General features: G+C 39.9%; 1 protein-coding gene across 3 annotated transcripts; it reads right to left on the bottom strand.

Moving 5' to 3' along the window:
* Positions 1 to 214: 214 nt before the first annotated feature.
* Positions 215 to 152,187, bottom strand: ecpas (Ecm29 proteasome adaptor and scaffold). Of its 3 annotated transcripts, XM_069922992.1 has the most exons (49): positions 152,026 to 152,187; positions 136,138 to 136,268; positions 134,631 to 134,747; positions 131,064 to 131,182; positions 117,646 to 117,795; positions 111,961 to 112,114; positions 103,954 to 104,093; positions 100,568 to 100,649; positions 91,179 to 91,298; positions 88,180 to 88,265; positions 83,794 to 83,872; positions 81,168 to 81,217; positions 79,172 to 79,238; positions 78,938 to 79,060; positions 78,346 to 78,449; positions 73,679 to 73,805; positions 71,268 to 71,348; positions 69,534 to 69,753; positions 65,659 to 65,750; positions 64,870 to 65,001; positions 62,405 to 62,567; positions 59,722 to 59,894; positions 56,570 to 56,671; positions 53,183 to 53,306; positions 48,185 to 48,330; positions 47,734 to 47,788; positions 47,000 to 47,114; positions 44,350 to 44,418; positions 34,250 to 34,367; positions 33,986 to 34,153; positions 33,441 to 33,520; positions 29,748 to 29,853; positions 27,915 to 27,962; positions 25,485 to 25,606; positions 23,766 to 23,916; positions 23,604 to 23,669; positions 22,474 to 22,563; positions 21,118 to 21,184; positions 20,916 to 21,007; positions 12,164 to 12,230; positions 10,868 to 11,059; positions 10,013 to 10,224; positions 8,492 to 8,535; positions 8,104 to 8,296; positions 5,087 to 5,219; positions 3,913 to 4,018; positions 3,738 to 3,823; positions 3,575 to 3,646; positions 215 to 2,947 (listed from the first exon to the last, which is right to left on the bottom strand). In XM_069922992.1, the coding sequence occupies exons 1-49, from the start codon at positions 152,084 to 152,086 to the stop codon at positions 2,808 to 2,810; spliced, it is 5,535 nt and encodes a 1,844-aa protein (XP_069779093.1). In that variant the 5' UTR covers positions 152,087 to 152,187; the 3' UTR covers positions 215 to 2,807. The 3 variants fall into 3 exon arrangements, with proteins under 3 accessions (XP_069779093.1, XP_069779095.1, XP_069779098.1); XM_069922994.1 differs by lacking the exons at positions 100,568 to 100,649; positions 103,954 to 104,093; XM_069922997.1 differs by lacking the exons at positions 100,568 to 100,649; positions 103,954 to 104,093; positions 111,961 to 112,114; ... (3 more) ...; positions 136,138 to 136,268; positions 152,026 to 152,187 and adding an exon at positions 97,838 to 97,920.
* Positions 152,188 to 243,793: the final 91,606 nt, after the last annotated feature.

Genomic DNA, 243,793 nt, shown 5'->3' with positions numbered 1-243,793 from the left:
CCGAGTACTAGAGAATGCAGTTTCATTGTGTTGTACTTGGGCAATCAGATGACAATAAATTTGACTTGACTAGTACACACTATTCACACAAGAAATTTCACCATTTTCATTTCAATTCCAGGTGGATAGACATGCATTCGAATGTCACTTTCATTTATTTACTCAATATTGCGCTTGACCTTATTTGTAAACTGAAGACACAAAAGGCATAAAATAAGCAGTATAACCGCACAAGAGTATTTATTGATGTTGGCAATGTTAAAGTGATTGTATAACACCTTCCCTCACCCATAAGCAGAGAAGACCAAGCATAATTTTATTATACACATCATGCAAGCACAATTCATATGGACATTCTTCACAAGGCCGCTAGTTCTCTCCAATTCGTCAGATCACCAGTTCTAAATGACAGGGTGACACAGTGAATCTGATCCATCTGACTTTCAACTGCTTTTGTGAATGACTATTAAGAATGTACATTGCTACTGTGCCCAATTAAGCAAGTACTACAGGTGCTCAATTGTAAGGCCAAATAAGATTGGTACAGATATTACAATTTTAACAGACTTTTAGTTTCAGAATAAAAACTTAACCTGGCACTGGAGGCTGGAGTCATTAACTCTGACCTGAGTAAATTAATTATCACTATTCCAACAATTGAAAGTTAATTTGAAACTATACAAACCTACAGCAGTAAAATTGACTTTTAATTAGCATATTTTTTTTCTTTCTTGGCCAAGTCTCTTTTTTTTAAACAGAGGAATTCTGTTGAGAACAGTTCTGACAGAATACGAGATTTAATTTTCAGTACAAAGGTTCACCAGTGAGTGGCTGGAGCAGCAGCAAGTATTTGCCCACATAGGACATGGTACAGTGTTCATGGTTAGCAAAATAGTGCAATCATTCTTCATAGAAAACTTGAGGAAAGGCCACTTTTCTACTTGGCATCAATCATTCCCCCATGTTAAGTTTAGCTCAAAACTATCAAATATTCATACAAGTGGAGCATCCTAAATGAGATTTTTAGTCAATAAACAAACTGCCACCGACCGACAGTACAGCACAGCTCTAAAGACAACCCAACAGCAATTACAAGTCTTTCCCCTCCTATAGCTACAGGAATAATATTTCAAAGATCCACCATTTATTTATTTTAACTCCTCATTGCAGATCATTCACCACATATTCTCCAGGGTTTAAGCAGTTGGCCAATTCTTCCCTTTTGTCATGAAAAAATTCTTTAATTCGGAACAAACAGGTTGATCTGGGTAATGGGGAGATGTAAAATCAAACCCTGCACTTCTGAGTCAAAGACTATTAAATATTTCAAACCTGTTACCATGTTTTTACAATGGCCCAAGTTATTCTTCAGCAATTCCCTTAATTCCTACAAAAGTGCAAGTGACCAACAGAAAGAAGCAGATGATACATGTTACAACCTAAAGAAAAAATATTTATAGGAAGGAGAATCATACACCACCCTTTGATGATCTAGCACATTTATGAAACACAAAGGGAGAGCCCTATCACTCAAGAGTGATGGATAGTTTGGAGAGCTGCTTGTGGAGCTACTTAGACTATCTGATGACAGTTTTCTAGATTGCTTTGCAAGATCAAATTAAAATGGAAATACAGAAAACTGGTTATAGTTTGATGGACTGAATTTAAGCATCAAGAATTTTATTTAAAATTTTAAAAAAAAAGAACACGAAGTGCAAACTGATTATCGTTTAGGTTGGGGAGAGATTGCTTACAGCTTCAGACTCCTGCATACAACCTACATAGTAAAATATACAAACTCCAATTCAGATCATCCTCAGAATTGATTAGCAAATTTGTGTCCTAAAAGGAGTAAAGTATACTGTAAGGAAAAATGTGAAATCTTGATAATCAGCTCATAGGTTCCTTGGAACTTTATTGCTTCTGATAAAATTGCAAAATACTTTGTTGTAGATGTTTAAACTCTGACTCAACTGTACTATATGGAGAATTCTCAGACCATTAAATAATTCCCTTGACACCACTTCCATTTCACAGTAGAAACTGTGCTAAGAGCCGACATTGGAACTAATAATAACAAAAGCATTTTCTTAATTTTTTTTCCCTTACCATTCAAATTATACAAAAACTTTGCAATAAAATCTTTGAAGTAACATGGAAAGGCAGACATGAAGTAAGAAGTGCTAAATGTTTGGTCAGTTAAAGGAACGCAGCTAACTGCTGAAATCAATTCTGGAGTGACCACAAGGAGTTGATGTCTGAATATCATTTTGGAGTGCACATTAGAGTGCAATTATTAGGTTACAATTCCTGTCACAATGACAGTATTTAATGACATAGTATGAAGGCACATTGCACCTTTGACAGCCATATGCTACATCTTTCAGATTCAATATAATCTATTTTGATGCAATTTCTTCACTAAACTTGGTACCCACAGGACTACTTTCAAATGATTGGATGTGCGCACCTCAAACTCCAAACCTACTGCTTAACAAACGCATTGATATTTCACGACTAGAACCCTTGGCGATTCCCTATTCTCGGAGGAAGACGAGACACAGAGATAAAATATTCATCTTGTGCAGATATGAGAATCTGCAAAAACTGACTGAGCACACACAAACCAACATCAGAAAATGGAATTCACCACACTCTCACCTTTAGAAGTATCAGGTACAGCGTTTGACTGTAACTCTTAAACAGGCCAACCAGACAACAAAAGAAGCAACACTTTAGAGCTAATATGTCCAACTGGATAGCAAGATTTTAGGATGTAATCTTCAGCTGAATCGGTCTATACAGGTTTATGGGGCACTTGCAAGCCATTTCTTCAGATCTGAAGCTTTATCTTTCAGTTCTGGCCTGCAGTCTGATTCCATGCTGATTAGAGACTTAAGAATTATGTCCCTCTTTTCAGGTGTCAAAGTTGCCCATTGATTAGTCTCTGGAAAAGAAACACAGTTTTAAACAAACCAACATCTTAATTCAATATATGACCAAGATGATTACAAGAGAGCAAGCTCCACAAGGCTTTGATGAAACTACATCTGAGATAATGTATGCAGTTTAGTTTCCATACCCAGGGAAGGACACATTTGCCTTGATTACTTTTGCATGGATTCATTTGGTTTGAAGGGGTTTATGTAATATAGTGGGATAAAGAAATATTGGCCTATGCACTGTTGAAAAATGAGAAACAATCTCACTTAACGTGAAGATTTTTGAAATATTCAACAGTTTAAGTACTGTTTTCTTGACAGTTTAGAAATCAGGCAGAGTCATCTCAGGCTAAGATTTGGAACAGTAGAGGAGAAATTTCTTCAGTCAAAAGCTGAGTAAACTTTTGGAAAGCTGTTATTTATAAAGTAACAGTTACTGAACAAGAAAGTATTTTAAATAAATTTTACACACTAAATATTTCTTAGTGGAGCACTGTCAGACTTCTATTGAATTGTATATTAACAAGTGTTTTTTGAGAGGGATGTACCATCATTAGGAGGCTTCATACAATAAATTGTTTCCAATAACAAGCTGCCCAACATCTTGCATTGTATAACTTTAAATGACTTACCCTCAAGTTTTTTAAATACAAGTTCTAATACTGATAAAGCTTCTGACCGCACGGAAGAGTAACTCTTGTTTTCTTTAAAAAAAAAGGAAAAGTTAAAATATGTGAGTTTATATGCAAACTATTCTCTAAATGAGGCAAATTCTTGATTTTTAAGTTGGCTCACCTAATGGAAAGGTGAGTGCGGAGCAAGTATCTTTCAGTATCTCAAATAAGGCACTTGCATCTCTCTCTTGGCTGAGAAGCAATAAGCTGCAGGGACAATTGAAGCAGTTTATTACCAGCCCACAAAAATTTGCTGACCTAATAGCAGGCACAAAATATTACACAACTTTTCTTACCCCTGGAAGTAGGTGTTCATTGCTTGAAGCACTCCAAGCTGTACTTTCCATGTACTTAGTTTCAGCCTTTCACACATTAAATGACACAATTCTACACGGTACTGAGCTGCAAACAAGACAAAAATCCATCCTCATCAACTGTCAGCTACATTAAATTAACCATGGATTCAATAATAAACCTCAGGGCAATAAATGTCTAGCCACCAAAAGTAAGGGAATCCACAGCTCTACATCATTGAATTGTGTGCAAATCAAAGTATATTTGGCAATATTTAAAGACAAGAATTGTTCCGTGACCCAGTCACCAATGGATTATTACAAAATTGAATGTGAAGGTATGATGTGGAGGTATTTCAAGGCCGGCATTCAGATTTTACTTTAAAGGTTTGCAATCTGGCATTTAAAAAGAAAACTATTTCATTAAGTAGAAATTCTGCCTGGCAGACAGGAAAAAGTATCTCAGGGTTGTATGTGATGTCATGCACTTTGAAATCAATTTGAACTTTGAACCAGAACATTTTGAGGGAATCTGAAATGCAGAGAAATTGCATTTGTTGGAACAGAATTTTTAAAAATAACATTTAATGCTATAAAACAGAAATTAATGATCCAAGAATACAACAAACTAAGTGTCACAGAGAGAAAGACTGTATGAGTGACAAATGTCAGACTAAAATGTTTAAGTTAGAATACCATGCCCCGCCCAGTTTGAGAACCATTGTTTTAAATCATACTTAATTGACTTGTTATGTGTACAGTTTCATAACTCCAAAGGAAATGGGCCAAAGACCATTTTTTCAAGGAAAATATTTCAGTTACAGTTGAGTGTAGAGCAGTGGTTCTCAACCTTCCCTTCCCACTCACATACCACCTTGAGCAATTCCTTGCTGGTCACAGAGCACTTATGGCATAGGGAATACTTGGGAGTGGTATGTGAGTGGGAAGAAAAAGGTTGAGACCGGTGTGGAGTCGAAAGGCTGACATGGCCTGTTTCCGCTCCGTAAATGGTTATCTAAAAAAAATCCATTTTAATGCTCTACAAAGCCAGTTTTGCATGCTTATCACTTAGTACAATAGACTACTTGAAAATTGTTGGAACTTTTCTTACTCCTAAAGAAGCAGATGAGCATTCAGTGAATGAGGGAACATTATGCAGTTCACAAACATAACCTACCCTGTGTTTCTGCAGTTCTGGGCCAGGTCTTCCCAAGAGTATCAAAAGCACACAGCAGATATTCCATTCGTAGCTCTTTATCTCTCTCCTCTTCCTCATCATCACCTTTCCTGGAGGATCCTGTTGCCGTGTTCTGAAAAGGAAAATTCAGTTACAATGATTTATTCCAAGGCCTTTTCTATTTAGCTTTAGAGGATTGAATTTTAGTTATAGAAATCCCATTTAATCTACCAAAATTTAAGTTTGTTTAAAGTTTATGTTGATTTGTCACAAAATAATTGGTTCTCTGCAAACAGACTAACAGGTTATCTCCAACATACATACAGCCAAATAAAGATCATAATTTACATAGTATCACAATAAAAGGAAGATTAATTACCATCAAGAATGGGCAACATAAGAGCAATGTTATAGGGTTTATTCATGATGGCTATGGGAAAGAAACCATCTTTAAGCCCGTTGGTGTGTGTTTCACAATCTTAAGTGTTCTCCCTGATGAGTGGAGGAAGACGATAGTGTGCTGGTTGCCATTCTCAGGGAGTGGGAGATGCACTTGGAGTCTATAGAGGGAGAGAAGTTTGCGTGATGTTCAGAGCTGCATCCACTACGTCTGTAGGTTCTTCTGATCTTGAGAATAGTAGTTTCCACATCAGCCGTAATTCATACAGCAAGTATGTTTTTGACGGTACTGCTGCAGAAGCTTTTGAGGGACAAGGCAGACATGCCAAACTTCTTTAGTCTTCTATGAATGTAGAGGCATTGGTGTATTTTCTTGATTTTCAATCTTTTTTTCTTTATTCCATCTGGCTAACACCAACTTGAGTCTACCTGTCAGCCTTTACCCACTTCAATTTGCTTACCATCCAATCAAATCTATGGCCTAGCTCTCCACTCTTGCCTGTATGCCAATGACATCCATGTCAGAATACTGGACACGTGGCAGATTACTGTTCATCGACTACAGTCTGCCTTCAGTACCACAGTCCCTAATGAACTCATTCGCAAACTTCAGGATCTAGGCCTCAGTACTTCCCCACACACTACAAATGGATTGTTGATTTACTGTCTAATCAGTGAAAATAAGTAGCAACATCTCCACAATCACACTCAACACTGGCACTCCAAGGATCTGTACTCCCTCTACATCTATGATTGTACAGTGAGATACTAGTCCAACTTCATCTTTAAGGTCAACAGTAGTAGGTCAAGTTTCAAATAATAATAAGACGGCATACAGGAAGGAGATTGAAACTCAAGAGGTATGGGTGCCAAAATAATGTCTCAATGTCAATACGGTTTGGTATGACAACATCATTTATAAATTTGCTGACAATACCACAGTATTAGGTTGTGTAAAAAGGGGCAATGATTCAGCGTACAGGAGGGAGACTGAAAACTTGGCTGATTGGTGTACTAACAACCTCAATGTTACCAAAACCAAAAGCTGATTGTAGAAGTTAGGAAAAGAAAATTACAGGTGTGTAGTCCGTGATCATTGGGGAAATTAGGGGTGGAGAAGGTGAGCAAATTGCAATTCTTGGGAGTCACCATCTTGCAGCACCTTTCCTGGACCCACATATTAATGTCATCTTGAAAAACACATCAGAGTCTCTACTTCCTCAGGAGTTTGCAGAGGTTCAGTATGTCCTAGATGAGTAGTGGAAAATGTGTTGAATGGCTGCATCACTGTCGGTATGGGGTACCAATACCTCTGAACAGAAAGCCATGCAAAAAGTATTAAACACAGCCCAATACATCACAGGCAAAACTCTCCCCACCATCGAGAACATTTACTTGGAATACTACTGTCAGAGAGCAGCAGCAATCATCAAGAATCTGCACCATCCAGGACACGCTCTGTTCTCACCGCCGCTATCAGGAGAGGTATAAATGCCACAAGACTCATACCATCAGGTTCAGAAACAGTTGTTACCCTTCAACCATTAGACTCCAAAACAACAACAGATCAATCAGAGACATGTTTAAGGACTCTTACTTTGCACATCATTTCTTTCTGAATATTCATTTTTTTCTGTATGCACAGTTAGTTTACATTTCTTTCTATGTTTACATTTCACTCTTTTATATACATATCTTTCTTCTTGAGTACTGTTTACAGTTACTGAAAAGTAGGAAATAGAATCTCTGGGATGTACGTAATGACATGACTGTACTCTGACAATAAGTTTGAACTTTGATCAGAAGCTGCTGCCAGAAGGTGGTGAATGGAGCTTAGAACGTCATGCAAACTTCCATCCCTTCTGAAGACTCCCATTTATATCTCCTGTCACCTGTGAAAGGCAGCCAACATGCTAAAGAACTCATCATACACCGGACACACTCTCTGCTCTCTCCTCCCATTGGGGAGATGGCTTAAGAGTGTGAAAGCATAAACCAACAGACTTAAAGAAGTTTTATTTCCACAGCCATCAGACTCCTAATGAACCCCATAACTGTGCTATCATACTACCCTTGTTTGGTTCTAATTAATTTTCCCCCACTGTAACACCATACTCTGTAAATTCTCTTCTACTTTATGAATGTTAATGCCAACTTGTTAACTGCTGACGGAAGAATCCTTTTCACTGTACTAGGTATAATGTGACAAATAAACTTAAAAGTATTTGTTTTATGAAGAACTTCCCTTTGAAAAAAGGAGGATAGATTCAGCTGTAATAAAAAGGACTGAGACAAGCACATGCAATGTAGGACAAATGAAGGTTCATAATAATGAATTAATCAAAGCAATATGCTGCCCTGTGAGACACGGCTAATCAAACTAAATTCAAAACTTTGGTACAGTGTTTCGCAATCTCATGTTACAAGTCAATGACATGGAAGGAAAATAAACAAATTTGGACAAAAACATCCATCAATGTTGTTAATACCCAAATGGTTTTAGAAACAAAATTCAAAAGTGCCAGAAAGAACCTAGCAACCAAAAAATCTTTTTGTCACAAACACTGGTCAGTGCTAGCATTGAATTTGCTTGATTCCACTTGCAATATTACATTCACCTTTTTAATAACAGGAAAGAGAATATCCACCATATCCTGGAAACGATCTTCTTTTGTTGCTTGTAGAATGTTGGCAATACTTTTTAAAGCAACCATCTTATACTGGAGTTTTTCTTTGTGGCATTCTTTTAACATAACCTCAATAATGGTGGCTATACTGGGTTGGTCAGGCATTGATTTCTCTAACTCTGCACTGGGTACAAAATTCAAAAGAAAAAAAACAATGTGATGGTGGAAATAGAAAAAATGGCCCATCATTAAATATAAATAGTCTTTATACACTGAAAGAGTCATTATCTTTGACTGCAATTTCTGTTTTTAGTGTTCTGCTAAATTACTTATGACAATTGTACAAAAATGACTGATTACGCACGTTCCTGATGTTTACCTGCATGCAGTTACCACACTATCAACAGCTTTCAACAGTTCCTCCTGAAAGAAAAGCAAATTGTTATTATGCAGTATTTTGGCCCTTTTTCTCCTTTCATCCCTCCACAAACAACTCTCTCAATGACTCCCATTGTTAAAATAAAATTGCAGGTGAGGAATGTAGGTCAGACCCTCTTGATTTATCCAATCTGAAGTATGCTCAAATGCTCCAACTTGGCATCCAATTACTCGAGATTCCAGGAATTTTGTCTCTCTTATTTTGCATATGGAATTCCCCAGCATTCATTAATATTTCTCAAAAGCAGCCCTAACCTACCTTAAACAAAAACTGAAATAGTGGAAGCACTTGACAAACCAGGCAGATTCTGTGGGAAGATATAGCACATTATCTTTAACCTGAAGTGTCAACTGTTTCCCCCCCCACCCCACCCCCCAACAGATGCCGTGTAACTTACTGAGTGTTTCCAGCATTTTTTGTTCTTTTTCCAAATTTTAAATATTTTTTTTATTTTTGTCTTCTAAAACTCCCTTTTTTAAAATAAAAAAAAATTCTTGCACTATGAGTCATATCAATAACAACATCCAAAAGTGGTCATCATCATTTATATATATAGTGACATTTCTTCTTTTCTCCCCCTTATCTCCCTCTCCCCTTCCCCATTCCTCTTCAAAAATCAATAAATAATAAAACACATAAAACAAAGAAATAACAAAAAAGAAAAAAGTTGTATCGTCTACTTTCACATATTTAAATCTTATTGTGTTCATAATTTTGTTGTTTTACGAGGTTGAGGTTTGTGGTCGACATTCTCCGACATATTTTATGTCTGGTTCCCAAATTTGTTCGAATAATGTACACTTGTCTTTCAGATTGTATGTAATTTTTAAAAATTTTCTCATTTTCACCACATTTTCTCCCTCAAGTTTAAACTGATTTTCTTTTGCTTTGTAGCTTAAGATCAAGATATTCCAGTTTAATATTTGTTAATGCTTTAACAGTCTTGCAACCAGTAACATTTCACCTGACTCCTTTTTGCTAGGTTAAAAAGACTACGTATTCCTTCCAATACAAGGTCAATCTTGAGGTGCTTCACCTTCACTGACACTACCTCTGGTCCTGTCTCAAAGACCAGAGAGGGATGCAGAGTGGGTCTAATTGTGTCCTGTACAGTTTGGCTCATTCCCTATGATTCCTGAGATTGTAAACCTGAAGTCTGAATCCTGGCTATACAAAATAATACAAAACTGCAGAGGTAAATGAATAAACATTTTAAAAGTACTGATAATTGAAACTGCAGACCTACAACGACTCTATTCAGTAAAACTAAAAACATTAGAAATTAAATATATAGTCATCAAAAATCTGGCATATTTATCTGTAGATGACATGGAAAGAGAACATGATGATACTGATAAGAAATTATTGCAACATCTGGTCTTTAAAACACTGGTTTCCTATTTTATAAGTTCCCTTGAGGTTAATTTTGAAACACAATGAATAGAAAATGTGGTATCTTACCTTTCCTGTCCAAGTTCGACCTGCTATTGCTTGCAAAAGTGCATTCAGTATCAATCCCAAGTGTGGTGGAACCAATGAACCTGTCTGCTTCTTGGCAATGGATGCCATCGCAGCGGCTCCTTGTGCTTTCATCTTCCATGACTGGGACTGAAGTGCCTTTTGTGCCATTGCAATCAATTCTTGCATGTACAGTCGTATTCCACCAAAGCTACCTATAGTAAAAGCTCAACTATTAACCCATCAGTGCCAGCCAAAAAAGGGTAATTTTGTTGCATGTAAGGGGCTAATATTTAAAATTGATTTAATCTACAACAAGACATTGGCATGTTTGTATAATCAGTGCAAATTATGATTTCAGGAAGATATCACACAAACATTTCTGGTTGTGCACGACTGCCACAATTTGAGCTGATGTTGCAACTAAATTAACACACATGTACAGCACAGAAAACTCATTCAGTCCAATGCATGTCCTGACATCTTGACAGTTTGCATCAGACATTCATTTGCCTCTTCTAGAATTCCTTTCTACTCTCTCTATCCTTGGCAAAGAGTGGGAGTAATTGTGTTCATGGTAATGACTGAGGGGGTAATGCATTATTCTCTTATTAAATGGGTACCCATTTTAATTTAATTTCAAACAACATTAAGAATTGAGATTTAGTGAAGACAAAATTTAAAAAATGAATATAATCAAGCATTTGAGAGTACAACAATGATTATGGTTAAGCTGAGAATCAAAATTTGTTTTGTGAGGGAAGATACCATTCAAGTAATTAATCAAGTTAATTTTAGCTCACATTAAACATTCTGTGCTGTGAAGTTTTAAGCATGTACAGATAATATTTTACCTACCAGGTACATTCTCCTGCCAAACTTCCATCCACATGTCTGAGTTGTTGGTTTCCCCTTTATCTTCATCTGGGATTTCATGCATTCCAAGAAATGCAAGAGGCAGGGCCAGGGCTGCTTGCTGCTTGATTATGTCGGGGCTGTACTGCCCAATGGCATTTACAGTTAGTACGCAAGCTGACTGATAGACTGGCTCTGATAAAAAAAAAACAAGGCAAATTTCTCAGATAATTTCAATGAACTGTTGAATTTATTTAGCATGTAGGATATATATACAGAAAGGAAAAAAATCCTTCTGTTTTATGCTCATCATAACCCTTGAGCACTAAATAAATTCCAGTTTCAAATTATCCTTCTTTTTGACGAAATAGATATGCTCAATTAGTTTATTTTAAATATCTGCAACATTTTTGCCAAAGGAATTTCCCATGTTATTTCTTAATCCTTAATGTGGACTGTTTGAGAAGAAAACAGCCACTTCTCATCTACCTCACGTGTCTCATTGAGGTCACCACCCATTTTTTTAAATTTCAATGAGCATAGACTTTTCATAAGGCAACTCCCTCATTCCAGGAATCAGAACTGTAAATCAATATTGCACTTCTGTGGAATTAAAGGTGTAATGCATTTGGATATCCAAACATTGGGTGGCACGGTTGGCAGAGAGGTTAGCGCAACGCCTTGACAGTGCCAGTGATCAGGACTGGGGTTCTATCAAAAGGAATTACAGTCATGTTCTTAAAAAAAAAAAATTGCAATTGTGCCTCTCATTGCCTAAAAATGTTCCAATATTTGAAGGGCAGATTATAGAACATAGGTTCTATATTCTTTAAAGCAATGTGATAATAATCAAAAACTTGTAGATGTTGTAATTCTGAAACAAAAACAAAAATGATGCAAGTATGGCATGGTAGCATTTGTTGAGAAAAAAGTTCCCAGGATTTGTTGTTTTTATTTCCAATCCCCTTTAATGAAGATAGTTGAATATGTTGAAGAATCCATTGGAGTTTGAGTGATATATCAGTCTGGGCATTGGGATAACACCTTTAAAATAGTGCCATGACAGGGTGTCAGTTTAACATCTCATCCAAAATATGACTTGTGAAATTTCACCAAGAGGATGTGGGCTTTGAACACAGTCTTCTACCCAGCTACAACTGCCACTAAAACATAAAACATGACGCTATTAATAATTCTAAATGGAATGGCTAATGTAAACAGGTGTGCACAAAATTCATATAGAAATCTCCATGAAGAACTTTTGACAAGTGACCGAACGCAATATGCAAATATAGTTACCATCTTTCTCAAGATACCACATGCTGAGTTTTTGAAATAACTTCTCTGTGCTGCTGGGTCGTGCTGCCTGTACGATAATATTCAAATTTATGAATGTTAGATATTTGCATAACAAATCAATACATATACAAGACATGAACATGTGTTCCATTAACATCCTTCAGAACGTTCAGGTTACTGCCGTCGCAGTCCATCCTCGTCACTGGTTCAGCACCAGTCTTGTCATTTCTAAGGATAGGCAAAATATTTTGTTAAATTCACAGTTCAGTTACCTTTACAATTCAGTAGGAGAAACAAATGTCTGTCCCCTTGTCTTTGGCAAATGTCCAGGCGCAACATAATTAATACTTATAAATGACATAGGATTTTGCACAAAGCCCACTTTCCAACAGTGTCACCTGTCTGCGGAGTCTTCTTTCGTTATACGAGGTGATATCCAATTCAACAGGTCAACTATTGGCTATCAGAAGCAGTGTTTAACATTCAATCCAATAATGGCCCTATGAGGCTTTTATGCAAGTCTTGAACTCTAATGTTCCCAAACAGTGTCAATGGGGAGCACAAAGAAATAAGGCAGTTTCTTTTCATGCTTTTACACGATTTAAAAAAATCCAAAGTATGTGAGCTTCATAGGATCAGCAAGAACCTAACTGGCCATACCCAATTGTAAAGGTTAAAACCTTGTGTTTTTGATTGTAGTTTAAAGCATCCCGAGTTACTGCATACTCAAATGAAGTTGAGAAAGAAGTCAAACAATCTGAATCCAAGACTAAAGACACAGTCAAAGAGAATGTTTCAGCTTTAGTTCAGACAAACAGTTTTACCGGGGTCGGTGACAAAGCTCTCTCATAGTTCCTGTACAGGTTAAAGCTAAAAAAGGAAGCTTCATATTGAAGACCTATGCATTTCTTGATCCAGGAACTACTGCATTATTTTGTACTGTTGAATTGAGAATAAACTTAATCTTCATAGTAAAAGATCATAAGTCTTGTTGAAGACAACGAATGATGAAAGGAACATTAAAACTCACATAGTTTCAGGTTTACAGATTGCCTAATTGTATAGCAATGAATTTTGTGATCTTCCAAGTGTATATACTCAGAAGATTATACCTGTGAATAAGGAGAATATTCTATATCAAGATGGTATCAAACAGTGGGATCATCTGAAAGACGTTTGCTTACCCAAGATTGATGCTAAAATCAAGATGTTAATCAGATTAGATGTACCAAAGGCTCTCGAATTCTAGAAGTAATAAGGAGACAAAATGATGGACCTTATGCTGTGAGAACGTTGCTCGGATGGACAATTAACGGACCATTAGGAAGAAAAATGAATAATGATCAGGAGTTATCGAATGTAAATGTCAACAGAATTTCAGTTGTCAAACTTAATGACCTATGGCAACAATAGTTTAAAATTGATTTCCCTGAATGTTGCAAAGATAATCAAGAACCTTCGAGGGAAGAAAAACAGTTTCTGGATTTAGTTTCAAATTCTGTGAAACATGTTGATGGTCATTACTGTATAGCATTACCATTGAAGAAAAGAGAAAATTATATGCCAGATAACTGCAGAATATCGTATGCTGACTTTGAAGAGAAAATTCAAAAGAAATTCTTCCTTTCATTTGGAATATACCAATGTCATGTTGGATAGGATAACCAAGGGTTATGTGGAAAAGGTATCAGAAGATATCTTGGAATGGAAAGATGGTAGAAAATGGTATTTACCACATCATGGAGTTATACATCCACAAAAAAGAGAAACTATGTGTAGTATTTGATTGTGGAGCATCATTTTAAGGAGTTTCATTGAATTCTCAGCTTTTACAATGTCCAGACTTAACCAGTACTTTAATAGGTGTTCTGATAAGATTTTGTAAAGAGCCTATTGCAATTGTTGCAGATACTGAAGCGATGTTTCAACAAGTGAAAGTACCATCAGAAGATTGTGATTTTTTTACAATTCTTATGGTGACCTAATGGCGATTACAGTAAAGATATGATTGAATACAGAATGACAGTTCATTTATTTGGAGCCACTTCGTCACCGAGTTGTGCAAATTTTGCTCTCAGGAAATGTGCTGAAGATAATGAGAGCAATTTAGTTCTCGAGCTATAAACATCATCAGAAATAATTTCTATGTTGATGATTGTCTCACTTCAGTGGTTTCGGTAAAAGAAGCAATAGATCTTTATCATGAGTTAAAAGAGATCTATAATAAAGGAGGTTTCTTCCTAACAAAAAGGATTAGCAACAGTTGAGATGTGTTGGCTGTTGTCCCTGAGGGAGAAAGAGCAAAGGAGATAAAACATCTCGACTTGGATTGTGATGTTCTACCTCTCGATATAATTCTAGGGGTGCAATGGTGCATTCAATCTGATGATTTCAAATTCAAAATTGTTTTGAAAGAATGGCCTTTGACAAGAAGAGGTATTCTTTCGATCATAAGCTCAATAAGAGATCCTTTGGGAATATTGGCACCAGTAGTATTATTAGCCAAGAAAATTCTCCAAGAATTGTGCAGAAGAAAATTTTGGATGGGATGAAACTATACCAGGTTCCATCGCACAAGATTGGATGAATTGGATTGAGAATCTTGAAATGTGAGAAAGTTTTGAAATCGACATATGTTTTAAACCTACAGACTTTGGAATTGCCATATTTGCTCAGTTACACCAACTTGCTGACACTAGTGAAGATGGTTATGGTACTGTCAGTTACTTAGTACTGCTAAATAACCAAGAGCGAGTACATTGTGGATTTGTAATGGGAAAAGCCAGAGTGGCTCCATTAAAGCCAGTCACCATATCTTGAATGAAATTGGCTGCTGCTATTATGGTGAGCAAAATGGACACTGTGTTAAAAAGAGAATTACAGATGGAGTTAGCAGATTCTATGTTTTGGCCTGATAGTACATCAGTGCTTAAATACATTAATAACAAAACCATGAGGTTTCGTACCTTTGTGACTAACAGAATTAATGAGCTCGAGAAGGTTTTGCATACTAATCAATGGAGATATGTTAAAACAGTGAATAATCCATCTGAAATGGCTTCACGAAGATCAAAAGTTCAATCATTTCTGAAAAAAGCTAACAGTTGGGTGTTCGGTCCTCAATTTCTTTCACAATCTCAAGAAGATTGGTCTCAAAATCCAGAAGAGTTAAAAGAAGTTTCAATGGAGGATCCAGAAATCCAAAACACTAATGTGAATACTATTCAAATATCTGAGAAAGATCCAATTATTTTATTAATTTGCTATCATTCTTCATGGTTCAGTTTGAAAAAGGCAATAGCACAAATTCTTAGATTAAAAACTATGTTTTTACATCATATCAAGAGAGAAAATCTGAAGTCTCCAAAAAGCTGTTACCTAACAGCTGATGAGTTGACGAATGCTGAATCAGAGATGATTCATTTTTGTCAGAGAAAGGTGTTTGATAATAAGATATCAAAATTGAAGAAGAATTTGAATGTTACAAAGGCAAATCGTGTTTACGAGCTAAATCCTATTCTTGTAAATGATGTATTGAGAGTAGGAGGAAGATTGAAAAAAACAATAATGCCAGAAGAAATGAAACATTCAATTATCTTAGCTAAGGAATTTCATATTTCTGAATTGATTATTCAACATATACATGATGGTCATGGTAGTTTTAATTACATGTTGTCAGAATTACACCAGAAATATTGGATACTTGGTGCTTCGACATTGATCAAAAGAATTATATCAAAATGTGTTAATCATCAACATGCAAATGCTAAACCTGGACAATAACAAATGGCAGATTTTCCACAAGACAGAGTTTCACCTGATGAACCCCACTTTACATACGTGGGAGTTGATTATTTTGGTCTGTTACGAGCCCCAAAGGACCCCAAAACCCAGCAGCAACAGAAATTCACAAAGACAAGTAGTTACTTAAACAAAAGTTGTTTTTAATTATATTTAAACATGAAAACAGAATCAAACTTTAACTTATCTCTGTTAACTTAACTAAACCCAACTTAACCCCCTTCTAATTCTAAGCGCACATGTATGTAATGTGTATATAAATGTAAGAAAAGTTCTTTGGTTCACAGTTCAATCTCACTTCTCAACCATTGTCTGGTTGCAGGCAATTCTTATACTGTGCACAGAATTTAACATGTATAAACTTCACCAGGCTTTGGTGGTCGAAAGGTAAATGTTTACCACTCGGGAAGCTTCTTTAGAGGTTTGCAGAGAGAGATTTGTTCCAGGATTTCCACAACTGAGGTACCACTATTAGTCTTAATGTCTTGCTGATGAAACATGCCCCATCAGGGTTCTCCAGATGATAACCTATTTCTTTCGGGTTACCATAGAGTTCCTTTCTGTTCCATTTATTCCAAGAGAAACATCAGACAGATAGCACTTCCAGCCATCCGCTGCTCTGGAGTTTTCTGTTTCAGTTCCAACAAGCTTCCTGGCTTGCACTGTTCAGCTGTCTCTCTTTCTCATCTGAGATACAAAACTGCTAGCCATATGTCCTTTCTTCTCTCACACTTGCAAAACCCCCTCCTTCAGCAAACAACAGGAGTTAGTCTTCTGCTCCCATCTGTTGTTTTAGGTAAACAAACTTCTCATTGACCTTTAAGTGAGCACTTTGTAGAGATGTCCAACCACCCAGCCTGACTCCAGTCCAAGACAATGATCTATCCATTTCATGACATTATTTCAATTAGCACTAAGAGAATTATCCAAAGTGCTGATTCAGAAAAAATGCAATAACCAGTGTTAACAATGGCTGTACAGAGATGAGACGCGAGAGAAGAAAGGAGGGGGGGGGTGTCTGCTAGAATACAAAGGAAGGACAGTTCCTGCAAGAGACTGCAGGCAAGGCCAAATTGATATATTAAAAAAACTGCGAAAGAACTGGAACATGTGACAAAGCATCATACCAAATAAGGATAAGAATAAATAAGAGTTCGGGTCGCAAAAATCATGGGAATGGGAGAAGTTAAAAAGGATGGGCTTTAAGACGAGGAGCAGAACAGTTTTTGATAGGTTAAGCTAACATATCAATTACTCAGTTAACTAACCAATTAAATTAACAAAGAAGTGTATAAAAAAAGGTTGTTGAATATCAGTGAGTGTGCCTTCTCTGAAGGACACCCGCTCTCGCTTCACCTATTGACTCTGAGAAATTATTGCAGTGTTTCTCACAGCACCTACTTATGAAATGTGCATAGCATTCTCCATAGTTTCAGTAAATTCACTAAATATGAATTCTTCAGTATTTCAAATAAGATCTGTTTTAAAGTGTGTGTATGTATGTAACCTACTCTAATTTTACCAATTTATCTCCCAAATATTCCATTACAGGTCCTTTACAAGTAAAACAAGGAAGATGTGTTGAAAAACGATATGGAGCTTTTTTACTTGTTTGACTATGAGAGCAGTTCATATTGAAGTTCATATTCATCTTAACAATGAATTAAAGCTAGTTTACAGCTACAAATATGAAGTTTGATTTATTGGATTAATAAGATGGTAATTCGGAATATCGTCACTTACGTTTCTGTGAAGATGACATGTTTTGAAATTGGGAAAATATGAGAGATTGGGAAGTTTCATCTATACTAATTTCCCTTTGAAAAAATAGTGGGAAGCTGCCTTCTTGAACTGACATAGTTCTTGAGGTGCACCACAATGCTGTCAGGGAGGGAGCTCTAGAATTTTGACCCAGTGACAGCGATTTTAGACATACAGCACAGTAACAGGCCCTTTTGGCCCACGAGCCCTTGCCACCCAATTAACCTTCACGCTCGGTACTTTTTGATGGTGGAAGGAAACAGGAGCCTGGAGGAAATCGATGCAGACACAGGGAGAATGTACAAACTCCTTACAGACAGTATGGGATTTGAACTGCAGCCTTGACTTTGGGATGAATTATACATTGCAGGATTCCTGATACTTGACTTGCTCTTATAGCCACATAGGAGTTCAGTTTCTGGTAAATGGATATTGACAGTGGAGGAATTAGATACAGTTTATGATGTAAAATGGTTCTTCAATCCATTTCCTCTGCAGGAAAAACTGCCAGTAGTTTCATTTTGATGTGTATTTTACCACTTGGTTCTCCAGTAATGTTCCCTTCAAATTTGATGAACACTTTGGGCATATGATCCTTTTGATTTCCTTTCTTAGTTTCTTATTTTTATCTATGATCACCAGTCAATGAAATGTGCATTCTCCACATCAGCTGGGTCCATATTCTACTCTTTATCTACCTCATCATATCTTTGCTTAAAAAAAACGTCAATTTTCAGCTGCTAATATAGAGAGATGTTGTTTGCTCATTTCTATTGGTGGTCAGTGTAGTGTGGATTGTGGAGAGTCATGCGGCCTCTCCTTCTGGAACTTGGTGGGAATGTGGAATTTAGTTGGAAGTCACATCACCTGCCAATGAAGGTGGGACTTTGCCCCTTTAAATCACTCACGGGCAAATATTGGCCTTTTTAAATCAATTTAGGATCACTTAGGTCAGACTCCCCAGGCTCTTTGGCTTGGCTTCGCGGACGAAGATTTATGGAGGGGGTAAAAAGTCCACGTCAGCTGCAGGATCGTTTGTGGCTGACAAGTCCAATGCGGGACAGGCAGACACGATTGCAGCGGTTGCAAGGGAAAATTGGTTGGTTGGGGTTGGGTGTTGGGTTTTTCCTCCTTTGCCTTTTGTCAGTGAGGTGGGCTCTGCGGTCTTCTTCAAAGGAGGTTGCTGCCCGCCAAACTGTGAGGCGCCAAGATGCACGGTTTGAGGCGTTATCAGCCCACTGGCGGTGGTCAATGTGGCAGGCACCAAGAGATTTCTTTAGGCAGTCCTTGTACCTTTTCTTTGGTGCACCTCTGTCACGGTGGCCAGTGGAGAGCTCGCCATATAACACAATCTTGGGAAGGCGATGGTCCTCCATTCTGGAGACGTGACCCACCCAACGCAGCCGGATCTTCAGCAGCGTGGACTCGATGCTGTCGACCTCTGCCATCTCGAGTACTTCGACGTTAGGGATGAAAGCGCTCCAATGGATGTTGAGGATGGAGCGGAGACAACGCTGGTGGAAGCGTTCTAGGAGCCGTAGGTGGTGCCGGTAGAGGACCCATGATTCGGAGCCGAACAGGAGTGTGGGTATGACAACGGCTCTGTATACGCTTATCTTTGTGAGGTTTTTCAGTTGGTTGTTTTTCCAGACTCTTTTGTGTAGTCTTCCAAAGGCGCTATTTGCCTTGGCGAGTCTGTTGTCTATCTCATTGTCGATCCTTGCATCTGATGAAATGGTGCAGCCGGGATAGGTAAACTGGTTGACCGTTTTGAGTTTTGTGTGCCCGATGGAGATGTGGGGGGGCTGGTAGTCATGGTGGGGAGCTGGCTGATGGAGGACCTCAGTTTTCTTCAGGCTGACTTCCAGGCCAAACATTTTGGCAGTTTCCGCAAAGCAGGACGTCAAGCGCTGAAGAGCTGGCTCTGAATGGGCAACTAAAGCGGCATCATCTGCAAAGAGTAGTTCATGGACAAGTTTCTCTTGTGTCTTGGTGTGAGCTTGCAGGCGCCTCAGATTGAAGAGACTCCCCAGCCTACTGCACTTTTAAAAGCACATATGCTTTGTACACTCTCTGCTCCTTGGTCCTGACTACGAATGCTGCTCTACACCTGGTCGTTTAACTGTGGACATTGCTGGAGGAGTTGTTGGTTGGGTATGCACTGCACTTAGTCTGTAGTATTGTTTGGAGGTGCTTAGCATTGAGCTGACCCCCCCATTGGTACAGGGATCTAGGAATATATGTTTAAGTCCCTGTCTTGTTAGTGTGTTAGTAACCATATATTACTTAACACTGAGCCGCACCCCAAGGTACAGGGATCGGGAGTGTCTGCTGAAGTCCCTGCTGAAGAGTGTATTAGTAAATAGTATTATTTTTTGGTCTTCCCCATTACAATTTCCCTGTGTGTATAATAAAGATTACTTCTTGTTTGTCAGCTTGTGTCTGGACTTGCTTCTCTGTGAATGCACAAAACTAGACTTAAATCACACACAAGTCAGCAATAATACTCCTATTTAAACCAAGACACTAGAATATCGAAACCAAGATCTCTGGTAAAAAGATTAAAGTGGAACTAATAACATGTAGCAATAATGCATCACCTAATGTGATTTTCAATAATGCAATGCATCATCAGCTTGTCTTCTACTGCAGTGAAGCGTTAGGCTAACCTTTTCTTTCACAATCGCACAGCATAGGCCCTTTGATTGTATGCCTGCACTGAATGCGATTACAACTTTAACTAAATTTCTGTTGTTTGCACATGATACATAATCCTCTGTTTCCCACATATTCATATATCTAGAAATCTTTAAATGCTACTATGGAATCTGCTTCCAATGTCTGTCTTTTTCCGAAACTGAATGGATCAAGTGCTGTATCACTGCAAGATGTTTTTATTTCTTGCCTTGGACTCTGCAATTTGACATATCCATCTTTCAGACCTATCTGAAGCATATGTCATGTTGGATGTGAGTGAATTAGCTCAAAGACCAATGCTTAGCTAAAATCATCTTTCTTATGTTAAGATATGAAGACAGCTGGATTTTGGAAAAAACACTGCTGTGCCAGTTTGGAGTAGGCAGGCAAGTTTAATTTGGGAAGCTGGAAGACTTCCTTCCTCTTTATCACCACAACTGTATGAGAATGCTGAACTCAAAGTCACATGGTATCATATTCTGCAGAAACTCACCCGAACCAAATGGCCAATTGCGACAGCGTAGGCTTTTCGTATGGTAACACTACGATCATTTAAACCAGACAACACAGCGCTCATCAATTTACCTGTCAATAGTAAGAACATTACAACAGAATTAGACATTGCAGATTGCCTGTGATTTCAGTTAAAAAATTTGCTTCATTGTGTAAAAATATCAAGTATTCTGTACACTAACCTGCAAAAGGACTCAAGTCTTGTGGACATTTGGTTGCCAAAAATACTACCACGTGAGCACAGCCTCCCTGTAAATCATAACACCACGTTAACCAGAATGCTTAACATTCTGATCTGCTTTAATAAATGCTATAGCATTATTGCATCAGAATGAACTTGATGTAGTTTGCCTCGCGCTTCCTATAGGACAACCATTTACCTTTTGCATCCTGGAAATGTTCCAGGGAACTCCCTGCTGTGGTTGTCCTGGGAGATGGAGTGATCCACAAATAGTGAGCCAACTTCAAATACTGCAAACCACGGCCCTATCCCACACACCAATGATTTTCTGCCAAAGCCTTTTCTACCATTTCTAAAGTATCCTAGTCATTCAAGACATTTAGAAACAGCCAAAATATTTTTACATGATTAAAAATCATTGAAAGAAATGTGCAATTTAATTTTAAAATTGTAAAAATTAAATAAAATCATCTGTTTACCCTCACTAACTTTTTACCTCGCACAAATAAATGGGGCCATCATTTTACAGCCATCTGTAAACAGCGAGGTTAGATATTGTGTGAGTGGCCTTCCTATTCAGTAGTCCAAGAGAAAAGACAAGTCAAATCCACCAGCAACTAACCTCCAGTATCATTGGGCACAACGAATCCAAGTGGTGAAATTACGGACATTAAAGTACAAACACAATTTTAAAATAAGCGCCTCAAGCAAGGGCCTATTGCAACCTCATCATTATCACACACATAAGCTCTAATACAGATAACTTAGTAATAGTTACTGAACTAAGAGGAAAGCTCAAGTCACTGCACTATTCCATCACAATCAACCCACTGAAATGAATTGATGCAATGGGAACCAATTTGTTTGAACAATTTTGATGCAGGATTGCAGATTTACATAGAAAGACAGCAGATTTTCCACCACAATAAAATACTGAATAAGAACATTTTACACCTAATGATGCTGATAGGTTCATTGCAAATCACAGATGCGGACACTAAGTCACTCAAATCTTGCAGTTTTTCCAAATTTAAAGGTTCCTTTATTGTCACATAATACTACATTTAGAATGTTATGTACCTTTTGTCTACTGTAAGGTAGACAGAGAGTTGCCACTTTGTCCAGTGCCCCTCACAGAAACGTACAGCATCTGGTGTTCCTAGGCAGTCTCCCCTCCAAGGACTGACCAGGCCTGAGCCTGCTTAGCTTCCAAGATCAGCCAATTTCAGGCTATTAGGTTTCTCATTTAGATATTTTAACTTATTAACAAGATTTAATCAATAATCTGCAAGTCCAAGTTTAATAAACATAACCAAAGTATTTGCAACAAAATCTTTTATAGAAATTTAAGACTCACTTTTGTTCCAAGACCTACTCCACTTTTCAACAGTTCACACAACTTTGGAACTAGTTCTCCCAGAACAGGTGTGTCTGTATGTTGGAGACACTATAACATAAAACAAAGATTTAAACAAGAACTTTAACTCATAAACTTGCAGATAATATAAATTGTATAATTTGTCAAGTAGTTTAGAGGGACAAAAAAAAGTCAAGAGTTTTAAAAGGGTCAAATATTTTGTAAGTACAGGTTGTACCTCTCTTATCCAGCACCCTGTGGTCCTGAAACTTCCATGGTCCAGCATGTTTAGGTATGCACTAGTTAATGTCTGTTCAGACAACGCTCAACCATATATATGTCCTTGGTCCTATAATTATTCTGTTACCACGAGCAAGTCCGCAGAAATTTAGAAGAAACGATCGCTAGCTAAAGGAAATTGTCTACTGTACTGTATAATCAAACTGATCCGACTGCCCTACTCTCTCACCACAGTCCCACACTGATCCCAATGCCCCGCTCTCTCCCCACAGCCCCGTGTCGATCCTCACACTGATCCCACTGCCATGTTCTCTCCCCACAGCTCCGTGTCGGTCTCCATGCTGCTCTAACAGCCCCGCTCTCTCCCCACAGCCCCGTGTTGGCCCCCACACTGATCCCTACTTACAATTAAAAAGTTTACAGGTACACTATAGTATCCCCTATAGTTTTGTTAAGTATATAAATACAGTGTTTGCACAATGACCACATCACAAAACGCCCAATTTCACAGAGCGTATAGTGGACGCTAAGCAGTGCATACCTGTACAAACTCCTTACGGACAGCGTGGGACTTGAACCCTGGTCCCTATTGCTGGCGCTGTAAAGGTGTTGGACTAACCATGACGCCAACTGTGCCACCCCACAATATTATTTCCTGTTTTAAGCTTTGATCTATCTTTGATATGTTTACATAGGGGATTCCCTTAGGAGTCATTTTCTGTTTTCCAACATTTTCTGTGATACAACAATGACCAGGTCCCAATGTCGCCGGACTAAAGAGTTACAACATGTACTTGGTCAGAAGCAGTTTTACATAACAAAAGAGTTTCAATTCTGGGCAAGACATTTTCTTTTGATATTCAGATTGAGACAGAAGTTATTGCACTTACCATATTAATGGTCTCCATCATTGGAGAAGATTTAGCTGCACTGAGTCTAGCACTGTCCATAACAGTCTAGTGTTTAAACAAAAAGCAAATTGTTCACTAAATCTGATATAAAAAAACTTAGAAAATATACTGTACCATACAAATGTTGGATTATATTTTTACCTTCTCTTGTTCTGTGGCACGCAGACTCAAATAATTGAGAACTTGTGGCTCAAGTACACTTAGTGACTCCAATAAATTGGGGATAAGTCTTGCTGAATGTGGCTTTAACAGTGTTCCTGCATTTTTGCTAATTTTTACAAGGGTGTTAATACTATGGAAAGAAAGCAAAGTTATTCCAAGTCAAAATCATGTTCCTTAATGCCGAAATATCTGTGAAAAATTAACCACTTAGATTGCTACATTTTCCACATCACAGGGAGTTTTCAGAAATGCACATAGGGAAATGAAACCTGAAAAGAAACTGTAATAGCAAATAAATATCAAGTCTGTGCAGTGATTAATCTAAACAAAGCTAAACTGTATAGCAATATAGTCTTGATAATTTAGCTATACCATCCCTGTATTTGAGAACTATATCCAGGTTTAGTAAAGTTTAATAATTCCCACATTTCCTGATGTGCATTTCAATAAGCCTTTTGCCAGACAGTTTCTCTGAAATCCCCAAAACATAACACTCAAGCTTTTAATACCTTTAGCAGCTCTATTATTTCAAAATTGTTTAAAGTTACATGTTTCAAGATTTTATAAACTAATTGGCCTAGTTACAGGTATAATCTTCATTCTATTCTAAAAGAGATGTTACATTAGCCATACTCCACTTGCCAGAGGTGATTTTATAAAGTAGACAAAGGCTATCCTATTTTCTCACTTTTTATATTAAAGTACACTACAATTTTAATCAGAACCAATGTATTTCCTCCTTCCAGGACCACCACATTGAAATTTCAATTACAATAACAAAATAAACAATAAAACTCAGATTATCTGGCAGTTTTTGGACTACGGTGATGCTAGACTGTCAGATTTTCCAAATTACTGGATATTACTCTGAGCATCTCAACTTTACTTTAAAAAAAAACACACACAATAAGATATTTTCCAGTAAGCTTAGAAAATTTAAAGGGGTGGGGGCAGGAAATTGGACTCTGGTGAGTTAAAAAAGTGCAGAAATCAGGGACAAAGTGGGTTTAAAGTGATCCTGGGAAACAGCAACTCGTGAGACAGTTACAAAACCTTAGGACTTCAACCTTTGGATAACAGATAAACAGTTTTTCTGCAGGGCCCATGTTTCTGTGCTGTATAACTTCTATGATTGGTGGACAGAAAAGGATTCATAAGATTGTTCAATTAGGATTAAGCATAGACTTGATGGGCTGAATTACATAGAGTTTGATGGAGTAAAATTTAAAAAATTTTTTAGTGGTGCAACAAGCAGACTTGAGATAAAAATTATTTTTAGACAAACCTGTTAATAGTGTAAAAATGAACGATAAAAATGCCAGTCAATTCAAATTAAAGTTTTGTTAAATGCAACCTCATTTCCTAATTCTGCTTCTTACTCCATTCATGCTCTTTAAATTTAATAATACTCATTCTTCTAGATCCAGAGCACAAAATCAATTCACTTCATTTTCCCCCAATTCCTAGTCTTATTCAAACATGAAAGCGCAAAATTTGATGCAAATGGACTTGCCCAGTAAAATCAGAAAGATCAAATAAAGTTTTGGATATGTGCCTTTTATTTAAAAAGTACATAAACAATGGTACTCCTTAAAAATTCCACACAAACATAAGATTTTTAATGTATAAACAATATCCTGAATATAGTCAATGTATTAAAAAAGTACATGATTTATTTTGCTCCTTTAAGGGCTATACCTTATAGAACGAACTTCTGCCACTGGACTAATAATGCCATTGTCCAATAAGCAAGGCAAGAGCACTGCAACGAGTCGCTGACCAGCAGCACCATTGGAAGGTTCACACATTTGAATGCAGACCTACACAAAAAAACTCAAGAAAATGGATTATCATGATTTCCTTTATAACTGCTATTTTTAAAATGTTACACTACAAAAATATATACATAAATAGGACTCCCACTGGCACTCCATTATGATGGACTCTCTTCGCAACAAAGGCCCATTCAGAATCACAGGTTTGTTTCAACTATAGTATTTTGTGATTCTTGAGACAGTGTTCTCACTATTTTCTAAGATCCACACGATTCTAGTTCCTCCATGCAGTAAGGACCCCATTCCATTTTCTCAGTTCTTCCCTCTGTTATATTTACTCTAACCATGAGACATTCTTCAGAATTGCCCCTGAAATGAATTCTTCCTTCCTGAACCATGACTTTCCATCTACCAGTGGTTAGAGCCACTCCCTTGGCTCCTGGACTGAATTTCCTTGGTCCTTACCTTCCATCTCACAAATCTCCTTGTTCAATGGATCATTCTTCACAATTTTTGTTGGCTCCCACAACATTCTACCATCTCCATTCCTCCTCCCCCACCTTTATCCCAATATTGTTCCTTTCATGACTCCCTGGTCTATTCTTCCATCCCCACTCAGTCAATCCTCATTTTCTGGTTCTTTGCCATGAAACTGCAGGAGATACAAGATCTGTCCTTTCTCCACTTCCCACCTCCAGGGATCCAAATCACCCTTTCAGATGAAGCAGCACTTCATTGGCACATCTTCCCATCTAGTGGCTTAAATTTTTTGTTCACAATGTGGTGACCTCTATACTTATGAAATGCAGATTGGGTTATTGGTGCATGTAGGACCTGTGTTCAGTCTGCAGGAGTGACCCTAAGCTTCCAAATACCCACCACTTTAATTAGTTATCTAGTGCCCATTTTGACCTTCTTGCTTGTGGCCTCATCAGGATTGCATTGAGTTTCATTCTACTGTTACTATGAGACTCAAAGCAAGGCTGAAGAACACTTCACCTTCAACCTGTGAGTGATGCAACGTTCTGGACTCAATATTAAATTCTCCAACTTTGCGATGCTTTCTCTTTCTTTCTGCTTGTCATTAGGATGGCTCCATTCTTTCTTATTCTACTTATATATCCCAGCACTTAAGGCATGTCACAAAGCCACAATTTATAAAACATTAAACAGGCTTTCTTTGCTGGTAACTGCTTTCACTTGGTCTCATACTAACAGAGATTTATTTTTGTTCAGCACATTTGTTCCGTACCTTCTCTCCTATTGAACATTAACGTATTTCTCTTTCCATAGGGTTCTGTGACCTAACTCCCCATCGTTGAAATATCAAGTCCTTGTCTACAACATCTCCCTATCTGCACTTTACTCCATTCACACAAACTTCTTTCATTGTTTGCTCTGTAACATTAAAGCTGGGCTTTTCCCCACATTCCGCACCTGTGTCATGCTTCTTAGAAGATTCTTCCTCATTATTCTTTGTCCAACCTCATCATCACATTCTATTCTTTCCTCCCTCATATTGTTATCCACTATTCCCTTAAATTCATCGACACTATTTGTTTCAATTGCAACCTGTGTAAGCAAAGTTGAAGCAAGAGCGACATCTGAACTCTTAAAAAAAAAAAATTGGGTCAACAGTAGGACAGAATCTTTCAAAATTATTTCTTTCTGGATTGAGATGGGGATCCCAAACTTCATTTAAAAAAATGGACATGGGATCAAAACACAGAAAGTATTCATACAAATTAAATTCTACACAGACCTTTATTTAGTAGCACAATTTGATCTTGCACCTGTGATCTGCCAAATCTCCCATTGTACCTTGCTGAGGTACATTAATAAAGAATGGAGTTGATGGGAGAATTACAAAATAAAGTGGAGGGAGATCAGAATTAAAAATAGCTATTTGTATCCTTATGATGAATAGGTTGAAAATAGCATAGGCTGCAAATGTAATAAAGACTACAATATAACAGACATGTTTCCTACCCTTCAAGATAACTACAACATTTTGCTTTTGGTCTGTTGCCAAAATAGAGATTTTTGCTCAAAATTTTCAAAATGTACTCAAAGGCAAAAATATAAATGTGGATTAAGTTGTAAAAGTAACTTCAAATTCAAGGTAAGATTTTGTTGCCATTGTTCAGGCAATTAAGTATCGCAATTATATTTTAACCTGAAAATTTGAAAATTTGCTAATTAATTAAGCCATACTTGTGCTGCATATAATTGGAAGCTTCAGCTGATAACAATGATGTGAATATTAACAATTAATTAACTTTCATTTAATAACTCCATTAGTATGCTGACAAAAATTGTTGATCCTATAATCAATCAAAATAGACATCTTTACCTTACTCAGGGTTTTAAGTGCCTGGTCTGCAGCCTTACGAACAGATTCCTGTCAATTAAGTAAAAGTTCACGTAAAGAATAAAGACATGCACATCCCTAAAATTTTAATATTTAGTTTTTAATTTTTATCAGAGAGAAATAAATATATTTTTCTCCCACATGCACAGAACCCCAGACAGGCCATTCTTCATTTATAACCTTGGCCTTTAATCTTCTCACTGTTAGTGTAACAGCCCCATAAAATTCCAGCTGACCACAGAAAATGGGATCTGCAATCATTAAACTTCGTTTAGAGCTGTGTTTTTTTTCTGTGCTAATGCCCAAATTGGAGGAACATCTAAGGTTTTAACAGAACAGAAAAAGGCCCATTGGCCCATTGAGTTCATACTGTCCATCAATCAGCCATTTACATTCATCCTACATTAAAATCATATTATTTTCAACAAACCCCAGATTCCCTTCCACTCACAAACACACAAGGGGCAATTTACAGTGGGCAAATTAGCTATCATCCCACACGTTTTTGGGATTTAGGAGGAAGTTAGAGCATCCGGAAAAAGCTCATGTGGTGATAGAGAATATGCAAACTCCATACAGGCAAGACCGCGATGTCAAGATTGAACCCAAGTCTCTAGCATTGAAACACTGCCAAAGAAGGGTCAGGAAATCATGTTCAGTAAAATTCTCATTATCCGGAATTCAAACAATTGGCAGCTTCAAGCAACCAGCAAAAAAATTGTGGAAAATAAATGGGTTTACAAAAAAAGCAAATGTTTAAAACTGCCGTCCCCTGGTGGTTAGTTTGCAAATCGTGCAACACGCAATCTCAAGCAACAGCAAATTATTTATCCTGTATCTACCAATCCCAATAGGTGCCAGATACTGGGGGTTTTAATTATTAATGTTATTTATACCCAATTAATCTACACCACTGGTATGTTTTGAATGATGGGAAGAAACTGGAGGGTCCCCAGGGAAAACCCACATAGATACAGGGAGAACATACAAACTCCTTAAAAACAGCGTGGGATTTGAACCCTGGTCCCGATCACTGGTGCTGAAAAGGCATTGAGCTAATCGCTAAGGCAACTGTGTGCAAAGATGATTGGATGCATGCATCTACTTAAGGTAAAATAATGACAGCACTGAGCTCTTATCTGCTTCATCAGTACCCATTAGTTTCTCACAAATGTTTATCTATACCCAGAGACCAAAACTACATCCTCATTCCCATAAAAATCTCAGTTCCACTTTCAGCTTTATCCAACCACTAACAAACTTTCCCTTTTTCTTTTCTATCCAGCATATTCTTCCTTCCAACTGATATGAGGCACTTCCATTTTGTAAGGAGAGCCGTCTAAATGCAAATAATCCTTTGTGAATGCACTGAAGTGTTTGTACATTCTGGAATGTAAGTGAAGAGGAAGATTTGTACGATCTACCAATTTTGTCTTCCAATTTATCAAAATTGTAACATTTATAACCAAAAATATTAATAAATCTACAAGGTCACTATTAAAATTGTTATTTAATTTGAACTTTTATACAAACCATATGGTTTTATTCTGCATTCCGATATTTTAATTAAAAAAAAAACTTTATATTAAAATTACAAAAAAATGCTTGTAAATGTCAAGGTAGAGAGTCATCATGTGCAATTTGGAGACAAGTAACAAATAAATGTGATGTTTTGCAAGCTAGGTGTAAATAGTGGGCACAGATATATAATGAAAGGAATAGAGCAGCAAGGATATACATGGGAAGTTCAAAGCTAACATACTTTTCACTTTCAAACATGGAAGGGTAATTAAAAAAAAGCAATGACCATTGTACCTTTATATCATCTCGTACTCTGAAGAGGGTTTCCCATATTTCTGCTAGCCGGTCAATGATTTCATCCACTTTTCTTCCTCGTAGGAGTTCATTCATTCCTAAACAGCTACAAGCAACAGCAGGCACTTTTACACAAAGCTGGGTGTGCTACTAGAATAGATTTAAACTAAGATAGATTCAGTGAAGCATTAATATTAAGATGGGACAAACAGCAACAGCTCAGATTTTTAAAAATTATGCATGTGCCACAGTATTTTGTGCTCTCAATAGAAATCAAGAAATATATGGAATACATTAAGTATTAAATGTGTAATAAGAAAATAATTATACTCCCACTTTAAGACTTCAGAAGAAAATTCTATTAAATTACTAAATTCCTCTGAGAACTGATACTCGATTCTTCACAATTTATGTGCTGGGTGACCATGTTTAGTGGGAGGGGTTAGATTACTGTGTTTTTTTTCCCTTATTTTCTTATTTCTTTTGTTCTTACTTTTTTTTAACAACTAGAAGAGATTGGTCTATTTAGATAATCATAATGTATATCTCAATGTTAGAATTAGGTAAAATTCTTAAGGATTTTTCACTTTTCTTTTGAGAAATATATAAGACAATGTATAATTTATAAATGACTCATATTCTGTATTGCATTATATAAAAGCTATACAATTAATATCTAAACAAAATACATGTAATATTTCTATCAAATTAATAAAAATATTTTAAAAATAAATTACTAAATTGTATCTCTACTTAGAATTCAAAATGCATCACTTAAAGGAACAGATCTTTTGCAAAATATATTAGAGGCAAAACTTCATAATAGTCTTTAGTCAGCTCGGATGAGAAGGCACTCTTGCCCAATGTCATAGAAGTCTTCAGGCACTTTGTAGTTTAATATAAAAGAAAGTGCTGGAGAAACTCAGCAGGTCACGCAGCGTCTTTTATGGTGAAGATAAGTAACCTACATTTTGGGCCTGAGCCCTTTTACCATAAAGAACACTGCGTGACCTGCTTAGTGTTTTTAATATATATGTAATTAGACTTACAGCATGGTAACAAGCCCTTCCGGCCCATGAAACTGTGCACTCAAATACCCCACTTAACCTACATTTTGAAGCATGGGAGGAAATCCGCGCAGGCACAGGGAGAACATACAAGTTCCTTACAGACCAGATTTGAACCCACTGCACCAGCACATTTGTGTATTAAACTTGCCCAATATGAAAAGGTGCACATTCAAATCCCATTACAGAGACTAAGCACAAGGCATAGGCCAATACTCCCAACTCCTTATTATCAGAGGTGATTCCTTTTGGATGAATGCCTAAGCCAAGACTTATTTTGCCTCTCAGGTAGATGGAAACCATGTTATAGGACAATGTGAAGAAAAAGGTACATCTTGATGTACATTATGATATTTACTTATCTCTCACTCAACAGCACTGAAGCACATCATGGATACAAATTAGTTATTTTCTACATTTCAAAAAAAACCTGACTGTGCCTTAAATGCTCTTTATTTGATTAAATATATATTTAGAACGTGCTCATGGATAAGAAGTCTTCTTTTTTATCTTTTATAACGTACGCATGATCATATTTCCTTTAGCTGCTATGCTTGAGGCTGATCGCTGAAAATGACATAACTTAATTGCTGAGGCTTGGTGCAAACTCATAGCAAATAACAAGGAGAGAAAATAAAATCACCAATTAAAACTTGAACACAAGCTGCTGGGAGAACACTCAGCAGGTCAAGCAGGATCACTGAAATCCTATTCATCCCCAAACACAATTATGATGTCAGTGTTCTTGTGCAATAAGATTTGATGATGAATTAAAAGTCAAACCCAACTCAAAACAAAATATTAAAAGACTTTTTTCCACTCGTTCCACACTTTTCCTAGGAATGTGATATACTGAAAGCTTAATGTCAACTGTTATTAGTGCAATATTCATCCCGTTTATAGCATTCTTTTTCTTAATGTTCCCTCTACCCTTCTTCTCAAATGTAATTTTCAACACTATTATGTTCTCAAATTAAATGTCATGATACAGGTAGGAAATGTTAATTATTCCAACAATGTCCATATTTGACAAATGAATAAAATTTTGAAAGAACAATGCTTCAGAGCAGATAATTCCCAAAAGACAAACTATCTGCTGCCAATAGACTTAACATTGTGAAAATCAGTTATATTTGTGACAGATTATGTGGTGTTTGTATTGTATAGAATATGTTTTTGGGAGATAAATTGGGGCAGGTTTTTTAGTGTAGGTCACATACAAACACTTCAAAACAGATCTTATTTAAAATACTGGAACTCTGCTCATGCTAGACAGGCCGGCTCTAAGAGCCTTTGCAATAACTTTGGAGAGTGCCCAAGAGACTTCACTAATGGATTGTTGTTTACAAAAAGGCAACAGATGAAAGAACTCGTCAGAGCCGTAGGCTGTCTGGAGGGGAGCTTGCTGTTCTAGGAGGGTCATGTGGTTTTGCAAGCAGAGAGAGAATTCAGTTCTGCAGTTATACAGTCAGCAACAGCAGCTGGGACTGGAACAGGACAAGCTGGAAAACTTGTGGAAAAACACCATTTGGAAGACGGGTTGTGAGTGCTTAGTTCACCCTGGTCAAAGCCCTTATGGTTCATACAAGAGGAGAGGACTGGCTGCCTAATGTTTCATTTGAAATAAGATAAACAAAAAGAAACTCTGTGGTGATCTGAAAGAAAGAGGTTATCATCTGGAAAACCCTGATGGGGCAAGTTTCTTTGGAAAGACACTGAAGTGGCTGATTAAAAGAGATCAGTTTGTGTCCAGGACAACAAATCTCTCTCTGAAAAACCGACAAAAACCTTCCTGAGCAGGAACCATTTACCTTTCAAGTACCAAAGCCTGGTGAATTTCATAAATGTTAAATTCTGTGCACAGTATAAGAATTGCCTGCAACCAGTAAACTTGAAGGAATGCGAAATAAGATTGGACTGTGAATCAAAGAACCTTTCTGAACTTACACACACACGCGCTTAGAATTAGAAGGGGGTTAAGTTAGGTTAGTTAATAGTGATAAGTTAGTGTTATCCTGTTTTCATGTTTAAAGATAATTAAAAGCAACTTTTTATTAAGTAACCATTTGTCTGTTGAATATCTATTGCTGCTGGGTTTTGGGGTCCCCAGGGATCGTAAGTTATTGCATACAATAAGACAACACAAAATACTAAGAATCACAATTTACTGCAACTTTAAAAAAAAAAGTTTTTAAGACTTTTTAAAAACACAGATAAGTAGTTAGATTTCAGGAGTATTGCAGCTGTGATTCAATTTGCCTTGACAATGGGTAATCATATGTTTATGAACCAATCTCTTCAGCATTTAACAATATAGCTAAATACCTGGATGAATTACCAAAGTTATTTTCCATTTTCTTTACAATCCTGTTTTTATTCCCTCTCTAGTGAAAGGACACATTTTATGTTACAATATACCCATGCAGTTGCCTTTAAACATTGCCCTTTTAGAATAACTGCTGGACCACTAGAAACCTGTGCATATGTTCTCCTTGCATAACCTTGGAATAGGCAGGACAATGCAATGCAGACAACTGCATAAAAACATAAATATCATCATGATTATGGAACTATACATCAGTCCTATAAATTATGCTGCTCTTCTGCAACACTCAATGATAAATACCTGGATTCACGAACACGCCAAAGACTGTTGGTTAAATTGGATATTAGATCTTCAAGGATCTCCTTTAAGTATTTATCTATCTGTTAGAAGAAACATATTATTAATTCTTTCTAACATTTTTAAAAGTTTAAAAAGGTTTTGCTTCAAAGCTACAAAGGCCTTCTGAACTAGCCTAGTGGTCTCTCTGTTCAGGATTTCACATAAATTCATTTTTGAAAGAACACTGCTTCAAAGCAAACAGTTTAATCCCGCAAAGACATTCATATGTAGCATGAATACCTGATGAATTGTCCTTTTAAGGAATATCACACCTCTGAATTTTACTCTTTGAAAACATTATTGATCACTACTTGTTAAAAGTCGAGGTGGAAGCCACTTGAAATGAGATATTTTTGCTTTGTATAATAAGTAACTGAGGCCAATGTCAACTGGTCCAAATAAAAAATTAACATGTTTGGAATGGAAAGGCTCCAAATAATGTTATCCAATCAATAACTGAGAAAGCAAATACAAACATTTTAGAACTGAATAAAACAAACACTTACAGCACTTTTATCTGTGACAAGAGCATTCCAAATACTAGTCATTGCTTGTCGGATCCCAGAATTTGGATCAAACTGGTATCGGTAAAGTCGTGGTACAAGTTGAGATAAATAGGGAGCTAATTGCTCTTCTGCTTTTGTTGCTATGACGTTGAAACCAAAAGCAGCACCCTACAGAGATAAGCAGCAGCCATTGAATAATCATATCACTATGCTCTAATTATCAACATAAAACGCTGGTAATCTTGATCATCAAACATAATTTACCTTTCGAGAGTTCCACATTGCATGATGATTGGCCAAGTTCATGAATTTGTAAACAAGATCAGGTTGATTGAGATCACTGGCAAGACTGCAAAGTTCTTTGTAGGTTGACAATCCCTGTCTAGTTAAGGCAAAAAGGCAAGTCAATAGTTGGTTAAGCACCAGCATTCACTACTAGCTTTACACTAGTGAAAACAAAAGAAAATGGTGAGGGAGGAAAGATAATTTAATATTTCCCAGAAATAGAAGATAAACATTTATGCTTTTATTCAAACATGAAAGAAAACACACCCAAGGGGATATGAAAGATACTGTTGAAATGCAAGAGCAGCAACTTATGGTGGAGTTTTCTGCCTTTTAAGAAAATACATTTAAATTTGTAATCAATACAATTCCCAAAATCTTTACATCCACTTCCAACTTTTATTCTCTCCTTCACTGATTACAACTATAGACATTAATTTTTCTCCCCATCCATTTTCAATTATAGTTTCTTAAGTGTTTCCTTATCATATATACTCATGTAATAGTTGATCCTGTATAAAAGTTGACCCCCCCTTTGTCGACCCAAAAAAATGCTTATTTTCCATATAATGCATGTAAAACTTTGGCACAAAAATATAAAAATATGTCAGGAAGGGTCACAACTTCTCTTTGCAGTTCAGCTTGCATATAGCACTCTTAGTTTCAAAACTTTGCCTCAGTTTGTTTCAAGATGCCCATCAGAAAAACAATATACAGCAGCATTTAAAATAAAAGTTGTTAAAATTGCTGAGAAGATAAATAACAGTGCAACAACAAGAGCAATGTGTGTATTGGCGAAATATGTGAGAGACTGGAGAAAAATATCAAACAAACCAGATAATGCCGAAAAGAAAGTGAGCTGAGAGTTCAAACCTAGCAAGTGACCACAATTGGAAAAAAAAGTTACTGAGTGGGTGTTTAAAAATCGCCAAGATAGAAAATGTGTTACTCGTGGTGCCATTCGAATCCATGTACAAAAGGATGCAAGGAAGAAAAGAATTTAGAATTTCATGGCAAGTGCTGGATGATGCTTGAGGTTCATGAGATGGTACGACCGCACTAGGCAGAAAATTAAGATTTCACAAAAGCTGCCACTGATCTGGATGATAAAATCACCAGTTTGTAATCAAGCATTGGAAGAAAGAAGGCAAAAAGTTATCATACCTTGGGAACAAGGATGAAACACCAATTGCATTTGACATGCCAGATAATTGAACAGTGAACCAAAAAGGAGAAAAAAAGTATTGATGAAAACCAGTTGTCACAGAGCACCTACGGCATAAGTGGTATGTGAGCAGAAAGAAAAAAGTTGAAAACTACTGCTTTAGTTCTTTCTTGTATGGCTGATGGTACTAAATTAAAGTCGATGGTTCTTTTTAAGAGAAACACTTGGCCAGAGGAGTAATTGCCAAAAGGAATTGTTGTCCATGCACATCCACAAGGCTGGACAGATGAAGGATGATATAGAAAATGGATGAAGGAAGTTTAAAAGTTGTGACCTGGTGGCCTAATCAAGAAAAAGAGTTTGCTCGTATGGGATCAGTTTAGGACACATCTAGTGAAGAATGTTCTTGATGACCTCTGATTACAAAACATTCATGTGGCTGTAATTCCCGGTGGACTTGCAAGTATTTGCCAACCAAATGACGTTAATATCAATAGTATATTTAAGAACAGGCTGACTTCCAGGTCCTCCATCAGCCAGCTCCCCACCATGACCACACAAAACGCAAAACGGTCAACCAGTTTACCTATCTCGGCTGCACCATTTAATCGGATGCAAGGATCGACAACGAGATAGACAACAGACTCGCCAAGGCAAATAGCGCCTTTGGAAGACTACACAAAAGAGTCTGGAAAAACAACCAACTGAAAAACCTCACAAAGATTAGCGTATACAAAGCCGTTGTCATACCCACACTCCTGTTCGGCTCCGAATCATGGGTTCTCTACCGGCATCACCTATGGCTCCTAGAACGCTTCCACCAGCGTTGTCTCCCCTCCATCTTCAACATTCATTGGAGCGACTTCATCCCTAACATCGAAGTACTCGAGATGGCAGAGGTCAACAGCATCGAATCCACGCTGCTGAAGATCAAACTGTGCTGGGTAGGTCACGTCTCCAGAATGGAGGACCATCGCCTTCCCAAGATCGTGTTATATGGCGAGCTCTCCACTGGCCACCGTGACAGAGGAGCACCAAAGAAGAGGTACAAGGACTGCCTAAAGAAATCTCTTGGTGCCTGCCCCATTGACCACCGCCAGTGGGCTGATATCGGCTCAAACCGTGCATCTTGGCGCCTCACAGTTCGGCGGGCAGCAACCTCCTTTGAAGAAGACCGCAGAGCCCACCTCACTGACAAAAGGCAAAGGAGGAAAAACCCAACACCCAACCCCAACCCACCAATTTTCCCTTGCAACCGCTGCAACCGTGTCTGCCTGTCCCGCATCGGACTTGTCAGCCACAAACGAGCCTGCAGCTGACGTGGACATTTACCCCTCCATAAATCTTCGTCCGCGAAGCCAAGCCAAAGAAAGAAGAAAAGAATTTAAGAACACAAGGAAGAGATAGAGTAACTGGATACGTGAAAGAGAAAAAAACATACATAAAATGAGGCAGTGTGTGGGCTTCATCACTGTATCAGATTTGTGAATGGATCATTGATTCATAGAAGGAAATGAAATCTGACATTGTCAAATCATTCAAGAAACGTGGCATTTCAAATGCATTTGATGCTGCAGAAGATCTATGGGATGAAGAAGAAGCAGATGCACTAGCTCAGGCTTCATCTTCATCACAGATGATGAAGCATATCCCTATGAGGATACCATTCATCCAGATGATTATGATGCTTTATTCAGTGCTGAAGATGTTAAATGAAGTTTTGTGTTTGAAAGCCTTATTATGGTAACTGTTTACTTCACTATTTTGCATGCATACTGTGAATAAAAACTTATTACCGGTAATTATTTTTGTTTCTATTGTCATTATTTATTTTGATAATTTATGGTTTAAAATGCATTATAAACAAAAATGCAGTAAAGAAAATGATACTGTGAACCAGAAGATGAAATTATGGCTAAGGTTTATATGAGTGGAGCTGAGGAATGGGAAAGGTGTGATCACACTGATAGGGTTGTATTATAGACTACCTAATAGTCAGAATTGGAGGAGCAAAGCTCTAGAGAGACAGCAGACCGATACAAGAAACAGAAAGTTGTGATAGCAGGAGATTTTTAACTTTCTACATAGTGACTGCAGAAAGGTGCTGGATGGCTTGGAGTTTGTCAAATGTGTTCAGGAAAGTTTTCTAAATCAATATATATAGAAGTACCAACAAGAGAGGATGCAATACTTGATCTCCTGAACCAGACAGGTCAGGTGGCAGAAGTATATGTATGCAAACATTTTGGGTCCAGTGACATAATGTCATCAGTTTCGTTAATTATGGTTAAGGTTAGATCTGGTCCTCAAGTTAAGATTCTAAAGTGGTGAAAGGCCAATTCTGTGGAAATGAGAAAGGATCTAGAAAGAGTGAATTGGGATAAGTTGTTTTCTGGCAAGGATTTGTTCAGTAAGTGGAAGGCCTTCAAAGTTGACATTTTGAGAGTACAGAGTTTGTATGTTCCTGTCAGGATTAAAGGCAAAGTTAACAGGCATAGAGAACTTTGGTTTTCAAGTGATAGTGGCAATCTGCATAGGAGGTATCGGTAACAAGGAGCAAATTGGGTACCAGAAGAGTATAGAAAATATTAAAAAATACTTAAGGAAATCAAGAGGCAAAAAGAAGACATGAAATTGCTTTGGCAGATAATGTCACAGTAAACCCGAAGGGTTTCTACAAGTATGCTAAGAATAAAAGGATAGTAAGGGGCAAAATTGGTCCCCTGAGGATCAGAGTGGTCATCTATGTGTGGAGCCTTACAAAATGGGGAGATTTTAAATACTTTTCTTTGCATCAGCATTTACTCAGGAAACTGGTATAGTGTATAAGGAATGAGGGGAAATAAACAGTAGTGTCATGTAATATATAGAGATTAAAGAGGAGGGGGGTGCTTGCTGCCTTACAACAAATAAAGGATGATAAATCCCTGCGGGCCTGACTTGATATTCCCTCAGATCTTGAGGGAAACTAGTGTAGAAATTGCAGGGGCCCTGGCAGAAATATTTACAGTGTCCTTAGCTATGGGTGAGGTCCTGGAGCATTGGATGGTAGCTCAAGTTGTTCCGTTGTTTAAAAAAGGCTCCAAAGGTAAACCAGGAAATTACAGGCTAGTGAGCCTGACATCAATAGTAGGTGAATTATTGGAGGGTATTCTGAGAGATCATATGCACAAGTATTTTGGTAGCCAAGTGCTGATTAAGGATAATCAACATGGCTTTGTTCATGATAGGCCATGCTTAATGAATCTTATAGAGTTTTTTGAGGGTGTTACCAAGAAAGTAGATGAAGGAAAGGCTATGAATGTTATCTACATGGACTTTAGTAAGGCCTTTGACAAGGTCCCACATGGGAGGTTAGTTCAGAAGGTTCAGACACTAGGAATCCATGGAGATATTGTAAACTTGATTCAAAATTGGCTGAATGGGAGAAGACAGAGAGTGGTAGTGGATGATTGCTTCTCAGACTGGAGGCCTGTGGTTAGTGGTGTGCTTCAGGGATCAGTGCTAGGGCCATTGTTGTTTGCTGTCTCTATCAATGATCTGGATGATAATGTGGTAAATTAGATCAGTAAGTTTGCTGATGACACTAAGATTGGAGGTGTTGCAGAAGGATTTGGACCAACTGGAAAAATGGGCCTGAAAATGGAAGATGGAATTTAATGCAGACAGGTGTGAGGTGTTGCAATTTGGAAGGACAAACCAAGGTAGGACATAAACAGTAAATGGTAGGGCACCGAGGAGTGCAGAGGAACAAATGGATCTGAGAATACAGATACATAATTCTCTGAAAGTGGCATCACAGGTAGACAAGATTGTAAAGGAAGCTTTTGGCATCTTGGCCTTCATATTTGGATAATGAAGAAGGTTTTCAAGGATTGCAGAGGGATTTGGGCTGCTTAGAAAAGTGGGCTGAAAAATGGCAGATGGAATTTAATGCTGATAAGGGTGAGGTGCTTCATTTTGGTAAGAATAATAATAATAATAATAACAATTACAGCACGGAAACAGGCCATTAGGCCCTTCTAGTCCGCACCGAACCAAACACCCCTTTCTAATCCCACCTCCCTGCACAATGCCCATAACCCTCCATCTTCCTCTCATCCATATACCTGTCCAACCTTTTCTTAAATAATACAATTGACTCCGCCGCCACTATTTCTCCCGGAAGATCATTCCACACAGCTACCACTCTCTGAGTAAAGAAGTTCCCCCTCATGTTACCTCTAAACCTCTGCCCCTTAACTCTTAACTCATGTCCTCTTGTTTTAATCTTTCCTCCTCTTAACGGAAATAGTCTATCCACATCCACTCTGTCTATCCCTTTCATAATCTTAAATACTTCTATCAAATCCCCTCTCAACCTTCTACGCTCCAAAGAATAAAGACCCAATCTGTCCAATCTCTCCCCATACTCCAGATGCTTAAACCCAGGCAACATTCTGGTAAACCTTCTCTGCACTCTCTCCACTCTGTTTATATCCTTCCTATAATTAGGCGACCAGAACTGCACACAGAACTCCAAATTAGGCCGCACCAACGTCTTATACAATCTCAACATCACCTCCCAACTCCTATATTCCATGCAATGATTGATAAAGGCCAGCATACTAAAAGCCTTCTTCACCACCCTATTCACGTGAGTTTCTACCTTCAGGGAACGATGTACCGTCACTCCTAAATCTTTCTGCTCTTCTGTATTCCTCAATGCTCTCCCATTTACCACATATGTCCTATTCTGATTCTTCTTACCAAAATGAAGCACCTCACACTTATCAGCATTAAATTCCATCTGCCATTTTTCAGCCCACTTTTCTAAGCAGCCCAAATCCCTCTGCAATCCTAGAAAACCTTCTTCATTATCCACTATTCCACCTATCTTAGTATCGTCTGCATATTTACTAATCCAATTCACCACCCCATCATCTAGATCATTAATGTATATAACGAACAACAATGGGCCCAATACAGATCCTTGAGGCACACCACTGGTCACCGGCCTCCAACCTGACAGACAATTATCCACTACCACTCTCTGCCCTCTCCCTTTCAGCCAATGTTCAATCCATTTGACTATCTCAAAATTTATACCTAAAGACTGCACCTTCCTAACTAACCTTCCATGTGGTACCTTATCGAAGGCCTTACTGAAGTCCATATAGACAACATCCACTGCGCTACCCTCATCCACATTCCTAGTCACCTCTTCAAAAAATTCAATCAGATTGGTCAAACATGACCTTCCTCCCACAAATCCATGTTGAGTACTCCTGATCAGACCCTGTCTATCCAGATGTTTATAAGTACTATCTCTAAGAATTTTCTCCATTAATTTACCTACCACAGACGTCAAACTTACAGGCCGATAGTTGCCAGGCTTCCTCCTTGAACCCTTTTTAAATAACGGAACCACATGCGCAATGCGCCAATCCTCCGGCACTATCCCCATATCTAATGACATTCGAAAAATTACCGCCAGAGCCTCTGCTATTTCCTCCTTCACTTCTCTCAATGTCCTGGGGAAGATCCCGTCTGGTCCTGGAGACTTATCCACCTTTATATTCTTCAAAAGCCTTAAAACTACACCTTTTGTAATCTCTATATTCCCCATATTTACCCAATTTGCTTTTTTTATCCCACATCTCCCAATATCCTTCTCCTTAGTGAATACCGAAGAAAAGAAACTGTTCAATATCTCCCCCATTTCTCTAGGTTCCACACACAGTTTTCCACTCTGATTTTCTAAGGGACCAATTTTGTCTCTAGCTTTCCTCTTACCATTAACATATTTGTAGAACTCTTTTGGATTTGTTTTCACCCTGCTTGCCATAGTTTTCTCGTACCTTCTTTTAGCTTTCCTAATTCCTCTCTTAAGATTCCTCTTACATTCAATGTATCTTTCAAACATCTCCTTAACTCCATGCTTCTTATATCTAATGTACGCCTCCCTTTTTCTTCGAACCAAGTTTCCAATATTCCTTGAAAACCACGGCTCTCTCAAACCTTTTGCCCCTCCTTTTAACCTAACAGGAACATAAAGCTTTTGCACTCTCAAAATCTGATCTTTAAAAGACTTCCATCTCTCTACTACATCCTGCCCATAAAACAAATTGTCCCAATGCACACCCTGCAAGTCCTTTCGCATCTCCTCAAATCTAGCTTTTCCCCAATCAAAAACCTCAATCCTTGGCCCTGATTTCTCTCTTTCCATAATGACATTGAAGCTGATGGCATTATGATCACTGGACCCGAAGTGCTCGCCAACACTAACCTCCGTCACTTGACCCATCCCATTTGCCAACAGTAGATCTAACACTGCTCCTTCTCTGGTCGGCACCTCTACATATTGTTGTAAAAAACTATCTTGCACACATTTCACAAACTCTAACCCATCCATTCCTTTCACAGAATGTGTTTCCCAATCTATATGTGGAAAATTAAAATCTCCCATAATTACAACCAGAATCAGAATAGGACATATGTGGTAAATGGGAGAGCATTGAGGAATGCAGAAGAGCAGAAAGATTTAGGAGTAACGGTACATCGTTCCCTGAAGGTAGAAACTCACGTGAATAGGGTGGTGAAGAAGGCTTTTAGTATGCTGGCCTTTATCAATCATTGCATGGAATATAGGAGTTGGGAGGTGATGTTGAGATTGTATAAGACGTTGGTGCGGCCTAATTTGGAGTTCTGTGTGCAGTTCTGGTCGCCTAATTATAGGAAGGATATAAACAGAGTGGAGAGAGTGCAGAGAAGGTTTACCAGAATGTTGCCTGGGTTTAAGCATCTGGAGTATGGGGAGAGATTGGACAGATTGGGTCTTTATTCTTTGGAGCGTAGAAGGTTGAGAGGGGATTTGATAGAAGTATTTAAGATTATGAAAGGGATAGACAGAATGGATGTGGATAGATTATTTCCGTTAAGAGGAGGAAAGATTAAAACAAGAGGACATGAGTTAAGAATTAAGGGGCAGAGGTTTAGAGGTAACATGAGGGGGAACTTCTTTACTCAGAGAGTGGTAGCCGTGTGGAATGATCTTCCAGGAGAAATAGTGGCGGCGGAGTCAATTGTATTATTTAAGAAAAGGTTGGACAGGTATATGGATGAGAAGAAGATGGAGGGTTATGGGCATTGTGCAGGGAGGTGGGACTAGAAAGGGGTGTTTGGTTCGGTGCGGACTAGAAGGGCCTAACGGCCTGTTTCCGTGCTGTAATTGTTATGTTATGTTATAAATCAAAGTATTGAGTATAGGAGATGGGATGTAATTATGAGGTTGCACAAGATATTGGTGAGTCCAAATTTGGAGTATTGTGTGCAGTTCGTCGCCCAACTACAGGAAAGATATCAGTAAGACGGAAAGAGTGAAGAGAAGATTTACTCGGATGTTGCTGGGTCTTCAGGAGAATGAGTTACCGGAAAATATTAAACAGGTTAAGACATTATTCCTTGGAGTAATGTCGTTACTCCAAGGGGAGATTCAATAGAAGTTTACAAAATTATGAGGGGTATATAAAAGTAAGTGCGAGTAGGCTCTTTCCACTGAGATTAGGAGAAATAAGTATGAGAGGACGTGGCTTTAGGGTGAAAGGTTTAGGGGAACTTCTTCACTCAGAGAGTGGTATGAGCGTGGAATGAACTGCCATCTGAAGTGGTAAATGCAGGCTCACTGTTTAGGTTTTAAGGATAGATACATGGATGGGAAAGGTCTGAAGGGTAAGGGTGCAGGTCAATGGGATTAGCGGAATAATATTTCGGCACAGATTAGAAGGGCTGAATGACCTGTTTTCTGTGCTTATGGGGTTCTCTGGTACTAATGCGAGCAGGTACGGTGTGAGCCGTGTAAAATTCGACTCCCCAAAATTTAACCTGAAAAATTGGTCCCAAAAACGTGACTATTAAATGAGTATATATATAGCGTTTCTCTCCTGGCAAAATGGAGCAGGTTAATATGCATTATCCAGCTTTCTTCAAGTATGTTATGAAAACTTATAAAACATAAAATACTCATATTGGTAATTCATATTTTTAAATCACAACCTGTGTTTTAATCAAGTCCCTTTAACGTGGCACATTTCTTTCCTTTTAATAGTTTCCAACAATGATCCTGGTTTTCAAACTTTGATGATCTTAATATGTATTATTAACATTGTTTGATTATATTTTAAGATTCAAATATTTCTAGGAGAAAATGCATGAAAATGGTTATTACCTTTTTTTTAAAAATTGATGTGTATTAATTTCCCTCTGTGGGAAAATTACTTTGAAAGCAATTCAGTTAAAACTCGGAAGGCAAAATATATGGAAATTGCAGTTTAAGTTATTCATCTTCCCAAACTGGAAAAGGCAGAACTGGATTTTTTGAAGCTAAGGAAATTTGGTCAGGCACATCAGAAACTTATGCAGGAAATTTTACGAGCACAGACTAAATCAATAGTGGTTGATGCATATACTGCAATGCAGTTATTTCACATTTTGGATAGTTGTGAGGAAATTAAAGATCTAAGGACAATGAATGAGAAGATTACCACTAAATTAAATAGAAAATTCAAAATAAACCTTTTTCTTTCTCAAAGAATGCCAAAACATTGAATTTGATACTAGTGGCAGTAGTTGAGTAAATAATGTGAACAATTGAGAGGAAGCTGGTTAAATCTGGGGAGAAAAGATTAGAAGGATATGATAAAAATTGGATGAAAAGTGGAGGTATGTAAACAATGCTACAGATCATTTCTGCGCTACAAATTCCAATAGACTATGAGAATGACTAATAGAAGTTATTCCAACACTGAATTCCAAATTCAACTTTGCTGTACACATATTTAGTTGCTCCAATTAAACATTCATAAAAATATAAATTTTCAGAAATGTTTCATAAATATGTAAATGTTAATAAATTATAACTCCTAGTCTATCTTACCCATCAGGGGTTTTCCCCATTGATCCACCTTGAAACAATTCAGTATTTTCTGAAATATTCTGTTTAATCCTGTGTGAAGAATCACAGACTTTCAATAAATCAACAATATTTATCCCTTAACTTAGCCATGAAGGTTTTTCTCATTGTTAAAATACTGATTTTTTAAAAAGTTAGTACTTTTAAGTGAATAAATACACTTCAGTGACATTTTATTGACTGCAAAGTCCTTTGAAATGTACGTCTTGAAGCTTTTACTTAATGATCTTTTAATATTCAAAATGATTTGTACATGACAAAATAATTATTTGCAAAAGATTAAGATCCAAAAATTAAGTACTGTATAGTAAAACAGTAGGAAATATTGGTTCCCAACTCATGAATTACTCTTTGAAATGCAATCAATATCTCTAACATTGCACTTTCAGCCAAGACTTATTCTCCTTAAATTTGTAATTCACTAATAAGCAAAAAAATTAACTCAGAATCAAGTTTTACTGTCATGAAAACATCACAAAATTTGTTGTTTTAAGGCAGCACTGTGCATTACTGATGCAAAATTGCTGTAATTACAGTTCTGTAAAAGAATATTTAAAAATAAATAATTCAAAATTTAGAAAAAGGTGAAGTAGTGTCTATAGGTTCATTGTCCATTCAGATATCTGATGGAGGAGGGGAAGAAGCTATTTTTGTAACATTGGGTGTGCATCATTTAAAAAAAAAAATTTTTTTACACTATGAACCATATTAATCAAAATACGCACAAACATTTCCCTCTTGAATATACACAGTGGCATTTTCTCCCCTTTTCTCCCCTCCCTTCCCTCCCTCCTTCCAACCCCCCTCCATACCCACTAAACGTTCAACATATACAATACAATAAACCCATTAAACAATGTCATCACACAATGAAAATAAACAAGAAAATTGTGTCATCTACTTTTACACACTGGGTCAGTTCACTTCGTATTCTCATTTTATCATTTTAGGGGGTGGAGGTCCGCGGCAGGCCCTCTCTGTGGTGTTCCATGTATGGTTCCCAAATTTGTTCGAATACTGTGACGTTATTTTTTAAATTATATGTTATTTTTTCCAAAGGAAAAAAATGGAATACATTTATTCATTTCTATGTACCGCTGTTGTACTCTCAAGCTCTCTTCTGATTTCCAGGTTGACATTATAAATTTTTTTGCTGCAGCTAAGGCTATCATAATAAATCTTTTTTGCACTTCATCCAGTTTGAGGCCTAATTCTTTATTCTTATATTACTGAGAAGAAAGATCTCTGCATTTTTTGGTATGTTGTTTTTTTGTGATTTTATTTAATACCTGATTTAGATCTTCCCAAAACTTTTCCACTTTCTCACATGCCCAAATTGCATGTACTGTTGTTCCCATTTCTTTCTTACAGCGAAAACATCTATCTGATACTTTTGGGTCCCATTTATTTAACTTTTGGGGCAGGATATATAGCCTGAGTAACCAATTATATTGTATCATGCGTAACCTCGTGTTTATTATATTTCTCATAGTTCCTGAGCATAGCTTTTCCCATATTTCATTTTTTATCTTTATGTTTAGATCTTGTTCCCATTTTTGTTTGGGTTTACAGCTTATTTCATCATTCTCTTTCTCTTGCAGCCTGATGTACATGTTTGTTATAAATCTTTTAATTATCATCGAGTCTGCAATCACATATTCAAAGCTGCTTCCTTCTGGTAACCTCAGCCTGCTTCCCAATTTGTCCTTTAAGTAGGTTTTCAGTTGGTGGTATGCAAACATTGTACCATGAGTTATTCCATATTTGTACTTCATTTGTTTAAAAGATAATAAATTATTTCCCAAAAAACAATTTTCTATTTTTTTAATCCATTTTCCCTCCCATTCTCTAAATGAAAGGTTATCTATTGTGAAAGGGATTAGTTGATTTTGCATCAATAATAATTTTGGTAGTTGGTAATTTGTTTTTATTCCTTTCTACGTGAATCTTCTTCCAAATGTTGAGCAGATGGTGCAGTACTGGTGAACTTTTATATTGCACCAGTTTTTCATCCCACTTATAAAGTATATGTTCTGGTATCTTCTCCCCTATTTTATCTCGCTCTAACTTGGTCCAATCTGGTTTTTCCCTTGTTTGATTAAAAATCTGCTAGATATCTTAATTGTACTGCTCTATAATAATTCTTAAAGTTTGGTAGCTGTAAGCCCCCTTGTTTGTACCATTCTGTTAATTTATCTAGCGCTATCCTCGGTTTCCCCCCTTTCCATAAGAATTTCCTTATTATTTTCTTCAGCTCATTGAAGAATTTCTCTGTTAAGGGAATTGGTAATGATTGAAATAGGTATTGCATCCTTGGGAAGATATTAATTTTAATGCAATTTACCCTTCCTATCAGTGTTAGTGGTAAATCTTTCCAATGTTCTAAGTCATCTTGTAATTTCTTCATTAATGGCTGATAATTTAATTTGTATAGATGGCCTAAATTATTATCTAGTCTAATACCTAGGAATTGGATTGCTTGTGTTTGCCATTTAAATGGTGATTCTTTCTTAAACTTTGTGAAATTCACAAGGAATTAACCTTGTTGAAATCGACAGCACTGATAATATTATAGAGCTTTCTAAAACCATTCAATTAAAGGATGCATTCCTACCGTTTTCCTGTCATGAGAGTTTCCACAAGCATTGAGACCAGCTCCTCTTGATCCTGTTCAGTGCCTAGCTCGTATACTAATCCAAGACCTTTAGAAGCCACATCCTGGCTAAGCTCTACAATATTAAGCAAAGGAATTAAAAAAAAACAAACAGGAAAAAGTAACTTGATTAATATATGCATGTGTGTGAGTAAGTGAGTGTATATGTGATATATATAGCAACAATATTTCTGATCAAATAACTGTTTTCAATTAAATAATTATTTAATGATACAAGAAGTGACTTGCTGAATACAAATCTCAGACTAAGAATTTCCTTCATTGTAACGTTTTGAATTTAAAACATTTTCTACAGTTTCCGGAATGCTATATAAAATTACAGATGCTGTCCCATAGTTAAAGGCACTTCGAAGGCTTTTTAAAAATGTCAACTCATTAAATCTTGAATTATTTACAAAATTCAATAAATTGAAAATAAGCATTTATTTATTGGCATTCCAGTCATCACTTTAAAAATTTTAGCTCAACTTTGATGGCAAATAAAAGGCCTTCTATTTTGTGTGTTATTAAATTTGGCACTTGTATATTTCTGACACATAGATGCATGCAGTGATTTAAATTAATCTGATTCAGTAAGAAAGTTAATGAGTAGCAGAGCCTTAAGAGATTACATTTAAACTGGATATTCTTTGCAAGCAGCAAACAAAATGGTAGAGGGTCAGAATAAAACTCACCATCATTCTCGGATAAAATAGAGATGAATGCACCTTGAATTTCTTTTAAATGACTCTGTAATAAAATTATATGAACAACTCAGAGTTTGGAGAAGGTCTTTTTTTTAAAAATAAGCCAAACTTTGACACGTGATCAATTTTTCAATTTTTTTTTAGCAAAGGAGGTAATGATAAACTGATTTCTCATGTGGAATATTCATTCCACACAAGTTCAAGAAGAAGTTTAGAAAAAGAGTTGAAAATCTTTTTAATGTGATACAGGTATGTTTTGATCCAATTACAGTCCTTGATATCACCTAATTCAAAAAGGTGCCTGTATCACAGAACTTTTTTTGTTAAAAAAAATTTCTTAGGCACTGCATCCAATATTAATCCATTATATTTTCCCTATACATTCAGTAATTATATACACTATAATTTTGTTGACATGAAAATGAATTAATATCCTCACCTTGATCTCCTTGTGTTGACTCAGTTTTTTCACCAGCGACAAAAGCCAAATACAGGAAGCCTGGCGGATGTGGGGATTAGGACAAACAATATATTTCTTTAGGATGTTATCCAGAACCCAGGGAACAACGTCGTTTACTTTAATAGCTTGAGGATTAAAAGAACATGATGTTGAGTTGATGAGACATACCTAATGTCTAAAACATTTTAATACATCCTTCTGTTGAGAAGGATTAAAATGACTGGCGGAATCTTATTGCTGGTGCAGCCATTCAAACTGAAATAAGCCCCTGATTTGAGTGCAAGGCTCATACATGCTAACATGTCAGGATTGCCTTCCTGTCAATTTCCTTCAGATGCCAACAATCTCTTGCCATTTATGGAAATGGCAAGAGATTAAAAAAGTCACCTCAGATCCTATGACAAATCAGATCTGACAAAGAAACTGATACTACAATTGATTTCTAGGCCTTCAGATTAGGAGGCACATAGTCAAGGTGTAAGGGTGGGTTTTTTTTTTGAACACTTTAGTTTAATTATTATTAAAGTTTTTTTGTGTTTTTAGTCTTTAAACTTTGTCAATCTTTTTGGAATATTCAAGAACTCTGAAATTAAATGTGAGCTTTAATAGAAAGCAAAGCTTCTCTACCCTTTGCCTGTGTCGAGGCTTGGCAGGAATGCTCTGAGGCAGGAAGACTGCACATCTGCCGCCTTGTGTTGGTTCAGACAATGCTTAAGACCCACAAGGTCGACCTGATAGGACTTCTACCTCTAATCTAGAAGGAATAATGTTCAAACCTTTAACGATGTTTAAAACTTAAAAGGTGGTCAAATCTTAAATGATCAAAATAGAAGAATTTTGTCATCTTTGCATTACTTAAGGAAAAATGTTAAACTGATGCAGTTGATTTCTGCTCAATTGATCCAGTTCTTATCAATATTAATAAAATATAGCCAACATTTTCTGTGGTTGCAATAATTAATAATTCCCACTTTCCAAAGCAATACCGAATGTAATATTTTCAAATACTAGATAAAAATCTCATTTTCTAAGTACTATGCAAAAGAAATTTCTGCACAACTACTTTCCACTGATTTACTTGCAGCAGTATTAATACTGCAAACATCTGATGCAGAAATATTCAGAAACACTTCTTGGTTTAGAATTGTACCTATTAGTTTACATTAAAATATTGTGAAAGTGTGATATTTTTCTGATAAGAGGACAGATCTGATAATCTTGGCAATACAAGTAGTGCTGGACCAACAGATTTTCTAGATTATTAGATGTTAGTACTACAAATACCCAAACACACTTGCACTTCACTTTTTGGCTTCCATTTTACACAGTAGTTTAACAAATCTTCCTGCGAACCAAGGGAGTTTAAAGGGTGTAGAAAAATACAAGCATTCTCAACTCTGGCTCTGGCTGTAAACCAATCTCCCTTCTTGACTATGAATCTGGTTCTAGTTGCACACTTGACCAATAGTTCAGGCACCCAATTCTATGCACACGGTGAAATCACATTCCAAACTTATTCAGAATAATTATTATCAGATGCCAGATCATCAGGAGTTTATATGAACACTGAGCAATATTTGCAATATATGACCATACAAAGTAATTGAATTGAGAGGGGAATAAGAAAAAAATAATAGGTTTTCAACCATCAAAATAATTTAATATCTTTAGCCTAGGACTTTACCTGCACCTTATGACCTTTACTTATTAGCAGGTTTAAGAGCTCCAGTTAGACTATTCCTTTGTTGGCAGAGCTGACTTCCTTCTTCCCTTCCACAGGAACATCCAAATCTCACTAATCTTCCAAACTTTCAGCAATTACTAACTTCCTACGTTTACAACCAAAATGGGCCAAAGGAAGATATTTCCTTTGTGCCCCAATTCACAAATAAGCTATACATTTAGAATTAAAAATCATTCCAAATTTGTTCACAGAAATGTGTGGATTTTCCCCATTACTTAATCAATTTCAGATCTATTCCAGCAAAGAAATTAATATTGCTCTCATGTCAGATCACAAAAGTAATTTGAGTTCCCTCTCAGCTTTCTCCACTTCAATGAACCTCAAGGGGTGATAATAAAGGGCTCACTCCAAGAAAATTCCTGAAAACAAGAATCTGAAACGAGCCACAAGACCAAATGACAAGAGCACATTTAGACCATTAAGCCCTTTGAGTCAGCTCTGCCATTCAAATCATGGCTGATGTATTTTTCCTTTCAACCTCGTTCTCCTGCCTTCTCCCCATAACCTTTGATACCCCTATTAATCAATAATTTATCAACCTCTACTTTAAATCTACCCAATGACTTGGCCTCCACAGCTGTATGTGGCATTGAATTCAACAGATTCACAACTCCCGACTGAAGAAATTTCTCTTCATTTCTGTTCTAAAGGTATGTCCTTTTATTCTGAGGCTATGACCTCTGCTCCTAGACTGCCCTACTAAGAATAACATCTTTTCCATATCCACTATATCTAGCCCCTTCAATTTTCATGGCAATGTGGTAGAAATGTTGGTTCTATTTGTCTAGGCATAATACATAACAGACTCGCTACTTTCACTTAGTTGGATTTTACAAGTCTGAAATATATTACAGTAAAACTCTGATTATCCAAAATGATCAGGACTGGGACTATTTCGGATAAATGATATTTTCAGATTACTGGTCATTTAAAAAAAATGCCCAGTACCAACAGCAAATCACTTGTAACAGTGTTTAAACAACAACAAACAAGAAGGGAAGGGTTTTTAAGCATTAAAATAACATTTAATTCTCAACAAAAAACAGCAGCTTTACTTTCTGTTGTATGGAGAGACATACTTTTCTTCTTTTTATTTTGTCACATCCACAGTATTCTCCGCAAACCTTTGCCATTGCAAAATCCTTGAGAGCTCCATTGAAATCAAAATGGCGTCTCAGAGATGCACATGAGCATTCTGGGTTTAAAATTTTTTCAACCCGTGTCATCAGTTCAGCTCCAAAAGAATTTTGGATAACTGAGGACTTCTGATTGTTTTGGATACTCTAGGTCTCTGTACTCCCCTCTGCAAGTGGATCCTTGATTTTCTCATCGGAAGACCACAGTCTGTACGAATTGGAAAAAACGTCTCCTCCTCAATGATTATCAACACAGGCTCACACCAAAGATGTGAGCTTAGCCCACTGCTCTACTCATTATACACCCATGACTGTGAGGCCAGGCACATTCCAATGCCATCCACAAGTTTGTCGATGACTCAACAGTTGTCGGCAGAATCACAAATGCAATGAGGAAGCGTACAGGAGGGAGACAGATCAACTCGTTGAATGGTGTAACGACAACAACATCGTGCTCAACCTCAGCAAAACCAAGGAGTTAATTATGGACTTCAGGAGGAAGTCAGGGGATCACCACCCAGTTCTCATCAAGGGCTCAGTAGTGGAGAGGATCAAGAATTTCAAATTCTTGGGTGCCAACATCTCTGAAGATCTGTCCTGGAGCCTCCATGTTGATCCAATTACAAAGAAGGCTCGCCAGTGGCTAATCTTCATGAGGTGCTTGAGGAGATTCGGTCTGGCACCAAAGACTCTAGAAAACTTCTGCAGGTGCACCATGGAGAGTATTCTGGCTGGTTGCATCACTGCCTTGGATGGAGGCACCAACTCTCAGGACAAGAATAAACTCCAGAGGGTTGTTAACTCGGCCTATGATATCACAGGCACCAGACTTCACTCCATCGAGGACTTCTGCATGAGGTGATGTCTTAAAAAAAGCAGAATCTATCGTCAAAGACCACCACCATCCAGGCCATGCCCTCTTCACTCTGCTACCATCAGGAAAAAGGTATAGAAGCCTAAAAATGAGCACTCAACGGCACAAGGACAGCTTCTGCACTGCTGCCATCAGATTCCTGAATAATCAATGAACCAAAGACACTGCCTTACTTTTCGTGCACCATTATTTCTATTTTTTTTAATAGTAATGTTGTAAGATGGTTATAATATGAATGTTTGCACTGTGATGCGGCCACAGAACACCAAATTTATTGACTTGTTCACGACAGTAGATTCTGATTTCCTCATTTATCCAATATTTTTCAGAGGTGAATTAACATAATTTTTGCTTCAAATTTTTTTGGATGAATGAGGGTTTCTGATTTTTCTGAAATCCCCAATTATCCAAAAAATTTTTTTGAACCGAACAGACATCACTTCCAGGTCCAAAAAACTTTCGGATAACTGAGGATCTTGGACTGTATGCTTGAAGTTGTAAGAAATAAAAAGTTTCAGCATTAATGTGTTTTGAATGTTACTAGAAAAAAGTAAGTAATAACAAGTAATGAACCTTTTGCCCATTTTACTATATTATAACTTTAAATAAAATTACATTTTGCATTTCCAAGTTATCCCATCACATAGCATCTATTAACCACAAAATACAAGTATTCATTACTTTTAAGTTGGATGTTATTAATGCTATATTATCTTTTTCATTCTTCTGAACATTTAAAGCAATCATGTAACTTATTTTGTAAGATATTATAAATAATAAGATTGATTATAATACAGTAAAACCACCTCTATCCAACACCTATGGTGATTGGTAAATGGCGGATAAATTAATTTGGCAGTTTCCTGATAGTACGTGTTGCATAGATTGGCGAACTGACTATTGGGCAGGGGAATTTTAAATTTTATTTTTCACCTGTTTATTTTCCTCTATTTTTTTGCCAGTTGGTTGAATTCCAGATAATGGGGATTTTACTGTAATATAATCTGATGCAGTGCTTGCACTACACCCAAGGTCTTCAAAATTTTTACAGACTTCAAAGTGGCTCATTTCAGATTCCTGTTTCATCTTGGAGTGAGCCCTGCAATATCATTGCTATTTCCTATTCACTGTTCAAAGTAAAATTGTAAGAATTTGTCATAAAGTGAACATACTTTGAGCACATGTGTAATCACATTAACACATACAAACCGTCTGCAACTTACTATCTGGAGGTATGTATTCCCCCTCAGCAACCATCCACAAATCACGAGCTGCCAGTGAGCTTGTCCCTATTGCTGCATTGGTGATAGCTTCTCCAACTGTGAACTGCAGCTCTATTTGCTTTGCCTGGGAAGAAATAAATGTAGTCTCATTATTTAATGTTTCATGTTCTAGGGAAAATAGAAAACAAATGGATTCAATGATCCCTGTATTAATTTTTGTTAAAATCAATTCTTTGCATTGGGCGAGAATTGATCAACAATTCTATAGTATCTTTAACACATTAGTGAGAGATTTCATCTAAGATTTGCCACAAATTTCAACTTAGCAAACACAAAAATAGTACTTGCATTTCCATAACACCTTTCTAGATCTCAGGAGAGCACTAAATATTAGAACCTTTTCAGGTGTCATTACCACGTAAGCTGAATATACAAAATCTGAGGAGAAGGACATTTGGCTCTTCAAGCTTACTCTGCCAATATCATGGCTGAATTGATTGCACACACACCTTCCCAACTGTCTGTTCAAACATGATCTTTAACTGATCCCCTTGCTCATCAAGAATCTAAACACCTTACCTTAAAAACACTTTGACATTGCTTTCAACACTCTTTGTGGAAGAGAGCTCCTCAATTAAAATTTACCTCATGTGTCTTCATGCATGGCTCCTTTATTTATAAACAATGATAATGCCCTGTCCATATGCATCTTGGCAAGATCCCTTAGCATCTTCCATGGTTCACTCAAATCCTTATCCCTAAATTTCAGCAGAAATAAATTTAGCCTGGCTAATCTTTCTTTTTTAAGTCAATTTGCATGTTTCTAGGTATTAATCCAATAAAACTTAATCGAATCACTTCCAATGCAATAACATTTTCCTGAAATGAAGAAACCAATACAGTACACTGCTCTCTTTCCAAATGCCTTTATAATGGAAGCTCAATTTCTCTACTTTTTATTCAAGTTTCCTTGAAATAAATAACATTCAGTTCCATTCTTAATTACTTGACGTACACCTGCATTCTACCCTAGGAGACCCAGATTCCTTGCCCCTGAGCTCTGCATCTCTCACCATTGAGCTAATTTGCTTTTTAAAAATATTTTCTTTAGAAAAAATTGACTAACTGTATATTTTACTATATTATGCTTACTTATTTACTTAACAAATCTACATATCTTTTATATCCTCCCAAGGATCTTCTCATAGCTTATGTTCCTGAGTATCTTTGTTAGCAAACTTTGCAACAATATTGTTGGTGCTTTCATTCAAATTATTTCTATCAATTCTAAAAAATTGAGGCCTTGAGACTGAACCTTGCAACACAACATTCAGTACATCTGCCAACCACAAGACAAAAATTAAGCATAGTTTCTGTTTTCTCTCAGCTAACCAATCTTCCATCCATGCCAAATGTAGGAAAATGTAGAAACCAATTACAAGCAAAAAGCTACCTCGAAGAGCAATAGAATATTATGCAAATATAGTGGCACTCCATTACTCCAGCAGGCTCTGAACTTTGGTGTGCTGGACTGGCAGATTTTCCACACTATCTGACCTTTTCTTATTAATATTACTGGACAACAATTTTTTTTCGAAAGGTTTGCTTCCTGAAAATCAATTGGAGATTATGATAATCAACTTTAAGCTGAAGACAAAGGTAATTTTAGATTTGCTGCATCATGTAGGAAGTTGGAGAAACATTAAATGAACTTGTATTGAATAAGTGAATACTTGCCACAAATGTGACAGAATTTATCACAGCTGTTGTGATATTGATGAAACATTTCTGCTGTATTGAATCTTTCTGATGAAAATAAATGCTATTGTTAAGCGCACTCATTGTGCTATTGCCTGAAGAACATGTGCATCAACATGCATTCAATCCATAATCAATGTAATGCACAGCATCTGTATATGTGAGCTGCCTGTCTGCATCTAACTTGACTAAGCATGCCCAGGCCTGCCAACATTTACATAACACCTGCCTTGAGTGCATGCCCAGGCATGCTTGGAGTGACCATAACAGCTTGCTTTGTAGACAATATACTAATAAACTTAAAATATGACAGGAAATCATAAGACAGATTACGTCTTAAAAAACAAAAGTAGGAAATTTTTTAAGGTGATTTTTGTGATCAGCAGTTCAAAATCCACAAAATAAACCAAAAAGTATTCATGAAACAAAATTTTTATTGTCCAGTGTACTCTGATTGGTAGCCCACAGCCCAATTGTATGAACACTGAAGTTTCCAATTTCTGGTAACTCACTCACTGTATTCCCTTTCCTCTCCCACTGGTTCAACCAGAATCTCTCCCCCCTATGCTTACCTTCCCATCCTTTGCCCCTCCCCATTACCTAGGTTCACCATCCTCCCCCATTTGAATCTATCAGCTCACCTTCTTAATGGGGTTCCACCTAAATTCACCTGATTCCATCCTCTTAATTCTCCCCCTCCCCCATCTGGTTCCATCTCTCACTTACCTGTTTCTGGTCCCAACATTCCCCTCCCACCCCCACTGGATTCATCTGCCCACCATCTACCCTAAACTGACTCTACCTATCACCTTCTGCCTCTGCCCTACCCCATCTATGTGCCCATCATCATGATCTTCCCACCCATCTCCCTAATCTGATTCCACCTAGCTCCGACTAGCCTCTTTTATCCCTTTCCCTTATTTCTATATACTAGCTTATTCTTCATATATTCTGGATTCTGCTGCAACTTTTTGACCTTCCCTGCATTGTCTCCACAGATGCCGTTTGACCTGCTAAGATTTTCCAACAATTTATTTTTAAAATTGAAGTCAAGGAAATTTTCAGGCATCATTATATAGACAATATTTAACTTCTAGAAGCTGGTCTGATGACACAGAGCCAGATATTGCATCTTAATCAATGCTGTTTGCAATTATAAGACACAATAATAACTTTCTAATATAACAACATTCAAAATGCTTTTATTTTTATATGGTACTTTCTACAAGAATTCATGAAAGCTTTGCAGTAACCATCATACTTGCAACTTTATCATTGTAAAGGACAAAAAAAATGGTCAGAAGTGTATAGCAACATCATCACGTCTTGTCTCTAATGCTTCATCTCAAAAATTGAAGCAGCCTGAGGAGGCAGTTCACTGATACATTCTCAGGGCTAACCAAGGTCAAAATACAAGTGGAATTGCTGGTGAGCAGCATCCTATTGTCTTTTGAATCTGAAAATCCTTGCTTACCAGCATCAACAACATAATTCTGCAGCATAAACCATAGTGGTCAAGAAACCCTCAAGTGAGCAAAGATGAGGAGTTGGCATTGATCATATCAAGAAAAAATACACACTTGTACAGTTTGATTACAGTTTTCTACAATTGATAAATAAATTGCTTACCTCAACAGAGTCCATCAATCCTTGTAAGAGTTTCTTTTGATAAGGAAAATCAGCATCACCTATAGGCAAATAACCCAGTGTCTGTACTGTCCGTTCCTTCATCTACAGAAACAGAACCAAATTATATTCCAGAACCAAACTTGCTTTTCTCTGCTAAATTTAATACTCTTGTACATAAATGGAATAGGAACTGAATAAATATTTGAGTAAAAACATTTGATTTAGGATGCAGCCAACTGCAAAAGTTTGATTGTCATTACAGGTGAACCCTGCATTGAGGAAGGATTGTGTTCTTATTAAACTGCTCACGTCACGATTTTCTGTAAAGTGAAGCTACGTCATCTGTGCAAAGAATTGGGAAGTGTTTTTTTTAAAATTTGTTTATACTTCTCACATAAATTGCTTGAGAGCAAATTTTTATTCCCTGTGCCAGATTGTTTGGTTGTGATCTTGTATCCCGTAAGGGTGCAATTCTGTTATCTGTGACACACAGGTCACAAGTATTTAGTAGCTTATAACTTTAAGTTTAAATGTAGGAACCCAGAATGTGCACTTTTTCATTTTTGATCTGAATTTGAAAATGGCGGTACTGCTGGAGCCACTGTAACAGCAGCACTGCTGCTAGTGAGGACCCACGGGCAGTAAGGAGCGGAGAAACAGCATTCCCGCAGGGACCAACTGCCGTCAGCTCTGCACAGGTTTTGAATGGCCCGTTAAAGGAACAGATGGTAGTTTTATTTAAAATCCTGTGATTGCAGGGTTTACACCCAAGAAGGCGGTGCCCATGATCGGCAGCAGCCACGAGGGGTTGCAGACTCCAGGGGAGCGTAGGACTGGCACAGGACACCAGAAAACAGGGAGATCATCCATCTGAGCAGAAGCAGAAGCAGAAGCAGAAGCTGAGCACAACCCACAGGTTGGTAACTATGGCAGTGGACCAGTGAGGGGGCTCTGCATCTGAAACACCTACGCATGCAGCGGGCTGCTGGCGACTCGAGGCAAGGAATCCTCGGAGGCTGGGGGCTGCTGTTGGGAGACCCGCTGGGCTGTGGACTGCTGGAATTCAACTTGAAACTGGCTGAAGCGGTACCAGGTATTGGAACCGGGATGTGAGGAGGTGCTGAAGGCGCAGAAGGGTTCTTGAGCATGTCAGAAGTTCGGATCTGAAACTTGGGTTGCCAATGGTTTGCACTGGACTCTGTGTGGCTGTGGAAGCGCTGAAGGCGAATCTACAGACACTCAGTAAATCTGGGGAGACTCTCCTTTGCTTTTCTTTCTCTGACTGTAAGAGGACTTCAGGCAATTTCTGCTGATGGCGAATCTGTTCTGCTTTACAGGAGGCAAGAGCAATTTCATGTAATATGATATTGTTTTATTACAATGATAATAAATTGAATCTTGAATTAAAATCTGGCTCTTCAAAGTGTTCTGTGGTATATTAACATACTAGATACATGAGTTATAAATATTACTTTTGTGTAAGAGGCACTGAAGAAAGTTTATAGGTTATGTTAGAATAGTTATAGGTAAAATATGTCTTTAAAAGAGATAGATTGTGGGGGTTTAGTTTAGGTTATTCTTCACAAACAGAGTAACACCACAAAATCTCATTTAAAGTGCAAGAGCTTTGCTGAAGTGAGACATTGTGTCACCAGTGACTTTGCAGAGTAAATGGAATTGCTTTGGAAAGAACTTCACAATGAGGTGCAAATGGAACAATGACCAGGCAGAGGCTGATAAGATCTTTCGAAAATTGGGTTTGCAGCCTTGGGAGAGGTTATTTGGATTCTTACAAGCAGCGAGAGGAAAAAAAAACAAGTGATTTCTCTTTTGAACAGAGAGAGATAAGTCAGTTTTACAGCAGCAGTTGAGGCTGCAAAATGGCAAGCTGGCAGGCTTATTAAAAAACCCATTTTGAAGAAGGATTGTGAGTTCTGAGTTCAGCCTGTTCAAAACCCTTGTCCTTACAAGAGGAAATGGCTGGCTAGAGTATTTCTCCTGAAATAAGGGAAACAAGTGGAGCTCTGTGGTGACCTAGAAGAAGAGATTATCATTTGGAAAACCCACATTGGGGCAAGTTTCTTTGGCAAGTCATTGAAGTGACTGATTAGAGGAAATCAGTTTGTGCGTGTCTAACGAGCAACAAATATCTCTGAAACCAACAAGAACATTCCTGAGCGGTAACCATTTAACTTTAAGCACCAAAGCCTGGTGGAAATGATAAATGTTGAATTCTGTGCACAGTATAAGAATAGCCTGTTACCAGTGAACTTGGAGAAGTGAAAAGTGAACGACTGGACAATGAGACAACTTTCCTGAACATATACACATTACATACTTGTGCATTTAAAAATAGAAGGGGGTTAAGTGAGGTTAAGTTAAGTTCATAGTAATAAGTTAAAGATTGATCCTTTTAATATGTTTAAAGAAAATTAAAAGCAACTTTTGTTTAAGTAACGATTGTCTTGGTGAATTTCTATTGCTGCTAGGTTTTGGAGTCCTCTGGGCTCGTAACAACATTTTACTAAAAATGGGTTCCAGAAGAAAAAGAGAAGACACATTGAAATGTACAAAGTTGTTATAGGCTGGATGCAGGGAGGATAATTTCCCGGGCTATCGAGTCTAGAACTGAACTCATAGCCTCAACAGAGGACTGAGGTGACGAGAAATTTCTTAATTCAGAGAATGTTGACCTGTAAAACTGTCTCGCATAGAATGCTACAGAAGCCAAACTTCTAAAGTATATATCAAATATACTTGCAGAGATAGGATTTGGACAGATATTTCAAAGGAAAAGAGTTGATGGATACAGACCTACTGCAAGCAAGTGGGATTGGTATAATAGGCAACATGATTGGTATTGATGAGGTGGGACAATGAAATTGCAAGAACGTGGTAATGAGATAGATGAGTCATGATCAAAGTGAATGGTGGAGCAGATTGGAAGTGGCAATGGTTTACTCCTAATATTTTTCTATATTTCTACATTTTCATGGGCCACATGATCATTAGGTTCTCCTGAAATACAGAGACCTATCACAGGAAATGCATCAATACCATTTATGAAAACAATTTATAAAATTAAGTATTCCTGGTTTAAATGAAAAGAAAACATATGATTAAAAACTATTTGTATAAGGATAAATTATTACCTTGTGGCTTTCTTTGCTTGAGGGGAGTTTAGCCAACAGGCACTCAACTAACTGTAATTTTGTGAAGCCTGGACCTTCATTTGCAATTGGTAAAGCACCATTCCTCCCAATTTCACCAACTGCCACACAAGCAGCCATGGCTAGAGAAGGGGATGCATCATCTAAAAATGAAGCTGAAATATTTTTGATTAAGATGCGTGCACACAATTATGAACTCACAATTATTTTTCCATTTTTTGAAGGGAAGGAAAGAGTGATGCATATAATATTGGGATAAATATCTGCCATGATTTACAAAATATCTAATAACAGAAAATTATGATTATTAGTAGGATTTCTTAAAAGGTGTTAAAATGTATCTTGATTTCTCTATAATGAAGCTAATACTTTAGATCCAATGTGGAAGGGGATGTTGATCCCATAAGGCATGGTTGGCGTACCAGTTAGTGCAATGCCTTTAGAGTGTCAGTGATTGGGACTGGACCGGAGTTCAAATCCCGCCTTGTCTGTAAGGAATTTGTACGTTCTCCCCGTGTCTGCATGGGTTTTCTCTGTGGGTTCCGGTTTTCTCCCACTGTTCAATTCATACTGGAGGTGTAAGTTAAAGGGGTATAAATTGGGCTGCACGGACTAGTAGGCTGAAATAGCCTGTTAATACCAAGAAACATACTTATTAATTAGGCAATTTGTGCATCATAAAATCATTTCTTAAATATTTCAGATACACCCCTGCTGCACTGGATCCTACTGGCATTGTAACTGGAAGGGGGGGGGGGCGGGAGGGGAGGTGGGGTGTAATGCCAAAGTGTTGGCTGTGTTGAGCAAAATGCTACTCAGGATTGGATAATGCTGCATCTAGATCTGCAAATTAAATCAGATCTCTCACAAAGGCTGGTTGGAAGTTTGGTCAGTGTGTTACAGTCTTAAATTCACCACAAATCCAAGAAAACTGGAGGACTATATTGGAGGATGTGGTTCATCAGATCTGGTGATTACTGTAAATATTCAAGAATAATGCAAAAATTAATTTGAGCTCAAAGTGGGAGGGTGGGGGGCGGTCGCATTATACATGGGAGTAAAGTTTTTAAAAAAAATTTTCTGCCAGGTTTAATGATAAGTAAGCCGCCTATATTTACTGATTTACCACATGATTTTGTTTACATTGGAGGTACATGGTCACATTAAACCAAGATTTTTTAAATAAGACACCGATTACTCGCTTATATAAACAGACGCTAAATGGGAAAATAACAGTTATTCTAGATACATGCATTTTGCTGTTGTTCTAATTTCTATCCATGATGTATTCTTGTGGAGCGAAGAGAGAACACAGTGTTTATGATGCATCATTTAAGCTGAAAGTGATCAAGTTTGCAAAAAACACTAACAACTGTGTAGCCTCCAGAGGGTAGATGTATGAAGAGGGTGTTAAACTGTGGTTGGAGAAGGTGGAATAGAAGTCCTGGATCTCTTTTAAAGAAACCGTCAATGTTAGTGTGGGACCAGTTTCAAGTCCATCTGACAGAACCAGTAAAGCGATTCAAGACACACCAAGCTGTTATTCCTGGTGGCTTGATAAGTGTACTGCAACCCCTTAATGTCGTGCTTAATAAGCCAATATGGACCATGTTAGAAAAGATTGGATTTCCTGGATGGCCTCAGACCAAATGGAGAAAACAGCAGGGGGAAATCTCAAGAAACCAGGCCTATCCACTGTTGTTTTCTGGGTGAAGCAGGCCTGGGATTCACTTCCAAGTAATATGGTCTCTCTGTTTTTTTAAAGACAGGAATCAGCAACAAAATGGATGGGACTGAAGATGATGTTTTATGGGCCGATGCAAGGAGCACCACTACTTCAGACTAGGAACATGAATCTGAAGATGAAATAACAGACACCACAGGCTGGGGCACAGATGAGAAGATCAACAGAGAAGAATGGGAAGTGCTTTTTGGAGCATCTGATGATGATGTGTCTGATTTTGATGGATTTTTAAAATAAAAAATGTTTTTCTTTTTATTTACGTGTATATTTTGAACAATAAATTGATTATGTTTACTATGATAATTTTGTAATTTCATTCAGGACAACATCACTTTTCTTCCACAACCTGTCAAAGTGGCACTTCCATGATGGTTTTGGACCAATAAAAAGGGGGATCATATTATACATGGGGGTAAAAATTTTCTCCCTTTTTCCCTTCAAAAAAAGGGGGGTGGGGGAGGTCACATTATACATGAAACGCATTATACACGAATATTTACGGTAGTACTGAACCAGGTCTCTGGTCAAGAAGGTTCATTTGGATTTTTTTTCCTGCCAGTTTTAAAAGACTGAAAAATCTGACCATAATTAGCAACTTCATTTCTGATGTTCAATTGCATTTCATTTTATCTGCCCAGTGATTTAAGTTTAAACTTTCTACTGTTAAGTGTTGTAGACTTATTCTATATGTTCTATAGCAGACCACTGTTTATATTGCTAAACAATTCCACTCAAGAATTTTTCCAGAGTTCTGGTGAAAACCCATTTATACAAAATATTTCAAAAATGTTTTAACATTGAAAATCAATAGCTGAACTGAAAACTTGACTTCAGGAAAACTACAAAATTCACAACCACAGGTGCTCTCACACAAAAAAAACCCATTAAACATAATGCAGAGTTATATTTCAAGTTAATTACTAATTGTTTCTGTGGTTGATTGGAGTAATTGGTCGACCAGAGGGCCTTGAATTTCCAATTCTTCTAGATCTTGGATATTTAATCCGGCTTTCTTCTTTTTGCCCAAGTAACGTCCTACCATGAATCCTAAAGCTAACAAAGCTCCATGCTGAGTTTCAGGGCTCTATGAGAATAGAATAAATTACAAAGAAAAGTCCATTACTTTGATTTCTCATGAAACTCCATCAAATAAAAATAAAGGAATGGCTTGCAATTTCAGCAAACCTATTCCAGTGCAGCTATAACATTTTTACCTGACAACACGGTAACATTTCCAGGTTTGTATTGACAAACAGCCAGACAACTCCAATCCAGCCAACTTTCACAGTGTCATCTCAGAGCAGAGAAGCAGCATATTGATGGCTGATGCTGAAACTTCTACCAGCTGCATTTTTCCCAACAATAACCTGCTTAGGTGCTGCTCAGTTAGGTTCCCTTTGGTTCATACCATCGGAGGTACCGAGGATTCACATTACATCAGAAATTCCTCAGATAATAAAGTCCATGTCATGAGGCAACAAAAATTGAGTAATATTTAAGGCTTGGTTGATAACAAATAAGAAATAATCTGGGTCCTGTGACATTCAATAACAATATTATTGCCCAATATGACAAAATCAAAATCAATGCTTCTGTGACAGATTATGTGTTATATTTTATATTGTTTTAAAGGAGATAAATTGTGATAGTTTTTTTTAAAGTTAGGTCACACACAGATACAAACACTTCAAAACAGAGCTTATTTAAAATGCAAGAGCTTGGCTCAAACCAGGCTCCGAGTGCCTTTGCACAAACTTTGAAGAATGCTCTATAGAGGCTTCACAAGTAGGTGTTAATTGGACATGCTGTGGAGTAATGGATTATTGTTTTAGAAAGCAACAGATGAACAAACTCAGAAGATTGGATCCGGTGCCGCAGTCTGAGTGCAGTTTGCTATTCTAAGAGTGTCATGTGGTTTTCTCTGAGAGGGAGGGGGGAGAGAGAGAGAGAGAGAAAATTCATTTCTACAGTTCAGCAGCAGCAGCTGGGACTGGAACAGGACAAGCTGGCAAACTTGTGGAAAACCTCATTTTGAAAATGGGTGCAAGAGGAGATGGCTGGTTGCATAATGTTTCACTTGAAATAAGGGAAACAAAAAGGAACTCTGTGGTGACCTAAAAGAAAGAGGTTATCATCTGGAAAACGCTGATGGGGCAAGTTTATTCGGCAAGACACTGAAATGGGTGATCAGAAGGAATCAGTTGTCCAATGAGCAACAAATCTCTCTCTGAAAACCAACAAGATCCTTCCTGAGCGGTAACCATTTACCTTTCAAGCACCAAAGCCTGATGAAGATACATAAATGTTAAATTCTGTGCACAATATTAGAATTGCCTGATACCAGTGAACTTGGAGGAGTGAGAAGTGAGATTGGATGGTAAATCAAAGAACTTTTCTGAATTTATACACACATTACATACACTTGCACTTAGAAATAGAAGGGGGTTAAATTAGGTCGTTAATAGTAACATGTTAAAGTTTGATCCTGTTTTCATGTTTAAAGAGAATTAAAAGTAACTTTTGTTTAAGTAACCATTTGTCTTGGTGAATATCTATTGCTGCTGGGTTTTGGGGTCCTCTGGGCTCATAACATGTCATCAAAGACCGAAATGGTCCAGTTACTCAATTGCAGCAGCAACAGGAGTTTGGAATTCACAGTAAATGATTCATCCTTAAAATCTTTCAGTGCTGCTCACCAGTACAAGTTAGAAGTCTGATGATCACTCATTACTCGCTGGATTGCCATTTCAATACTTCAATGCAGCTCTGTTATTCTGGTGTAAACCTATTCATGGCCAAGTTGGTATCCCATTCACAAATTTAAACATCTATCACACTTCCAACAGAATACTTAAGCTGCAATATGCAACATCTATAGAGCAAGGGAGAAACTTGGAACTACAATCTCTAATATATGAAAAGCTACATCACATGGATGGGTGTGCTACATATGCATGAAAACATTGCCACTTCCCGCATCTCCTCCAAGTCACACCACATTAACATGAACAGCTATCACCATTCCTACAATATCTATGCACTAAAATTCTGAAAATCTCCACAAAAAACGACTGTATGAAATATCTCCACCATATGGACACTCTCAAGAAATTGGTACTCAATAAACTAGGGATGGCCAAGACAAGCAATCCAGAGTTATCTTAAAAGATATATTATTCAATGAAATGAAATTACGATTTCCAAATTCACTGGCAATGAGGAAGTTACCCATTTCCATTTAGCTACCGTTGCTCTTATAAATGAGGTTTGGTGCATTTCCGACATTAGCTCAAATGGGGAAAAAAAACAGGAAACACAGTAAAACAAGGTAAATGGCAATACTTAGCAACAGTAACAAAGTTTATCTAATGAAAGCGAATACTTACGCTATCTTTAGTGCACTTAATAAGGTTCTCAACAGCCAAGTGGAAATCATTCCCAGACATGGTGGAGAGCACCACTGCATAAAACTGTGCTGCTAGCTCACGCATCTCATCTTTGGTTGTGCTCATAAGGCCCTTTGAAATTAAGGGAGGGGAATAAGAAATATTGATCAAAATATATTATTCAAGGCAATAAAAGATTCTAATCAAACTATAAACTTTTGTCCTACAATTTCCTGTTCTGCCTACATTATAGAAGAATGTGTGATCTATTTGCACGGGTGGTGCACTTTCATGCAATTGGGGTGCACATGCGTATGGTACATACACATAGGCCCATGGATGGTGTATATTTGTGAACATGGATATCCCTCAAGAGAGTTTGTAGTCAAAGAGAAGATTGCCAGTGATGACAGATGATTGTGGTGGAGTTTGGGTTCGACAGATCGCTAGGTGGAATAGCATGCCAGGTAGCATTGCTTGGTCACTTGGAAGAGGGAGATAAGGAAAAACATTTGATGCAATCATTAAGGTTGGCAGGCTAAATGTGGCATCAGATGGAGGGTAATGAACGCCTCAGATTCCGGCAGTGGCCTAGGTGAGGTAGACCTCTATAACTTTCTGTGAGGAAAGTCTCTACCCTCTTGGTAGAAACTGCTTCAGCGTTGTCCTTGGTTTCACACATCAAAACAATTCTGTACAAACAACATTTAAGATGCATTGTAGGCTTTCTGCCAGTATTATACACTTTTGTAGCCTCTGTAAGCATGTGCAGGAACTTTAAGATCATACCTTAATCCAATCAATTTTTTCTGTGAACTGTGCAGCCAATTTTTGTGGATAGACTGAGACTATTTCCAAAAGAGAGTACATCACAGGTAATCCTAATGTTTCCAGGAGGAAGACAAAAAGAAAAATGAAAGTTCCAAATTAATTAGAATTAAATTTTATAAAGCATGAAATTATATTCAATTTTCACAAAATCAAACATCATTTCAAAGCCCAATACAGAATGGGTTTTCATTCCTACTTTTGCTAGAAAACACTGTGCGATTAACCAGGCATCACCTTTATTCAGAGACAAAAAGTATTGCAATATATTTCCCCATATCCGAAATTTCATTAACTGAAAAGTTCTATTAATCAAACATTTTCTCGGCGCCAACATGATGTCACAAGTTGAAAAAAAATTATCTCCCGACTTGCCCACGTAGGGCTCTGACGCTCTGTTGGTGCCAGTTTGGTAACAACAGAGCTCAGAACCAGCCAGGAAGACGGACATTGAATGGCTGGATGTTGGCTCAGAGGAGCAGACTAGAATTTTGAGCCATTAGTGAGCGACTGGAGGAAGTCGGTAGGTCAGGCAGCGCCTGGGGAGAAGTTAGAACACTGATTGTCCTCGTTTCAGTAAACTCCCTCCCCTCTTTCTTTCCATATCTTATTTATCCTCCACTTGGTTCTCTTGTGTCCCGGTGTCCTCCATGAGAGTGGTTTCCTGGGCAGGAATAGGACCTCGGGCTCCCGGACAGGAGTGGGGACCTGCGACAGTGGTGGGGGGGTGTCACGAAATCGGCGGAAGCGGTGGGGAGGTGTCGGGGACCGACGGCAGCGGCAGGGAGGTGTCAGGGACCGACGGCGGCTAATGGTATTGTACTGTTTTGGGGATTTTTCAGTTTTGTTTCGTTAACCGAAAAAACCCAAAACCATCCAGTCCCAAACTTTTCAGATATGGGGAAATGTACTGTACTTGTCTCAATTCCATACAACATTAAATACTTCCTTGGCAAAACAAGAAGAATAGAAATGAGCTATTCTGTCTACTGGGTTTATGTTGATATTTATTTTCTTCATGTATTTCCTCCTGCAGAAATTAACTCTTATTCTATATCTTTATTCCTTAATTGTCTTTTCCCACACAAATGCAATAAAACCATCCCTTAATACGATTCTTAATGCAAGCCTTTTGGGATGGTCCCAAGGTCAGTAACCTCATTGATGGCTATAAATGGCAGTCAATTATCACACATCTTCCTCTACTCACAATGCACCCATGACTGTGAGGCCAGGCACAATTTTAATGCTATCTACAAATTTGCCAATGACACCACGGTTGTCGGCAGAATCACAAACGGCAAAGAGGAAGCGTACAGGAGGGAAGTAGATCAGCTCGAGTGGTGTCATGGCAACAACCTTGTGCTCATCTTTAGCAAAACCAAGGAAATGATTGTGGACTTCAGGAGAAAGTCAGGAGAACAAGATCCAGTCCTCAACGAGGGCTCAATAATGGAAAGTATCAAGAACTTCAAATTCCTAAGTGTCAACTGGTCTGAGGATCTGTCCTGGAGCCTCCATGTTGATGCAAATACGAAGAAGGGTCTCCAGCGGCTATACTTTGCGAGGTGTTTGAGGAGATTCGGTATGTCACTGAAGACTCTCTACAACTTCTACAGGTATACTGCGGAGAGTATTCTGGCTGCTTGCATCCTGTCTGGCACAGAGGTGCCAATGCTCAGGACAAGAAAAAACTCCAGAGGGTTGTTAACTTAGCCTGCAACATCATAGGCATAGAGGACATGGAAGGCATCTACAAGAGCTGGTGTCTTAAGAAAGAATCTTCTATCCTCAAGGACCCTCACCATCCAGGCCATGCCCTCTTCTCTCTGCTACCATTGGGAAACAGGTACAGGAGCCTAAAGATGAGCTCTCAGTGGCACAAGAACAGCTTCTTCCCTGCTGCCATCAGATTCTTGAATGATCAATGAACCAAAGACACTGTCTGACTTTGACTTTTCATGCACTATTTTTATTTATTTTTGTAAGGTGCTTTATATGAATGTTTGCACTGTGACTTGTTCATGAAAATAAATTCAGATTCCTCTTTAAAATAGTTTGCTGACCTCTTGATGTTGTGCCAACCTATGTAGGAACATAGGAACATAGGAAGTAGGAACAGGAGTAGGCCAAAAATGGCCCATCGAGCTTGCTCCGCCATTCAATATGATCATGGCTGATCTAATTTATGACCTAACTCCACCTACCTGCCTTCTCCCCATATCCCCTAATTCCTCTATCATGTAAAATTTGGCATATTCAGTCACCTTTGCATCAGGACTAAGCCATTTGTTCAAGGTGAGGAGTTGTGAGGTGCAGATGAAAACATTACATGCAAAGGTTTGATTTCAGTCCAAACCAAGTGGAGCTACTAATCACTGATCAAAAATATGGTTGATAATTTGCAGATATTATTTCCATATTTACCAAAATAACAGTGTTTTCAAATAAACAGAAATATTTTCATTCCCCATGACTTTTATTTTGCCTGTCTTTCACATTTGACTGATGATAGGATAGGTCACAGAGGAACTGCAAACCTCTCAACACATTATTCTTCATGTATGATCCTACAGAGAAAATGTTGGCAAAATGTATTTGTACATTTTATTAATGACTATTTCTCTTTTAATATTGTTTTAATCAATCTCCCATCTCCCCTGTTATAAGGCTTTGTTGCCTTCTTAACCACGGTGAATATACTACCAATGAACTTCCTAAATATATACCAGCAATTTTGCACCTTTATGAGTGGTTCTGCATGTTGTTTCCCTGACAAATTTCTACGAAAGTGTGGGTGAAAATGTGCCGACTGGCTGCATCATGGTCTGGTATGGGTACACCAATACCCCTGAGCGGAAAGCTCCGCTAAAGGGAGTGGACACTCTCTCCCCACTACCGAGAACGATGCCATCGGAGAGCAGCAGCAATCATCAAGAATCCACACCACTCAGCAGACGCTCTGTTCTTGCTGCTGCCATCAGGGAAGAGGTATAGGTTCCACAAGACTCACATCATCAGGCTCAGGAACAACTGCTACCCCTCCACCACCAGACTCCCCAACAACCAACTCAATCGGGGACTCATTCAAGAACTCTTATTTTGCACTTCATTGATTTTTTTTTTTCTCTCTGTATTCCTCAGTTTGTTTATATTCTTTATTAAACCTACTCCACAATCAAAATCTTCCCTACTGCACACTCACAACCCTCTACTTTTCATGAATCCATGTGCCTCTTTTAAATGTCTCTATTAAGTGTACCAGCTTCCACCATTACCTATGGCAATGTATTTGAGGTACCCACTACTCTGTTTAAAAAAACACTCCTGGCATCTCCCCCAAATTTTCCTCCCCTCACCTTATGCATATGCTCTCTGGTATTTCCTACTATTCATACTAATGTTCAAGATATTTGGTAGGATCAGATTAACAAGCCTATATATATATAATATATATATATATATAGATATAGATATGCTGTCATTATGAAAATCAGTGAGAGGAAGAATGTTCTGCATTTTTATGCACTATATTTTATATAAATATATATATATATATATATATATATTTATATATATATATATATATATATATATATTTATATATATATATATATATATTTCTCTTCCTCTCACTGATTTTCATAATGACAGCATATCTCAGTGACAAAGTTGCTTCTGGCAGTTGACGGGTGCACAAAAAAAAATTGGAATTGCATGGAAATATCATATGGAAGCCTGTGACTTCCCATATTCTGGCTTGCATTCCATAAGTTAGGAATACACAAGTTTAAAATCACTTGGCAAAGTCCACCCTCTATTTTCTTTGGTCTTACCTCCGATGGATGATAGCAGTTGTTCGAGAAGATCAATGTATCCTTGCACAGGATCGATTTCCCCATTCTTTGAAGATGATGGTGAAATGAAAGTTTTAGTAGCCAAATTTCTGACATAACAACCAATAGCTGGAGCTTGATCCTGCATGTCAACGAAACTTTGAGATGTGGGTACCACCCCTGCACTGTGTGCGAGACACATTCGCAGATACAGAATAATCTGCAGACACAAGCAAATTATTAGCATCTCGCTCATCAGTCTCTGCACTCCTCAATCACTCACTACAGCTAAGGTTCCTGTGCTCCCCATCTACACTCCAGGGTTGGAGTCCCTGCTCCCCATCCACTCACTGGGGCTACGCTTCCTGCACTCCCCATCCACTCACTGGGGCTACGCTTCCTGCACTCCCCATCCACTTACTGGGGCTATGGTTTCTGAGCTCCTTTTAAACTTACTTGGTTCTGCTGGTTACTCTCCCTTAAAACCTACCTAATTCTGTTTCACACATTCCCTGTAAAGTTACCAGGGCCTTGTTTCAAACCTACTGGGTTCGTTGCAAGTTTATTTTTCTACTGTCTTGACACCTTAAAAAGTAAATTAAAGATGCGTTGGAGTATTAATAAAACTAAGATTCAATTGTCTGAAAAATCTGTTAGTCCAGAACCACAAAAGTCTCAAGTGTGCCAGATTACTATAGAGTTTTACTGTAGTTGGAAAGGCAGGGAATGATACCTTTGGTCTGTAAGAACAGAGAAAAAGTCTCTGCAATAACTGAAGTCAATGGAGGCAGGTGCATCTGAAGTATTCAAATGAAAGCTTGATATTTATCTGTGAACAAAAGAATTTACAGAGCTAAGGGAGTGGACAGGCCAGTGGGACTAGATGTAATGCTTTTATGCAATGCAAGTATTGAAATGATGTTGAATGGCCTTCTCCTGAGCTGCAACCATTTTATGATGTTAAATTGATTCTCAGCACATGCAAAATATGGTGAAAAAAATCTGAATTTTTAAAATTTAATTTAAAAAAATTTAGACATACAGCATGGTAACAAGCCCTTTCGGCTCATGAGTAGAACTTGAACCAGTGTTGTACTAACTGCGTTGGTTTTTAGTTATTGTCCAGGATGAGAGAAACAGAGTTAATATAGGACAATTATCCTTCGCATGAAACAGGCATCAAAGAACTATTAGAACATAAAACAGTACAGCAAATTACGAGCCCTTTGGCCCACAGCATTGTGCTGACCTGTATGAAACCTACTTCACCGTCAATCTAATCCTCCAAACCTCACAGCCTATAATCCTCTATTGTCTATACATCTTGATTTACCACATTCACGAGGCCACGTGCAAACAAAAAGTAAAATAACTCATTACAAATATATTTTCTGCAAAATCACACAGAAAATTATATTAATATTTTCATTCCTGTTGTTAAGTTGTTTTCACAAATTAAAGGTTTAAACATCAGTAGTGGGAAATTGTATTTTAGCTGCACAAAACCTTGCTTAATCTTAACTTGCTGATCATGAATACAGGCACGTATACAGAGCAAAGGTTTTAAAGGATGGAAGCTTGAGTGTTAAGAAAAGGAAGTAAGAAAGCCATTTCCTCAATCCAATCTTTAGTTCAATTTTTTTTCTATATTTGATACTGACCCCAGGTCGTAATATTAAAGTAGTTTTAATACAGTATTAGGAAACCAATTCCCATCATCTCAACATTTCTTACCTCAGAATAGGTAGCTGGGTTAAATGGCAAAATGCGTGTTCCAGTGATGTACTTTGCTGAAGTTGTTATCCTTTGAGAAGCCTTATAAGTAAGAAAAAGTTAGAATGTATATTCTTAATGTTAATATGGAAGACAGATGGTAAAATTGAGTTTAAACATGACTGAAGTTTTTTGTTTTAAAATGAAGCTACAAAAAACATCCCCACTAATATCAGATCATGACTATATAAAATTTAAGAGACCACCCAAACGCTGGGACCAGGATCAGGGGTGAGTTAGACTAGGACCACGATGGGCCCATTAGGACTGTCTACATCCAAATCCAGATACTGTACAAGCCCATAATCAAACTTTAGAGCCACGTGTTCTGTCAAAATAAGAATAGGTTTATTATATTCCCCCCTCATCCACCACCCCACCAGAATTTCCTGCACTTACTACAGGATCCCACCACCAGACACATTTTTCCTTCTCTTCCCCTTTTAGCCTTTCACAGGGACTGCTCTATCCACGATTCCCTCGTGTACTCATCCCTCCTCACCCTGGCACCTTCCCCACTGCCCGCAAGAGGTACAACATGCGCTCACACCTCCTCCCTCACCACGGTCCAGGGCCACAAACAGGCCTTTCATGTGAAACAATACTTCACTTGTATATCCAGAGGACTTATTTACTGCAGATGGTGCACCCTTTGTGGTATTCTCTACATCGGAGAGACTGGTCGCAAACTGGGAGATTGCTTCGCTAGCACCTCCTCTCCATTCACAACCACCATGACCTCCCATTTAAATTCTGAGTCATACATACTCCCATGCTCACATGTCTGTCCATGGCCTTGTGTACTATCCCATCCAGACCATCCGCAGATTGGAGGAACAACATCTTATTTTCTGTCTGGGCATTCTCCAGCCAGGTGACATTAACAATGACTTTGCTGCTTTCCATTAAACTTGCTCATCTTTTCTTTCCCCTCCCCCTTTCAGTTCTCCCATTCACCCAGCCATCCCGCCGCCCCCTCATTGCTGCTGTCCCCTCCCTCCTTTCTCCACCTATCATTTCCTGCCTTTGTCTCCTTCTCTCCATCACCCCCTCAACTCTTTTGTTCGGACGCTTGCCAGCATTTTCTCATACTTTGATGAAGGACTCAAGCTTGAAACGTCGGTTCTGTATTTTTACCGTTGCTATATAAAGGATACTGTTTGACCTGCTGAGCTTCTCCAGCATTTTGTGTTTTGGTGGTTTATTATATTAAAACAGTAAAATACTGTCAGGTATAGGTTTATCACGTTATAACACTGAATTCCAAAAACGGTGAGCACAAGTCATTAGAAAATGATTTCTATTTTGATTGGCACTAGTTTGCTAATGTGCACCACCAGGGTGCAGGAATCACCCTAAAACAAACACAGGTCTGTCACTGCAGAACAATGGTAGGCACAAATCTGGAATGAAGCACAGAAGATGTGCCCACATCTTACAAGCAGGACACTGATTGCAATAGTGAGAGTGAACCACTAAAGCAGCAGTATAGTCCAGAAGAAATAGCAGAGTAGTAGAGGGTAGAGCAAGAATTATAACTTTGTTTTCAATCTTGACTAAGAGCACTTGATAAATTACTTAAATTATATAAACAGTGATGAATCAAATTTGCAAATATATGAGAGTTAAAAAAAGTTGGAATCTGCACGAAACAATGTATCTACAGAGTGTATTGACAATTTGACACAACTTAAAATAAAGTTGAAATACAAAACAATGTGAATTGCAAGATAAGGTGAATTAAGTGGTGCAACGGGGAGTAGAATGCACATACAGGAATGATACCCAAGATCCATTGTTAACTCCTGTTATTAACTTTACCAAAAGCAAACAGAGTCTTACAGAATGGAAACAAGGCCCTTCACCCCATTGAGTCCCAGTTAACCATTTATTGTACACATCAAAATTCTGATAATCTGCTGACAATTCAGTCACCGTGATGATTTGGCAGCTGGCTCATCAGGTTATGCTTGCCGTGCACCCTTCCTACTCACAGAGGCCCCTTTTTCTGTGCTTCCTACCTTTTTGTATCAACCACAGTTCCCACATCTCCTTCTGGTTCTTAGAGATCCACTTCCCATCCCTCCTTCCATCTCTTAGGGGCCCCTGTTCCCGCACCTACTTCCCACTCTTTGGGGATCCATTTCCACTGCTTCCTTCATGATCACTGGGGTTGCACTTCCCACACCTGCTTCCTAGTACACAGTTCCTGTGCTCCATTTACACTTACCCAAGTTCATCACAAAAAATAAATTGTTGAGACATAACATTTAAGTCTGCAACTTCTAATGGCATGAGCATCTTGAATTATCAGTTTCACTGTATATTGATTTCACATCAAGGCCTTAAAATAAAACTGGAAGATAACTTACCTTATCCTGAATATAATGCACCATTTCAGGAAATGATGGCAAGACTATAGGAGCACTTTCCTTCTCTGTCACTTGATTTGGTAGAACTCTCAGAACACGTTTTGCTTCTCCTTGTACTTCCTCTCTCCTAATTAAACATTGGATGTAAATGGCCAAATATTAAATTATTGTTCAGATTTCCCTTTGCAGTTTTGATAAGCCTTAATATTAATTTTACAAACACACAATTTCTCTGTCATTTGTTCCTGCTTTACTACATAGTGACTACAGCACATTTTAATTTCAAACACAACTGAATTGAATAGTATAGGATGTTGATCAATTATAGTATTTTGATAAACTTTTTTTTGTAATTTTTGTTTATTGTAGCATGAACCAGATCAATAACAATATATACAAGTGTTCATCATTAAAATATATACATTGACATTACCTCCCCTCCTTCTTAATCCTTCCCCCCTCCCCACCCCTCCTTCAAAAACATAGATAATAAAAACCACACAAAACAAAAGAAAACAGGAAAAGAAAAAGAAAGTCGTATCATCCAACATTTCTATATTTACGTGTTATGTTTGTATTCATATCACTTTTAGGAGATGGCGGTCTGAAGTCGGCAGTTTCTAACATATTTTATGTATGGTTCCCAAATTTGTTCAAATAAAGTATATTTGTCTTTTAGATTGTAAGTAATTTTTTCTAATGGAATACACTTGTTCATTTCTATATGCCATTGTTGTATTTTTCAGCTTGCTTCCATTTTCCAAGTTAACATTATACACTTTTTTGCTGCTGCAAGCTCTATCATAATAAATCTTTTTTGGGCTCTGTCTAATTTTAGGCCTAGTTTTTTGACTCTTTTTATTTAACAGAAAGATTTCTGGATCCTTTGGTATGTTATTTTTTGTAATTCTGTTTAATATTAAGTTTAAATCTTTCCAGAAAGTTTTCACTTTTGCACGTCTAAATTGCATGTAATGTTGTTCCAGTCTCTTGTTTACAGCGGAAGCATCTATCTGATATTGTTGGGTCCCACTCTTTTAATTTCTGAGGGGTGATATATAGTCTATGTAGCCAGTTATAATGTATCATACGTATCCTAGTATTTATTGTGTTCCTCATAGTTCCTGTACATAACTCCTCCCGTGTTTCGTTCTTTATTCTTATATTTAAATCTTTTTCCCAACTTTGTTTAGACTTATACCTTGATTCATCCTCTTCCTTGTATTACAATTTGGTATACATGTTTGTTATAATTTTTTTTACTATCATTGTGTCTGTGATTAAGTCTTCATAGCCACTACTCTCTGGTAGTAACATAACATAACAATTACAGCATGGAAACAGGCCGTTAGGCCCTTCTAGTCCGCACCGAACCAAACACCCCTTTCTAGTCCCACCTCCCTGCACAATGCCCATAACCCTCCATCTTCTTCTCATCCATATACCTGTCCAACCTTTTCTTAAATAATACAATTGACTCCGCCGCCACTATTTCTCCCGGAAGATCATTCCACACGGCTACCACTCTCTGAGTAAAGAAGTTCCCCCTCATGTTACCTCTAAACCTCTGCCCCTTAATTCTTAACTCATGTCCTCTTGTTTTAATCTTTCCTCCTCTTAACGGAAATAGTCTATCCACATCCACTCTGTCTATCCCTTTCATAATCTTAAATACTTCTATCAAATCCCCTCTCAACCTTCTACGCTCCAAAGAATAAAGACCTAATCTGTCCAATCTCTCCCTATACTCTAGATGCTTAAACCCAGGTAACATTCTGGTAAACCTTCTCTGCACTCTCTCCACTCTGTTTATATCCTTCCTATAATTAGGCGACCAGAACTGCACACAGAACTCCAAATTAGGCCGCACCAACGTCTTATACAATCTCAACATCACCTCCCAACTCCTATATTCCATGCAATGATTGATAAAGGCCAGCATACTAAAAGCCTTCTTCACCATCCTATTCACGCGAGTTTCTACCTTCAGGGAACGATGTACCGTTACTCCTAAATCTTTCTGCTCTTCTGTATTCCTCAATGCTTTCCCATTTACCACGTATGTTCTATTCTGATTCTTCTTACAGGCTATTTCCAAATTTATTTTTTAAGTAAATTTTAAACTGGTAGTGTGCAAATATTGTACCATGTGTTATTCCGTATTTGTCTTTTAATTGCTCAAATGTTAATAAATTATTTCCCAAAAAGCAGTCTTCTATTTTCTTAATTCCTTTTCTAGCCCATTCATTTAAAAATAAATTATCTATTGTAAAAGGGATTAATAGTGTTGGTGTCAAAAAATTTCTTGGTATTTCAGGTGTATTCTCTTCCATATTTTAAGTATATGATATAGTACTGGTGAATTGTTATATTGCATCACCTTCTCGGCCCATTTATAGAGTAAATGTTCCGGGACATTTTCTCCTAATTTATCTAATTCTATCCTAATCCAGTTTGATTTTTTTCCCATCTGATAAAAATCTGATAAATATCTTAACTGCACTGCCCTGTAATAATGGTTGAAATTTGGTAACTGCACCCCTCCTTGTTTGTACCTCCATGTTAATTTTTTCTAATGCTACTCTTGATTTTTTACCCTTCTATAAAAACTTTCTTATTACTTTATTCAGTTCTATAAAAAAATCCTGTCAAGTGAATTGGTAACATTTGGAACAGATATTGTACCCATGGAAATACATTAATCTTAATGCAATTAACTCTCCCTGTTAAAGTTAGCGGTAGCTCTTTCCAAGTCTCTAAATCTTCCTGTATTTTTTTTATATTAGTGGTTGGTAGTTTAATTTCTATAAATGGTTTAGGTTATTATCTATCCTGATACCTAGGTAACGTATTGCCCATGTTTGCCATTTAAAAGGGGATTCTTTTTTACATTCTGTATAATCAACTTTGTTCATTGGCATCACCACTTTTATTCATGTAACCTGATATCTCTCCATATTCTTTCAGTTTCATATATAGCCTTTTTATTGATTTATCTGGCTCCGTTAAATATACTATAATATCATCCGCCAACAGACTAATTTTAAATTCTCTTTTATTTTTATTCCTTTTATCGTAGGTTCCTTCCTTATCAGCTCTGGCAATGGTTCTATAGCCAAGGCAAACATGGAAGGGGACAATGGTATCCCTGTCTAGTTGACCTGCTCAATTTAAAGTGATCTAACACATATCCATTTACTACTACCTTTGCTAAAGGTTCATTATGCAGAGCTCTAATCCAATTAATAAATTTTTCTGGCAATTTAAATTTCTGTAGCACTTTAAATAAATAGTTCCATTCTACCCTGTCAAAGGTTTTCTCTGCCTCTAGCGTAACTGCCACTGTTGGCGTTTTATTCATTTTTGCTGCATGGATTAAATTAATAAATTTACAGACATTATCTGCTGCTCTTTTTTTTTTATAAAAAAAATCCTGTTTGATCCTGCTTTACCAATTTCGGTACACAGTCAGTCAGTCTATTAGCCAGTAGTTTTGCTATTAATTTGTAATCTGCATTTAGTAAGGATATTGGTCTATATCTCGCCGGCGACAGTGGGTCCTTTCCCATTTTTGGAATTACTGTAATTATTGCTGTTTTACATGATTCGGGTAGATTTGGGTCTCTTCCATCTGTTTCATTACTTCTAGAAGGGGCAGGGTTAATAAGTTCTTAAATACTTTATAAAACTCTGTAGGGAATCTATCTTCACCTGGTGTTTTATAGTTTGGTAGTTTCATTAATATAACCTGTAATTCTTCAATTTTAAAGGGTTTTTTCGATTTATTTTGGTCTTCTAATTGTAGTTGTGGTAATTCAATATTGGATAAAAAACTCATCAATTTTATTGTTTTTCCCTGTATTTTCTGTTTGATACAATTGCTTGTAGAATTTTTTTTAAATTTCCATTGTATGAGATCTGCTTATCTTTTTTTAAAAAAATCACTAAAATTATTCTTTTTGCTTGTTCTGTTTTAAGTTGCCAGGCCAATATTTTGTGGCTTTTCTCAGTTAATTCATAATATCTTCATTTTATTTTCATAATGGATCAAGGTTAAAGTTAAAATCCCCCCCAGTAAGAAGTGCCCCTGTGTATCCGCTATCTTTAGAAAGATGTCCTGCATAAATTCCTGATCTTCTTCATTAGGTGTATGTTATTTTGATAAACTTAAGCACATTTACAACTTCAGTGAATTTAATTTCTGAATATCCAAAATGAAGTGTTCTTATTGTAACTTGCACCAAGTCTGTCTCACTCAACTTGTGTTAATCTGCATTGGTCTGGCAGTATCTGGGGCTTTAAATTTTCTTTTTGTTTTACAAACTAACCTATGTCCTTTCCCTTCCCATTTCAATAATCTACTCCAATCCCATAGCATTGAGACCATTGAGATGCTCCACTTCTGGTTCCTTGGGCATCCCAAATTATAATTATTTTTCAGTTGTCCACTAGAATTTCTTTCCAATACCTCACCATCTCTCTTAAAATCTCACTCTTTGAACAAACTTTTGGTCGCCTGCTATAACCTATCCATAAGAGTTAGAACTATTTTTGTTTTGACATCAGGCAGGCGAATCATCCTACCAGAGATTACCACTTTACTGAAGCGATATATATGTAGATAGTTTCTGTTGCACAATGTTTCCCTGCTTTAAAACAATACTTACGGGTCTCCAGCAGCAAGTAGCAACATGTATCTGGATGGTATATGGTCGGAGGCAAATACTGTGCTGGCAAATTTCACAGCAACCTGGCGGACTTGCACTTCTGGCTGAAAACATAAAGGGATAAGATTCCAAAAGAATCTTAAATAAATCCAGAGTTTACCTAAAACATCTTAATGCAAATTCAAAATGTAGACTCATTTGACCTATATTTATCCAGTTTCCATATATTCTAATGGACAGTTTTCTGCTTCTATCCAATTTGCCCCATTTAGACATCATGTCCAGCAAAACGAGCAAATTAGGAATTTTGAGGCCTATAGCGTATGGGGTTTTTTTTTGAGTAAGGGAACAGACATAAATTTTAACCCTTTTTCTAATTAATATTCAAGGTCATTATATAGCCTAAGCTCATGAGAAAATTAGCAATAATTAAGTCAATTAGGTGCATACAGTTACTGCAAGACATTACACATAGGTTTTAAATACTTCTATATTCCCCATAAAAGCATTAAGACATTGTTCTAAAATTATATTAACAAGAATACATTTAATAAGCAAATGGCAGTAGACTGATGTACAAATTTTCACATACCTTCTCCAGATAGGCAGCAACCAAAGCTTCCATAAGGGTAAGTGAAGCTCCTTGCAATGAACAGTAGGCTCCCACCATCATAGCTAATGCTTCTTGAATGGAAAGTCTGATATCAGGACCTTCCTAATGATGAAGCAAACAAGACTACCTTGTACTGTTGGTGTGGCAATCATTTAGAAACACAACCAAACACTACACAATAACAGAAAGAAAATGCTGAGAATTTCTACTTACCTTGCACATAGCTTCAAAAAATTGCTGCACAAGGGCTAAATCTTTTGTGAAAAGCTGTGGTAAACGGCTAAATGTTTGTAGAGTAAACAAAACATAATATAATTATTGAAAATATAATGGTTCAGTACCCATTTATCGACTGTGTTTGGATTAGAAGAATTACATTATTGTGTCTAGACATGATCTTTCAAATAATGCAAATGTATATTCATGGTGGATCTATTCCTTTAATCTTGCATTAATTCCTTTCTCATGTATTAATCCTCTATCATATGACATAATCAACCTGTGTGTTCCAGGTTACATTAAGGTAATTACAGACAGTTATACATTTGTCTTTTACTCCAAATTTCATCCAGCTGAAAACCCATGAAAGCTTATAGATACTGTTCTGTGTTAAGTCAAAGCAAGCCCTTCATATAGATCGGGGTGGCCAAACCTGATTAATGGAAGAGGCACATACAATAAACTTCAGATGTTTGAGAGCTGCAACAATCATGTGATCGCAAGGCACACCCAGCAAAACTACCATTGTGAGCAGTGGCTCATACAATTACTGTCTCAACCAACATACCAATACATGCTGTTGTCTAGGATGACCCCCTGAATTTCCACCTAAAATTTTGTTTTTTCCAGCAATACCCTTTGACTAAGATTTCCCCCCTCTCCAAAACTGCCACTTACCACTGACCAGTGGATGCTGTTAAAAAAAAAAATCACAATATCTTAATAACAAATTATTGTTTAAAGTTTTAAATTTTATTTGGACATTTTAAAATAAACCATTGCTGGTTCTTGTAATAGGCTATTTAAAGCCTGTACAGAGCCGACAGCAGTTGGACCAGGGAGATGGACTGAGACTTTGCAAACAACTATCGCATGATTGCATCGGAGCCAGCAGGAAGATGCCAGTGGTGTTGTGACTTTAACATCAAGGTCAGAATTTTAAACTCTTTGTATAGGACGACCCTTTTAAGTTGAAAATTTTAAGTTTTGTGGATCATCCTATACAATTGCATATACGGCATTTCCGCGAGCCGCACCTTACCTGCAAAAGAGCCGCATGTGGCTCGAGAGCCACGGTTTGACTACCCCTGAGCTAGATCTTTGCTCCAGCCAAACTGGCTAATCATGCTTTTTAACTTCTGCTTAAGAACAAAGGATTCTTCATAATGTAAATCTGTTGCTCCCCAAAATAGATTATATACAGAAACTCACCACAAATTGGGAGAATGGATTCTCCATTGAGTTAACGTCTTACTGGAAGGTAAAATATCTAATAGTTTACAAGCCCTAACTGTGCCATGGATGTCATTGTTCCTTCTGCAACACCTTAACTTTCTTCCAAAGGGTTTAAGATTTAGATGAAAATATGCTAAGTTGCATTATACTTGATCTAGAAAGGAATATTAGGTATTATGCAATTGATAATTATCCAAATCAAACTCACTCTTTTACATTTGTCGAAGTCCTGAATTTTAAAAAACTAAATATCGGTCCAAGTTTCTTTTAAAAGTTATTGTTAAATGTGCTTCAATTCCCCTAGCAGGCAGTGGACTACAGATCAATAATCATTGGGCAGAGTAATTTGCATATTCTCTTGGGTCTTTTTGATTACCTCTGTAATTGGCACAGGTTTAAAACGTCATTCTCTAGTTACTGATTAACATGCCAATGAAATGAGCTTCAAACATAAGCCTTCATTGTTTCTGTTTTTATTACTAATAAGATTGAATTAACTATAAAAAAGGGCATGTGCTATGACATGAAATCAAGTATGTTAATTGGGAGACCATGAGACTTGCTTGAAAGTAAATACATTACTATTCAACACAGCTTCCAAAGGTGCAAAATATTTCTTTCATTTATAAAGACATGTAATATTTTGTAACCATGCAAGGTGCATGTTTAATAATTATGTATAACTACTAAACTCTTACTTGTTTATAAGTACTAAAGATATTACAAAAATACACATGTAAACTAAAATATTTACCTGGACACCTTTCCAACAGCTGAATATGCTAATGAAAGTGTTTTTGGATCCTTGGATAGAATAAAAAAGTGTTTTAAAAATAATTCAGTATATTGACATTGCTTAATGTTATGATATCTAACAGGAATATTTGAGGCTCATTTAAAGAAACAATACAATTAGCTTTAAATCAAATTGCATGCACTGAACTTAACCTCATACCTTCAGGACAAAATTGACAAGATAGTGAGCACTTCAGCCAGCTACTAAAGAAAAGTTCTGATTCAAAACTCAAACACCTGTACCACTTGTTGAGGAGTACAGGTGTGACAAATGGGATCAATGAGAGGACAATCAGCCAGGTTATCCAATGCCCTTCTGGAACACAGGTTTGGCGTGGATGGAGGTATTCTAAGGTATAGAATTTTCAAGCAATTCAGAGGTAGGAATAAACCAGGAGGTATCTGATAAGTCAGATTGCTTTACCTCAGTATTGAGGGAGGACATCCTAGAAGACTTCAAACAAGGCCATATGGATAGAAACAAAATGGAAGTTGTTTGTCATTTTTTATACATACTTCCCAAAAGTCAACAGGTGATAGAGGAACAGATATGTAGGAAGATAGAGAAATGTAATCAAAATAGTTCTATTGTACTGGGAATTTCATTAAAGGCTTGAAGTAGTGATTTTTCAGGTGTGTCTAGGTGTCTGATGTAGATAGATCAATGAGGGATGAAGCACAACTGAACCTTATCTTAGGGAATGTGGTTGGTGATGTGGAGGGAATATCAGTGGTGAATTGTTTTGAGATAGTGACCATAACTTTGAATAAAGGCTATGGAAAAAGATGGGGTTGGAACATTAAGATCTTAAATTGGGTGAAAAGTAGGGAATGCAAAGATAGACAAAGAGCATCTGCTTGCAGGTAAACTACAGCTTCAGAGTGGTAAGGATTCAAAGAAGAAATAGCAAGAAACCAGGCCCAATGTTTCTGTAATGGAAAAAGCCATTAACAAGCATGGTGAACTCTGAATGTCAAGAGTATAGAAGGTTGAATAAAGAATAACAAGCAAGTATTAGAACCAATGAAGGGGGAGGTCATTCAAGAGAATAAAATGTGTAGGGAGGTGCTTAAGAAGGAAATTAGGGTTCAGAATGGTCATGAAAAATTACTGGCAATCTGTGCGTACGTAGAGCCAGAAGATATAGGTGAGGTTCCAAATGAATACTTTTCAACTGGATCCAAAATTGGTGTGGCCACAGAGGGTTGTTTTGAGGTTGAATGCCTGTGACTAGTGGAGTTCAACAGGGATCATTCATGCTGGGACACATGCCCTTTGTAATACAGCGAAACCCTGATTTTACACGCCCCGATTTAACACAAATTCGGATATAATGCAATGAAGTCATTGGGCTTGGGCTCCCAGCAGGGATTTATTGAAACCCTGATTTAGCACATCCCCCACTTTATTGTGATGAGATTTTATGGATCCCGATGATCACGTTATAATAGGGCCATACTATATGTCAATGACTTGGATATAGCTAGAGGAGGCAAGTCCAGAAAGTTCGTAGATAAAGATTGGCAGTGTGAAAGGTGGCCTTAGATTGTTAGATTGCAGAGATATATAGGTAAGTTGCTGAAATGGGTTGAAACATAGCAAATAGAGTTTAATCCAGAAAGATAAAAGGTGATGAATTTTGGGAGTACTAATGAGGTTAGGGCATACACCATAAATGGCAAGGTCGAATGGAGTACTGAACAACAGAGGGACCTTGGAGTAAAAGTTTACAAGTCCTTAAAGGTGGCAAGTGGCAACATGGTATGAAAGACATATGAGATACTAGCCTTTGCTCGTCAGGAAAAGGATTACAGGAGTAGGTTATGTCCCTACTTTTGGAGAAGTTGGGACATGATAGAGATATACAAAATTTTGAGGGGCATAAAAAAGGTAGATTTAAGGAAATCTTAATCCATACAAGAACTAGACGACATAGATTTACATTAAAGGGGAAGATATTCAGAGAGAATATGAGGGGGACCTTCTTCATCCTTTGATAAATATCTGGAAAGCACTGCTTGAGAGTGGTTGAAGCTGGGTCACAGGCAGAGATGGTTATGGATTGAGTGCTGAGAGATGGGATTAATAAGGAAGGACACTCACTGGCCAACATGGATAAGTTGGGCCAAATGGTCTGTTTCCAAGCTGCATGATTCTCTGACATTATGAAATAATGCACAGAGGCAACTAGCTTCATGACTTCAATCACATTATGCGAGGATTTTCATAATACAGAGTGGAAACCAAAAAATTCCTCTCTAATAACGTTATTGGTTTCAGATGAGAAAAGTTGAAAACTACTTGAATGTTATATTTGATTCTGGGTATGGGCATAGCAAGTTGGAGTGATTGAGTTGGCATCAGTGCTCTCTGCAGCTAATTCCCAATGTCCAATAATCTCCTGACAAAGAACTTAATGGATGACATTCTTGATAATGAAAGGCAAAATTGTTAGCATATGGGGAAACTCTAGCCCAATTTAACATTCAACATGAGGAACAGTGAATAAAACAGAGAAAGAAGGCAAAATAAATATCAATAGAAGATCAAGTTTGTTGATCAAAAGACATTTCTGAATGCTTACCTCTTTGTATTCATTGATCAATTTTGTAAGCCCATTTAGAAGCATTGGTCCCAAAGGTTTTATTTTGTTGTCGGGACAACTGCCAAACAATAAGATAATGCAATAAATGAAGAAAACATTTCATCATCTACTTTAGCTCAATAAGAAAAGCAAAAAATTGAACATTTATTTAGAAAAAATCAGAATGTTCTCCAACTTGAATTCAATAATTATGCTCTTTACAGAAAAATGCAGATGCTAAATTTCTGAAATAAAAACAAATATGCATGCCAGATATCAATGTCACAACTAGGAACAGAGAGAACAATGTCTGTGAGAGCAAGGACATCAAAAGAAAACAAAAAGCCCAAAAGGTAACTATGTTGGCTGAGTTTGTTGTTTGCAACTGTTCTGTCTGGGGTAAATGTTACACAAATTGCTACTGCTGGAACTATGAAACTAAGTACCCCAGTAAGGGAGGCAGGATGTATGGAGAGAAAACTAGAGATAACATTACAAGTTGTTGATGTTTGTTGTTAAAATGGCCTGTTTGCAAATAAACTAGAAAAATTGAGATTGCTGAATTCAGTGCTAATCTGATACTATAATGTCCTAGATCAGAAGCAAAGGTGATATTCCTTCAATTTAAATTACCGTACTTGATGGCATACAAGACCCATTTTTTTTCTCCAAAAATGGCTTGTATTCCCCCGGTCTTAAATGCAAAGTTGAACTCAGGGTGATGTTGGTGAGTAACACCAACAATGAACATCATCGCTGAGTGGCTCACTTGCATCACCACCATCTATCATTGGGGGCTGGTGACGGGCTGATGGGGGACTCTCCCGGCTGCTTGCGCACTGGTCCCGCTGTCCCACTCCCCCCGATAGCCTGCCACCAGTTCCCACACTGATCCCCCTGCCCTTTTTCCCTCCCGACTGCCTGCCACCAGTCCCCACAATAATCCCACCACTCTGCTCCCCCTCGACAGCTCTCCACTCTGATCCCACTGCCCCACTCCTCCCTGACGGCCACCATCAATCCCCTCACTGATCCCACTGCTCTGCGCCCTCTCCCCACCTCCCCCCCCCGGGAGAGTGGGACTAGCGTGGTGACCAAATGTGAGCTGCCGGGAGAGAGTGGGGCAGCGGGACCAGCGCGGGGACTGACAGAGGCAGTTTGTTTTTATAAAATGTTTTCTGCTATAGCTAAGCTGCTTGTTTTCTCTTGTAAATTACAGCAGTATTATTATTAAAAAGAATTTTCCTTTTGTCCTAGTTGCATATTTTGTCCAAGTTTTTTTTCTGCTACACTGTAGCTACAAAATATCATTAAATGCTTATCCATAAATACACTAAAAAAAAATTAATATTCCCTCCTGAAATGGGGGGGGGGGCAGGGTGTGGGGTCTTGTATGCCATCAAATATCTTTCACTTGAAGAGAGCGAGAAGCCAGTGACAGAAGTCAGAGCGCGGGTAGCATGGGATTAAAGTGACTAGCAGCTGGGAGTCAGAGTCACCCTTGGAGATTGAAGAAAAATATTCTGAAAGGTGGTCACCCATTCTGCATTTTGTTTCTCCAGCATAGGGAGAACACCTCAGACTGGCAAACCACTTTGCAAATCACCTTTGTTCTGCCTGGAGGAGGGATTCTGCCACTTTGTCAGCCAATTCCCATATTGATCTCTGTCTTTGGCCTTTTATACTATTGCAAAAAAGCCCACAAACTTGAACTTGTCATTTTACAAGGCACGTTCAATACTGAACTAAACATCACCAGGTAATTAGAAGTAAATCACAAAAATCTGTAGACACCGTGGTTGAAGTAAAAACACAAAATACTGGAGAAGCTCAGCAGGTCAAACAGCGTCCTTTACGTAGGAAGGGTAAAAATATGTAACTGACGTTTTGGGCTTGAGCTCTTCATCAAGGCTGAGAGAATGCTGGTGACCTGCTGAGCGTCTCTAGCATTTTGTGTTTTTACTTCAACCAGTGTCTACAGATTTTTGTGATTTACTTCTGACTACTATGACAATTATGACGATGTATTCACCCAGACTCGATTCCACAGCCACGGTGTCAGTTCTCCCCTCTCTTCCCCCTTGCCTACCCAGCCATCCCTCCTCCCCCATTGCTGCTGTCCCCTCCCTCCTCTCTCCACCTATCATCTTCTGCCTTTGCCACCCAACACACCACCCCCCACTAACTTTTGTTCGGACGCTTGCTAGCATTCTCTCATACCTTGATGAAGGGCTCAGGCCTGAAACATCAGTTATGTATCTTTACCTTTGCTACATAAAGGACTCTGTTTGACCTGCTGAGCTTCTCCAGCATTTTGTTTTCACTAGGTAATTAGCTTTTCCAAATTGTATCAGAACCGGCCAGTTTTAACAAAAGGTCATCGACTTGTACTGTTAACTCAGTTATTCTCTCTCCCACGACGCTACATTTCCTTCTGGGTAGTTTTGTATTTTTTTATATTTCAGATTTTCATTAGCTATCATGTTTTGAATCTCACATTTACAACACTTCTTTGCTTTGTTCCCTTTTTCCTCTCTCCTATTTGCACCTTGGTCCAGGTAATAATTTGTGATTACAAACCTTCGCCACCTACTCTTGTTCTCTATCCCAATGCAAATATTCCCTTTGTTCTCCCCACTTCTCTATAAAATGTATTCCATTTTTGGCTTTGTTGAAAGAGCATCAATGTAAAATGTTGTTTTTGTTTACCTCTTCACAGATGTTGCTGAGGATTTCTAACATATTCTGTTTTGTATTTCAGTGTGAGTAGATACAAAAATAATTCTAGGTTTTCTAACCAGATAGCCAGACATTCAAATTTAAAAACTCCTACAGATCAAATAACTTGGGTTATTTTACAAAATGACAGAAAATTCTCAGGAAAAAATATCAGCAATGAAATTGATTTTCTTTATTTCTATGAGACATTTTGTTCAATTCAATTGACTTAGAACCAATATACATTAATCAAATAATGTTATTAGGCTTTGTCAACAACAAAACAAAAACAAAAGAGGTAGGTACAAGTTGAATTGCAGCAGATAATGTAGCTGCACAAGTGGAACAGTTCAAAACTGAACTAATAAAAAAATTTGCATTTCCCTGCATGTGATAATACGATCCTTGCACCAGCTGAATGATTGCTTCCTTTTTTCCCTGGCTGTTCACATTTCTTCCTCTTCCTTCCCAGAGCCCTCTGAATAGGCTAAGATAACAGTCATGGCATGTGAAATGACAGACCTGAACCTGCAAATTCACACCACTTGTGTTCTACTGATTGATTTTCTCAGTTTTCTTAATATAGTAAACACTAGTCAATCAACCTACTAATTCAGTTTGCATGTATTTATGCATGTTTCACCAACAGGACTCAAGCAGGATACAGCTAATTTCTCTTGTTTCCTACAGACTATCAAAGATAGTTGAGAACATTTTAATTTATGCTTTAAGAAAGATTTAACCATTTACAATCACATAGGTTTTTCTGTAATATACATAAATTTTGCAGCTATAAAAATGTACTGGCCAGTATTCTCTTTATTTCACAACAAAACTGATGACAACATTTTTTAAGTACAGCAATTACACATGGAAATCCAGAGTGATTCCCCTCTCCCACGTGTAGAACCACTTTGCAGCTTTCTACATCATTATCTTCAGTGATCAGATAAAGACTTTAGATACTTAGGAAACTATTCTTGTTGTGTGAAGATCCAAAATTATATTTTAAATTAGATGTACAGTACAGAAACAAGCCCTTCCAGATCATGAGCCTGTGACGCCAAATTACATCCAATTAACCTACAACCCTGAACGTTTTGAAGGGTGGGAGGAAACTGGAGCATCAGGAGAAAACCCACGCAGAAACAGGGAGAACATACAAATTCCTGGCGCTGTAATAGCATTGTTCTAATCGCTATGCTAACTGTGCTGCCCTATGTTATACTATGTGAGGTGTAAGTTAATGTGATTAAATATGGAATTACCATTTGGCAAACTCACTGGTCACAAAACTCTAATTTTAATATGCATTAATTTTATTTTCCCAATTATTATAAATACTTTATTTTTAAAAATTATAATATTTTAGATTCTAGTTTAATCTATACATATTTGTCTTTTAGGTTTGCCTATAAAGGGTCATTAAAATCATGCTTTTTACTTCATGGTTTGCTGGCTTATAAGAATTCTTGATTGCTTTGCTGCTTGGTGAAATTACTGGGTTTCAGAGATCCCTTCAAACTGAAGTCAGAGGCCAAACAATATCAGAAAAAGAAAAATCCATGCCATGAAGAATGTTAGATCTTTCTTTTTCTTGGTGTCTAGAGCACACTGGCACTTGTTGCAACAACTGGTCCAATAATTCTTTGAAGTATTAGAACTTACACTGAACATATATGATGTATAAATTGTAGGCTTAGTCCTCTCAACTTGGCATTTGTATTGGCACCAAACAGACCATCATATACCACCTGTGAAAACAAGACTGTGAATAATCATAATTTAAACAGATTAATGTTGTCACATACAAAATTAATAGTTTAACCCTTTAGACTCCATGTCCCGGTTTTCAGGGACTACTAACAAGTGCATATACTTTGTGTCCCTGTTTTCCAGGACTAGTTTTATACCCAACCTCCAGCTGGTTCATACTGGAGTTCTTACTGTGGTTTACCCATAGATCCAGTCCAGCGCATATATTATGAAAGGTTAAAAATGGCTAGAGTCCAAAGAGTTAAAGGTCAAATTAATCTCCATTACACAATCATTTTTTAGTTTTAACAGTTTGTTAAGTTACAGCCTAATTTTCAAATTTGCTCTGATAACGAGGAATCTCAGTGTATTTTGGGAAATTTTGTATGTATTCAAGTTATGGAAAGGCACCATGACATTGTAAAGAAATATGCAACTTCTAGAGCACATAAATTGTTAGTTTATAATTAGTTGATGGATTTCAAACAAGTCTCCATTCACCCTAGTTCTAACGACAACATATCCTCCAATTTCTTCCTCTCTCTTTTAATTACATGGGATACATCATTTTACGGCAAAGCTATTTGTTTTATCACTGCTTGAATTCCTTAATTTATGATCTTTTATTTATGATAATTTGCTTTGGATTCCATACAAGTAGAAAATAGTTCCTCAAACCTCCCCCATTAATTTCAACAGGCCTTATATTTATAGTCACAGATGAAGCAAGATTCAAGTAATAACCTCTTTAATTTCTGAATGATGATTGCAAAGTATTAAAGCAATCCACAATAAATTCAAGATAACAATTTTTAGAGTGCTTTACAACTTCATATATTCTAGCAAATTTATGAATTTCACATAATGCTCAGTCTTGTGAGGAACTCCAACAACTGACATGTTCAAAGGCTTGAAAATTAGCTCGAGTCATGAGAAATTCAGGTACTGTTAATAATTTTTGTAGGGAGACACTTATCACTGGATCATCTCAACAACCCTGGCCTCCTCCAATTAAGCTATATTATTTTTGTTTTATGCACCAATGCTCATGCCCCCGATTCCACAGTTTAAAAGCAACTTTTCTCACTTTTATGTTTAAGGTGTTTCTCTTTCTATAGATGCTGTTAGACCTTCAAAACATTTCCATTTTTTTTTCAGTGTTTGCATTTTTGATTTCCAGATACCAACTTTAAAAATAGCTCATCTCTCTGCTCCATTTGCCATCTGTTTTAAGTATGCACTTTTGCATAATGATCAGCTTGTTAGAAACAAGAATTTGTTTTAATTTAGACTCTTGATATCTTTTAAGATTTTGAATACTTCTACTAAATCTCCAATTAACCTTCATTGTTAGTTGCATTTTTCTTGATTCCATCCTTGCCTATCTTGCCTCTTTCTGATCACATGTAACATTTAAAGATGCACGAGTCTTCAAGCAAGGACCATTTCAAAGGACACAAGGTGCAAGCAGATCTCCTGGTGCTAAGTTGCACACAAAACTCAAAACGGTCAACCAGTTTACCTATCTCGGCTGCACCATTTCATCAGATGCAAGGATCGACAATGAGATAGACAACAGACTCGCCAAGGCAAATAGCGCCTTTGGAAGACTACACAAAAGAGTCTGAAAAAACAACCAACTGAAAAACCTCACAAAGATAAGCGTATACAGAGCCGTTGTCATACCCACACTCCTGTTCGGATCCGAGTCATGGGTCCTCTACCGGCACCACCTACGGCTCCTAGAACGCTTCCACCAGCGTTGTCTCCGCTCCATCCTCAACATCCATTGGAGCGCTCACACCCCTAACGTCGAGGTACTCGAGATGGCAGAGGTCGACAGCATCGAGTCCACGCTGCTGAAGATCCAGCTGCGCTGGATGGGTCACGTCTCCAGAATGGAGGACCATCGCCTTCCCAAGATCGTATTATATGGCGAGCTCTCCACTGGCCACCGTGACAGAGGTGCACCAAAGAAAAGGTACAAGGACTGCCTAAAGAAATCTCTTGGTGCCTGCCACATTGACCACCGCCAGTGGGCTGATAACGCCTCAAACCGTGCATCTTGGCGCCTCACAGTTTGGCGGGCAGCAGCCTCCTTTGAAGAAGACCGCAGAGCCCACCTCACTGACAAAAGGCAAAGGAGGAAAAACCCAACACCCAACCCCAACCAACCAATTTTCCCTTGCAACCGCTGCAATCGTGTCTGCCTGTCCCGCATCGGACTGGTCAGCCACAAACGAGCCTGCAGCTGACGTGGACTTTTTACCCCCTCCATAAATCTTCGTCCGCGAAGCCAAGCCAAAGAAAGAGAGTTGCAGCAATCCACTGACTCATTTGATTCTGTTTATAGAACTTCTTGGAACAGTCCTATAAATGCTGATTTAACTAAGTTATTTATAGGCCAAGGAAGAGAATGCACTAGGATTATTTATCTCTGTGTGAAAGGTCCAGAAGAGGTGCAAAGAGAGTGTTGCAGGGTTAGTTATGCTTTTCATTCATATACTGTATCATTGCCAATGCTGCACTCTGGTTAACCGATAGGAAACAAACAATTACAACAAACAGAAAGCTATATCCAAATCTTGCAAAGTTTTAGGGAGGGGAGGAGATGCAAGGAAATCCAATGTAACATATATCCCTTTTAATTAGCAATAAAATTTACCACAAAGGAAAATGCAACTCAGTTGACACTAGGCCAATTTACAGATAAAATGAAAATACATAACACAAAAATTTTAGAAGCAGTTGTCTTAAAGTTCAGCTGAAGGTGGAATTGAGGTGGTATGGGATTGAGCAATATAGATTGAGAAAGCTCAATCATTTTTGGTTACTTTTTTATTGAAAATAAACTTCCTTGAAATAAATTTTCATTTCATTTTAAAAGAAGCCAACCTTAATGATATTAATACCTGTATACTGGCTGGGAATGTCTCTGCTGCTTGCCTGGACCGCATTAAATGAGGGAGAATCTTCAGTTTAACTCTGGTGCTAACTGGCTCCCGCTTTAGCTCAGGCTTTAAAGCTGATCCCTGAAAAAGATTCATACTCATTCAGCTTGTAACTGGGATAGGAAAAACAAACACACCTCAATAAATATTACACACAACACAGAAGGGAACAAAGCAACTCATATTAAAAAAATCTTAAAATGGATGAAGAATTCTTACAACTTTTAAGATACAAAACAAAATGCAATTTCTGTCAGGGTAGAATGCAGCAGGTCTTCAGAATGTTTTTTCCATCGTTAACAGGCACTGTCATGTATGTGCAACTACAACAGGAACAGGTTGCCCTCCAGTTTTTGCCAAAAGTGATTATTTTTTTCTATTTGAAAACTTCACCATGAATATTACCAGACTATTGGACAGAAGCTGGTTGTGAGGAAGAGAGTCCTGCTACCATGGGCAATCTTAAGCTACATTCTTACTCAAAACATGCACATCTATACTTGCAACTTTCTTTCTCATGGGTCTTGGATAATGCTAAAATCTGATCTATAAAACTCGAAAGCAGTGCTTTACCCTTTATGCCAACTAGGTAGCTGTAAATGCAAACACAATTCCATATTCTGTCATTCAATTTTGGAAATCGTTAAAAATACAGGTGAGAAAATTAATCAGGAGAAAATTACAATCTGAATCTTTTACCCATTCTTCCAATTTCACTGCTGGAATTATCTGCATGCAAAACATACAATATTTACATGTAACAATCACAGCTTATACTAAAGTGATTCTCTGGAGAATGAATTAAATATGACCAGTCCAGATCATAATACAGTAAGTCACAAATTTCCTGTGACAAGAAAGTGCAAGTTAAAGCCAGAGCTCCAGGGATAATATTGATAAGATTACAATAGGAATTAAAGAGCATGTGATTAATGCAAATGATTACAGAAAGTTCATGAAATGACCCAGCACAGAAATAGGCCTTTCAGCCCGCAGAGCCCACCTCACTGACAAAAGACAAAGGAGGAAAAACCCAACACCCAACCCCAACCAACCAATTTTCCCCTGCAACCGCTGCAACCGTGTCTGCCTGTCCCGCATCGGACTTGTCAGCCACAAACGAGCCTGCAGCTGACGTGGACATTACCCCTCCATAAATCTTCGTCCGCGAAGCCAAGCCAAAGAAGAAGATCTCTGATAATCAAATTGTTGATGTAAGCTAGTTCCAATTAACAGTACTTGGCCCATACCCCCTAACCTTTTGGTATCTATATTCCTGTCAAAATGTAGTTTGAATTGTAACGTCACAGATTTATCACAGCTTACAAATAAAGAATACACTCACTTGTTTCTTTCAGCACAGCATGAAGTTGACTTCTTTTCTTATTCACTATACACAACAATGCATTCTTCAACTCCCCAAACACCACCCAGCTAAACTCCTCTGACTTGCTTGGCTCACTGCCACACAGGTGACCTGACACTCTCACACTATCTGAGATTCATCACCCATCGTATACTGATGCTTAGCACACTTGCTCACGCTTACATCAGCAGCAGCTGGCACCGCTACCAACGAAGGTAAGCACACGATACGATAGCCCTGCACCCCACCCCCTCCCCCCGCCCCCTCAGCCTCTGAGTCATGCAAGGAGGCGACTGATTGGAACTGTCTTGCAACGTAATGGTCTGGAGGGCTGACGGTTTGGCCCAACCTCGTACGATAGCACAAGACAAGGTGATGAACAGTCCAAATGGCAAGGGTGCAACTGGTCCTCTGTCTCTGGCTCCGACGCAGAATGTGGACCATCAATATACGCCGGCTTCAACCTGTCAATGGAAACAGTGTCAACTTTTCCATTCATGTTGATCATAAAAGTCTTCGGGTGGCGTCGTTAAGACCTGAAAAGGACCATCATAAATAGGTTGAAGTGGTTTGAGAACAGCATCATGCCAGAGAAACACACGAGTACGGCATTGTAAATCATTTGGCAGATGACGCCTGCTACGTAGGAGTAGGTCAGAGTAATCTCACGTTTTCCCGAACATGCCGGATCATAATGTTTTGTGCTTGGACTTGGATTCACAAACTCGCCTGGCAAGGTTAACATAGTGCCATATCTTAGCTCTGCAGCTGAACATTCAAGATCTGGCTCAACACTGTGAAGACTTCAAGAAGAACCATGGCCAAATGTTTGTTCTTCGTAGATGCATCACTACCTGCTGTTAATGCTGCCTTCAATTGTTGATGGAAACACTCAATGAGACCATTGGCCTGTGGATGGTAAGCCATAGTGCGAATATGTGTAGTGTCCAGAGAGCTTGGAACAACACCAACTGAAACTGAGACCCTCTAACCGTTATAATAATGACTGGAACACTGAAAGATTGAATCCAATGATCCACAAAAGTCCTAGAAACTGTCTCCGCAGAAATATCAGTGAAAGAAATGGACTCCTGCCACCTGGTAATCCAGTCTTCACACGTGAGCAGATAAGTATATCCTGGAGATGGCAGAAGTGGGCTTACTAAGATTAGGTGAATATGATTGAAACAGGAATCTGGAAAAAAACCCAGCTTGTATTTCACATGTCTATCTATAGACTTTAGAGAGTGGACATGGCAAGCAGGTCCTTGTTCATAATCCAACATCCCATTTAACATGAGGCTAGGTAAAACATTCTGTAAGTAGTTTCATTGATGCTCTTCTATCAAGATGCGATAGATTGTGAAGAGACTCAAAATCTCCCGCTTCATAGCTGCCAGAATAAAAGCCTAGGCCTTTCTGTGGAGAAAAAAAAAAATCGCAGACTAACTTTTCACCCGATTCATCCAGTCACATCTTGAAGATGTGGACCAGAGTTGATCCGGTGATACTGGATGAGATCGGGATTGATGTGCTGTGCACGAGGCAAGGCAGTGGCCACAGTATTTGCTGTTCCTTCAATGTGCCGTATGTCCAATGAAAATTGTAGGATGAAATCCAAGTGCTGAATCTCTCTGGGCGAGTAGAGATGTGTGCTTGTACACACATAAGAGGCCTGTGGTCTGTATAAATAGTGAAAGAACAACTTTCCAATAAAAAGCGGAAATGTTTCACTGTGAGATAGATGGCCAAGAGTTCTCGTCCAAATGTACTATATTTTTGCCTGAGCCGGTGACAGCTTGGCTGAAAAAAATGCCAGAGGTTCTAACACTGCTCCCACAGCACTGACAGATTCATCTGTGATAAGAGCAAGACATTGGGCTTTTGACGTACGCATTCACAGTCTTCACATTGTTGAAAGCACGCACGATATCATCTCCCAAAGTTAATGGTCTTTTGGACATAACTTATTGGATCCTTTTAGTAGTTCAGTAAGGAGAAATAAATATGCTGCAGCATTTGGCAGAAATCAGTGATAAAAATTCATTATGCCTAAAAAACGTCGCAACTGGCCCAACGAAACGGGTCTAGTAAATTCTTGAATCATTCACACTTCTGATTCATTGGGAAAAATACCAGGTTGTGTAACTCTACTTCCCAAAAATATAAGATTAGCAGTGCCAAAAACACATTTGATCACAATGCCAAACTCATCAAGCCTCTAAAACAGGGGTCTCAAGCTTGCGGCCCGTGGGCCAATTGCGGCCCTCGGGACGATAATTTGTGGCCCCGCTTTAATATGAAAGTTTAATGTTAGTGCGACCCGCAAGTTTGATATGATTGGCACTTTTCAGTGTTGTGTGCGGAGCTGAACGAACCTAATAATCACGGTGGGATATATTGCTCTCGGGGGCGGGACATCGGCTGGGCTTATTGCGAATATAAGCATATTTGTGTGCATTTTCTATTTGTCATTATATGCACGCGGCACATGCGCAATTTCCGCAGCCGATCCCGCTTCACGTGCTTAGGCGTCCAGTCTGAACCTGGAAGTTGTTGCTCAGCGGGACAGAAAAAGAAGCAGAAAAGACGCATTGGCTAAACACTGAAACTTCAACGCAACAATGACACCAAGTGGAATTATATATATTATACAGCCCCAAACATGTCTTTTTCAAAGGTTGGTGATGAGCACAGACAATTTCAGGAAAAGTGGGAAGTGCAATATTTCTTTGTTGAGCACAGGGGCATCCTGACGTGTCTTATTTGCACAGAGAAAGTTGCAGTGCACAAAGAATACAATTTGAAACGTCATTACACAGCTAGACATGCTGAGGAGTATGCAAAATACCAAGGAGATGAGAGAGCCAACTGGGTTGCTAATCTTAAAACATGTCTAGTGAGGCAACAAGATTTCTTTAAGAAAGCAACCAAAGAGAATGATGCAGCAGTCGAAGCTAGCTACGTGGTTGGTGAGATGATTGTTAAAGCAGGAAAGCCATTCACAGAAGGTGAATTTGTCAAAAAGTGCATTACAGGCTGGAAGTATTGTCTGTCCAGAAAAGAAAGGTCAGTTTAGCAACATCAGCCTTTCTGCCAACACCGTGGCAGAGCTAATTTCTGACCTGTCAAGTGACGTTTATGATCAACTGTGTGAGAAAGCAAAATGTTTCAGTATATACTCAGTCGTTCTTGATGAGACCACAGACATCACCGACACTGCCCAGCTCGCAATCTATGCTCGTGGTGTTGATGACAATTGCTCACAGTAATTCCAATGTATGGCCAGACCACCGCTCAGGAGATATTTTACCAGCTGTGTGATGCCATTGAGAATGCCGGTTTGTTGGAATAACAACCGATGGAGCGCCATCAATGACAGGGAGGAAAAATGGACTGGTGGCACTTATTAAAAAAAAAACTGGAAGAGGAGAGTGTGGAGGAGGCCATTGCTCTGCACTGCATTATCCATCAGCAGGCTCTTTGCAGCAAATACCTGAAGTTTGACAATGTGATGTCTGTCGTTGTGAAATGCATCAACCAAATCAGATCCAGGAGCTTAAAGCACAGAAGTTTCCGTGCTTTTTTAGAGGAAATGGAGTCAGATTATAGGGATGTGCACTACTTCACCGAGGTACGTTGGCTCAGCAGGGGAAACATATTGAAGAGGTTTTTTGAGTTGAGAGCAGAAGTGAAAGCCTTCATGGAGAAAGATGGGGTTACTGTTCCCGTGCTAAGTGATCCCAAATGGCTCATGGACTTAGCTTTTCTTGTTGATATTACGCAAGAGCTAAATGTACTGAACAAGAAGTTACAAGGCCAGGGGCAACTTGTCAGTGCTGCCTATGACCACGTGAGAGCATTCTCTGCGAAACTTATGTTATGGAAAGCCCAGCTTTCTCAGACAAAACTTTGCCATTTCCCAGCATGCAAGGGAGTCATGGATTCAGGTACACCATTCAGTGGTGAGAAGTATGTGGATGTCATTTTGAAGCTACAGAAGGAATTTGATCACAGATTTGCAGACTTCAAGATGCACAGAGCCACATTTCAAATTTTTGCAGACCCCTTCTCCTTTGATGTGCAAGATGCCCCTCCTGTGCTTCAAATGGAGCTCATTGACCTGCAGTGCAACTCTGAACTCAAAACCAAGTTCAGGGAGGTGAGTGGAAAAGCAGACAAGCTTGGGCAATTTTTGAGAGAATTGCCCCCCAGCTTCCCTGAGCTTTCCCGAATGTTCAAGAGGACCATGTGTCTTTTTGGGAGCACATACTTGTGCGAAAAGCTCTTCTCTACCTTGAACTTCAATAAGTCCAAGTACAAGTCCAGACTTACTGACGAGCATCTTCAAGCCCTACTGAGGGTCTCAACTGCCTCCTCCCTTAAGCCAAATGTGGCTCGGCTATGCGAGAGGAAGCGCTGCCAGATCTCTAGCAGTAAGAAGTAGGCAGAAGAAGACATGTTCATAACAGTTTATGTTCAATGTTGCATTCATGTTCAGAAAGTTAAAGGTTAAAGAACTGTTAATACAGACATTTGAATCTGAATAATAACAATTACATTTCTCCAGTCAGCAACTATATGTGGTTTCTTCAGTCTTCTATATCTGCTGTATTATTATTATTTTCATTTTATTTATTTATTACTGATTGATTTTATTTTTTTCTTATGAATTGTTAATTAATTTATTTTTTCATCTTATTTTGTGTTAAAAAATAAAAATAAAGACATTTGATAACATTGGAATGTTTTTGTAAGAGCTTTTCTTGTGGAAAACCTGATGCGGCCCAGCCTCACCCAGACTCTACCTCCAGCGGCCCCGGGTAAATTGAGTTTGAGACCCCTGCTCTAAAACAATGAGATAAGGTGCTGGTGCCTCACAAGGCACAGTAAGTAGTTGTTCGAGTACCATTTGCTCCTGTTGTCTAGGGGAAGAAGCCAATCCTTCTATCTTCAATCCAGAGGTCATGGACGTAACGAGGTCGGAATTATCCGGCAACTGATCAAGGGAGGATATTCAAAAGACATTCACCAAATGCTCGAACATGACAAGGTCAACATCGAAGGAACCTCGGTTTCCAAAAATCACCTTCAACAAAGTCTGTTCCAGCTAGCCTGCACTACCTCCTCAACATCTGTGACAGTTGCCTATCTCCTAGATTGTCATCAACTAGTAATTGGGCAATACGAGTCTCCCTAGATGGTGGAGTATGCCACAGGATAGCTGCCTTAAGCATGTCATAGGGGAGATTACCATCTGAATCCACTAAGACATCCTCCACTTCACAGGCAATCTGCTCTGGAAGATGCTCCTCTTCTCACTAAGGGCAGAGAAATGCGCTTCGAGGATCATGAAGCATGCTGGTGCACTATTAATAAAAAGAAAGGGAATCTTCAGTTTGTAAATCATTCAGCACATACACTGCAAGTGACGCCTGCCACGTAGGAGTAGGTTGAAGTAATCTCATGCTCATCACCATCCATTTTAAATTAGAAGGTACTGTGAACTCATGGGGTCTCCGCTTGTAACAACACTGATTTACCACAGCTTACAAGAATACACTCGCTCTTTTCTTTCATCATACAATGAAGTCAACTTTCTTTAATTATTCACTGTACAAAACATTGCATTCTTCAACACCCTAAACACCACTCAGCCAAACTCCTCTGCCTTCTCATTGGCTCACTGCCACATGGGTGATCCTGACGCTCTCACTCTCCTCCTCCTGCATCAGAGATTCATCACACGAACAATGATGCTTAACACACCTGAGCATGAGCACTATTACCTCCACTCATTGCATCATTTTCGTCATCAGCGGCAGCCAGCATCACTCCCGACGAGGTAAGTACGTGACCACTGTAGAATCTCATAATTGTACTGCTTCATCTGAGAGTGCATTGTTCATACCCACCATCCTGTGTGTGAAAATGTTGCCCCTCAGGCCCCTTTTAAATCTTCCCCCCACCCCTCACCATAAACTTAGTTTTAAAATTATCCTACCTTGGGACAAAGACTGTGACTATTCACTTTATTTATGCCCCTCATGATTTTGTATACCTCCATAAGATCATATCCTCAGCCTTCAGGGGAAAAGTCCTAGCTAATGCAGCATCTCCCTACAATTTCAACCCCTCCACCACTGGTGGTATTCTTGTGAATCTTTTTTGCACCCTTTCCAGTTTAATGGCATCTTTCTTATAGCTGGGTGAACAGAAATGCACACAGTATTCAAACATTGCCGTACCAACATCTTGCACAGCTGTGACATAACAGGATAAGTGAAAATGTAAATAGTCAAAACAAAAAGTACTGTAATATACTCAAGTAAAAGTCAAGTTTTTTGGACCAATTTTTTGGGTTAAATTGGGGAGTTGACTTTTACACAGGTTATACTTTTGACCATGGTAAGTACCTGCATCATTCAAGGAGTCAGGAGCTTGGATGGCCAGGACCAGGGCTTAGGAGAAAGTCTGTGGCCGGGATATCGGGAGCTCTGGTGGGCGGCCAGGATCTGCAAATCAGGGCATCGGAAGCTCCGCTGGGCAGGCAATCGAAGGTTTGCAGTCAGGGCATGAGGAGCTCGGTTAGGAAGTTGGGAGGGGGTGGGGGTCACCTTTTACATGGGATATAAGGAAAATACGCAATTTTTGAGGATAAAAAAGACAGTCGATTATTATCCAGGATTGACTATTACACAAGTATATATAGTGTAAGAAAAGACTGAGAGCAAATAGTCTATAGACAAACAATTGGGAAAAGGGTTGCAAGATGAGAAATGAAACCTAATGAAGACCACAAAGGAAATGTTTCTGTGCTGTGGTGTTCTATGTACTCAAAAGCCGAAGTAATGACGAAAATAATAAGTGAGTACATTAGTCTTTACCAAAAGAAGGAAAGAAATTTAGTATTTGGACTAATGTTGATGAGAGGAGATATCAGAATTTAAAGTTGATAAATTACTTTGTGCAGAGGAGATGTATCCTAGGTTCCTTAGGAAGCAAGGGACAAAGTTGGAAAGATCCTGGTTATATCCTATTTAAACATTTGGAGATACCAGGTGAGTGCCAGAGGATTGGAAAACTGCAAATGTTACAACTTTGTTTAAAAAAATAAACATGTTGTGATAAATTCACTAAGTATTGACCTGTCAGTTTAACTTGTTGGGGATAGAATTAGTATTCATATGTACAGATATGGATTGAAAACAAAAAGCTAACACGGATTTGCTGGAGGCAAATTATGTCCAATTAACTTGCTAGTTTATTTTGATGAACAGGAAGGATCAATTGAGGTAAATGTAGTTGATATGGTATACAAATACTTGAAATAGGTGTTTTATAACTACCATGTAATAAGATTGTTATCAAGCTTGGAGCCCACTGAAATAAGGGACATGCATAGAAAATTGGCCCAGGAGCTGGAAAGTACCAGCCATTTGCTTTTCAGATTAGAATGAAATTTCCAGTAGAGATCTACAGGGGTCATTATTAGGACCACCAAATTTCCAAATATACATGAACTTTGCCTTAGCTGAAGAAAGCACAATTTCCAATCATCATCTGCAAATTCTCTTTTAAGTGAAATACCTTTCTTCCTTGTAAAAGTATAATTGTTTCATCGTCAATGGTTCAAAATGCTGGAACTCTACTCAATAGTACTTGAGGAGAAGTTTATTGCAAATACCATCAGTTCAAGGAGATGACTCACAAACACCTTTTAAAAGATATTTAAGGTCAGGTGGTAAACATCGACTCTGCCTGTGCTTCTGAATACCCATGGGGATCATAAGATATCTATTTAAAATTTATGATTTTGCATGTTGATTGCTTTCAGGGTTTCATTTAAATAAGTCCTGCAACATTTTAAAAGCATGTTTTCAAGTTAATTATTTAAAGCACAGATTCTCAGGTGTTTGACCAATGATATAAACTAACCAGAACCTCTGAATGAAAGGTAAAATAGCAAACTAAACCCACGTACCTCTTTTGTTTTCAGTGGTATGTCCCCCAGGTAAATCTTGTAGAGTTTATTGACAATAAGAGGATTGTTCCAGTCAATTATACTGTGAAATGTTTTGGAAAAATATATTTCATGTGGAACATATTTCTCAAGCTATTTCTACTATTATACATTTAAAAAATCTTAATCAAATTCAACCAACTGACCAGAATATTAGTGAATTCAGATAAAATTATTACTCTATACAATTATATAACTGCAAGATTCAGTGAGATTATTGAAGGTATATAATACTTTACCTTTAAACAGGATTATGCAAAAGTTAATACTTTAAAAAAAAATCACAAATTAATCTGAGCCACAGAAAGACAAAATTGCAGTTGCAAAAACACAACTTCTGAAATTTATATTGTTCTATTCAACCTATATCTGTATATTTGAATGGAAATTTAAGTTCCAAAACTCAAGCATCAAGGGGGCTCAATCTGAAAAATTACCCATCAAATACTGAATGGTAAAATGAATCTTATGTTGAAGCAATGCAAAATGATAATAATGAGTTTATGGTCATATCCAGGAACACAATCCTTTATCCAGAAACCTTGGGGGACAGTGTGTTCCAAATTTCAGATTTTTCCGGATTTCAGAAAGCCAGATTTAAACCCACCCGAATTGTGCTGCCGTGTCCATCTCCACCCCTTTCCAATCACGCTGCCATCTCCCCCCGCTTGACCACCCGACTCGCGCTGCCAGTCTCCCCCTCCCTCAACCGACTCGCGCTGCCAGTCTCCTCCCCCCCACCTCGCCTGCCCGACTCGCGCTGCCGGTCTTCTCCCCCCCGACTGCCCGACTCGCGCTACTGGTCTCTCTCCCTCGCTCGACTCGCGCTGCCGGTCTCTCCCCCTTGCCCACCCAACTTGTGCTGTCAGTCTCTCGCCCTCGCCCGCCTTACTTGCGCTGCCGGTCTCTCATGCTCGCCCGCCTGACTCACGCTGCCAGTCTCTCCCCCTCGCTCGTCTGACTCGCACTGCCGTCTCTCTCCCCACTTGCCGGATTTTAGAGCTCTCCGGATTTTAGATTTCTGGATAAAGGATTGTGTACGTTTGTATGTTTAGGCACCAAAATTCTTACTTGCTGCAGCCGAACAGGTAATTAATAAAAAAGTATACATTAAATTAAACTGAAAAGAGATATTTACACAAAAGATATATAGAAAGATAATTTTTCAGATACTGTGGTGCAAGGAAAAAGTGCTGTTATAATAGTGCAAATTCCTCTTGTGGTGTTGGAGCAGTCCATGATTTATGCAACAAGAGATGTTCAAGAGCATGCTAGCCATTGGAGTTTTTTAAAAATATATGACGACTAAGAGAGACACAGGAGGATATATGACCAATTGAAAATGATGCTAGAGAAATTATAATGGGTTACAAAGAGATGGTAGAAGAATTAAATGAGTATTTTGCATCAGTCTTCACTGTGGAAGACATTAGCAATATACCTGATAGACAACGGTCTCAGGGAATATAATTAAGTACAGTCAAGATTACTACAGAGAAAGTGCTTGGTAAGATAAATGGTCTAAAGATAGATAAGTCTCCCGGACCAGATGAGGTGCACCCACGATTTCTGAAGGAGATGGCTTTGGAGATTGTGGAGGCATTTGAAATGATTTTCCAGGAATCAATAAATAGACACTGGCATGATTCCGGAGGACTGGAAGGTCGCAAATTTAGATCTGCCATTTAAGAAAGGAAGGAAGCAAAAAAAAGAAAATTACAGGTTTATCAGTCTGATATTGGTAGTTGGAAAGTTAGTGAGTTTATCCTCAAGGACGAGGTTATACCTTGAGGTGCATGACATGATAGGTCCAAGCCAGCATGGTTTCATGAAGGGAAGATCCTGCCTGACCATCCTATTAGAGTTTTTTGAGTTAATCTCAAGTAGGATGTACAAGGGAGAGACTGTGGATGTTGTGTATTTGGATTTTCAAAAGGCTTTCAATAAGGTGCCACATAAAAAGCTGCTTAATGAAGAGAGCCCATGGAATTACAGGAAAAATATCAGATTGGGCGGAGCATTGGCTAATAGGCAGAAATGAATAAAAGGATCCTGTTCTGGTTGGTTGCCGGTTACTAGTATGTTCTGCAGAGGTTGGTGTTGGGGCTGCTTTTTCACAATGTATAGCGATACTTTAGATTATGGATTGAAAGACTTTTGGTTAAATTTGCAGATGACACCAAGATAAGTGGAGGAGCAGGAAGTGCTGAAGAAACCGAAGGTTGTATACACTTGGACAGTTTAGGAGAGTGGGCAAAAAACAGCAGATGAGATACAATGTTGAGAAATGTACAGATGTACATTTTGGAAAAAAAAAACAGGCAGATTATTATTTCGATGGGGAGAAAATTCAAATTTCAGAAATGCATAGGGACTTGGGGGTCCTCATGCACCAGGCTGGATCAGTAGTAAAGAAAGCAAATGTTATGTTGGCATTCATTTCAAGAGGAATAGTGTATAAGAATAAGGAGGTGTTGATGAGGCTCTATGGGGCACTGGTGAGAGAGAACTCATTTTGAGTAGTGTGCGCAGTTTTGAGCTCCTTATCTTAAAAGGGATGTACTGATGTTGGAGAGAGTTCAGAGAAGATTTATGAAGATGATTCCTGGAATGGAAGGGTTAACATAGTGTAGATGAATGAGAGGGGATCTCAAAGAAACATTTTGAATGCTGAAAGAATTGGACAGAGTAGATGTGGATGTTTCCCTTCGTGAGTGAATCCAGGACAAAAGGGTAGTCTTAGAATTAGAGGGTACCTATTTAAAAGAGATGAGGAAAAATTTCTTTAGCCAGAGGGTCATGGATTTGAGGAATTCATTGCCACATACAGCTGTGGAGGCCCAATCATTGGGGGCATTTAAAGAGATTGATAGGTATCTAATTAGTCAGGGTATCAAGGGATGTGGGGAAAGGGACAGAAATTTGAATTAGATGTGAGAATGGTTTCAGCTCAAGGTGGAATGGCGGAGCAGATTTGATGGACTGAATGGCTTACTATCTTGTGATCTTGGAAAGAAATTGCTTTTGAACCAAGATGTGCTGGTGTTTAGGCTTCTGTATCTTAACCCCAAAGATAGCATTGAGGAGAGGTTTTACAGAAAATAGGCCCAAAACAGGTTTAGGGAGGACGCAAGCCCCTATTTTATTGCAATGATAGTGCTGAGAACCAGCTCCCACTTAGTAAAACCAAAGATCAGAACATATAAACCTCCTACTTTAGCCCAACTAAAACTGATTTTCACTTTAACAAACTGTCATAACCATTATAAAGTTATAAAAAATACATTACTGAAAAAATCCTTCAAGCATGGTAAAGTATTGGGTCTTGTGAAAGTCTAATTTCTTACCTCTGGCAGCTTTTCACCTCCATATCTGCAGCAGTTGCCACACTGTGGCGAGTGTCACTTGATGCCACCACCAGGTGGGCAATTGCTTCATTTTCTGGTATCTGTTCCGCTTGGATGAATTTCAGAATTCCTAATTTGCACTATTTTTAGAAATTCATTAAATTTGATTAGTAACTTTTCAGAACTGAGAGCATGGTGAAAATAATCAGCAGGTATAGACAGCAGCTGGAAGAGAAACAGTGCTGATATTTGAGGTCATGGAACTGTTTTGCTCTCCACAAGCACATTCATTACTTTTGTTTCAGATTTGTTAAAGCCACATTCTCCTGCCTTCACCAAAATGTGTTTTTTTATTGCCACCAGAAGTATTTCCAAATTATCAGTGCATGAAGTAATGATTGATTGATGTGCTGGTAATCTGTGGTGAAAGGTGTAATTTAAAACTGTACCACGTAAAAATAAAAATCAAATACAGTACGACTCCAATTGTTCAAAATGCTTGGTACCGGACGTTTTTCAGTTAACCGGATTTTTCTATGCCACTGGGCTCATTGCCCATTTCCCCACTCAATGGTAGACTGCAGTTTTACATCTACTCTCAGTGAATTTGTTCCATTCTTTCCAAACTGTGTGGCATTGCACAGATCTTTCTTAATTTCCTGCAGGTTTTCTTTTTTTAAAGAAAGACTAACTTACTATTTATTTTAGTAATGCATTAATTTTAATTGTATATTCAAACTCTCCCCTGCAAATTTCAAAAGATAATATTATCTAAAATAATTGAAGTTATAATCATAACTGCGTATCCATTCCTATGTTTACGAATTCCTTGTGAAAATTCAACATAATATTTTGTGAACTGCTTCGGTTTTCTGCCAACTGCAAGATCACTAACACTAACTGAAACATTTTTTTTCCAAGACCAGCAGGCATAAGCTTGATAATTACAGGCCTGTGAGTCAAAATTTAACAGCAGGAAAGTTATTAAAACATTTGGAGGGAGAGGATTAATCAACATTTGGAAAAGCAGGGATTAATCAAAATGGCATCAAGGAGGAAATCCTGTTCGATCCATTTGGTTGAATTTTTGAAAAATGCTACAAAACAGATTGATGAGGGCAACGTGATTGATGTAGGCTACATGAACTTTCAGTTAATGCACTGAAAAAGTCATGGCAAACTGATCCAAAAAGTTAGAACTCATGAAATCCATGAGTGAAGGCAGAGTTGATTTTGTGACTAGAAGTCTGTGACCAGTGGTGTTGTCGTGGTCGTGTATTTACCTTCGTGGAGAGGAGGAGAGTGAGAGTGTTAGGATCACTCGTGTGACAGTGAGCCAATGAGAAGTTCAGAGGAGTTTAGCTGGGTGGTGTTTGGGGAGTTTAAGAATGCAATGTTGTGTATAGTGAATAATAAAATAAAGTTGCCTTCATGGTGTGGTGAAAGAAACGAATAAGTGTATTCATCATTTGTTTGTAAGCTGTGGTAAATCAGTGCCATTACAGTGTAACACAATGATCATGCTGGGAGCCTCAGTGATATAGGCATTAACTAGTTGGATGGCATTATTTTTAAATTTAGACATACAGCATGGCCACCCAATTGACCTACAATCCCTGTATGTTTTGAAAGGTGGAAGGAAACCATAGCACCAGGAGGAAACCCATGTAGACATGGGGAGAACATATGAACTCCTTGCAGACGGTATCAGAATCGAACCCGGGACGCTGGCGCTGTAAAAATGTTGCACTAACTGCTATGCTAACAGTGCCACCCAATATTGGAGATAAGTAAATTTGCATATTACATTAACATTAATGGTGAATTGTGAGGAGGGTAGTCCTTTTGTAGGACAATATTGATGAGGCAAAAAGAATAGCACAGCAATGGGAGATGGAATTTATCCTGATAGCTGCATTTTGGAAGGACTAAAAGGCTAGGACAAACATAATGATTGGTAGGGCACTAAGATTTACAGAGCAATAAAGGGTTCTTGGTGTACAGTAGCACAGGTATACAGGATGGTAAAGAAGGCAAACAGGATAAGTTCCTTTCGTTATCCAAAACAGAATACAAGAGCAGAACTTTATAAAATATTGGATTGGCCATAGCTGGAGTACTCTGGTTACACACTATTGGAAGGATGTGATTGCACTAGAGAAGTTGAAGAGAATCATTAATATGTTATCTGTGATGAAAGTACTCTCACAACATTTTAGTAGTATCTAGAAGAAAACTTCAATCACAAAGGCACAGATGTTCAGAGACTAAAGGCTACTTAATGGAATGAGTACAGACGGGTACTTGATGGAGGGCATGGACATATGGAGTAAAGAGCTTGTTTCTGTTCAGTATGACCTTTAAGTCAGAAGATTTCAATTTATAATATTCTCAATGGTTGTAAATGTTAACATTAATGGCTGAAAGTCAACTTGAGGTTACATAAGTCATTGTCAACTGCAAAACCAAAAAAGGTCTCCATGGTTCTTTGTGCTGTCGTTACCAGCAGTTGCTGCAGCACCATTTTTTTTTCAATAGAGAGAATTTAAAACTGCAAAAGTAAGAATCCTTAAATGAGTCCCTACTTGAATTTGTCATTGGGGAGTCTGATGGTTGAGGGTTAGCAGCTGTTCCTGAACCTGTATAGGTGCTGTTCTTGTGGCACCTACACCTCTTTCCTGATGGTAGCAGCAAGAACAGAGCAACAAAGCGTGTGATGGGTGGTGTGGATACTTGATGATTGCTGCTGCCCTCTGATGGTGGCAGAGGTTTTGCCTGTGATGTCCTGAGCTGTGTCCACTACCTTTCGGAAGGCAAATATATGTAATCAACGTTTCAGATTGAGTGTTTCTTCAAGCTATGAAAGCAGGCAGGCGCCAGAATAAAATGGTAGGGAGGAGATCATATATGGATATGGGTGTGAAGCCCAAGAGAAAAAAGTTGTGAAGTAATGGGGAGGCGGGGGGGGAGGGGGGGGGAGAATAGCTCTCTGAAATAGAGAGTGAAAGATGTGGGAAGCTGGATAGAAGGAGAGACAGAGGTCAAAACTTTATAAACTGGATTCAAGCCCTATATAATGAACCTAAGCCCAGAGTTGTGATGAATGGCCAAGTATCTCCAACATCCTACTGACCAGATCTAGTAGACCAGCATGTCCATTTTTTCTGGCTTTTTTTGTATTGGCTATAGAACCTTTGGCGGAAATTATTTGATGGGATCCAGACATTAAGGGATTCAGAGTTGGCCAAGATGAAGATAAGACTTGTCTGTTTGCAGACGATGTATTAATATATCTGACAGAACCGGAAAGGCTGCAAAGGTTGTATTTACAATTGGAAGATTATAGGAGGGTTTCTGGGTATATAATTAGTTGGGATAAAAGTGAGATTATGCCATTAATTGATAGGGATTATGCAAATTGTCAAAGAAATATGCAATTTAGATGACCGAAGAATGGGATTAGGTATTTGGGAATCAAAATGGAAAGTGACTTTAAAAATTTGTATAAAATGAACTACCTTCCCTTGCTTAAAAAAGTTGATCTCTTCTGATAACTTTAATTGGAATAGTTAACTGTATTAAAATGAGTATATTCGCATGTATACAATACCTCTTTCAGACTCTTCCAAATCCATTACCAAAGAAGATTTTTCAAAATTCGACTAAGTTAGTTAGGAAATATTTTGGGAAAAGTAAGTTAGCCAGAATCTCCATGGAAAAATTAACATGGAAATATATGCAGGTTTGCAACTCCCAAATTTTAAACATTACTATTGGGCAGCCCAGATGAAATTTGTCAATTCCCTCTTTGATGGAAGAGTCAAGACTTCATGGGTGGAAATTGAACTGCACAAAGTCAGAGAGAGACTAGCAGAAGATATGGGATATTAAATCTATTTCAGGTGGTAAGGAAGCACCTTTAACAAAACATACTTTGAATACATGGTACAAATTGAATAATTTAATTGGATCAAAAGGAAAAATATCTCCAAAAATGCCCTTGACACAAAACAGATTAACTCCTTTAACAATGGATAATAAAATTCTACATGTATAGTCCCGTAAAGAGGTCAGATATGTTGAAGATCGTTATTTGCAAGGGAAACTAATGTCATTTGAATAGTTAAAAAAATAAATATAATATTCTTAATAATACAATCTTCTAGCTACTTTCAATTAAGACCTGTTTTTTTTAAAAAAAGAGATGAATTAGGACCGACCATGATATTACCAGAGTACAATGAAATGGAGAATCTGATTTGAAAGGGGAGCACAAGAAAGCTTACATCTGCAATGTACTTCTGTCAGGCACTCCTAAGTAGGAGTTATATAAATCAAAACAAAGATGGGAATCACACTTGAATATTAGTATTGGTGACAAGAACTGGTCTGACTTATGTCAAGATTGCATGACAAATACAATTAACGCAAGATATAGATTGGTGCAATATAATTTTTTGCATCAGCTACATCTTACCCCACAGAAATTACACAAATTATATTCCAATATATCGTATATATGTTTTAGATATGGTGAAGAAGCAGGAACCTTTTTACATTCCACCTGGTCAACCTCTAAAGTGAAACCCTTTTGGGAAAATTTAAGAATTTTGTTAGATCAAATTATTGGGAAACAATTATCAAAAATTCCAGAATTGTTTCTCCTAGGAAATACAATTGACATAAAATCCAAAATGAAACTGTCCAAGTAACAATTAGAATTTCTTAAAATTGCATTGGCTGTGGCCAGGATATCTACTGCGTTACTTGAAAGTCTGATACCCCTCTGGATATAACCCAATAGAATGCGGAAATATGTAGTTGTGTTACCCTGGAGAAAATTACTTAGAATTTAAGGAAGAAGTATGTTTTTGCAGGTATGGCAGCCATAGTTGCAGAATGCAAGGTTGAATATTTAGGGGCACTTATTCTCTTCCTGAATTCTTTCCCCTATTAGAGATCTAGCTAAGAAATGGAATTAGATGTTATGAACTTGATACTGGACCCCAACAGTTCATTTTCTCTTTTTTACTTATCTATCTTCTTTTTTTCTTTCTTTTCTTTATTCCCAGCTTTTGGTTTTTTTTGGGGGGGGAGAGGGAGGGGAGATTGTTTGGAGATATAGACTACTTATACCATTAATTTTTTTTTGAAAAATTTACTTATTAAAATAAGTCGTACAGTAAAAAAACAAGTAAATACACATACACACGCATGTACGCATGCGAGTATGTGTATTATGTGTGTGTGCGCACTATACATGTGCGCGCTATACACGTGCGCGCTATACACATGTGTGTATATATTATCACTCATCCCCCCAGCCCTAACCCACCCACCCCTTCCAAACCTTCCCCCCCAAACTACCCTTTGCTGAATTCCCCAAAAATTTTTCAAAGATTTTAATGCTTTGGTGTGGAATTTTTTATGGAAAGGTAAAATGACGAGGGTGTTGTTGCAGAAATTGACTTGGAAATATGCTTTAGGAGGACTGCAACTTCCTCATTTTCAGAATTACTATGAATCGGCGCAGTTGAAATTTATTAATATGAAGTTTAAAGTGGCTAAACCTTTGGTTTGGGGAAAAAAACTGAATTATCTCAGATTGATGAGGAGAGGATGGATGAGTTTATTTACAGCTTTTACAGTTATAATTTACCGGTGTTAAAACATTTAATGGAGTTATGGACTAAAAAGAATGGAATTATAGATAAAATCTCGGCTAAAACTCATTTCAAAATAAGCTTTTTTCTTTTACATCAAATAACCAACTTTTGAAAGTGTGGGAACAGAAAGGAATTAAATTGGTAGAGGATTGTTAGGAGGCTGGCATTTTATTTTGTTTCAAAGAATGAAAGAGATGTATGAAATTTCAAATACTTTGTTTACTTATTATCAAGTTAGAGCCTTATTGTTGGGTGTAATTTACAGTTGCCTAGGAGGTCTAAATTTGAAAGTTTACTAACTGAAGGGGGTAAGAGAGGATTTATATCTGAGATGTATGTTTTATTACAGAATGAAATGTCTAAACTGGAAATTTATAAATCTAAAGTTATCTATTTCTATTTCTCAAGATGATTGCATAGCTATATGTGAGGATACTATGACTAAAATTGTAAATGTAAGGTATAGATTGGTTCATTATAATTTTATTCATAGTTATATTTAACTCCTGATTTATGTTTTAGGTGCCAAAAGCAAGTTGGCTCTTTCTTGCACTCTGCCTGGCTATGTGAAACCTTTTTGGAATAGAATTAAGGAACTTTTAAAAGTTTTATTTAAATTTAAAATTTTGCTTGATCCTATGGTATTTTTATTGGGTTATATTAAAAAATTGAGTTTAGAATTAAAATTAGAGAAGTCTCAAATTGCTTTTATGAGATTGGCATCTAGAAAATGTTTGACAATTACTTGGAAAAATGAGACTGATTTGAGTATTCAACGGTGGCATTCGGAAATGAGGTCTTGTATTCCATTGGAAAAAATAACGTACAGTTTGCGTAATAATTATTCTTTCTTTGTTAATGTTTGGAGCCTGTACATGGAGCCTGTAATAGCTTTTTTTCCCCCCACAATTGTTGGGGTTGCACTAAACCATGGCAATAATTGAAGGTTGTTCTGCAAGTTGATCTTCTCTCCTATTCTCTATTCTATTTCAATTTATGTATTTAAGAAATGATTATTTTGTATGCATGTTGTCCACAAAATTAAAATAAAATATTCAAAAGAAAAAGAGGGACATAGTGACAGCGACAAAGAGATGGCGAGACAGCAACAAAGAGAGAGACACAGAGAGACAGCGACAGCTAACAGAAACCAGAAAAGTTGATGCCATCTGGTTGGAGAGTGCCCAGACAGAATATTAGGTATTGTTTCTCCAATTCATGGGTGAACTTGGTTTGGCATTTTATGAGGCCATGGACGGACATGTTGGTGTGGGAGTGGATTGCGGAATTCAAATAGTTTGCCACTGGGAGGTACCTGCTATTCCAGCGTTCAGTCTCTCCGATGTAGAGGATGCCACAATGGGAGCAGTAATGACTCCTGCAGATTCACATGTTGCTTCACTTGGAAAGACTGTTTGGGGCCCCCAATGATAGTGAGGGAGGGGCGCATGAAGCACTTCCTGCAGTTAAAGGGGTAGGTACCAAAGGGGCGATCAATGGAAAAGGAATGAGTGTCCATTCACCTTCACTTGTGAATCAGCAGGTGTCATCCACCATTTCTGGTACTCCCATTGTGGCCTCCCCTACATTGGAGAGATAGGATGCAGAATGGGAGATTGTTTCATTCAGCATCTTTGCTGTATGCTGCAATACTGAGGACATTCCAGTTTCAATTCCATGTCCCACTCCCACACTGACATCTCCGTCCATGGTCTCAAGCACTGGCAAAACTGAGGCCACCTGCATATTGGAGAAACAACATCTAATATTCAGTCTGGGCACTCTCTAACCAGATGGCATTAACCAACTATTCCAGTTTTCATTACCTCTCCAGTTCTCTCTCTCTCTCTCCCTTTCCCACTGTCTCCTTTCTTCCTTTCCCAAACCCCTTCCCATCCATTTAATGATACTACTCCCTCTCCCTATCACTTCCATGCTTTTCTTCTTCACCTATAACCATTTGCCTGTGGGTCTGTGCACCTCCTCCTACCCCTTTTCACCATTTTATTCAGGGGCCTACCTTAATTTTGCTCATGCCTTGACGAAGGGCCCAGGCCCTAAACGTTGGTTACATATATTTGTTACATAAGGTAAGATAACCTGTTATTGTCATTGCACAAAGAACACTACGTAATTTGCTGACTTTCTCCAGCACTTTTGTGTATTGAACTATAATCACAGTGTTTGCAAACATTCTTGTTTAACTCCTAAAAGCCAAAAATATAGGTGTACTGGGGCAGTCCCATTACAATAGCAGGATTTGCAAGTGTGAACAAATTTAGATTCAACGAACCAGAACTAAAGAGCAAATTGCCATAGACTTCATGATGCAAATTCTTACCTGTTCCAACTGTTCAGCTGTCCATGGGTTATCACCAACAACACGTTTAGCTGCATATGAACTCATGCCTGGTGGTGGCTGAGCAAGCCCACCACCACTAACCCCTTGCTGCTGACCTTGACCTGGCCGACTTTGGGGATCACTGAACACAAACCTAAAGTGAGAACCAATTGTCAGATGCAACAAAAGCCATTTTCAATGACATGAGCAGCAAAACATTTAAATTGGAAGCTAGTGTAATAAGGAGGATACTTTAGATTCAATAGACAACTTGATTATCCTACAAAATGCAAGCAAGCTCATTAGTAATTATTAAAAAAAATACAAATAGATTCTAAGACAGCTTGATTTTCTGATAACTCTTACCCTGTACGCATAGCTAGGCATAATTGATGTACCTCTAGCAAAATACCAATTATTAACATGTTACGTGTAATGTTCTAATATTCATATAACATCTGTGTAACGTTCCAACAGCCGTGTAATGGTTGACTGAAATTATCAATGCCTAACTCACCCTCTTCGGATCGCCCAACTGATGACGTGGACTAGCGAACCTCCTTTTCAACATATGCAAACCCCCGTGCATGTTCATTGAAGAACGCTCTGGCACTGGCTCCAAATGCTTGCCACAGGGGCTGGGCTGAGCGCGCGTGTGTCACCAGGCTCCATGGCACATGCGCACCGGCAGATACACCAGTCACAGCTGAAGCCACCGAGGCCGAGCCAACCTCGCATATGCTGCCACTCTTCTCTACTCTGTAAAAGGTACCTGCTCTCGCTCATGCAGCCAACGGGAAAAGGGCTATGGACCCGGGACACTGCTGACGCCCACGGCCAAACATCAAGTAAGCCGCCTTTGGCTCTTACACCAGCCCCTAATTATTATACTGAGACGTAATGCCTTTAATTACATAATTATACAATCAATTATAAAGAACAATTAACTACATAACATTTGAACGTTACACAGGTCTTCTTTCTTCATTTGTTACAAGGCCAGAGCCTTAAAAAAAGTGATTTTACCACCACTGCAATCCATGTACTAGGCAAAGTACAAAACACAAAAACAATAAAATAATGTCAGTTTGTACTTATCAAAGTTCCTCCATCTTCTGTAGAATCCTTGGTTTAAAACGTCGACTAGTAAACCTTAGCTCTTCCTCAGCAGAAGACACAGCTTTCCTTTTGAGTTTAACATGAGGTACGTTTTCAGCATGTCTTTTGGCGTTCTTCCTTTCTTCAGCATTCTGCTTCTCATAGTAAGAATATGAACTCTTCGAACCAGATTTTGAAGATTTATCTGATCCTCTCGATTTTAATGAACCTTCCCTGCAACAGATTTGCTCACCCTTTTCTTTCTTTTCCGCAGTTGGTCATAGGTAAGGTTAGATTCAAATGACATTAGTTCTTCAAACCCATCAACAGCCACATCATTTGTAGAATCCTTCTGTAAATGCAGCCTTTTCAACCACTCTGGCTTCTGTCTCCTTATTCTGCAATTCCAAATCCAATTTTGCAACTTCCAATTCAGTCTCAGTTTCTGACAGTTTATTTTGAGGCCTTTTATTAGATTCTCTCTCTCTGCATTCAATTATTTCGATAGGAAAGTAATTCTCTCGTTATCTTCTGAGAAGGTACTAACTTGACCTGGAGTGAAAAGATCATGTGATAGATTTGTACTTCTGCTTTCAGTCCTACTGTAGTTAATTCGAAGTGTTTGAATGTTTTCCTCTTGCTTGTTACATTGTTGAAATATAATATCTTTCTTTCTGCATCGTTATTAGCTGGGCCTTCAAGATACATTCTTTACTGTTTTCTATAGCCAGCCATCTTGTGTAATTAACCAATGACTTGTTCTCATTCAAAAGATCAATCTCCTCAAACCTTTTGTATCTTGATAATGCTGAATCCCTTTCCTCAATTACTGTATTTGTTTCTTCAGCAGTTAATTCTTCTGCTCTCTGGCTTTGTGAATTCTATCTACAATTTCTCGTTACTGTTTTCATGATTATCCAATATTTCCAAGTCCCCTTTCAACATTTTGTTCTCTGAAGGCAGCTGCACCAGTTTTGCAGTCACTTGTTTTAGTCCTGCCTCAGATTCAATTACACAGGAATAATCACCAGCAGTATTTGCAGCATCTTATAATACTTCATTTTCATTTACCTTTGATAAAAATAATTCATTCAATATTGGTTTAGATGACTTTGATTTATTTTCAAATTGATCTGTTTTCTTTTCTTCAGAAGTGAATTGCTTATTTACAGTATTTTGCTGTTCCCACAACTCATCAAGTTTCACAACTGAAATCCTGTTGACACTTGTCGCTAACTGTTCCTGAGCAATATCATTCTTTCTTTCTAATGGTCCATTGACTGTCCATTGAAGCATAGTTTTAATAGCATGTTCTGTATTACATCTAGTGGTTCCAAAGCCTTTGGTACATCTGAGTCAATCAGCATTTCTATCTCAGAATTAACTCCAGGTAGGTAAACCTTACACAGATAAGACCACTGATGGACATGGTTTCCTTTGTGCTCAGGCATAGTACTTTTAGTGCATAAGCTTGGGAGATCACAAAAATCTTTGCCACTTACTCCAGCAACCTCTAACCCTGAAATGATGTTAGTTTCAATTACCTTTTCTTGTCCCATGGTTTTCAATAGAATCTTTGACTTTTTTCCTTGAAGATTGTTTGTTCATTGGTCCCTCCAAAAAGATGCAGTGCTGCTTGGGTTGAAAAATGCATAAGTACATACCTTTGCATTCCCATTCTTGACCATGATTTGTAAAGACACTACTGAGAGTTTTCAGTTATCCTTACCAGCCCCAGTAAAACTACTTGTCTGAACTGAGGTTATAACACTGTTTTCTGCTGCTTCCTTTGTTTCAGTTTGCTCATTTTCTGGTTCCTTATTCCTTAGGTGAATATGCAGCATTCTAGAATGCTTCAAACTGCATATGTTACAACTAAGTCGATTATTCCAATTTTTACTGATGTGCCCTTTACACATACAGATAAAACATATTCCTTTTTCTTTTAAGAAAGCGATCTTCTCATTATGTCCCTTCTTTTTCAATTGTGAATACATTCCAAAGCACGTACACCTTCCCAGAACAAACAGATCTTCTCAGCAGGCAAATTCGTTTTATTTAGTTACTTTATCCTTTTCTTTATTACACAACTGATACAGTAGTGGCAAAGGTATTTCTTTTCAATTTTGGACTAGGCTGTGACTTGGACTTCTTTGCATCTCTGCCCACTGTTGGAGCGTCCTTGATATTTCAAAATATTGGTACAGTTGCAAGCCGCACGTGCCATTCAAGGAACTCCACAATATCCTCAATGGTAGCATCCTTTCTATATTTTGTCTGAGGTTTACAAACTCTTGTTATCCACAAATCCTTCAGTCTTTAAGGCAATTTGCTTATGATGATAACATATTAGAAGGTAAGTTAAGCTCATGCATGCTGTCGATATTTTCCAAGGCATTACAACATCCTATTAAAAAGAGGGTGTATGCTTGTAAAACTTTTGTATCCCCTGATTTTATTGATGACCAGGAAAGAACCTTCTCCATACAAGCCATTGTAATTTTATGCTCATTGCCAAAATGATCTTGTAGTAATGCCTTTGCCTTAGTGAATTCCTTTTCTGGATCCATATGCAGGCAACTCCTCACAAGTTCCTTTGGCTTCCTTCAGTGTACTGTTCCAGGTAATAAAGATGATCACTGTCACTTTTAGTCTTACTTTTGATATTATGTTCACAAGATTTAATGAATGCTTGAAATCTTTGTTAAAAACTTGAATTTCCTTCTTGGGCAAGGAATAGGAGACCTTGTTGCTGCATTAATAAAGCAGTAATTTCATTTAGTTTTGCCATCATTGACAAAATATTGTCTTTTTCACCATGGCATAAAGCTAGTACTGTAGCTGAAAATGTCACATGTCCTTGTTCACTGATTTTTATTACTCAATGGAAGTGAATAGAATTCTGGCTGGATAGATTGAAATCTGCTTGTATCTCTGTAAGAGCGGGTGATTATTGGTGTTTGAGCCCCCGGGAGGATTTGTCCATGTATATTCATGCCTTGTGACTGTAGTACAAAAGGTTCTGCCTCAGCAAATGCTCTCATTTCATGTGATGACTTCTTACCATCAGACCTCTTAGATAGGTTGCTTTGAACAATAATAGATCCTTTTAAACTTGTCAGTACCTTCACTTCATCCTTCTTAGTAATAAGTTTTGATTTCAGATCCAATTGTTCCCTTTTCCTCCTTAGCTCCAATTGCTGCTTAATTATCTGCTCCTCTAAGGCGCACTTCTTATTGTTGCCTGGAAATCTGACTCCTTTTACTGACATTTTGTGACACATCTTTAGCCATTTTAGCCACTGACTCTAGAATCAGCTGACATCATCTGCAGTGCTTTCACAAAGCTTTTACTCTCATCGACCGAAGGTGCCTCTACTTTTTCTTTAATTGCCAGCTTCAGTCTAGCAATGAGAGCACTTTTGTCACCTGTTGAATCTAGTTCCTGTCGACGCAGTTCTTTCATAAGATCTGCCTTCTTCCAGGTTTCGATACGTAGTGACTAAGCACAGACTCGTAAAGCAGAGATAACTATTTTTCCTGTATCCATATGACGCCAAATACCCACCACAGAAACACAAGCAAACTGTACTGTTATCAGTAAGCAAAACTACACCATAGCATCCATAATTTACATCACTAATTTGCAAGAAATGGCTTTACCAATGTGTTAACAAAATTCTCTTCTCACAGATTAGAAGTTTTAAACTCTTTTTGTGGCTACTACTCAGGCTGATGGATACGAATTATAAAGAGCAAAGCAACTTCGTATTTCTAAAATGGGTGCTATTATTGCTTTCAATACAATTCAATTTCCCCTTACACCAGTCCAAATGTTCCAATAAATAATTTTCTGTTGACTAAACAGAGCGACTTTGATTAGCAAAAGTCGCTTGGAGGCCAAGTGAGGTGTTGGCCTGAGACGCATTTCTTGAATGAATCGGTAATTAATTTTCTTAAATAGTCTTTATTAACAAACAATAAAAGGTCTAATGTCTGTAGTATCGTTCAATATCAATAGCAAAAAACTACTGAAGAAAGTAACATTTTAGTGAAATATCAATTATTCATAGCTTGTAATGGTTCTTATAACATCTGTGTAATGGTTGACAGAAATTATCAATGCTTAACTCACCCTCCTCAGATTGCCCAACTGACAATGCGTCAATGTGTCCAAACTCCTGAGCATGCTCATTGAAGAACGCACTGGCCGTGGCGCCAACTACTCACTGCCAGGGCTGAGCCAAGCACACATGCGTCACCACGCTCCATGGTGCACAGGTACTGGTGGACACGCTGGTCCCGGCTGAAGCCGCTGCCGCCGGGCCGAGCCAACCATGCATGCGCTGCCATGCTCCTTTCTATTCTGAAAACGGTGCCAGCCCTCGGGCATGTGGCCAACAGGAAGAGGCCTACAGACCCTGGACACAGCTGATGGCCTGCAGCCAAACAATAGGTAAGAAGGGAGCCTTTGGCTCTTACAGTTTGGATGTCAAGGGATATAGGACTTGTACAGGAAAATAACAGAACTAAAATAAGTGAACGAAATGAACTATTTCTGTTTTTATTTCTATCTCTTATACGTACCCATAAGGCATCAACAGAACATCCAACATGAAGTCTAATAACTGCTGAACAATTTCTTGTTTCTCTCCCAAGTTGAAAACAGATGTTCCTTTGTTTTTTTCAACTGGATATTTCACATGATACAATGTTGGAATCAGCAATTGCATGAGGCTAGAAAAGAAAACATTAATAAAATTTTTCAATTAATAAGCAATTATGCAATAAATAGAAATATTTCCTTTCAAGCACAGAAAATAAAGATGCACTTGAGTTTTTAATCATTTTACACATTTAAAAAAATACAAAACTTATCGATACCAAATTTTCTAATGTTATGTTGAAGAACAATTTAAAAGTTAAACTTAGAAAGCTGGAAGTTGATTGTACAATGTGACTAATGTTGACAAGATAATAGCATATTAACCTAATATTCCAAAGGATATGCTCATGAGTACATGCTGATAATTTATTAAGCCAACAGTAGGTGGCCTCATCAGCAAAATTGAGTCACACTACAGAGGTGGTATATCTTGTGAGATGGTGTAAGAGGAACAACCTGAGTCTCAGTGTGGACAAGACAATGGAGATAGTTGTGGACTTTAGGCAGACCAGGAGCGATCATCCTCCTTTGCATATTAACAACTCTGTAGTAGAGGAGAGCATTGAGTTCCTAGGAGTTCACTTAACTAGTGAATTACTGTAGATACTCAACATCACCCCACTTGTCAGAAAGGTGCAACAGTGACTGCATTTCCTGAGAAGAATGAAGCAGGCAAAGTTACTGGCCACCATTATGTCAAACTCCCACAGGAGCTCTATCTAGAGCATTCTGGCTAGCTGCATCACAGTGTGGAATGGATGCAGTAGAGAAATGGATCAGAGGTCAATCCACAGGACTATAAGAGTGGCAAAGAATATCAATGACTCTTCCCCCGCCCCCCCCCCCCCTCCAATCCTCCACGCCCATTGACGTGATCCATATCAGGATTATTGACTGAAGAGGGTGCACAAAATTATAATAACCCCTTCCCCCCCTGCGCACAGAATCTTTCAGCTTCTCCCGTTGGGTAAGAAAAACAGGAATATCAGAGCCAGCACCACCAGGCTGAGGAACAGCTTCTTTCCACAGGCAGTGAGGATGCTGAATGACCAAAGGAACTGATCACACTAACCATGTGGGATTCATATTCATGAAACAATATTTATTTGTATAGATGAATATGTGTTCCACATATATATTGTTTGTTTGTATGTGTGTGTGTTATGTCTGGTTGTACATCTGCGTGTTTTGCACTGAGGACCGGAGAATGCTGTTTCGTCGGGTTGTATTGTATTTGTACAATCACATCACAATAAACTTGACTTTACTATTTATTCGATGAAATTCAGGAGATTACACAATTCCAAATGACAAATGGATCACAAGTGAGAAAGGATGATAGACTGATGTATGAAATGCTAAAATAGGGGCACAAAATTTAGTAACCTTGGTAAAATTCATTTCAATAACTAATCCAGAATGGAAATATAAATGTGTAAAAAGAGTAACTACATCAATCTGAACTGAACGAGAAGCATCACTGCACAAATAATAAACTGCTCTCCAATAGGAAGCATTGGAAAAAGAGTAAAATAAAATGTCCTCATATAGTACCAAAACAGGGAGATGATTGTACAATACAACAACAATTATCCAAAATCAGATTCTCTGAAATCCTCATTTATCCAAAAATTTTTTGGAGCCAAACTGAATTCACAGGTTGAAAAAAAAAATCACTCGACGTGAAACTAGAACGACGATTGTCCTCATTTCAGGTGATACCCTCCCCTCTCTCTTTCTATTTGTTCTTTACCTTCCCCTATTGACTTCTCTCAAACTCTCCCTCTCAAACTGTGTGCCACTGACTCCTAGCCGCAAGTGGTCGGAGGAATCCCTTGACCCCCGCGTCATCAAGGAGAGGAGCCTCCCAGCAACAGCGGGAACCTCGGTGGGAAGGTGTCGGTGATAAGTGGCGGCCATCATTTTTTTGGTGACAATTAAACATTATTTTAATGCTTAAAAAGCTTTCCCTTGCTGTTTGTTGTTATTTAAATACTGTTACAAGTGATTTGCTCTTGCTACTGGGCTGTTTTTAAAAAATGACCAGTTCTCCGAATAAACCATTTATCCAACATAGGCAAGGTCCTGACCATTTCGGATAACTGGAGTTGTATTGTACAATACAATCCCCATATCTGGCATTAAATCAACCAGAAACTCTAACAGCAGGGAAAAAAAGAGGAAATAAATAAACTTAAAAAAATAAAATAAATAAGAATTAATTAAGTATAATAACAATTAAAATAAAAGTTTAAAATTATAAATGTTCTCCAAAGCAACACACAAACCTTTGAGAGCAAACATTCAGCCAAAAGGGCACCCTGGTCATTCCCACGTGCAGCAGCTGTTTGAATAAAGTTGTGTTTGAATAAAATGGCAGCACCCAGGATGAAGAGCCGGCTGATGCTACTTGCCACTGGAGCAACTCTTCCAAAGTGACTCTCTATCCCTGCCTGGTAAAGTCTTTATTTTTAAAGAGTATATTATTAAATATACAGCAAAAATCCGATTTATCTGAAATGGTCAGGACCGAACCTATGTCGGATAACAATTTTTTTTTCGGAGAACTGTTTTTTTTTAAAAAACAGCCCAGTGGCAACATCAAATCATTTGTATCAATGTTTAAACAACAACAAACGAAGGCTTTTTAAGCATTAAAATAATGTTTAATTCTCACCAAAAAAAATGCTGGCTGCCGCCAATCACCAAGACCTCCCAACCACAGCCAATCCCTAACATGTACGCACTACTACTACTGGTCCCTGGGGAGGCTTCCCAGGCCGGTGGAACACTCAGTGGTGAGTCATCAGGCTCCTGTCTCCCCAGTCACTAGAGCTCCTGACCCTGAATCCTCCCTTGCTAGGCCTACTCCACACGTACACCAGGGAGTATGATGTGCGTGTGTGGTAATAGGCCGAGGGGAGGGTTCAGAGTCGGTGTTGGGAGCTCCGCTGTACCAAGGGAGGGAGGGAGGGAAGGAAAGGGGAAGAGGGAAGGCCCCTCTCCTTGATGATGCCAGGACAAGGGATTCTTCCAACTGCTTGCAGCTGGAAGACAGTGGCACGCAGTTTATGAAAGAAAGTTGGAGAGAAAAGTCAATGGGGGTAAGTAAAGAAGAGAGTTACTTGAAACTAGGACAATGGTCGTTCTGGTTTCATGTCAGGTGAATTTTTTTTCGACCTGGGAGGTCATTTCGGCTCCAAACAAATTTGGATAAATGAGGATTTCTGATTTGATTCGGATATCCTCATTTATCTGAAATTTTAAAACATTTTTGGATAAATAAAGATTTTGGAGAATCTAACTTTGGATAATCAGTGTTGCATTAGTAAGGCTTTATCTTTAAACTTGGAGGAGGGGGTTTATTATGATGGCAGCAAGGTTAGCATAGTGGCTAGCACAACTTTATACAGGAGAAGCTAGAGAATGACAATGGATGATTGCTTCTCAGGCAGGAAGCCAGTGGTGTGACTCAGAGATCAGTCCTGGAACCATTGTTGCTTGTCAGCTATATCAATAATCTGGATGATAATGTGGCAAATTGGATCAGCCAGTTTGCAGATGACACAAAGATTGGAGGTATTGTGGAAGGCAAGGAAGGCTTTCAAAGCTTGCAGAGGGATCTGGACCAGCTGGAAAAATGGATGAAAAATGGGAGATGGAATTTAATGCAGACAAATGTGAGGTGTTGCACTTTGGAAGGACAAACCAAGGAAGGACATACATGGAAAATGGCAGGGCACTGAGGGGTGTGATAGAATAGAGGGATTTAGCAACACAGATACATCATTCCCTGAAAGTGGAATTGTAACAAGAGGTTTTGGCATATTGGCCTTCATAAATCAAAGTTTTGAATATAGGAGTTTGAATGTTGTGGTAAAGATGTACAAGACATTGGTGACACCAAATTTGGAGTATTATGTGCAGTTTTAATCACCTAACCTAATTATAGGAAAGATATAAATAAGATAGGAAGAGTGCAGAGAAGATGTACTGGAATATTGCCAGAACATGGGGAACTGAGTTACAGGAAAAGATTAAACATGTTAGCACTTTATTCCCAGGAACAAAGAAGAAAGAGGGAGATTTGATAGAGGTATTTAAAATTATGAGGGGTACAGACAGACTAAATGCAGTTAGTTTTTTTTCCACTGAGGGTAGGAGAGATACAAACCAGAGAACATAGGATAAGGATGAAAGTTTAGAGGAAACATTAGGGGGAACCTCTTCACACAGAGTCGTGGGACTGTGGAATGAGCTGCCAGCTGAAGTAGTAAGTGTGGGCTCAATTTTAATATTTAAGAAGAATTTGGACATGTCCATGGATAGGAGGGGTATGGAGGTCTATGGACTGGGTGCAGGTCAGTGAGATTAAGCGGAATAATAGTGTGAACACAGACTAGAAGGGCCTGTTTCTGTGCTGTAATATTTTATGGTTCCATGATATTTAATCTTGTACAACATGTTTACCAGCTGAAGTTGCATCTCTGTATCCAAACAACAATTATTTAAAAGGCATAGAAGATGGAATATGTGTTGTGTGGATTGTGGAGGGTCATGTGCCTCCATGTCCAGAACCTAGTCAGAAATCACATCACTTGCCAATCAAAGTTGGACTCTGCCCACCCATTAGTGCACACCTAACTCCTTTAATCACCAAGTGATTACCTGGACCGGACCCTCCAGCTTACTGTACTATAAAGTCTGCCAAGTGCAGTAACTCTTTCTCTTTTGCTCTTCTGCCCTAAAACCAACTCTGCTGTGGACAACACTTGAGCAGTCAATGGTAAGGTGTGCACTACATAGGGATTGGGACTGTTGTGTACTGTTGTAGTTAGCATCTGAGCCATGCCCACTTGAGACAACAAACAGCAGGAAGAGTAGTGTAGTCCTTGGTTGTGATAAGCCTATATAAACAGTTGTTAGTATTGGTAGTATGATGTGACTGGGTTGTACTGTGCTTGTGAGGATAAGCAGTTGCTGGTATCGGTAGTGTTAAGTCTGGTGTAACTGATTATACTTTGTTGTGTGAGTGAGAGTACTTGCGTGTTATCCCTGTTGCAACCCCCTTGTGTGAGTTTTAATAAAGAATATTTCAGTATTCAGGCTATGTTCAGACCCACTATCCTTTGAACCCATTGAACTTGTTTCCCTTCCAACACAACAAATGGTCCTGCGAGCAGAGTTCAAGGAGTCTCAGCTGGACACGCACGGTCATGATGTTTGAAGTAATACCACCTAGCATATGTGCTGGTCTCCTCTTGTGTAAGAGTCTAAAAGTGAGTGCGAGAATGAGAGAGAGTGTGAGTTTTATGGCATACTTCTGCGTGAACAGATCATGTGGGAAGGACCCCACATTTGTAAGGGAGCCTCAGGACACAAGAGTAGAAATCCCAGGTGAATTGATGATAGTGCAGGATTTAGTAGGTTAGTGATTTTACTGGTGGACCATTGAAGCTCTGTAGACTGGGCTGACAGTTTTGACCCATGGAGGAGAAGATTGGGCACCACTTGGCACCTTTCTTGAGAAGTTGGGATTTCCCGAGATTGAGGGGAGTTATGGGGGGATCCCTTTGGCTTATGGTGTCTCCTGAGACACCACTGGGGAATTATAGCATTGGTCAACAGTTGTCCAATGAGCAACAAATCTCTCTCTGGAAACCAACAAGAACCTTCTTGAACAGTAACCGTTTACCTTTCAAGCATGAAAACCTGGTGAAGATTCATAAATGTTAAATTCTGTGCCTGACACACCGGTGAACTTGAAGGAGTGAGAAGGGAGATTGGACTGTGAATCAAAGAACTTCTCTGAACTTATACACACATTTTATATACACGTGCGCTTAGAATTAGAAGGGGGTTAAATTAGGTTAAGTTAATAGTAATAAGTTAAAGTCTGATCCTGTTTTTATGTTTAAAGAAAATTAAAAGTAACTTTTGTTTCAGTAACCATTTTTCTTGCTGAATTTTTATTGCTGCTGGGTTTTGGGGTCCTCTGGGCCCATCACATTCCACCTTATGGGATCAGTCTGTAAGTGTGGTGTGGGCCAGGTTCCTTACCCTTCTAGAATAGGACCTAAATGGCCTGCCACAGTGGCACACCATCAGTGAAGGGACAAGGGACATTAGGGAGCGGGCACTCATCATGGGCATCTATAGTAGCACCCATGAGTGCCATTTTCCTGAGAATACGAGAGTGACAGGTGCCCTGGTGGGTTACTTAGCACTACATGCACCAACCTTAAGGAGTGGTCTTGCCCCTCATGGGACCAGCGACAAAGAAAACCGTCCGGGTAGTCATTACTCTCCTAGAGGAACCCCACTCCGGCTTGCAGGGCTGACACAAGGTGCAGCAATGCCACTTTGCCATTGACCCACAGCGACATGTACATGGATCTAATGTACACCGGTGTAGATCGTGCCTACATTCATAAGATTACCACATCCATCATGCATGTTTTCTCTGGAAAGAGGAAATCCTGCAAGGGTGGAACTTCAAATTCACCATCCTCTCTGACTCAGACCACCATCCCCTCTGCTTCTTCCACACCAGGGATGGTCTTGGACTCCCTCAGGGTAGAGCTTAGATCACTGCTGCGAAAGGAAATAGCCCATTTCCAATGACACAACAATATGCAAGAAAATAACATCCTAGAAAGGAATTGTAATCTAAAATTAGAGGGCACAAGCTTAAGGTGAGAGCAGAAGGATTTAAAAGGAACTGGTCAAGGTGGGTACAATTACAATATTTTATTTTGACAGCTTCATCAATAGAAAAGGTTTAGTGGGAATATGAGCCAAATGCAGGCAAATGGGACCAGATCAGTTAGAAAGGAACTGCAGACAGTAAACTACAATATTAGAAACAAGGAAAATATTGTCCATTGTATATTCAAGTTCATCATCTGATTGTACATATATAACCAGATGGACCATAGTGCACACACATACTACACGGCAAACAATAATCACATATATACTAAAATATTTGATAGAAAAGTGAAAAAAAGTTATATAATGGTTTTGCATTTCTGAAATCTCAAAACACTTAATATCTGATGAATTACTGAAGTTGCATGTGTACAGTAATATAGGGAAATGTAGTGTCAAACTTTGGGCCTCACAATCAGTAAATGAAAATTAATCTTTCTTTTCGCAGTGTTTATTAAGGGAGGACTTTATAATCATACACAGATCTGCATTATTCTTTGAATAAAACTATAGCATTTTTCATCTCTACCCAAGGGCTTCAAACAACTGACAATAAGAAAGAAAGCACAAATGGCAGAGTAGTATTCTCTCAATATTACAAAGAAGTGCCCCTGCTCCCTTTACAATGAAGCAGAAATATTTTTCACACCACCAAGCATTTAGATGTTTTTTCAACATACATTATAAAAGTAAGCTATCTGCATGTATGCATTGCACAGTAAAGTACAAGATATCCAATCTGTTCAGGAAATATCAAGCGCTTCCATGAAGGATTCCTGATACAGAATGTGGACAAGCCGACTAGAGGAGAGGCCATATACTAGATCTTGTACTGGACAATGAACCTGGTCGGATGGCAGACCTCTTGGTGGGGAAGTATTTCAGTAATGGTGCCCATTATGCCCTGAGCTTCAGCATAGCTACGGACAAGGATAAAAACAGACAAAATGATAAATAGTTTAACTAGATAAGGGCACATTACAATGGGATGAGGCAGGAACTACAGAGAGTAAATTGGACATTCTCAAGAAAAAGCATCAAAGTAATGTGGAGGATGATTAGGGACAACTTACGCAGGTTCTGGATAGGTTTGTCCCACTGACATGGGAAAAGAATTGTAGGAAACGGGAACCATGATTGACAAAACAGATGAGGCAGCTAGTTAAGAGGAAGGAAGCATACATTAGATCTAAGAAGCAAAAACCAGCAAGGCTCATAAGAATTATATGGTAGTCAGGAAGGAATTTAGAAAGGACTTAGGAGAGTTAAAAAGGAATGAAGACCTTGGAAAATAGGATTAAGGAAAGCCCTAGGCGTTCTATGCTTACATGAAGAACAGAAGGTTGGGTTGCTTAAAGACAAAGGAGGCAACGTGCCTGGAAGTGGACGAGGTTGGGGGCAGTCCTAAAGAAATAGTTTGGTTCAGTATTCACCAGAGAAAAGCACCTTGGTCAAGGAGAGGTCAGAATAGAATAAGCTTACGTGTTGGACCAAGTTGAGATTAAGAAAGAGGAAGTGCTAGATCTTCTTAAAAATATTAGAACTTACAAGTCCCCATGACTGGACAAGATATAGCCCAGGTTACCATGGGAAGGGAAGGAAGAGACTGCAGGGGCATTGGTGATGATCTTTGTGTCCTCCTTGCCCACAGGGGAGGAGCTGGAGGTTTGGAGAATGGCAAATGTAGTCCATTGTTTAAAAAAGGTAATAGGGAGAATCCTTGGAATTATAGACCAGTGTGTCTTATAAGAGCCTTGATCAAACTATTGGAGAGGATTCTTAAGGACCAGATTTATGAGCATTTAGAGAAGTACAGTCTTCTCAGGGATAGTCAGCACAGCTTTGTGAAGGGAAGATCATGTCTCATAAGCCTAATTGAGTTTTTTGAGGAGGTTAGAAAAGAAATTGATGAAGGTAGGGCAGTAGATGTGGTGTATATGGATTTTAGTAAGGCATTTAAATAGGCCCCCATGGAGGTTTTGTTCAAAAAGTCATAAGGCATGGGATCCATAGAACATTGGTTGTGTGGATTCAGAATTGGCTTGCCTGTTGAAAGCAGAGAACAGTAGTGGACAGAAAATATTCTGCTTAAAGGTCAGTAGAGTGCCACAGGGATCTGTTCTGGGATCTCTGCTCTTTTTAATTTTTTATAAATGACCTGAACGAAGAGGTAGAGGGATGGTCAGTATGTTTGCGGATACGAAGGTTGAAAGTATTGTAGGTACAGTTGAAGGCTGCAGTAGGTTACAGGAAGATATAGACAGGATGCACGTTTGGGAGAAGAATAGCAGATGGAGTTCAATATGGACAAGTGTGAGGTAATGCATTTTAGAAGGTTAAACCTGAAGGCAGAGTACATGGTCAATGGTAGAATACTTAACAGTGTGGATTAAAAAGAGGGACCTTGGGGTCCAAATCCATAAATCTCTCAAGGCTGTCACATTAATTGTGGGATTCAGTTCAGGAGTCGTGATGCAATGTTGCAGCTCTATAAATCTCTGGTGAGACCACACTTAGACTATTGTGATCAGTTCTGGTCACCTCATTATACAAAGGATGTGGAAGCTATAGAGAAGGTGCAGAATAGATTTACCAGGATATTGCCTGGATCGGAAAATTTGTTTTATAAGACAAAGTTAGCATTTTTACTTTGGATCCAAGAAGGATGAGAGGTGAATTAATAGATGTTTACAAGATTCTAAGAAGCATAGATAAGGTACAGCCAACATTTTTTTCCCAAGGTGGGAGTATCAAACATCAGAGGACATCTATACAAAATGAATGGAGGAAAGTTTAGGACAAACATCAGACATTTTTTTTAATAAAAAGTTGTGGGTGCCTGAAATGAATAACAGGGATGGAGGTGAAGGGTGGAGCAATAGGAGCATTTAAGAGACTCTTAGACAAGCACATGGATGAAATAAAAATAGAGGGTAATGAGGTAGGGAGGGTTTCATTTTTTTTGGTAGGTATATATAGGTCGGCACAACATTGTGGGCTGAGCAGCCTGTACTGTGCTGTAATATTCTATTAGTTGAAAAAAGGGAATTTTAGAAGATTTCATTTCATGAGGCAAAGAAAAAGAGTTCTCACATTCAATGAAATTTTATCGTGCAAGGAAAATTATTCACTTCATAGTGAATTGCTTATTAACTTATCAAAAACTGATGCATTGGATTTCCAAGCCTGTTAGGTGAACAGGAAACCTCATCAAATATAAATATTATGACAAATCAACATGTTACGTTCTTAATTATTTTCGCACCAGCTTTCTCAAAGAATCTGGCTTGAATGAAAAATATGCAAATTGAAATTGCAAATGTTTCTTGCCTTCTAGATTCACGAAAGGATTAAAAGCTATCTTAGATAATTTTTACAAATGTGGTTGTTTGGAATGCTTATGAAAATATAAAACAATACAGCACAGAAAGTTGTGCCGACCCATATATCCCCTCCTGAAAAAAAGTACTAAACACTCTCTACTCCATTATCCTCTATTTTTCTTTCATCCATGTGTCTAAGAGCTTCTTCAATGCCCACAATGTTTCAGCTTCCACCACCATCCCCAGCAAGGCATTCCTGGCACCCACAACTCTCTGTGTAAATAATTTACCCGTGTCTCCCCTAAACTTCCCTTACTTAACTTTGTATACTTGTCCTCTGGTGTTTGCTGATCTTGCCCTGGGAAGTAGGTGCTGGCTGTCCCCCACCCCCCCCACCCCCCATCTATGCCTCTCAATCTTGTAAACCTCCATCAAGGCTCCTCTCATCCTTCTACAAAGTGAAAAATCCCAGCACTGCCAGTCTTGTCTCATAAGAATTGTTTACAATCCAGGCAACATCCTGATAAATCTCCTCTGCACCCTATTCAAAGCTTTTACATCCTTCCTATAATGAGGTGACCATAATCGAACACAATATTGTGTGGTCTTACCAAATATAGTGTGGTCTTACCAAAGATTTGTAGAATTGTAACATGACCTTTCTACTCCTGAATTCAATCCCCGTATTAATGAATCCCACCATCCCATAGGCCTTCTTAACTATCCTATCAACCTGTGAGACGACCTTGAGGGGTGTATGGATTTGTACTTCAAGGTCCTTCTGTTCATCCACACTCTTAAGTAACCCACTATTAACTCTATACTCAGCCTTCTGGTTAGTCCTTCCAAAATGCATCACCTCACCCTTATCTGGATTGCACTCCATCTCCAACTTTTCCATCCATCTCTGCATCCTGTCTATATCCTCTTGTAACCTTCAACATCCTTCAGCTCCATTCACACTCCTCCAACCTTCGTGTAATTTGCAAACTTACCAACTCATCCATCTGCCTCTTCATCCAGGTCATTTATAAAAATCACAAAGAGCAGGGGTCCCAGAAAAGATCCATGCAGCACTCCACTAATCACCGACCTCCAGGCTGAATACTTTCATTTTACTACAGGTACACAATCCTTTATCCGTAACCCTTGGGGGACAGTGTGTTCTGAATTTCGGATTTTTCTGGATTTCAGAACAAAAGCCAGCTGACCCAAATTTAAGCCCACTTGAATTATGCTGCCATATCCACCCCCTACCAGTTGCGCTGCCGTCTCTCTCTCTCTCTCCTCCCTGTGCTCACCCAAGTCGCGCTGCCGTCTCTCTCTCCTCCCCCCTTGCCCACCCAAGACACGCTGCTGTCTCTCTCCCCCAACCGGAGTCGCGCTGCCGTCTCTCTCCCCCTTGGCCACCCGAGTCACACTGCCATCTCTCTTTCCCCCTCACCCACCCAAGTCGCGCTGCTGACTCTCTCCCCCCACCCGAGTCGTGCTGCCGTCTCTCTCCCCCTTGCCCACCCGAGTCACGCTGCCATCTCTCCACCTCCACCCAACCTAGTCGCACTGACATCTTTCTCCCACCCCTCCACCCGCCCAAGTCGTGCTGCCGTCTCTCTCTCCCTCCGCTGTACCAACACCAGGAAAAAAATGCCAGTTTTTGGACCTTTCTGGATTTTAGATGTCCAGATAAAGGATTGAGTATCTGTACTTTTTTCTGGTTTCTTCCAATAAGCCAATTTTTATCCACACAGTCAAGGTTCCACTGACTTTCTGGAGGAGTCTCTAATGGGGGACCTTGTCAAATGCCTTGCTAAAATCCATGCAGACCACATATATCACCTTACCCTCATCAATTTCTTTTGTTATCTCCTCAAAAAACTCAATTAGACTCGTGAAGTATAACCTTCCCTTCACAAAGCCATGCTAACTATCCTTAAGTAGACTGTAATTCTCCAAATCCTCATAAGAATCCTCCCCATTAGTTTATACACCATTGACTTAAGACGCACCAATCTATAATTCCTAGGATTCTCCCTATTTATCTTTTTCAAACATTTGCTATTCTCCAATCCTCCGGCATCTCCCCTGTGGCCAAAGAGGATTCAAAGATCATAGCAACTTCCCCAGCTATCTTTTCTCACTTCCCACAGCAGCCTGTAGTATACTACATCTGGCCCCAGGAACTTATCCACTTCCTTAATCTCCACATTGTCCAGCACACAGGCCTGTTCCATTTCAATCTCACCAGGATCAAGAATCTTTTCTCTTGTGAATATAACACAAAGTATTAATTTAGGACCTTACCAATCTCCTCCGCCTGCAGGTGCATGTTGCCTCCCTTCATTCTCATCACCCTTCTGTTGTTCATATACTCATAGAACACCTTGGGGTTCTCCTTAATTCTACATGCCAAGGCCTTCTCATGTCCCCTTCAAGCTCTCCTAGGTCCTTTCTTTAGCTCCTTCCAGGCTACCATGTACTTCTCATGAGCCCTTCCCATTTCCTGCATCCTATATCTAACATATGTTTTCTTCTTCCTCCTCCTGACTTGCTGCCTGAACTGTTTCATCAACTATGGTTCCCTCTTCCTACCATCTTTTCTTTGTCCCAGTGGGTCAAACCTTACTTGAACCCTGCTCAAGTGGTCCCTAAACTTCTTGCAAATTACTTCTGTGCTTTTACCCTTAAATATGTTTCTAATTTATTCTCACTAGTTCCGGCCTCATTGCTTGATAATTAGCCCTTCCCCAGTTAAGCACTTTCCCCAGTTTGACTGTTTATATCCTTTTCCATAACTATGTTGAAGCCAAGGGAGTTGTGGTCACTCTCACCAAAATGCTTGCCCGCCGAGATGTCCGCCACCTGACCAGGATCATTCCCAGAACAGATCCAATAAGGCCTCTCCTCTAGTTGGCTGGTCCACATATTGTGTCAGAAATCCTTCTTGCACACAACTGAAAAATTCAGCCCCATCTATCCCTCTTACAGTCAGTAGTAGGAAAGATTCCTGCTAATTTTCTATGTTTTGTTTTAAATTTTTTTTTGGGAATTTCTATTTATGCAGAGGGTGATTAGAATTAGAAATGCACCACAAGTTAGATGGTGGAGGCAGATACTCTCAACATTTAAATGTGCACATGAATCACAAGGTATATACAATAGGCTGTGGATCAAGTGCTGGAAATGGGATTAGTATACATGATTACTAAATGGTTGGTTTTGACTTGGGCTGAATGGCTTGCAGCTGTGCTATATAGTTTAAGATCCCATAAGGATCCCATAGAAAACTGGAATAATAAATTTTGTACCTGTCCTGCTGTGGCTGAGGCTTGCTTTCCATTGCAGTAACCAGAGAAGGTGCTAATTCACATTGTTTCTCCATGGATAAACGAGGATACCCCATCTTGATATATATTATAGTAAAATTCTGTGATTTAAAGACACATAATTACATTGGTTATGGTGTAGATTAAAACTTTGATAATCTTCTATTTCAACAAAATTCAAACATTTCTGGATAAAAAGCATGACAACAAATAAATGATCTGGAATACAAGACACAATTAGAGGTGGCTGCTTCACATATTCATATCAAGTTTTAATAATCTCCAATAATTTAAAATTACTGATAACATTTTCTCTTTTTGATATTTCCATCTCAACCTTCAAAAACATTTCAGTGCCATCCAATTCCACGAATCTGCCTCTTTACCTTTATTTTCTATTTTGCTGCAAAGGATTTTTTAAAGCTGAATATAATTTGTCATCTAAGGCTGTTAAATAATTTGCAGCCCACTTGACTGCAGACGTTATACTGCCTGAACCCAATCATATTCTCTCCCAGCAGCATTAGCCCATTTTCCAACATAGAGGCCAGAGATAGGAAGTGTGCTGACTTGTTAGTTTTTGTCTCATCTTATGATGAACAAAGGTAACGCACCAACAACTAATTCACTGAATCATGCAATAAATTGTTCATAGGCCAATTTCCAGCCTAATTGCTTTGACACCTTGCTAACCCATATACAGGTACACAATCCTTTATCCGGACATCTAAAATCTGGAAAGCTCCAAAATCCGGCAGGTTGGGCGAGAGACCGGCAGCGCCAGTCGGGCGGGCGAGAGACCGGCAGCGCCAGTCGGGCGGGCGAGAGACCGGCAGCGCCAGTCGGGCGGGCGAGAGACCGGCAGCGCCAGTCGGGCGGGCGAGAGACCGGCAGCGCCAGTCGGGCGGGCGAGAGACCGGCAGCGCCAGTCGGGCGGGCGAGAGACCGGCAGCGCCAGTCGGGCGGGCGAGAGACCGGCAGCGCCAGTCGGGCGGGCGAGAGACCGGCAGCGCCAGTCGGGCGGGCGAGAGACCGGCAGCGCCAGTCGGGCGGGCGAGAGACCGGCAGCGCCAGTCGGGCGGGCGAGAGACCGGCAGCGCCAGTCGGGCGGGCGAGAGACCGGCAGCGCCAGTCGGGCGGGCGAGAGACCGGCAGCGCCAGTCGGGCGGGCGAGAGACCGGCAGCGCCGGTCGGGCGGGCGAGAGACCGGCAGCGCCGGTCGGGCGGGCGAGAGACCGGCAGCGCCGGTCGGGCGGGCGAGAGACCGGCAGCGCCGGTCGGGCGGGCGAGAGACCGGCAGCGCCGGTCGGGCGGGCGAGAGACCGGCAGCGCCAGTCGGGCGGGCGAGAGACCGGCAGCGCCAGTCGGGCGGGCGAGAGACCGGCAGCGCCAGTCGGGCGGGCGAGAGACCGGCAGCGCCAGTCGGGCGGGCGAGAGACCGGCAGCGCCAGTCGGGCGGGCGAGAGACCGGCAGCGCCAGTCGGGCGGGCGAGAGACCGGCAGCGCCAGTCGGGCGGGCGAGAGACCGGCAGCGCCAGTCGGGCGGGCGAGAGACCGGCAGCGCCAGTCGGGCGGGCGAGAGACCGGCAGCGCCAGTCGGGCGGGCGAGAGACCGGCAGCGCCAGTCGGGCGGGCGAGAGACCGGCAGCGCCAGTCGGGCGGGCGAGAGACCGGCAGCGCCAGTCGGGCGGGCGAGAGACCGGCAGCGCCAGTCGGGCGGGCGAGAGACCGGCAGCGCCAGTCGGGCGGGCGAGAGACCGGCAGCCAGTCGGGCGGGCGAGAGACCGGCAGCGCCAGTCGGGCGGGCGAGAGACCGGCAGCGCCAGTCGGGCGGGCGAGAGACCGGCAGCGCCAGTCGGGCGGGCGAGAGACCGGCAGCGCCAGTCGGGCGGGCGAGAGACCGGCAGCGCCAGTCGGGCGGGCGAGAGACCGGCAGCGCCAGTCGGGCGGGCGAGAGACCGGCAGCGCCAGTCGGGCGGGCGAGAGACCGGCAGCGCCAGTCGGGCGGGCGAGAGACCGGCAGCGCCAGTCGGGCGGGCGAGAGACCGGCAGCGCCAGTCGGGCGGGCGAGAGACCGGCAGCGCCAGTCGGGCGGGCGAGAGACCGGCAGCGCCAGTCGGGCGGGCGAGAGACCGGCAGCGCCAGTCGGGCGGGCGAGAGACCGGCAGCGCCAGTCGGGCGGGCGAGAGACCGGCAGCGCCAGTCGGGCGGGCGAGAGACCGGCAGCGCCAGTCGGGCGGGCGAGAGACCGGCAGCGCCAGTCGGGCGGGCTTAAATCTGGCTTTCTGAAGTCTCTTAAAAATCTGAAATTCGGAACACACTGTCCCCCAAGTGTTCTGGATAAAGGATTGTGTACCGATACTAGTCTTAATGTCAAGTAAAAATGAAAAAAAAAAATTATATTTACTTATAAATAAATAATTTGCCCTTTTCTAAGCAACAGAACTTTGCACTCACTCCCACTGTTGGTGAATATGTTTAAATTCAGATGTTTGGGTTTGATATGGGAGTCCTGGTCATATGCACAATTACAAAGGTAGGTGGCACTAGTTCTATACAGAGCCTCCAGCTTTTGAGTGGAAGACCTGAACCAATGGCTAACCAACTGTGCCCATGTAGGATCTGAGAAGAGCATTATAGCAAGCTTTAGACAACTGACAGTTTTGAAGTATTGGGAAACTTTTCTACATTTTAAAGCAATTTAATTGGATAAAACTCTTCATTTACCTTAATTATTTAAATGTGATTTAAAACTCCTTATATCTTATGAGAAAAATAAGAGCAATTTGGTCCTATCCTCATCAGGATTTAAAAGGTGATTTTATCGATGCACAAGATTCAGTCAGGACTTGACAAGGTAAATGCTGAGAGGATATTTTGCTACTTGAGGAAATTAAGAAATAGGAAGAATTGTTTCAAAATAAAAGATTTTCTGAGGTGATATTTCTTCTCTCAGAGCATTGCAAACCTTTGGAATTCTCTAACCTGGAAAGCTGTAATGAAGATTGAGAGAGACAAATTCTTGGACCATAGGGAAGTCAAAGATTATGTCAATCAAGCATAAAAGTGGAATTGTGGCAAAGATCAAATGAATTATAATTTTATTCGATGGTGGAATCTACTGCGGGAAACATTTGCTCTACTTATGCTCGTATTTCAAGTTCTCCTAAGTTATTTATCACATAGTTTTGATCACATTTATTATAGTATTCACATAAAATAATCTGTAGTTTCATTCGAAGCTTATGGGCCAAACTATTTTTAAATACAGTATGAAATATTCTGATCGATTTCTTAGTAAAAAAAAAATCATTAAATCTAGTCCAATCACATTTCAAAATCTGCTTAACTCCAGATGGCATTCTTAAACATAAACAATTCTCGGCATATCCTCTTCCCAAACTCTCTAACCACAATATATCTCTTAATTTCACTCAACCCTCACTACATTTTCAATACATTCCCAAACACAATTTATTTCTTTACATTGTCAGAAAAATTAAATCTACAAATAAAGAACTATTAAACATAAATCACACAGGTACTAACCGTGACAAATGAAACAGCAGCAGGATCTTGATACTGAACCAGGAGAGTTTCCACTGGTAACTGTATTTTGGGGCGGCTCTTAATGCGCTTGTTGAGGTGAACCAATAATTCCATGACCTGAATTTAAACACAGAGGTATTATTTACTTCACTATGCATATTGGAAATGATTTTTTTTCCAACAACTGGCCAACAGCTGACCAGTAGGTGATTCATCTCAAATATCTATGTACTCAACAATTGATTTTCAGCTAATTTCCCCAATTTTTGTAGCATCCAGATTTAAATCTGCATTATATTTTTTTAAAGAAATGCAAGTAATTAATGTTGTTCAAATGCATAAAAGTCACAAAGCCAATGTGTATGGCAGCAATGTTACTACAATAATAATTCAGGAGGCCTGATTTAATAATCTAGAGAGAGTCAATTCAAATCCAACCACGACTATTTAAAATTTGAATGTAGTTCAAAATTATTTGAAAAAAAAAATACCATGATGCTGTGAAATTATCATAAAAACCCAACATAATAACCTTTAGAGAGGGAAAGTAAGAGACTTTTATCTGATCTAGCCAATATGTCATTGCAACTCCACAGCAATTTAAACTTACAGCACGATAAAAGGCCATTTCGGCCCACGAGTCCTAGCTGCCCAATTAAATGTGAATGTTCTGAACAGATCTCTAAAGATAGCTTAACTAACCATTTAGTTAGGTCAAAGGCTTCACTGCATTCTATTTCCTTTGAGAAAAAAAATCTCTCCAAGACTTCCTCTGGATGATCAGGAATCAGCTCTTTCCATCAACAATGTGAATTATAAAAAGTGCTATTCTTTCTTTGGGTTTAAGGCAAGTAAGGCAAGCAGAACAAAAGATTAAAAACATGCATGACTTGAGTAAATCTTACAAGTAACATCTTTATTAATAGGCTATGATTTCTTTCGAGAGCGCAAATTAAATGTACTCATAGTCCATAAGTATTTCATTAAATAGCCATTGTAGAGTTTTTCTTCTCTAACCATTCTTACCCCAACTTCAAGATCTGTTCTATTTCTCTTTGCAAAACGTTCAGTATACAGTGCTAACTACTCAAATGGATCATCAAATCCACATTTTTACCAGTTATTAATTTCCATATCTCCATTAGTGTGACACATCAACACCGTCCACATTCCTCAAGGTCTTTCTTTATCACCACTGAACACAGGAGTTCAATTTTAAAAATATATTCTCTGCTGCACTGTTCCATCCTATTACTACTTAAACAATTTTTATATATATTCTGTCTCCCATTTTATCTGGTTATCTGTTACCCAAATTGAAAATTATTGACCCATTTGCAAGTTTTGGCATAGCATAATCTCTTTATTGCATCTTAGTAACCTTTCCCATCTCTAATCTTCAGTAATTAAATTATGGTCAAATCCATTCTTTGCATTAACCACTGAAATTTTTAAGATGTAAAGAGACTTTAGGCCCAACTCAAGCAATTATGCATTGTAAACTTACTTTTTTACGCACACCTTCCTGAATACTGGACAGCTTCAGCAGAACTGGAGGAAGAAACTTTGAAATAATGCTTTGTAGCTGCTCATCTGTTTCAGCAAGCCCAAGGCGCATAAAAACTCGCTCAAGTTGATCTAAAAGGTATAAAACAAAATTCAGCACTTTGCGCAAAAACACACTAATTCATAAACATGCTTCTCTGGAACTCTATGACACGTCTTTTTTCTGAAAGTTATATTTCCCATTGATAAATTTGTAGAATGGAATATTTAATGAGAAACCATAAGAGGAAACATTTAAGCAGGACAAACATTAAGGTGGGAAAACAAGGCGAGTCTCGATGAAGGGTTTCAACTGGAAATTCAACTATTCTTTTCTCGCTCTGATACTGCACAACCACTGAGTTTGTCCAGCAAATTGTTTGTTGATCAGGATGGAAGATACAGTTAAATGTTGAAAATAACGCGGTAAATGCATTTGGATGTAAGGACAGGGAAAGGAAATACTACTTAAGCAACTTAAAATAAAAAGCATGAGCCTTAGTATGAAAAAGTGAAAGTATAAATCGTTAAGGTAGGCTTATAAAGAGTGATGATCCAATACAAATATTCAAAATTTTGGAGAACTGCAAGATTAGTGACTCCATTTATATGGGTTATCTAGATAACAAAACCAAATAAACTTAAAAGGTTGATTACAACAATTAAAGTAATTGGTTGAAGAAAAATATTTTCATAATTTGCAATGTTTTGCTGCAAAACACTGTTCAATAAATAGCCCAAAAATATCTTAGAAAGCAATTAGATATCTAGTTGAAAGGAGCAAAATCAAAACCTTTACCGCTAAGATTAAAATCAAGTGACACCTACCCAGAACCAGACAACACACTACCAAAGCAACTGAACACCCTAATTCTTTAGGTTATGATAATAGTCCATAAATGGGCCCCACGTCTTCTGGAAGTTAATATTTGAATCTTTAATAGCATATCTAATTTGTTCTGGACTTAAATAAGACAATGATATCACTTAGCCATTGGGTGTATGTGTGAGTAGAGTATTGTCTTTCCATTTAATCAAAATTGAACAACTGGCTATCAATGGTTTTTTTTCTTTATTTTTTTGGGATTTGTTTTCTTTCTTGTGATTTTGATAATACTTAACTGTTTTGTTCAACTGTGAATAAAGTAAACATTGATAAAATTATTATAGAAGGAGAAGGGAAGGAAAGAATTATAAACCTCTTTTGTGGCAAAATCTTATTTTATTGTTAGGATTGTGCTCTGGATTTTCTTATTATAACAATATTGTATAATGTTTTAAATTTTCTTCTTTTTTGAATTTTGTAGCACATTGTATAATTGAACTGTTCAATTGTTTATATTGTAAAACACCAATAAAAATTAAAAAAAGAAAGGAGTAACATTATGTAAACAAAACATCAGAACGAAGTTAGATGGCTTCTATTGAAGACATCATCAGGGTACACCAAATGGGAAAAATGATTAATTCTGTAACATTTATTTGGTACCAAGATCAAACAATATTGGACTGCAATAATGTGTTTTGTTGCAAACCATTTAGCCAACCCCAATGAAAATGAAACTTCTCTCTCATACTATGGTTCACTTAGCTCTTGACTTGGATAGAATAGTAATTTACTTTGTATGTAACATTCATAGTTGGTTGTTTTTCCAGACTCTTTTGTGTAGTCTTCCAAAGGCGCTATTTGCCTTGGCGAGTCTGTTGTCTATCTCATTGTCGATCCTTGCATCTGATGAAATGGTGCAGCCGAGATAGGTAAACTGGTTGACCGTTTTGAGTTTTGTGTGCCCGATGGAGATGTGGGGGGGCTGGTAGTCATGGTGGGGAGCTGGCTGATGGAGGACCTCAGTTTTCTTCAGGCTGACTTCCAGGCCAAACATTTTGGCAGTTTCCGCAAAGCAGGACGTCAATCGCTGAAGAGCTGGCTCTGAATGGGCAACTAAAGCGGCATCATCTGCAAAGAGTAGTTCACGGACAAGTTTCTCTTGTGTCTTGGTGTGAGCTTGCAGGCGCCTCAGATTGAAGAGACTGCCATCCGTGCGGTACCGGATGTAAACAGCGTCTTCATTGTTGGGGTCTTTCATGGCTTGGTTCAGCATCATGCTGAAGAAGATTGAAAAGAGGGTTGGTGCGAGAACACAGCCTTGCTTCACGCCATTGTTAATGGAGAAGGGTTCAGAGAGCTCATTGCTGTATCTGACCCGACCTTGTTGGTTTTCGTGCAGTTGGATAATCATGTTGAGGAACTTTGGGGGACATCCGATGCGCTCTAGAGTCTGGAAAAACAACCAACTGAAAAACCTCACAAAGATAAGCGTATACAGAGCTGTTGTCATACCCACACTCCTGTTCGGCTCCGAATCATGGGTCCTCTACCGGCATCACCTACGGCTCCTAGAACGCTTCCACCAGCGTTGTCTCCGCTCCATCCTCAACATCCATTGGAGCGCTTACACCCCTAACGTCGAAGTACTCGAGATGGCAGAGGTCGACAGCATCGAGTCCACGCTGCTGAAGATCCAGCTGCGCTGGATGGGTCACGTCTCTAGAATGGAGGACCATCGCCTTCCCAAGATCGTGTTATATGGCGAGCTCTCCACTGGCCACCGTGACAGAGGTGCACCAAAGAAAAGGTACAAGGACTGCCTAAAGAAATCTCTTGGTGCCTGCCACATTGACCACCGCCAGTGGGCGGATAACGCCTCAAACCGTGCATCTTGGCGCCTCACAGTTTGGCGGGCAGCAACCTCCTTTGAAGAAGACCGCAGAGCCCACCTCACTGACAAAAGGCAAAGGAGGAAAAACCCAACACCCAACCCCAACCAACCAATTTTCCCTTGCAACCGCTGCAATCGTGTCTGCCTGTCCCGCATCGGACTTGTCAGCCACAAACGAGCCTGCAGCTGACGTGGACTTTTTACCCCCTCCATAAATCTTCGTCCGCGAAGCCAAGCCAAAGAACATTCATAGTATCAAGTACATGGAGACATGGATTACTGACAAAGTAATTTATTTAAACAGGCATTTTCTGGAAAAGAATTTTGCCTCCTATTCAATCTACTGAATTTGGATCTGATAGCCAGGAATACCAGGTGGTAGAACAAATCTACCAAGATCCTTAGAGGGGCAGTTGGAGGAATGGAAAGTAATCAGCAGGTGGAACTCCAGGCATTTTCATACACAAGTTCGACACCAAATTTGAGAATCTCTGCTGGCAATTTCCAACTTCACTTCCATGTAGGACTGCTTGTGGAATTCAACAGTGAGGCTTTACATGGTTGCAATTTGGTTTCAGTTTAGCTGGGAATCTGCTCACCAAAGCAATGCCAATAATGCCATTTATTTGATTAGTACACAAGTGAAAAGATAGCAATAGATAATATATTTTCTTGAGTTAATTTTAGTAAAATATTCTTGAACATACAGGAAGGAGATTGAAAACTTGGCTGAATTGTGCATCAACAAAAACCTGGCACTCAATATCACCAAAACCAAGGAGCTGATGGTTGACTTCAGGAAGGGAAAACTAGAGGTGTACAATCCAGTGATCATTGGAGAGGTGGAGAGGATGAGTAAGTTCTTTGGAGTCACTATCTTGGAAGATCTTTCCTGGACCCAAAACACTAATGACATATCAGCGCCTCTACTTCCTCAAGAGTTTGAGGAGGTTTGGTATGACACGTACACCCCAGAAAATTTCTACAGATGTGCAGTGGAAAATGTGCTAACTGGCTGAAGTTTAGTCTGGTATGGGGACACCAATACCCAAGTGCAAAACCCTGCAAAAAGTAGTGGACACAGCCCAGGACATCACAGGCAAACCCGTTCCCACCATCAAGAACATCTACAGGGAACGCTGCTGTTGGAGAGCAGCTGCAATCATCAAGGAGCCACACCACCTAGCACACTCTCTATTCTCACTACTACCAACAGGAAAGAGGTATAGGTGTCACAAGATTCACACCATCAGGTTCAGGAACAGTTGCTACCCCTCCACCATCAGACTCCTCGAGAACAAACTCAATCAGGGACTAATTTAAGGACTTTACTTTAGGACTATTTTTTTCTCCTCTCTGTATTGCACATTTGTTTATTTTTTGAAATGTGCACATTGATAATGTGTACAGTTTTTTTTGGCACTGCTAATAATTGGAAATTCTGCCTGGCCCACAGGAAAAAGAATCTCAGGGTTATATGTGATGTCATGTATGTACTCTGACAATATTGTTTGATATTTTAAAGTCCAAATTATTTTTAAATTGTCTTTTTTAAATGTTTAAAGATTTCTGAAAACCAGAGACATTCATTCAGAGAAATTACAATGCAGGACTGTGAAGCATATGGACCATTAACATCAACAGAATTATACTTAACCACATTCTGCAACCTCAACCCAGAATATCCCCTACTCTGCCATCACAATCGAAACTAGATCAATCCTCATTCAAAGATGAGTATAGAAGGCCATGCCATGAGCAGCACCAGGAATACATTAGAATGAGGAATCAACCTGGTGAAGCTGCAAGACAGGCTTACTTACATGCCAAACAAATATAGCATGCAATAGAAAGAGCAATAGAAATAGCAAGGATTCCATTCCTTTCTCTCAATTCCGCTGTCTCCATTACATTTGTTCCCATGATGAGGGCTTCCATGCTAGATCATCAGAGATGTACTGCTTCTTCAAATAATGTGATTTCCTGCTACCACCAACCTGGCCATCATCTGCATTATCCTCCATTACCTGCACATCTGCCCTAGCCCCTTCTTCCCCCACATGCAACAAGGACAGGATTCCTCTTGTCCTCACCTACCACTCCACCAGCCTCCATATCCAACACATCTTCCTCCACCATTTCAGCCACCTATGTGATCCCACCACCAGGCATATATTCCCCTCTCCACCTTCCACAGGAATCACTCCCTCCATGACTCAATTGCCCACTTTCCCCTCCCCACCAAACATCCCTATGGCACCTACCCCTGTGACCACAGAAAATGCTCCATTTGCACCCACACCTCCTCCCTCACCACCATTTGGGGCCCCAAACAGTCCTTCAAGTGAAGCAACATTTAACTTGTGAATCTGCAGGGGTCACCCACTGCATCTCGTGCTCCCGTTGCAGTCTCCTCTACGTCGGAGAGACTGGATGCAGACTGGAAGATCATTTTGCTGAGCACCTCAGCTGTCCGCCTCAATAGTGTGGATCTCCCAGTATCCACCCACTTCAATTCCCTGACCCATTTCCTTGCTGACATGTCTGTCCATGTACTGCTAGACTGAGACCATCTGTAAATTGGAGGAACAACATCTCATCTTCCGTCTGGGCACTCTCCATCCAGATGGCATTAACATCAACATCTACAGTTTCTGTTAAACACCGACCCCTTCTTCTTCTGTTTCTTTTCCCTTTACCCCTCTGTCTCCTTTCACAGAGTCAAATCAATTCTCAACTATCCTCATATCTAATTAACACCTTTTGGCTTTTGGTCTGGACTCCTCCCTCTGCCATTCTTCAGTTTTTATTCAGATCCTTTCCTTTTTTTTGCTTACATCTTGAAGAAGATCTCAGGCTCGAAAAGTTAGTAATATATCAATAACTCACATGGACATTGCAAGTCCAGGTGAGTTTCTCCAGCATTTCTGTGTGTTTTTAACAGAAAGTGCTAAGCAATTCTATAACAAACAAATCAGATACAAGCTCTGCAATCCTGCCACATCTAGTTGTGAATGGTGGAGGATAATTAATTAATTAGAAGAGCAAGTTCCATAAATATACCCTTTCTTAATGAAAGGGGAGCCCAGCCCAAGTGTGAAAGAGAAAGCTGAAGCATTTGCAAGAATCTTCAAACAGAAGTGCCAAGTGGATGATTTGTCCTGGTCTCTGTCAGTGATGCCCAGCAAGACAGATGGTAGTCTTCAACTATGTGATAACAGGAAATGGTTAAAAACACTGGATACTGCAAAGGCGATGGACCGGTCATCAATCCAACAATAACACTGAAGATTTATCCATAGCTTGCCATCCCCTGGTCGGAATCGGACATTTTGGCACCCACAGTTTGGTGCTGGATTATTTTGGCGCTCGCATTTTGGCAACGGATATTTTAGTGATAAAAACTTTTGTACCCCTTCAGACGTTTTGGCACCCACAGTTCGGCACTGGACATTTTGGCCTGGCTCCCCAGTCTACTCACTGTCTGCTGGACAAGGTCCCGCCATGTTGCTTGGCACTGCTGCACTGCCCAAACCCCCAACATTTCTAAAACTCCCTCCCTCCCTCCAGGAAACTGCTCCCCTGACATACAAGGACTTTTCGTAGTTTATGCGATAGATTTAAATCATTAGAAACAGTCGGGGAACAATCAAAAACTAGGGCCTAAGGTCACTTATTATACAAATGCACATGGTATGCACTTTTCATATGCTTTAGTGACACCCTAATTGCTAAGTAACAAATCTGTAAATTAAGCAAGCAAGTGATTACAATAACAATTAAAAAAAACCTTTACTCCTGGCTGGGAAGATGCCAAATGGAGTTGGGTCCAAATCTTCAACATTGACAATGGTGACTCCATTCTCAATATCAGGTGTGGTGCCGTCTGGATCAAAGAAATCGGCCCGGGCTCCCGGCAGGAGCGGGATCCGTGGGTGGTTGGGGGGCGGGAATCAAGTGCCACTTGCTCACAGAAACTCTTGTCAAAGGCATTTAACTCGAGCTCTTTACAATCTTGGTCGAAACACGAACAAAAGAGCTGAGTTACAGAGATGTAGTGAGAGTAACTACTCGACATCAAGCCAGCATCTGATCAAGGAGCTCTACCTAAAATAGAGTAAATGGGAATTAGGGGGAATAACCCTCCTCTGGTTGGAATCGTAGCTCACATAAAGGAAGTTGGTTTTGGTGGTTGGAGGAGTTCCTCAGGGGAGTGTCCTTGGCCCAACTTGACTTCAGCTGCTTCATCAATGATATTCCTTCAATGCAGTAGGAATACAATGTTCAGCACCATCCACAACTCCTCATATAATGAAGCTGTCCACAACTAAATTCAGCAAGACCTGGACAACATCCAGACCTGGACTAATAGGTGACAAATAATGTTCAACAAGAAACTCCAGCTATTCAATGGCTGACATGCAATAGTATTACCATCACCCCTCCCTCCCCACCAATCGTCCCCTTAACTGCAAGAGATACTCCGCTTGCGCCCACATCTCCTCCCTCAGCACTATTCGGGGCCCCAAAGAAACCTTCCAAGTGAAGCAACATTTCACTTGTGAATCTGCAGGTTATTTACTGCATCCGGTGCTCCTGCTGTGGTTTCCTATATGTCGGAGAGATTGGACGTAGACTAGGAGATCGATTTGTTGAGCACCTCGGCTCTGCCACTACAATAGCAGAGATCTCCCAGTGGCCAACCATTTCAATTCTCTATCCAATTCCCTTGCCTACATGTCTGTTCATTGTCTCATATACCACCAGACTGAGACCACCTGCAAATTGGAGGAAAAAACCCCACCCTTTTCTTCCCCCATCATCTCTTCATTCCCAGTCTCCTTTCGCAGATATGATAAATTCTACCTAGACCCTTATCACATCCAATTAACACCTTTAGTTGGCCTGGATTCCTCCCCCATTGTTTGAATTCTGAGACTTTCTGATATATCCTGCTTCTGCCTTTTCAGATTTTTCCCTGAATAAGAGCTCAGGCCCGAAATGTCAGCAATACATCTTTGTCTCCTTTGAATGCTGAAAAGACCAGATGAGTGCCTCCAGCATTTCAATGTGTTTACTACAATCACAGTGTCTGCAGCCTATCGTGCTTCACTTATCACTAAATCCCTGCTTTAAATATCCTAGGTGTTACCATATACAAAATGTAGCTGCAAAAGCAGGTCAGGGGCTAGCAATCCTGTGGTAACTCACCTCTGACTGCCATCTATAAGACTCAAGAACACTTGCCTGGATAAGTAGATCTTCAATACCAGACAGGATATGGCTCCCTGCTTGATAGTACTACATCCACACCAATGACTCACTCCACCATTAACTCATAGTCGCAGCAGTTTGTACTGCACTTTCCAAACTCATAATCTCTACCAGCTTGAAGGACAAAGGCAAGAAAAACATGGGAACATCACCACCTGGAAGTTCCCCTGAAAGCCATATACTATCCTAAGATGGAATTATATTATTGTTCCTTCATTGCTGCTGGGTCAAAATCCTGACACTCCTTTTCAAACACCATTATGGATATATTCACACTTGAAGGTTTGCAACGGTTGAAGAAGGTGGCTCACCACCACCTCTCAAGTACAAATAGAGATGGGAAATTAACACTGTCTCAGCCTATCTATCCTAATTGACTACAGTTAATTAAAATACTTGTTATTATACAGATACACAATCTTTTATCCTGACATCTAAAATCCAGCAAGTGGGGTGGGCGAGACAGACACCGGCAGCGCGAGCCGGGCGGGCGAGAGAGACACCGGCAGCGCGAGCCGGGCGGGCGAGAGAGACACCGGCAGCGCGAGCCGGGCGGGCGAGAGAGACACCGGCAGCGCGAGCCGGGCGGGCGAGAGAGACACCGGCAGCGCGAGCCGGGCGGGCGAGAGAGACACCGGCAGCGCGAGCCGGGCGGGCGAGAGAGACACCGGCAGCGCGAGCCGGGCGGGCGAGAGAGACACCGGCAGCGCGAGCCGGGCAGGTGGGGGGGGGGGGGGAGAGACACCGGCAGCGCGAGCCCGGCGGGCGAGGGGGGGACAGAGAGACACCGGCAGCGCGAGTCGGGTGGGCGAGTGACAGGCAGCACGAATCAGGTAGGCGAGGGTGGAGACGGCAGCGTGAAGGGGGTGGGGGTGGATACGGCGGCACAATTCAGGAGGGCTTAAATCTGGCTTTCTGAAATCTGGGAAAATCCAAAATTCAGAAAACACTGTCCCCAAAGGGTTCCAGATAAAAGATTGTGTACCTGTAATTGCTTTTACAACACTAAATTCTTGTTACATTTTAGAGGATATAATCAGGGTAGACAATCTGATGTTCATTTAAATAAGACTTTCATGAGCTTACAATTTCTTCCACCATTGCTAATTAGTTGTAAAATGAATACAAATTCCACGTATTTCTCGGTTTGTTTTTGAGTTGATAAACAGAGGATGTATATTTAAAGTGCTTCATAAAATGCATCAAAAGGGTTACTGGTAATTATTTTGCTTTCATGTAGTGAGTTGTTGATAATTCTGCTTTCAGTTTCCTTCCCACTGCTCTAAATTCTATAATATAGCACTGGCCATATAACTGACCTCAATGATGTTTCCTCCCAATACATTGGCATAAATGGCTCCAATGAATTCCTTCTACCCCTTTGTCTATATTTTCAACAACTTTCTAGAAATTGAATATCCAAAAACATTTAGTTGACATTTCTGATCTAGCCATAATGGGCTCTCTTTACAATTACTGTACAATTTTAATGCTAAATTACTTTTTCCCCCAAAATTTTGCTCTTTGCATTCTGCATCGAACAATATTGTTTAGATTCCCCTTAGTCAATTTCTTTTCCTGATCTCTCCTGCGTGCAGCTAAATTCACTGAAAATTTTCCCTTTAACCACAGAATTGGCCATGTTTCCAAAATCTTGGTTCTGAAAATAACCTTGGATCATCTTAAAGCACCTGTTTTTCTTATTCTGTATACCAGTCATCTTCAGAGATTCCATTTGTAGAAGTTAAATGTGATCCTTGCTTATGTCATTGGGTCTGATAAGATCCATAGCTTCTTGCTGATCCCCCTCAGTCTTTTGCAATTTTTCCACCTGTTTATGTCCTTTACTTTTAGCTTCTATTGGAAGCTATCCAATAATATAAAAAGGACAAAAGTTTCTATCCAACAAAAAAAAATCCACAATTCATGGGCTGCCAAACAGTCAAAAAACTAAATTCCTTCTGTGCTGTGAACGATTCCACCAGATCAGATTGCTTTAAGTGAGACTGGTATATCATTTCCAACAGCATTATTGGTTGTTAACGGAATAAAAATGGTATTTTTCTGCCTATATTATACAGATTTAAGGTGATCAGTAAAAAGAATCCGAAGGGTCACCAGTAATCATTTTATTTTCATATAAAGTGAGTCTGAAATTCAATTTCTGAAACAATTCCACAATACTAAAAGGAAAACTGGCAAATTGGGTCACGTGATGCAGAGTGAGTAGGAGATAGAATCCCAGAGCTCCCTGACTTTTAAGAAAATAAACTGAGAAAAAAATTCTAAAGGATAGCCAAAATACGTGTAGGTAGCATGAGAAGGTGTTTTGACCAAAATAATGACAAAAAAAAACAAACTTACAAACAGGAACGCCAAGGAAGCAGCATTAAAGCTGGAAGCTCAACTCGAAGTGCCTCGTGGTGGGGAAAATGGTAGGGCCACCTCAAGACATACCAAAGAAGTTGACACCCTAACTGAACAGCCCGCCCAGCAGGAGAGATGAGACCAAGGAGGAGACAACTCCTCAGACCAGCAGAAGACAGCTGGGAGCCCTGTGAAGTGCCTTGGGGAGAGGTTTGGGACCTCCCCCCAGCCCACAATGAGAGCATCAGGTCCAGCGCCTTCACGTCGGGCGCAATACTCGTGTCGATGACAGTGAGTGTGGTGATTGTGGGGTGGTGAGGCCGGGAGGCACAGGCAAGGAGCTGAGCCGGGAGGCAAAAAAGTTGGGAGGAACCAGTGTCGGGTCAGGCAGCGCAACAAACTTCAATGGCAGATCCAGCATCGGGTCGAGCAGTGCAGCGAACTCTGGAGGCATAGCTGACATTGGGTCGGGTGATGCCGTGACTCCCAGTGGCGGATCCAGCGTCGGGTCAGGAGATGGCAAGCTCTAGCAGCGAGAGCGATGAGGGTGAGGGTCGCGATGGTGATGCAGGCAGTGACGGAGGCAATGGAAGAAAGCTTCACAAGGCTATGAGACCCAGAAAAAAAAACACTAATGAAGCAAAGCAGATAGGGAGATTCGGAGCCCTCCCTGCGAGACATGATGGAGGCATTGGATCTCATGGAGGACAGATTGTTCCAAGCAGTGGGCAAAAGAGCCCACTACATGGGGAGAAATTTAGAGTGGATGCAGGGTGCCCTCTCAGTCCTAACAGGGAGAATGTCAGAGGTTGAGTACACTGCAAGACTTCTCTCAGATCACTCACCCAATAATTAAGATTGAAATGCCAGACAAGCAGGAGACGGTATACAGATAGCATCTTAATGCGTTGCTGTTAAAGAAGCCGGAGTTTTCTAGTTTCATAAGAGCTAGATAGATATGTTTTGTGAGGGCAACTGTACTTCTACTGCAGATAAATTCTTCTTATGGGACCCCCTCAAAGCATATTTGAGGGGTCAAATAATTGGATATATTAAAACAGTAAGGAAAGAGTATGAAAAGGAGGTGGGTGAATTAGAGCAAGAAATTGCTCATTTAGAAAAAAAAAATTGGGCTCAGGAGATCAGAACAGGGTTTTAACAAACAAAAAGCTGAAATACAAAATCAAAGGCCAGGAAGAACACAGGATCAGCCTTTTTGCTGAAGATGTGTTGATATATTTGACAGATCCAGTAGACTCGCAGTCCAAACTGCACTCTACTCTGGAAGACTATGGGAAGGTCTCCGGGTACAAGATCAATTGGGACAAGTGCAAAATTATGCACTTACAGTGGGAGATAATAGCCAATGTTAAGAGAATAGTTACTTAAAGTGGCCACAAAATGGGATTAAATACCTAGGAGTCAAAACAGATAATAATCTAAATAATTTCTACAAATTAAATTATACCCCCTTGATGGGAAAAATCGAGGTGGCCCTAAACAGGTGGATGTCCCTGCCCATAATGTTGATGGGCAGGGTCAGCTGCGTTAAAATGAATTTGTGCCAAAGCTTCAGTATCTCTTTCAGACACTGCCCGTGGCATTACCCCAGGGTTTTTTTTTCAAAGCTTGTTTTCACAAGTGAGAGCATTTTTATGGAATGGAAAGGTAGCCAGGGTCTCTGTGGAGAAATTGGCCTAGGATTGCAGTCTGGGCAGATTGTGAATGCTGGATTTCAAAAAATACTATTGGGCAGCCCAATTGAGATACATCTCCTCATTCTTTAGGGGAGAGAGGTAGCATCATGGGCACAAATTGGTCTGCACTTGGTGGGTATGAAGGTGGCAAAAGACTTTATCTACAAATGGAATGCCAAATTGTTATCTGGAAAAATGGACAACCCTATATTGAAACAAATTGTCGATATCTGGAATAACATTAACCAATATTTAGGAATAAAAGTAGGGCTGTCCCCAAAAACACCAGACTCCAAATTGATTAATACCATTGAATGTAGGTAACAAGATCCTGGACTCCTACCGTCGGAATGGTGTCAGGTGTATACAGGACTGTTACAAGCAGGAGCAACTAATGTCATTCGAACCACATAGGCAGAAGTACGATTTATTAAATAAGACATTCCACTGCTACCTTCAGATAAGATCTTTTCTACAGGACAAATTAGGTCCAACTACCAAAGTGAAGTGACATAGAGACCATGATTTGAAGGGGGTAACACACAGAAATCTATTTTGGCAATGTATTTTCTGCTCTAAGCAGAAGGACCTGAACAAGGTCTTCATAAATCAAGACAGAGATGAGAGTCGAACTTAGGAATGCTGAAGGAACTCAGCTGGTCTTTTACAGAGTTATATTGTTTGTTTCAATGACGATTACTGTGAAAATTACAAAAGAAACTACAGCAAAACTCTGATTTACTGTATGCTCTGGATTTCAGTGGTGCACTACAAGTAGCTTTTACAGAATATCGCATGTTGTTCTACTAATGTGAGGAAATAGCTTTGTCTACAGTATCAGACAAGAACTTTGGGATGATGTTATTTTTTTAACAAGGTATGAGATATTACCTGAATTGAAAGTGAGAATTTCCACAATTGTTTAATAACACAGAGGTATTGAGTTTAAGTTAATATGCTAACTGCCCTTATAAGTAATAAAGGATGCCTAATCAGTTACACAAACATCAATTGCTAAAGATATCATATTAATTAATACACAGTTAAGTGAAACTTTAAGAACTAATTAGTATTACACAAAATTTTCAACTGATGCTGTGAATGAATAAAGGTCAGGGATAAAATGATGGCTGTTAGGAGAGGTCTCACCAGGGGGAAGTGAATTTTCAGCAACTGGACACTTGTGGACCCTGGGGATATTCAAGAGAAAAGATGCCTAATGAGAAAAGGGAGGGGAGGAGAGGAATTGGAAGAAGTTTTAAAAAAACAGTAAAAATGCACAGAAGCAGGTAGAAAATCACGGCAGCAAGGCCCGATGGGAGGAGTGAAGAAGTAAGTGTTGACAAAGATTTGTGTTCATGTGCATACCTGTCCACATGTGTGCTAGGTTTAAGTGGCAGAGCATGATTTCCAATTATCTTGGACCTCCTTGACATTAATCCAAGTCCTTGCTCTGTCAAAATCATGTTTAACATGTTGTTCAGTAGCCAACCTGAATCAAAAATATTTGCACACAGACATCTTCCATTCCTCAGATCTGGAGTGGAACCAAGTCATCATCAACCATGAAAAAATATTCATGAGGAAGATAGCCAAAAAAACCCATGTGGTCCAACCTATTTAAGGGGTTTATATTCCAAGCAAGTTTTCACCTGATTTCTGTTATTCCGCAAATTGCTTTCTCTTGTTTGCATTGGATCAAATTGTTATTGTGTTGATGTTGTCTGCTTCAACCATTCTACCTGGTAGTGAGGACTTCTTGTACCTTGTAATTACTGCCATAAAATTGGACAGATACATAGATAAGATGGGTTTAGAGTAGGGTGACCAATTTAGAGGGATATCAGCCAAACACAGGCAAGTGGGACATGTTTCTTTGAGACATTTTGTTTAACATGGGCATTAGGCACACAGGCCTGTTTCCACACTGTATGACTCAACAATTTTAAATTTGTGACGAACAAGTGAAAATGGATCTTGTGTAATATCTGCATTACAAACATTTTCACTTTTTAAAAAAAGAAACTTCAATAAAATCATCCATTTCTCTTTGGAGAGTCCCAATTGTTGCTTAGCTGTCACTAATTTCTCACTTCCACTAGACACAATCTGAAGTGCTGGCAAACATTTTTAAGTTCAGACTCTATTCAGTCCTAATATTCCAGTTGTGATCACAAACAAAAACATATTTATAAAGTATATTTAATATATCAAATTATCCTGTCTCTTTACAAAAGTATCATCAAACAAAATTTGACAGCATATTCCAGAATATTAGGACAGGATCAATTGTTTGATCAAAGAGAAGATATTAAAGGAGGAAATAGGGAATGCAGAGATTGGGAGAGGGAATTTCAAGACTGAAATCTTGGTAACTGAAGGTTATTCTTCAATAATAATTAGTGATGGAAAAAACTAGATAATTTCCCCAAGAACTGGTGCACAGGCAGAAAAATAAATTTCAAGTTTCTCAAAGTTGCCTCAAGTGTGGCTGTCAACCTCTGGATTAAGAATCAAACTGGGACATTTCAGGTTTGTATGGCACAGTATATTAGGGAGACCAATTGATTTATAATCTGGAGGTTTAGAGTCATAGAGTCATGCTGTATAGTACAAATAAAGTCTCTTTGGCCCATGACAATGTCAATCTTTTTGCCCATCTACACTAATCTCATTTGTCTGCATTAGAGGCATCTGCTTCATAAATCCTGATTTAAATGTGATAATTATATCTCATTCCACTACTTCCTCTGACAGCACATTCGATATCAATCTCTGAAAATAAAACAAAACTCTTAGATCCTCTTTAAAATCCTTTCCTCTGCTATGCTCTTGTTTTTGATACCCCTACCATAGGAAAAAAGATTTTGCCTTTCTACCCTATGCCTCTTATAATCCGATATTCCTCACTAGGTTAGATTTTGTCTCCAGGAAAAACAAGCTCAGATTATCCAATCTCTCCCCATAACTAAAATCCTCCCCTGCCAAATTTCCTCTGCATTTGTTGCAACACAATGACATCAGTCTTTTTATTAAAAGAACTTTGAAAAATCTCTCATGTCATGATGCAATGACTTGCACCAAACTAATCTCAACTGACAGTCTTTGAAACCTGAAGAATCTCACTTCAGTTTAATACAGGAGCAAAATGTATAGTAAGATAAAACGAATATACAGGTGCATCTCTCTTGGATAGAACGAGTTTGGAGTTTATATTCCCCATCTTGTAAGCCTTGGAGTTTATACTTTTGTTTAAGATTGAAGTTCACTTTCGATTTACTGGAAATAGAGTGGAATCACATTGAGCCTCCCTTGCCAGTTGTGCAAGCAATCTCATACACGTGCCTACACTCCAATAACGCTCGATAGTTTGGAAGGTGGCTCTGAATGATCAGAGAAGGTAGCTTCTCACCCCCCTCGGGGCGGTGGCAGTGCTGGGCTCCAACTGCTTTGCAGTTTAAAGAGCTGGGAGTGATTATGGCCGAGGTCTGAGATCCTGACGTAGGGCCTTCAGTTTCACCGCTTGAGCATGACAATCCTTCCAACTCAACTTTTTAAGGCACCCAGTAATTTAGAGACAATTTAAACCTGGTCGGGATTTTGAAGAGTTCGACATGGAGGCAGTTTTAAAAAAATATATACATCAAGATGTAAACCTTCTCCAGTGGCTCTATTGCCTCCATCCTACTGTGCGTAATGTTAAGAGGGAGATTTAATATTTGTTGCGAATACATAAGCTTATTCAAGCCCCTTTTATTGGTCATTTAACTCCCCTCCTCTCTCCAAACTTACTCAGCTCATCCTGGGCGGCCATCTTGCAGCAGCGGCGCCGATTGGAGCCGTGCGCGCACATGCAGGCGGCAAAAGAGACAATAGGGGCGGCGGTCGGGCATGAAGCGCGCTCCCTGGGTATCCGTGGAGCGCGCTCCCTGGGTATCGGAGGTGCGCGCTCATGGATCGAACGGGTGTCGGAAGCTCGAGCGCGGATTCTCTTTATAGCGCCTGCGCACGTTGGAGTCGGTGGCGGATGTCTTGAATATTCTGCAATGCTTTGTAGGTAAAGGGAAAAACTATCCCCGAAGCAATTAGCTTTGGCTTTGATTGTTTTCCTCCTGGAATAATTTCAGCGGACTTTGTATTTTTACTAGTGTTACGAACTAAATGAGCTCGATGGTAATATCCAAGATATTTCGAAATTATATTTTCTTCTTATTCATAACAACTCTTCTTACTTAACCCCACTATGTGCAAAATGTGTGTTAAAACCAAAACCATTATAGTTCAGATACAACTCTGAAGAGATGATTTTTAAGTTCAGCCTCAGGAAGTTGAAACTCAAAGTCTTTACAGCTGTTCAAAAGCAATTATGGAGTAAAAGTGAGGCATCAGATTTGCTCAAAAGCAGTTGTGAAGTATTTTGAAGCATCAAGTCATCAGACCTCTGTAAAACTCACAAATTTCTTGTAGAGTGGTTTTCAGAGCAATGTTTCTTCATAGGAATGATTTTCTCTCTCTTGCATGGAGATTTAAGAATCTGTGTTCCACAATATGAATGTCTTCTTTTCAAAGAGAAAGCGAAGTGCTTGTTTCCTTCCATAATGATTTCACAAACCCAGACAAGGGTTAAACAAAGTGCCTATGTAGAAAAGGACACAGTTGAATTGCCCTCTTTATTTTAAAGTCAGAAGTCATCTTTGTCCTTCAAAAGCCACTTAATCTGTGTTCTCCTTTGACTAGGAGTAACACGCAACAGTACCTTTTATGGTTACCGTATTTCAATCTGGTGTTATTCATAGGATGGCCAAGCAACTGCTTCTATCCTTTGTTACCTACAGGATGGCCAGGTGTCTTCTGGTTTCTGTTTAAAATTAGTTCTTTAATATTCAAATGCTTTCTGTCTTGGTGTCTTTACCACATGACATGACATCATTTCTGTCTTTTGAAGTTTCTTTCTAAGTTATTTTACATCTATATGCTAAAAGCATCTCTTTCAGAAGTTTAAATGGATCAGACTCTGATCCGTCTGCACAGCTCAACTAGCAAATGGCTTTCTTGCATACACAGATGTTTCTCCAGCAAACACCAATTGTTTTGAGATCTCAATAAGACTTTTATGACTGTTTGCAGTTTTGAATTAACAGTCTTTTTAAGCAAACAGGCTTCCAGCAGAACAATGGCTTAACAGACATTTCGACTTTCAAAATGGTTTCTGTGCGTAAAGGTCTGTGCTGTCTGTAAATGTGCCCCTGTCCACCCAAACACCTTTATGGTTAATCTTTAGTTATTTTGTAATTAAAGATTAATCATAACATAAATCTGTCACACTAGTTTCAATATATCATGTTAATATAGTTGTTATGAAACATTACTTCTGTCTTTTTACAGAATGTACAGGACTTGAAGGTTAATTGGGGTATTTGGGTAGCACGAGCTTGTGAGCAGGAAGGGCTTGTAACTGTGTTATATGTTTAATTTTTTTAAATTAAAAATTGTTAATCTGTTGAGTTTTTCCATTGTATTTTCTATTCCAGTTAATGCTGCGTGGGTGCCTCCCATTTCCTGTGATTTGGGGGGAAAAAAATGAGTCAGGCTTCGGATGGGTAACATCAAGTTTCAGGTATTTTCATACTAAGACAATCTGGCTGTATCCAAACCAGAAGCCATGAGATGTACAAACTGTACCAGGTCTGGTGTGTTCAGATCAATGGATTCATAAACAGGGAGTGCAGGTACAACCACCTGAAGATGAATGCATAAAGACAATTCTGGACTAAGCTGGGGTCTCAGAGGAAGCTCAGCAGTTGTAGCAGGGGTTGCACACCACTGAATTGTAAAATCATAGAATATTACAGCACAGCAACAGGCTTTTTAGCCCTTCTAGACTGTGTTGACCTTTAATTCTGCCTAGTCCCACTGAAGAATAAAAACAGAAGATTATTAAACTGGAGTTTGATATTACAAGAATATGATCTGCAAATTAATCATATCAGAGGTGTAAATAATGTGATTTCCGATTGTCAAGATATTAAAATTGATTGTGTATAAAAATACTTTAAAAATTGAATTACTGTATTATAACATGTTATATATTGTAATTTGTTATCTCTTTCATAATTTTAAGACAGTTTAGTTATAACTGAATTTTAACTCAAGAATTAAAATTCTTTTTATAGGGGAAAGGTGTGACAAGAGTATTTAGAGGTGGTTTGGGAGGAATTGTTAGAGCAGGTTGCACACAAACATTTTAAAACACAGAATATTTGCAGGACTTTTGCAGTGCTTTTTGCAAAAGGCAAGAAAGTATCGACATTCTGCTTGCCTGGGAATATGATCTTTGGAGGTGGCAGAGAAGAGTTTTGCTCTCAGCAAGGGTGGGTGTGCAACAGGGAGGAGAGAGACAGAAATGTGTTCCAGAGGGACAAGCTGGCAAACTTTGGAAGGCTGTCTGGTCAAAAGAGAAGACTGGCTGTATGAAAGGTGACCTGAAAGAAAGAGGATCATCTGGAGAACCCTGAAGGGGGCAAGTTTCGTCAGCAAGACAAATTGAGAAGGAATCAGTTGCGAATGTCCTGGAAAAGGAATCTTTCTCTGAAAACTAGCAAGAACCCTCCTGAGTGGTAACTATTTGCCTGTTAAGCACCAAAAACTGGTGAATTTTGTTAGTTAACTTCTGTGCACAGTACAAGAATTGCCTGCAACCAGTGAGATTGGATTGTGATCCAAAGAACTTTTCTAATCTTAAATATGCATTACACACACCTGCGCTTAGTATTAAAAGGAGAATTAAGTAGTTAGGTAGGTTAAGTAATAAGTTAAAATTTAATTCTGTTTTCTTGTTCAATTATAATTAAAAACTACTTTTGTTGAAGTAACCCTGTGTTGTGGTGCATATCTGTTGCTGCTGGTTTTTGGGGTCCTCTGGACTCCGTAACACCTGCACCCTGTCCATACCCCTCCCATCCATGTATCAGTTCAAATTTTTCTTAAATGTTAAAATGAGCCTGCATTCACCACTTCTTGCTGGCAGTTCATTCCACACCCCCACCACTCTCTGTGTGAAGAAATTTCCCCCTAATGTTCCCCTTAACCTTTTCCCATTTCACTCTTAACTCATGCCCGGTGGTTTGTATCTTGTCTAACCTCACTAGAAAAAGACCTTGCATTTAATCTATCTGTACCCCTCTTAATTTTGTGTACCTCCATCAAATCTCCCCTCATTCTTCGCTCCAGGGAATAAAGTCCTAATCTGTTTCACCTTTCCTTGTAACTCAGTTCCCAAATTTCCGGCAACATTCCAGTACATCTCTTTACTCTTTCAATCTTTTTTTTAAACTTTATTTAAGATTTTATAACATGAATAAAATAGAAGATTACATTTAAAAAGATTAAAAGTAAGATAATAAAATTACAGTACCACATCGGTAAACTAAATAAACTAACCCCCCCCCCCCCAATAATTATTACACAACATTAATAACCTAACTTAACTTAACCCCCCCAAATAAAGAGTGAAGAGTTAATAAAGTGAACAATATTATATATAAGAAAAAAAGCCCACTTACAAAAAAAAGATAAAACATAACAAGTAAAGTTACTAACAAAAAAAAGTTATCAATACTAAAATATCACACTTAAAAACATATTTAAAGCAAACTTAAATGCATATAATTAACAAACGGAGTCCACTTTAACCTATAAAAAGACATCCTATCCTGAATTGAAAAAGATATCCTTTCCATGGTCAAACAGGATTTCATCTCCAAATATCACCTATCTAAAGTTAATATATTTCTGTCTTTCCAAGTAAGTGCTATACATTTCTTGGCCACAGCTAAAGCTAAATAGATAAAGGAAATCTGATAATCCTTTAAACCTAAATCAATTAGTGATTGCATATTCCCTAATAAAAATATATCAGGATTACTCTTTCAATCTTATTGATATCTTTCCTGTAGTTAGGTTAGGTGACCAAAGATGCACACAATACTCCAAAATTAGCCTAACCAATGTCTTATACAATTTTACCATAACTTTCCAGCTCTATACTCTATACTTTGATTTATGAAGGTCATTGTGCCAAAAGCTTTCTTCATGACACTGTCTAACTGTGACATTGCTTTGAGGGAATTGTGCATCTGTATTCCCAGATCCTTCTGTTCTACTGCACTTCTCATTGTCCTACCATTTGCTATGTATGGTATTATCTTGGTTTGTCTTTCCATAATGCAAAATCTCACATTTGTCAGTGTTCAATTCCATCTGCCATTTTTGCAGCTGGTCCAGATCCCTCTGCAAGCTCTGAAAGCCGCCTTTGCTGTCATTCTCCTCCTGTAAGGTGAAACAAGGCAGCAGCATCAACTGCAATGCATCTCTTCTGGATGAGCTCAGTGCCTTCCAGACTTGCTTCAAAGAAAAAACAATGATGCTTCCTTGCATGTCCCCACAACTCTGTATTCCTAGTTTCTGAAGTTAATGTGAAAAGTATTTTTGAGGGATGAATCTTCAGAAAGCATCCAACCCAGTGTACCTGGTCATGTCTTTGCATCCTGTGCAGATCAACTGGCTAGACATTTTACAGACATTTTCAACCTCTTGCTGCTAAAACTTTTAAATTTAGCATGGTAACAGGCTCACAAGCCTGTGCTGCCCAATTACACCTGATTGACCTACACCCTTGGTACTTTTTATTTGAATGGTGAGAGGAAACCAGAGCCCCCAGGGAAAACCCACATAGACACAGGCAGCATGTACAAACTACAGACAGTGTGGTATTTGAACCCCAGTCCCAATTGCTGGTGCAGTAAAAGATTTGAGCTAACTGCTACACCAACTATGCCGCCCATGATCTGAGGTCCTCTCCTGCTTCAAAAGGATATCCATTATTCCAATGCCTAAAAAGAGCAAGGTGACCTACCTAAATGACTGTCAGCAGATGGTACTTATGTCTACCGTAATGAAGTGCTTGGAGAAATTGGTTATGAACAAATCAATTGTCTCAGGAAATACCTGGACCTACTTCAATTCACCTATTACTGCAACAGGCAGATTCCATCTTGTTGGCCCTCCACTCTGTGTTGGATCACCTGGACCACAAGAACACCCTCATCAGGCTGTTCATTCCCTATAGCTTGGCATTCAACTCTATCATCACCTGCAAAATTTATATCCAAGTAAGAGATCTGGGGCTCTGTCTGTCTCTCTGCAACTGGATCTTTGATTTATTTATTGGCAGATCCAATCAGCATGAATTAGCAACAGCTCACATTAACCATCAGCACAGGAACACCCTAAGGCTGTATGCTTAGTCCTCTGCTCTTTTCCCTATGATTGTGTAGCCAAGTTTGACTCAAATGTAGTTTATAAATTTGCTAACAGCATGGTTTTAGGCTGAATAACTGGAAATGATGAGAGAGAACAGAGGATGGGGATTGACTTTCTGGTTGTGTGGTACCAGAACAACTATCTTGCTTGCAATGACAGCAAACTAATGAGCTCATTGTGAATTTCATGAAGGAGAAGCAAAAAGAACATGCACCTATCTGCATTGATGAGGTAATGATTTAGACTTTATACCTTCAAATTCCTGGGAGTATAAATATTAGAGGACCTCGCCAGTAAACTGAGGTAAATGTGAAGAAGGCACACCAATGCTATTTTCTAAGAATTCTGAGGAGTTTTTTGTGTTGTTGAATACTCTATCAAATTTCTACACGTGTACTGTGGAAAGAATACTAAATGGTTGAATCACAGTCTAATTAGGTAATTAGAGGGGCAGCAATGCAGTAAGCTGCAGAATGTGCTCAATCTATCTTGTCCATCATGGGCACTGACCTCTCATCCATTGAAGACATTTATGTGAGACACTGCCTTTAAAAAGCTGTCGATATCATAAAAAGCCCTCATAACCCTGGTGGCACTACTTACTGCTACCTTCAGAAAGAACATACAGAAGCCTGAAGTCCAGTGCCTCTAGATCAGTGGTTCTCAGCCTTTTACTTTCCACTCATATACCACTTTAAGTATTCTCTATGCCATCAGTGTTCTGTGATTAATAAAGGAATACTTAAAGTGGTATGTGAGTGGAAAGTAGAAGGTTGGGAACCACTGTTCTAGATTCTTTCTCTTCTTGGCCTCTGTTGGTTGTGGTCGACCATGAATACTGCACCTCTGGTAGTCACTGGTTTGTTGAGCAGCGCCAACTGTCAATTGAGGCCAATTCTGGAACAGCAGGCTCTGCCACAGTTGCTGCATGTGTAGGGCATTATTGAAATATTGTCCGCTATCCGCTGTGCTCTGTTTAACTCTCCATTCCTCAAACTGACTCAAGATCAAGATGTGATTGAAGAGTACCTCGCCATTTGTTGTGGTCATCTGCTATATCCCTCCAGCACTCTTGATTTTTGAGGCTTTCATATCGCGCTTACAGAGGTCCTTGAAGCGAAGCTGGGGTCTATCAACATTCCTCTTGCCTATTGCTAGTTCTCTGTAGAATATATCCATTGGTGGAGGAGTCACGTGATGGAGTAGTGGCCGGTAGGGGAACTCCAGCCCTCTCCAGAAAAGTTAAAAAAAGATAGAGAAAAAACAAAGGCACAAACATAAAAACCAGAACAAAATGAAAGTAAAAGTGTGGAGAAAATGGCAGCGAAAAGAAAAACCAAAAACAACGGGAAGAAAAGAAGGAAAGACGTCGGAAGAAGAAGGTGAAGGTCTTACCTGTACGAGGAGGCCCGCAGTGGAGAGAGAAGCCCGCTCCCTGAAGTCAGTCGAAGCCCCGAACTCAGGACTACAAAAATGGCTCACGGAGCCAAACAAAAGTGCGCAACCGCGCATGTGTGAATCCTCCACAGCCGAAACAGGCAACTACAACACAACAGCAAGAGGAAAACATAGAAAATAATGAGAACAAGAAGGAAGAGAATAAAAATAAGAAATCAAAGAAACAACAGATGACCAACCCAGAGGAAGAAGACCAACACCAAGACACTTCTAATAAAAATAAGAAGACCAAAAATACCCAACAAAATAAAACAAACAACTCAACAAGAAAACCAGAAGAGACAGAGGTAAAGGACACAGATCCTGGAGTGGACTCAGAAGAAGAGGAGGAAGAACACAGAGAAAAGGAAGATGAAGGGAAGGGCAAGTACATGGATATATATTTTTTTAAAGAATATATGGAAACAGTAAAAGAATGGCAGTCAAAAGAATTCAGTGAAATAAAAAGAAGAATAAAAAGTACAGAAGAAAAAGTGAATAGATTAGAGATGATCATGGCAGATATAGGAAAAAGAGTAGACAAGGAGGAAGAATGAGAAACAGCCATAGAAATGGAAGTAGATGACTTAAAAAAGAAATTAGAAGAATCTAATAAAAAAGTTAAAGAAACACAGGAGCTGTTAGCTCAGAAGATAGATATAATGGAAAATTATAATAGAAGAAACAATATAAAGATAGTGGGCCTTAAGGAAGATGAAGAAGGCAAAAATATGAAAGAATTTATAAAAGAATGGATCCCCAGGGTCCTAGGAAGACAAGAATTAGAGAAAGAAATGGAAATAGAAAGGGCACACAGAACATTAGCCCCTAAACCACAACCACAACAAAAATCAAGATCCATTCTAGTAAAATTCCTAAGATATACAACAAGAGAAAATATATTGGAGAAGGCAATGAAAAAAATAAGAGAAGACAAAAAACCACTGGAATACAAGGGTCAAAAATTTTTTTCTATCCAGATATAAGTTTTGAACTCCTGAAGAAGAGGAAGGAGTTCAATGCAGCAAAAATGACCCTATGGGAAAAAAGGTTACAAATTTATGTTAAAATACCCAGCGGTACTTAAAATAGTTATTCTGGGGCAGCAAAACAAACTATTCTCGGATCCAGAAGAAGCACGAAAATTTGCAGAACAACTACAAAACAGACAGAGAGATGAAGAGATGTAACAAGAACAAAAATGACAACAAACTATAGGTATGTGTGTATGTGTATATATGTGTATATATAAAAAATAGAGTAGAGGTAAGAACTAAGAAGGGAAAGAAAGGGAAGAAAGGAAGTAAGGAGGGAATTAAGAGAGTGACCTTTGTTATATATGAAGGTTAAAATCTTTTCTGGGAGGGGGCTGGGTGGGGAAGAATTACAGTCACTGCGAAATCAGCACTTGCGAGCGGATTCGCAAATCCAAATGGAAAGGGGAGATGTGGTTGCCCGACAAGGGACAAAGGGCAACTCAGAAAGGGGAGGGACTATTGGGGTTAAAGGAATTTTAGATATGAGAATAGTGGAAATATTTTATGTTTTAGAAATGTTGTCTTATAATGTGTTCAAAAAAACAAAGTAGAAATGGATAAGAAGGGAAGGTGGTGATGAGGAAACAGAAAGGAAAGATAAACAAAGTATGAAATGGCAATGTTGAACTATATGACTTTAAATATTAATGGAATACATAACCAAATCTAAAGGAAGAAACTGTTAAATTTACTGAAAAAATAAAAAATTGATATAGCATTAGTACAAGAAACACATCTAACTGAAGTGGAACACAAGAAATTAAAGAGAGATAGGATAGGACATGTAACAGCAGCATCATATAATTCAAAAGCCAGAGGAGTAGCTATATTAATCAATAAAAATGTACCAATCAAAATAGAAGAGGAAATAATAGATCCAGCAGGAAGATATGTAATGATAAAATGTCAGATATATTCAGAATTTTGGAATTTACTCAATGTATATTCACCTAATGAAGAAGATCAAAAATTTATGCAAGATACCTTTTTGAAGATAGCAGATACGCAAGGGAACATACTAATAGGAGGGGATTTTAACCTTAATTTGGACTCAAACATGGATAAAACTGGAAAAAGACTAACAGAAAGAACAAAGTAACCAAATTTATAATTAAATTGATGCAAGAAATGCAACTTTTGGATATATGGAGGAAACAACACCCAAAGGAAAAGGAATATTCATACTATTCGGGTAGACATAAAACATACTCAAGGATAGACTTATTCGTGTTATCAGCCCACATTCAAGGGAGAGTTAGGAAAATGGAATATAAAGCTAGACTATTATCGGACCACTCACCCCTGTTATTGGCAATAGAGCTAGAGGACATCCCACCAACAATGTATAGATGAAGATTAAACTCCATGCTACTTAAAAGACAGGATTTTAGATAATTAATTGAACGACAAATTAAAATGTACTTTGAAATAAATACGGAATCAGTGAAAGATAAGTTTATACTATGGGACGCAATGAAAGCGTTCATCAGAGGGCAAATAATAAGTTATGTAACTAAGATGAAGAAGGACTACCATTGGGAAACAGAACAGTTGGAAAGGGAAATAACAAATATAGAAAAAGAATTAGCAATAAAGGAAGATACAACTAAAAGAAGAGAATTGGCAGTTAAAAAAATAAAATATGAAACACTACAAACATATAAGGTGGAGAAGAACATAATGAAGACAAAACTGAAATATTATGAGCTAGGAGAAAAAATGCGCAAAATTCTAACGTGGCAGCTTAAGACAGAACAAACTAAAAGAATGGTATTGGCATTAAGTAAAAAGGACAAAAAATCAATGAAAACTTCAGGGAATTCTACGAGCAATTATATCAAACTGAAAACGAAGGGAAAGAAGACAAAATAGATGAATTTCTAACTAAAATTGAACTACCGAAATTACAAATAGAGGAGCAAAATAAATTAATAAAACCATTTGAAATAGAAGAATTACAGGAGATATTAAAAAAACTACCAAACAATAAAACACCAGGAGAGGATGCATTCCCAGTAGAATTCTATAAAACATTTAAAGACTTATTAATTCCTCCCCTTCTGGAAGTAATCAACCAGATTGATAAAACACAAAGCATACCAGATTCATACAAAACAGCAATAATTACAGTAATACCAAAGACAGGGAAAGACCCACTTGCACCAGTGTCATATAGACCAATATCTTTACTTAACACAGATTATAAGATAATAGCTAAACTATTAGCAAACAGATTGACCGACTATGTACCAAAAATAGTAAATCTAGACCAAACTGGATTTTTAAAAAAAGACGAACAACAGACAATATCTGTAAATTTATTAACTTAATTCATGCAGTAGAAGGAAATAAAACTCCAACAGTAGCCGTTGCTTTAGACGCAGAGAAGGCCTTTGACAGAGTAGAATGGAATTATTTATTCAAAGTACTACAAAAATTCAGCCTACCAGAGAAATATATTAATTGGATTAAAGCATTATATAAGGGACCATTGGCGAAAGTGACAGTAAATGGATATATATCAAAACAATTTAACTTAAGCAGATCAACAAGGCAGGGATGTCCACTATCTCCACTGTTCGCGTTAGCTATAGAACCACTAGCAGAACTGATAAGAACAGAAAATAAAATAAAAGGGATAAAAATAAAAGAGAAGGAATATAAAATCAGTCTATTTGCAGATGACGTTATAATATACTTAACAGAACCAGAAATATCAATAAAAGAATTACATAGGAAATTGAAGGAATATGGAGAAGTATCGGGGTACAAGATCAACGCAAATAAAAGTGAAGCAATGCCAATGAATAATGCGGATTTCACAAAGTTTAAGAAAGAATCGCCATTTAGATGGCAAACACAAGCAATGCGATACCTAGGTATACAACTAAATAAAAACCTCGGCCATCTATATAAACTCAATTACCATCCATTAATGAAAAAATTACAAGACGACTTAAAGCATTGGAAAGACTTATCACTAACACTGATATGAAGGATAAACTGTATTAAAATGAATATTTTCCCAAGGATACAATACCTATTTCAGTCATTCCCAATACACCTAACAGAGAAATTCTTCAAGGAGTTAAAGTAAATAATAAGGAAATTCTTATGGAAAGGGGGGAAACCGAGGATAGCACTAGATAAATTAACAAAATGGTACAAAGAAGGAGGCTTACAACTACCAAACTTTAAGAATTATTATAGAGCCGCACAATTAAGATACCAATCAGATTTTTATCAAACAAGGGAAAATCCAAATTGGACCAGATTAGAACTAGATAAAATAGGGGAGAAGATACCTGAACATATACTATATAAATGGGGTGAAAAATTGGTGCAACGTAGGAATTCACCGGTATTGCATCATCTGCTCAACATTTGGAAGAAGATTCATGTAGAAAGGAATAAAACAAATTACCAACTACCAAAACTAATATTGACGCAAAATCAGTTAATCCCTTTCACAATAGATAACCTTTCCTTTAGAGAATGGGAGAGAAAAGGGATCAAAAGAATAGAAAATTGTTTTTCGGGAAATAAATTATTATCCTTTGAACAAATGAAGGATAAATATAATATAACTCATGATACAATGTTTGCATACTACCAACTGAAAACCTACTTGAAGGACAAATTGGGAAACAGTCTGAGGTTACCAGAAGGAAGCAATTTTGAATATGTGATTACAGACAATGATAATTAAAAAGTTTGTAACAAACATGTACATCAAACTGCAAGAAAAGGAGAATGAGGAAACAAACGGTAAACCTAAACAAAAATGGGAACGAGATCTAAACATAAAGATAAAGAATGAAACATGGTAGAAGCTATGCTCTGGAACTATGAGAAATACAATAAACACGAGGTTACGCATGATACAATATAACTGGATACACAGGCTATACATCACACCTCAAAAGTTAAATAAATGGGACCCAACAGTATCAGACAGATGTTTTCACTGTAAAAAGGAAATGGGAACAACAATTCATGCAATTTGGGCATGTGAGAAAGTGGAAAAATTTTGGGAAGATCTAAACCAGATATTAAATAAAATCACAAAAAGCAATATACCAAAAAACCCAGAGATCTTCCTCCTAAGTAATATAAGAAACAAAGAATTTGGACTCGATTTGGATGGAGCACAAAAAAGATTTGTTATGATAGCCCTAGCTGTAGCAAAAAAATGTATTATGTCAACCTGGAAGTTAGAAGACTAACTTGAGAATACAACAATGGTATATAGAAATGAATAAATGTATTCCATTAGAAAAAATAACATATAATTTAAGAAATAACATCACAATATTCAAAGAAATATGGGAGCCATACATGAAACACAATAGAGAAATCCTACCGAGAAATTCCACCACCTAAAGTGACAGAAGGAGAAGATAATGAAAAGAACTGACTCAGTAAAATGTCTTGTTTATTTTTATTAAGTGACAACATTGTTTAACGGGTTTAATATATCTTATAGATTGAACTTTAAATAAATGGGGAAGGGAGTGAGGGAGGGAGGGAAGGGAGGGGGGGAAAAGGGGGAGAAAATGACACTGTATACATTTAAGAAGAAAAATGTCTGTATGTATCTTGGTCAATATGGTTTATAGTGTGAAAAAAAAAAACAAAACCATATGTCCATTGGCAGTCTACCATCCTTTATGCGACAGACAAGCATGAACATTATGGGAAGTCCAGCATGGGAGAAGACCTCAGAATTTTTGACTTTGTCTCTCTAGGTGATGCCAAGGATTCGGCAAAGCCTGCACAGGTGGAAACTATTGAGTTTCCTCTCCTGCTTGGAGTAGATGGTATAAGTCTCACTACCATAAAGGAGGGTGCTGATAATGCATGCATTAGACACAGCGGTTTTGGTGTTTGTAGTGAGTTTCTGATCTCCCAGTCGCATGAGGTGAGTCAAGGAAGCATCAATCAATTCTATAGATTCAAGAACAGTTTTTTTTCCACAACGACTATCAGGCTCTCGAACCTCCCGTTTCCACCCTAATCATGAGCTACTCCGGGAACACAAAAAACACTTGCTTGCACTGTGGAAAGGGTTACTGTAGCTGACCAAGGCAAAAAAAAATCGCTAATGATAACAAATCTCTCATGTACATTACCGGAGGAACCAGGAATTGCTAACTTTAGTTTCAATTGAAGCATAGAACAGCAAGAAAAAAAAAAGTTAATTTGTAACCTCCTGTCCTTGAAGGTCTCCTGATTATCAATGCTAATATCTTTGTATTATAGAATAGTGATGCAAAAATGTGTTTACTTTGATGTTCAAAGATCTGAGCAAAATTGTCCTTCAGAGCACTGGCAACGGGGTCTAGAAGTCCTTGTCTCTCCAGAATATCATGAAATAAAGCATTATAGATAAAGACTCCATCTTTAAGAGTATTTTGTCCGACCAACAGGTAAATTTCTTCCACGTGCACTATTGAAACACCACCTTTTTTCTTGCACTAACTGCAACTATGAATATTTGCTATCAATGTATCATTTATATTTATTTTCTTATTCCTAACTGGGTTAATTTAATGTACACTATTGTTTTTTTTTACAAAAGTACTTGTTGCACAAAGAATGAATGTTGGTGCTTATGTACATTGAACTTGTGTATGATTGTGGTGGTACACCACTGGCCTACTGCAGGGGGCAACCTCTGTACCTGCAGGAGTGTAAGGTGACAGGACACCTGGCTGACTGTCAATCAGTCGGCCTGAATGGATCAAGCCCCACCCAGTCGGGTGTCAATCACCCTCTGCGCTACTGTAGCTACTGCCAGCCTGGCTCTGTGGAAGTCTGTGGATTAAAGCCTGTTGTACAGTCTTTACCTTGTGTGTCTGATTCTGACTAACAGCGCACCACAATGATAATTAGCTAATTATCATTCTCATGTAAAATAAAATCCCAGGAATCTATTACAAAGAGAATGTATTTGGCATGGTTAGTAAGTTTGTGTATGACTGCAAAATTGATGGTATAGTGTACAGTGAAAAAAGTTATCTGAGATTACCACAGGAGCAAGATGAAATAGGAAAATAGACCAAGAAATAGAAGATAAAATTTATCTTAGCCAAGTGCAAGGTGTCACATTTAGGTGGATTATATCAGGGCGGGTGTACACAGTAAATGGAGAGCGCTGTGGAACAGATATTTGGAGATCAGGGTATAGTACATTGTTCCATGAAAGTAGCAATTCGAGGAGACAGAGTAGTTAAAAAGGCATTTGGCATGCTTACCTTCATCAGTCAGGGTACTGAGTACAGGAGCAGAGATGTTCCAGACATCGGAGAGAGTACAGTTGGAGTATTGTATGAAATTCTAATTATGCAGAAAAGATATTAACAAAAAAGTGCAGAAAAGATTCCCAAGTTTGTTACTGGAACTGAAATGTTTAAATTATTAATATAGGCTAGGACTTTTCTCCCTGGAGAATCTAAAGTTAGTGGGGACAGATTTAAAATGAGATTTAAAAAGGACACATTTTTCCACATAAAGGGTGGTGAGTATATGGAACAGACTGCAGAAGAATTCATGGAGGAGGGTACAATTGTAATGTTTAATAAACATTTAGACAGGAAAGGTTTACAGGGATATGGGATTAGCTAGTAAAGCCCAAAGGACCTGTTTGTGTCCTGTAAATAGGTCTCTTGATCTATTCCTGTTTTTTTTTTGTTCTTTTGATTTCATGTTCAATAATCTCACCTGAAAGGAACAAAATGAGATGCAATGAGATTTGATGAACTGCATCCAAAAATAATATTTTGTTGTGATTGGTACCAGTGAAAGAGTGACCTAAACAAGAATCAAATTTTAATTCCCAACAAACTACTCCTTGCCTTCAAAACGGAGCAACCAAATTTAACAGTAATTGCCAATTATCAAGTTAATCTCCTATTAATGGAAAAAACATTATTATAAAAGTTCATGGCCAATCTTTTTTCCAAAAATACCCCGTGGTGAGGACTTGTTGGGTGTTGCAGACTTTTCCATCACACAATGAAATTCATGTTTCCATGTTCAAAGGCACTCCACTTGCTGTGGATTCTGGAACATAAAAGCAGTTATGTTCCAAGGGTGAAATAGCTCCAAAGTAGAATCACTTTGTGTTCAGGTCATCTAAATTATTCATTTTCTTCTTTACCACATCAACACCTCCCACGTTTGCATGTTAAACCTACTCCTCCATATATTTTACCACTTTTTATTCACAACATCACTTCCTCAGTAAAAGCTGGAACATTAAATCTTAGTGCAGATATGATGCAAGATGAAAAATAAATCTACATTCAGATTTTCCAATTGGCTTTGGACTACAAATGAGGAAGAAAGAAAGCAGATAAAACTATAGTATCTGGCATGAAGCAACTGTTTTCTGGTATGTAGTAACATTCCTTCCCTGAAATGTTTGTCACTTCAGAAATATCTGAGTAATTTCATCCTCCATAAAGATATCAACAATTGTTATTTCAACAGAGTTAAATTTACCACTAACAGTTATATTAATTCAGATACATATTGGCTGATAACACAAAAGCAAGATATTGTGATGTTGGAAATGAAAGCAGAACATGTTGGGAATGCTTTATAGGCCAGGCAGTTTCTATGGTGAAAGTGTAGCCACTGAAAACATTGGTGGCTGATGAATGCGAAATAACAACACACACAGTTGCAGGTAAATCAGAACTCATTTTCTCGAGTCATGCACTTATTCTTTTAAAACATTGAACCATGCGCGCCACGTTATGATGTCACATGCTGGTTCACTAGACTTCTGGAAGTTGTAGACTATCTACAGTGCCACTGCACAGCTCCCCCCTCCCCCCCCCAGAACCGGCACCATCACCTGGTAGTTTTTAGGGAGATTGGTCCCTGCATCGGACTGATGGCTGTTGAATAGGGGCAGTTTTGTCAGCATAGGTAGGTTTGAACCTGTTAATTGTGAATGACAGAGTCTGCGTGGCAATGTTCAAGGTTGACCTCGTTCATTTTAGCACCTTGTATGGTCCCTTGTATGGTGCCTGCAAGGGCTGTCCATGTGTTCCTCAAAGTATGAACATGTATTCACAGTCCTTCAGTTCGTGTGGTACAAAAGAAACATATTTGCCATGTGATGATGGTCAGTCCAAATTCTCGCAGACATCTAAAGAGTATACACAGATGTTCTATGTGCTCTTCTTTCGTTTTGCTGCGGACTAATATGTAGTCTGGATAAATGAAGACGTTGACCATGCCACGCCTTACTGCATCCATAACGTGCTGAAAGGTCTGAGCTGCATTTTTTAACCCAAAAGGCATATGTAAAAATTTCAGACATTCCGAAAGGAGTAATATTGCCATTTTCGGGATGTCGTCTGTTTCCACTGGCACTTCTTTTGTAAAGATTTTTGGCCCATGCAGATTCACTGAAAAATCTTGAATATGGAATAGGGTAGTGATCTGGTATAGTTGCTTTGTTGAGTCATCTGTAATTTCCACAAGGTCTCCACCCTCTGGTGCATTTTTGGACTAAATGTAATGGAGATACCCATGGGCTGTTGGAACTGTGAATTATCCCCTAGCTCTTCCATTTTATGAAATCCTTGTTTAGCCTATTGCAGTTTCTCTAGAGACATGAATGGGAGGATCCTTGGTAGAAATATGGTGAGTTACTCCATGTTTCGCAGTCGAAAACTGCAGAGTTGTAATTTCAGGAAACTCTTCTACAAGACTGGAGAACTTGTCAACAGTCTTAAGCAGGGATTCAAGGCATAGCACAGGAACATGCAATTCTGCGATGCAAATAGTTTGAAAGGTGATACTATCCACCATTTGATAACCTTCTAAATACACCATGAACTAATGAGCTGGAAGGAAATTGGCTCCGAGTAGTGGTCATGACACTGCTGCTGTATTATAGTCAATTAGTTTGGACAGGCCGCACTCATCCAACTCCTCCATGTGTAACAGTCTGGTGGCCCTCTCTCTGTGGGAGATGCTGTATATTCACAGCAGGCCTGTTGAAACCACAGCTCTGGTTCCACCATCCAGAAGGGTGGTAGCTTAATAGCAACAACTGTAGTATCCATGTGGTCCAAAAGGTTGTTTTGGACCCGTCGGGGTCACCAATCGTAGCCACTGAAAACACAGTGATGGCTGATGAACGCAAAATAACGACACACACAGTTCCAGGTGAATCAGAACTCATTTTCTCGAGTCATATTCTTTTAAAAACACTGACATTTTGAAGTCCCGCGCCAGTTCGCTAGACTTCTGGGAGTTGTAGTCTCTCTATAGCATCACTACATGAGAAACATTTATCACTTTATGAAAATGACCTTCCATCAGAACTGCAAAAATAATAATTCAAGGTCATGGATGTGAAAAAATAGAAAGTTTACTCTTATCACAAGGGTGGTGGAATGGATAGTTTCATCCAGCACAAGAAGATAGCCTATTTGTGAAAGGGCTATTCAATTGAGTGCACTCTTTCTCTAGATTCCAGAAGTGAGATCAAATATTTAGTTCAAAAATGAAAGATATTAATGAATCTGGTACTCTTTTAAGCAACGCATAACAAATCAAAACAATTTGTAAAACAGATTCTTCTTCGTGTGGTATGGTTAGTTTAAGATTTATTGTCAGAGTTCATACATGACATCACATACAACTGAGATTCCTTTTTCCTGTGGGCGTGGCAGAATTATCACTAATTGGTAGTGCAAAAAATAAACTGTACACAGGGTAAACATGTAAACAAATAAAAGAACTGTCAACCGATAACAAATGTAAACAAATTGTGCAATACAGAGAGAACAAAAGAAAATCAATAAAGTGCACAAGTAAAAGTCCTTAAATAAGTTTGTTGTTGTGGAGTCTGATGGTGGAGGGGTAGCAGCTGTCCTGAACCTGGAGTTGTGAGTCTTGTAGGACTTCTTTCCTGATGGCAGCAGTGAGAACAGAGTGTACACTGGGTGGTGAGGGTCTTTGATGATTGCTGCTCCCCTCTGATGGCAGCATTCTTGATGGTGGGAAGGGTTTTGCCTGTGATGTCTTGGGCTGTGTCCACTACCTTTTGGTATTGGTATTCCCATGCCAGACCATGATGTAGCTGGTGAGCATGCTTTCCACTACACTATTGTAGAAATTTGCCAGGATTTCTGATGTCATACCAAACTTCTTGCAAACTCCTGAGGAAGTAGAGGCACTGATGTGCTTTCTTCATGATGCCATTCGTGTGTTGGATCCAGGAAAGATCCTCCTAGATAGTGACTCGCAAGAACTTGAATTTGCTCACCCTCTCCACCTCTGATTCCCCAATGATCACTGGATTGTAAACCTCTGGCTTTCCTTTTATGAAGTTAACAATCAGCTCCTTACTTTTGGTGACATTGAGTGCAAGGTTATTGTTATACTATTCAGCAAGTTTTCAATCTTCATCCTGTATGATGACTCATCCCCTTCCTTTATACAACCCACTTAGTGCTAAGTTTTAAGAATAAATTGGAAAGATACATAGATGGGAAAGGTCTGGAGTGTTTTGGAATGGGTACAGGTTAGTGGGACTAGTGGAATGATGTTTTGGCACAGACCAGAATGGCCTGTTTTCTGTGCTGTAGTGTTCAATGGTTCAATACTCTGGTATTGTTGGCAAATTTGTAGATGGTGTTATTGTCATACTGAGCTACACAGTGGTAGGTGTAAAGTGAATAGAGCAGGGGGGCTACGAACACAGTACTGATAGAGATTGTGGAGGAGAAGTTCTTACCAATCTTCACTGATTGTGGTCTGGATGTGAGGAAATCCATGATCCAATTGCACAGATCTTGGAGTTTGCTGATCAGTTTTAAGGGGATGATGGTGTTAAATGTTGAACTGTAGTCGTTAAAGAGCATCTTTGCTGTCCAAGTGTTCCAGGGCTTTGTGTAGAGCCAGTGAGGTGGCAACTGCCATAGACCTGTTACTAAAAAGGCGAACTGGAATGGTACCGCAGTGAGCACAACATGATTACAGCGTTCAAATCTGGTGCTGTCTGTAAGGAGTTTGTATGTTCTCCCCATATCTATGTGGATTTTCCTCTGGATTCCTCCCACCTTTCAAAATGTGTGGGGTTGTAGGTTGATTGATGTATTTGTAAGGGTTCATGAGCCAGAAGGGCCTGTTGACGTGCTGCATTTCTAATTTTAAAAAATCCTTGCTCTGGTGACTTAGACAAATAAAATCCATATTGTTTACTTACTTGGGAGGCAGAATTGAAATATTTTTCTTCTTATTTACTTATCAGTAGTCACCACAATTTTGAATAGCTTTATTAGATCTCCTCTTTACTTTCATTGTTTTAAAGAGAATAATTCTTTGATATGTTTCTTGATTACTGAATTATACAGTACTAGAATGAGTAGAAGTACAATAATGACATGGTGGTATAACATTCCCACTACAAAAGTTCTAGTGTCATCTACATGGGAAGTCAAATGGAGATTGTTTGACCACTCTCCAGAACTGCCAAACTCCTGACTCAGGTGGAAGTGTGAAGCATTGAGACATAATGAATCTAAGTTTCAGTATCATTCAGAATGAATGTAGCACAGGGCCAGTGGTGCATTCTGTTGATTCATCTGAATTTCCTTATGTAGCTCCCACTTCTCCATTTTCTCTGTGTTTGTGTAAATCTCAGTGTTTGGACCCATCAATGTTGGGTTTTAAGCCTTGTCAGGAAGCTTTCAATAGCGATTTGCCACAGCTGGCTGTTATCTCCTTCATTCGAAAAGTGTTTACTTTATTCATGGCTAGTTTGGGGTTGGAAACTGACCAGTTAAAGTATTTCTAAACTGTATAATGATTTTACTTAACTTTTTTTAAAAAGTAATAAGCTTGACACACTTCTATAGGTTGTAAATTATAACTCCTTCCTGCCAGTGAATCCTTTCATCATAATTTGCCTTGATTAATGATCTCTGATTTGAGAAAGAGATTACATTTAGAGTAAAATAACCAAATTTGAATAGATATTTTAGAAGTTACATATTTTGTGTCTTTTCAGTCATGGGTTTAAATCAGACATATTTTAGATTGGCCTACAAGTGTATCTTGATAATGTAATTATCCAATATCTTGATAAAGGTGTATCTGAAGATATAAAAATGACATGTTCCCATTGTTAGGGTTAAGTAACAATTTATTCTTTATGAGATATTCTTTGACTATTATTGTATTTCTAATCATTCTAGTACTGTATAATTCAGTAATCAAGAAAGATATCAAAGAATTATTCTCTTTAAAACAATGAAAGTAAAGAGGAGATCTAATAAAGCTATTCAAAATTGTGGTGAATACTAATAAAGTAAATGAAGGGTTGTAATATTTTGCTTGATATCATTTCCTGCCAAGCTTTCATGTTTTCATTCTCTTTGCTTTGGATTAGATATGTTCCTCTATGACAACGATATCCATGCATTCAAATTTCTCCATTAATATTGAGAAGCTTGTGGTGTCCTGACATCAGAAAAAGTACAGAAAATTTGCAAATGTTTCATTTTTCAATCTTCTTTCTCTTTTTTATTTTCTCCTTTTCCCCTTTTCCTTTCTCCACTTTTCCTTTTCTACTTTCCACCTTTCATTTTCTGATCCCTATCACCATTTCCTCCCCACAATGTTCCCCACTTCTAACCTTCTCTCCCTTCCAAACACTCAGATTTCGGATTTATTGTCGGAGTACATACATGATATCATATACAACCCAGAGATTCTTTCTCCTGCAGGCCAGGCAGAATTACCACTTATTGGTAGTGCAAAAAAAAAGCTATATTCGATGTACACATGTAAACAAATAAAGGCATGTAAACAAACTAACTGCACTACAGAGAGGAAAAGAAAATCAATAAAGTGCAAAAGTAAGAGTCCTTAAATGAGTCCCTGATTGAGTTTGTTGTTGAGGAGTCTGATGGTCTCTTCATTCTCTCTCCTCGAGTCCTCTTCACTCTTGCTCGACTCTTTCCTCATCCTTCAAAACCCCTCCCCATCCTTTCCAACCCACTGTTCTTTCCCTTCCTCCCTTTCCTCCTTTCCATTTATTCTCTTCACCGTATCCCACCTTTTCCTGCCTATTTCTCATTATCCTCATTTTCTTGTATTACTCTTTCTTTCTCCATTTTTTATTTTCATTCTTTTCCCCTTTCTTTTTTTTCCTATAGTTTCTCATTGATTTCTTCTTGCACTTTTCCTCTTATGGTAATTAATATTTCTTTTTGTCCACAATAAAACTTAGGATTGTTCATTCTTTTTAAAGACAGGTTTGTTTTTTTTTAATGCATGGTGAGGCTTGTGTTGTACAATTCAATGTTTTCTTTCAGGAGTGGTTGTAAAGTAATGCAAAGTGGAGGACAGTTTAATCAATACTTGGATTATACTACACGACAGCATTTTATTGCAGTATACATAAAAAGGGCTGAAGTCAGTACACATTTACAGAATTTAGAGTTTGCATTAAGGACCCTTCATAATGTTGACCTCTAATGGCAAGAGTGTCTTTGCTGTTAGTTTTGAAAATTCCCACTTCTTAGAAGTATGTTTCTTCTTTTTCTTTCTCTACAAGCAAACAAATTTAAAAATATTGTATTACTGTTCTATACATAACAAGGGCTTTTTTCAGAACCATTTTGAAAATATGTTGAAGTATTCAAACATTTTAAAATCCCTGTTGCCATGGTTACTTATATATTACAGCATTATCTTTAAATGAAAGCATATGTTGAGCCCAAATTCTGACCTTTAATTCACAACATATTTCAGTACTGTCCCATCTAAAGTTCAAATGATTGAGGGAAGAAGGTTGCTAAATTTCACGATCATTTTGGCAAATGAAATTTGTTTATCATAAAACAGCAAGACACAGTATTGAAAGACATTTCTGTTTGTAATTAATCGTAATTGTTAGTGCAGTTTCTCCAGAACTAACATTTCTTTCTGCCAAACTTAGTTCAATACCTAGTGACCTTTTCTTGTCCGTCCTCCTCCCCCACCTGGGTCTAAAGTATTTAGCACCAATGTTTCAAGACGGGTCCAAATGCATCCATATAGCCAGATTCTAGCTTAGTTTAAATTTTAAAACCTACTGAAACCTAAGGGATTTGAATTTGAATTTTGTTCGAACTAAACGAAATAACGCATTTGATGAGAAGTCTCTGGGGTAATTACATAAAACTCAGGATTTGGTGCACAACAATCATTAAGACAGAAAACCCACTGAATTAAATGCATTACCTATAAGAGGAGATGTAGATGTATGCATTTAAAGTATCTGGCTCAGAATGGAATTGATCTGAGTTAGGAGTGGATATCCAGTTCAAATAAACTAGAACTGGTTAAGCCTGATGTTTATTTGAGGCTGTATACCTGCTATGTTTAAAAAGAAAGACTTGGATTCTTGGCAACTTTTTCCAGGTCATCCAAAGGTTCTTTACAGCTAATAAATATTTTGAAGTACAGTTATTGTGATGATGTAGGAATCCAGGCAAATGATTTTCACAGAGTTCACTTAGTTAAACAGCAATGTTATAGTCAGCAAAAATCTATGTAAGCAATGTTGATAAATATTAGCCTGGACATTGGTTGAATGTCCCTTCTATTCATATGGCCTGGGTACCAAATCTTGTGCATTTCCACCTATACAGCTCTATCTCAGTACTGCACTGGAGCATTGGCTTAAATTTTTGTGTATGATTTTTGAGTGTCAATTCATTATTTTATTGTACATATTGATGACATACAGCATGTGGACACCCTTTCAGCCCAAGAGCCCATGCCACCCAATTACAACCAATTGACCTACAACTGCGGTACTTTTTGGATGATGGGTAGAAACCAGAGCATCTGCAGGAAACCCACAAAGACATGGGGCTTAAGTACAAACTCCTTACAGACAGTGCTGTTGCGCTAACCATGCGTAATAATTATAATATTTAAACTCAGATTTTTGAGTTTTTATTTCAGATTTGCAGCATCTGCACATTTTGGATTTTCATTGGGAATTCTTTTCCAATTCTTTTTCTTCAACTTATCCTTTCGACCTGCTAAGTTTCTCCAGCAAATTATTTGTTACTGAAGATTGCTAATTTGCTTCAAATCTTTTACAAGCAGAAGATCAGCAACAAAGTTCCTATAGCTATCTAACATAAGGAAAAGATTAAGTTGATTATAATTGTTAAAAATATCAGATTACCCAGCATAATGATAACAAATCCAAACAACTAAAATTGATGAAAGGAGCATTGTGCCATCCACACTGGCTGGAATTTGGTAGCAGACTAACAGAGATGATGCTTGTAAACTGGCTTGAGGATAGGAGAGCAAATTTTTCTGATAGTTTGTTGATACTATTTAAACTGTACTGCAGTCATCTACTTCTGTATTCTCTTCTAACACTACCATATCCCTGTTTTTTATTACTCTGCCATTGATGTCCATGTCTTCAGCTGTGAAGGTTCTAAACTCTGGAATTCCTGCCCTGAACTTTCACTGCCCCTTTCCATCATCTTCTCTACTTAGAACTAATTTTTTTTTTGACCAAGGCTTTTGGTTAAATGCTCTTAAATCATCTTATTTGGTTCCCATTTAAAGCTTGTTTGATAAAACTCCTGTAAGTTACTGGAGGACATTTTCCTCATTAAATAAAAAATAAATAAATGGTTTTTCAAATACAGTATTGTACTGGGGTTGAAGTTGCTGTTTAACTTATTGCCTAGAAATCCTTTAAGAATCACATTAGGCACTTTCAGGGCCAATTGACCTGCTTGTAAAGCCGCATATTTTGGCAAAATGTGGCTGTGGCAAGGCCACGTGAATGTGCAGGTGGAGCCTGTAAGGCGAGTTTGGTAACCCTCCTCCGAGAGGAATAATCCCCGCGGCACAGTGGCCTCCCCAGCCATCTGAATGCAGATGCCTAAAAGCGGCTGCATTCGGATGACAGTCAGCTGGCCAGCACCCGACAGTTCCTCTCCCAGTCCCCACACTGTCGGGCGGCCAGCACGGGGACGTCCACACAATGATCCTGCTGCCCTGCTCTCTCCCCACTCATAAAATCAGTCCCCACACTGTCGGGCAGCCGGTGCGGGCTGTCCCCACACTGTCGGGACTGATTTCGGGAGTGAGGAGAAGGGGGCCAGCCGAAACAATGCCGGTACCTGACTTGAGCAACTCCTTCTCACCTGCCGGCCGGTCCAGTCCCTGTACCCTTTCGGCTGGTGCTCCAGCCCCCGTACTCACCCGCCAGTGCTCCAGCCCCCATACTCACCCACCAGCCACTCCAGCCTTCTTCTCCCCTGCCAGTGCTCCAGCCCCCATACTCACCCACCAGCCACTCCAGCCTTCTTCTCCCCTGCCAGTGCTCCAGCCCCCATACTCACCCACCAGCCACTCCAGCCTTCTTCTCCCCTGCCAGTGCTCCAGCCTCCTCCCCCACCGGCCGCTCCAGCCCCCGTATCCCCTGCCAAAGCTCCAGCCTCTTCCCCCGCCAGCTGCTCCAGCTCCCGTACCCTGCCGCCGGTGCTCCAACCTCCTCCTTGCCGGCCGCTCTAGCCCCCATACTCACCTGCTGGCCATTCCAGCCCCCATACTCACCCACCAGTGCTCCAGCCTCCTCCCCGCCAATCACTCCAGCCCTGTGAGTGGGGAGAGAGCGGGGCAGTGGGATCAGTGTGGGGATGTCCCGCATGGGATGTCCCCGCGCTGACAATCAGCCATCCTGAATTGACAGCCCAAGGGACAGGAGCCAGAATGTGCTCAGATGTGCATCCCAGCACAGAGAATGCACCTGAAAAAGCCTATTGAAAGCACCCAATAATGATGGTGGGTCTTCTGATGTAACTGGAATTCTTTGGGTGTGAATGGACCTTGAATTCCTTGAAATGGATCTAAAGATGAGTCGCATGTTATTTTGCTCATTTGGTATTATCATTGAAGTCTCTGCCTAATTATGGAGAGAAGAATTGAAAATTAAGTCTAATAGGCACAAATGTGACATTAAGTAAGCCTTAGAACACAGGAATCACACATTCAAGGTTCCTTTTATTGTCACGTAATAATGCATTAAAAATGTAACATACATGATATACCTGAACTTTTGTTTGCTTGGCACCCATAAAAGAAGAAAAGAAAAGCAAAATAGAATACGATGGTTAAACTCCTTATGATCCTCATCTCCCTCTTCATGTAACCTCTTCAGCAAATTGTTCTCATTCTCCCCCCATGTAATTATCTAGCTTCCTTTTGAATGAATTTACGCTGCTCATTTCATAAATTCCACAAGGCTATGAGTTCAAATTTTTTCCTCTTTCTATCATTTTTGCCATGGCCAGTGAATGGCACTTTGAATTTCCAGAGACCTGCAGGCAAAATTCCAATCCAGCGTGTGCTCGGACGTACTGTACTTCAGATGAAGCCTGAAACTTATACCTAAAAATTTATTCCTAATTAGTTGCTCTGTTGGAATGAATTGGGGCATTCTTCCATGCTTTTCACATTGAGATCTATTTGAGTTAATAGAACACAATTTCAAAAGTACTGTAAAGAGAACTCCTGCTCCAGTGATTGGTTCAGTGTGTTATACCTGGTTTCCTCTTGCATCACAAAGATGTGCAGGTTGGTTGGTTCGTTGGCCTCTGTACATTACCTCGTGTGGTGCTAAGTGAACCTGGGAAAGTTGATGAGAATGTTGGAAGAATAAAATGCGATCAATGTGTACCTTGTGTACAATGCACCTCATAACCTGAATTTCGCACCTGAAACTCCAATAAATATTCAATTTTAGGTCAACGGTGAGAAAATTGGGAATGCCACCTTTTTTCTCTGTGCTGATTGCTCGGGGAACCACTGGTTCAACATTAACTCTCCACTTGCATTCTTTTAAGTCTTGTCTTCTTAAAAAACATCTGTCAAACTCAAAGATTTATGGATAAGAGGTGTCCTCATGGAAGTGAAAATGAACTGTTGGATGGGTTATCGATTGTCTTGTTCATACGCAGCAGAATGGCTGTCAGCAGCAACAGTTGTAACTCTGCAAAGGAAGGCAGGGCCCCATGAATTGTAAAAGGGGAGAGGATTGTTGGAGTTGGCCAATAAAAAGTCATGTGATGAAACCTCCAGTGATCTGTATAATCGAGGCTGGCCTCCTCTTCCCATCCCAAGGCCAGCAGCAGATGACCATCCATGCAGCTCGAGCTACTAGCCTTTGCCGCTTGGCCTTTACTTCCATTAACAATTCAATTTTTCAAAAAGTTATAATCCCAGGATAAGTGTTATGATGGTTCCCCATGAATAATCTGGGTTATTTTCTCTTTCAATTCACTATAACTTTAGAATGATATTGAGCTTTTTGAAATAACTCATAAAAAGACAGTCAGGACCTAACATGAATTTAGAATGGATTTGACGTTTCTTCCATTGGAAAGTGATGAAGCAAACATAGAATCGTAAAACTTTACAGCTAGGAAACAGGCCCATCGGTTCAACTTCTCCATGATGACCAAGCTAGTTCAATTTGCCTGTGTTTGGCCTATATTACTTTAAACCTTTGTTATGTATAATACCTTTCTAAAATGCCTTTTGAATGTTGCAATTGCCTTTTTTTTAACCACTTCTTCTAGCATCTCATTCCAAGTATCCACCATCCTCTGTGTGGAGATGCCTCTCCGAATGCTTCTAAATCATTCCCCTCTCACCTTAAATCTTGGCCCTCTAATTTTAGCTCCCCTTACCCTGCAGAAAAAGACTGTGGCTACTTACCTTATCAATACCACTCATGATTTTATAAACCTTTATAAGGTATTCCCAACCCACCTTAGCCTCCAACAGTTAAGGAATAAAGTCCCAGCCTTGCTTAATAATTTTAAGCGTACTATCCTGACAAAATTCTTGTGAATCTTTTCTGGACTCTCTCCAGTTGAACATTGTCTGTCCTATAACTGGGGACTGAAAAGACATGCAATGGTCCCAGTGTAAATTCACCAATGCCCTAACCGATGAAGGTAAGCATACCAAATGCCTTCGGTAAACTCCATCTACCTGCATGGCCACTTTCATGGAACCATGTACCTGTAACTCCAAGTCTCTTTGCTCTACAATGTTCCGCAGGACCCTACCATTCACCACACAAGTCCTATCCTGGTTTAACTTACCAAAGTGCCACACCTTGCACTTATGAAAGTTAAATTTCACTTGCCATTCTTTGGCCCACTTTCCCAGTTCATCTGCATTCTGTTGTAATGTCAGATAATCTTCTTCACTGTACACCATACCATCAATTTTTTGTGTCATCTACAAACTATGCTAATCTTATTGTTATCCAAATTGTTAATGGAGATGACAAACAGCAGAGATCCCTGCACAATCCCTGCAATACACCACTAGTCACAGGCCTCCAATCTGAGTAGCAACCCTCCCCTCTATCTCTACCAGCAAGCTTGTATCCAGTAGGCCAGATTATCCTGGATCCTATGCAATTTGACCTTCCTCACCATGTAGGACCTTGTCAAAAGTCTTGCAAAACACCTTCCATCACTAATGCAGGACTTCTGTGTGATACAGATATATTGTCTTGAGGTTCTCAATATCATTTTGAATTCCAGAGCAGAGTGTCAGTTTCAGATTTTTGGTGTCAGGTGTGCAAAACCTAAACCCTAATCCAATAAGAAAATTAAGATTAACAATGACCTCAGTGCAGGAAATATTGGTCTGGGAGATACTGGTTCACATATCCTACCTGCAAATTTGGAGGAATTGGTGAAGATAGTTGCATTTTTGCAGGACTTGGAAATTCCTGCTGTATGTAGTCCATGTCTCATAAGCATAAAGGAGTTCAGAGATCACTATTGCCTTTAAGGCCATGAGTGTTGTATCAGATCTGGCTTCTTGATCTTCAAATACACTTCTTGATTGCCCAAGGGCAATGCTCTGATGCATTGAAGGTAGTGGTGAATTTTGTCATTGATGTCCACTGTGGCCAAGATTTGGCTCTCAGATGGTCCATGTCTTTGAGGGTCTTATCAAGCATATGTAAAAGGAGAAATAAGATAGGGGTGGGGGTGGGCGGTGGTGGGGGAGAGGTCCACTGGAGCCTTTGTATATTTAATATCACCCCCTTTACACCAGTCTTGATAAAGTCTCCAAACCTGAAATGTTGACTGACCATTCCTACCCATGGATGCTGTTTGATCTGTTGAGTTCCTCCAACAATTCTTTGTCTGCTCAAGATATCAGTATCAGCAGTTTCGTGTTTCTCCATTGTTCATTGTCATTTTAAGGTTCTACTTTGGAACTCTCACTTTAGTGAATTGTTGATATATTTGAACCTTGCATTGCCATTTCTTTGGACTTTGTAATTTTAAATGTAAACTTGAATGCAAGATTCTGTTAGTTGATTGAATTTGCTGATCAATTAAACCATAAATGAATTTGTTGCATAGCTTGCAGTCGAAAACTACAGTACTGAGACTGGTTCTTCAGCAAGAAAATGTAATCTAAGTTTTCTCTTTTCCTATTTCCAAAGTTGTAGTTTTCCACAATTTTTGAGTGTTTGATGGAAATAATCCTGTCTTTTTAAAATGATGTTACTCTGCAAAACATCAGCATGGTTAACGTAGCGGCTAGTGCAACACTATTACAATGCCAGCAATCGGGACTGGGGTTCAAATCCTACTATGTCTGTAAGGAGTTTGTATGTTTTCCCCATGTCTGCATGGGTTTTCTGAAGGTGTTCCGGTTTCCTTCCACCTTTTGTAAATGTACTGGGGGTGAAGGTCAATTGGGTGTATTTGGGCAGGACAGGCTTGTGGGCCGAAAGGGTGTGCTATATGATTGTTTAAATCTTTTTTGCTCTCCAGGATGTTAGAAGATTTGATAACATATCATACTATTTTGAACACATCTCAGTTAACAGAAAACTTTCATGATATTATTATGTCTCATATTTACTTTCAATCACTTTCACCTGATGGGATTGAAAGTCTCTCTTGTCTCATCATATGCACCAATATTTCCAATGAAATCAATTTGAGCTGAGGCAGCAATTTCCCTTTTTTCTATGCTGGTTCAGCCAAAATTGATAACATTAGCAGCAGAAAAGTAAAATTTCCTGCCTTTGAATGACTACACCTCTAGCTCATTAAACCAATCTCAGCACTGTTTTCAATGTAATTTACATATTGTTAGTCATACCAGGAACTCTCATTCTGGTGCACATATTCATACAAGATCCATGTGGATTTGCTTTTATTCACAAGAAAAATGCATGTCCTTGCCTGAAGTACCTCTCTCTTCCTAGACCCTCACTTCATTCAGGGATAGCTGCCATTATGCTTGGCTCATTTTGCAATTTTCCTTCAGTCAAATTTTCTATCTTTACACTCTCGTCACCAATTTGTAAAGTAAAATGTGATGTTATATTCTAAAGGTATGTTGTGCCAGAAATCTAATGATTCACTGAAGCCTGGAGAAATGCTATACCACGGATATCTTCATAATTCCACTTTCTCTCTCTCTAAATACTTGCTTTACAGATATATGTCACAAAGGTATGTAAATTGCATTAGTTTAATACTAAGAAACTTGTCCGTGAACTACTCTTTGCAGACGATGCCGCTTTAGTTGCCCATTCAGAGCCAGCTCTTCAGCGCTTGACGTCCTGCTTTGCGGAAACTGCCAAAATGTTTGGCCTGGAAGTCAGCCTGAAGAAAACTGAGATCCTCCATCAGCCAGCTCCCCACCATGACTACCAGCCCCCCCACATCTCCATCGGGCACACAAAACTCAAAACGGTCAACCAGTTTACCTATCTCGGCTGCACCATTTCATCAGATGCAAGGATTGACAATGAGATAGACAACAGACTCGCCAAGGCAAATAGCGCCTTTGGAAAACTACACAAAAGAGTCTGGAAAAACAACCAACTGAAAAACCTCACAAAGATAAGCGTATACAGAGCCTTTGTCATACCCACACTCCTGTTTGGCTCCGAATCATGGGTCCTCTACCCGCATCACCTACGGCTCCTAGAACGTTTCCACCAGCATTGTCTCCGCTCCATCCTCAACATCCATTGGAGCGCTTTCATCCCTAACGTCGAAGTACTCGACATGGCAGAGGTCGACAGCATCGAGTCCACGCTGCTGAAGATCCAGCTGCGCTGGGTGGGTCACGTCTCCAGGATGGAGGACCATCGCCTTCCCAAGATCGTGTTATATGGCGAGCTCTCCACTGGCCACCGTGACAGAGGTGCACCAAAGAAAAGGTACAAGGACTGCCTGAAGAAATCTCTTGGTGCCTGCCACATTGACCACTGCCAGTGGGCTGATATCGCCTCAAACCGTGCATCTTGGCGCCTCACAGTTTGGCGGGCAGCAACGTCCTTTGAAGAAGACCGCAGAGCCCACCTCACTGACAAAAGGCAAAGGAGAAAAAACCCAACACCCAACCCCAACCAACCAATTTTCCCCTGCAGCCGCTGCAACCGTGTCTGCCTGTCCCGCATCGGACTTGTCAGCCACAAACGAGCCTGCAGCTGACGTGGACTTTTACCCCCTCCATAAATCTTCGTCCGCGAAGCCAAGCCAAAGAATACTAAGACTACCGTTGATCTGATTAAACAGGGCATGAAGAGCTACAGACTAGATAATAAGATGGAGAATTGAATTTCCAATTGAATTGGATTTGAATAGAAAGATAGATGAAAGTGTTTGGAGAAATTTGTGTAAAGATAGTATGACTAAGGTTATAAATGTACATTATAGGTTGGTGCAGCATAATTTCTTATTAATTAAAAAAATTTCAACTTAGTTCTTCAGATTTGTGTTTTAGGTCAAAAAATAGGTACTTTTTTTTCATTTGATTTGTTTTGACTAGGGGATATTAAGAAAATCGCTTTAGGATTGAGATTGACTATGTATTAAATTGAAGTTTTATGTTTCGCTTTGGCTGTTTCTAAAAAATGTTTAGATTGATCCTGTATTGAATGTGCCCAGAAGTATTGAACTGCATATTTCACAAACATTTCTATGACTGATTCCACCTGCATTGAATTCGCCCATCGTTATTGAATGAAGATCTACCGGGACCAATGCCTGAAGAGGGCGCACAAAATCAGTGAACTGGTGCGGACTCGAAAGGCCAACATGGCCTGTTTCCGCTCCGTAAATGGTTATATGGTTATATGGTTATTACATGAAAGTCTGATTTGGTTTTAAGCATGAAAAGATGGCATAATGAAATGAAAGCTTGTATTCCTTTAGAAAGATAACATATAATTTGAGAGATATATATTTTTTCTTTATTAAAGTCTGGAGCCCATATTTGAAAGTTATTGGCGTAAAAATTTGATCTCTCGGTCCGCTTCGGTGGATGTCACCGCTTGCGCAGCCAAAAAGTTTGAATATGACTGTATTTGTTGATAATCTCCTTTTTCTTTCTTTTGTAGGAGGGTAAGGGAGGAGGGAGGGTATTAGTAGGGAGATTGTTTTTTTTAATATATGTATCTAATCACGTTATGTTTGTATTAATGTATTATAATCAATATTAATGTATTATTATGTTCTGTGATTTAAAAGTTTAAATCAAATATTTTTAAAAAATAAGATGGAGAATAGGCAAAAAACATTTATGTGTAATTCTAAATCTGTACGCTGCATTACCACTATGTTATAAGCGTTTTGAAGCAATGATTTTATGAGATTTGTAAATAATAATGTGCTGCATTCTGTCCAAGTCTCATTGATGTGAAAGGATATTGTGTGTGAGCTTCAATGTTGTAGTTAATTCCTTGTCCATTGAAATGTTCTTAGCTGAAACTTTTGATTCCCACATCCTTTTGAGCACACGTCATAGATTATCATGTGTCGCACAAAATATGTACTTTGGCATGAAAAACAACCAAAAAGCATGGAAAGCACAATGCTGGAAAACAAATGATGGTAAAACAAATGCTCCAGCATAACTAAATGACAAAAAATAACTGACTAATCAGAAATGACCTTCAATACCATTATTCCCTCAGTGTTGGTCAAGAAGCTACAAACTCTAGGCTTCTGTATTCCCCTCTGCAACTGAATCCTTGACTTTCTCATCGGAAGACCACAGTCAATAAGAATTAGAAACAATGTCTCCTCCGCACTGATCATCAACACAGGTGCACCCCAAGGATGCATGCTTAGCCCACTGCTCTACTCATTATATACCCATGACTGTGTGGCCAGTCACAGTTCCAATGCCATCTCCAAGTTTACTGATGACACCACAGTTGTCGGCAGAACCACAGATGGCAAGGAAGAAGCTAGATCAGCTCGTTGAATGATGTAATGACAACAACCTTGCGCTCACCATCAGCAAAACCAAGGAGATGATTGTGGACTTAAGGAGGAAGTCAGGGGAACACAACTCAGTCCTCATTGAGGATTCAGTAGAGGAGAGGGTCAAGAACTTCAAATTCCTGGGTGTCAACATCTCTGAGGATCTGTCCTGGAGCCTTCACATTGAAGCAATCACAAAGAAGGCTCGCCAGTGTCTTTGTAAGATGTCAGAGAGATTCGGTATGTCACCGAAGACTCTCGTAAACTTCTACAGGTGTACCATGGTGAGCATTCTTCTTGGTATGGGGCACTAACTCTGAAGAAAAAATAATCTCCAGAGGGTTGTTAACTCGGTCTGTGACATCACAGGCATTAGACTTCACTCCAGCAAGGACATCTACATGAGGCAGTGTCTTAAAAAAAGCAGCCTCTATCCTCAAAGACCCCCAGCTCCCAGACCATGCCCTCTTCATTCAGCTACCATCAGGAAAAAGATACAGGAGCCTAAAGACGAGCATTCAGCGTCACAAGGACAGCTTCTTCTCCGGCTGCCATCAGATTCCTGAATAATCAATTAACCAAAGACACTGCCTTACTTTTTGTGCACTGTTATTTTTTTTTAAATAGTAATTTATGTTTACACTATGATGCTACCATAAAACACTGAATTTCATGACTTGTTCATGACAAAAATTTCTGATTCTGAAAAATTCTGATTCTGAAATGTCCAGCCATTCCAAAAGGAGAACATGGTCATAGGTTTCCATTTCTGTGTTTCAAAAAGAATTATATTTTTTAAATGAGATTTAAATGGTATTGCAAAAACAAAAAATGCAAACACACTGTGTAAGGTAACCTATGGCCATGCCCTCCTTTTGGAATAGCCGCCCTAGGTACATATTATGATGGAACAGGACGCCATTCAAACCCTTGAGCCTGTTTTGCCATTCAGTAAGAATGTGACTGATGTAGTTTAATTCAATTGAATTGACTTAGTTTCTTATCTCTTTAGTACCCTTGTCTAACAAAAGGAGGTACCAGTAATTGAAGTGCTTTAAAATTTGACCATATTTGGTCATAAGATCTGATATGTAATGGATGCAGGTCTGTCCCTGTCTTTCATTCCATTTCCCTGAAATGTATACTTCTTTCGAACCAATATATTTTCTGTAAAAAAAGAGTATTGGTGGCAGAGCTGCTGGTGCTGAGAGACCAGGGAGCATTCCCACAACATTTCTCTGCGGGGTCCTACTGCACACTCATGATGCTATTTGCCCCCTACAGGCTTTAAACAGAGGCCGATGGTATTTTTTAACATCTGGAAACCAGAGGCTAGTGCCCAAGGTAGTGGCTCCCATGCTTGCCAACAGGCTCAGGGGGATCAGCAGACTGCAGACGCTGAATGCTTCCTGATTGTAATGGAGATTCAGTTCTGGAAACTCAGGTTTGTCAATAGATCGAACAGGAGGGCATGCAGATGCTGCGGGAGCTTTGGAGGCAAATCCAGGAACACAGTGTCTCTGAAGGAACTCTCTTTTATTTTTCTTTCTCTTATTGTTGGAAGTATCAGACTATGTTACTGGTGCTTCTTTGTGTGTCTATTTGACAAGCAAAGTTGCTGAATTATGTGTATTATTACATTTTTTGTGTTAGTATATGACAATAAAAGAAATTTATTCCACTTTTCCTCACGAAACAAACATTTGTAGAATAAAGTTCCATTGCCGATAGACTAAAAGAGGAGGATCCACGCCCTTTGAAAACAAAGGTCCAAATGATGCATCAGGACACACATTTCCTTTACTAACAAGAGAATCACAAACCAATTGTTATGGAAAAACTTTTGGAGGTAATCACAAAAATGGTAGTTTTATTACCAGGCACAAGCAGTACTATGTAGGATTCAATAGATGGTGCTATCTTGCTATTCGCTATTTAATAATTTACTGTGACTCATTTTCACCACCGTGGAAAAGTAAGCTATTTGAGGGCGAAAAATATTTGCTCAAATTGGGACTGAGGTGGCATTGTGAGGGAAATCCTGGTTATTACTGAGAGGACTATACTTACAAAGTCTGCATTTGGTTGTTGGTTAACATCACAGTTGAACTTTGTAGATACAAAGTAGCTGACCATTTCTTTACACCATTAAAAAAAACTGTAAGTTAAATGCCTTTTATTTGCTAAAAGTACATTTAAGGATATGCTTGTAGACCTTCTATTGCTTTCAGAGTTGCTGGATTTTGACTATGGTCTGGATGGTTGAGGAATGCCATTCTGGTCTTTCTTTCAATGGATTTGGAACCTTGGATTGAGTCTGCAAAAGGGAAGAGATGGTAATTCACACCCTCTACTGGAGAAGCCTGTTGTATCCTCAGTGTCTCGTGAACACAGGACTCCATGTTCCTCAAGCTGTCTTTGGTTGCACACTGCGACAGTCATTGGAGAAGAGTGAAAGAGGCCCTGTGGTTTTCTTAAAAGCTGCTAGCCTGCACAAAGGAAGCTTATTAACCACTGACCAACACAATCCAAACTCCTGGAACATTTATACAAGGAACATTCAGAGGACCAATAGAGTAATACTACTGTGTAGTGACATCTCCCTTCTATACAGTGTCTGAAATAACTTTGGCCCCTTTTATTTGTTCAGTAAATAAGAGAGATTTCAGTTGGTTGTTTTTCCAGACTCTTTTGTGTAGTCTTTCAAAGGCGCTATTTGCCTTGGCGAGTCTGTTGTCTATCTCATTGTCGATCCTTGCATCCGATGAAATGGTGCAGCCGAGATAGGTAAACTGGTTGACCGTTTTGAGTTTTGTATGCCCGATGGAGATGTGGGGGGGCTGGTAGTCATGGTGGGGAGCTGGCTGATGGAGGACCTCAGTTTTCTTCAGGCTGACTTCCAGGCCAAACATTTTGGCAGTTTCCGCAAAGCAGGACGTCAAGCGCTGAAGAGCTGGCTCTGAATGGGCAACTAAAGCGGCATCGTCTGCAAAGAGTAGTTCACGGACAAGTTTCTCTTGTGTCTTGGTGTGAGCTTGCAGGCGCCTCAGATTGAAGAGACTGCCATCCGCGCAGTACCGGATGTAAACAGCGTCTTCATTGTTGGGGTCTTTCATGGCTTGGTTCAGCATCATGCTGAAGAAGATTGAAAAGAGGGTTGGTGCGAGAACACAGCCTTGCTTCACGCCATTGTTAATGGAGAAGGGTTCAGAGAGCTCATTGCTGTATCTGACCCGACCTTGTTGGTTTTCGTGCAGTTGGATAATCATGTTGAGGAACTTTGGGGGACATCCGATGCGCTCTAGTATTTGCCAAAGCCCTTTCCTACTCACGGTGTCGAAGGCTTTGGTGAGATCAACAAAGGTGATGTAGAGTCACAAAGATAAGCGTATACAGAGCCGTTGTCATACCCACACTCCTGTTCGGCTCCGAATCATGGGTCCTCTACCGGCATCACCTACGGCTCCTAGAACACTTCCACCAGCGTTGTCTCTGCTCCATCCTCAACATCCATTGGAGCGCTTTCATCCCTAACGTCGAAGTACTCGAGATGGCAGAGGTCGACAGCATCGAGTCCACGCTGCTGAAGATCCAGCTGCGCTGGGTGGGTCACGTCTCCAGAATGGAGGACGATCGCCTTCCCAAGATCGTGTTATATGGCGAGCTCTCCACTGGCCACCGTGACAGAGGTGCACCAAAGAAAAGGTACAAGGACTGCCTAAAGAAATCTCTTGGTGCCTGCCACATTGACCACCGCCAGTGGGCTGATATCGCCTCAAACCGTGCATCTTGGCGCCTCACAGTTTGGCGGGCAGCAACCTCCTTTGAAGAAGACCGCAGAGCCCACCTCACTGACAAAAGGCAAAGGAGGAAAAACCCAACACCCAACCCCAACCAACCATTTTTCCCCTGCAGCCGCTGCAACCGTGTCTGCCTGTCCCGCATCGGACTTGTCAGCCACAAACGAGCCTGCAGCTGACGTGGACTTTTACCCCCTCCATAAATCTTCGTCCGCGAAGCCAAGCCAAAGAAGAAATAAGAGAGATTACTTACAAAGTGTAAAAAAAAGTGTCATATGAATGTTATGGCTGTGACAGTGTAAATTCTTGCCTATGTTGGTATGAGATGTACTTCTCATATTATATTATTATATGTGCTATAATGCATTTTTTTGTGAAAATAAAGTTAAAGGCAATGACATTCATTTTAAATTGGGGCCATGTCTGTACCTATGCATGAATGATTGGTGTGAACTAAGCGGGTGAAAACTTTTATTTTTGAATGTATTGTTTCAATTCTGGTTGTGTTTTAAGACATTTGGAATGAAAAACTAAAGAATCTGAATTGGAGAGTTGAAGTCTTCAGTGTTTACATTTATCAAGTTGATTTATAGGAGTAGGTGTTACAATCCCTGATGTTTCCATATTGGTTAGATTGATCCTCTCTCATAGAGTTTATACGATTGGTTCCCTCAATTACAATAATGGATGATGAACACTGGGGAATATTATCTACTATTGGACACATCTTCAATTGTATTCCCTGGTATCATTGGGTGTTTTGGCCTTTTAAACTCAAGATACCCTTTGCCAAGGCAGGCCCATCACTGGCTGATCAGATCTGGGAGTGTGTCCCATATCCATTTCTCCTAGAGGTCATTTGGAGTCCAGATAGGATCCCTCCTTTTCAGCCAGAGCCAGTGACTGCTTGTTTCAGATAATTTGGAGAGGGATTTAATTGCCTTTCTGAGGGCCTTTCCTGTGCTCCTACTTCCTTCAGAAGCTTGGTCATGGATTTGGCAACAAATTCTATGACAGACTTCAACCGGACACATTCTCACTTTCCAGCCTTGCTTTTCTGCTTCAGCGGCAAGATTAGCATAACGTGGTGTCTTCTGTTCTTGCGCCTCATGCATGGTACCCTCCAAAGGAACCATCAGCTCAATAATGAAGAGAATCTGCCAAGAGCTGGACCAGAGTATCAGATCTGGTCTTCGGTTGGTGCTGGCAATTTCAGGTGGAAAGATGAGTCACTGGCTGAGGTCTACAAGCAATTTCCAGTCTTTGGCTGTTTTCATTTAGCCTATTTGTTGGAGTGAGTTGGAGTAGGTCCTGTGACTTATTCCCTCACGATGAAAGATATTAGGCACTGAAGGATGTCTGGGTTCAGGGTATTTTTTCTCTTTTCTTTGGGTTTGATTGCTAGACATCTCAGCACTTGACTGTTTCCAGGTATATTGGCCTTGGGTGGGACTGACATTACATTCAACCAAGATATGCTTGAGGATAGCAGGAAGTGCAGAGGGGACATGCTGGGTCCTCTATCAACCACAGATTTAAGTTTGTGTGAGAGGGCTGGACATCATATGTTGCTCTGATGATAAAGCTTGTTCTTAACATAACATAACATAACAATTACAGTACGTCCAGCTTTTTCTTAAATAATAAAATTGACTCTGCCGCCACTATTTCTCCCGGAAGCTCATTCCACACCGCTACCACTCTCTGAGTAAAGAAGTTCCCCCTCATGTTACCTCTAAACCTCTGCCCCTTAACTCTTAACTCATGTCCTCTTGTTTCAATCTCTCCTACTCTTAATGGAAATAGTCTATCCACATCCACTCTGTCTATCCCTTTCATAATCTTAAATACCTCTATCAAATCCCCTCTCAACCTTCTACGCTCCAAAGAATAAAGACCTAATCTGCCCAATCTCTCCCTGTACCGTAGATGCTTAAACCCAGGTAACATTCTGGTAAATCTTCTCTGCACTCTCTCCACTCTGTTTATATCCTTCCTATAATTAGGCGACCAGAACTGCACACAGAACTCTAAATTAGGCTGCACCAACGCCTTATACAATCTCAACATCACTTCCCAACTCCTATATTCCATGCAATGATTGATAAAGGCCAGCATACTAAAAGCCTTCTTCACCACCCTATTCACATGAGTTTCTACCTTCAGGGAATGATGTACCGTTACTCCTAAATCCTTCTGCTCTTCTGTATTCATCAATGCTCTCCCATTTACTACGTATGTCCTGTTCTGATTCTTCTTACCAAAATGAAGCACCTCACACTTATCAGCATTAAATTCCATCTGCCATTTTTCAGCCCACTTTTCTAAGCAGCCCAAATTCCTCTGCAATCCTTGAAAACCTTCTTCATTATCCACTATTCCACCTATCTTAGTATCATCTGCATATTTACTAATCCAATTCACCACCCCATCATCTAGATCATTAATGTATATAACGAACAACAATGGGCCCAATACAGATCCCTGAGGCACACCACTGATCACCGTCCTCCAACCTGACAGACAATTTTCCACTAGCACTCTCTGGCCTCTCCCTTTCAGCCAATGTTCAATCTATTTGACAATCTCAAAATTTATACCTAAAGACTGCACCTTCCTAACTAACCTTCCATGTGGTACCTTATCGAAGGCCTTACTTCCATATAGTCCATATAGACAACATCCACCACGCTACCCTCATCCACATTCCTAGTCACCTCTTCTATTTGACTCTATTCCACAGGTCCTTCCAGGTTAGTCTCCTCCATTCAGTGCCTTTCCATCTTGTCCATTGCCCTAGTTCTGGTTGAAATATGGCTTTGGAAAACCTGGTTGGTTCTTCTTGTAGGCACATTTCCTCCACTTCCAGCTGCCAATGTTTAGATGGACTTGCTTTCTGCCAGGTGGGTTTCTTTGTTTCTATGCCAAAGCCCCCCTCTATCTTATTGCACATATCCTACTATGTCCTGATGTCAGAGTGCTGATTTTGCACTCTGTGATGCTGTAGCCAGCATCCATTTTCTGCTTTTTGATAAGGCTTAGTCAACACCTCTTATGCACAGGTCCGGTGATTCTCTGAGCATCATCTCCAGCCTCACTTTAGTACATTTGTATTCCTCCACAAGGCTAGACAATGGCAACAACAGGATTCCATCCCCATAAAGCCTTACTCTACTAAGACATCTGGGTAGCCCAAGCTACTTTCTAGTTTGTGATCTAATCACTCTCTACATTTTCTCAATGTTTGATAGAGATGCTTCATATATTGTTAACGGCTGCATGAGTCACACTAGCAGGCCGAACTGGAGACACCACACCTTTAGCTTCTCTAGGAGAGCAGTTTTGTTAACTTGCTTAAGGGTGCCTAAGTTGTTCAACCTACTCAGTGTCCTTTAGGATTGCATTATACCAAGGGCTGAGGCTTTTTAATTGGTTTCTCCATGAAAGTTGGTATCTGTTCTTCATTAATGTAAAACCTTTAGTCTGCAAGCCTGCCCTTGACCATGGAAATACTGTGAGATTTGTTTGGTTTGATTTCCATTCGTGCCCATTTGAAGTTGCTATGAAGCTTATCGATGAGATGCTTAGTGCAGGCCTCTGTTGTTGTTAATGTGGTCAAGTCATCCATGTATGCCCTAAATGGAGAAAGGCATAGCACACTCTTCAGGTGCTCCCCTCCTGTCACCCAACGTGATGCATGGATGATGAGCTCCATTGCCTTGGTGAAAGCAAAGGGATAAATGGTGCAACCTGCTATTTCCAGGTACTTCCAAGCAGTGGTGTATTCCTGTGTTGTAATAGAGAACTTTGGATCTTGAAAATACACTTGGATGAGATGCGTGATGGCTTCTGGAATCTTGAAATTGAAAGCTGTCCAGAACATCTTATGAGGAACTGATCCAAAGGCAATGACTAGATCTAAAAATACTATGTGCCAGTTTTTGTTTTCCCTCTTGGTTGTTTGTATCTGGTGCCAGATGATGTTAGGGTGTTCTAAGCATCCTGAGAATCTCCATACTCCTGCCTTCTGCACTGATGTATTAACAAACCAATTGATTACCAGGTACATAGAGAGTCGTTGAGCCAAGACACTGAAGAAAATCTTTCCTTCTACGTTCAGAAGACTGATCTGTCAGAACTGACTGATAGCTGAGGAGTTCTTTTCTTTAGGAATCAAGATCCCTCTTGCTCTCCATCATGCCTTGGGTATGATTCCTTTTCATACTCTCATCAGATTCCAAAGGAACTTCAGGATGTCAGGGGTGTGAAATTCCATTGGGTTAAGGGACTTATGTTGTTCTCACCTGCTGTACTGTACTCTTCACCTCTTTCCATGTAAGAGACCTTTCGTCCAGCTGATGTTCTGGTTGGTGAATTGGTGGCATATCAGTGGGATGTTAATTGGTTCATTCCTCAGCCTATTTGCATGGGTCTTCCTCAAGTGTTCCTCAAGATTCCCTCTTGGCACTCTGAGTGTCCCATTCTTTTCTCCAGTGAAAAGGCCTTTGATAAACTTATAAGGATCTTTGTAAAAGTTTGCTCTTGCCCGATATTTCTTTCTATGCTGCCTTTTCAGACACTCTGGTCTTTCAAAAGTGGCAGTACGGTTCTTTATCTCTTTCCGTAACACATTGATTCCTCCCTCTTCTTCCTCTGATGCTTTCCTCTATTGTTTCCTCAGTTGCCATCTTTCTCTTGATTTCCTTTTGCCTTCTTGATTTGAGCTGACTTAGTTCCTTCTGTTTCCTCTTTCTCTTCCCTTACTCCAAATCTCTCCACTCCATAACTGTATATGATATTTCCCATCTTTTCCAGTTTATTTTCCACAGATCTTTTAATCCCCTCGAGTAAATGAACAAAGTCTGTGTTGATGAACTTCCATTCTTGTGTCTTGGAGGACTTTGGCCACAATGTTTCTAGCTTGCATCCATTGATCTTCCTTTCTGTTGCTGTTTTTGGCTGGTTGGACTTGGGACACCTAGTTGTTGGTGGGTGTGCAATTGAGTTTCGCTTGTGGTTGGGATATTGAGATCCTGTGGGCTGTGTGGGTTCTCTTGCTACTGGGCTTCATTGGACTGATTTGATCTACTTCTTAAAAAGAAGCGGTCAATGCAAGGTCTCTCATTAAGTTCCTTCAAGCACTTCTTTTTGCCTTGATGAATCTTAAGGCCCCTTTTGGAGGTTACCTTTGTCCCACCACAGATGCAACTCTGGAGTTTCTGTCCTACCAGAGTGGCTGATCTATCAGGTCCAATACTGATTGTTTGGCTCATGGCCAGTTCCATTCCTATGTCTTTTGCCATGTGGTCTGCCAGTGAGACATCTCGCGCCCCCCGCTCTTGCTGACTCCAGGGGTATTCTTTGTTTTGACACTTTCATTGCCATTAGCGGGTGGATCCAACACACTGAACAGCAAAGGGTAGATAACCAATGCTAGCCCCTTTAATATCTATTCCCTCCTGCATCAGTCTCTCTGAGCTTTTACTTGGTCTTTCCTTGGTTGTCTGCTGCCCTTTCACAGCAGTCAAGTATTCAGGTTGATTTATAAGACGAGGTGTTACACTCCCTGACATTTCCCAGAGGGATGGCACAGATAGTGTAGCAGTTAGTGCAATGCTCTTGTAGCACCAGCAACCCAGGTTCAAATCCAGTGGTGATTTGCATGGGTTTTTTTTCGGGGTGCTCTGGGTTCTTTCCATGTTTCAAAGATGAAATAGGTTAATTGGTCAAATGGGTGTATTTAGGTGGTGTGGGCCCATGGCCTGGAAGAGCCTGTTGCAGTGTTGTATCACTCATTTTTTTTTAAAATTAACTACAGGAGAGAATCTTCAAGAACAGCATTACCTTGTTATATCTGACCAGGGAATATTTGACATCAGTGGAGATAAGAAAGGAAAACACGAGATAGAAATGTTTCAACTTAGCAGAATTATTTCTTCAAAATAAACATTGTATTAATATAATGCCAATGACAGCCTTAGATCTTTGTAAAGTGATTACATTTGATGATAAACTTCACAAAATAAGGTTGATGTTGCCATGTAAGATACATGACAATTAATCTAGTTACAGCAAGATTGTACAAGCAGTCATAGTGACTAGATAATTCAATATTTTATTTTTGTTTAGTATGGGTTTAGATGTGAAACATCAGAATTGTCAATACAGGTTTGGAGACCAAGTCATGATTTCAGGGGCTGTCTTCTGGATGTTTCAGGCTCTGCTGGTAACTTTCTATCTTGGATGTGGCTTATTGTTTGAGTTGCATAGCCAGTTAGTGTGAGGGTAGATTAAATCTTCTGGCCATGGAAGAAGTGGCTGCTTTTCCTGTGGGTAATCCATCGTTAGTTGATGGATTGACAACTACTTGTACTCTTCATGTCAGCCCCATGTTGGGGCTTTGACAATTAATAGTTTATTCCCACCCAGGACTTCTTCCATTAGAGCTTGTTGTTCAATGATGGCCAAATATATTGAGGTACAATGTTGGAGCTCGGTACTTTATTTTTCATTTGTTGTGATCTGAGCATCATTAGCAAGGCCAGCATTTATTTCCCATCCTTAATTATTCTTGCCAAGATGGTGATGAGTTGCCTTCTTGAACTGATGCAGTGCTGGTGAGGGTATTTCCATAATACTGTAGAGTTCTAGATTTTAGACACAGACATTTTTTTTACACAGAAACTTCAGAATTATTCTGAAAAAAAAATTAGCATTCTTACCTCTGGTGTGTCCTGATGTGGTTGTTTACACCAAGGGAACTTTTACACAGCCTTCCTGTGTTGTGGAGTTGTCGGAGGGGGAACGTCGTATTTATTAGGTCTGTTTCTTACGGAGTGGCTGTGGTCAATTTACAATCCAGCGGCTCCATAAAAATGTGTAGGGGTACGAGTGGAAAAAATTATGGGATGGAATTTGGATAAAAAATTCCGTCCCGACGTTTTTACACTGCCACCAGAGCAGATATTTTCTGCTGTTCAGTAGGTATGTAAAAGTTTTTTTTTGAAGGACCAGCAATATATTTCCATTGGGATTGTCTGACTTGAAGGGGAATCAGAACTTTGTGGTGTTGCCATGCATCTGTTAGCCTTGTCTTGATGGTAAGGGTTTGGAAGATAATGTTGGACTAACTGTGAGATGTAAATGCAGAGCACATTGTACATGGTACATACTGCATTGTACATGGTACATTAATTGATGGAAATAAAACTTAGGGTGGTTCATGAGGTGCCAGCCAAGCAAACTGCTTTATCTTGGATGTACTGAACATAATGAGAGCTGTTGGAACTGCACTTTTTCAGGCAGATGGATTGTGGATGGTGGTAAATCTTTGAGGTATCAGGAGGTGAGTCACTCATCACTAGATTCTTAGCTTCTCACTTGCTCTTGTGGCCAAGATATATATGTCACTACTTTTCCATTCAGTGGTGACCGCCAGCATATTAATAGCATCTCCAATGGAGGCCAACTCATTAAAAAATATTTAATGTGGAGGAAGATTTTCAAAGATCAGGGGATTGGATGCTATGACAATCTGGCAGAGTAGAGGAGTCGAAGCCTGGATATATCAGCCATGATTATACCAAATAATATGGCAGGCTTGGAAGACCAGATGACCCTATCCTTGCTCCTATTAACTTATGATGATGGGGGACCCAGGGATGGGAATACCAATGAATGTCAAATTAAGTGGTTAGACTCACTTGTTACTTTCCATTTAGTCCATACCTGAATGTTTTCCATGAATTCCTGCATGCAGATATAGATGCTTCATTTGCTGAGAAGTTGTGAATGGAATGGTACATTGCAACTTATCAGCAAATATCCTACTTCAGTCCTTATAATGGAAGGCGGATCATTGATGAACTAACTAAAAATCCTTGGTTCTCCTTTTGCCCTGAGTTTCTCCTGTAGTGATGGCCTTGGGCTGGAAGGATCTATTTCTATTTATGAGGTATAACACCTGCTTGAGTATTCTCTCTTTGATCTTGTTGGCACCTTGAAGCCACATTTGGTCAAATACTGATATCATGGGCAATCAATTTTGTCTCACCTTTGCTTTATATGATGAGATTTGTAATTTTCTTGGTTTAACATGATGGTGGATTGCTTGTAGCTTTGGAGGCTCAGTTGCACATGGATCCCTTTTCCTTGCAAACCTGAGGAGATTTGCATCTTCATGCTGATAATGGAGGTGCATAAAATGCAGTCAGGGGATCAATATCAACATCTCGAAGATGGTTTTTATTTCCTTAATAGCTTGAGTTGAATCATTTTGGAAATATAGAAGAACACAGGATTGTGGCAGATTGGTCAGTGCAGCCTCTTAATGTTTTCAATGCATCAGATCACCCTTTGGATGACTGAGGAAAAGAGTATTACAAATTAACATTGAGACCTGGCACCAAACATATGGTCATTTGCTTCAGAGATCGGAACTACATGCAATGGCTATCTCAAGGCAATGGAAGGAATACCACTTAAGGTCTCTGCAAAATTCATTTATGTCACCTTCTTCTCTCAAGCCAGTGTTGGGTACACCATGTCACTCATTTGTCTTACGCCAGACTTAAAAGTAGAGAAAAGCAATTGGGATGAGATTTAGAAATATGAGTCCATATATTGGGAACACACAGGGGGCCTTTGTAAGTGATGGAAGGAGAGGATCATTAACCATCCCAGAAGCTACAGAATCAGAAACCAAGCAAGGAATCCTCATTCTGAGGAACACCTCAGAAGAACAAGAAGATTTATTGATAGATAAAACTGCTGCTTTCCTTCAAAATATTATTAAGGCCCTTCTAAAAGAGTAGAAGGGCCTTGGTTTGTCTAATCTGAAAGACAGAACTTCTGCCTGGATCTCTGCGTCAAATCTCTGGAGTGTGATGAAGCCATGGCTATATGACTGAGGTGAGAGCACCAACCACTTCTCAGGAACAAAGAGGCCATGATCTCATACTGAGGATTGATCCAATAATAAATGTATTGATGACAAGTTTAAAAAAATAAAATCAAAATTTAAGCATCATGAACTTGCAAATAGTGAGTGTAACTAAATGAGAATTAATAGACACCAAATGCCAGATTATAAGTTGTCCAGAATGAAGCAAATAATCATGAATCCTTTTGCACCAAAAAACAGCTTCCTTTAACAAGCTACATCTTGAAACTGGAGAATAGCCAAACAAGAAAGCTATTCAACTCTGGGTAAACACGACTACGGAAGAGCATGTTGCACGCAAGTTGGTTAGCTTGAAATGCCTCTATGCATGTTTTTTAGCTCACTGCTCTAAATAGGTCCAGCTGCAACACTTCAGACCCATCTGCTGCTCAATGAAAGGCCTGCCATTGCCACTCTGCCTGGAGCTGCCTCTGTAATTTATGTTTGACCCGTGACTGTGTTTGGCCACTGCCTGCACTCTGAGACGACAGACTGCATTTCTCTTTCCTTTTAAAAGTGCCATAAATTTTCAGAGAGTGTAGTGTGCTGCACAGCTTAAGGTTTATAGTGTAGGCAAGCTTCAAAGAAAGAAGCCATATGAAAGTTGCACCTGAACTGTGCATTGATATTTTCCTTCAACTGATTTTTTTTTTCATGCACTTCTTTATATGTCTCTACAGCTTGATCAGCAAATTCTGATTCTTGGCTGTTGGTGTAATGGATAAGGCTCGTGTTTCTAAGTCAGAAGGTTGTGGGTTAGGCCTCAATTCTAAAGAGCTAGTACAATAGGTCCAGTGCAATACTGAAGAAGAGGCACACTGTTGATTAGTCCATCTTACACATGGGATGTTAAGTTCTTCCTATCCTGTTTGGTAAAGTAAGAGTGGACTTCTGAAAAAACTTGTTTTCCAAGAGACCCCATCTTTAAACATGATTACTCAACTAAGAATTACCAGGTTGCTGTTTGTAGGAACTTTCTGTATGTAAAGAATCACTGTGCTTCCTATTTCACTTCAAATGCGTGATGTTCAAACCCAGGATATAGGTTTGAACATCAAACCCAGAACATCAAGATCTGCTTTTTCCTCGAAGAAGGATTTAGGCCCGAAACGTCGGCAATATTATCTTTGTCTCCTATTGACGCTGAAAGAGCGGCTGAGTTCCTCCAGCATTTGTGTTTTTTACACCTTGCAAACATAAAAGTTTGAATAGAAGGCACTGGGTGGTGCTGTTGCTTAGAAAATAGCAAAGGAAGTCATCCATTTGTCACAACAACTTGCATTTTAGTGGAAGCTATAACATGGGAAAACTTTGGCTTTGTCAAGACAATAGATTTTAAGGAGTTTCAAAGAAAGGGAGGAAAGAGGAGAGATTTAGAAGAGGAATTCCATGTCTTCTTATGAAATACTTGCTTTTGTACAGCACCTTTCACAGTTCCTGCATGGTCACCAAAGGTGGAGTGAAGAAAACTGAAGAGGCCAGAATTTAAGGACCAACAATTTTTCAGAAGGTTGCTGGGTTATAGAATGTTGCAGAAATGAGTATAGTGAGGCCAAGGGGAACTTGAAAGTTAGTTTGAGAATCTTGAAACTGAGCTATTGCATAATTGGGAGTTCGTCTGAATTGGTGTGCAGTGGTATTAAGTGAGTTAGGATAGAGGCAGCAAACATAATGATCAGAGAAAGGGATGCATCGTTCACATAAAATCTCTGCCCTAGTTGGTGGCCTTTGAAAATGTGTAAATTTGACAGATAAAGGAAGACATGGACTGCTGTGTATTTTTGAGCACAGATTGTATGTAAGGGGTAACCAGAGGAGTTCCATTATCAACATCAACTCTCAACTCACTCACTCAGGAAATCTGTTCCCATTGTAGGTAATTTCACTACTACCACCATAAACACACCTCCTTTTCTGCCCAGGTGTCTCTCTGACCTCAACTCATTGCAGGGATTGGTGCACATTATGAAGAATCAATCACCAAATTGCCTCTTCAGGGCCATTCCCTTGCTAGGGACCCTAGCTAATTGGCTTTCAAACAAGAAATCTAATTAAAATAAATATGGATGAGGCCAAGCCCTTCTCTCTGTAGTGCAACTGAATGCACTCAGAGACAAGTGAGGAGTACAAACACGCTTTTAATAGCTTAAAATTAATGGCCAGTAGACACAATAGTCCTCAGGTGAATCTGAGGTAAGGTAGAAAAACCAGGGTTTATATTGAGATAGGTGAGGGTGGAGCCTAGGGAGGAGCCAGCCATCTGAACAATTCATAGACAGTGAATTCCAATTCATTGCATTCACCCCTTCCTTCAGAATTGAGCCTGTAGGTGAAAAACAGAGACTATTCATTAAGAAAATAGTACTTTACAAATATTTGCAAGTCTGTCAGAGGGTCTGGTAATTCTGGTCGAGTGCCGCAGTACTGGAGGACTTTGGGCTTCCTGAACCTCCTGGACCCCCTGTGGGACAGGGTCAGTGGGTCTCGAGGGCTCTGGCTCAGGTCATGGGGTGAATTGGACCACTTCCTAAGCAGCATCCTCCAGGACCCCGAGTGGGCTACTCGATAATTCTTGGCATGAGGCATCAGACTTTCAATTCCGGCTGGTGTCAGATCTCTGATCAAGACAGGGTCCTCTGCTGTCAGGTTATGCCACGTAGGCATATGTTGGGTTGGCATGCAGCAGGTGCATTTTCTTGATCAATGGGTCTGTCTTGCTCCTCCTTGCATGCTTTCTCAGCAGGACTGGCCCCGTGCCATCAGCCAAATAGTCCCAGACGTGGATTTCCTCTGGAACATAAATGTAAGCTCGTGAGGAGTTTTGTTGGTTGTTGTGCAGAGGAGCAACATTATGGAGTGGAGCACTGTTGGGAGGACTTCTTTGTAGCATTAATCTGGAGGGCCTTTGGACTGGGGACCCAATTTCACAGCTTTCCATGCAGTTGCGTTCTCTTTTTCAACTTGCCCGTAGCCCCAGGGATTGTAGCTAGTCGTCCTGCTTGAGGCGATGCAGGTACTGGCATAGTTCTTCACTCATAAATGATGAGCCCCAGACACTATGGATATACCTGAGATACCTGAACAGGGCGAAAATCGATTGCAAGGTGGTGGTCATGTCTGGACAGGGGATGGCGAATGGAAAATGTGAATACTCATTGATAACATTGAGAAAGTACACGTTTCCATTGGTGGAGGGGAGGGGACCCTTGAAATCGACAATGAGTCATTCGAAGGGGTGGGATGCCTTTATCAGGTGGTCTTTATCCAGGTGATAAAAATGCGGCTTGCACTCTGCGCAGACCTGGCAGGACCTGGTCATCTCCCTGATATCTTCATTGGTGTAGGGCAGGTTGCATGCCTCATGCCATGAAGGCGATGCCTGGTGGGGAGGAGTCACGTGATGGAGTAGCGACTGGTAAGAAAATACCAGCCCTCTCCAGAAAAGTTAAAAAAAAGTAAAGAAAAAGCAAAGCCACAAACACAGAAACCATAACAAATTAAAAATAAAGGTGTGGAGAAAATGGCAGCAAAGAAAGAAAAACCAAAAACAACGGGAAGAAAAGAGGGAGGAAAGATGTCGGAAGAGAAAGGTGAAGGCCTTACCTGTACGAGGAGGACCACCGTGGAGAGAGAAGCCCGCTCCCTGAGGTCAGTAGAAACCCTGAGCGCAGGACTACAAAGATGGTTCACGGAGCCAAACAAAAGTGTGCAATCGCGCATGTGTGAATCCTCGTGCATGCACGATGCACACGACAAAAACCACACCGACGGGAGGGGGGACCAGCTGAGGAGTAAATCTCCACAGCTGAAACAGGCAAGTATAACACAACAGCAAGACTCCCAACAGGAAAATAACGGGAACAAGAAGGAAGAGAATAAAAAAAGGAAATCAGAGAAACAACAGATGACCAACCCAGAGGAAGAAGACTAACACCAAGACATCTTTAATAAAAATAATAAAACAAAAATACCCAGCAAAATAAAATAAACAACCCAACAAGAAAATCAGAAGAGACAGAGGTGAAGGACACAGATCCTGGAGTGGACTCAGAAGAAGAGGAGGAAGAACATCAAACTCTACACAGAGAATAGGAAGATGAAGGGAAGGGCAAGTACATGGATAAAAAAATGTTAAAGAATATATTGAAACATTAAAAGAATGGCTGACACAAGAATTCAGTGAAATAAAAAGAAGAATAAAAGGTACAGAAGAAAAAGTGAATAGATTAGAGATGGTCATGACAGAAATAGGAAAAAGAGTAGACAAGGTGGAAGAACGAGAAACAGCCATAGAAATGGAGGTAGATGACTTAAAAAAGAAATTGGAAGAATCTGATAAAAAAATTAAAGAAACACAGGAGCTGTTAGCTCAGAAGATAGATATAATGGAAAACTATAATAGGAGAAACAATATAAAGATAGTGGGCCTTAAGGAGGATGAAGAAGGCAAAGATATGAAAGAATTTATAAAAGAATGGATCCCCAGGGTCCTAGGAATGCCAGAATTACAGGAAGGAATGGAAATAGAAAGGGCACACAGAACATTAGCCCCTAAACCACAACCCCAACAAAAACCAAGATCCATTCTAGTAAAATTCCTAAGATATACGACAAGAGAAAATATATTGGAGAAGGCAATGAAAAAAATAAGAGAAGACAAAAAACCACTGGAATACAAAGGTAAAATTTTTCTACCCAGACTTAAGTTATGAACTCCTGAAGAAGAGGAAGGAGTTTAACACAGCAAAATCGAGCCTATGGAAAAAAGGTTATAAATTTATGTTAAAATATCCAGCGGTGCCTAAAATAGTTATCCCGGGGCAACAAAGCAAACTGTTCTCGGATCCGGAAAAAGCACAAGAATTTGCAGAACACCTACAAAACAGAGAGATGAAGAGATGTAACAAGAACAAAAATGACAACAAACTATATATAAAGAAGAATAAAGTATAAGTAAGAACTAAGAAGGGAAAGAAAGGGAAGAAAGGAAGTAAGGAGGGAATTAAGAGAGAGAGCTTTGTTATATGTGAAGATTAAAATCTTTTCTGGGGGGCTGGGTGGGGAAGAATAACAGTCACTGCGAAATCAGTTGACGCTTGCGAGTGGGTTCGCAATCCAAATGGAGAGGGGAGATGTGGTTGCCCGACAAGAGAGAAAGGGCAACTCAGAGAGGGGAGGGACAATTGGGGTTAAAGGAATTTTAGATATGGGAATAGTGGAAATATTTTATGTTTTAGAAGTGTTGTCTTACAATGTGTTCAAAAAAAGAAAGCAGAAATGGATAAGAAGGGAAGGTGGTGATGAGGAAACGGAAAGGAAAGACAAACAAAGTATGAAATGGCCATGTTGAACTACATGACTTTAAATATTAACAGAATACATAACCAAATCAAAAGGAAGAAGCTGTTAAATTTACTGAAGAAAGAAAAAATTGATATAGCATTCGTGCAAGAAACACATCTACCTGAAGTAGAACACAAGAAATTAAAGAGAGATTGGATAGGGCATGTAACAGCAGCATCATATAATTCAAAAGCCAGAGGAGTAGCTATATTAATCAATAAAATTGTACCAATCAAAATAGAAGAGGAAATAATAGATCCAGCAGGGAGGTATGTAATGATAAAATGTCAGATATATTCAGAATTTTGGAATTTACTCAATGTATACGCACCTAATGAAGAAGATCAAAAATTTATGCAATATATCTTTTTGAAGATCGCAGATACGCAGGGGAATATACTAATAGGAGAGGATTTTAACCTTAATTTGGACTCAAAGATGGATAAAACTGGAAAAAAGACTAACAGAAAGAAGAAAGTAACCAAATTTATAATTAAATCGATGAAGGAAATGCAATTTTTGGATATATGGAGAAAACAACACCCAAAGGAAAAGGAATATTCATATTATTTGGGTAGACATAAAACATACTCAAGGATAGACCTAGTCCTGTTATCAGCCCACATTCAAGGAAGAGTTAGGAAAACGGAATATAAAGCTAGATTGTTATCGGATCACTCACCCCTGTTATTGGCAATAGAGCTGGAGGACATCCCACCGAAAATGTATAGATGGAGATTAAACTCCATGCTACTTAAAAGACAGAATTTTAGAGAATTCATTCAGCGATAAATTAAAATGTACTTTGAAATAAATACGGAATCAGTGAAAGGTAATTTATACTATGGGATGCAATGAAAGCGTTCATCAGAGGGCAGATAATAAGTTATGTAACTAAGATGAAAAAGGACTACAATCGGGAAATAGAACAGTTGGAAAGGGAAATAACAAATACAGAAAAATAATTAGCAATAAAGGAAGATACAACTAAAAGAAGAGAATTGGCAGACAAAAAAATAAAATATGAAATACTACAAACATATAAGGTGAAGAAGAACATAATGAAGACAAAACAGAAGTATTATGAGCTAGGAGAAAAAACGCACTAAACACTAGCATGGCAGCTTAAGACAGAAGAAACTAAAAGAATGATATTGGCATCAAGGAAAAAGGACAAACAAATTACATATAACCCAATGGAGATCAACAAAAACTTCAGGGAATTCTATGAGCAACTATATCAAACTGAAAACGAAGGGAAAGAAGACAAAATAGATGAATTTCTAACTAAAATTGAACTACCGAAATTACAAACAAAGGAGCAAAATAAATTAATAAAACCATTTGAATTAGAAGAAATACAGGAGATATTAAAAAAACTACCGAACAATAAAACGCCGGGAGAGGATGGACTCCCAATAGAATTCTGTAAAACATTTAAAGACTTATTAATTCCTCCTCTCCTGGAAGTAATGAACCAGATTGAAAAAACACAAAACATGCCAGATTCATGCAAAACAGCAATAATTACAGTAATACCAAAGACGGGGAAAGATCCACTAACACCAGCATCGTATAGACCAATATCTCTACTTAACACCGATTATAAGATAATAGCTAAACTATTAGCGAACAGATTGGCCGACTCTGTACCAAAAATAGTAAAACTAGATCAAACTGGATTTATTAAAAAAAGGCGAACAACGGACAATATCTGTAAGTTCATTAACTTAATCCGTGCAGTACAAGTAAACAAAACTCCAACAGTGGGAGTTGCTTTAGATGCAGAGAAAGCCTTTGACAGAGTAGAATGGAATTATTTATTCAAAGTACTACAAAAATTCAACCTACCAGAGAAATATATTAATTGGTTTAAAGCGTTATATGAGGAACCATTGGCGAAAGTGACAGTAAATGGATATATATCAAACCAATTTAAATTAAGCAGATCAACGCGGCAGGGATGTCCACTATCTCCCTCACTGTTCGCGTTAGCTATAGAACCACTAGCAGAACTGATAAGAACAGAAAATAAAATAAGAGGGATAAAAATAAAAGAGAAGGAATATAAAATCAGTCTATTTGCAGATGGCGTCATAATATACTTAACAGAACCAGAAATATCAGTAAAAGAATTACATAAGAAATTAAAGGAATATGGAGAAGTATCGGGGTACAAGATCAATGCAAATAAAAGTGAAGCAATGCCAATGAATAATGCAGATTTCACAAAGTTTAAGAAAGAATCACCATTTAGATGGCAAAGACAAGCAATTCGATACCTAGGTATACAACAAGATAATAATCTAAGCCATCTATACAAACTAAATTATCAGCCATTAATGAAAAAAATTACAAGACGACTTAGAGCACTGGAAAGACTTACCACTAACACTGATAGGAAGGATAAACTGTATTAAAATGAACATCTTCCCAAGGATACAATACCTATTTCAATCATTACCAATTCACCTAACAGAGAAATTCTTCAAGGAGCTAAAGAAAATAAGGAAATTTTTATGGAAAGGGGGGAAACCGAGGATAACACTAGATAAATTAAAAGAATGGTAGAAATAAGGAGGCTTACAGCTATGAAACTTTAAGAATTATTATAGAGCAGCACAATTAAAATACCTATCAGATTTTTATCAAACAAGGGAAAAACCATATTGGACCAGATTAGAGCTAGATAAAATAGGGGAGAAGGTACCTGAACATATATAATATAAAAGTGGGATGAAAAGTTGGTGCAACATAGGAATTCACCAGTATTGCACCATCTGCTCAACATTTGGAAGAAGATTCACATAGAAAGGAATAAATTAAATTATCAACTACCAAAATTAATATTGACACAAAATCAACTAATCTTTTTCACAATAGATAACCTTTCCTTTAGAGAATGGGAGAGAACAGAGATCAAAAGAATAGAAAATTGTTTTTCGGGAAATACATTATTATCTTTTGAACAAATGAAAGACAAATATGGTATGTTTGCATACCACCAACTGAAAACCTACTTGAAGGACAAATTGGGAAACAGTCTGAGGTTACCAGAAGGAAGCAATTTTGAATATGTGATTACAGACAAAATGATAATTTAAAAATTTATAACAAACATGTACATCAAACTGCAAGAAAAGGAGAACGAGGAAACAAGATGTAAACCTAAACAAAAATGGGAACAAGATCTAGATATAAAGATAAAGAATGAAACATGGGAAAAGCTATGCTCAGGAACTATGAGAAATAAAATAAACTCGAGGTTACGCATGATACAATATAATTGGTTACACAGGCTATACACCACGCCCCAAAAGTTAAATAAATGGGACCCAACAGTATCAGACAGATGTTTTCACTGTAAGAAGGAAACGGGAACAATAATACAAGCAATTTGGGCATGTGAGAAAGTGAAAAAATTTTGGGAAGATCTAAACCAGGTATTAAATAAAATCACAAAAAGCAACATACCAAAAAACCCAGAGATCTTCCTTCTAAGTAATATAAGGAATAAAGAACTTGGACTCGATTTGGATGGAGCACAAAAAAGATTTATTATGATAGCCCTAGCTGTAACAAAAAAATGTATTATGACAACCTGGAAATTAAAAGACAATCTGAGAATACAGCAATGGTACATACAAATAAATAAATGTATTTCATTGGAAAAAATAACATAATTTAAGAAATAACATCACAATATTCGAACAAATATGGGAACTATACATGAAACACAAACACAATAGAGAAATCCTACCACAGACCTCCACCACCTAAAATGACAGAAGGAGAAGACAACGAAATGAACTGACCCAGTATGTAAAAGGAAAAGACACAAATTTCCTGTTTATTTTTATTAAGTGACAACATTGTTTAACAGATTTAATGTATCATATAGTTTGAACTTTGAATAAATGGGGAGTGGGGGTGAGGGAGGGAGGGAAGGGAGGGGGAAAAAGGGGAGAAAATGACACTGTATATATTCAAGAGAAAAATGTTTGTATGTATTTTGGTCAGTATGGTTCATAGTGTGAAAAATTTAAAAAAATTTTAAAAAGTGATGCCTGGTGGCAAAGCTCATTGTGCAGTGATTGCAACTTGCTGGTGAGTGCAGAGGCACAGCTTCCTCTTGACAGGGAAATTGGAGGTTCATTGAGAGTACCTAGTCTGTATGCTATGCTGTAATTATAGATGAAGAGTTTGATCCTCCAGCTAGCAAACTTAACATTCTTTGTTTTGCCCCTTTTTGCATTATTAAATATAAATGCCACTGATCGTTGGTCAGTGAGCAGTGTAAATTTTCTGGCGGACAGCTAATGCCTAGTGCCTGATGGCCTCTACAATGGTTTGAGCCTCTTTCTCCACAGATGGGTTCCAAAGCTCGTGGCCTTGTAGGGTGTGGGAGGAAAAGGTTAAGGCTGGTGGCCAGAACTACATCAGAGACATCACATTCCACCTAGAAGGGTGCGTTCTCGTCTACCGCATGCATGGTGGCCTTTGCAATGTAGCTCTGAGCGTAGTCAAAATCCGCCTGGGCTTCGGCCGACAATGGGAAAGAGGTGGACTTTAATAGGGGGTGGACCTTATCCACGTAGTGAGGGACCCACTGAGTATTGTAGGCGAAGAAGCCCAGGCACCTCCTTAAGGCTTTCATGGTCCTTGGGATTGGGAGGTCTAACAGGGGGCACATTCAATTGGAGTCAGGGCCAATGACACTATTGTCCACCACATAGCCCAGATCGCCAGATGTTTAATCTGGAACACACACTTACTGGAGTTGTACATGAGGTTCAGGGCCTTGGCCATGTGGAGAAATCTCTGGAGGTTGGCATCATGGTCTTCCAGAGACTATCCACAAATGGTGACTTTGTCGAGATAAGGGAAGGTGGCCATTCTCATACTCGTCGACTATTTTACCCATATGTCTTTGGAAGACCGAGACCCCATTGGTGATACCAAAAGGGACCCTCCAGAACTGATAGAGCCGTCCATCTGCCTCAAATGCAGTGTAGGGGCGATCCTTGGAACGGATCGGTAATTGACAGTTTGCGGCTTTCAGGTCAATTAGACCAATTTTGTTTACCCTGTCAGAAATTCGTGGTGTGGGGGGGGGGGGTGGTATGCATCCAGGAGTGTGAAACGATTAATTGGCTGTAGCCAATCACTAGCCTGGACTTTTCTTCCCCCTTCACGCTTACTAACTGGGCTCTCCATGGGCTATTGCTAGGTTCAATTATGTTTTCTTTGAATAGCAGCTGTGTCTTGGCTCTAATGAATTCCCGGTCCCCCACACTATATCACTTGCTCTTTGTAGCTATTGGCTTGTAATCGCGAGTCAGATTTGGAAACAGTGGAGTGGAAATTAATATTTAGGGTGGAGAGACTGACTGCATGTGGTGTCTGACTTTTGGGACCATTTGTTCCGCACTGTGATTGGAGTGAGTGGGCCATGATCATGCTTTTAAGGTGACACAAGAAGTCCAGGCCCAGCAGCACAGGAGCACACAAATCCTTCAGTACATACAATCAGAACTTACAAAATTCCCACCCTTTTACAGTTAGATGTACTATACAATACCCCTGGATCATCACATAGTGCGAGAGCGAAGCTAGGAAAATACAATAGTCCATTGGGTACACTCTTACATGTATCACAGAGCTGTCACAGAGTTAACAAAGCTCTCCATGAAGCCAGTGCCTACTAAGCAATCAGTCAAGTGTCCGTTTACCCTCACCTCCATCGTTGAGTTATTAAATTGGTGAGGTATTGCCTGATCTAGGACGACCAATGCCAGTGCTTTGGAAACCCTGTCATTCCCCATGCTGATGTCTACTCTCTCCTCTTGGCCTACAGACAGACAAGATGACGTCGACCACAAGGTGTGGCAAGATGGCCACCGTAGCTTTCCACGATGCTTCACTTCCGATGGCAGGTCCCGCCACGAGGCACAGAAAGAAGACACTGGTGGCGAAACAGCACAGAGAGGTGGGGGCCGGTCCTTTGGGACTCGAACACGAGGCGAGTGATGATTCGGGGGTTGCACACGTGCTTGCCCTCTTTGGGTTTCCTTTATCCCAGTGCCTTCACTTACCACACTGAGTCCTTCGTGGGGCATCGAGAACAGAGGTGCTGTGCCCTCCACAGAAGTAGCATCCCTGGTCGCATGTGGCCGCAGTAGTCTGTGCTGGGACTGTGGGGGTCACAGACACCCCAATGAATTGGTCCTCTGAAATGGCACCTCTTTCACCATGAGGTTGTCAGCTCCCAGTTGGCCTGCTCAAGCACTTACATCAGCTCCAGGGTACTGGCCAAGTCTTTCTTCCTCCAACTCCAGCAGTCGCTGCCTCACGTACCTTGACCTCATTCCTGCCACGAGAGTGTCCTTGATTTGTTCCTCCTCTCGCACTCAGGCCATGGCCACTTCGTAGTGGCAATTTCTGGTCAGAGCCCACAGTTCAAGAATGTAGTCATCCAGCAACTCAACCGGACGCTGCTGACTGTGAGAGAGTCGGTGTCTCACCAGCATATCATTCTGGGGCCTCATGTAGTGGGCCTTCAAGCCTTCTATGGCCGACTTGTAGGTAGCACAATCTCATATGATAGCCCACCCTTTGGGCCGCCTCAAGAGAGGTGCTGATCTCTGGAGACCACCTGAGTTGAAGATATTTTGTGTGGCCATCAGGTATGACTGGAAGCACTCCTGCCAGTAGGTGAATTCCTCTGGAGACAGCAGGTCGATCTGGAGCATGCCTGGCTTCAACAGGGCTTCCATCCCGTTTCAAAGTAAGATATTAAAATTGTAGCACGACTGAATGCAATCAGACAAGTGAGGAGTGCAAACACGCTTTTAATAGCTTACGATCAATGGCCAGTAGACACAATAGTCCTCAGGTGAATCTAAGGTAAGGCAGGAACACCAGGATTTATATTGGGGTAGGTGAGGGTGGAACCAGGAGTGGAGCCAGCCATAGACTCTCTTTTATTCCAATTTAGAAATCAAGGAAATATTTGTCTAATAACATTAGAACAGAGAGAGAATATTATATGAAGAGTGACTAAATGTGTCCTTTTCCCACAAAGCACAGTTTTACCTCAATCATTCAAAAGATAAAGATGGCAATGAGAGTTCCAATCTGGCCTGATTACAATAGCAAATGCCATAATTTGGCCCTTTACACAGTCAGAATAAAATAAAGTGCTTCTGTTCTTTTGGAAGGAAGGAGTCAATTCTAACTTAAAATTGGAATCAACCTCATTAGTCAGCTTTTTGGGTACATGTTTTGGGTCAGTCTTGAAGAACCAAACCACAGTTATAGACTGTTTCACAGCTGGCCAAGTTTAACACAAATGGGTCTTCTGTCAGGGGTCTGCTTATTCAACCCAATGAGCAATTCAACCTAGAATTAAATCTGTCTTCAACCATACATCCTTTCTCATTGCAAATATTTTGGACTGCTGTCAAACCCATAAAAATACTGCATGAGTGGAATGATATGTGGGGCTAGCAAGGTAATAGTTAAAATCCTAAGCACTCATATATGGAATTGGGGTACTCCACATTTATTTTCACATAGGATCCATCAAGAAAATATTTTAACCAGAAATGCAAATTAATAGATGTGACTTGGCACAGTGGATGCCTGCAAAGAGGTCACCTCTTGACGTTCTGAACCTCAGAACCACCAGTTTGATTCTACCCATAATTGCACTGTTTAAGAATGTTTAAGCAGGGTTTTGTTTCAATCTGAATAGAACTTGTATTTCTCCAGCACTTTTCACAAACATAGGATGCCCTGGATTCTTCTGAAGCATAATCTCTATTGTAATTTAGGAAAAGTAGCAGTCAGTTTGCACACAGCAAGCTCCACAAACAACATTATGATTAGGAGATGAGCCTGGATCAGGCTTGGTTATGATACTTAGGTCTTGTAGCTTGTCTCTGACTCTCATGCCAGCCAATTTTACGTGGAAGGCAGAGACAATGTGAAAATCACAATAGGAAATGAAGATGATGGGACTCTGAAATATAAACTGAATATACTGGAAATACTCAACAGGTCTGGCAGTATCTGTGGAAGAGAAACAGAGTTAATGTTTCATGTGAAGACACTTCATCTGAAATGACAGTATGAGTGGATCTGATCTCCAAGTCTACTGCTGTTGTGTTCAGAAATGGAACACTGACTTACTGAGCAGAGAGTCCAGTGTACTTCCCACTGATGCATCTCAAATGACCCCCCTCCCCCACTTTTGACTGAATGGTCATGAGAAGCTTCTTTGTTGATGGCACAGCAGCTAGTGTTCAAAGTTCAGATTTATTGTTAGAATACATATCTGACATCACATATTGTATCACCGTGAGATTCTCTTTGCTGGTGGCTAAGCAGAATTTTTACTTATTGATTACTGTAAATTGTACTCAAGAAGAAATATGTATACAAAGAGAGAAATATAAACCGAGAAAAAAATATCAACAACTGACTGCAAATGCAGAAAAAAACATTCAGTAATAAATAATGTGCAAAGTGATAGTCCTTAAATGAATCGCTGATTCAGTTTGCTGTTGAGGAACCTGTTGGTTAAGAGGTAGTAACTGTTCCCGAAACTGGTGGTATGAGTCCTGTGGTACTTCTCCCTTTTTCCTGATGGCACACCAAGAACAGAGCATGTCCTGGGTGGAGTAAATCCTTGATGACTGCCTCTTCATTCCGATGGCAGCATTCCTTGTTCTCGATGGTGGGAAGTGTTTTGCCTGTGATGTATTGGGCTGTGTCTACTACCTTTTGCAAGCTTTCCACTCAGAGGTATTGTTATACCAGGCTGTGATGCAGCAGATCAGCACACTTTCAACTACATATCTGTAGAGCTGCCTGATAGCTCCAGGGACCTTAGATTGATAATGATCTTGGATGCAGTTTTTGTGTGGTTTGCACTTTCTCCTTGTTATTAAGAAGGTTTCCTCCTATAACTCTAGTTTTCTTCCACAATCCAGTAATGGCCTGGTAAGTTAATTTTCTGCTCTGAATTGTTCCTAGTATAAGAGGCAAAGTACTCAGAGAGAAGATTATAGATATTTGAGAAATCATGGTTGCAGGAAAGAAGTAAGGAGATAACACTAATGAGATTGCAATCGGTTGATGGTCTTCTGCTGTTGTAATGATTAAAAAAATTAAATGATAGTGAAGTTAAACAAAAGAAATCTGCAGATGCTGGGGTCTAGTAAATGCTGGAGAAACTGGAGTCATCCAGTGTCCATAGGAAGTAAAGGGTAGCCAATGTTTTGGACATCGGCCCTTCATTGGGATTCTGGAAAAGGTGGGAGGAGGGAAAGAAAGGAGGGAGGAAGGGGAAGGAGCACAGACTAACAGGTAAGAGCTGATAGGTAGATACAGGTAGGAGGGTAGATGTGAAAGAAAAAACATAAAGTAGGAGGGCAGAGGGCTAAGAAGGTGAGCTCTCTGATAAGAGAAGGAAGGGAAGGGCAAAGGATGGCCCATGGCACAAGGCTGGCAAGAACCTATGACAATGGGGTAAATTTTTTCAGCTCAATCTTAACTAAAGAGTTTATGGAAGGATATTTCCATAAATAATTCTTCCAGTTCTGGCCTCTTGTTTCCCCTGTTCGCTGTCAGCCATATCTTCAGCTACCAAGGCAATGTCCTCTTTAACTTTCTCAGCTTTCCTGCATCTCTCTCCTTAGAAAGTTTTTAAACATAACTTGTTGACTAAGTGCTTGTCCACCTGTTCTAGTTTCCCCAGTAATGGGATGGTTTCAAATTGCTGCCTGGTAAATTTCCTGTCAAGTTCCTCAGTATATTTTGCCTCATTAAGGCTGTTATATAAACAAAATTCAATGTTGTTGAGGACACTTGACAGATGAATTCATTGTTGAAAGGAGAGTCTACAGGAGAGGGGTGGGATCAACAAGGATACAACAGAAAGAATGAATGACTGTTTATTGTTGTGTGCATAAGGTGCAATGAAAATTTTGCTGCAGTTACACTGATGTATAAACTACTATTCATGAATAAACAATAAATGCAAAGTAAATGATCGTTCAAGAGAAAAAAATGATACATATAAAAGGACAAATTGAATTAAAGCAAAGTACTGTTGTAGTTAATGCAAATAAAAAATGATGTTAAACTAGTTCAGACAGATTTAGTGATCCTAGAGTAGTTTATGGTTAGGGTAATACTGCGAAGTTCAAGAACCGGACAAGTATTGAAAGTTTCTTTGGCTTGGCTTCGCAGACGAAGATTTATGGAGGGGTATGTCCACGTCTACTGCAGGCTCGTTGGTGACTGACAAGTCCGATACGGGACAGGCAGGCACGGTTGCAGCGGTTGCAAGGGAAAATTAGTTGGTTGGGGTTGGGTGTTGGGTTTTTCATCCTTTGTCTTTTGTCAGTGAGGTGGGCTCTGCGGTCTTCTTCGAAGGAGGTTGCTGCCCGCCGAACTGTGAGGCACCAAGATGCATGGTTGGAGGCGATATCAGCCCACTGGTGGTGGTCAATGTGGCAGTCACCAAGAGATTTCTTTAAGCAGTCCTTATACCTCTTCTTTGGTGCACCTCTGTCTCAGTGGCCAGTGGAGAGCTCGCCATAGAACACAATCTTGGGAAGGCGATGGTCCTCCATTCTGGAGATGTGACCCACCCAGCGCAGTTGGGTCTTCAGCAGCATGAATTTGATGCTTGCGGACTCTGCCAGCTTGAGTACTTCAATGTTGGTGATAAAGTCATTCCAATGAATGTTGAGGATGGAGCAGAGACAGCGCTGGTGGAAGCGTTCTAGGAGCCGTAGGTGATGCCGGTAGAGGACCCATGATTCGGAGCCGAACAGGAGCGTGGGTATAACAACGGCTCTGTACACGCTGATCTTTGTGTGTTTCTTCAGGTGGTTGTTTTTCCAGACTCTTTTGTGTAGTCTTCCAAAGGCGCTATTTGCCTTGACGAGTCTGTTGTCTATCTCTTTGTCGATCCTTGCATCAGATGAAATGGTGCAGCTGAGGTAGGTAAACTGGTTGACCGTTTTGAGTTCAGTGTGCCCGATGGAGATGTGGGGGGGCTGGTGGTCATGGTGGGGAGCTGGCTGATGGAGGACCTCAGTTTTCTTCAGGCTGACTTCCAGGCCAAACATTTTGGCAGTTTCCGCAAAACAGGACGTCATGCGCTGGAGAGCTGGCTCTGAATGGGCAACTAAAGCAGCATCATCTGCAAAGAGTAGTTCACAGACAAGTTGCTCTTGTGTCTTGGTGTGAGCTTGCAGGCGCCTCAGATTGAAGAGACTGCCATCCGTGTGGTACCCAATGTAAACACCGTCTTCATTGTTGAGGTTGGAAGTAAAACACAATGAAATGCTGGAGGAACTCAGCCGGTCTTTTAAGCGTCTACAGGAGACAAGGATATATTGCCAACATTTTGGGCCTGAGCCCTTCCTCAAGGAATAAACGAAATAAAGCGAAGCAGGAAACTCGGAAAGTCTCAGAATTCAGATAATGCTGGCTGGGTGGGAATCCAGACCAACAAAAGGTGTTAATTGGATATGATAAGGGACGATGTAAGAATTTATCATGTTAGTGCAAAAGGAGATAGAATGGAGAGACTGAGATAGGGAAGGCGACGGGGAAGATAGGGGAGGGCTTAATGAAAGCCAGAAAAGTCTATATTAATTCCATTTGTTTGGAGGGTGCCCAGTCAGAAGTTGTTCCTCCATTTTGGGTAGTGTCAGTCTGGCATTGCATGAGACCATGGAGAGACATGTCAGCAAGGGGATGGGATGGAGAATTGAAATGGGTGGCCAGTGGATCCACGCTATTGTGGCAGAGAGAGCCCAAAGTCCCTTATCATATCCAATGAACACTTTTTGTTGCTCTGAATTCCACTCCAACCCAACATTGTCTGAAATCTGAGACTTTCTGAGATTTCCTGCTTCTTGCTTGTTCCTTGAAGAAGGGCTCAGGCCTAAAATGTTAGCAATATATCTTTGTCTCCTATAGATGCTGAAAAGACCAGCTAAGTTCCTCCAGTATTTCGGTCTGTTTTTACTACAATCACAGGATCTACAGAGTTTCGTGTTTCACTTCCTTGAACCTAGAAGTGCCTGACATCATACTTCTGTACCTTTTGCCTGAAGGGAGTAATGAGAAGAGAGCGTGACCAGGGTGATAGGGATCCTTTATGATGCAGCCATCTTCTTGAGGCAGCTCCTCACGTAGATGAATTCAGTGGACAAGAGGGCAATTTTTATGATAGATTTGGCTGGGTTTCCCACTTCCTGCTGACTTCTGCATTTCTGATCACTTGAGCTTCCAAACCAAGAAGTAATGTAGTGAGTCAGTATACTTCCCATGATACATCTGTGGAAAATCAACAGAGTATTCAATGGCCTGCAGAATATCCTCAGACTCCTTGGAAAGCAGAAGCATTGGTGTGCCTTCTCACATTTGTTTTTGTGCTTACCACAGGAGAGGTCCCCTGATATATGGATGCCCAGGAGAGTGAAGCTACTATCTCCATTGTCATCCTCCATTGAGATCCCTTGACTTCCCCTACCTAAAGTCTACAATAAGCTCCATGGTCGTGGTGGCATTTTGAGGGCGAGTTTGTTGTTCTGATACCACACAACAAGATTCTCAATCTACCTTTAAACTCATAATTTCCTGTTATTATCCAACAAAGTGGTGCTGTCAGGAACCGAATTTGGCTAGACAGTCACAGTTTTTGAGGGAATAGAGCAGCGGCCGAAGGATTCAGCTTGTCAGCAAGATTGAGGAGTTGTTGCCGATATGCATTGATTGAGGTCTGTCGAGAAAATCGAGCATCCAGTTGCAAAGGGTGGACCAGAATCTTAGATCCCCAAGTTTGATTATAAATATTGACGTTATGATAATGTCAAATAGCCTTAGAGTTTGTGATATAATACAGAGTGGAGCATCTGCTATTGACTAGTTGAGGCAGTAGAAGAGTTGAAGTGGATCCAGGTAATTCCTGAAGGGGTTGATTTGTTCCATAATCAACCTCTCAGAGCACATCATTACAATAGGCACAAGTGCCACTGTCTGGTAGTCATTGAGGAAGATCACCTTGCACTTCTTGGGCACTCAGATGATAAATGTACTTTTGCAACAGGTGGGGACTTCAAACCACAGTAGCAAGAGGTGGGAAATGTTTGAAAAAACTCCAGCCAGTCAGCAACAGCCTTTCTGAGGATTCGCTCTTTTAAAGTGAAATTCACTCTACTTTGCTAAAACCTTGAGGGAAAGGCTCAGCTATGAAATGTTGGTTACATATCTGTACTACATAAGGAATGCTGCACGACTTGCTGAATTCCTCCAGCACTTTTGTGTGTTGAATATCAATCACAGCCTCTGTGGACTTTCTTGTTTAACTCTTTTAAAATATTTTTTTCACATCAGTCTCAGCGATTGGAAGTGGAGTGGTGGGTGGTGGGTGGGGGGTGGGTGCTATGGAGACTCCTAAAGGTCCATTATCATTTTCCCTTTAAAAATGTGAATAGAAGGCATTTAGCTCACCAGAAGAGATGCTTCACTGATACAACATTGTTCCTTCTCGGAAGAGGTGGTGTGTAAGCCCTACCACAGCTGTCGAGTGTCTGTCTGAGACCCCAGCTTATCCAGTATTGTATTTTTTGCATTGTTTATGCCCTTCCAGAGGTCGTATCTGGTCTACCTTAATGTCTTTGAAATACCTGGTTTTAATGCAACAGATATGGTCTTCAGCATATTGAAGATCTCTTGGTTTATCTGTAGCTTTTGGCTAGGGTACACTCAGATGGTCTTAGTGTTAGGCACACACTCATCCATCGATTTACTTATGAAGTCGGTAATAATTGTGATACATTTATTCAGGTTCGCTGCTGAGTCCTTGAAGATGACCCAGTCTACGAACTCCATGAAATCTCTCTATTGACTCACCAGACCAGCTACTGGTGTGGTGCTCTTCAGTTTCTGCCTTTGCACGAAGGATTTAAATTTTTTTAATTTACTATGCATGAGACAAACTGATCTAGAAATTCTTGGTGCCAGTAAAAGGGCTTTTGTTAATGATTGTTTAGCTATTGGTGTAGTTACATCTATAATTTTTGGATGGAACTAAATACCTGGTGTGTAATTTTGATTTTTGCATGTTCAGCAGTGCACAGAGGAAAATAAGGTGAGTCTAGGACCAGGGCTCAAAGGGTGGAATGGAAGTGAAAGGGAAGGGGACATGGGGCCAATAGTCAAGGGCTTGATCAGACCTGGAGGAGGGATTCCTTGAGAATTTGAGGGTGGAAGGCGTGGGTGATCAGGCTATGGAACAGCACAAAGAGTTATGATGGTGTCCAATGCAGATTAAAAAAAAAGTCAAAAATACTTTCCTCTGTTAGGTTCCCTGTACTGGTCTATGTTCTGGTTCAGAGTCCTCCTTTCAATGACATTGTTCTGAGGGAGGGTTGCTCATGTTGTATGTGTGATGAGTGTGCAAATTCTGTCATTGGTAATAATTTTAGATCATTTGTGATCAAACTTCCAGAATAGCACAGTGGTTGAAACTTGACCTCCAGTACAGCCCATGTGATGTTGGCTTGTTATCCCCATGCCAAAATGGATTTCCTCCAGGTACCCTGGTTTCCTCCCACTTGTCATTTGGTTAATTAGCCCCTGTAAATGAGCTCTAGTCAATAATTGAATCTGGGGGAGTTGATGTGAAAGTGGAAAGAATAAAGTGTGTTTAAGTGTGTGGCTTCGTGACTAAAGGACTTGTTTCTGTGTTGCATGAATCTATGATCCAAATTGTACCACTCTGGATTATCAGTCTTATTTCATGTTGAAAAGAATACATGTGATAAAATTTCTAGCTCACCTTTTTGATTTTACATATATTCGATCCATTTGGATATAGTCAGACTTGATTCCCAAGACAAAACTTTGCCCACCATCTCATCACATCCTTCATTCCCCTCTCCCCTGTGTTTCTATCTAGCTTTCTCTTAAAGGCATATCTGCTGCTTATCTCAGCCTCTCCCTAAGGCTGCAAGTCCCACAATCTCACCACAAACTTCATCTGACATAGATTTATTGGTTACTATTAAATTGATATCGAGCAAAAAATACTTCCAATATTCTTGGGTTGGACTTATCAGCTCTTAGGAAAATTTCAAAATTACTAAGAAGTATGCAGGAATCTAGCAAGAGATGAAATCATTGCTGGAGGGCCTAGAGTGTAGATTTAGTGCAATCGAACTGGTGCTGGAGTCTGGAATCCATTAGTCCATCTGCTCAGCCAGCAGATTTAATTAAAGAGGAAAAAAATCATCCCTGTTCTCATGAACACATTGAGAATCAATCCCAGTGCTTTAGGTTTGTGAAGTTAAATCAGTTAGTTTATTACACAAAAGGGCCATTGTTTTATATTCTGTCAATACCAAAACACCTCTAAAACTTCCAAATTATTCATTTATCTGTTTTATTAAAATGTATTAAGGGTGTGTGCAGTAATTAGAGAAATGCTTTGGCCTATAGTATACTCTGTAATTCACCTTGTCACATTTTAAATATTGACATGGTTGCAGTTCTTTTTGTTACTTGAAGTTTTATTTTCTTTTACCCCTCCCTTTGGCACCTTCCTTTCTCTCCTGACATGAAAATTTTTGCTGGAATCCATTTCAACTCCATGTGATTGATGTTTCTTCAAAAGGGTCAATTTTGCTACATAACCATGACACAATGTATCAAGGGACAAGTTTGAGAATTTGAATCAAGTATTTTTAAAATAAAGTTGTAACAGACCATGAAGTCGAGGTTAAAATTAGTTTGCTAATACTTGTTATGATTGAAAATCTGTAACATAGTGATATAATTAATATAATATTGGGTGGGTATCCTTTAATAATTGGACAATGTGTCAAGCTGGTCTCCTTGTAAACATTGACTCTGTTAGTGTGCTGGCTAGAACAGATTGTGTTTCTGGGAGTAGGCACACAAGAAAGAAATCCTCTCCCCTCTCCCATAAAGCACTTGGTGAGTCTAATTTACCCTAAAGAATCTTAAATGATGATATAAAATATACTGTGAAATATTGAGATAAAACATGCTAGGAGGCATTGAACTGTGTAATTCATTTGAAGTATTGTATGATGGAACATATAAAGGCAATTCAAGCTGCTAGATTTCAACCAAGTAACCAATCATAGGAAGAGAGAATAGTTTACATGCTATACTGAGCTAGCTGGGCTAGGTAAACCTGAACAAATAGATGTCAGGATGGTATAATATCTTATAGATGACAAGGATTGAGAATTGGTCCAAAACTCTTACACCTTTCAAATGAAATCCTAGAGAAAGCATTGGATTGAAAGTACATTGCAAGTCACCTATAATTGAGATACCAGCTCTCCCCTTACAATAAAGAGCAGGAACAACCATTGATACTTTCTTAACAGAACTAAAATCATTAGTGGATATACTGACAATAACCACATCAGCAGTGCGAGTATAAGACAGCTTTAATAAACTAATATATACACTAAGAGGTCTTGTCTCTCTGCAAGACGAACCTGGAAGGCTAGACTGTATCTCTGGACTGCTTTATATACAAGGTCATCTAGATGACCCCTGGTGACCTAGTGGTGTAATTACATACCACCACATTCACCCCCCCTTAAAAAAATTGTTATCCCCCCTCCCATCCTCCTTCCCTTGTTTGTAAGTTCATAAGTCCAAAATTTTTCGTGGCTTCCATTGCCTTCTGGACCTCCTTGGTAGTGGTATAGGGGTGGGGAGTGTGGTCTGCCTTTCAGCCTTTCTTGGTGGAGATATGGGAGTGGGAAGTACTAGATGGTCGTATGGCCGTGTGGGCTGGGGATCCTCTTGTATGGGGTTAGGTCCTGCCATCAAGTCTAGGGTGGTGATATTTTGTGGGGTGGGTGTACCCAGGGTCCTGATTTCCGGGGTGGGTAGTATAGTCCTCTGGGGTGACTCGATGGACGACAGTTCTAGTGACTGCTGCTGTGCTCCTTGTTGATCCGTAGACATCTGTGTTTCCTCCACGTTGTTCACACATCCGGCTGACGCGAGATCCCTGGTGGCCACCGAGTCTTCTCTTCCATCTGGGAATGTGACGAAGACGTACTGAGGATTCGCGTGCCTCAACTCCACTTGATCCACCAGCGGGTCTGCTTTGTGGGGTCTGCAGTGTTTCCGGAGGAGGACAGGTCCCAGTGTCATCATCCATTTAAGCAGCACTGTGCCCATCATGGCATCCTTGTGAAAGAAAAGATACGGTCATGTGGGGTCATGTTAGTGGCAGTACACAACAAGAATGTATAGAGTGTAGGACTTCTGGCAACACTTCTTGCCATCTAGTAACAGGGAGGTCTTTTGCTTTTAAAGTCAAGAGGACCGTTTTCCAGATAGTGGCATTTTCCCTTTCAACTTGTCCATTTCCCCCTGGGATTGAAACTTGTAGTGTGGCTGGTAGCAATCCCTCTTTTGTGCAGGTACTGCTGTACTTCTGCGTTCATGAATGCAGTACCCCTGACTGTGTGTATGTAGTTCAGGAACCCAAATATGCTGAAGATGGGTTGGAGGCATTTTATAACAGTGGCTGCTGATACATCAGAACATGGGATTGCGAAGGGGAAATGGGAATATTCATCTATTATGTTTAGGAAATAGACATTTCAATTATTGGACGGGAGCGGGCCTTTAAAAATGAGGCTGAGGTGCTCAAAAGGTTTGGTAGCTTTTATTAATGTGTCTTTGTCTGGCCGGTAAAATTGCAGTTTGCATTCCGCACAGATGGGGCAGCTCTTGTTCACTGACCTCACTTCCTCAACCGAAAATGGGAGGTTTTGGGTTTTAATGAAATTAAACAGTCTAGTGACCCCCTGGTGGCCCAGCTCATTGTGCAAGCTCTGCAACTGGGATGTATGGTTAATATTGAGATAAAACATGTTAGGACAAAAAACAAGTGCCTCTGGACAGCGCATCCGGGGGCTCGTTGAGTCTCTTGGGGCAGTATAGAATGTCGTAGTTAAATGTAGACAATTCTATCCGCCAACACAGGATTTTGTCGTTCTTAATTCTCCCCCTGTTCTGGTTATTGAACATAAAACCCACAGACCGTTGGTCCGTGATGAGGGTGAAGTGTTTGCATGCCAGATAATGTTGCCAGTGCCATACTGCTTTCACAATGGCTAAGGCCTCCTTCTCTACTGCTGAGTGTCTTACCACTGTAGGGTTCGCAAGAAAAAGGCCACCGGTCATCCGTCTTGGTTTAGGGTGGCTGCCAGAGCCACATCGGATGCATCCCTTTCTACTTGAAACAAGATCGACACATCTCTGGACCGCATCGTAGCTTTAGCGATATGGTCCCTAGTGTCCCGGAATGCTCTGGTGGCTGTTGGGCACAGTGGGAAAACTGAGGCTTTTATAAGTGGGTGGGCCCTGTTGGCGTAGTTGGGGACCCATTGGGCGTAGTAAGCAAACAGTCCCAAACACCTTTTTAGTGCTTTCAGCGTGTGTGGCACTGGGAGGTCTAGGAGAGGGCACATACAGGCTGGGTCTGGGCTGATTTCCCTGTTCTGCACTTTGTAGCCCAGGATTGGCAACTTCCTGGTGCTAAAGTTGCATTTGTCCCTGTTGTATGTTAGGTTCCTTTCCTCGGCTGCCTGGAAGAAGGGTTTTAAATTCGTGTCATGATCCTCCTGAGTGTGGCCACAGATTGTCACATTGTCTAAGTAGGGGAACACCACTTTCCGTTGGAACTCATCTACTATTCAATCCATTTCTCTCTGAAACAGGGACACTCCATTGGTGACACCGAAGGGGAGTCGCAGAAGGCCTGCCGTCTGCCTCAAATGCCGTGTAAATGTGATCGCTGTTTCTAATGGGCAGTTGGTGGTATGCTGCCTTCAGGTCTTTGGTGGAGAACACCTTATACTGCACAATGTTGTTGACCACGTCTGCTATGCGTGGCAGGGGGTAGGCATCTAGTTGTGTAAATTTGTTGATTGTCTGGCTGTAATCCACTACCATGCACAGTTATGCTCCTGACTTTACTACAACCATCTGGGCTCTCCAGGGGCTGGTGCTCTGCTCTATGATGCCCTCCTCTAGTAGCCTGTGGACCTCTGTCCTAATGAAGGCAAGGCTGCTGGCTGCTAACAGGATCTGGTGCTCACTTGGGTGTGTGGGGAGGGCAAGGTGGTTGACTAACCCCTGGTTAATAAAACTTTCAGTGCTTCCACTATCTATTAAGCAATTTACCCTCACATCATTAATTTTGATGCACACAGTGACATCAGATAAATTGTGTGGACTCGCCTGATTCATGCGTAGGGAAGCAAGTCTGGTGTGTCCTTCATGTCCTTCCATCCAATAATACTTGGCGTCATATTCATCTCCTGAAGACTGTGTCTTCAGCTCTGTAGCATTTGTCCAAGATGGTCGGCTGCACATGGCATTCTTCTTCTGTTTGTCTGTGGAGAAAGAAGAGCTTTCCCGCCTCTCATTAGCATGAGAATGGGCCTTGGCTGTGGCTTTGGGGGTACTGCAGACTTTTGCATAATGCCCACTTTTTCCACAGTTGGAACAGACATTTTCTCTGGCAGGGCAGAGGGCTCTGGGGTGCTTTCTTTGTCCACAGTAAAAGCACAAGGTGTGCTGCTGCAGTGAATTTCTTTGAGGCAGCATGCTTTTCTTTTCGTGGGGCTAGAGAGTTCAGCAGTGTGATGTTTGTCCCAGCCCCAGGGTCCTGTGAGTACTCCTCCAATTCTTTCCTCGTGCTTTCTAAAGTTTCTGCAATAATCTCTGCCTCATCTAGCCCCACCATTCCTTTCTCCAGCAATCGATGTCTCATCTCAGTGGAACGTATGTCCGCAACAATTCTGTCCCTAATAAGGTCCTCCACATACTCCTGAGCTGATACTGCTTTAAAATTGCAGCCTCTCGCCAGGTCTTTCAGAGAGAGTATAAGGTCTCTGGCAGACTCCCCTACTTGCTGTGACCTGGTCATCAGTCTGTACCGGGAGTGGAGTTCACTATGCCTCTCACTGTAATGCCTCTGTAAAATGCTCATTGCCTCTTGGTAGGACCTGGCATCCTGTATAAGGGAGTAAGGGTGGTCTCCCAGCTGCGCTAACAGTATTAATAGCTCTTTATCCAATGCCTCAGCACCCTCCACGTAATTCAGAAAGCATCTCTGCCAGCAGCCGAAGTGCGTGCCAGCTCCGGGATTTCAGGGGTCGAGCTTCAGCCTGTCTGGTCGCAGCACATGGCTAAGCCGCAGTCTCTGGTCCCTTAGGTGTAGCAAGAACGCAACCTGGGGTACTGGGAGCTGGTGGTAGAGCCTCTGTGGGGCTTGTGTCTGCTGGAGGAGTAACCTGGGTGCTTAGGGCTGTTGACTGAGTCTTTGGCTTTGGGACATTTGCAGCAGGCTTAGGGGAGATCCCAGTGGTACTAGGGAAACTGCTACTGGGGGAGTGATGGTAGAGGTGTCTGCTTTCCCTGGCTCTGGAGTGGTCGGAATTCTGCACATACGTGGCGATCGGGAGCACGACTTGTGGAGATCCTTCCACCCGTGCTTGTAGTGGCCCCTTTCTCATCGGACCGGGGTTTAGGGTCGGCGGCGCCTGTACTAGTGAACTCATGGGCAGGCAGGGCTCTTGGCCATTTCTTACCTGCCCTATCGTACTTCTGTGGTCTTCCCCACATTCCACCATGATTCCAGTACAGCGGTCCCTCTCCATCTCTATCCTCAGATGCACATGCGTGCTGGTCGTCCCCAGATTCCATTCCTCAGGAAGAATCTTCAAGTGGTCAGGAATGTGCGTTGAAGCGGGAGCAGCTTCCATCCTAGTAGCTATGACATTAGTTTATTAAATTGTACTGACAATAACCACACCAGCAGTGCGAGTATTAGACAGCTTTAATAAAGTAATATGTACACTAAGAGGTCTTGTCTCTCTGCAAGATGAACCTGAAAAGCTAGACCGTAGCTCTGGACTGCTTTATATACAAGGTCACTGGAATGACCCCTGGTGACCTTGTGGTGTAATTATATATCACCACATTGGATAACAACAGCTTTGCAGGTGTGAGGGACTCAGCCACATCAGAACAACTGTCTTACTCTCGACATCGCCAAGAACAAGGAGCTTGTTGTTAATTTTAGGAAGGAGAGGCCAAGGAACTACACTCTTGTAAAAGTGGTGGAGAGATTCAAAACCTTCAAATTCCTGGCAGTCCAAATATCACAAGACTTTTCCTGGAGTATGAATTTTGAGCAACCTTGAAAAAAGCACACCATTGCCTCTACTTTGTAAGGAATCTGAAGAGGTTTGGCATGTCGTTCAATACTCTATCAAATGTCTACAGGTGAACTGGCAAGTTGTATCACAGCCTGATTTAACAATACAAGTGCCCAGGAACACAGTGGCTGCATATGACAGATTATGTTATATTTGTATTGTATATAGATATTTTTTTGATAGATAAATTGGGGGAGGTTTTTTTTAGTGTAGGTCACATACAAACACTTTAAAACAGATCATTTAAAATACTGGAGCTCTCCTCAAACCAGACAGGTTGGCCTTTGTAAAACCTTTGGGGAGTTCCCAAGAGACTTCACTAATGGATTGTTGTTTTGAAAAGCAACAGATGAAAGAGATCAGAGAAGTAGTTCAGAGCCACAGGCTGTCTAGGAGTGCAACTTGCTGTTCAAAGAGGGTCATGTGGCTGGGCGCGGTGGCACGCGCCTGTAATCTGGCTACTCGGAGGCTGAGGCTGTCAGATTGCTTGAGATCAGGAGTTCTGGGCTGCTATGGCCTGTGTTGAGCGGGTGTCCTCACTAAGTTGGGCATCAATATGGTGTCTCCGGGGGAATTGGGCATCACCAGGATGTGTTAGAGGGGTGAATCGGCCCAGGTCGGAAATGGAGCAAGTCAAAGCCCATCAGTAGTCGGATCGCACCCGTGAATAGACCTCGCAGTGCAGCCTGCTCAATACAGTGAGACCAGGTCTCTTTAAAGGAAAAGAAAAAGAAAAAAAATAAGAGGGTCATGTGGTTTTTGCAAGCAGAGAGAGTTGAACAGTCTTTTCCTCTCTCTCTCTGTCTGTGTGTGTGTGTGTGTGTGTGTGTGTGTGTGTGTGTGTGTGTGTGTGTGTGTGTGCGCGTGCGTGCATGTGTGAGAGAGAGAGAGAGAGAGAGAGAGAGGGAGGGAGATCAATTCTACAGTGGTACAGTTAGCAGTAGCAGCTGGGACTAGAACAGGACAAGCTGGAAAGCTTGTGGAAAACCCCCATTTGGAAGATGGGTTGTAACTGCTTAGTTCAGTCTGGTCTAAGACCTTGTGGTTCATAGAAGAGGAGAGGACTGGGTGCCTAATGTTTCACTTGAAATAAGAGAAACAAAAAGGAACTCTGGTGACCTGAAAGAAAGAGGTTATCATCTGGAAAACTGTGATAGGGCATGTTTCTTCAGCAAGACACTGACGTGGCTGATTAAAAGGCATCAGTTTGTGTCCAGGAACAACAAATCTCTCTCTGAAAACCGACAAGAACCTTCCTGAGCCATAACCATTTACCTTTCAAGCACCAAAGCCTGGTGAACTTCATAAATGTTAAATTCTGTGCACAGTATAAGAATTGCCTGCAACCAGTGAACTTGGAGGAATGAAAAGTGAGATTGGACTGTGACCCAAAGAACTTTTCTGAACTTACATACACGTGTTCTGAGAATTCGAAGGGGGTTAAGTTAGGTTAGTTAAGTTAATAGTGATTAGTTAAAGTGTGATCCTGTTTTCATGTTTAAAGATATTTAAAAGCAACTTTTGATTTGGTGAATATCTATTGCTGCTGGGTTTTGGAGTCCTCTGGGCTCATAACATACAGAAGATTGCAAACATAGCCAGATCCATTACGGGCTCTGACCTCCTATTCTTAGAAGACAGCCAACATCGTAAAGGACTTTCACAACCCTTGTAAAAACTTTTCTCACTGCTGTCTTCATGCTGAATCTCTATGTTCCCAATGCCTCAGACAAAAGACTTGCTTAGTTTCTCCAGCGCTTTTGTGTATTGCACTACAATCGCAGCATCTGCAGACTTTCCTTTTTAAATACTTTGTTCAAGAACAGTTTTTTTTTCCCCCAATAGTTTTCAGACTCTTGAATCTCCCCTTGGTACACAAATCAATGTACTGTCTGCACTACTGCAAGTCAATTTTTTTTCACTAGGATTATTATGAATATTTATTATCTATCTTGTGTATTTACTGTCTCTTTTAATTTAAGTCAATTAGTTTACTATTATAGTTTTTCCTAATAAATACATGTTTGGTGGCAGAACTAAGAATTTTGGGCACGTACATTGTGCAATACAATGTGCGTGTCAATAAACTCATTATCATTTGTCATAAGAGATTGAATGTTTTTAGATGTGAAGATTCTAGCCTTAGGAATGCTTTCAACAAGGGACAGCTTGTAAAAATACATACAGACTTGCACAGTTGTTTACGTGAGGCTAGAGATAATGGATGCCAATAAATGAAAGTGCATGTTTTTGTTCATTTTTCATGATCTCTGTGCCAATGCCAAGACTAACCTTTCTTGCCATTCCTTGTTTATCTTTGAGAATGTCATGATTCTTGAACCACTTCTAAAGAACTAAAGGGTGGGCAGCTCCAAGATCTAGATTATTGATTATGAAGAACGAGCAATAGGTTTCCAAATCAGGTTGATATGCAACTTGGAGGCGAATCTGCTGGTGGCAGTGTTTTCTGACATTTACTTCTCTTCTTCTTATGAATGCTGGAGATCATGCATTGTATGAGTGGCCTTAATGAGGAATTGTAATGGAGTTTGTGGATGGTGTATAATAACAGCCACTGTGTGCCATTGATTCAACAAATGAATGCTCAGGGTGGTTAAAGTGGTGGCACTCAAGAGGGCTCCTTTATTTAGCTCTGAGTAGTTTTGATTGAACAACTCTTATCCAGCAGTACTCCATTTCATTCTTGACCTGCCTTGCAGATGGAGGGAAGCAATAGGATGTTAGAAAATGTGTCACTTGCAGCAAGGCACCCAGTCACTCCTGATGAAAAGCTCGGGCCCAAAATGGCTTGACCTCCTCTCGCTTCCTATTGATGCTGCAACGTCTGCTGAGTTTTTCCGGCACATTTGTGTACAGCACCTGTGGATTTTCTTGCAGTCATGATATTTATTTACCTTGTTCTATTCTTGACCAATGGTGACCCTTCCCCCCCCAAGGATGTTAGTGATAGGTAATTTGGTGATCAAGGTGTTGCCAAGTTTAGGTGCTTAAGCTATATATTTTTTGGAGATGGATATTGCCTTGCACTTCTTGGCATGAATTGATACTTAGTAGCCTATACTTGAATGTGGTCCAAGTCTTGCTACGTGTAGATAGCTTAATTTGCTGAGGCATTATGAATGGAACAGAGCATTGTGCAATTATCAGCAAATATTTCCACTTCTGCTTATTGATGGGCTAACGTTCTTTCCCTGAGGAGTGATCTCATGGGGCCTGGGATGATTGACCTCCAACAACTACATTCCCTCAAGCAAGGCATGACTCCAACCATTGGATTTTTAAAAAATTCTTGGTGCCATTAACTTTGGATTTACCAGGGCTCCTTGATGCCAATCTAGATTAAATGCTGCCTTAATCTTAAGGGCAGTCACTCTTGGGTTTTTTTTTATTGTCCTTGGCAAAATCCAAACTGTGTATCTGGGAGTAGATTATTGCTGAGCAGGTGTCACTTAACAGCACTGTTGACAACAGCTCCATCAATTTGATAACTGAGCATAAACTATTGTGATTAAACACAAGAGTAAAGGAGGAACATAGAAAAAAAAGCCAAGTTTTCCTTGGTGTTACAAATACTGTGGATGTGAATTTTGACATAAATACAACACGGTAACAGGCCATTTCAGCCCACAAGCCTGTACCGCCAAATTTACACCCAATTAACCCACACCTCCGGTACGTTTCAAACGGTGGGAGGAAACCCGAGTCCCCAGTGAAAACCCACGCAGACACGGGGAAAACATACAAATTCCTTACAGACAGCGTGGGATTCAAACTCCGGTCCAGATTGCTGGCACTGTAAAGGCATTGCGCTAACTGCTATGCCAACCACGCTGCCATGTGAACATGAGAGAATGATAAAGAAGTGCCTTGTGTCTTTGAGAGTATAGAATATGGATTGTATCTTATTAACTCATAGCAACACAATCCCTGGTAGAAAGTTTCAAAGAGCACTTCGAGAAATTTAATTTAGTCTTTAAAAACAAGTTAAATGATACTCTTAAAAGTGAGCATGAGGTTGAAGTTAAACCATGAGGTTAAAGTTATTTCCCCAATGTTGCCTGGGACAGGAAATGTAAAGACCTTGCTTGTTTTGAATCCATATATGATCACATAGAGATGTGGCTTCATTGGCAATAATCTTCCCTGAGACAGGAGATTGTGGATTTACTTCCCACGCTGGGTACTTCAGCAAAGAGCTCTTAGCTGGCACTCTGGAAATGATATGCCAGCTATCAGACAAGAAGTTAAACTGAGGCACTATCTGATCTCTCAGATGAAAGTATTTTGAAGGTGAATTGCAGAGTTATCCCATATTCTGACCTGTATTAAGAGAAAAAAAATACTCACATTGCATCCTCACTAGCAACAGGCAAGGCCCCATAGGACTGGAGAGTAGCCAATGTTAAGGGAAATAGGGATAATCCAGGAAATTATTGCCGGATGAGGTTCACACCAGTGATTGGAAAGTATTAGATAAGATACATAGAGATAGGATTAACATGCATTTGACAGGCATGCGCAGATTAGGGACAGTCAACAAGGTTTTGTGTGGGGCAGGTCATGATTTTTGAGGAGCTGACAAAGGGTTGATAAGGTAGGGCAATGGATGGTGTCTACGTAAACTTTAGTGAGGTGTTTGACAAGATCCCTTGTGGTAGGTTGATCCAGAAGGTACAGATGCATTGGATCATGGTGAGTGATGGTTTGGATTGAGAATTGGCTGGCCTACATAGGTAATGGTGTAAGGGTGCTAATCTGGCTGGTGGTCTGTGCCTTATGGTCCTTTGCAGGGATTGGTATTGGGACCCCAGTTGATTGTGATATATATAAATGACTTTGATGAAAAAGTAGGTAAGTGAGTTAGCAAGTTTGCAAATGATGCTAAGATTGCTGGAGTTGTGGAGAGTTGCAGATGGCTATCAATGGATACAAACAATATAGAGTAGTTACCGTACAAATATGGCCAGAGAAATGCCATATGGAGTTCCATCTGCACAAGTGTGAGGTGTTGCACTTTGGCGGGCCAAACATACGGGGGAAGCATACTATTAATGGCAGAACAATTAACAGCATTGATATTAGGGGGATCTAGGAGTTCAGGTCCATTGCTTCTTGAAAATGGCAGGGTGGTAAAAAAGCATATGGAATGCTTTTCTTCATTGGTCAGGGCTTTAAACATTAGAATAAGGAAGTCACATTGCAACAATGCAAAATTTTGGTTAGGCTGCACTTTGAGTATTGCATGTAATTCTGGGTTGTCCCATTACAGGAAGGTTGTGGGGACTTTGGAAAGGATATAGAAAAGATTTAGAAAGATACTGCCTGAATTAGTGGGTATGAACTATAATGAGAGGATGGTCAAGATTCATTTATTTACTCTGGATTCAGGGCTGAGAGGAGACCTGATAAAAGTTTTTAAAATAATCAGAAGCATAGATAGGGTAGACAATCAGAATCTTTCTTTCAGGGTAAAAATGTCAAATACTAGAGGATATATAGCTAAGGTGAGGATGTAGTGGTGGAAGCAGCATCGATTTACTAATTAAATAATTTAATGAAATGAGAAGAGAAGTGAGAGGAGAAATAAATAGAGTTATGGATGTTGTAAATAAGCTGAAAATAAAAATTGATAAATTGGATGGTAAAATGAAGAAAGTACATTGAAATGCAACAAATGGATGACACAGTTACTGAACTGGAAAATTCCACCACTGCTCTAGTTACTATTACACAATTAGAAATGAAGGAAGAAATTAGTTTATTACAACATAATAAAGTGCCGGAAGAAGATGGTTTTCCACCTGAATTCTTTAAAGAATTTAAAGATTTATTGATTCTGTAGTGGCCCATGCCTTGGGCCAACACAGAAAATGGCTGTCGAACGTGACAACCAGCAAAGCACTATGAGGGCTGAAATGTCTATTTCCATAGGCTGCTGGCAGAGCGGTTAAACTGGCCAATCTCCATTGATGGATCGCAGGAGCCTGGGCATCCAAGATAGTCAATCAGCAGCTGGCCCGCTCAATCCACACCCCAGTGGTGACGCAGCCACTGAATAAACTCCGTGTCGAATACACTCTACTGGTGTGTGTGTGTGTGTGTGTGTGTGTGTGTGTGTGTGTGTGTGTGTGTGTGTGTGTGTGTGTGTGTGTGTGTGTGTGTGTGTGTGTGTGTGTGTGAGCTACAGCCTTAGGGCTATAACTGAAAGCTATAACCTAGCTGTAGCCATAGTGACCTCCATGCCAGGGCACTTTGGATCCGAAGATGGAAGAGCAACCTGCGATCAATGCTGTAGCATTGAAGCTGCCCGGCTTCTGGATGTTGTAACCACGGGTGTGGTTCCAGCATGCAGAGACACAGTTCGTCATTCAATGGATCTCCACTGATGACACGTGTTACTACAATGTGGTCAGCATCCTCGATCAGTACACCGCGGCCCGCATCATTGACTTCTTCCAGCAGCCTCCGGAATAAGGAAGGTATGTGGCCATCAAAGAGCTGTTAACCTGTACTTTTGGGCTCTCAATCTGCGAGCGCACTGCCCAACTGTTACATATTGACATTTTTGGAAGACAGGGCCCCTTCTGCCCTCATGAGTGACATGCTCGCTCTCAATGATGGCCACATCTCCTGCCCACTGGAGAGGCTGCACGAGGACATCCGGCTGCTCATCATGGAGGAAGACTTTGATGACCCAGGAAGGTGGCTGCCCAAGCAGACCTGCTATGGGTGGGGAAGAGGGACGCCTGCGCTTTGCTCGAGCAGGTGACAACACCACATCATCAGCGCCCAGCCAGCAAGACCACCGACCAGGCGCCCAAATGCACACCCCATCGGTGAGCAGTACTGTTGCTGTCACCATTTGTGTGGTTCCAAGGCCTGTTCATGCCGCTCTCCCTGTGGGTTCCAGGGAAAACGTCCAGGCCAGCTGTCATTAATGGCTGCGATGACTGGCCAACTGCATAGCTTGCTACATATTCAAGATTCCCTGTCGGGCCGACATTTCTTGGACCCTGGGGCACAATACAGCATCATTTCCCCAATTAGCCTGGAAGCCCAAAGCGGCAAAGTGGGCCAGGAGCTCCAAGCAGCCAATGGCAAACGGCTCCAACATCCGAACATTCAGCACCTGCAACATTCCCCTACGCTTTAGGGACAGACAATTCACTTGGAAGTTTACGACAGCAGCCATGCAACAACCATTACTAGGTGCAGATTTCTTGTAGGCCAACTCACTCCCCTGGTTGATATCAAGGGGCGCAGGCTGGTGCACACCTGGACATTTCAGTCACTCTTGCTCGTGGGCACTGAGCTCACTAGCCCCCCCACCTGCACTCAGTGAGTGTTGCCAACAACAAATTCGCTCAAGTCCTAGCAGAATTCACCTCCATCACCACGCCTCATTTCCACTTGGCAGAACCCAAACATGGGGTGAGGCACCAAATCGTTACAAAGGGCACTCCCCTCCATGCCAGGGCGCAGCATCTCCCCCTGAGAAAGTCAACCTAACCAGGGACAAGTTCTAAAAGATGGAGGAACTCAGCATTGTGCAGCGCTCCAATAGTCCTTGGGCCTTCTCTCTCCACATGTTCCCCAAGGCAGCGGGTAGTTGGAGGCCATGCGGAGACTACCGCTGCCTCAACGAGGCCACCATACCGAACAGATATCCTCTGCCCCAAATATTCTCAAAGATGGACATCATTAGGGGCTATCACCAGATCCCAGTACACCCTAAAGACATCCCAAAAACCACCATCATAACCTCCTTTGGATTGTTTGAATTTCTCCACATGCCCTATGAGTTAAAAAATGCAGCTCAGACTTTCCAGATGCTGATGGATGCAGTGGGCTGGGATCTGCATTTTGCTTTTGTCTACCTTGACGACATTTTAATTGCCAGCTACATCCGGACCGAGCATGCCACCCACTTAAAACAATTATTCTCCAGGCTGAGTGATTTCGGCCTATCCATCAACCTGGCCAAGTTCCAGTTTGGCTGAGAAACTATTGACGTCCTGGGCCATCATATTGACCAACATGGAGCCAGACCATTATCCACTAAGGTGGATGCTTTTCCTTCTTTCCCCGTGCCATTGATGGTGAAGGGACTACAAGAGTTTGCAGGTATGGTCAACTTTTATCGCTGCTTCATACCTGCAAGGGCCCTCATCATGAGCCCACTCTTTCCCCTCATGGCAGGACCTTGTAAAAACATACAATTGACCCAGGAGGAAAATGAGGGCTTCCAGGCCACCAAAAACACCCTAGCCAACTCGACCCTCCTCGTGCACCCGTGGACAACGCCCCAACCGCCCTCATGACAAACGCCTCCAGCTCAGCAGTCGGGCATATAGTTGAGCAACTGCTGAATGGACAATGACAACCGCTGGCCTTTTTCAGTAAACACCTCAGTCCACCAGAGCTCAAATACAGTACCTTTGATAGAGAAATGTTAGCCTTATACCTGGCAATTCAGCACTTTTGTTACTTCCCTGAGGGCAGGAAGTTCAAACCCCTTACCTTCGCCTTCAGTAAAGTGTTAGATCTATGGTCAGCCAGGCACCAGCAGCACCTGTCCTACATTTCCAAATTTACAACGGCCATTAAACACATAGCCAGCAAATCCAACATGGTGGCCGACACCCTATCCCGTCTGACAATCTTGGTGGTGCATGACCCTACCCCTGGCATTGACTACGCAGCCCTGGCTGATGCGCAGTCAGCAGACTCTGACATTCCAGCGTACTGGACAGTGCTCACTGGCTTACAACTGGAGGACATCCAGATTGCTCCCAGCAATTGGACGCTGCTCTGTGGCATCTCGACAAGTAAAACTTGCCCTGTCATTCCGACTGCATGGAAGAGGTGGGTTTTCAACTTGGCTCACCCCTCCATCAGGACTACAGTCAAAATGGTGGCGAACAAGTATGTCTGGCACAGCTTCTGGACAGATGTAGTTGTCAGCATTCCCCAAGTCTATTAGACAATCAAGAGTCTCACCATTCACCTCTCCCTTCATAGTTGACCGTTCCAGTCCGTAGCATCCCCCAAGCTTTGGAGTCAATTGAGCTATCACAGGGGATCTCACTCCGCCGTCACTTGAAGTCGATTCAGCCCACTCATCTGAAATCCTGTGGGCCAGGACTTGTACTCAGTGTCAGTCATCCAAAACTCCACCACTGACATTCAAGCCAGCATGTCACAACTTCTGCCATGTGCACATTGACATTGTGGGGCCCCTTCCAGTATCCAGAGGCACACGTTACCTTCTCACATTGGTTGACTGGATGGCCAGAGGCATGCCACTATCAGAGGCTTCCACAGAAGCATGTGCACTGGCTTGACTCAACACTTGGGTAGTGCATTTTGGGGTCCCCAAACCCCTGACATTGGACAGGGGGGCCCAATTCAGTTCCAGTCTGTGGACCACCTTAGCCCACGCCCTGGGGACCAAACTTAATCACACCATAGCGTATCACCCAGAGGCCAATGGGTTGGTGGAGAGGTTCCACAGACACCTTAAGGCAGCATTAATGGCATGGCATGCAGGACCTAACTGGCTGACAAACTCCCTTGGATCCTATTAGGTATCTGCACTGCACCCAAGAAGGACCTCGAGGCATCCTCTGCTGAGTTGGTCTATGGCACACCCCGATTATACCAGGCAAATTCGTGATGGCCCCTGAGGACTTGGGGAGCCCCCAGCAACCACATTGTCCTGACTACATGAGCGCCTAGGCACCCTGACCCCTGCTAAACGTAGACCCCACAGTCAATCATGCACTTGCATCCCAAAGAACTTTACTGACTGTACATAAGTGTTTGTTCGGCACGGGACTCACTGGCCACCTCTTCAGCGGCCTTATGAGGGGCCACACCATGTCCTCAGACACAACGGTTCCTCTTGTTTTTTTGGACATTGGCGGCAGGGAAGAGACTTTCACACTTGACCGGTTGAAACTGGCCTACTTGGACTTTGACCAGCCCATCACTCACCCGACCCCACGGTGTAGGGGTCAGCCTCCTAAAAATAGTGCCCCGATCACCGGTTCTGAGGGGGGAGGAGAGGTGGTTGTGTAGCGGGCTGACAGAGGAAATGACCGTCGAACACAGCGACCAGCAAAGCATCGTGCGGGCAGAAACACCCATTTCCATAGACTGCCGGCATAGCAGTGAAACTGGCCAATTTACGCCAGTGGATCGCAAGGGACCAATCGGGACCTGGGCATCCAAGGTAACCAATCGGCAGCCAACCTGCTCAAGCCATGCCCCAGTGGTGACGTGGCTGAGCTTAATATACAAAGCAGAGCTGCCACTGAATTAACTCAGTGTCAAATACACTCTACTGGTGTGTGTGTCTGTCTTCAGCGGATTTGAGCTACAGCCTTAGGGCTCTAACCTAGCTGTAGCTGTAGCGACCTCGCTACAATTCCTCTTTTAATCCTTGATCAAGCATCAAGAACCCATACTTTCCCAGAATCATTTTCAACAGCAATAACTGCCAGGATATCCAAAAAAAGACTGTGACCCTTTTAAACCTTCATCATATAGACCTATTTCATTATTGAATGCAGATTACAAGAATCTTGCTAAAATATTGGCAAATCGGATGATTAAATTTTTACCAAAATTAATAAATATGTACCAGACAGGCTTTGTCAAGAAGAGACAATCAGCAAATAATGTGGCTAGACTATTTAGTATTATACATTTGGCACAAAAAAAAAGAAAAGATTTAAGTATTGTTTTGGCCTTAGATGCAGAAAAAGTTTTTGCTTGATTGGAATGGAACTTTGTATTTAAGGTTCTGGACAAATTTGGATTTGGTCAAACTTCTATAAATTGGACTTCGGTCTTATATAATGACCTCAAAGCTAAAGTAATAATTAATGGACAAATTTCTATTTCATTTCAACTGACAAGATCAAGCAGACCAGGATGTTGTTTATCTCCAGCATTGTTTATATTTGCTAAAGAACCACTAGCAGAAGTAATTAGGAGTGATTTGGAAATTAAGGGATTTGATCTTGGTCAAGAAGAACACAAAATTAATTTATTTGCAGATGATGTTTTAATATACTTGACAGAACCTGAGACTTCCCTGCAGAAATTACACTTTAATTTGAGGGATTATGATAAGATATCTGGGTACAAAATAAATTGGGATAAAAGTGAAATTATGCCTATTATAGCAGTAGATTATAGTAATTGTCAAAGAAATACTCAATTTAAATTGCCAAAAAATGAGATTAAATATTTAGGGATTTGCTTAGTCAACAATTTAAAAATCTATATAAATTGAATTACTTGCCATTGCTTAAAAAGTTGAAGAAGATTTTAGAAAATGGATGACTCTACCTATAACATTAATAGGACAAGTTAATTGTATAAGAATGAATATATTTCCAAGAATTCACTATCTTTTTCAAACTTTAACTATATTACTGTCACAAATTTTTTTTTCAAGAATTAAATAAATATGGAAGGAAATTTCTTTGGAAAGGTAAAATTTCAAGAGTTTTCACAGAAAGATTAGCATAGAAATATGAATTGGGAGGCTTACTACTCCCTAACTTTAAATATTATTACCAAGCAGCTCAAATGAGAATCCTTACCTATTTATTTGAAGGAGAAGCAAAATGGGCATGGGTCATAATAGAGTTAGATAAAATAGGAAAGAAATTAGCAGAGGAATTTATATATAAATGGGATTCAAAATTATTAATTGGGAGTAAAGAGTCACTATTGTTGAAACACTTGATTATTGTTTGGAATAAGATAAAAGATGAAATTGGAATAAATGGAAATATATCACCTACGATGCCTTTGATTAAAAATCAGCTTATACCTTTTTCAAAGGATAACTGATTTTTAACTATCTGGTTTAATAAGAGTAATAAAATATCAAAATTACTATGTGCAAGGTCAATAGATGTCATTTGAACAATTGAGGAATAAATATGGACTACCTAGAAATACTTTGTTCTGTTATTTACAATTAAGAGCAAATTTAAGGGACAAGTTAGGTTTAGAAATGTGATTACCCATTTGTAGTGGAAATACTTATTAGGAGAGGAAATACCAAAATATTTACTTTGCAATATATCTTTTATTGCAGAAAGGAACTATTAAACAGTGAATCCATAAATCTAGATAGAAATGGCAGTTGGATCTGAATATTACAATTGATCAGCAAAGATAGTCAGATCTCTGTCAAGATAGTATGATAGACACTATTAATGTAAGATATAGATTAATTCTATTTAATTTATTACATCAGCTATATTTAACACTACAAAAATTGAAATAAATAAGATTGATATATCAGATCAATGCTTTAGGTGCGGTGAAGAGATGTATACTTTCTTGCATTCAATTTGGTCATGTTCTGAGGTAAAAAAACCTTTTTGGGTGGATTTACGAAACTTCTTAGAACAAGTTCCAATAAACCCAGATTTATTTCTATTGGGAAATATAGAAGGAACAAGACCCAAACTAAAATTGTCAATATGTCAAATTAAATTTGTTAAAATAGCATTGGCAGTAGCAAGGAAATGTATTGCAGTGACTTGGAAATCTGACATATTTAGATATGGGAAGATGGAATGCAGAATTTCAAAGCTGCATTCCTTTAGAGAAAATTACATATAATTTGAGAAATAAATATCCTATATTTTTGTGAATTTGGAGCCTGTATACATAAATTTTAGGTATAAATATGTAGAATATGTAGAAATGTTCTTCCAGCTTCTCAAGACCCGTGTTAACCTTCTTCCTTAAAATGAAAATGATCATATAAAATCTGTTGAGTTCCAGTGTGTTGCAGAGCAACATTATTTCTTTCTCTTTTCATTGTTATTCTATATATAATTTTTTATATACATATATATTATTCTTTATGAGGGGGAGGGAGGTGAGGGGTTGGGAGAGGGAGGGAAGGGGAAAGGTTTTAACCATCATGTAATGAATGAAAATTTCTTTGACTTAAATACTTATTTTGTTGTATAATTATTAATTACACGTATGGAAAAATTTTTTAAAAATTTAAAAAAGGGAATACACTTTGGAGGAAAATCAAAAAGGCAAGAAAAGGACATGAAATGGAAATGTCAGCAGAACAAAGGAAAATCTAAGATCAATTGAGAGTAAAAGGGTGGCTGAGTAGAGAATTGGTCCCATTAAAGATCAACAGGGCTGACTTTATTATAAAAACAATGCTGGAGAAACTCAGCAGGTCAAACTGTGTGCTTTATATAGCATCTGTAAAAATACATAACTGACGCTTTGGGCTTGAACCCTTCGTCATGGTATGGAATAATGTTGACAGGCATCCGAATAAAGGGGGAAGCGTTGCAAAGGCAGGAGGTGATGGGTGGAGACAGGAGGGTGGGGACAGCACTGATCAAAGGGAGGAGGGACAGCTAGGTGAATGGAGAAGGAGTATGGGTTGTAGAGCTTGAGAGCATCAGGGATTACAGATGGAGAGCAGTGAGAGAGAAATCCACAGAACTCCCTTTGGAGAACAAAGGAAAATGTCTTCAAAGTAGACATCCCTCAAAGAGATTTCAGAGTTAGAAGTAGAATTTGAAAATCTGTAAACACCATGGTTGAAGTAAAAATACAATGCTAGAGAAACTCAACAGGTATATAGCAACGGTGAAGTAAAAACACAATGCTGGAGATATCTTTATGTTGAGCCACAGGAGATGGTTAGAATTTTAAATGATTATTTTTCATCAGTCTTTTGTAGAGAAGATTATGGAAGCCAAGGAACCAAAGTAAATGAGTTGCAGTCTCCTGGATCCTATACAAAGCACCAGGGAGGTGTTGGCAGCCTTCGAAAGCTTGAATGTGGACAAATTTTCAGGCCTGTTCAGTGCATCCTCACATTTTGTGGGAGGCAAGGATATAGTTGGTCAAGGTCTTTGCAAAGATATTTACATCATCTTTGGCCTTGGATGAAATGCTGGGAGAATGGAATGTGGGTATTATTGCTCTGTTATTTGATGATGGCTGCAAGGACAAGCTAGGGAACTACAGTCCAGTGAGTTTGGCATCAGTAGTGGATAAATTGCTGTAGGGAATTCTGAGGAACAGGATCTACCTGCATTTGGATAGTCAGGGACTGATTAGAGATAGTCAGCATGGCTTTGTGGATGAGGGATCCAGTCTTACGAATCTAATCGTATGCAAAAGTGCAACACAGTGTCCCCTCACTGATGCAAAATGGCTGTGCCTTCAGAAACACAAGAAAATAATTTGTTCAGAATGATAACCAGGTAGTGAGCTGGGGAAAAAGAATTGAATGGCCATCCAAAGTTAAAGGCAGTCCTTCAATTTTGCCTCTTACAAATGCAGGGAGGTGTACCTTTTATCTTTCACTTTTAATTTAACCAAACAGTACAAAGACAGGAAGTGGAAACAACTTGGTGAGGCCTAAGCATTCTATGTTTGCTATGCAAATACTAAAGGACCGATCCTTCTGTCTTTGCTGCAGACTTAACCACGATCACAGTTTAGAATCGCATAACAAGTCAAATCAAATCATCTTTATTTATTGTTCATTCCATGCTCGTATGGTAAGGAGGAGATAGCGTTTCTCGAGGACCATGGAGCATATTTACATAAATATGTTAGAAGTTAAACAAATTAAAATATTAAAATAATAAGATGTACGCAGTAAAAGTCCACGTTACGTTATCCACGTGTTCTGTGAATTCAGGAGCTGGATAGCTTGGGGGAAAAAACTGTTGTTCAATCTAGACATAATGACCTGAGTGCTTCGGTACCTCCTACCAGATGGCAGAAGGGAGAACAGTTTACCTGAGGGGGTATGTGAAGTCCTTCATAATGTTTATTGCCTTTCGCCTGCATCGAATGTTGTAGATGTCCTTTATGGTAGGAAGAGAGCCCCCAATGATCTCTTACGCTGATTTCACTATCCTCTGCAGGGTCTTGTGGTCTGAGGAGGTACAGTTTCCAAACCAGGTGGTGATACAGTTCCACAGGATGCTCTTAATACATCCTCTGTAGAATGTAGTGAGGCTGGAGGGTGGGAGATGAAGATTCCTTAGCCTTCGCAGGAAGTAGAGGCACTGCTGGGCTTTCGGGCCAGCTATGGAGCTGGTGTTAAGGGACTAGGTGAGATTCTCTGACAAGTGCACTCAAAAGAACTTGATACTCTTGATGACCTCAACGGTTGAGCCATCAATAGTCAGTGGCGCGTGGAACCCCCCCCCCCCCCCAGACCCTCCTGAAGTTGATAACCATCTCTTTTATTAACATTCACATACAGTCTGTTAGTAACTGCACGTCATCTCTGTATGCTAACTCCTCATTCTTACTGTTAAGGCTCAGCATGATCATGTCGTCAGAGAACTTGATGATGTGGTTCGAGCTGTATTTAGCTGCACAGTCACGGATCAGCAGAATGAACAGCAGTGGACTTAGCACTCAGCCTTGGGGACCCTGTGCTCAGTGTAATGGCCTTGGAAGAGCTGATCTGGACTGCCTGAGGTCTCTCCGACGAGAAGTCGAGAATCCAATTGCAGAGAGAGGCTTTTGGACCCAGCAGGCTCAATTTCCTTATCAGGTACTGTGGTGTGATTGAGTTGAATGCCGAACTGAAGTCAATAAGCAACAGTCAAACGTATGAGTCCTTATTTTCCAGGTGGGTGAGGGAATCATCCATAGAGTGGTTGGATCTGTATGCGAACTGCAGGGGGTCCAGCGATGGGGGCAGCAGGAGCTTGTTATCTCCCATGACAAGCCTCTCAAAGCCCTTTATGATGATGGACATGACTGTGACAGGGTGGTAGTCATTGAGGCAGGACATAGACGACTTCTTTGGCACGGGAACAATGGTGGTGGCTTTGAAGCACGTTGGGACCATGGTGCTTCTCAGGGGGATGTTAAAGATGTCAGAACATCCACTAGCTGAGCCATACATCCCCTGAGCACTCTGCTGTGAACAACGCAGCAGGAGATCGTTTGCCATGTCAAGTATATGCTGTTTCTTCTGAGGACTCTTGGAAGTGAAATGAGGCAATAAAAAATATTACCTGAAGTGAACTAGATTTTTGGAACTGGCATGTTCTACCTGTCATATACTTTAGAGACCCAAGAGTCCTAGAAAATGGGGAGCATAATTTGTTGTGGTCTGACAAAAATTCTTGAGTGTTTATATGACAAATATGCTGACATTATATCATGTGCACACATGACTCATTAATATATAACATACAAATATACCAGTCTGTTATCCCTTTTGAATGTGTGTGTATGTGTGTGTGTGTGTCACATATACTTCTTTGGCTTGGCTTCGCGGACGAAGATTTATGGAGGGGGTAAAAAGTCCACGTCAGCTGCAGGCTCGTTTGTGGCTGACAAGTCCGATGCGGGACAGGCAGACACGATTGCAGCGGTTGCAAGGGAAAATTTGTTGGTTGGGGTTGGGTGTTGGGTTTTTCCTCCTTTGCCTTTTGTCAGTGAGGTGGGCTCTGCGCTCTTCTTCAAAGGAGGTTGCTGCCCGCCAAACTGTGAGGCGCCAAGATGCACGGTTTGAGGCGTTATCAGCCCACTGGCGGTGGTCAATGTGGCAGGCACCAAGAGATTTCTTTAGGCAGTCCTTGTACCTTTTCTTTGGTGCACCTCTGTCACGGTGGCCAGTGGAGGGCTCGCCATATAACACGATCTTGGGAAGGCGATGGTCCTCCATTCTGGAGACGTGACCCATCCAGCGCAGCTGGATCTTCAGCAGCGTGGACTCGATGCAGTCGACCTCTGCCATCTCGAGTACTTCGACGTTAGGGGTGTAAGCGCTCCAATGGATGTTGAGGATGGAGCGGAGACAACGCTGGTGGAAGCGTTCTAGGAGCCGTAGGTGGTGCCGGTAGAGGACCCATGATTCGGAGCCGAACAGGAGTGTGGGTATGACAACGGCTCTGTATACGCTTATCTTTGTGAGGTTTTTCAGTTGGTTGTTTTTCCAGACTCTTTTGTGTAGTCTTCCAAAGGCGCTATTTGCCTTGGCGAGTCTGTTGTCTATCTCATTGTCGATCCTTGCATCTGATGAAATGGTGCAGCCGAGATAGGTAAACTGGTTGACCGTTTTGAGTTTTGTGTGCCCGATGGAGATGTGGGGGGGCTGGTAGTCATGGTGGGGAGCTGGCTGATGGAGGACCTCAGTTTTCTTCAGGCTGACTTCCAGGCCAAACATTTTGGCAGTTTCCGCAAAGCAGGACGTCAAGCGCTGAAGAGCTGGCTCTGAATGGGCAACTAAAGCGGCATCATCTGCAAAGAGTAGTTCACGGACAAGTTTCTCTTGTGTCTTGGTGTGAGCTTGCAGGCGCCTCAGATTGAAGAGACTGCCATCCGTGCGGTACCGGATGTAAACAGCGTCTTCATTGTTGGGGTCTTTCATGGCTTGGTTCAGCATCATGCTGAAGAAGATTGAAAAGAGGGTTGGTGCGAGAACACAGCCTTGCTTCACGCCATTGTTAATGGAGAAGGGTTCAGAGAGCTCATTGCTGTATCTGACCCGACCTTGTTGGTTTTCGTGCAGTTGGATAATCATGTTGAGGAACTTTGGGGGACATCCGATGCGCTCTAGTATTTGCCAAAGCCCTTTCCTGCTCACGGTGTCGAAGGCTTTGGTGAGGTCAACAAAGGTGATGTAGAGTCCTTTGTTTTGTTCTCTGCACTTTTCTTGGAGCTGTCTGAGGGCAAAGACCACGTCAGTGGTTCCTCTGTTTGCGCGAAAGCCGCACTGTGATTCTGGGAGAATATTCTCGGCGACGCTAGGTATTATTCTATTTAGTAGAATCCTAGCGAAGATTTTGCCTGCAATGGAGAGCAATGTGATTCCCCTGTAGTTTGAGCAGTCTGATTTCTCGCCTTTGTTTTTGTACAGGGTGATGATGGTGGCATCACGAAGATCCTGAGGCAGTTTACCTTGGTCCCAACAAAGATTGAAAAACTCATGCAGTTTGGCATGCAGAGTTTTGCCGCCAGCCTTCCAGACTTCTGGGGGGATTCCATCCATACCTGCTGCTTTGCCACTTTTCAGTTGTTCGATTGCCTTATATGTCTCATCCAGGGTGGGAACCTCATCCAGCTCTTGCCTTAGGGGCTGTTGAGGGAGCTGGAGCAGGGCGGAATCTTGGACTGAGCGGTTGGCACTGAAAAGAGATTGGAAGTGATCTGACCATCGGTTGAGGATGGAGATCTTGTCGCTGAGGAGGACTTTGCCGTCTGAGCTGCGCAGCGGGCTTTGGACTTGGGGTGAGGGGCCGTACACAGCCTTTAGAGCCTCGTAGAAACCCCTGAAGTCGCCAATGTCCGCGCTGAGCTGTGTTTGTTTGGCGAGGCTAGTCCACCACTCATTTTGGATCTCCCGGAGTTTGCGCTGAAGATGGCTGCAAAAGATGCTCACAAACTCAAGCTAGCATGCTGGAACATCAGAACCATGCTAGACAAGGCTGACAGCCACCGACCTGAACGTCGGTCTGCCCTCATTGCACATGAACTCCTCAGACTTGACATCGACATAGCCGCTCTCAGTGAAGTCCGCCTGGCAGATGTAGGCAGCCTCCAAGAACGCGGCGCGGGCTACACACTCTACTGGTCTGGCAAGCCTTCGGATGAACGACGCCTATCTGGTGTAGGCTTCATGGTCAAGAGCTTCATTGCCTCCAAACTCGAAAACCTTCCGACAGGCCTCTCGGACCGAATCATGTCCATGCGACTCCCACTTCAAAACAAGCGTCACATCACCCTCATCAGTGTCTATGCTCCAACCCTCCAGGCGGAACCAGCAGAAAAGAACAAGTTCTACACCGACCTGCGCAACCTCATCCAACGTACCCCTACAGCCGACAAGGTTGTCATCCTGGGCGACTTCAACGCTCGTGTCGGCAAAGACTCTGAAACCTGGCCAGGAATCCTGGGCAAGCATGGCGTCGGCAAGTGCAACGACAATGGGTGCCTCCTGTTGGAGCTCTGCGCAGAACAGCGACTTGTCATTACAAACACCCTTTTTCAGCAGAGGGACAGCCTTAAGACCACCTGGATGCATCCCCGATCCAAACACTGGCACCTCCTGGACTACATCCTGGTGCGAGAAAGTGACAAACAAGATGTGCTCCACACCAGGGTCATGCCTAGCGCGGAATGCCACACTGACCACCAGCTGGTTCGCTGCAAGCTCAACCTTCACTTCAAGCCAAAGCCCAGGAACAATAAAGCCCCCAGAAAGAGGTTCAATGTTGGAAACCTGCAGTCAGACGAAGCGAGAGGAAACTTCCAGGCAAACCTCAAAGCAAAGCTCGACGTTACAACCCACCTCACGGACCCGTCCCCTGAAACCCTCTGGGATCAGTTGAAGACTACCATACTGCAATCCACTGAAGAGGTACTGGGCTTCTCCTCCAGGAAAAACAAGGACTGGTTTGACGAAAACAGCCAGGAAATCCAGGAGCTGCTGGCAAAGAAGCGAGCTGCCCACCAGGCTCACCTTACAAAGCGGTCCTGTCCAGAGAAGAAACAAGCCTTCCGTCACATATACACAGCAATTGCAATTAACTAAAATTAAACAGCTGCAAATATTGGAGTATTTAAATGTATTCAACCTTTAATGTTGCTCTATTTCATATTCCACAGCTGCTGCCTGACCTGTTGATTGCTAACAGCATTTTCTGTTTCATTCACAGCAATTCCAGCTGCATCCTGATGAATGGATCTCTCAGATACTTAGACCTCCACCACAGTGTTTCGGTACCAATAATTTAATTACAATAAATTCCATATTATCCAAAATTCAAGCAAATGGAGTGGCAACTGCAAGCAGCCAACAAAAAAAAAACCCCAGAAAATAAATAGGTAAAAAATTTGGAAGTTTAAAATTGGTGCGCATTGTTGTTAGTCCTCCATTCACACAACACACAGTTTCAAGCAACCGGAAAACTTGCTTATCTGGCATCTACCAACAGGTGCTGGTTAAAAATGCATGATAGCT

The sequence above is a fragment of the Narcine bancroftii genome, chromosome 1 (assembly GCF_036971445.1).
Source record: "Narcine bancroftii isolate sNarBan1 chromosome 1, sNarBan1.hap1, whole genome shotgun sequence".
Lineage (NCBI taxonomy): Eukaryota > Metazoa > Chordata > Chondrichthyes > Torpediniformes > Narcinidae > Narcine > Narcine bancroftii.
This window is presented reverse-complemented; position numbering and strand designations above follow the sequence as displayed.

What these genes read in the sequence shown, in the direction of transcription:
- ecpas (XM_069922992.1), bottom strand. Translation starts at nt 152,086, where the DNA reads ATGTGCGCGCACGGCTCCAATCGGCGCCGCTGCTGCAAGATGGCCGCC. An exon ending in CAGCTGAACAGTTGGAACAG is followed by an intron (nt 104,094 to 111,960) that starts GTAAGAATTTGC and finishes TTCTAAAAATAG; the next exon opens with TGCAAATTAGGAATTCTGAA. An exon ending in GTGGTATCTTGAGAAAGATG is followed by an intron (nt 11,060 to 12,163) that starts GTAACTATATTT and finishes TTTTTTTATCAG; the next exon opens with AGCCAGTCTATCAGTCAGCT.